Consider the following 237,666-nt stretch of genomic DNA (forward strand, 5'->3'; position numbering starts at 1 on the left):
AAAATTAGAGAGCATTGCTAGAGTAGTATTGTTAGTGTGGGTGACCATATAATTAACTTGTGCCATTTACAGTCACAAATAACCAAGTTTTGGCTAGAGCATTGATGGAGATGCTCTTACAAACTATTACAATTTGCTGGAGTATATTTTTTTTTAAAAAAAAATTAAAAATCAAACGCTATTCATAAAAAAATTCAAGCAATACATCAAAAATATTTACAAGACATGAATATCATGACTGCAAAAGCAACAACTAAGAAAAAAACAACTCAAAAGGAAAAGCTAAATCGGACAAAATCCTCGTAAACTAAGGGGGGTGTATTCAATTAGGATTCTAGAGCGTTTAAAAAGATTTTAAAAATCCTTGTGTATTCAATTTGGATTTATACTAACTTTTAAAAAGTCTATAACAGTTTGGGTGTATTCAATCTAAGACTTGTTTGAACTTTTAAAATGTCCATCTAAATGTGGGTGTATTCAATTAGGACTTGGAAAAAGTCCAAATAAATTTACCTGTATTCAAAAGGAGATAGATTTGGAAGGATTTAATTAAGTGTTGGAGTTTGGAGAATTTGTAGGGTTTAGGTATAAATAATTAAGGCCAACATAAGTCCAACCTCCACCCCAAAGATTTCATACAATGTGTTTTTTTTCCTCTATGTTTAGAAAATTTTCCATTGTTTGGCAAACATGCACTAAGCCGTGCACTGACCTTGGGTGGTTACAAGCGTCCTGTATTAAGGAAAGCTCCTCCATTAGTGATTTCTTCAAATCAACCAGTTGGAGTTGCTGGGAGGAAAGCTCTGCTAGAGATTTCTCTATCTCCTATAAGTTCCCATAGAGATCATCTCGGCATGAAGCCAAGGTCAAGGCGGCGGAAAGTTGAGATATATTTCCATCACCCATAACACTACTAGATGATAGGGCCCTTGCTTTTTGGACAAAGCGTTTTTTTAATTGAATTTTTGGACAAAGAATTTGCTGTTCGTGAACAAAATCAATGGGAAATTTCCAACTCGTGGAAATTTCAAAGGGAGATTCATTCTTTAGGTATGAAAGTTTCCAACTCGTGGAAATTTCAAAGGGAAATTCATTGTTTAGGTATGAAAATTTCCAACTCATGAAAATTTCAAAGGAAAATTCATTGTTGTGCACACAAGTAGAGGAAGAATTTGGGAAAAAAGAAAAAGAAAAGAGATGGTTGACTAGTGGCTAGGCCAAGATAGTTTAAAGAAAATAGTGTTGGGAATAAAGAGTGATAAAAGAAAATAGTATTGGGAAATCTATGCAAATATATTTGAATCTATAACAAAAGTTCATACAAAAGTATGGAAGTCTATAATAAAAGCCTATACAAGTTTATTAAAAATCCAGGTAAAACCTCTAGGAGTTATACAATTACAGGAAATCTGTCACTTAAAAAAAAATCTTTCAACATCGTATACAATCCTAATTGAATAACCCCCCTAAGGGCTAGTTTGGGATTGTTGTCACTTTTATAAAATAAAATTTGCTTATGTTGTGTTTTGAAAATAATTAGTTGCAAAGTAAAGCAGCTCTATGTTTGGTAAACAATATTTTTAAAGTGTTAGTACAAAAGCAGTATCCAAACCGTTTGGTAAATCTTAATATAAAATTGTTGTAACTGTGAATAATGACTAAAATGAATATGATATTGAAAGTGTTACACCTTAATCATGTGGTGCTGTGGTGGTTGTGGTGATGAAGGTGGAGGTGGTGGTAGTGGTGGCGGTGGCATGGTGGTGGTGGTGTTGGTGGTGGAGGTGATGGAGGTGGTAGAGTTGGATGTGGAGGTGGAGGTGGTGTCATTTTAAAAAATTAATGATGGTATTTTGGAAATTAAAAAATTCATTAAAAGCCCATATTTCTTTTAAAATCAGTTTTGAGAAGTAACACATAGTCTACTTTTAAAAACTGTTGTAAAAAGGCCACTGGTTGTAAAATAATTGGGATATTTTATTTTAACCAAACACCTTATACTTAACTTTAAAGTGAAGCATATTTTTGGAGAAAAAAAGCAATCCCAAATAGGGCTTAAAACACCAAAAATCTAATATAGACCATATCCAAATCCAAACAGCCCAAAATAAACAAAACCTTAAATTAAATCATAAGCCTAAACCACGACTACCACACGGATCGAAGTCGTGCCGCCATAGAACCCACCGTATCTAACCAAGAAGAACATGTAGAAGAGATATAGGGAAGAATTAACCTCAACAATATCCAGCTGCGCATAAAAGCAAATAAGAGTCACAATAGCGAATAAAAGCCTGATTTGACAAAGATCGCGAGATACATATAGGCAACTCACAGAGAAGTCATTCATATCGTGGGTAGAAATTTAGAGAAAATGGAAGAATTTAGAGAGAGGGTTTTGAGGCAAAGATTGGATTGAGGGATGAACATAGAAAAGGTGATTAATACTTAAAATCTAAGAGCATCTCCAACCGATGTGTCAAAAGTGCCACATAAGACATTTAACGGATGTAAATAATATCTCACATCACTCCAACTGATGTGTCAAAGTTGATGTGGAATGAAGGTTGGAGGTTGATATGTTATTTTTGACATCCCAAAAGCAAGATGTCAAATGAATATTTTATTATTATTTCTTTTCTTTTCTTTTTAATTAAAAATAAATCAACACTAAAATGTAATAAAATAATAATTTAATTTGACATATCGGGTGGAGTGTAAAGCTGTATAAGATGTCAAATTGCCACATTAGCCATCAAATTTAAATTTGATGTTTAGTATTTGATATCTCCTTTGGAGATGCTCTAAACATAACTCAACTAAAATCACAAGAAAGGATTTATTATTCGGTAAGATGAAAACTAGAAAAGGTGCTGGAGTAGTATTGTTAAAGTGGGTTTGATAATATATGCGAGAGTGAGATCTCCATTAATTGCTTGATCTGACCGAAACATTAATCTATTGTCACTTTACCTCCTTAAAGTTAAAGTAACCACTTTGCCCCATTGACTAGGGTTTGATGTTCCACATTACCCTTATCATTAACTCCATTCAAAAGTCCGTTAAGTTTGATGACGTGGTAAGGGTGTTTTAGTAATTTTGTGCACCTAGATTTTGTAATTAGTTTAAAAAATTAAAATACAAACATAAAATTAAAAATATATATATATTTTAGAAAAAACAAAACAAAACAAAAAACCTTACCCATCCCTTCTCCCCCAGTCGCACCAAATCCACCCCTTCCTGCTCTGTCCTTGTAACCCCCTCACCCACCAGAAACCCATCGCTCCTACCCCACCCCACCCGCAACCCACCCCTCTTCCTGTGCATAACTTGAAACCAAGTTGGAGCTCAAACTGTTTGTTGAAATGTCAAAGAACCCAAAAGAAAACTATGCTCGAGACATAGTTGAAGCTGAAATTCAAGAAAACCCAGGTGCAATTTCAGAACAAATCAGTGGGTTGGGGGGGAGGGGAAGGAATAGGTTTCTGGGTTCTGTGCATAGAGCCATGCTGTTTCAATGTTTGCAAATTCGCAATGTCTTACAATCCAAATGAACATTTCTAACTTGAAACATTAAAAAAATACCCAAGTACAGCTGAGTTCAAAAATAAGACGTTGTTGATCTCCAAACTCCAACATAAAAATCTACCCCTCTTCCTGCTCTGAATATTTTGAGTTACAGAGTGATGATTTTTATTTTTATTACAAGCTCTCCGCCTCTCTGTGTATCTTACAGAGTGATGATTCTGCCTTTGCCGGAATGACCGCGAAACTACTGGAATAATTTCTCTGGTAAAAAATGTTGGCGGTATTGTACACTGAGAATGGGGTATTTCCTCTAGCAGGAAACGTAGTCCCTGTAGAATCTATGTTGGGGAAGACGGAGGCCAACTGAAAGAGTGATAATTCTGCTCTAAATATTTTGAGTTACAGAGTGATGATTCTGCCTTTACCGGAATGACCGCGAAACTATTGGAATTCTCCTTCCCTGCGCAAAACCCAGAAACCCATCGCCCACTCCCCCGGCAACCCACTTTCCCTGGGCATTTACCCAAAAACCCACCGCCTCCCCACCCCCATTGATTTCTTACACCTCCCCTTTCCCCATCGAGACCCATCGCCCCTCCCTCTGGTTTTTCAACCCCACTCCCACAGAACCCCAGCCCCATACCCATTCCCCTTCTCCCCGACCCGTGCCCCTCTAGCCCATTTCCCCCATCGCAACCCACCCTGCGGAGAGAGAGAGAGAGAGAGAGAGAGAGAGAGAATTCAATTTTTTAAAGTCTTAATTTTTCAAAGTAATTAACTTTTTATTAATTTTTTTATCCATGCTGGAGGTGGGCTCCACTTTGCCACATTACTCACTTAAATTTGTGAATAAAAAACTTAGGTGCACAAAATTACTAAAATACCATTGCCACATCATCAAACTTAATAGACTTTTATATGGAATTGACGGTAGAGGCGTTGTGGAACATCAAAGTCGCAAAGTGAGTCACTTTAACTTTAAGAGGATAGAGTGAGAATTGACTAATGTTTCAAGGTGCACTGTAACAATTAAGCCTATTTATTATTATTATTATTTTAGTTTAAACTAAAGATTTTTGAATTTATACTTGGATGCAGAGTGAGCACATCTACTCTAGTCAACTTGACTAAACCTATGCACGAGAGATTTCATGTAATGTTGTTTGTTTTTGATAGGCGATATTTTAAATTACACTATGCACTAATTACATAGAAGAAGATCGAATTCGGATGTAAAAGAAACACATTTGGTCAGTATTCACTTTCTCAAATGACAGCTTCCACAGAACGTAAAATACCAACCATCAGAAGACCGCATTAAAAATGTTTTGGCAGCCTATTTCTGGAACGTCTCAGCAACCTTATCAATTAGATTTGGTCATACTGTTTAGCAAAATTAGGTTAAATAAAAGAAAAAGAAATACATTAGGTCAACAAGGAGAACCCGTCATCACAATCATATGGGTATACATGAATCACGATCCATTCACCGTGAAATTAGAGTTTCCCCACCTCATATGTCACTTGTTCCATCCTGTTATCGTTGTATTGTATTGAACATTTTGCGAATGGTTAAGGGAGAAGAAGAAAAAAGAAGTGTTTTTCTAGTACTGAACATTTAGTGTTTGACCCCCAAAAAAATAAACCACATTCGGTGAAGTACAAAAATTGTACGATGAAAGAAGTGCGTGCATATGTTGTGTTGGAAACAAACACACCATATACTTAAACGTATGTATAAGTCAAGTCCCTCACATTAGAAGGCATGAAAGCCAAGATCATAAGCACTGCTAGAATGCCAATGGGAAGTAACAGCAGCATGAAGGGTGGGGGAGGCAGCGGTGGAAGCATCAAAGGAAGGATCAACAGAGTCACCGTGAGACATACAAGCAAAAGCAACGACTCCAGGCTGAAGTAGCTTGCCGGCAGCAGTCTTCTGCCACTCCCTCTACCGTGTGATAGTGTTCGACGGTATTCCGTTGTCTTGATGTGTCTCTGATGATGATGATGATACTCTAGTTTATGCCCTTCATCCACTGGGGCACCAGAAACCTTTCTTGTTTTAACATCCATGATGCAGCTTGAACAACGATCTTGCAAATCAATAAAACCTTCTGGCACAAGTCTTACCTGATGTGCTCCCCAAAATCACACACAGCACCCAACTGAGTAGAGTATTGAGTATTGACCCAATTCCAATATCACTGAGAATTCTTCAAGACCCAATTTATCCCTAAAACTCAAACTCTCCAACCCACTTTTAACTAATGCCGGTTTCATACAAATCTAAACAAACTATTATAACAAGCAAAGCAATCCAATGCAATGCAGCCCACAACTCAATGAATCTGTTTGGAGCCTGTGATGCTTGATGCTTCTGAGATCTCAACTTCCACAATGACGTTCAGACTTGTTTGAAAGATACTAGAAATCGCAAGAAAACGTGATTAGTTCCTCAAGTCTACAATGCACAAACCATGAGACGTCGTCCCAAATAATCCAACTGAACAAGAATTTCAATCAAAATCGAAAATTGAAAGCCAAATCAAGAGAACATGAACCATGAAAAGTTGAAAGAAAAAAAAGAGAGCATATATATTGTATATATGTTGGAACAAATATATATTCCGACAAACCCAATAACATATGTTCACATACATCAATCAATCTTACTGCTGATGTACAATAGCATACATATGGAAAACACTCAAACAAACAGAAAAAGCATAAAATTTTGTTAAAGCGAGCGCCTTTGGCCCCCAAACCCAACAAATGAACTAACGAAATAGGGAGGGGAACAAACCCAGAAATGAAATCTCCATCTTTCTTTGCTTTTTCTAAAAAATAAAAAATAAAAAATAAAGTTTTTGGCTTTCAAGGAGATGAAACAAGGGAAATCAACAATAGAAAAGCAGAGGACATGTGGAATCTACAACAAATTATAAAGGTCGATAGAGATATATACATATATATATATACCTGTGATGCGTTTGTGTTTGATTCTGGTTATCTTGGTAGGAAAATTTCCGAATGAGGCAGCAAGAAAGAGAGGTCCCCTTGAGCGCTTTTTGCATCTCAGTGTCTATCTATGGCTCTTCCACCTTGAACTAAAAACTCTCTTGGCAGAGTCAAAGACGGCCTCGATTTACTGGGCTATGGCAGAATAAATACATAATCATCAACAAGAAGAAGAAGTTCTGAAAGGGGCTGCTGGGTTGCGGAGATAAAGAAGGAAAGAATGAGGAAGGTGAAAACTGAAAAGCAAGAGACTGCTGGCTAGCTAATCAACCTGTTGAAGCAACGGAACGAATTTTGATGGGTTTTGGGTTGTTGCACTGTATTTGTATTATTATTACTATCCTGTTCTTTCCCTTCTCCTCTCCTCCCTTCTTTATTATTTATTATTATTATTATTATGTTAGGGGGAGAGAGAGAAAGGAGAGCCAAAAAAAGGTTTGGTTCAGTGAATTCCACATTCAAGTGGGGTTTGCTGACATGCAAGTTGCTGGTTTTGGAAAATCAGGGCTGTGTCCCCCAAGGTTCTTCACCCCTAGACTCTTGTTATTTATTTCTCTCTCACTCCTTTTTCTTATCTGTCTCTAGAAAAGGCCCAATTCAGTTCAGAAAAGCCCACTTCACATTCCGAGTAATCCGCCAAAAAAATTTGATGGAAAATCATTTTTTATATTTTTTTTCCATGGATGAGAAATGAAAGATTGTGTGTAACGAGAATATACTATTTTGCAATCCTCTATTAATCACGATATGTCATATGTGATAAATTTTCTGCTTAGCATATCATAATTGATCAATAATAGCAAAATAATAACATCCCTGTTTCATACAAGTTCTGTGCTTTTCTCATAAACCAAACACAACTTGTAAGATAATTGACATTAAGGGGGCCCATTTGCAAATCTATTCAAGTATGAAATCATTCCTTTCCTTTTATGTCTCAGTTCTTTATTACATTTGCAAATAGCTAGGTCATGCGGAGGGTGGTGGCCATCTATCCACGCATCGCCATACATTGCTCATGTCGTTAGCTGATTTTGAAAGCATAAAAAGCCTACATACATAATACATGTCCTGTCTCACTTATTAACTTTCTCAAATAAGTAAGAACTAAGAAGGACCCATTCTTCACATCAATTTATTTCTGTTTTCCAAAAAGAAAAAGAAAAAGAAAAAGAAAAAATTATCGAATAAGGAAGTAGATTATATATGGTAATACTTGTCTACAATTTCGTCTATGTAGTTCTTTGATGGTATTGGAATTCAAAATATGAAGTGATTAGAGAATTTGTTCAGGGTAACATCAAAAGTGATTAGAGAATAAATATTACTTTATGATTTGTTTGTTGGATTCGAATCATCTCGTATGATTTTTTCTATCATGATATGCTTAACTTTTATTCTTTATATGCCATTTCATTAAAATTTAATCTAAAATAACAAGACAAAAAGGCAGTTCCTTCTCGCATTGCAAAACAAGAAATCCCGGTTTCTTGTCGTTGAGAAGAAAATGAAAATCCTGACCAAAAAAGAATAAATGGAATTTGACATGTCTCGTGGGTTTTCTTCAAGTGAAGAGGTGAGATGAGATGAGATGAGCTAGCCGCATATGCACTGCAGTGGTATCAAGTGGACCTCAGAAAATTGTAAGTGTGTGTAGTGCATGCATTCTATTTGATTTGTGGCTGAGGGAGATGATAGACATAGACGTCAGATGCAGCAGGAGAAACATAAGCAGCAGCATATGGGCATATGCATGTGTCATGTGCTGGACCAATTCTCTCTCTCTCTCTCTCTCTCTCTCTCTCTCTCTACCTAATTCAATGCATCTTTCATTCACCACCATACATTAATTAAATTAAATATAAATATGATTCCAATAATACCATACAAATGCAAGGCAATGCAACTCCTTGTCTGTGATTCTCAATTTCCTTCCGGTCCGATTGGTTCACGAAAAGGATTTAATAGGAGATCATATTTTATGTCTTGGGAAATGGAAGATACATTTCCTATGTTTGGTAATATTGAAAAAATAATCGAGAAATATAACTTTATTTTATTTCTCATATTTAGTTTGTGTAAAAATGTAAAATAAAATGTTTAAATTTTCAATTATATTCATATGAAATTAAAAAATAAAGAAAGTTTAATTACACCAATGCCCCTTGAAATTTCTGTCAAATTCTATTTTGCCCCCCACAAACTCAAAATGGGTCACTTTCATCCATTGACCGAGATTTGATAACCTACTTTATCTCCTCCCGTCAACATGTCCAAACCTATGGCACCTCCCAGTAGGGAACGTGTTTGCCCCTAACAGCCAGGACTCAAATCTTAGGGGGACATGGGAACCCATCAGCTTGCAACAGAAAGACCAAAGAGGATGGGAGGCTGGATTCCCAAACCTCATCACACAGGAGGATATTTCAGCTTAGGATATTGGATTTGAGGCAGGTATATAGACACTGGCAATGTTTGGATTCTTGGGAACATGGATTAAGAGAGACTATTTTGATTATGTTGAAGTAAAATCTCATGTGTAAAAATTCATTTGTGATACAAAAAATGTGAAAATTCATTAACAAAATCTCAAATTGCATGGACGAAACCCCATAATGCGACAATTCATTAGCGAAACCCTAAAATGCGAGAATTAATTCTTGAAACCACGAAATGAAAAAATTCATTACTGAAACCCCACGATGCGAAAATTATTTAGCGGAACGCTAAATTGCAAAAACTAATTGACGAAACCCCAAAATGTGAAAATTCATTGGCAAAACCCAAAAAATGCACAAATTCATTCTTGAAACCACGACATGCGAAAATTCATTCTTAAAACCATGAAATGTGAAAGTTCATTATCGAAACCACAAAATACGAAAATTCGTTTGTGATACTGGAAGAACCAGTATGAAAATTCATTCTTGAAACCATGATTATACTTTTAGGAAATTAGGGTCCTAACCTTTCAGAAAGAAAAAGTGCAAAACATTATAAACACGATGGAGAAACACAAAAATAAACCAATTATACAAGACACAAGAATTGTTTACAAGACTGCTAGAGGTCCACAGCAAGAGAAGAAGGAAAAGCAATTACAACACTAAAGTGTATTTGATTTATCGATTTTACTATAGAACTCCCATAATGTTTTATTCCGTATGTGTAACACAAGGGAAGTAAGGAATTAGAATGAATCTAATACACGTGTTAGTACACACAGAGCAAAAAGGAATTGAAATAATTACTATACCCATTACTGATAAGTAAACATGCTATTGTAGTCCCATTGGCTTACACAATCATATGATACTGAAATTTATAAGAAAAATGAGAGAATAAACTATTCAATCACTTACCACAAAAGTCTCAACAGTAGAATGGACTTGGAGCCAAAAGCACGAACTGCAACATCCATTACAATAAGAAAGCAACTGACACCTTCTTTATGAGATGTGTATTACTATCCAAACATAACAAATATACGGTAACAATCATATCAATTTCTCCCCCAACCAGAAGCTATAATACCTCAAGTTCAAGTGCCTATTTATCTATTATTTTAAAATACCAGTACAGATAAACAGACAACAGCAACAAGTTTAACATTTCAAGCCAAATCCATGTCTAGTCCTGCAAACAGAAAATTATAAACTGAGTTACAAGAGCAAGAAGTCAATGTAGCAAGGTAAAGCATTGTGACACTGTTAACCGGAAAAGAAAAAGAAAAAAACATTGTGATACTTGTGTTCAATTTTGAGTGTTCGCTTCCATTTTATGTATTAATGTAACCATGAGTTTTATTTGCAACTGCAGGGGCTTCTGTGCGGAAAACATGTGAAAGCTCAACGCTAATACTCCATAAGAATGATTATGATGCTTGCTTAAAAAGGAAGTTGCAAAATGTTCCAGGGGAAGTCAGAGCAGGAGTACATCATCATTTATAGTCAATATACAACGACACCATACACAGAACATGTATATAGTTGCACTCTGAGAAATACTCTTGCAATTTATAGATATATCATAAATTTGTCTCTAGCAATTTGAGTGCAGTTGTGAAATATTTTTTTGGAATATTGCCTTGTGCCTCTGTGGTCTATTTGATCAGGCAAGTGCATTGCACCCACACCAGTTTCTCTAAGATAATGGCCGCCCCTTTTGCAGTTTGTTCCATCGTACATTAAACTAATTGCTTGTTTCTTCCCTACGTATGGGCCATGGGGGTGAGATGTAATAATATAGAGTCCAATAATTGGATTGGATGATCCTTGTTTCAGGGGTTTGGGTTGAATATATCATAGATGGAAGGAATATATCAACCACAACTGATCTACTATCTAATCTAGGAGAATCATGAGAATCATGCAGTGCAGCAGAGTGAACGTGCATCGTGTAGATAAATTACCTCATCATCGTCATCGTCATCGCCGCCATCTTCCTTGTTCTTCCTGAGGCGTGTAGTGCCACCCTCCTTGACGATGGGCAACTTCATGGCTCCAAAGGGCGTGTCCACATTGATATTACCTTTGATGGTGTAGCCGGTACCCTTTCCCCGAATCATATCCCAGAGCGCAGACCCAAAATCCTTAGGCCTAAAGGTGATGGGAAGCTCAATGAAAGTGACACCCTTTTTAGCAAGATTAGCAGATTGGGAGAGCTGCGCGCCGCCAATGTTGACTTCAGAGAGCCAAATCTCGTAGTCAAGAGCATTGAGGCCTAAGTCGAAGTCATTCATGTTCTCCAGCTTCACATGGAGGACTGCAACGGTTTCTTCGAAGGAGAAGGCTTGAAACTTGATCTTCTCAACATCGACATCGGGTTTGTAAGGGATAGGGATTTCTCCAGTTTTCTCGAGGGGGAGAGTGAGTCTGCCGAGAACAGGGACATCGACAATGAGATCGACCTTGAACCTGTAAGGAATGATGCTTCCAGGCTTGATGTCATCGTAGGTGTTCTTGATGTCATCGTATACCAAGTGGACTGGAACTTTGACAGTCTCTTCTCCGTGGGCATGGATTGTTCCGGCATCCGGGATCAAGCCAGAGACCAGTTTCCTGCCATCACTTTCGATCAAGTAGTTAATGTCGATAAGAGGGATGGGCACTGGATTTGGGTTCTTGATCAGCACATCCACCACAATCTCCGCCTTCTCGAGATTGATGCTAGGGATGTGAATCGCAGCAACATCCGCTGTTGGCTTCCCGAACCCAATTGCTCCCTCGATCTTCTCCCCAATGTCATGAATGAAATCCTTCACCCTATCGATAAATCCACCCTCATCATCCTCATCATTCTCTCCCTCCTTCTTCTTCTTGTCAGATTTCTTCTCCTTAGCATCCCGATCAGCAATTTCTGGCTTATCATCTCTCGACGAATACGATGCCATGAAGATGTATTCCCTACCTACTCGCCCTATACATATATATACAATTTACAATTGATTTATCAACACCTTCAAAAGTTCATATATACCAATTATTAACACATTTTGATGATACATGGATATCATTCTGAATTATTGATTATTTGCGAATGCAGATCATGCCACTTGATCATAATTTTGACTCCCCAAGATAAAACAAATGAACAATTTTGACAACCAAAAAAACTCACTCCAAGAAGAAGAACATGTCAGATCTAAATAAATATTTTTGATTTTTGGATGAGATCTAAGCTAAAATACCTGGAAGCTGGGGCAGAGTTCAATTTGTATGCAGCCCAACGACACAAGCAGCAAAGATATAAAGAAAGAAAATTAAATTGAGTATGTAAATATAAGCAGAAGCAATCAGCAATGAGCACTCAGCAATGAGAAAGAAGAAGCAGCTTCGGTTGGGGTCGCGAGTTAAATGACTTTACTTGGTGCTGAGATTTGCTGTGGGAGAAATCAGCTTATCAGATAAAACAATTTGGCATTTGATAAATTTTTTGTTAAAAGTATTATTGGTACAATAATCAGTTTTTAAGTATTTAGTAATTTTTTTTGTAAAAGTATTGTGAACTGTATATAATGACTAAAAAGGGTATTATGTTAAAATGACTTTTCTGTTAGAGTGTTTGATAAAAGAGAAAGCACTTTCCCTTTCACTTATATATATTTTTTTTTGGTATCAAATTTGTTTCCATCACACCCTAAAATTATTTTAATTATAAAATTAAATAAATATTATGTTGAAAATTAAATATTTGTATCCAAATGCTCTAAACTAATGTTTCAAGTTAAATCCAATATATTCCATTAAAAATAAATATTCTGTCGAAGAAACAAAGAAACAAAGAAACAAAAACAGGAACAGGAAAAAAAAAAAAAACCAACATCAACAGTTATTGAAGTTAAAACCCTAGAAATTAAAGAGAAAGAAGTAAGAAAGAAATTGAGAAGAAATAAACATAATATACCTCTTACATGAGTCTTGTAGCTTCTCAGGAGTGTGCTTTAATTGATTCAACCAAAATAAAAAAATAAAAATAAAAAGGAAGAAAAGAATAGATTGCATGAAAGGTATTTTCGGAAGTATGTCAATTTCATTAAACTCGGTGCCTTTTTGAAACTGATTCCCTCATAATAAGAAAATGACAGCACCTCATTAGCTGCTTCCCTTATAGCTTTCTCTCACAATAATTTTTAACAATAAGTGATTTTCTTATAGTTTATCAAACGGGTTGAGCTTCCCAATTTTTTTTTTAAAAAATAACTTATTATCCCAAATAAGCAATACTAAATGGGCACTTATATTGGGGGCCGGCTAATTGCGAAATCTCTCCTACACAACACGGTGAATGCATTCAATTCAATTGTTAATTTGTTATCAATCTACAATGGTAAAATATTCAAAAAACCCCGAAATTACCCTTTCTTTATGAAAAACACCAAAGTAAAGAAATTCAATATAAATGGGGCAAAATTGTCAAATGAAGCCACTAAACAAATCTAAAAGAATTTTTAAAAATAACAAAAATTAAAACACGTTGAATTATGAATGCAATCCCATGCCACATCACCACATTTTTATCCCATATTTTTGTACTATATGATGTGACATGTCCATATCATATGTTACATCAATTAAATCAATTAAGTGTATTTTAATTAAAAAAGTTTAATTAACAGTTTTTTTTAAGTCTAATAAATCATACAAGAAAAGAAAATGTTATATAATTTTAATTGATGTAACTATCCACCTTATATGCCACATTAGGTGGTATAAGAATGTGGTATACAAATGTGATAAGAGTAACATTATTTAAAAAAAAAAACCATTACCCTCACAATGGAAACTCACCGTTGGTTTATTTATTTATTATAGTTGTTTATGTTTTTATAGTCAAACTATTCTTCATGGTTTTTCATTTCCAGATTTTTAGAAGATGGAATCAAAGTTATCTGATATTATTTTGTATTTGTCTTAATTATGAAATAAACAATCTCCTCTCTTCTCTTTCATGAGCCTCCCTCTCCCTCAAGTCTCTTGTATATTTCCTCACTCTCTTTCCGACTCTCAATCTCTTTTCTCCGACTCCCAATTTCATCTAGCACCTCACGAATGGTTGTTCATCTGGTGGATCCGGTATTAGCAATTCTACTCAAAATTAGAATTAAATGAAACAAACATGAGACTAAATTTAGTCCAAACCAATCCAAGTCAAACTTGTTTAACAAACAGCCCCTAAAGGTCTTCCCATCCAAGAGAGGTCCCACGGTTCCAGTGATTCCATCTCATTACAATCAATCATTGTAAGACTATTTATTATTATTGGTTGGCAGGTATACTTAATATTCAGGCTAAAAAGGAAAAGGAAAAAATAAATATTTAATTACTTTTTCGTTTTGTTTATATTCTGTGCGGGGGAGAATTTGTTGCAGGTGTGAGATAAGATGACTTATGGTTTTTTTTCTTTCTCTGAAAGCTTATATTAATTGTTCCGTGAAATGCACAATCGAAAACGGGAACTTAGAGGAACCAGAGAGTGGATAACGATCTGAAGAATTGGAGGAAAATGGTACATTTGCAATTTTGCATCGATGCGTGCCTGGAGGCTGAAGCAAATTCCAACATTTAAAAAAGAAAAAGAAAAAAAAAGTAATTGTAAATTAAATTTTATTTCATGATCTCAACTGAATTGTAAAAGAATGAATGGCATGGCGTTGATAAGAAAGAATTGATTGGATTGGATAAGCATGAGCATGAGAGAGAGAGAGTCAGAGGATGGTGCCATCTGGGATTACTGCACTTCGAACAACGACTACTATTCCGTCACGGATGACATAGCCATTAGCTTCTCTGTCCGCTTCTTGGGCCTTGTCTTTGTTCATGATCTGCAGCAGCACCAGAATAATAGTTAATTACCATCATCATCATCATCATCATCATCTCTCACTCAAGGCTTATGAAACATTGAATTGCAGCTAATAATGTATGTACCTTAACATTCTTGCCAATTCTTGCATTCTTGTCTATAATGGCCTTCCTTACAAAAGTATGTTCACCAATTCCGATGGGAACTTTCCTCTTCCCACCACCTTCTGTCTGTAACTGTGAGTGTGAGAGCAGTGGATTAGATATTAACAACACAGCATAATGGAACATTACTTTAGAAACAGTTAGTTAGACTAAATTAGATATATGGTTTGTGGTTGGTCTTTGGCCGGATTTTGATTTCAAAGTATAAAATAAATGTACTTAACGATTAGTGGCAAGGATTATCAGATCATTAGAAAGAAAGGAAAAAACACACACTACACTAGTGGTTATGATTTCAGCAAATTCAGTTAACTAAAACTTAATTAAGCTTACTTGATAGATAGTTGAACCCATGATCACTGAATTCTCAATCATAGCCCCATCTCCGATTCTTGTCCTGGTACCAATTACTGTATCTTTGATCCTGCATCCCTACTCTTGTACAAGTCCAAAACCAACCAACCAACCATTTCCCACCCACAAAACAAGAAAACAAGAACTATTAAGATCCATACATATCAGTGGTCACTACTTGCTACTTGTTTAATTGGAGACATAGATAAATGATTCGAAGACTTTAAGTTCTTACATTGAGAATGCAGCCGTCTCCAATTACACTGTTTGTTATTACACAGTCGTCAGTTATATGAGTTGGAGGCAGACACCGACGCAAAGTGTAGACTGGACTTTCTCTGTCGTAGAAGCTGTGTTGTTAATTATACATGTATGGAAGAAATGAGCAAGTTTGTGTTAGTCCATGAGATTGAAATTTGAGGGAGGGGATCTACTCCAATATATACAACTTAATTTAGAAGTTACTACCGACTTGTATCCCACGTCTGCATCCTTTGTGCTTTGCATATTTGCTTGGTAGAATGCTTCAATATTCCTCATGTCCTCCCAATATCCATCAAATCCATAAGCTTGAACCTGACCTCTCACATCACATGCACAAAATTCTAGTAAATCTTCGCGTCTAACTATCTAAGGACTTGAAATTTGAAACAAACGCACTACAGAGAGTTGGTTAATTGTCAGAGGTATGGTTTGGACCTTCATTCCAATAGATATGGCTCCCGGAATTACTTCACTTGCGAACTCATTTGCCTTGGGAAAATCTTCTTCTAGAAGCCTTTTCATTATATCTCTATTGATGAGATAGATTCCCATACTCGTCATACTATTTTGAGCAGTATCTTTGGATTCTCCTGAGCTTTTGGCCTGAAGTTTCAGATTAAGGCTTCCTACCAGAAATACCATAAACAAACATAAAAATATACTACTACTACTACTACTACTACTACTTACTGAAACAACATTAACTGGCTTTCCCTCCAACTTCAATCTAAACTCCACAACTTGATTTTCAGAGTTCACATCTAGAAAGCCAAAACCCGGATCATGAAGTTTCCTGGCAATTGATGCAGCAACTGTAATGTGAGCCTTACTGTCTCGGTGGGCCTTTAAGAGTTTTTGGTAGTCCATTCTGTAGAGATGGTGACCAGGAAGGACCAAAAACTCAGTCATTGGATACTCTTCCAGCACCCACAGGCATCTTCTAACAGCATCGGCAGTTCCCTAATATCAAGTTATTAGAATTTCAAGACTTGAGAGAGTATATATATATATACATATCTTCTACTTGTACATGTAAATGAAACAATAAAACTCCAGAGGATTTGATTATGCAGACCTGAAACCATCCATTATTTCCAGGGCTCTGATATGCTGCAATTACTTCAACAAACCCCTCATTCCCAAGACCTACTCCAGAATAAGCTCTGGAAAGGTGGGAATTGAGAGAAGTAGAGTTAAATTGTGTTAGAGCATATATATGGTTTATGTTGCTGCTAATGCAGTTGCTCACAACAGAATCAATGAGCCTGTAGTTTGCTGCAATAGGTATAGCCCCTTGTGATCTTCTCTTTGTCAATGGGTAAAGCTGTGATTCATGTCCATCTCCAAACACAATAGCTGCCACACTCTGACATGAATAAATGTAATCTAGATCGATGCTCTTCAGAAGAATTGATTAAAGATAATAAAAGAGAAGAATATACATACTCTTAGGCTTACTTAAGAGGCAAATTATGTATCATTTACATGATTTAAATAGAAATTTAAACAAACCTGTTTGGCTGGAGGAAACAACAAAGTGGGAGTTTGAGATTGCTGTGAATTGGTTATCAACAAGCTTGGACTTGGAGTTGGAGGAAGAGACGAATGAAGCTTCAGTGAACCTTTTTCATGAATACAATCCGATCCAGTTATGTGGTGCTTTGCTTGGGTGCTAACAAGGGAGGTATGAATGAAAGAACGCTGCAAGATCACCATGACAAAACAGAGCAAGAGGCTCTATGTAATGTATGTATGTACAATCTGCAATCTGTATTTTCAGCTTTTAACTTCCTCCCAACTGATTTAAGATCACTAAATAGAAAGAATAAGCAGGGAGTATTTTGCTTTCTTCCGCCTCATGGCTATTGAGGAAATCTTCCTTGCATGGCTATTGAGGCTTTAGAGGCTTAGAGGCAAGGATTTGGCTTCTGAGCAAATACCATCCCACTTGCGTAAACCTGATTAGAACCATTTTTCTAATGAACATATATATATACATCACACATGAAGCATGTCGAACATCATCAATCTTTCCTCGTGTTCTTATGTACATATATAACTTTGATTCTAAGCTTCTTATTGCCCCTTTTTTTCTTTATTCTTTTCAATTGTTCTCTTTGTTTCATAAGACTTCAAAGTTATATTCATAGTTAACGGATGCACAAACAAACCATTGTCCAATAATATAAAATGCAACTGCAAATGACCTTCTTAACCTAACAAGTAACCTAACGACAGCTTCTTCACGGCAAAAATGCCCGGTAAAAATCAACATGGATTTTGAAGCTTACCGCTGCTCTTCACTCACTAGGAGTTGCACTGCACCACTTTATTTGACCAGTCATTTTCCTCGCCATCTTTTAAATTTAAGTTTTAAGTTTTAACTAGGGAAAGAAAGGGCTGGACATAAGGGCATTTTTGTCACTTAGTTTGGAAATGAAGCTTGAAGCCTTCTGGCGACTGTTGGGCATTTTGGAATGGAGTGGCATCGAAGCTAGGCATTGTTGGCTCAGCTTTTATGGTCTTCTCTTCGAATTAAGAGTACCGGCCAGGCGCACATGTAAAATTGTAAAAACAAATTTACTTTATTTTTCATATCGTATGGCTAATATATGTGTAACAACAAGTGACGACTATTCACTTGCTAATATGTCCAGTTGGTCTAATCTCACGAGCCAGACAGCCAGCCAGCCACAATGATTGTTTAATATATAACAAAAAGTATCTTTCTTCTTCCCTTTTTTTATTTATTTATTTAAAAAATTTATATAAAAAAGACTTGTGTGTTTTCCTGGTTCAATCTCTTTCTTTCCTTTTGTTATGCGTCAAAGAAGCTTGCAGCTTAGGAAAAGGTCTTAGATATGGCTGGTCTATGCGGCAACGCACTCACAAGGGACATGAGCCCGCTTCTTGAGTACTTTAGTTTGATGCTGTCAGCCAAATCAAATTTTGTTGATTACCGACCGACCTGTCTTTTACAACATCTTAGATTCTTAAGTAACTAACTAGCGACATCCCAAACATCTTACAGTGCAATCGTACACAAAAAACAAGTATGCTAGTTTGGCTACGAAATATTGCCAAAAATAAAGTTAGGCTACGAAATCAAACACAGCTCGTGCACAAGTCGGTCACCAAAACATAGCAAGTGGTGAGGGTAACGACCTTTCCTTTCAGATTTCAACCTCAAAGTGAAATGTGAAGGAACCACAATGAGTGTTCGCAAATATGAAAAAGCAACATCGAATCACATCTAACCAGCAAGATAGAAATCTTTTATTCGAAACATCAAACATTGCTTCTTGTTTTTTCTTTTTTTTATTCAGCTTCTGCCTCGATGCTTTTATCAGGGCTTAGCAATCAACAAATAGCCAACTATAGTTTGGGACAACATGGCTACCTCGCTGGAGTTTCAATCACCCACAAGATATAAATTTTAGCAGTTCAAAAATGGAACAACAACAACCAAGCACATCTAGTAAAGGAAAACGCTGGCCAAATTAAGAATTTATCTGCCTCTCCTCAATGTAACATTACCACTACTTCAGATGGTGCTCAAACAAAGATGCCATCTCAATCTGCAGGACAAATCAAAATAACCATGAAAGGGTTATACCAAAAATCAAAATACAAAGACAAATAACATTACTCTTAGAACAAATCTAATATATATACATATAAGTGCAGTTCTGAGAAAAAAATAAAATACAAACCCCTCCTCAACATGGCACCAACTTGCTACTGCCCTCTTGTTTCATATTAGTGTCATACGAAAGGCTATTAATCAGACTACAGTTTCTAACTTAATGTTATAGTATATCAATGCAACAGAAGTAAGTTATATAAATCTAACTAATATTTTACTATTTTCCATCATTTCTATTTACACTTACCTTCTACTACATACTCTACAACAAAATTCAGCAAGAAAAAGATTAAAATGGAGGCAAGAGGGAGAAATCTTGGAACTCCCTCCCCAAAACAAGAAGACAGCATGCAAAAATCTAGGTAAACAATGAACTATAAGGGAAGAAAACTCGAGAGAGAGAAGCAAGACCAAACCCAACTCAATAAAAGATATACATATAAACAGAAGCAATCCATTCCAAATGCAACAACTCCAGTACCATCATAGCTTATTACGATACTTTGATATCAACTTACAGCTGTCAAAGCAGTCTCTGCACCCTTATTTCCAGATTTACCGCCAGCTCGGTTTAAAGCCTGCAATTGTTATGAGACACAACAGTAAGATCATTCCCCACTTTGGTAATTAGAAGAAAACTGTAGAGAGTTGCCAGTGCTACATTTGAATACTTTGTTAAAAGATTTACCTGCTCCATATTATCACAAGTTAGGACACCAAAAATGCATGGAACTCCTAGTATGACACAAGAGAAGTGGTTATGAGGAAACAAAATTCAAGCATTTTGGAAGAAAAAGAAACATTAATACAATGGAAACAATACCACCAACCAAAGAAGAAATTCGAGATGGGAAAAGATTTCCCAGACCATCCTAATGCTATTGTTTCTCAGTACGAGATATAAGATAAAACTAATTCAGCAACTAACAAAAAACAGACACCAACCTGATTTTAATCCAGCTGAAAGTACTCCAGATGCTGCTGAATTAGCAACTGCATCATAATGAGTTGTATCACCTCTTATCTACTGACAATGATCAGTTCATAAATTAGGGTTTTAGCAGCAAGACTTAAAAATACAGCATGCTAAAGAATGAACTTCTCATGGAGATAATATATTATATTAAGGATATGTAAAATTGCATGAAAATACCACAGCTCCAATGCATAAAATTGCATGATATCGTCCTAAACTTCCAAGCCTCTGTGCAGCTACACCAATTTCAAAGCTACCAGGAACCCATACAACCTGAGGGAGAAGCAATAGAAATAATCAGGCCACGTAAAATCAGCTCATGCAACATTAAGACTACGGACCACTTTACAAATATAAGGCATGATATCAGATCTGCTACATTTAACCAAAAAGCACCGTAACAAATTATTCTTTTGGGGTTAAAGTTGTCTCCAAATGATATTGCAAAATGCTAAGAACTGAAAAGCCCTACATTTTTACTTCTTTTTGAGATTTTATCATCTTATTGCCAAGGAGTGAAATTTGACAGCAGTGGAATGTCAGAAATGGAAATTTCCGACATAACAGAGAAGCAGTCAGAGTCTGATTATTATTATTTTTAATTTTTTGGTGAAATGCACAAAAAACAGGTGAGTTTGGGATAAGAAGACATGAGGGCATATAGTTGGTTTCAATTCAGCAAATTACCTATAAACATCAAATTGGAAATTAGAGCATAAACATCAAAGTAAACCTTAGTTTGACACAGAAACTGCCAAGCACTCCGCCTTTGATTATAACAAGGATCATTATCAATGGTAACAAGTGTAAAACAACTAGATGAAGAAGAAGAAGCCCAGGCAGATGACTGGAAGTTTATGTTAGGTACATACATCAATATCCTCTTCTTTAATTGAATAATTCTTGAAAGTCGCCAGAGCTCCCTCTAACAGCTGCTTTGTGATAATCTCATTAAACCGCGCTACAACCTTGAAAATAGATAATTAAATCAACAACAATCAAAGAAATATAGAAAGCAAAGAGAAGTCAGTACCATAAAGTAGAAAGCGACTCACTCAACAACAATTAGTCAATTACATACACACATACACACATACATAGGGTGTGTGCGCTTTTGAGTCATTGGGAGTGAAGACTGACCACTGCGAAACGAAGGCCCTGAGTTGTGGTGACGGAACCAACGAGATGGCGAACAGCCGCAGTTCGTGCAAATGACGAACGCTGGGGGTGATGGTCCTTCCTCTCAATTGCACCTGCCCCTCAATTGTTTGATTGAATCCAAATAGATTACATTACTTGAGTAAAAACAATAATAACAAATAAGAAAACTTCTTGAATTACTTTGTGGAGCAGAGAGAATAAAGCGAACCTCCTATGGAAGACGAAGATGAAGAAAGAGAGAGCGATTTGGGTATCTGAGACAGCTGAAGGCGTAGAATGCTGCTACCACCATGACGAGGATCAGAATGGTAATTATCAGTGAGTGGGAGGCGTGAGTTAAAACACCGGGTTGAAGCGGAGGCGGAAGCAGCAGCCATTTCAATTTTCAGATCAACAAGAATTAGGTTACCGTTCGACTGTTGAATCAATTAAGCTCTGCTCACTGGATTCAACTCTACTCACTAGCAGCTAGTCAGAGAGAATGAGATTAGAGTCAACTCAACTCAAATGCCTACATAGGCTTGCCGCTTGCCTAACTTAACCTAACCTAAACCTGGACCAGGTTATGCAAAAACGCCGCGTTTCAAACCTCTTTCAATCTCCCTCCCTCTTTGTTTAATCTCAGCCATTGGATTGTACTTATGATACAAATATTTAACCCGACGGCTGCGATTATTTCAAAAAAGAGACGAAAACAAAGCGATGCGCTCTGTCTGACTCTGAGTCTGGTTTCTAAAACCCTAACCCCAAAGAAGCTGTGGCATTTCAGACTCCATACGTACGATGGCGTTGATGCTCAAAGTCCCAGCCAATTGCATCGTTGTTCAGCAACCTAAGCGGGCATTCTTGGGTGGAGCTGGAACCAGTAGATTGGGTGCTACTAGTACCAATCGGAAGCAAAGAGTTTCATCATCATCAGCTATCAGTATGATCCCAAAGATGTCAATTTCAGCCATTCCTAACCAACGTGATGACAAGTCTACGTCCAAGAACAAGATTGACATTCCTATCATGGTAATGCTAAATCTAGACTTGAGCTTAAATATATTTCATCATTTTGTATAATATATCTTTTTCTAGGAGCTACATTGCTTGCTACTTTGATAATTTGAACGCTTGTAACTGCATATGCGAAATGCCTTTAGTTCTTCGTGTTCATATTGTCCAACAGGTAAACGGATGTAGTGGCAAAATGGGGAAGGCCATTATCCAAGCAGCAGACTCTGCAGGACTCGGAGTGGTTCCCGTATCATTTGGCTCTGCTGAGGAATCTGGTCAAACTGTCCAAGTCGGTGCAACCGAGATTGTGGTGCATGGTCCTTCTGAAAGAGAAAGCACCCTTGCATCCCTTCTTGAGAAATATCCCAATTTGATTGTGGTCGACTTCACTGTGCCTTCTGCAGTAAATGGTAAATATCGTAGGTTTGAAACTCTATTTTGACTTTCCATTGATGCTGCAAACAGCAAATGGTAAATTTTCTAGGTGACTTTATGTCTTGATTCTTTTGGATCTTTTGTTTTGTTTTGTTTTTTCTGTCATATTCAGATAATGCAGAGCTATATGGCAAAGTTGGAGTTCCCTTTGTGATGGGAACAACCGGTGGAGACAGGGATCAGTTGTATAAAACTGTAGAAGACTCAAAAGTCTATGCTGTAATTTCCCCACAAATGGGAAAACAGGTGATCAGATTTTGTATCTCAATGGTTTCTAATATTGTTTACTACTGTGAGGGCTTTGCCTTCCATATCCTAATATTCGTTTTGTATGAGTAGGTTGTGGCATTTCTTGCGGCCATGGAAATTATGGCTGAGCAATTTCCTGGAGCTTTCTCTGGGTATTCCCTACAGGTGCTTCACTTTTTTCTTAGAATTTGGTACAAATGCAAAATATAGAATAAGAGATAGTCTAATTATTTGACAAAGGTCATATTTCAGTATGCTATTGACGTTCATTTCTCTGGTTTGCTATATTTTTCTTTTTGTTCATAACGAGTATTTATCTCATATCCTTCCTACCTATAGCAATTGTTTTTTTTTCTTTTCCAAATGAATTGTTAATGAAGAAAACGACAACTTTCATATATCAATTAAAACTTTCATTTATTTATTTATTTTGGTATCTTTTTATTCACGGTAAATACGTTTGTCCAGTAGAACTCCAGTAGTTAGTGTTCATGTTCATGTCTTTTTTCAGTGGTACGTTTTTCTGTTTTGGGCTTCTGTGTGCTTATGCCTTCCTGCGAGTTGCATAAACTAATCTTGCCACTGTGTGCACTTTATTTATCGTTAATATCTTTCAAAACGGCAGAATGTTATAAATTTTCAAGGTGCTTGTTTTCTATTTGTTCTTTTCATATTGGATGATGTGGCTGATTCATCTTTTTAAAATTTTAGGTGATGGAATCCCATCAATCAAGTAAAGTTGACACATCTGGAACTGCTAAGGCTGTTATTTCTTGCTTCCAGAAGTTGGGCGTGTGCTTTGATATGGAACAGGCATGCTAAGGATACATGGTTAATTATAGCTTTGGATAATTAGAACTGGTTAACTGCAGCATCTCTTTTCCTCACCCTTTTCCCCTGCTTCCCTCCTTTTTTATGTGTCTATTAGAATCTATTCAATGGGTTAGTCCCCATACATGAAGCACCAAACAAACTTAGAGCGTTTTCTTATCATGCCTCATCTTTTAATATTTCCTCTTCAATCTTTTGACAATTTTGTCAGATCCAATTGATCCGGGATACCCAGCAACAGATAGAGATGGTGGGAGTTCCAGAGGAGCATTTGTCTGGTCATGCATTTCATATGTATCATCTTACTTCACCTGATCAAACGTAATAAGAAATATCCTCGCTCTCTCTGTCTCAATTTATTATGCGTATGTAGTTTTCATTTTATTGCATTGACTTAATTTTCCCCTCTGCAGAGTTTCTTTTGAGTTTCAGCATAATGTTTGTGGTAGATCAATATATGCAGAGGGTACAGTTGATGCTGTAATTTTCCTTGCTAAGAAGGTGATGAAGCTTTTCCATCCCTCTTTTGCTTTACTACTTGTTACAGTGCTTATGGTTTATAAATCAAATTATCTTTGGTGTAATTCCGCTGTCATTGCCATCTGTTCGCATTTACCTTTTTTCTGTAATATCTCATTGTTCTAGAATAATGAAATTTCAGTCTTAGAAAGTATAATATGTTAAGAACTAATTTTATTTCTGGGAAAAAGATTGGTTAAATTCAGATTCAAATGATCCTATCTGATTGGAATAGCAATCGATTATTTGGCAGGAATATTGTTAACAAACATTTGGTTAGTTATTATTGTACTCATAGGACTCTGCACTCCTTCACTTTCTGATATGAAATATTAATGCAGGTTCATTCGGGGACAGACAAGCGGATATACAATATGATGGATGTCCTGCGAGAGGGTAATATGCGATGATAGTTGACTATGTATGAAGGGTGTTGTCTGTATTAGTGTATTAATTAGCTTAGCATGATTAGATTATGGTTTAGGAAGATAGGGACATAAGTTTTGGACTAGTAGTTTCAAATTTTTTTTCTTCCTGTTATTACTTCCCTTGCTGTTTGTGTTTGGGAAAACTTTGGGAGCTTGAAAATTTTGTATTTCAGTTAGAAGTAATATTTGTTAGTGATGCAGCTTATATTGGCCTATGTAGTTGGATTGGGTGTGGGATGAATCATGAATGCTTGGGCATGCTTCAATTCAATTGATGGCATTCCTGCCTTGCTTTGGTTTGTGAAGCTTGGAAAACTGCTGGGCATATTAGCTGTTTAGCTAAGCAGTGAGAGGTTTAATTAAGGGGTGCACATTTCTTTCTTGTTCCTGCAATATGCAAACAGGCGGGTGTTTTAGTTGGAGCTCAGATGAGCAGCCGACAGCGTGCTACTTAGGCATGCACACATTTCCAATACCTGCTTCAGCTTTACCAAACCCTAAATAAAATAAGGTTTAGTTCAAATTTAAGACCAATACAAGTCACCAGCCTCCAGCTCCTCCATACCGCTTCCCTCATGCACAACAACTAACCACTCTCTCTCTCTCTTGTCTGAACGTGATTTTATATTAAGTCCACTTCGTAAATTGGTAATTGGTAATGGCCCAACCCAACCCAAACCAACGGGCCTAATTCTTGCGTAATTAGTAGTTTTTGGGTCCAAGGAGTCCATCTCGTCAAACGCTGTAAAGTTGTCGTCAAATAACACGTGGATTTCCTACAACAGAACATGTAAATTTAAGTATCGAGCAATAGAAGTGCTTCCCCAACGGAAGACGGCAGAGAGAGAGAGGAGAATGGAAGGCAGGGAAGACTTGAAGTCGATATTAGAGTATTTGCCGGTGGTGGTGCGGACATGGAATCTGTTCTGGCCGTCCCAAGTGGTGGAGGCTCTCAAGGCGTTGGCGAGAGGTCCTGAGCACAGTGGGGTCCATTCTGGGGAGCTGCTATTCTCAGCCATTTCGGACCTCAGGTGCTCTCTTTCTCTCTCCTCTCATCCTTTGCCTCCTTCCGCCCCACACGGCTACGCCCTCTTTTTCGACGAGGTCATCCAATTCACTCAATTTTGTACCCTTTTTTTCTTTTTTTCAATATTTACTTTTTGCAAGTATCCGATAATCGTTTAAATTAAATGTTTTTCGTTGAGTTGAGTTGTGACTTTTCATTGAGGTATAGAAATTGAATTGAATTGCAATATATGTGTATAGAAGATGTTGGTAGCGTAGGTATACATGATATCATCATCATCAGTTAAGGCAAGGCATTAAGAGTTAAAACGGTATTATCCAATCCATAGCATCTGAATGAAAAGTGTTAGTGCAGCTCATGTCTAGGGCTGAAGCAAGGAAATGGTTTGGAGAGGTTGTCCCGGCATTGGCAAATTTGCTTTTGCGGTTGCCCTCCCTGTTAGAATTGCACTATCAAAACGCCGACGCCCTTATTAATGGAGTCAGAGATGGAGTCAAAACTGGTCTTCGTCTACTGCATTCACAAGAAGCAGGAATCGTGTTCCTCAGCCAGGTATCTATATCCTTCATGAATCTTTGCTTTTTTATCTTTCGCTCCCATATGCCCGGACAACCATAACCACTCACACGCATCACAGCATGGTTTGAATAAAAACTTATACTAAGAGGCATCGGTACTTGAAATGTACCCTCTCTTTTTTCAATGTCATACAACCTGGTGCGGCAGAAACTGAACATGCATGGTAAATGAGTAGCATTTTCTATTGGAATAAGGGAAAAAAAAAAGAATGTAACAGAACTTCTGAAAAATTGTAAATTATTTATTTATTTTATTTTTATGCGGATATTTCGTGTCCGATCTCTGCCAATGCAAAGGTTTATCTTCTATATAGATCTATACTCACATTTGAGTTTAAGTGGTCTTATCTAGGGAAAATCAAGTGATTATTTCTTTTTTCATTATTTCGGAGACTAATTCAAATATCCCTTATGATTTTGTGGTATGTTTGACGCTTGTTTTCTGTCATATGCTAAAAACTAGTTCTGAATACTTCTTTCTTTACTTTGTTAGAACTTCTTTTTTTTGCGGTATTACTTTGCTGATTATTGTCTATGTTCTTTTCAGGAACTAATTAGTGCTCTTCTTGGGTGCTCTTTATTTTGTTTGTTCCCAATCAATAATAGAGGTGCCAAACATCTCCCAACGATCAACTTCGACCATTTGTTTACGTATGTGACCTTTGCTTTCTTATGCGTCACTTGTGTCCTTTGTTCAATTTTTTTTTTTGGGTCACAGATGTTTGTCTATAAATACTGGGCTTGGGGTTTCCAATTTTATGCTAGATATCTCGCCATAATATTTTAAGAGATATCCTGTCACCCATTTCGTATACAGCATCACTAGATATCTACTTCTGTTATTTTACTTAAATATACTTACCACTTGAAGTGTATTTTCAGGACTTTATATGACAGTTATAATGAAAAACAGGAGAATAAGATAAGGTGTATTATACACTATTTTGAAAGGATAAGTTTCCATATGCCTAAGGGTTATGTCTCATTTGAGCGGAAAGTACTTCCTCAGGAACATGGTCCTCTAAGCATTTCTTACCCCAAGGCTAGTTTCTGGAGCAATTCAGCCATTCCTCTCTGCCGTTTTGAGGTAATACATGACTAGCTGTGTTACATAATAAGCCTCTAGTTACATGCAGATGAATTGGTTTCCCCTTTTTATTTTCCTAATTCAGTTTAGCAATAGAAAATAACCTGTTAACAAGTCTTTTCATATCATTCTAGGTTCACAGTTCAGGCTTTATAGAAAATCAATCAAGTGGAGCTCTTGAAGTCGACTTTGCAAACAAGTATATAGGAGGTGGTGCTCTTCATAGGGGCTGCGTACAGGTGTGATTCATTATATATTTTACCTACGTTTGCATTCTGGCTATTTTAAACTATATTTTTATTTGTTTAACCTTTTCTTGAATCACGCAGGCCATGATCTAACTGCAGAAGCACCTAATTTTATTTGTTATTATCGTCTCACGTAGGAAGAGATCCGTTTCATGATCAATCCTGAATTAATTGCTAGCATGCTGTTCATGCCTTCCATGGCAGATAATGAGGCTATAGAAATTATTGGTGCAGAAAGGTTTTCAAATTATACAGGGTGAGTACTGATAGCCTATTGTTTGCTTATTTCTTTGTATCAGAAAATATTAATGTATATGTTTTTCTTAGAGAAGTTGAGCATATGTTGTTCATACATGCATGTGTGGAGACATATACTTACTCAAATTTGGTTATTTCTTAAACTTTATGTATGCATTAATTCTATGAGATGGCAGGGGATTTTCTAAGTATTAACTTAAATATCTAAACTTCACTTATTTAACTTGGTTACTATTGCTATTGATTTCCGAATGTGTCACCATCTTTTTAAGTTGTGTAGGTATGCTTCTTCCTTTCGTTTTTCTGGTGACTATGTGGACAAAAGGGATACAGACTCTCTTAGAAGACGTAAAATCAGAATTATTGCAATAGATGCGTTATGCAGCCCGGGGATGAGACAGTACAAACAAAAGTTACTCCTCCGGTATGTATATTTTACTTCAGCTCACACATATTACTAGAAACATATGGAATTCAATGGAGAATAAGACAATATAATTCAAACTACTACATAGAATGGGGTTTCCATGCAGTTTTGATCTTTTGAACAGTCTTACTTCCAGAACAGAAATCCATGATCTATCTAGTCAAAGACTTTTTTCATTGTTTCATTATAATATGTTCCCTGTAACTTCCAGGAAGGCTTCAAGCCTAAACTGAAATTCCCGTTAAATCCAAATTACTATTATTGGAAACTCTTCACAGGAAAAGAGTAGCACATCTAAACCGTGGTTTTCTTTTTTTGTTGTAATTCCAAATCCTTGCCTTAAATTTCTCAGTGATGTTTGAATATGTTGGATCATTATCCCAATTGTGTAGATTTCAGATCCTTCGTATAACATTTTCTTAATCCGAAATTTTATCTCTCCTACTTGTTGGTTCCTACAGGGAGAATAATAAGGCATTCTGTGGTTTTTTTCATCAATCAAAATATCAGCAGTACAAGAGATTGTTTCGAGAGAGCGGGTGTTCTGGAATTCAGCCACATTCAGATGTTAAAGACTCCAATGACGTATACAGTAATAATCTTTTGGTATGAGTTTTCTATCAGTTTCATCTTGGTTTGTGCGTGTGTGTGTTAGTTAGGTGATGCTTTACATTTAGAAATGATATTGCATTACTAACTTTAGCTGAGTTCCTAATGTAGGATTTTTTTTTTTGAAGTTTATGTTTGGTTTAGCAGTGTCCAAACTTGCTCTTTCCACTTTGAAATTTGTTTGTTTCGAATTTTTACATTTGCTTTTCTATAGAGTCATGAAGCTAGAATAACTTCTGTTGAAACGTGTGGAGGAAAATCTGTACACAAAGTGATCATAGATTCTGAGGAGATCCTGTCTCTTGATAATGAGGATGATGTTGGGATTGCAACTGGGAATTGGGGATGTGGTGCTTTTGGAGGAGACCCTGAAGTGAAGACCATAATTCAGTGGCTTGCTGCCTCTCAGGTAGTTTTATCTTAAGCCTTCAAAAGGCAATTAAATGGGATTCTGTGTCATCTTTAGCTTACTCGGACAATATTCACTAGGATTCTATGTATGTGTGTAAATAAATATAACAAAGGATCAGTGACACAAAATGACTATTATCTGGGTGCATTTGTTTCAGGCACTAAGACCTTTCATTTCGTACTACACATTTGGCATGAAGGCATTGCAAAACCTAGACCAGGTATGTAATTTTCATTGGCTCCACACCCAACTCATGCTAAGCCTTTATTCCTTTGTATAGTTTTTTTCTTTTTTCTTTTTATTAATTTTTTCACTTTGTCTGACGTAGGTAACTCAATGGATACTGTCACATGAATGGACAGTTGGTGATCTCTGGAATTTGCTGGTGGAGTACTCATTGCAGAGATTGAAGGGAGAGACTAATGATGGATTCTTTACTTGGCTCCTTCCATCTCTACTTACCCATGATACTGAGATGTTGGATTCACCTATAATGTCTTAAAACTTGCTGCTTGTATTGGCTTGTTGATCTAGTTATTTATGTAGAACGTTGCATTTTTGGCTTTTTACTTTTGTGTTGTTTGCCTGGTTTCCTAGTTGTTGATATGCATAATGCCTTTCTTTCTTTGCATTTTAGGGTAGGCTGTGACAGATCGTTTTCATGGCGAATGCATCGTAATGACTAATGAGGTTGCGTGAGTTTGGCGAAGGGTATAGAAGGCTTTGTCGCATGTTCGCTGTCACCCCTAGTCAAGAACATAATAGGACGTCTCCCTATTGTTTCATAGAGACAAAGAGGGAGACGATAAGAATTAAATCAATATAAAATGGTAAAGATGGGACAGAGAAAAAAATGTGGTATGATTTCTGCAAGGACCCAAAGACAATGGCATCATCAATTTAGTTGTCAGATTAATAAAAAAATTGTAAGGGCTTGTAGTTGAAGTGATTAAAAGCACTTAAATTAGCAATATGATACCAATAGCACTACTCTTAAAATTATAATAAAAACTTCATTGATTCTTTCTTTTTTGTTTTAATGATTGATTCTTATAAATGCTAAGGTGAAGGTTAACTATGGTTAGTTAGTAGGAGCATCTACAATCATGCTCCCTATTTTTTAATTAAAATTTAACTAAAAACACACATAAGTTATTTTAGGTGCACTCCATAAAATTTGAACTTCAATCATACTCTCTAGTTTAGAGAGTCATAAATATTAAAATTATTTTTTAATTAAATATGATTGGTCCATTTCTATAATAATAAAAAAATAGTTAGTATGAATTAAAAGTTTAAACTATGCATAAAACAAAGCAGCATTAAATTATAGGGAGCCACTAAGAGTTCTTTCTCTCTCCTCATATTTAAGAACTCCTCGAGGTCTCCTTATTTTAGGAAGTAGATAGGGAGCATAGTTGAAGTTATATTTTTCCAATTCATCTCTAAAAGTTGTCTAAGTTCTATCCAGACATATGTTATGCTTTAAGAATGGCGATGATCTACACTCGAATTAAGTTGGCGAGAAAAATGTGGAGGCCTAAAGTGGCGGCAGGAATAAAAAACAAGTAGGAAGAGGGCCTAAACCCAAACTGGCGGAAAAGTCGAAAGTGGAGGCCCAAATAAAGTTGCAGCTTATCTCATGGGCTATTTTATTTTAAACATCCATCTTCACTGCTCACTTTTCCGACGGAGCTTTTTTTCCCTTTGGTTAACAGTAACCATCCACGTTACCTTATCTTTGCGGACACTGCTTTGGCATATGGGGTTTTAGGCTCTTAGTTGCTGCTGGGCTGGGGTTTGGTTTCTGATGCCAAGCTCATCTCATCTGTGTCAAAATAGGAAAGAAAGAAGACGAAGGAACATCATCATATACTTACCAGGTTAGTCAGTTTTTTCTTGTTATTTTTGTTCTTCAATTCCTGTTCTTACAGAGATGGAATGAATTGGATTGGATATGTACCATATGAATTGTAATGGAGACGACTGACTGAGGACAGAAGAGAGAACTCTCCGAATGAATTAAACTTGTGTTTTGTCTGCCGTATAAGTATATGCATTTTGATTCTCTAGCTGCCATTTACTGTGAATCATTACATTACTAGTTACCAATTGTTTGCTTTTTCAGATATCTGCAACTGATTGTGTGTTGAAATGGCTCTACAACATACCCTGAGGCTTCCATATCTCTTCTCATCACCAGAACAGAACAAATTCATAGTACCCCTTTCATTAGCTTCTTTAGGTCCTCAGTCTCAAGACATTCGAGCTAATGAAAACAGAATATGGTTGAAGAACACCAGTGTACCAACACATGGTGGTGGTAGCTCCAAAGTAACTAGATTGTATGCTTCTAAAACTGTTGAGAAGGTCGGCTCCGATGAAGAAAAGGGAGAGCCGTTTAAACCGTTTAATGACTCTGATGAGGAGGAGGAACCTTGTTTAGGTGACAAAGATGATCCCTATTTGATGGGTTCTGAAGAGAGACGCGAGTGGAGAAACAAAATTAGACAAGTTTTAGATACCAACCCTGATGTTGAAGAGGAGTTAGACCCTATTGAAAGGACGAAGAAGGTGCAACAACTTCTGGCCAATTATCCTCTTGTTGTGGAGGAGGATGATCCTGAATGGCCTGACGACGCGGATGGGCGGGGTTTCAAGTTGGATCAATTCTTTGACAAGATTACTATCAAGAATAATACGGCAAGAAAGGATGACAATGATAATGATGATAGCGACAATGAAATAGTGTGGCAGGATGATAATTACATTCGTCCCATTAAAGATGTAGTAACTGCAGAATGGGAAGAGACTGTTTTCAAGGACATCAGCCCTTTAATCATTCTTGTACATAATCGCTATAAAAGGTATGTTTTTCCTTTTTTTTTCTTCTTTTTTATTTATTTCTTGCTATGTTACCTTATCCTTGTTAACATTTATGATTTCAGCACCTTGTTTCCAAATTATAGTTCTTTATTACGAAGTTAGGATATTCAAAGAGGCCTCCAACCAACCAATGGTTGTTGATATCATCTGACAGTTCCAATCCTGGACACTGCCCAATTTGGAGCTCTTTCATGACACTGTATTTATGTTATATTTGCTATGAGAAAATTGTTATATCATATTAGAAAATTTTCCTTCTTCAGACCAAAAGAAAATGAAAAGATTCGGAATGAACTGGAGAAGGCTGTACACATCATATGGAACTGCAAGCTACCTTCACCAAGAGTAAGGCTACAGCCTACCATATGCTTTCTTTAGTACCTTTTCCCCCTTTATTGGTCATTATTGCTAATATTTGTTTTTCGTATTTAACAGTGCATTGCAGTTGATGCTGTTACTGAGCATGATTTGGTATCTGCTCTCAAAGTGTCTGTCTTCCCCGAGATCATCTTCACTAAGGCTGGGAAGATTTTATATCGTGAGAAAGGTAATTTTTATTTAGAGAATGTGCATCTGATTCTTGCCTCTGATTTGCAGCATGTTTTCAGCTCCTTTTTTTTAATCTGTTCAGCAATTCGAAGTGGAGATGAGTTGTCAAAAGTGATGGCCTTCTTTTACTATGGAGCGGCCAGACCACCTTGCTTGAATGGCATTGGAGATAGGCAGGAACCGATTCCATATGTCTCTGCCAATGTCCAACCATGATATTGTGATGAATAGTTTGTACTTTGCATGGGGTTGGTGCTAAACTGTAATATTCCAGGGTTGTTGGTAAATTCTTCCTCCTAACAGTTATTAAGGCTAAGCCACATAGTTTGGAACTTCTTTAATATTTTATTACAGGAAATAGCTTTGTGTGTCAATATATCTCACATGTTACAAATTCATATTTAGTCATACACCACAAATTTAAGGGTTTGGACCCTAATACCCTGTGATGGAAATGATGTAGTTTTGCTATGAGTATAGCAATCGCACAGACACACACATATGTACCACATTATTTTGAATTGTGAGAGCTTTGAGTTTAGACTCTTTTAAAACATAATTCATCACTCATTGTGAACACCGCAACAACAGAAGGCTTTGTGGAAATGAAAGCGGAAGGCAAACAGCTGGTATGGGTTTGAGCCATCAAACTTGCACTCGGCCACACCTACAGTTCGTTTCTTTGTGTTGCCTCCAAACACAGTGAGGCATTTTCCTGTACTGTGAGAGACCCAGAAGCGGAACTCGCGGTGATTTAGTTTCTTGGGTGGATTAAATGATTTCCAGTCAGCCTCTGCCAAGTTTTTTAGCGAGCTCAACAACCTAAGGCTAACCTTGCCATGCTCGTCCACAGTGAGGTAAGTTTGTCCACCTGAACATTTGTCCATGTAGTTGCTAAACCTGGGGAGCACACAACGAAAAAGAGCATATGCTTAATGGACTTTTCAGTCACAATGGAGTGTCATCTATCTAGTTTGATATTAAAGTCGTTTGGTATTTTTACCAAAAAAAAAAAAGTCGTTTGGTATAGTATTACAGCCTGAGATCAAATCACTTTCATTAGGTATGGGAATATACAGAGAAAAGAAAGTGCTACCAGGTTGAGAGCCTCCTTGAGGCATTAGGTAATCGTTTGTCTATATATTATAATCCCATGCTCTTCTTTTGTTCAATTTTTTTTTGGCCTTAGTTTCAGAGAACACATTAAGCGCAAAAATAGGATCACTCACCTGTGATAACCAGAAGCTGAACCAGAAGTAGATTTCCAGCCAAAATAAGCATTTAGTTTTGCTGATTGGCCACCTTTGATATCTGGCACTGAGTAAATTCCTTTGTCATTCAAGTCCACATAGTCGGACTGTAAAGCACCAGCAATAAGAGTGCCATCAAATGCTGTCATATGGGGGTAGGCTTCACTTGCAGGGCATTTACTTGAATCACATTTGGAGCACTGGCTGCAAAGCCGCTTACTCTTCAAATCTGGGGCATCATTTGCTGCATAGGCATTAGGTATTACGAGGACAAGAAGCAGGCAGAGAGAAAGGCAATGCCAATGCCTATCCATGCCCATGCTTGTAGGCTTGTAGGCTTGTTACTTGTGTTACTTGCCTCCCTTTCTCTCACTCTCTATCTTTCTATAGATAAGAATTGTTGGTAATTCCTTAGAAGAGATTGACATGGTTATATACGCTTTCTTGTTCTTGATGTTATCAGATCCCTTTGTATTAATATGATTAATGGAATTTAACTTGCGGATTCCTTATGTTGTCAAGACAATAGCTGGTGATAGGTTGGCCTTTTTTCTTAGTGGTCGTTGTGAAAACTGGACACCAAGTTTTGTTTGCATTCCTTGTTCTGTTTGCACCCTGATTTTCTCCAAAAGAAGGAAAGTTGGGCACAAATGAAATTATATATCTTCACAGTAGATTCTTTTCTTTCTTTTCCCATCCCCATTAGTGAATATATATATTGGGCAAATGGGGCGGCCGGCTGATCATTCTCATTCTCATTCTCATGGCAGGCTCAATAATTTAATGACATAAATTAACCTGTTAACATTGTTTGCCATTTTACTGTCCAAGAAAGTACAGTGTTCGGACATACACACGCATACGATGCTTTCCTATGATCGGCCTATTAGACCTCCGCACCCCTGCGACTGACTTTTTGTTAGAGTGCTTTGATGTTCTGTTAGTCGTATTTGGGCTTTTTGATGCTCAAAAATGGTTTGACACTTTTGGGTCCAACTTAGTGATGGTGTCAGTTTCGATCTAGCGTGAGCTTCAGTAGAGCATCTGTAAGACAAGTGCTCGGTAAGCCCTTTGATACCAGCCGAAGGCTCTCCAATACTTAATTTAAGATAAGTATGGAGAAAATAGTAATCTGGACAGAGGAATGGCAGGATTGCCGTATGTCGCAATTACCTCCTTTTTAGGACTTGTGCCCTTTTTTTTATAGACTTTGAGAGGCGTGCATCTTGAGTGAAACTTCGATGTGAGATTGTGGATATTGTCTGAGGAGGCTCCACGTGTACTTGTGAGAAATACTTAAATGGAATGAGTCTTTTGCCTCAATCGGCAATCATGGGTGCCGAGGGCTCTTCTTGCCGATGGTGCTCATGTAAGACGGAGTCGACCGTGGCTTTTTAGTGGGTCATCTTCTTGGATCCCTTCTTTCCACGTGTGGTCTTCTGATTGTTTGGTCAGATACGATGTAAATAGGGCTGAACTTTGCATTTGCTAAAAACAACATGATACTTATCTTTTTATGATACATACATAATTTATAAAGTAGTAATACGTGTAATTGATCGTGTAAAATAAGACTTTAAAAGTAGTCATTCTACACTATTATTTTCTTTTTGTCTCACTTTACAAATGCAATTTCTAATAGCACCCCCTCCTCTAATAAAATGAAACTAAAAAAATAAAAATATCGGGGAAGTGCGTAAAGATTAGTTTGGCTAATTTATTTATTTATTTTTGTAGAGTCTTACATCTTGTCTTTTTGACATATTATATACCACACTCAAATTCACCTCTTATTTATTCATACCTCCTACTTATAATTTTGGTGCTTGTGTCATTTTAGTCTTCTATTTGATTCATTTAGCAATCCCCAAGTTTATTGAAGAAAAAAAAGATATATCTTGGAATGACAATCTAATATCATTGCCTTGCCTCCTTTAATCAATCCAAGTTTTGATGATTATGAATGTGTATTCCATCCTCCAACTCCCATTCCTACCAACCAGTAAGACAAGTTTATTCTCAAGTATATTCTCCTGTAAGGGAGGGGAATGATACTGGGCATATTCCTTTTTATATATATATAACATAATAATAATTCGTCTCAGATAATATATCAGTTGAGAAGTAGAACTTGAATCCACTGAAAGCGCAAAGTTGAGGGACGAAGTGTATAGTTGCAGGCTTGCAGCAGTGAATATGTTTGTTTATGGTCATCTACTTATTCTGCTTCAATATTTTTGTACAATTAATATATGACATTATGATTAGATGACCATCAACAAACACATTCATGATATATCTCTATGCATGCAATGCAATCTCAGATCTCTGTCTGTCTGTCTGTCTGTCTGTCTGTCTCGCCATCATCTCATTTGCTGCTGGTCTTACATTACAGGCATGAAATGAGACTAGCTCCTTCTCTCAGTCTCAGAGTTTGTTCAAGTTTTGGATGAATCAATTCATTTCTTTCTTCTTATATAAATTCCTGCTGCTTTTTTTCTGTTTTTCTTTTTCTTTTTCCTTCCAATAGAATAGAAGGATTAATACATAATTCCAAAACTCCTTGTTTTTGTTTTTCCTTCTCTCAACAACAAAACCTGTGATATTCAGTACCATATCTGCATTCGACCATTGACTGACCAAAGTTTGCCAATTTCCAGTTTCTAGAGTCATATGAAATGAGTTTAATTTGTATGGATGGATTAATGTTCCATTCAATCACATGCATGGTGGTATGAATATTGCAGACATTTAAGATCCTACCTTACCATATGTAAGGTCCACCTTTAACAGATAATCATCCTACAAAGTTAGAAATAAAATACAAAATCCTAATTAAGCTTGGTATCTGATTCATTATTGGAGGCAGGCAGGCCTGAGGCCAGCATCACAACATTTCTTATAGATTTGCATTTGGCAGATGGAGAAATTATGAAAGCAGAGAAACAGAGGCAATGGAGGAACAGAGTGCAGAGGTATTAATTACAACATTAAGTTAACTAAGCTAGATAATCAAAATATTATCTACTAATTGTAGTGCAGGCAGGTGGTATGCGTTGTTAATCAGCTCTTAGCTAGGCACCACACCACAAGTCATGCATGAGAAGATTCGTCGATGGCTCCGAAACCGGACAAGTTGCTTTGGAGGAGCAGAAACAGAAACAGAAACAGATTTGTGTCGTCGGTGTTGAATTACTTGACCATTGATTATGTTGTTTGTGGACGATGATGACTTGTGCTCCACGGGGGCAGATACTGTAGAAAAGCCACCATTGTTGTTTACATTAAATATGGTGTCGAGACTTAGACGACGATGATGATCATGAGGAGTTGAAGAAGCAGCAGGAGGAGGTGGTGGCACATAGACGTAATTAGTTTGATTAGGATCAATGTAGAAGTCGGCGATGTTGTAATTAGTTTGAGCTGCTGATGCTGATGATGATAATGATGATGAGAGGCTGCTGTATTGGCGGCGAGTTCTGTTCCTCTTCATTGCCTTGTACACCATTGGAATCAGACCTTCCATTGATTGATCTTAATTAATGATGAATCAGAGCAGCAAGAATTTGCAATATATACATAAATATATATATTGAACAAGGAAGAAAAAGTTATTCTACTATTCTATTATAACAGAAAGTCTCCCCTTGCCAGCCACCCAGCCTTTTTGTTCTACTTGTTGGTTGGTTTGGTCCTTATTGGTCATTTGGTTAGTTTTTGACATGCATCATTTCATCAGCCATCATTCAACTGCATCATCAAATTTATATATTTATATATATATATATATATATATTCATATTATATTCTTTTCTTGTACTAACAAGGGACATCAACACACACACCATTGGAATGGAATGGAATAAAAGTCCAATACGCCATTTTTATTTTTGACTTTAACTAACAGGGAAACTAATCAAATGCCGCCCCCTACCTCCACCCGGCCAACTAATAATATCATCCAATCCAATCCAATTCAAAATCTCATAGTGTGACTCAGCATATGCAAAATCAATCTTGAAATTCGATTAAATAAGAAACACATTACGCACGCTTCGTTATTTTTGGGTTTTATCTAAGTACAAATGAAATAAAGAATTGCAATTAAGAAGCATATCTGGTTTTTGCTTACTTGGTCAAGCTTTGCTAAGGTTTGTCCAACCATTTGGCATATGACATTTGACATTTGGCCCATGGCCATGTCAAATTAAAATTCAAAGCTTATCTACTTGCCCAGTTCCTCCGACCTTTGCCAATGATCGCCAGTTAGATTTCTTCTCTCGATGGATCCTTATCAAAATCTATCAGCAACTGCAGGAAAGAGACACAAACTTAAAAACTCAGTCACACACACACATACACACACCAGCTTTTCAACTTTCTAGCTGAGCTAGTCCACTATACTATTACTGTCCATCCATGCACATGTGACATTTCCTCTACTCTAATCACTTCACCTGTTTATGTAATGATCATAATAATAAATAAGTTCGATTAATTCTAGCCTAAGTCAAAATTAATCATCCTTCGCATATGGTATATACCATATACCAAATCTAGCAGGCAGCAGCAGCCGTACGTCTTAAATTAATGTTGAGTGAAGCAGCTGAACAGAGTCGGCAATGCATGGTTGGTGGAATGAATATTTGACAAAGTGGTGTCCCCTCTCTTCGCCTCCTCGTTTACCTAATCCTCTTGGAAAATTTCTATGAGCTTCAATTCATTAATATACAAAACTATGAGCTACAAAATGCATACTACTAGGCCAATGGAGTTTAGCTGCGGTGGTTTGGCAGCATCTTTCCCCCCAACTGGCACCCGGGTTCGAAACTCCCTATGTAACCAAAAAAAAAAAAAGGCACACTATTAGGAAGATTATTAGTTAGTTCGTCTCTTCCTAAATACATTAACATCGTTGTTCAAGTTACCCTTTCTTTTTTCACTTTAGAAAAAGGGAATTTGACCATGCAGGCGCTTATTAATATTAGGCGTCTACTTTTGTTATTTTCTTTCATTTTTCACATTTAATCTTGTTCATGGCATTAACTAATCTATGCCCAACTAATGATCTATAAAATGTCCAATCTGCACCTAAAATATTTATATATTCTTCCAATTTGCGATATGTTATTCTAAACAGAGTTTTCATCCAACATTCTAAGGGTAGGTTTACTTACAAGAAGTTCCCTCTTATGCCTACCGGTTCAGGGTACCAACCAAGGGGCAGAATCAAATTTATGACTGGAACCCCATATCACAATTCAACGGCTTCCTCATACTGGTATTATGGCATTTTCACAAGTTACAATCACTTTCAATCCGCATTTAAGGTATAATCCATGCTCACCTACCTCTTATTACTGCCAAATGAATAATGATGTGGGTAAATTCGTTCGCATGACAACGGAGATAGAAGTTCCTTGTTCCTATCCTTGACCGACTGCTGAAGAGTTTATGTAACAATTCTTAAGTTTCCTAAAAAACCTTACACATGCATTTCATGTAAAATATCTCAATTGAATGGGAATTTATATGATACACAACTGAAACTAAACTATGGAAAGAATAGGATACAACAGTGGTCCTTCAACCGGGTAAAAAAAAAAAAAAAACCACTTTGGATCAAGGGTTGCCAGACTTGCTCTAATATGATTGCAAGACTAACTAGTTATACATGGAACAACTCGTTCTTGTAGCACAGAGTCCAATCTGAATCCCCTGATGCAAGCAGGCCACCTCCATCAGTACTTATGGACTCAGCACACACGCATGATGACTGAGAAGGAAAGCCTTCTTCAACTTTCCCCGCTCCTGCTTCATCATCCAACAGTTCACCAGACCGAGAATTATAACTTAAAATCTGATCTTTCCCAACATTGATGTTGAGTTCAGGACTCTGACAAGTTTTTTTTAAGCGATCACTGCTGCAGCCATTGATATCTTCCTCTTCGTCTGACAAACATCTGCAGCAATCATATTCATCCATATCGTAGATACGACTCACTAACCCTTCTCTCCATGATATCCTCATCTCGGATTGTGACACATTTTCTGGGGTAGAGTTGGAAAGCCAGGAAGCCCGATCATCCAAAACTTTCTGAAATCGACTGATTGAATTGCAAGTTGTAGTTAGACAGTCAAACTGGAAACTTGAATCAATCTGATCCTCAATTAACACATTACTGTTTGGGGACAAGCTTGCCATCCGAATAGCTTCAGCCACTGAACTGAGTTCAGAATCAAAGTAGTGTTTCCTTTGATTGTCCATACTTGAGTGTGATTGAGGAGTACGAATAACATTTTCACTACCCAGTGAAACCATAGAGAATGGAGAATTATCGCAGTCATAATCATAATGGTATTTTCTTTCGTCTTTCAAGGTTAGAGCCTCGCAACCAGGTGTGCAAGGGGGAGACGACAAAACAGGATCGGTATTTAAGGGCTCTAACACTTCTTGATAGCTTGGAGAAATTGAAGTACTCCTCCGGCTACAGTTAGTAGGACCTCCCATATTAGTATTGTTGCATACATCTAAAGAATATCCATGATGACCTGAGGTTGAAAATGGAGAATAAAGATTGACAGACTCTACAGAATTCTGAAAACTATTTTCAGAATGCTCCTTGTGATCCTCATCCTCCTCATTACACGGTGATAACAGCCAATGCATTGAAGCTTCAGTAGGTAAAGGTACCACAGAAGCATCAAGATTGCCAAAAACTCCTTTTCCAGTTTCATCATCATCACCATCGTCATCATCATCCTCAAAACTGCCTAAAGCCTTCCCTTTACTGAAACCTGAATCATTCTCTCCTACATTGAGAATTCCTCTAGGTCTGCACTTTCTCTTGTCAGTGATCCCAGAAAGAACATGGCCAGTAGCATAACAAGCACGTGTGGCTGTTGACACTGCAGACGATCCACATTGTATCTCTGGAGATATAGAGGCCTGAACTGGTGGAGTTGTACCATCACTTTTGCTAGAATTCTCTTGCAAATCCTCATCCTTAACAGTTTTGGAGTCCAAACCCAACCCTGTCACTATCTTACTCAAAGGTGTAAAATTTTCATCAATACCACATGATTTGAGCTCAGTGGGCTGACCGGCATTACCAACCACCCTGACAATATCTTCCACCACAGACCCAGATTCGAACTTACTCCGGGAATTTCCATTTGAGTTTAAAACTGAGCAAGTTTTCATCTTTTGTCCATTTCTAGAACTGGGTTTGTTCCCAGACTGCCACTGGTACAAACAAGAAGAATTATTCTTAAATTTGTGCGCATTCCGGGATGTGAGTTTCTCTGGGTTTTCCAAGGCATTGCATTTGGACCGGTTGTCCTTAGATTTTGATGGCCTTGAAGGCTTTACAACAGGAGCCGATTTAGGGGTTTTGGACAGTATTTTAGGCCTACAAATAGGAGTTTTTGAATTAGAAGAAGAAGAAGAATGAGAAAGAAAGAACCTGAGGCAACCTCGAGGGGCTTCGACAGAGATAGAAGAAGAAGCCTCGCTGCCATTGTTGCTATTGCTAATGGTGCTGCTGGTATTGAGATCCTGTAATGGATTTCGAAGGCTCTGCTCCTTTTTCTTCTTCTTCTTGTTCGCCGTCGCCGGTGCCGGAGACGGAGCCGGAGAGGGTTTCTTGGCGAGTTTTGACGACAACGATCGGTTCATAGCGTATGAAGGCCTCACTCTGCGTGTGTATGAGTGAGTGTTAAGCAAGGGAAACAGCAGATCTGAAAAGGAAATGATTTTCAAAATCTAACGGAGGTAGAGAGGGTGAGGGGGGAAGGTCATCATTGTTTTATCAACATACCCATTATTTTCAGATATATTTTCTGAAATGCCATCAGTTCTCAAGTGGGGCCGTGGTCCCTCATAGCCGTTAATAGCTAGCCAAACAAGCATATGGGATCAGCGTCAGCTTTTGTGCGGTTTGTTCGTTTGTTTGTTTTAGCTTTTTATTTTAGGAGGGGACAACTGCAGCAGTGCGGTTGTTTAGAATAATAAAAACTTTTTCTCAGTCTCTCTCACACACAGTTTCTTTTTGTTTTCCAACTCACAGTTTCTTTTCTGGTACAAAAAATCAATCAATCAATCAAACAGTGCATCATCTGCATCCGCATCTTCATCTTCATCTTCATCAGCGGGCCAGGCCAGAGGCAGAGGCAGTAGCAGCGAGCGAGCGTCCTTAATAAGTAGTTTAGTCTTTTTTTTCCTTTTGACTGTTTGACAGTCGTCGACAATGGCAGTGACTGAACCCAAGAAGATCATCATTGACACCGACCCTGGCATCGGTAATAATTCCTTCACATTTTCACTTTCTTGCAAATCCTATCTCATAATAATCTCATCTTTCTTCCAACACTATTCCAATTCTGGACCTTTCTTACCAACATCTATAAATTAATTCAAGCTTCAAGCTTTCATGGATTGCCGTGGCCCGTTCCATGTAGCCATGTAGGTACTACTGGATCCGTCAGATTTCAATTAAGTGGATCAATGCTTGTGCTGCTTCTCCCTAATTAATTAATCCGTATCTGGAATTTTTTTTAATTAATCAGTAAAGGAGCCAACTTTGGCTATCTCCACTTTGGTCACCACCAACAATACCTTTCCAATTTGCTTGCGATTGAACTAATATCAATCCGGGTATTGAATAGGCCTAGGGCATCCATGATCCATCCCTGGGAAATTTTCAAGTTGGGATGCCAATGCCGCCAATTTCACTTCTTTTCTTTTCTTAAAGCAACAACTTAAGAAGATCAAGATTCTGATAAATCTAGGACTTTTCTTCATAATCACTTGGGACTCAGGAACCCAATGCTGTTGCAGAGCCGTCCATTTCTGCTTCAGGCCAATGCATTTTCCTGTGCAATTTTACATTATTGGCAACCAAATGGAGGATTCTGCTTTTGTGTTTTATGTTTTTAGTAATACAGTTGGGTTATGCATGCAGATGATGCCATGGCCATCTTTGTGGCATTACAATCCCCGGAGGTGGAAGTGATTGGACTTACTACCATATATGGAAACGTTTATACGACTCTGGCCACAAGAAATGCCTTGCATTTGGTACACTTACCGCCCTTTTGTGTGTTGTTCTGCGTACTATATGTTGACCTTCATCTCCTTTTCCTTGTATATTCTAGCATTGGATTAGGCATTTCATTCACTGTTTTCGTTGCTCATTAAAAAATAATTATTCCCTGTCTCTTTGTTTTTGTATTTGGTTTAGTTGGAGGTTGCAGGGAGAACTGATATTCCTGTGGCTGAAGGATCTCATGTGACAATAACTGTAAGTTCTCATCCTATTTGGGTTTCTTCACTTATCAATAAATTAATCTATTAGTGGTTCTTCAAGTTTGTATATATGTTCCGTCACTTTCATAACTTCTACCAGAGATTTTCTTCTTGTCTTCCTCCTATTGTTCTGTGCCCCGAGCTCTTTTTTTCTTTGTCTAGTGTCTTCATTTTTAATGTGCTCCTGTGTGATAAAAGTTAAAACCAGCACTGAATGGTGATTATAAATTAGTTAACTCGTCTGTTTTTATTTATTTATATTTTTATGGTTTTTAACAAACAACGATGTTTAGCAGTTAGAAAGTCTGACATGTCCTTTCGTAAGAAATTGTATGTAGGAAGCCAATTGGAAATGCATCTACAAACCAATTTGAAATATTTTTCTTATATATTGACTAAAATATTGTTACACTCACACACGGCGTAGTGCTACCCTACTGACATGTGGTTAGTTTCTTGATGGTAATCTACCTGTATATGTATCATTTATGCACATTGTGTAAATGAATGAAGGGATAACCTGAGATCACTTGTAGTGCTACCCTACTGACATGTGGTTAGTTTCTTGATGGTAATCTACCTGTATATGTATCATTTATGCACATTGTGTAAATGAATGAAGGGATAACCTGAGATCACTGTTTGCAGATTTAGTAAGAAACTTCCTATCCATTTCCTTTGGCAGCTGTTTTTCAGCTTTATTTCTTGCATTAAAATCACTTACCAATTGAACCTCAATTAGCAAGCCTTACTATGTTCTTGCTTATAGACAAGCTGATGTATGATTAAAATCCATAACTCATCAATCATTTCATCTTTTCCATGAAAAGAAAGGTACAAAACTCCGTATTGCTGATTTTGTTCATGGTGCGGATGGACTTGGCAACCAAAATTTCCCCCCACCAAAAGGAAAGCCAATTGAACAGTCAGCAGCAGCTTTTCTGGTTGAACAAGCAAACCTTTACCCTGGAAAAGTCACTGTGGTAGCATTGGGCCCACTTACAAATATTGCACTGGTCAGATTCTTGATGCATTGCATGCTTTTGTGTTGTGACAATTATTCTTAATCCTTTGTAACAGAGTATCCATTGATACAGGCTACTCAACTAGAACCTGCATTTGCAAAGAACATTGGGCAGATTGTTCTTCTTGGTGGTGCTTTTGCAGTCAATGGGAATGTGAATCCAGCAGCAGAGGCCAACGTAAGCTGCTTAAACTATATACATATATTTACACACACATTTCAGATTCAAAATTTTCAAGACTTCAGCTCGAGTTTATGCATGTAAGAATTCAATTTATTATCTGTCCAGTTCCTGCCTACTTATTGGGTTTATTTGTTATTGTGGAATACCATTAGTTCCAAATCAGCTACAACCTTTTCATTTTTCTATTGTATATCAGCCAGACTGATATTTTGATTGGGCTTATTCATCTCCCACCTGAGCTTAAGCTTTGGAAGTTTCTATGGCAATATCTTCAAGATCTACTTAAATAGATGGTGATAACAATGTCCTTGGACGCAATCCGTGAACAGATATTTGGGGATCCAGATGCTGCAGATATAGTATTTACAAGTGGAGCAGATATTTTGGGTGTGGGGATAAATGTTACCCATCAAGTTGTATTGACAGGTACTATATTGGGAAATTTTTATTCTTCATTGTTACTGATGTTTGTTTAAAAAACATACATACTTATCAAAGAAATGCCTTCTAATAATACATATACTCTATATTTGTGATCTCAAAGTAGTATCCCACAAATTCAAGTCAAAAATATGGTTTCTGTTTTATAGTTGGTCAATGTAGATTGTAGAGCCTAACTCTGCGTGTCTTCTAAATGTAATAAACTTTTTGCTTCTTTTATTGTCCTATAAATTGTATCCTGAAAAACCTATTTTTCTTACCCATGGGCCATGACCATCTGCATTAATATCCTCGGAGGTTTTTATTCAATTTTTGAATCATTGGACCAATCATTATATGTTGTCCTCCTCAAGAAACAGATTTCTCATAGGTACTGTTTCTTGTAGCAGTATCAAAGAAACTATCTGAACTCAACATGCCATATCCCAAATAATAGGTGGTGCTGGACAATGTCTTTAAGAAGCCATGTTTGTTTTTATGTTTCTTTTACCTATTTTTGAAATGAAATAACACTAATACTAAGATCTGTTTTCTGAAAAGCGTAACCTTTGAGAACACTTTTGTCACAGAGGCTTTAGGAGTTCAATTAGCCTTCATGCAAAAACTTCCACACAATCTACTTCCTTTTGTAGTTCATCAGGAAATCTTAAAATACAATTTTTGGACTCCCGCTGTGTGCCAAATCGGTAATTTATCTGGAAACTGTTGTGGCATTTATGAAAGCAGTATGTTTGAAATGGCCAGTTGATAAATAAAATTCTTGTATGAAAACTTCATGCTTGATTGTAATTATTACATAAATCATCATACTTTCTGCATGATATTTTACTTTCATTCTGACCCATGAAGATGCTGATCGGGAAAAGTTGGCAAGGTCAAATGGAAAATTTGCTCAGTACTTGTGCAAAATTTTAGATGTGTACTTCTCCTACCATCGTGATGCCTATAGCACAAAAGGTTAGTTTACTGAAGTGTTGATGCAACTCAAAGCAGTGGAATAACAATGATTGTAGACATTATATTGATGGTGGATTTAATCTTGGTGTAGGAGTTTACCTTCATGATCCCACAACACTTCTTGCAGCTGTTAATCCTTCACTCATCACTTACACAGAGGGTGTTGTTAGAGTACAGACAAACGGCATCACAAGAGGACTCACAATTTTGTACAACAAACAGAAAAGGTAGGGGGCCCTTCTTTACCGCAATGAGATGTCAAAAAGCACAGATGATACCGTACTTTAAAAGAAGTTTTTGAATTCAAAAAGGCAAAAGATGAAAACTTTTAGAATTCTTCTGCACGCATGGAATGGAATGCTTGTTCGCTGTTGATAATGGAAATATTGAGTTCATGGCAGATTTGCATGTGTTGTTAGAAGACCCCACCCGAGTTCCAATAATAATGTAGTTTTGATGGAGTCGTGATCTCTTTTTTGCTTTGGTTAGGTTTGGTGAAGTGACGGAGTGGTCTGATAAACCCACGGTGAAGGTTGCAGTGACGGTTGATGCTCCCGCAGTAGTCAACTTGGTTATGGAACGCCTCATGGACTCTTGATGAATTGAACTAGTGCTTATGAAAGTAATGCACTCTGATGATTGAACAAATGTTGGCATCTATTTCATTTTCTTTACAGGAAAACAAACAAACATGGTTGATCATGTTCACGGCATCTGGTTTCGGATGCTGCATTGCATATAATACATTACCATCTTCATGTGCACAATAATAATAACCATTTACAGAGAATAAAATTGTTTGTTTGTATTGTAGTCTCTTCTGGGGTGAGGGTGGCAGTAATCAATGATGATGTGGTAACAGTTTTGTTGTGGCAACTTGCAAGCATTGTATATTTTATTGATGATTATTATGGCAATTAAAATTGTTTTCACTTTTTTCCTTCTTTCTTTGCAAATTGCAATTAATAATGATGAGGTTGGTTGGTTCTTCTCATGAAATCCCATGATGGGCAAGTGGGCCATGGCCAAGGCATATGAGAAGAGCGCAACTGGATATTTCTTGAGAATATATATGGGCCAGAACCAGCTGAAGGGTGCATTCCAGGGACCCGACCCAACCCATTTGTCTAATGTCCTAACGACCCAAACCCTTCTGAAATCAATTTACCAAAACGATTTCTCTTTTTATATATACAGTAATGAGTGTCTGGAAGGAGACGAAACAAATTTCGAGCCCTCAAGAATTTTTTTATAAAAAACACGAAAAGAGAAGCGATACAGAAAAGAGGCATCAGGTCAGGAGGAAGAAGAACGTACGTTAAAGATACGACAGAGAGACGAGAAGCGGTGATCAAATGAGGCATACTGCAGTTGCAGTGCAACAGACAGTGTGCCAAGTAGAATAGAATGCAGATGATGTGATAGGATAGGATCGGATCCTTCATATTGGTATGGGCATTTGGACCCCATTTCCATAACTAACCAATTCTTGTAAGTATAAATTTATTTGAAAATAAGACAGGAGAAAGCAGAAAACGCTTACGCACTCCGCTTTTGGTTCCATTCCCTCGCTCGCTCGCACGCACCGCATCACATTCTTTCTCTTTCTCTTTCTTTCTCCGCATTTCCTTACTTTCTTCTTCCATTAGTAGTAGATTTAGAGAGAGAGAGAGAGATGGCGGGAGTGGGTGGTGTTGTAGGAGGAGTGATACTGGACGAGTCTGTACTTTTGGCCTCACAACAACTCCAGCATCCCGATTCTTCTTCTTCTTCTTCTCATAGCAGCAGCAATTGTGCCTCCTTCCAACCAGACGCCCACTTTTTGCTCAGTAAGCTCCGCCATTCCAACATCCCTACGGTACGCTACTACTTCTACTTGTACTTTCTCTTGTTCCAATTCTGCCTAATTCTTCAACATTTCACATCAGTTTCTTCTCATCACTTCGCTAGCTTCTTCTTCTTCCGCTTTTTCTATGTATTCGAAAATAATTCTCTTATGTGCTGGGCATCTTACATTTCCCAAGGAAAAGTTCAATTATGTTGTAAGCAAAATGGAAATTGTTCGTCTTTTGATATATATATATATATATATATTGGCTTCTCTTTGCAGGGCATTTCTTATGGACCAGGTCTTGAAGCTCATAAGGTAGCTTCTCATTTTCCTGCACATTATTCTTTTCTTAATGAAAGAAAGAATTACATTACCTAACAACCTTCAATTTTCTAACACTATAGTTAGATGTTCATTAGAGCGCTTACCAATTTGACTATCGCACTCTACTGTTTTTACTGATTCATTTAGCTGTGTATAGTATAATTCTCATTTCTTTTCAACTTAGCGCTTTTAAATGTTTTTATAATTCATTTGTGCTTTTGCTGGTAAAAACAACAAAAATTTCCTTTTGATACCACATTAAATAAATTATAAAAAGAAAGCAAAATGCTGTAGTAGTTTACCCAAACTTTATCCTTAACTGCTAAGTCTGCTTGTTATAGGTTAGTATTCTTAAAGAGGTGGCGACGCAGTATTCAATCCATTGCTTCATCTTGGATGCGTCCTCTATAGATGATAGTACACGAGAGGTCAAGCTTGCTTGGAGTAACATTGGAGGCTGTATTTTGTATCTGGTTTCTAACAAGAAGAGAGACATCTATCCTAAATTAAGCAAATGCGGTTGGCTGATCACCATTCTAAGTGAGTATCAGAATTCATGTTTTCCCCAACAATGAGAGTCAGGACTTTTTGTTCTGCACTAGCAGCACTATGGCATGAAAACCAGGTCTACTAATTTAGGTCTGTCATGCGTCATAACAAATTTGACTTGATCAAGTGGTATCAAACACCATTTTCTTGTTTTGGTTCTTGTTAAACCTGATATTGGTACCTCTGAAAAAAGAATGATTACAATTCTCCAGGTGCATTTGATGTTATGGACAAAGGTTCAGATATTTAGGATTACTTTTTTTGTTTATTTATTTCTTAGTATGTATAAATCGGTTCATAGGGAATGACCTTGTGATAAATGGAAATTGTACAAGGAGTTTTTGCAAGTTCTCTCAATTGAATGGAATATCTCCTCAGGAAGAATCGGTGATATCATACAGTGCCCCTTTCATGTGCATATCACATAAAATTCTCTTTGTAGGCATAAATAAACTAGTGAAAGCCAAAAAATTTAATGGAATCAAGTTCTCTATGGAGTTGGGACATTTCTATATATTGAAGTAGAAAAATTGACTTGAGAAGCTGTTTAAGGAGCTTAAATGGGGCCTTCTGATAATATATTCCATATTACACCCATGTGTGCATACACAAGTGAGTATTTCAGTACTAGGTATTCTCTTTTAATGTATGGCAAGGGAAAACTTGCATTAGAACACTGTCATTATAAAATTCTTAGTGAGGGTGTTGGGGCTTGTATATATAAGAATGTTTTATATCTAAAGTTGTCTGCAACATTGTGAGTCAATGTTGTCCTGTTGTTTGCTCAAGTACAAATTATTTTGCTTTCAGATGTTGAAGGTAGCAGTGCATGTGAGAATTCAAGCATGGTTTATATCAACAAACTACAGGAGTTGCCTTTGACTATTTGCCACATAAATAGAAAGGTTTTAAAGAGTAACTGCTGTCCATATTTTACTATTCCTACTGTCTACATGGGTGGTTGTATAGATATGTGCTTTCAACATATGCATCTTGAATGTGCCCTACTTTGTTTATATGCTTTCTAGAGGTGGAATGGCACCAAGTATGGCCATGGCCCCTCCAAAGTTTTGACAAAGCAACAAGTTTTATTAGTCATTTGGATAGAAGCTAGCTGATAGCAGCCCACATGGGCTTGTATGGCCACTACACTGCACACTCATAGCAACTAAGAAGAGGCGGACATTCATTTTGTTAATAGAAAGAATTAAAGCATCTATAAAGTATTAAACGAACCTCCATTTTAATTTTGATCTATACATGCTTTTTTCCAAAGTTTTTTGTTTAACAATTTTTTTGTGGCTCATCTATGGCCCCTGCCACTGGAATTTTCTGGTTCCACCATTGCTCTCAATATACTGCACACTCAAAAAATGGTTTCATCCTGGAAGTTTTCTTATTTTCTGTACAACCTCTTCAGCTTATCGGCCTATGCATAGGAAAAAGGAGAGGTTTTCTTATATATTGCTTGTAAGTTTGAATATTTATGTTTCACATGGAAAACAGGCAATTGGGAACAGTGTTGTGACTGTCGGTTATATTATGAAGCCTTCTCGTGAAGAAGATTTTGCTAAGGTGAGCCGTCTGTATAATTGAAGGCGATCAGTGGTAGTAACTAAGAAAGTATTTAAGAAAAGGAAGTAGTGTAACTTGTACGAGGGCCTTGTGACACCATAGACTTGTGTTATGTAAACATGCCTCATCAAAATGTTATTGATACTTGGTTTAGTGCAAATTTCTGAACTGTACTCATCTGAAGGGCTTTGACTGTTCTCTTGGCTTTTGGCACTTGTGAAGTACCATGACAGATTAAATTATTTAATTGGAGATGTCTAGTAACTTTTGTCCTGAGAAAATCTCAGTTTGGTCTGATTTGTTGTGGCTAGCATTCCAAGTGATCGTTTATTGTTTATTCATAAAAAAATATCAGGTAAATTTGACATGTATATATGATTGCATTTTGAAACTTACAAGTCATCTTGAATTTTTCAGAGGGGTGCATTCCCTATGTATCCTACTCAAGATGGGCTGATGTTTGTTCCCCTCACATTTGAGCTCCCTCTATCACCTCAGTTACAAGAAGTTGATGTAGTACTCCACAAAGCAACTGATGAAATTATATCGATTGATTTGAATAGTTCTTTACAGTCCTCTAACACCATAACTTACAGCAGGGGGATGCAGGAATTGCAAAGGTAACTTACGAAGTTTATGAATCTGATTTTTTTCCCCATAGAGTAGTTGGCTTGATACCAAAAAATATAATTCGTCTTAACATTTGCTGGTCTTTTCATATATCTTCTATTGGCAATTATTCCACTATACACGGCATTTGAGATGAATTTACACTTTGTGGTGCTTCCATCTTAGCCCGTGAAATGTTTCCACCCATAAGGAACTGAAACACACCTGAGAACTAGAAACCCAATGTGCTCTTTGGGTTCCTAGTGACACATTGAACTGAATTGGAACATTTTCTTGAATCATAAGATATGATTTATTGGTACTGAAGTTGAAATGTGACACACACATGTGTGCTTTAATGATTTGTAAATGCAAAGGTTTATAGTTTATGCGCTTCTGTAATTTTCTTTTCTTTCTATTAAGCAATATATCTGTGCAGCTCCAATTTAGTTTTAAGCCTTTTTTTCACCATATTATACAGTCCTTATTTCTTTTATTTTTGTATTAAGTTAATCCATTTGGTTGTTTCTAAGACCCTTCTTTCTCTTACACAGATACATGGAACATCACTTGGACCTCTGTGTGATTGACCCACTTAACTATATTTATCCTGTACTGGATCGATTGAAAATTCAACACATTCTACTTGGGTTGGAGGATCTCAAAACCAGAGGTTGCCGTGCAATTAGGGGGGCCAATTTTCTCAAGGTGTTTTTTTTCTTTTCCTCATAATGGTTTCACAATTTGAAAGAAAAAACTTTGATGCTGATACTTTGTCAGTGAACTTTTTGGTAATATGCAGCATAAATAGTCATGGATATATCCTGTCGGCATAGTCTACTAAGTAAGTAGCTATGTTAAGGACGTGATTGATCTTTCTATGCATACGACAATAAGAGTTGTTTGTATGTGTTGCATCAATAGCTTAGTTTTAAATGTGTCTGCCTGTTATTCTATTATAAAAATGCCTAGATGCTAAGGTAGGGATGTGATCCTTTTGGCAGCACACATCTGTTTTGTATTTTTTAACTTATTTGCAAGCGCAAAAGTGTTTTGAGCGGGTAACCATTCATAACTACTTAAGTAACCGCCTTAGAGTTTGTTTAATGTTGATGGTATACTATTTCTTAAAAGGTTAAATTTTGAGAACGCTTGTCAACTATTGCTTTAATATTCCAATACAAACCTTCACATGTGGGGCTCTCTCCACCATCAGAGCCTAATACGTGGAATTTAACCTAAATTGGGAGGTTGTAGTGGTAAGCATTTGAACTTATGATCTCCTGATCTAATACCATTTAAATTCCGTTGGTTCATCACCATTCCGAAAACTTGACAGGGTAAGATATGGATCAACTATTGTTTTCATATTCTAACAGAATCAATCTTTTTCTTCTAACTCACAACTGCTTTTTTTCTTTTTCTTTTTTGGGTTTCTTTTTTAAGTATTTGCAAATGCAAATATGGATGGGTGGTTACTGCTCATAATTACGAAGTTGACGTAAGAGTTAAATCTTGTCAAAACCACCTATACGTTCAAAGAAAATTACTTGAAAAAAGAAAAAAAAAAAAGAAAGAGAGAGAACTATCTATATACATGCGCATAGTAAGTGGGATTAGATATTTCCGTATCATTATTTCTTCATCAATTTAATGATAGTGTTCTCTTGTATTAGAATTGGCTAGTCAATTGGGATCCTGTATTATGTAGGAGTTTCACTATTTGCAGTTATTGCGTTAATTTATGAGATTCACAATATATATGGCATAGGTTGGGCAGTATAACAAAGTTGTTGGTTTCTTCTTAGATGCAGTTATATGTGATTTTTTGTTATTCTCATTTTATTTAAAATTTAAATATGCACAGGTTGATGATTTTAACCAGGCTGGTTTGATTCAAAGCCTATCTGAAGCTAAATTAGCTCTTCCAAGTATAGTAAAACCTCAAGTTGCTTGTGGTGTAGCCGATTCTCACAGTATGGTAATTCTTTCTTTATTTTTAAAATATAAGGATATCAGTCACCATCTCTGAAAGGTGTTTATATATTTGTTAAATGAATTGCATTGAACTGTTGTGGAGCCAGTATAGTGGAATGAGATTATGGAAGCATACATTATCAAGTTGATTTCTTCATCTAAAGTCACCGCCTCTGCTGTTATGTTTAAATTTGAAAAAACTCAACCCTTACTTTACAGGCAATTGTTTTTAGAGTTGAAGATTTCAAGGATTTAACTGTTCTTCTTCCAGCAATTATACAGGTGAGAAAGATTTAATTTTAAGATGAATTTGGTGTAGCATCTTACCTAACATATTTGATATAGGAATTGTATTTACTCCAACCTAATGCAACGTTATGTATTAAAAGAATAGGTGTCAACGTCCAGGTATGGTTTGCCAAGCGTGTCCATGCATGCTAATTTACAGGTCTGAAAATCAGAAATTATTTGCAGGAATATGTGGATCATTCATCAACACTCTACAAATTTTACGTCTTGGGTGAAAAAGTTTATCATGCAGTTAAGAACTCTACTCCAAATGCAGATACCTTGATGAAATTATCTGGAAGTAATGAGCTCAAACCCTTGGTCTTTGACAGGTAGCATGCTCTCTTCCCCTTCTGCTATACCTTTCCTTTTGTTCTTGATTTGTTAATGCATATATTCAATGACCCATGTCGTGGTGATTTTCCTTCACAGCTTAAAATCTCTACCGACTACCAAGGGAAACCCAAATTCTGGAGATGGTAATAGCTCAAAGGCCACTGATCACTGCATTGATCTCGAGCTGGTTACTAGTGCAGCTAATTGGCTTATGAGAAAGCTTGAACTGACTATCTTTGGCTTTGATGTTGTTGTAAGTAACCAAGTTAAGTTTGCTCAATTATATATTATAGCAACCCACAATTTCACCAAATTAAGCTGTAAGCCTATGTTGATGCGTTGATTGAGGATTATGCTTGGGAAAAGGAAAAACAAAATAGAACAATGAGGACAACTGTATGGTTCGTAACCACCAGAACTTCCTTATCAATTTGAAGCAAGGTAGTGTGATATTACTTGTTTGCTCCGTGACACCCATTTAGACATCTTTGCTTCTGTCTCCTACAAGTTATTTGCTTCATACACTATGCATTAGAGCAAAAATGAACATCCCTGTGTTGGATTGTGCTGACGTGTGTGGCCATGATATTTTGTCCACATTTTGACCCAATTTTTCTTGTCATGTGGATGCAGATTCAGGAAGGCACTGGTGACCATGTCATTGTTGATGTGAACTACCTTCCCTCATTCAAGGAAGTTCCCAATGAAGTTGCCATCCCTGCGTTTTGGGATGCTATTAAGAAGAAATTTGAATTGAAAAGGACGACATGAGCAACTGCTAGTGTTTTGGCTTGTACCTTCAAGTAGTTGGTTTGTTAACATGAAGTTTGATAATGACAACGGATTTACAGAGGCAAGAGTTCGTGTAATAGAATTGTATTTTATTACTTAAATTGCACTCTTATCTCAAGAACCCTAAGCAATGAAACCTTCTTTTTGGTCATTTTCATATCTTTGGATCGCAAGAATCATGTTAAAGAAAAGGAGTTAGAAGTTAGGAAATCTTTACTTTGAAAAACATGAGGCGATAGGGATAGGCACTACTATACCGGCCTCTCAAAACTACAACAAGTAGAATCGAATATTTGTTTAAAAATTAAAATGAAAATAATAATAAAAAGGTTGTAAACCTTGTGAGTAGGAATTTTAAACGGCTCAAGTATGAAGACGATCAAGGAAACGTTTGAGGAGGAGGGGGTTGCGATGGAAATGCATTTCGGGTCTTTTTATTTTACTAATGGAAAAATATATAATTTTTTTAATAAAAAAGAAGGTGTTGGATGTCAAAAGAATACAATTTAAGCCTCATTAATTCACGGGGTTACATTATAGGATCTATTATGGCAATTGAAAATAGGTGAATAATTTCCAAGGGTTTGTTTTTTGCCAACGATTAAGTTCTATGCTTAAGTTGTCAAACAATGAAAATATCAATTTCTCTTCTTTAATTTTTAACTTTTAACTAAATTTCGAATTATTTCCTTCCATTCAAACGGACAGTAGCAAAAAGAGACCCTTGTTTTTAGCCCAATAGATAACAAAAGACTTGGGGTGACTGTATCTGTACTGTTTTTAGCGTACGTTGACCAATGGACAACGAGACTGACTAAGTGAGAGCGGGCACGACGGGTGAAGAACAAAGGCCCAGTCCAGTCCAGTCCAGCTGCTGGAGAAGTAGGGCAGAAAGAAGAGTGAGAGAAGTGAGAACGATGAGAAGAGTCAAAGCATTAGTAGGGGTCCCCACATTACGAAAATCCAAATGGACCAATCGATGAGGAATGAGAATCAAAAGTATAAATAGGCGAGGATCGGAAGCAGCCTGAAACCCGAGAAGTCCTCTCCACTGTCCTCTCCGCCCCTCACAGGGCTCTCTCCCTCGTTTTTCTATTCCAACAAGTTCCTCTTTCTTCCCCCACCCCGAAACCCCCTACAAACAAGATTAAAATGGCTCAAGGGGAATCCCCACCGTCCGATTCTACATCAGATCCATCTCTGTCCCGGAACGTCTCGTTTAGCCGGCTGAACGCCCAGGCTCCCGAGTTCGTCCCAACCAATCGCAGTGGCAGCACACCCACATCTGGGCCCACACCCGCACCGGGGCCAGCAGCGCCTCCGGTGTCTGTGGGTCAGGTCCACGTCTACTCTCCGCCTTCGGTCCCTTTCCATGTGCCGATCCAGGTCGTCCCTCCTCCTCCTCCTCCTCATGTGGTGCCGGTACCGGTCCATCATCATCACTTGCCAGTCCAGTACCATCATCACCACCAGTATCATTACTCTGGATTTGGAGACCAAGAGGCGGCCGTGCAGCACAAGCAGCAGCAGCAGCTGGGAGAGCAAGCTCAGGTGGATCATGCTTCTTCCTCCTCCTCGAAGACTCACAAGCTTTCCGATGAAGCTACTTCCAAGATTTTGAATCAGGTTCGCGTTTACTTTTTTTTATTCTCTTTTACTACCTTTTTCTTCATAGCTCATAATCTGCCTTATGCTGTTTTAGTCTTTTCCAAATATTCAATCTTCACCAAATCACGTTTCGGATAATATTAGCTTCTTTTGGATTTCGGTCCATCACTCCAGATCCTGATCTTTGAACACCTCGAACCATAAACACACACGTGTCTCATTCTGATTCTATAGGTTGGCAGTTTATTGTGCTTGTGAATTGTGCCTAATCTTTTTTCGGATATAATTAGCGATTCCAAATTCCAATGGTGCAGTTGAGATTCAATAAGTTGGAAGGAAGAGCAGCGTGTCCTGTATTCCTATGCATACAATTCAAGTCTCCAAAAGGACCTGAGAAAAATTAAACACTAATTAAGTTTACCCAAATTCAAATTGGAACCTCCTCTGCATTCTCTAAACATCTACTGCTCCTTTACCTCCGTAGAAGGTGGTCAAATGATCCTCCTCCTAAAGTTATCATAGGTGACAATTCTCTACCCCAAGTGTAAGATCAAGCAAAGAACACCATCTTAAGCAGTGCTTTGGTTCTTCAGGTAGCTCTTCATTCTCCATTAGAACCTAGATCATACCTGAGCAACAAGACTTTTAAAGATCTACAACAGATAAAAAAGGGATTTTAAAGATCTAAGTGTCCGAAAGAGCAGAAGATGGAACAACGGACCTATACAAAACCTTGAGGAGAAGGTTTCTTACATAGATAAAGAGGAAACATTAGTTAAAGCTTCTGGAATAGTGGTTGTCAGAACACCGGCAGACCTAGTGGGCAAGATAGAATCAGTGTGATGAGGTTGACTTGTGCTTCTCTTCAAATAAGAAGCTTAAATAGACTAAATCATCACATAACATAAAATGCATTAGAAATTGAATAAGTCAGTCCTCATCAAAAGGAAGTATTAAACAAAGCAATACCATTCATTTAGTCCATTATGGTTCAGATAATGCAAGTTGATCCAAAAAAAAGACATTTGAGAATGAAAATGTGCAGTCGAGTCACCAGCTATTGTTATTAATTGTGAAGATCACTTCATGAACTTGGCCTGATTTCTTTTTGTTGGCCTAACATTTTGTAGGTGGAGTATTATTTCAGTGACCTAAACTTGGCTACTACTGATCATCTTATGAGGTTCATAAACAAAGACCCTGAAGGATTTGGTAAGCTATTTTTCTTTTACCTTTCCCATCTTTGATTAGGAAAGCAGCACATACCAATCTTTTTCTTTTACTTTTCTTTTGATTTTCTTTTATAATTTCGTATGGTTTTATATGTATCATAGAGTTGGATTCACTGTCTGTGTGCCCATAATATACTTGATCAGCTTACCTTCAAGTTAAAGGGAAAATAGCTTACTCTAAGACGGGCATGTGTGCCTGCTGAAACACTAAGTAATTTATACGATTTTTGTATTCTAATTGTTATTTTGGAAGTCCTTTATTGATTTTTTTATCGTTATTAACTATTTAATATTCATTCTGATATAGTGCCAATATCTGTTGTTGCATCTTTCAAGAAGATTAAGGCCCTCGTAAATAGTCAATCTCAGCTTGCAACTGTATTGCGGAACTCTTCAAAACTTGTGAGTTTATATGTTTGAGCTCGTGCTTAATATGCTATTGTTGTCCTTAAGGAATCCTCTTGTTGACTCTTTTTGTTTTTTGTTTCCCCTCTAAAAATGGAACTTTTTTTTTACTCACCTGTGTATCTTTTTTCATTTAGTCTATATTTTTAATCTTTAATGATGTCATATTCTGCAGGTAGTTCATGAAGATGGAAAGAAAGTTAGACGCCAGCATCCCCTGACTCAGTCAGATATGGAAGAGTTGCAAGTACGTTTTACTTGTATTCAGTCCCATTTACATGTTTTCAGGACAAAAGCTTTGGTTTGGTGCCTTGTCTATTGTGTCATTTTGTGCCTTTATGCCAAAAAATTTGTGAATGGGTCTTTTAAAAAGTTTCATTTTAAGTATAACAGGTAAATTTTATTTTTATGGTTATACTTCTGTAGTAAGACTCATTTTAAATCCTTGCTTAAATTGATAATTGTTGATGTTTCATGAAAACTACATACTTGTTTCCTCTTATCATATAATGTGCATTCTGATCTGTAGTCTCGCATAGTTGTCGCTGAAAATTTGCCTGAGGATCATTGCCACCAAAACCTCATGAAGGTTTTCTCTGCTGCTGGGAGGTACCAAAATCACATTGTGTTGTAGAAACTTTTTTTATTCGAATGCTTTATTTTCTGAGTAAAATATGTTTTATCAATCCTAGAAGTCTATATAACGTTGAGTTGTTCTTTGACAGTGTGAAGACAATCCGTACCTGCCAGCCGCAAACCTCCAACAGTGGTGCTTCCTCGGCATCCAGATCTACAAAAGCAGATAGCACGCTTTTCAGTAACAAGGTATACATAAAAACACATGCACTTGCTTGGAGCAGGTTATGGTTTGTTATGGGTTGTGCTGTTCTTTGGCTTTCATTGTTTTCAGCAACTATGACCATTTTTCTTCTGTGAAGTAAAGTTTGCTTATTTCCAACCCCAAATGGTGATGGAGGGTGGGAAATGGGTCAATATTAGGATAGGTGAAAGGTTTGATCCCTTCCAATGTAACAAAAAGAAAATCGTTCATTCTAGATTGCTTCAGGTATAAAAAGATAATAGGGTATGCCTCCCAAAAGACTGGTTTCTGACTCAAATTTTATTAGGTTACAATATTTAGTATGAGGGGGCTAACCTTTTGAGAAGTTGTCTCACAGAAAGATGCTTTTACAACATTATGCCTCAAATTTTAAAGTAATCTGGAAAATTGCAGATTAACCAAACCAAAGTGTATTGGTCTGATGATGCAATCATTTTGGCTTTGGGCCTGGCCTATAAAGGACCTTCCTTGCATCAATTTTATATTGTAACTTAACACTAATATTGCAGTGGCTGTAGCGACATTCTTTCACCCCAAAATAAAAAGGATGTTACGTTTTAAGAAATCATACTCGGCGAAATAGATCAACATTAATGCAAATTTCACTGATGTTTATGGTTAATAGTTTTGTTATCATTATTACTCATACAGTTAAAGATGGACAGAAGTATCTGATATCTGGACTCTTTTTCTGTAGTTGCATGCATTTGTGGAATATGAATCCCCTGAGCTGGCAGAGAAAGCTGTAAGTGTTAGCTGTGATTTGACATCAATATGGCTTTCGCCAAGCTCATTACCCAGAATAAATGTCCATTTCTTTCTTTGGTAAGACAGATAACTGTGCATTTCTATCTTCAGGTTGCAGAGCTTAATGATGAGGCCAACTGGAGGAGTGGCCTTAAAGTCCGTTTAATGCTTAGACGAGCGGTATATGCCCAAAACTATGGTTCTTTGTTAGGTAGTTCAATTCAGTTCCTGAAATTATAGTTTAACACGAACTGTGGGCTTATGAAATTATAGTTAAATTCAGTTCCTGAAATTCAGTTGGCTTATGAAACTAAGATTTTGAACTGTATAATTGAAATGTATACTTTCCCAAATGAGCTAATGTTATAGAATAAATGTTGACATAAATTACTTTCTTGTTATTTTAGTTAATCAGATGATTGTGGTGTATGTGATTGGTCCCATGCTGCTTGACTGAATGATCTTTCAGCATAGTAACTTAGTTGATTTGGACCAGTCCATTGATGTTTCTGTTAGTTCCATTCTCAGTCAAAACCTGCTCAAGTGCGGGGGAAAAAGGGGCAAGATGGGGAAGTGCAATTAGACGAAGAGGATGCTTCTTCACCCGAACAGCAGGCCAATGAAAAACAATCAGTAGATTCTTCCCAGCAGTCTGATGCCTATTCACATGAACATGTAAGCACTCAGAGACTCATTTAAATGCGTATGTCTTTTGTTTTGGACAATTAGATTTTCATTGATAAATTTTCACAGATGCTAATTGGACAAACTTTTTCTGTAAAGTTTTTTTTTTAAATTTTTTGGTCAAGGCTTTTTCCATAAACTTAACGGTAGCATATGCCTATAGCTTTACATCTGAAATCATTACTTCCTGAAGATATAGGCATGTTGTGGTTTTTTTCTTTGCAGGGAGAGGAGCATGGCAATGACAAGGAGGTCGGGCAGAGAAAGGGCGTAATCGAGGCCGTGGGAAGGGGCGTGGGCGAGGTCAATACCATCATAATAATAATCGTGGAAATCATGTGGGGCCTCCTCCTCACAATTCAGTTGGTAGTATTGAGCAGCCAGGAGTAGCCAAGCAGCCTCCTGGGCCGCGTATGCCGGATGGCACGAGGGGATTTGCAATGGGTCGGGGGAAGCCAGTTGCTGTTAATATTGCATAAGGATTAAGGACGGGATTTGAGAGGTTTTTTCGTTTTGTACTTGTGGCTGCAAGTACATGTTGGGGATGGGAAATTATGCCTTCTCGTGCGGTGTTTGATGGCAAGGTTTTACAAGGGCTGTCAATCCAGTGTAGTTTAAGGGTCAACTTTCCATTATATGTCGATTAAATTTTCTGATTGTGTTTTGTACTGAGAGAAGGATGATTAGGAACAAATGTGATTTTGCCCTCTTTATAAAGATATAGGGGAAAAAAAAAGGAAGTGAAAGCCATAAACGCCAATGGTTAAATGTGAGTGAAAGGGATATTGAAATTGAACTTTTGTTGACATTCATCACTCTTCCTCTCTCCTTCGACCAGAAAAATTACATGTATTGAATTATAAGAGGGTGAGATCATCAGTCGGCTTTGTTGTTACACTCACAGTGTCATGCCCTCAGTCCAAGAAAGAACTATGTTATTCAGTTTTAAAATATATTTTATATATATGATCTGCAATTTTGCATCCTCCTCGCTTATGATTTTAAATTGAAAAAACAAATCTTTGGTTGGTAAAAAGCATCAATGAAAAAATAATAAGAATAAAAGACAAGGGTCCAGGTTCGAAACCGGAATGATGCATCAAAGTGAAATAAGAAAGACTTGAATAAAATACCTGAAAAGAGTGAAGGTGAATGGCCACTGGCCAGTCATCTACATTTCCGCCTAATAAAAAGAATCATAGAAGAAACACAGGTGACATGCGCACTCTTCTCTCTCTCTCTTTGAGGTTCGGAGTTTAGAGTCAGAGGTGGGAGAAGGAAGTAGTCAGTGAGTGAGTGAGTGAGTGAATTTAGTAATGGCGGAGCCAATAATGGTACCCAGCCTTCCGGGGAATCCAAACCCTAATTACCAGGGCCTACCAACTGCAAGTGTTGATCTTCCTCCTCCTCCTCCGCCTCCACCAGCCATAGGAGGTTCGTGGAGCCCCATCATATTCAGCTTCCCGAAAAGGCCTTCGATTCGACTCACTTCCGAGTTCGACAGCGACTCGTCCGTTTTCTTCCATAAGGTCTCGTGCAAGCTGTTTGACAGCCTGGCCAAACTGAAGCTCTCCTTCCACAACAACCACAAGGGCGAGCTCTCTCCGCCCCACTTGGCACTTGTCTCCAAGCACCTCTCCATTAACTACGACTTTGAAGATCAATCTACCCTCCTCAGCGGCTCCGTCGATGTTGGTCCTCGATTGCAACTCCGTGCTACCCATGATCTCAAGGTTACCTATCTCTCTATCTATCTATTTTTCATTTGTCTCTTCTTACCTTTCTTATTAATTTTGCCACTTTAACTCAACTCTTCAAGTCTCTTCTCTTTCACATGCAAATTTGTACTCTAATGTAATCTTACACTATATTATCAGTAGGAGCTTGCTTCTGCTGGCCTGGCCCGGCCCCATGAGTTGTTGAGCAATGTGTAACTAATGTCATTTCATTTCTATTAATAAAAGAAATTAATATCTTCGTGTCTATGTCTATGTTTATGTTTTACCCAAGCTTCTTGACATGAGATTGACCCCTTTTTCCCTGATGCATGTGATGATATATACCTTTGGTGATTTTTTTTTATGTGCTTCTGTATTGCCTCTCTGAATGTCATAATGTTTTTAGGCACAACAAGGAGAGGCATCTGTGGTTGCGAAGGTCGCTGAACCTGGCTATGCATTTGAACTCTCTTCTCCTGTACCTTCTGTTGGTTTCGTAAGTACAATATATCACACTATACCATGTTTTGACACCCCCACGTGTGGACTTTCATCTGGCATTCCATTTACATATTGTTTTTGTGTATAATCTTAGCATGTAACTCTAACCAGACGCAAATAAGACATGTCCTTGGAGTTCTACTGCTGTCAGGACTCAATGGTGTTGCAAACTTGTTTCTGTTTTAAAGCGTGCTTCAGCATTCATAACGTGGATTGTTACATTCTGATACTCAACAATAACATACTTCAAAAATCATTATTTGGATTGCTGAGTTAGTGTAGTTTTTATCTGATGCCATAGCACTGCTTTACAATTTACAAGTAATGCCACTATGTACGAATTACCTAACAGAAAAAAAATAAAAAAAATGAATCCATTTTTAGTAATTTATTATCTTCCTGTTTCTGCTGCCAGAGTATCCCTTATTTTTCCCCTTGTTTAATTTTTACTGGGGGAAACAGAATTGGAGGATCTGGTTGCACCATATTACATGATAAGTTTTACTACGTTAATTTCTTTCTGGTGCTGCAGCCAAAAGCTACCCTTAAATTCCCCCTTGGCGAAGTTTCTTTGGAGGAAAAAGAAGAAGAGGAGACGAAGAGAATGTTGTCGATCAATGGCATTGTGAAAGGCCAAATTTTGAATGGGTCGTGCACTGCTCATTATGCGGATGAGGATTTGAAGTTGAGGTACTCATACAAGGTAAGCATTATATTACTCTGGTTTTTCTTTTTGGATGCTTTTCAATTAAACAAGCTGGATGACTGGGTCCCAATTAAAAATGTAGAAAATATGTATGGCTGGGTTGTGTAAAGGTGTAGTCCAGATCATGTTCCCTACGAAAATATTCGTCATCTCTTAATAGCTGAATGACTTCATTTTTCATCATTTTTCATCATGTTGGTGTTTCATCTTTGTGAGTTTTGCTGAGATGTTTGGGTTTTTCACAGGATGAGGAGATGTCTTTTATCCCGACCTTTTCTCTGCCTTCGAATGCATTGTCATTTGCTTTTAAGCGTCGGTTTGGTCCTTCAGACAAGTTGAGGTTAGAAATCTTTTCTTCTTCCTAATTCAATTTTTTTTCCTTTTTTGTTGGATTCATACTTGACTTGCTTGCTGACAGATGTAAACATGTCCCTGGCAATCATGTTTTTCTAGTTTTTAGGATAACAGGACCGTATATAAATGTTAGGTCAAGAGAATGAGGTGCTTGGTTTTTAAGTGCTTATAAATCCATTCAGGTTGAGTTGGCCAATCTCTATATCATATTTCACTGTGTGAGTAACTGTGTTGTCTGCTTAATATCATCAATTCATGCAAAGCATTTGTAAAACTGAAAGTAAATCTTGTCTCCAGTATTTATTCATATAAATAGTCTCCAATAATTTATTGGTCTAGCATGAATTTTTCTTGAGCTTGAGAGGAGCACTTTTGAGTTTGCCAATTACTATATCATGTTTCAGTCATCTGTGTCCAGACTGTTGGAAAAGTTTTTATACTTCATTTTGATTTTTTTCATCTCCAGCTACTGGTACAATTTTGATTCCGACTACTGGAGTGCAGTATACAAGCACACATATGGCAAGGACTTGAAACTTAAAGCTGGTTATGATTCAGAGGTGCGCCTTGGCTGGGCATCTCTTTGGGTAAGTGCTTATATGAGAAAAGTATTTTAAAGCTTTCTTGTTAAAGAAGGCTTGGAATTGGCACAAAGGAGGCATTGGTGCTCTTGAAAAGGGAATTTGGAAGGAAAACCTAAGGGTATATGTGGGGTCAAACAAGTATTTCACATACACCCACACTAGTATTGACATAATGCTTTGTTAAGTACATTTGTAAGAAAATTGAGGTTCATAAAAATTAGCTTTTTATGAAGAAATGATAGTATAGTATAGTGATCGTGATCCTGTTTCAGGTTGGAGATGAAGGTGGCAAAGCAAGGACAGCCCCAATGAAGATGAAGGTTCAATTCATGCTCCAAGTGCCACAAGATGACATTCGATCATCAACTTTGATGTTCCGGGTTAAAAAGAGATGGGACATATAGTCTCTGGTTGGTTGTGGGATCATGGGATCATGCTATCCTTTTATACACTTTCAACTCGGGTTCTAATGCTTATTGCTGTATAATGGCATCAATTGTTTTGTATTTGACCAGTTGAAAAAATACTTTGATATTTAGCAGGTGACAAGCAAGCAGTCCAAACGGAAACCTATTAAACCACACAAAGAAGTTATTTCTCTGAAATGAAACAAAAATAAAGAAAATGTGGTCCTCCCTCCTCCTGAATAATGCGGCAAAAGCATTAACACAGTTTTTGTTTTGTTTTTGTTCCAGATTAGCACAAATTCCACCGCTCCTTCCTTGCCTCTAAGCTAGTTGGTTGTGGCTACTAATTTTTTCCCAGAAGAAAAATATGCCTTGGATTTAGTCTGCATTTGATTTACGTACGAATAAAATTTGAGAGGTGAGAAGTGTGGTTGTTACTGGATCAGATACTAAAGAACAAAAAGCCGTGGGAGCGAGGGATGAAAGCAAGTGGCTCTCTGTATTTTTTGTCATGAACTGCTTGCTTGTGGTCCCTGTTTGTCTGTTCTGTTGTACAAACAACCAGCTCATGCCGATGCTGATGCTGATGGCAATGGTATGCGTTGCGTAGTAGACCGATCCAATGTTTCATGAAAATTGAAATCCTAAAGTTTCATGAAATTCTTGTGAGACTCATCGCATGCCATGCATCATCCCCTTCCCTTCACGACCACATGAAGAAAGCTGCAATTATAATATTTATTTGTATTGTAAATTGTAAAATGAAAACTGAAAAATGTAAAATGATTTATGGCGTTGTATTTTCATGTAAACCATATGAATTTATACTTTGTAATATAGAGGGGCACTAGGTTTTGAGAAGCGAAAAAGCAGACTAGTATTGGAAATTGGACGTGAAGGTAGAGATATGTTCGTTCGAGTTTCTTTCGTTCTTTCTTTCTTTCTACCCATTGGAATTTGGAATTGGAGTTTCCTCTTATTTTATGAACATTTGGATTGTTAGAATTTTGGCCGTTGGACCAGATTGTTAAAGTATTCTCATCTTCAATGGATTGGTGCAAGGATTGTCCCTTTAGAAACTTCAGAATACATTTATTAAAAAGGAAAAACGGCCAAACTTGCAAATCAGAGGTTTTATATTCGAATCTCAAGGCATTATAATCGTGTATTTGAGAAATCTCACTCTCCTTTCATTTATATAGCTTGTACTAAAAAAAAGGAAAAATTCATTATACAGTTGGCAGTAAAGTAGATGTTTTTTTACCAGTTCAGTTGAGAGCTGTGCGGAGGTCAAAATATGAAGAAAAATATATAATAAAAAAGCCAAAAAGCAAACGAAAAGAGGAAAGAGTAAAGGGTAAAGGAAGCCCTTTGACAAAATTCTATTCCATTTCACAATTCTATCTTCTATAACTTCTAAATAAAACATATCATATCTGCTCTTATTCAATTCGCTTATTAGATTTTTTTTCTTTTCCAATTGGAGGATATTAAAAGAGAAGAGAAAGGAGCACAGAAAGATAGAAGGAAGGAAAAGCTGCCCAGAGCAAAGTTTTGAAAGGCAGGAATGACAGCACCTTTGAGGCTTTTCTTGCCTCTAACCACCATTACTGCCTATTCTTCTTCTTCAGACTTTCCCTCCAAGTCCTCAAATCCTTTCACTCTGCAAGCCCTAATTTCAAGCTTTCATACTCTTCCTCTCTCTCATCTCACCACCACACATGTGCTGGAAACAAGACACCCATTCGCTCCAAGCGGAAGGTATCTCTCTACATATTTATATGTTCGTATCTATATCATCAACTTTTCTTAATTTTAAGAATTGGGTCTTGTTCATTGAGGTTCTTGTGATGGAAAAGGTAGTATTTTTTGGGCTTGGAGATCCTTATCCTTAGTTTTTGGAATGAGCTGGCTATAATGGGACGCTGTTCCTTCATATAGTAATTGAAATTTTCCTTGAAAATTGGGTCTTGTTTGTTTAAGCGCTTCATGGGTTTCTTTGTTATCTGAGAGGCTGCAATGCGATTTGCTCTTAGTGTACGTTGAGGTACAGGTTTAAAACAAATGGGTTTAATCTAGATTTTCAATTTTTATTTGTCCTAAACCCGTTTAATTTCTTGTAAGACTCAGCCGTGTATCTTCCATGATCGCAGTTGTAGTTTAGTTTCGTTACTGTATGGTTTATGAATTAACATGGAAAATGTTAGCATAAGGTTCGTGAATTTGTCCATCGGTTGTTCATATGTATGCTTCTTGGGTTTACAGGAGTACAAAAGGTAAGTGCTTTGAAGTTTTAGTGCATCTGCATGTGTAGTATTTTTATGATTTCATCCCCACCTAAAACTTTGGGGATCAAACATGTAGCCAATGCAAGTAGTCATTATATTCGGCTTTAAAGAGTTTAGTTGATATTGCTTGTATCCCGATTTAGTATCACTTACTGGGACTGATCAACCAACATCAAGCTCTCTGTAAACTTTTTAGGCAAAAAAACATATCTTTCTCCATGGAAATGCTACAGAGAACAGTTATTATTATTATTATTATTGTTTCTTTTATACACGTATTAGAAGTCATGCGAGCTTGAACTTGTATGATCACCACTCTTTGTGGGCAGTTGGTTTTCACTAATGATTTACTACCAGGGGATCTGTTTTTTCTGTACTGGTATAGTGGCTCTGCGGACATATGAGAAGAGATCAAGACATAGATAGTCCATCAAATGAAGACAATAAGGGTGCGAGTATGTTCGGTTCTGATGAAGAAGTAGGCACCCAAATCCCAACCCAAGCTCAATCAGTTGTTGAAGGATCAGGAGCAGTTCTGGTATCAGAGTTTAGACCTGTGGCCGATGTTGATTATCTACAGGTGTGTTTATTAATCAATTTGGCTTTCTTTTCACTCCTTTGGTGGATGTTTGGGGTTGGGGTTGGTTCTTTTGTGTGACTTTCCTTTTTACCCTTGTCTTAGCCTTGTCAATTTTTTATTAACCTAAGCAAACATTAATTGAACCCAAATTAAACTGACAAGTAGACAAGTATAGGGATGATCTCAACGCATATTGTAAAATTGTTACTCAACTAATTCAACAAAAAAATGACTGTTTGAAATAATCTAAAAGTTGAATAAACAAAAATTCAACTTGAGAAACCCCTAACTTGAGTCAGGGTACTTCGCCTTATCCTCAATATCCTTTTGCAGTATTAATACTCACTTGAGTCGTGTACTTTTAAAACACAAAAGACACTGATTTGCTCAAATAATAAATACTATCAGTTTTCTGTGTCTGATTATTACCCAGAGTTTTATAAGAATTAAGAACAATAGTATGTAATGCCTCCTCGCAAACCAAAAGTTTGGGACCTAAAGGATATCATTTAAGACGAATGCACAGTCAAAATTAGGGTGATTAGATATTTTGTTTTAAATCATGATCGAGTCATTTTCCTTTTCTAATTTCAATATAGCTGTCCCTCACCTGTTCACCCCAAGCTTTGTAAGAATCATAGTACGCATTGTCTCCTTTCAAACCAAAAGTTTGGGACCTAAGGATATTATTTTGAGATAAATGTACAGTTAAAACTTGGGGTTAGGTATCTCTGATAATCTTTTTCAAATAAATTTTCTTTCTAAGTCCAACAGTCACAGATGTTTGGCAGCAACTTCTGAGTGGCCCATCTCTTACAGATGTTGCATGCCTTGTGTTGTTTGTCTTGTCTCTCATTTGTAATTTTACTTGCAGCTTGAAAGCACAATCAATCTTCCTACTTTGTGCTACTTCAGATATTTAGAATTTTATTTCTGTAATATTATCTGCAGGAATTATTAGCCATTCAGCAACAAGGGCCCCGAGCAATTGGCTTCTTTGGGACCCGTAATATGGGATTCATGCATCAAGAACTTATCGAGATTCTTAGCTATGCGATGGTTATCACTGTAAGAGCTGTACATTATATTTTCTCTGGCATTATGAGTACTTAGCTATCAGATGTTCAACAATGCTGGGTCTTTTCAGTTTATGTTGAATCTGAACGGATCAGTGCCCTTGACTTGTATGTTCCTCAACTCCTGTTTGCAGAAAAATCACATATATACATCAGGGGCATCTGGCACTAATGCAGCTGTTATCAGGGGTGCTCTCAGAGCAGAGAAACCAGAATTACTTACAGTAATCTTGCCGCAAAGCTTGAAGAAGCAACCTCCTGAGAGCCAGGAATTATTGTCTAAAGTAAGAATTTCTTAAAGTGACATTCCTTAAATATTTTGCTTTCATCTATTGCAAAATTTTGGTCTTTACTAAAATTTTCTCATAGTATTTACATAATTGTAGTTATTAATTGCTTTTTGTCTCCTAGTTTTGACTCTCAGTTGAGTTTCGTTCTTCTTTTTGCCTTTTTGGCTTTTCTTAATGCTGTTTTTCTAAAATAATTTCTTTAACCACTACAGAAGCGTCTTTTGTAGTTCTCATGCACATCATTCTTGCCCTGTGCATTCCTCTTGGTAAAATTTCATCTATCAAAGAAAAACTATTTATACAAGATCCATGTCTCTTTTGATGCATTTGATCTTTGTTTTTCATTTTTTTATTCTTAAGGAATTTTTAATAGAAACTTTTATACAAATTTATAAATAAACCCAATCCTAGACATGTATTTATAAAAAAACCCAAGCACTATTTAAACATAGAAACACACCCAAAATCAACCTCAAAGTCAACTTTTTGGGTGTGTTTATAAATGGGTTTTGAGTGTGTGTAATGATGGGTTTTGGGTGTGTTTATAAAGTGTTTTGGGTGTTGGGTTTTTTTATAATTTCAACCTCCATTTTGGGTGTTTTAGTGAAACTCCCAAATTTTTATTCATCTGCCTACACTCTCAAAATACTCATCCATTCATATTTGGTTGGGTAAGGTCGTTTTGCAATCAATTCCTTGTTAGGGAACACTCATGAATCTAGCTTCAATCGTTTTGTTATGTTAGAATACATTTCCTACAATTTATTACTCTACACACACACACACACACACACACACACATATATATATATATATATATAGAGAGAGAGAGAGAGAGAGAGCATTACAAGAGTAGGTCTACAGTTGAATTCCTCAGAAAATGAATTTGAATTGGGGGCTATAGTTATTTACGAATTTGATTGGTGCATATAAGCTGGAACTGAATTTAGTGGATTCAGGTGCTGAAGTATGTTTCTAGTTAATATTTCCATGGACTGTGGTAATGATACACTTGTTCCCACCACCTGAAAAAGGAAAAGCAATATTGTTGTGGGAATTGATAATTTTTTGGGGTTTTCAGGTCAAGAATGTGATAGAGAAGCCTTACAATGATCATCTACCTCTGTTAGAAGCCAGCAGGTTGATAGTTGCTCCACTTACTTATATTTATTTAATTATTATAATTTCACCTACCATGTTTTCTTCCAGTACTATATAGTGCTAATCATTACCTATTTATGATGCCTACTGAAATTCAAGATATTAATATATGCAAAGCATTTGATATTAAGCATCTCCCCTTCTAAGGGCCAAAGCCATGGTTGCTTCTGCAGCACCTGATAAGACTGAGGCCAAAAGGGTGTATTTTCTTGTAAGAACCCAATCCAACTGTTACCGGCCATTGCTCTATTTACTATGATCAAGCTTGTAGATGAGCTTGAATTTTTTGCCCAGTCTCTATCGAGACAGTTGAGTCCCTTTGAGTTTTCTAGGTTTGATCAAGCAACTCATCAAATTGTGCCAAACGTCTACTTGAATTGCTTGTGTAAATTCCTTTAAACCAAGGTCTACTAGAATCTGAAAATGAAATAGTCAGTCGTGATTGGTAGTGTAGCTTTCATGTTATAGCAGGCAATACTGCAAATTTCATGTCTTCCATGTTGAAACTGCAGGTTGTGCAATATGGACATCATTTCACATGTACAACAAGTTATATGCTTTGCGTTTCATGATAGTAAATTGCTCATGGAAACTTGTCAAGAGGCCAAAAATCTCCGGAAAATCGTGACTCTCTTTTATCTAGATTGAACCATTGTTCATGCTGTCCATACATTTTGAGAGAGAGAGAGGGAGAGAGCACTTATATTTTTGTTTGTAAAAAATTAGATGGAACCTACCAGACCACATGACTTTGTAGAGTGAAATAGTGAGGGAGATCAATTTGCTCGCATTCTGTAATTGGAAAGAGGTGTATTTTGTTGGTAAATTTTTAAGGGGAAGGAAATCTTGGAAATAAATGTTGGTGCATTGAATTAAATTTCATGAGCTCACCACAAAATGTATTAGAAATACATACATGCCATTTTTGAAATATGGAATTTGAAGCCGAAAGAAAAAAAGAAAAAGAAAAAAAGGAAGACTGAGTTATCATAGAGATGCTTGTTTTGTTCTTAGCTTGCATGCAGTAGACAGAGTTAATGGGATACGAAAGCGGACTGTGAAGTGAAGTGAACACAGCTTGATTCGTGGAATTCACGGAGCAAGTTGTCTTATCTGTTGTTCTTGAATGTAATCAAATCATCACCATGTTCAAATATTTGCAATTATTTTGGAAACACTCGAAATACATATATGATATATATCCTCCCGACTCCCAAAACGAAAAAGGATTACAATCATTTATTATTTCACGGTCCAGCACCAGGCCACAATCACAAATTTACAATCGTGTTTTGTTTTCTCATTCCAACTCTCAACTCAATCCAGTCCGAACTGGCTTACCAAGGAAGCCTTATCATCATCACTACCAGTACCAGTGCCAGTAGAAGAAGAGGATACCATTTCCTCTCATCATGCGTTTGGAATCTCAATCTTGTGCCTTCCTTTCCCTCGAAAACCCTCCTTGTTCGTGCCAACCGATCCAGGATGATGAGGAAAGAAGACCCCCGCCCCCCCAAGGTTATCGATGCACAGAACATTTCCATACGATCTCACCACAACCCTCCTGCCGTGGATAAGGTTCAACAACTCCTGTCTACAGGTAGCTACCCGTTCCATTTATATCTGTCTTTCTTTTTTTCTTTCTCTGAAAAAAAAAATGAAACTGGTTTGAATGATTAGATGAAATGAATTTTCTTGTTGTTGTTGATGGATTTTGGCATCCTAACTCATAATAAGGTGGTGGTGGTTCTGGTTGGGACAAGTGCTGGGAGCAAGGTTTGACCCCTTGGGATTTAGGACAGCCAACGCCTGTGATTGCGCATCTTCATCGTCAGGGTGCTCTTCCCAAGGGCAGGGCTCTTGTCCCTGGTTGTGGCACTGTATGTATCTTGATTCTTCTCTCTCAGTACTAGTCTAGCATTCAAGCTTTTAATAAATTAATATATGCTCGTTGAGGTTTGGATATGGCAGGGTTATGATGTTGTGGCAATTGCATCCCCTGAACGCCATGTCACTGGATTGGACATTTCAGAGAATGCCATTAAGAAAGCAGCCGAGGTAAGACTTGACTACACTGGCAAAATCAAAGTGCCTCAATACAAGAGTATAGAATTTACTTTCATTTTCTGTTTGAAATGTCATGGCAGTTGTTTTCCTCAATTCCCGAAGCACGCTATTATAGCTTCTTAAAGGTGGACTTTTTCACTTGGCATCCAACTGAATTGTTTGATCTCATTTTTGATTATACGTAAGTTGACTTAAAACGTCGCGTAATTATTTCCCATGAGAAAGATCTCTTGCCTTGATTGATCACGTCTAATGGAACAGGTTCTTCTGTGCTGTTGAACCAGAGATGAGATCAGTGTGGGCACGAAAGATTCGGGATATTTTAAAACCAGATGGGGAGCTCATAACACTAATGTTTCCTGTATTCATTTCTCTCTCTTTCCGTGTGTGTGTGTGTGTGTGTGTGTGTGTGTGTTTCTATTCTCTGTTCTTCGTTAATATTCCCTTCTTGCAATGAACATGAACACTTCCATCTGATATTTAAAGGACACCCTGTTTTTAGGGTGATCGCCCATTTCCCTTTACACATTAAATTTTTTTCCACTTTTATTGAAATTTTGTTTGTTAAAATGTTTTGAGTTTCAACATTTAACTTTTTTACATAGTTTCTGATAGTTCTATTGAAAACTAATTTTATTTTCTGGCAGATCAGTGATCATATTGGTGGACCCCCTTACAAAGTGTCAGTTTCAGAGTAAGTTCCTACTCCAAATCCTGTTTTGCTATTCTTTTAGACTTAGTTCTAAACTTGTGTTGTTACGAGTAGTGAACTTTTGATGTACAAATGATACTATTTTTATTTATAGTCTCTATACTCATTATTCTTGATTCATTTTTGTGCAGTTATGAAGAGGTGTTGCATCCCATGGGTTTTAAGGCAACCTCTATCGTAGACAATGAACTAGCTGTCCCACCTCGCAAGGTATGTATCAAAGGTTGCTCTAGTTAAATTGAATATGAGATTGCAAAAGTTAAGAAGTCTGTGTTGCAAGATAAATTATATAATTACAGATATCTGTACCAAAAGAAAAATAATTACAAAAGATAGTGTTGATAACTCCCAATTTGATCAGGCTACAATATGATCCTCCAGAAAATGTTCAATCTCATCTTTTTGCTATTGTTCAACGTCAAGGAAATTTTAGGATAGAGCTCAGGGTGAACATGAACCCAATTAAATTTTAATTCCTAAAACGCACATAAGTACTCAGAGGGATCTTATTTTAGGGGGAAATTCACCAATTATTGGGTAAAGGTTCTCTACAATTTAAAAAGACGAGAATTAGGTGGAAAAGAACGCGATGAATGGACTTGCAAGGGGGAAACCCATGAACAGTGAACTGAATTGTTATAAAGCAAACTTAGCATTAGGCAACAATTACATTGTCAATGGCCTCATTTTGATCATCCCTTATAATGGTGGTTATGGGCGAAGACTGTAGATGTGTGCTTGATGTTGATACTCTCTTTGTCCATCTATGTTTGCTTTGCGGGGATAAGCCTAAGTTGCTAGCTTTTACTGCTTTGCACTTTGTGTTTCTCTGGACTTAACCATGATAGTTTCACTCCAGTTGAGTTACACCTTTTGCTGGACATAATCAAGAATACAGTGGATGTTTATTAAGTTTTAAAAAGATATTTTCATTATATTTTGCAGGGAAGAGAAAAGCTTGGAAGGTGGAAGAGATCTCTAAGCAAATCCTCTCTCTGAGAATGATCGTTGTATATTTTTCGTTTACCCCCAAGAGGTCCAAAATACCCAACAAGCATTAACTCTCCCTGAAAAGGAGGTGATCCAGCCGCACCTTTGGAAACGAGACGGTGGAGGTGGTGTACGTTTTGAGTCTATTCCTCTTCCTCAACTTTATGAGAACGGGAGCTTCGTGCATTAGGCTGTCTTTTTTTTTCTTTTTCTTTTTTTCTTTTTGGTTTGAAAAGAAAGGAAAAAAGAATTGGAATTGATCAATTATGTTATACTTTCGTTCTTGGTTTTATATGTTGAGCATCATGTCCTCTCTTTATTGCTTATTATCACTGTTTCATTTTTTTACATCAAATCAAAGCTTTCTAGTCAAGTCAAACAACTAGTTTGTCTTTGCGGGTGGAGGCTGTAAAAAAGGAACTGTGACGAAGAAAGCGGCGGTCGTCAATCGTCAACTGCTTGGCTTCTCTAACTAAAACTATGCTTACCATTTTTTATTCTTTTCTTATGATGAGTGGGTCATAAACTCTCTCTCTCTCTCTCTCTGAACAGAAGCCATTAGTTTCAGGGGCATCAACTGTTACAGTTATATATAGATTTATATATACATGGAATTTATTCTTCACCAAAATAGTTTCTTTTGACTCATGCTCCCTTGCGTTGGTCACATAACGAAAAAGCTACGTTCCAACTTCCAACCGACCATGCATGTGCGAAACAAAAGAGACGAACAAGAAGCATGTGAATCCAACACAAACAAAAGCATGTGAAAAAGAGCAGGAGATTTTTATTAATAATTATAAACATCAAGTACTGCTATTACAATACTTGCACATAATAAACATCATCTATAAACTCACTCGCAATTAAATACTTGAATAATAGTAGTTGGATATGCCTTGAAGAAACTTGGATTAAATTCTGCAACTGCAACACCCTCACTCAAGGTTAAACATGGATCCCGAACTCAGTTCATAGCGTGGATAAATTTTGTGAGAGCCTCAAGGGTCAATGGTAAACATACATCCTGACCTGAGCTCGTAGCATAGCAGGGTCACGTCATCATAACCGGTAACCACAGACCGCACACAGAACAGAAAAACCAAGACATTCCTTATCCTATCAAGGAAAATCTCATGTAAAGGTATAAAAACAAGTAGTTGTAGATTACTTGCTAAACCCAACACTCTTTCTTCATGCATACTCCATATTTCTAGGTTAAGAGATAGATAGATAAATAGATAGATCGGCCTCTACATCATCACTACTTACCATTAGAATCTGATTAGTGGAGTAGGAGCTAGGAGCAACAGCAGCAGCATATGGATCCTAGTCCTATATACAGCACGATTCATGCATAGGTCACCCAATCTCAATCCTTGTGTTTCATTTCTCCCTAAATTGAACTTACAGTGCATACATCCTCTTATACTCGCTGTTCAAAATCTCGTGCTCTGATGCCATAGACATAGAGAAAGAACGAGACTTACTCTCAGCTCTCCGAATATTCCTCATTTTGGACTCCTCCATCCTATGTAAAATGACACAATAGCACATGGAGCCAATGGTAGTAAGCATGATTGTGCTGCCTATAACTGTTGCATACACAGCAAGCCACCTCGAGTGTGAACCCACCACCACATACGTAAGAGAAATAAAAGCAATAGAAATGAAGAGGCAAGCTAGCCACATGAGCTTGTTGATCACAAAAACAAGCTGCTTTTTTGCCTTCTGCTCAATCACAACCACAGACGTCTGGACTACAACAACAGCCAGGGAGATGAAGAGCGCCAGGCTGTCAAACACAAAGAAGATGATGAAAGCAGCATTGTTTGCTATATGAGCTTGTCCAAGCGTAAGCCCCAAAGTTTTCTCCTCAACATACTGGCCAGGAACAGTGAAGATGGCCGCAAAAGCAACGGTGGCAATCAGCACAGCAACAACAGTGGCAGAGTTTATAGCATTGTTGAGGCCGCTAATGTGGAGCTTTTTCAACTTCTTTGCAATTTTCTGGACTCTGGCACCAGTTTGACGGGTCTGTTTGAGTTGGGACTGGACATCGTGCTTTATGTCACTCACAGTCTGCTTAAGCTGCTTTGCTGGATTTGCAGGTTTTCCTTGGTCTTTAGAATTGGTGGCCCCTGCTTCCTTTAACACGGACACGAGTTCTGGAGTCCCAAATTTTTCTGCAATGTCGAGTGAGGTCTCTCCAGCCTTGTTACTTGCATTGATGTTACTGCCGTCATTATTAATGGACAATAGACAGCGTACATTCTGCACATATGGTACATGAGCATAACTTCTGTCATTAGAAACAGGAAGGCAAAGATACGAAACTTACGTCTCCAACTAACTTTCAGACTTTCAGACTTTCAGACTTTCAGATTGGTATGGTTCAATTGGAACTTGAATTCAAATGTAAAAACTACAGGTGTTGGCCTTTGCTATAATGAAAACTCTCTATTTGCCTAACCATTCTTCAGAGTAAACTGTGATCCGATAAAGGAAGACAATAAACCTTGTGATCTTTTACCTGGCTAGCAGAACTAAAATTTTCTGAAGTGGCACAAATGTAGATTTGTTATATTTATGCCAACACTCCTAATTAACCTCAGTCAAAATGTCCATTTTACTGAGTTTTAGAAAATAAAGAAAGGGGTCATCTTATTGGCTGATTTATGAACTTTGAAGCATTCACTTCCTTTAATTGAGTCCTCAAAACAGAATAATAGGTTTCAAAGCTGAATACTAAAATACCAATGAATTTTAGCAATCAAGTATACTTTGTTAAGCAATAGATACTCTAGTAGGTAATCCTTGAGAGCCAAAGACTTGCAAGTTCATAAGTAGGACAGACTTAAGAGTTCAAGATGTGAAGAATGGACCACAAACACATTGTAAATCAAGCTAACTTCTTTCCTCCTGCCCAGCCCCCTCCCTCACAAAATACCAGGTTAATGAGGAATGAGGATGAGACTTAAACTTAGCACATTTTCCAGGATGACATCCATATTCAAACTTTGATTGAAGCCACAACTGAAAATAACATACATGACGAAGAGGAGCCATAGCATTAACAGAAGGAGAAAAGAAATTCCAATTTATGGCCACAACTTTAGTTGTACCATACGTTTGAGTTAAAATATTAGCAATTGATTAATGATATATTACTTCGCATGATCTCACGAAACCTGCAAATATGGAAGCCAGCCAGATTACATACCTAGTTTAGAACTTTGGCTTTGCAATAATTGAAACCTGAATCATTGATATAACATGTAGCATATTTCTTTAGATTTTTAAATAAAACTGAAAGAAAAGAAAGGAGGAAACACCTCAATACGGCCCTTCCTTGTGGCAATATGCAACGCTGTGTTTCCCTTGTTATCTTCCACAGTCAAAACTGAGGGATCGGGTTTCAGCAACTCCAGCACAATCTCCACATTGTGCCCTTTCACAGCCATGTGCAGCGCAGTTTGGCCTTTCAGATCAGTTCTAAAAGCAGCGCTTGGATCCTTATTTAGTAGGGATTTGACTACTTCCAAGTGCCCCATCCTTGCTGCTGAATGAAGGACAGTCTTACCATTATTGCGGGCTATCTTAGCAAGATTTGAGTCAGTTTCCAGGAGGAGATTTACAATATCAATATGACCCTGAGTAGCAGCTGTGTGTAAGGCAGTTGAATTGGATAGATCTGTGGTCATGGCCAAGTTGGGGAACACGTGCAGAAGTTCTTTCAACACCTCTGAAAGAAACAATTCTGAATCATAATGATGCATATGATGAAGAAAATATTATTTGATAGTTTCTCAAGCATAATTAGGCTCTTATAGCTCACCAGGAAAAATGAGGTGAAGATAGAAGTCAATAAGAGTGTGTGCGTGTGTTTAGATTGAGGAAGGTACAGTCAACAAGCATTTCAAAATCCATCTTCAAGAAGAAATTAAAATGCAACTGTATCAAATGGTGAAACTGAAGAATGATAGAAGAAATTAAAATGAAGACGCTGCTTATTAATTGCAAGGAACAACAAAAGAAAAATTCCAAATGATGTTGGATAAGTATGCAAACAACTAGAATTTTGGAACTTTAAGCTACAACTCAAGGGATGGTGGTGTGGTTTCAACTGATAAGAAGATCAGGGAAGAAAAAGATTCACGTCACACGGTACTATTTGGTCTAAGAAACCCAGTTTAGTCTAGCCTTTGCTGTGTTCAGCTACAACTTATTTCCTAGAATTGTAACCAGATCATTAAATCAGTATGTGCTACTCCTTCCCTAAAATTTGTCATCCGAGGAAAAGGGAAAGTGATTTTCGTTCCATCATTTTCAACACGGGAAGAAGTGCTACCAACTACCAAGTTCCAGAATACATAATGCGAATCGTAATTGCAGAAGCATACATATTCAATTTCATACTAGTATCTTACCAAGATGGCCCTGTCTTACAGCAATGTGGAATGGATCATAGCCATTTCTGGCTGTGATGGATGCAGTTTGAAGGTCCATATGCTTCAGCATTTCCCCAACAATCACAGCATGCCCATTATCCGCTGAGGCATAGAGCGGAGTCTCTCCCTCCTGGTTTGTCTTAGACAATAAACCAATTGACTCATTGCTATTATTACAATTCTGAAGAATTTCTATGACTCGGACTAAATTCCCTGCTCGAGCAGCCAAATGGAGTTGGGAGTCACCTCTTTTACCGGGTGACTCCTTGCTCTTCCTCCTTTCTCCACCAATAAAGCTCAGCTGTTTCTCCATAACTATCCGAAAACTCTTCTGCTTCTCCATGAATCCGCGAAAACTCTTCTGTTTCTCCATTGCTCCACGGAAACTAGGCTGTTGCTCGATTGCCCCATTGAAACTTGGTTGTTTTTCCATCTTAGCTGCCTGGAAACTGCTCTGTCTCTCCATATGATCAACTTGGCTGATGATTTCAAACAAAATCCTAGTTCCTAGCACTTGGAATCCTGATTAAATCCAAGTTTAAATTCTACTTTTCCACGATTAGATAAACATTTCAACAAAGTTTACTTCCCTACAGAGACAGTAAGAATCCCAATTCTCAGTTGATATAGAAAGACCACTCACTCACACAACTTGTGCAAGAAACGAGCTCTCAGACTTATTCACTAGTTATTTCGAATTCCAATTTTCTGACTCAAAATCTGTTTCTAATCCAAACCGAAATTGACCCATTTGAAATATCAAAAGCGGCTGTTTAGTGAGCACAGCAACAGAAGCCAGAAACCAAAACGCAAGCCAATAGGTGAAGAAACAAAATATCAATATCCGGTACCTTGATTGTGATATTTTACTGCGGAAGGGAAGAAGGCCAAAATGAAGCTTTCTCTGAATCTGAAAATCTAGAATGAATCTAGGAATACCATACACGGCTGAGCGAATATTAGATCAGAAGCTGAAACTTGGAAACTTGAAAGGGTATCCAATCACCGTATCAGTATTCAGTAGCAGAACAAACCCCAACTCAACCCAACTCAACTCAACTCAACTCGAAAGGGTATCAATTTACATGAGATGAGACAGCAAGAAGAAAAGAAAACCACCCATCCATCCATGTCATGTTTCTACTCTACTTATCGACAAAAGAAAACCATCCTTCCATGTAACAAGCAAGACAAGACACACGATATTTTTATTTTTATTTACTTTACTTTAGAGTTTTATCTGCCTCACAGAAAAACGCTGTTTTTATTTTTTGTTGAAATCTCTTTTTGCTTTTTCTCCATTTATAATAAACATAATCATTTCATCATGCTTTTTTTTTCTTCATCTTGTTTTGGTAATAATTCATTGGAAAATCGGCGGACTCTAATTTATTAGTTACAACTTACAACTTACAACAAGAGAGAGAGAGGGAGAGAGAGAGAGAGAGAGGTGAAATGAATTATCTCTACTCGGCAGTAGTTTATTACGTTGATGATGATGAAGACAGCGTAAAATAATACAAAAAAGGAAAGAATCCAAGATCGAAATATGGTATAGCATGTCACTTTCACATCACATGGATGATGGATGCACTGCACATCTCCCTCTTTTTATGATGCATATGATGCATGCCCTCCTAACTTAACTTAAAAAAGAGTTTGTGTTAGATTGCGCTTTGTTCATCTATATTCAAAGTTGATTGGTCAAAATTTTCCAAAACAAAACAGTAATTGGTCAAATCATTGCACACCTTCACACACACACACCCCCCACTTGATAAAATTGATTGATAGGGGAAGGGAACGTATATATGTACATGTATCATTTCGTATACTATACTCTATACTCTCCATAGCGTTGAAATGGTCAATGACGTTTCCCAATTGCATTCTATATAGGTAGGGCAATGATTTCTCCACTTATTTTATCACTTACACTCCTTTTTAGTTATAAAAAATGAGTGTAAGTGGATAAAATGAAAAAAAAAAAAAAAAGTGGGGAAATCACCACTCTATAGGTAAAATAAAACAATTGTATGCCTATATATATCAAAGTTAGGAGCAGAGCAGGGCAGCCCAATTGCGTACTATGACATCATCAACACAATGAGAATAATACACAGATTCTTCTACGTTTACTGCTTATGTCATCAGCCCAATTGCGTAATATAATATTTGTTTTCAATTATTCTACGTATGTCATTATCTATTAACTAAAGTTGACATATACCTAACTCACGCACGCTGCATGAGATTGAGTTGGAATTGGATATCTGCTGCTCTCCTCCCTCTCCTCTCTCCTCTCTCCTCTCTCCTCCTGGATAGGAATCGATAGCTAGCTAGCTATCTACCTGCTTCCTTTTTTGACTGAGATATATGAGAATATAGACTCAGTGATCCAATTTCTTGGTTTCAATCAAGTCAATTTGTGTGTGTCACATCTCACACGTCACATACATACCACACTCAAACATACATTATATAAATCCATGTAAGCCATCCATCCATCCATCCATGTGGCCTGGTGGTGCCATTGGGCCATCGCCATCCACTGGTAATTCCGATCACATAGATACACGTACGTACGTCAAAAGTTACATATATAGATTTATTATAGACAACTTTCAGGCACCAGTAGTCCACTGCTGGTTCCGTCAATGTTCTTACATGATGACGTGGCATCCCTGTTCATATATGTAAGCTTAATGTTTTGCAATCTAATCCCTGTACATGGATGACTAGGGCTGCAATCAAATGTTACTGCCTCTGCTGTTGCCGACGTCCCCTGTATATTTCTGTACGTCACTTGACTAATCTTCACACCCGAACCCTGTATCCAACGGAAAAACCACATCAGATCAGAATCAGATGAATGAGGAGGAATTAATGAAGGGATTAAACCCTTAAATATGTACACAAGGGGAATCACAATCATTAATACCTGATTAGGACAGGCTTGGTTATTTGGGCAATAGTTCTGATCAATGATGATGGGGTTTTCAACGTTCCTCATGATGATGTTTTGGAAGAGAATGTTCCTTACGAAGCCAGTGCTGGGCCTAGCCCAAGACTTTATTCGTACTCCATTGTCTGATCCACTGAAAACTGCATTTGTTAGCGTCACATTTTGTACACCATCTTCCTTCAGCTCCTTGCCTAGACTTCCAATGCTGCAAACAATCACCACATCAATGAAATCACTATTGCAATCTACAAGCCATTGTAAATTAATTTCTCAGGCTAATTTTGAATGTTTAATTAAGCCCGTAAGTTAATTGCATAATACATATGATCCACTCCACTTCATGGCAATATTAAATGTATAGACGGTTGAAAGGCCTAAGCCAAAAGCCCAATTTGTAAATAAATTAAAGAAAAAGGAAAAAAAAAAAAAAAACCTATGATCCAATTGATATTATATATGGGGATTACCTTACGCCATGGCCTGGGCCGCAGTTGATGTTACTGATATGGAGGTTTGTGGTGCCAGGACCAATTGATATGCAATCGTCTCCAGTTTGCAAGATGCTGCCGGTGATGGTTACACCAGCTGAGCTCTGCACATGAATGCCGTCTGTGTTGGGGCTTTCACTCGGAGCAATCAGCTTCACGTTTCGAACAAGCACGGTGTTGCAGCTGTTGATTACAAGGTGAGTTTGCTGACTGTTGATGGATGTTAAACCACTGATCACAATGTTGTTTGCCCAATTGAACGTTATCGACTGCATGCACACAAGTACATAGATAGTTAATATATAATTAGTCTATAAATTTAAGTTAATTTAAGATAAGTAAATGAAAGTACCGACCCTAGCTCCAACAGGGCAAGACTTCCCAGATCTCCTGCAAGCCCAAAATGCAGCACCCTTGGCATCGAGAGAACCACCAACCACTGTAACTCCGGTGACCTTAATGAATAAAATCCAGTAGCCTGAGTTGCCCAAAGCCCAATAGTCTGTGGGGGCCACGAGGGTTCCATCTATCCGAACTGTAACTCTTCTAGTCTTGCAAGGACCTCTGAACACCACAGCCTTAATCAAGAACCTTCCTTTGGGGACATACATGACAGCATTGGCTTGACCAGAGGCAGAGCTGCACGCTGATGCCCATGTCTTCACGAATGCTTGGGTGGAGTCTGTTTTCCCATCTGGTTTTGCACCAAACTTCATCACATTAAAACTATTGCTAGCTGCTGCTGCTGCATTGGATAATAGTACGCCCACAAATAACACAACTACTGCTAAACAATAATTGTTGCAGTTGCAGATGCTTCTATAAGCCATTTTTATGTTGAGATAAAAATACGTATACTTGGGATGCTGCAAAAGCAGGCAATAGTTTGGAGGTATTTATAGCTAGTGTGACTACCTAGCTAGCTATACATAATACATGACACGCTAGCTAGATTCTGTAAGTGGTGGTAACAAGGCTGCGGTGCAGCTGTATTGATTATGCTGAAATTAACAAAAGTCAAAAAGTATATTGTATTTGCACGTCGTTGAACGAACGTTAGCTTTGGGTTGCGGCTATAAAGCTATAGCAGGTACATGTGATTGTGATAAGTACGGAGACATCAGACATGCATGCATGTGATAACTTATACATGATCATCATATATTATACGTATAGACAGGCAGTAGAGAAGGGGAGAGAGAGAGAGAGAGAGAGAGAGAGAGCGAAAGACGGCGATGATATATATTATATGTTGTGTTGGTTGGATTTGGTAGTTAATTAGGGTTTTGGCAAGGCGCTTGCGTAAGGAATGAGATAGATATATAGAGAGCACAGGTAACATGAATTGCATTTGGGGTGTCATGTGACACGCGGAGGAAACCCGGAGCAATAGCAGGCGGAGAAGTCGCCGAACAAAGAGAGCCATAAACAGTGGTCAAGTACGTACTACAACACAAGAAAATTAACAAGACGACCTTGCAAATTGCAATATTGCTTTGCATGATCCATCCACTTGCTTGTGTATACTGCTTCTGCTTCTGCTTCTTCTTCTAAGTTGTAATCATTGAGTGATTCATCATGATCTTTGGTTTGGACCATCAAGTTCAAGTTAATAATTAATTAAGCAAGTTTTCCCCTCCCCTTAATTATAAGGGCTCAAGTCTCTTAATTATAGAAGTGGTGGCCTGGCATCAAGTTGGCTATTTAATCTTTTTAGCTTAAGATGTAATCGTTTGTATTCGTCTTTAATAAAGGTTCAATTTGTTTGACCCAAAAAGATAACATGGGCCATATGCCGTACTCACTTACGTACTACTAGTACGTAGCTAGCAATTATCAGAACATAATACATCATTTTTACTATTATTTATTCAAAATCGCTTGTAATCCTGAAAGTCTAGAGAGAGAGAGAGGCAAACTTGTTAAATTTCAGAGATACGGGTCTAGGCCACTATTAATAACACCGATATTATCCTCAACTTAACCACATACGAAACTCAATAGATGTGAGATTTTATCATAAAATATGGATGATATTAATAGTGAAACTATTCATTATATATTTTATTTTATTTAATCAAGTTTCCTATGTGATACTTATATTCTTCAACAAAACTTACTCTTCAAATCGTACTTACTAGTTCAATCTTACGTATGTATAAAGAAGCTTGCAACCATGTGAAAGGGTTCCCAACGATATTAATATATAAATACTTTCAACTTCGAGGGGGAGCCAATAAAAAAAAGAGCGACTATTTTATTCATTTTATCCACTACTCAATTATGATCATCAACTTCACGCATGTTTCATTAATAACCAAATTGCTTGCTTGTATATCATTCTGACAAATCTTAGAAAAACAAAAGCTACATTTTTTCGTATTCCTTAATTTATATCTAACCAATTGGAAGTTGTGGAATTATTCAAAGTATTGAATTAAGGAAATTGAAATATACGTACTATACAAAGTTGCAAGATTGGTTGTAATACAATCTTTTCTAAAGAAGAAAAAAGAAAAACAATAGATAAACATTAAGATCATAGGTAATTAATCACGACAAGAGGCGGTGGTGATGACGACATATATGAATTGTTGTTCATACATGTACACAATTCAGAAACAACTTCTTGGTTCCAGTGGCGGAGCTGCTAATCTGTCAGTACCATAAATGCAAGTAGAGCACAAGTTGATGCATTGGGTTTTCAAGTTTGGGGGGCCCTGGCCATGGCAACATGTTCTTGGTATCACCACTCCGCTACTGCTTCCACCTGTGTTGGCACAATAGGATGTGGCTGCCTTGTTCAAGTAAGTAAGCCTTATGTCTTGCAGCTTCAGTCCCCAGCAGGGATTACTAGAGCTGCAATAGAAATTCATGGCTACTTTTGAGGCAGATGTTCCCCTTATGTTCGTGTATGTCACTTTACTAATCTTCACACCAGAGCTCTGTTTCATTATAAAAGTAATTAAGAAAGAAAGTAATCAATCAATCAATCAATTAATCAATCAGATGCTTGGTGCAGGAATAATTGAGGAAAAAAAGAAGAAGAATTGAAGTCGAATGTAGCAAAAAATTAGTTATTAGTTAATTACCTGACGAGGACAACCTTGATTACCAGGGCAGTATTTTTGATCAATGATGATGGGGTTATTGACATTTTTCATGATGAGATTGCGAAAAACGATGTTTGTTGCATAACCATTGCTAGCTCTGGCCCATGTTTTGATGCGTACCCCGTTTTGGGTTTTAGTAAATACACAACTTGTTACCGTCACATTTTGGACACCATCTTCATTCGCATTATCCCCAAGGACTGCCAATGCTGTCAAATTTAAGAGAAACATTAAATTATTTTCTTCTTCTCTCTCCAGTCTCAACATATACTATATATGAAAAATCTGTCCAAGAAAGAAGAAAAGGGTGGGTAACTCTCTTTTACGTACCTTATTCCATGCCCAGGGCCACAGGCAATGCGTTCAAGCCACAAATTCTTGGAGCCGGAGCCGATTGAAATGCAGTCATCGCCAGTCATAATGGTGCTGCCACTGATAGTAACCCCCGTGGAAGCTTCTATGTGGATGCCATCCGTGTTAGGACTTGAGCTCGGGGCTCTTATTTTTACGTTTTTAACCACAACATTCTTGCAATTGTCAATCGCCATATGCATCGTCTGGCTGTTCATGGATCTTAAGCCGCTCACCACCACATTATTACACCAAAACAACGATACTGACTGCATATATAAATATATATATGTTATATATGTTTGGCTGAACTAGGTATAATGTATATATAATATGTGTGTGTCCATGTAATATATATATACGTACCCTTGCTCCTGCCGTGCAACTCTTTCCGTATCTCCTGCATTGCCAATACGCATGTCCCCTCGCATCCACTGTTCCACCGTAGACAGAAAGGCCGGTGACCTTAATGAACAAAATCCAAGTTCCTGAGTTTCCAAGTTCCCAATAATTGGATGGGGCTACGAGACTGGTCCCGGTATCATCCATCTGAAACGTAACTCTGCTGCTTCTGCATGGCCCGCTAAACACCACCGGTTTTATTAAGAAACTGCCTCGAGGAACGTATACGGTGGCTGCCCCTCTGAGGGACGTGGAGCATGCCGCCGACCATGCCCGAAGAAATGCTTTGGTTGAGTCTGTCTTCCCATCCCCTCTTGCACCAAAGCTCACGACATTGTACGCTGCGGTAGCTGATGAGCACCGTTCAAACAATCCTATCAACAACACCAAGGTGACAGCAATGTTGGGCGCCATCTCCCCTTAATTAATTGATTAGCTAGTGATGATGATGATGAAAATTAATTAAGAAGTTGATGAATGAATGAATCAAAAAGTAATATTGAACCCCATATATATAAAATAATTATGCTACTTAAGATATTTTGGACCGACAGTTTGTTTCATTAATAATGGTTAACTTAAATGTGACTCTCTTAATTTGTTATACAAATTGTACTCAACAATTAATGTGATGGTCGTATATATGTAGGTATATATATGGTGCCAATGGTGGTGGTGGTGCAGTAGTACTACTGACAGACACACTTATGTAAAATTCAATCTATAGATCCTTTACGAATAATCACACATGACATGATCATCAGCTATCCATTGTCACAAACACCAACGCTAACATACATGTCATGACACCATGAAGCGTATCGTTGGGATGTGAGTTCAGCTAGCTTATTATTGTTTATCGAATTTTTGATGCAAATTAAAATGGATGTCTCCGATCCAACAGACAACGTGGGGAATTCTTAGAATCGGAGCATCTTGTGCTAGGGTGGCTTACAGCGGACCCGAATATTTTTGAGTATACAACACTCGATATTTTGGACAGTGGAGGAATATATACACAGGGAGGGAGGGAAGAGCTAAACTAATGAATGAGATATGAATGAATCCGTGCATATTCTTGACAGATCGGTAACTTAATTACCTGCGTCTGATCATGGCTTAGCTAGCTTTTATTTAAGGAAGATGTTTTAAGGTTTTTCTTTTTAGATCACTTCTCAAGCAAACATTAGCATTTAGCCCTAACACATTGGTATTTAGTCATAAGGCCCGTTAAAGACATGTGGGCTGAACTTGAGACAAATGCAAGGCTCAGTCCATGCCTAGGCTAGCTTTGTCTCATTGTGCGAAGGCCCCCTCCCTCCCTCGCTGTCGCTTGCAACTCTTGATTGAACCTACAATCAATACTCAAAGCAGCCACTCATTTACCCACTTAACACGTTTGTGTGTGAGTCAACTCATTACACATTATCGCAATCCAGCGATAAATTATATATCAATAATGCTATTTGGATCATATTTACTGACTATTTTACTAATCACGTTTTTAATAAAGGTAGACCCCACTAATATATGTGGAACCCACTTGTATAAAAGATATGGTCAACAATGTAATGCGTTTCAATTAGTCGAAATAGCACTCATTATATATTGCAGAAAAAATGTTACAAAATAAATAGATAGATATAATTTTAAATTTTTGGTGGGTTCGCCGCTGGCTGCGCTAATTTAGGCGCCAGATTTTTTAGTTTGACTATTTACAGTACACGGGTTCGGTAAGAAATCATGTGATTTTGACATAATTTGGCATGAATATGGACCGTAAACAATGTCATCTCGATCCGTAGAATACTAGTTAAAATAATTGAGATCATGCATTGCACTGCCGTTTCAAAAGGTGGGCTTAATTGTACTACTTTTTTTACACAATGTCACCTCTCCATCCATCAAGGAAAAAATAGTTGGATGGTGCCTGTATTATTCTTCATTCCTAAGACCCAATTACGGTCTTTTTCCTCACCTTTTTCTCCCTTAACTGGGAAGAACTTAATTGCGGAGCAAGGTTTGGCTCCTTAAAATTAAGGAGGAGTTCCTTCTCAATGCATCGTCATATTCCAAAACAAAAAAAAGTTAAAAGAATTTCATAAAAAGAAAAAGTTAAATAAAATATATAAGTGTCAAAATCTCATTTGTTATAGTAGATAATCTTGGCTCCTTAAGATTGAGGAGGAGTTTCTCCTTACAACCAACGTGGTTTTCTTCTTATATACTTTTTTGGTTGAAACTTTGTCAATGTTGTTAAAATTTGACAAGTGTCAAAACTCCATTGATTTTAAGAATATGCACTTTTATTGTCTTATTTGTATAAGTTGATATGCCTAACCTATATATACATAATGAGAGAAAGCTTTAGTTGAGAAATTCGTCAAATAAGTTGACGAGGAATACTTTTGTGAGCTTATTTTACATTGTATTTCAAATATTCAAATAGTCAAAATTGTATATATGTTGAGGTGTATAAAGGTCAACACTAATCACATGGTTGTAGCTCTTCACAAGAAAAATGGCCTGAAACAGGGAATCCCTTGAAACAAGCAACCAGCATTCATGAGCTTTGCTGCCTAACATGGACATCCCAAAAACACTGATCAAATATATTCATGTTGCAGCTATATATATTATAATAAGGCGACATGCATGCATCGTGTCATGGGCTAAAAAACTTGATCTTCCAGATAAAACATTCCTACCACCCTTTGCTCCTTGTGATTGTAATCTGATCTGTCAATTGTTAATTGGCCTAGAGCTTAATTATAATTAGTAGGCATTTTTATTCATTCCAAATGTATTATCGATCCTGGTGCATGTGAGCGGGCAACATTAAAGGAGGAGATGCAGATGCAAATGCATGCACTAATAGTATACATATATACATTACGCCTAGTAAGCCAATAGCTTATAGTTAGCGTATGTAAAGCTGGTGCTGAGCAGTGACCAACAATTTATATTGTTGGTAGGTGAATGGGATATCTCAATGAGCAACATAGAGCATAATGTTGAACAAACAAGCGTTAATGAGAGAGAGAGAGAGAGAGAGAGAGAGAGAGAGAGAGGTGCATATATTATAATATGTAAGAAGCAGTTTAGCTGCTACTTTTTTTTTATAGTTAGGCAGTTTTTATAGGTATCTTCAGATTTGGGGAATTTATAAAATATTAGAGAGAGAGAGAGAGAGAGAGAGAGAGAGGTGCATATATTATAATATGTATGAAGCAGTTTAGCCGCTACTTTTTTTTTATAGTTAGGCAGTTTTTATAGGTATCCTCGGCTTTGGGGAATGTATGAAATAATATTTTATTAATAGTATGGGAATCGAACCCTTCCAAACCAAAAAGCAAACTGAAAACAACAACATCAACAACAAAAACACACACTCAAACAAGATGGAGGAGGCGAGCCTTGGGTTTTGGGCATGACACCGCCGCTTGCGTCTCCGTTTTCTACGATACATTCGCATTTGTCACGTCGTCTACCCCGCGTTGGATTTTCCCCTCCTATTTGTATAAGGAATTAGATTTACCTACGCACCCTCCAGTTTTATGATTTAATTCATGTACTCATAAAATATGACGTCAACCTCAAAACCTGATACATATGGGGTCCGTTAATATTGCATTTGCATGAATCTATGACTATGAGAAGGTTAGGAGATCCTGCACTGCATATACTGTTATATATGCGGCTGCTCAACTCCCACCATAATTTGTTTTTGGTAGAAACGGATCCGGGGACAAGTTTATTGTTTTGGGTAATCAATTGTTCACACCACATATTCACATGTAACAATGATTTCATTCTGGATTTTAAAACGGCAGGATGACAAAATATGAAGAAAAAAAAGAGGTACGTGAATTTGCGCATGAATTGAAGGCACAGAAGTTACGCATGATTGGAAGCTAGCAAGAGCTTTAGAACGTGATGCATGCATTGCGTATTCGTGATTACAATTCAAAAGTAGAAGCGAAAAAACCACCCAGCTAGTTAGTTTAGTTAGTTACGTAAGGTCATTTTGGTAAAGTAGAGCCAAAGATTGACCCCTCTTTCCTTATCTCTACTCTTGGTCCAAAAACTCTTGTTTCAATGCTCTATGCACTAGTAACTAACTAATAACTGCAAGGTTGTCTCCTTCTCTCTCTCTCTCTCTCTCTCTCTCGTCTCTATAAATGCCGCTCAAACCGTTTCAACTTCCACATCTCCAGACTCCTCCTTCAACTCATCCTCTAGCCAGAGCTATAGCCTATAGTTAGTGAAAGCAAATGGCAAACCCCAAAACCCTCCTCCCCCTCCTCCTTCTCTCACAACTAGTCTTGATGATGGGCGGTGCGCATGCTGCAGTCCTAACCTACAGCGTGAGCAGCTTAGGAGCCATAGCCGATGGCAAGACTGACTCAACCAAGGCCTTCCTCTCTGCCTGGTCCAAAGCTTGTGCGTCCGTGCAGCCCGCTGTGATTTATGTCCCCTCTGGGAGGTTCCTGCTTCGAAATGCTGCCTTCGGCGGGCCTTGCAAGAACAACGCCATCACCTTCCGCATTGACGGCACCCTCGTGGCCCCCTCCGACTACCGCGTCATTGGAAACGAGCCTAACTGGATCTTGTTTGAGCATGTGAATGGGGTCACCATTTCTGGAGGACTTCTCGACGGACAGGGCACTGGCTTGTGGGCTTGCAAGGCCTCAACCAAGAGTTGCCCCAGCGGAGCAACCGTAAGTAGTAATTCCTTTTCTTTATTTCACTTGAGCGGTTACGTACTGTTGGTATATTTTTACTTGAGCTTGTCTCTAGCTAACCAAATGCCCCTCATGCATGCAAACTACCTCTGACGCCGACGGTTTTAAAATTTAAGGATGAGTTTTTACACCTCTAATAAATAGGGGGAGTTGGTAACTGATCATCCGTCTTAATTATTACAATTAAGAGCATTAATCTATCAATTATAGTTTATAGGCTAGCGAGTTCCGTTCCGTAGATAATGCCATGTTGTCATAACAAGGAAAGGAACAATATCATTGATGATGAATAACGCCACAAATATTGAAATATGCATGTGCTAATTTATTAATTAATTATAGCCTTGAAATTATATATTACTCAGAAAGGATATTCATATACTTTATTAATTGCACCAAGCTCCAAGGAAGGATATTCATATATGTATGTATGTTGCCACACGAAGACAAGCCCCTAATTAAGTTATGTATGTATGTGCAGACACTGGGTTTTTCCAGCTCCAACAACATTGTGGTGAATGGATTAGCATCCCTAAACAGCCAAATGTTCCACATAGTGATCAACGGGTGTCAAAATGTGAAAATGCAAGGTGTGAAGGTTTCCGCCTCCGGTAACAGCCCCAACACCGATGGCATCCACGTTCAAATGTCTTCTGGAGTCACCATTCTCAACTCCAAAATTGCAACTGGTGATGATTGTGTCTCAGTTGGCCCTGGCACCACCAATTTGTGGATTGAAAACGTTGCATGTGGACCCGGCCATGGAATCAGGTACGTAACTAGCCCCTGCACCGTCCTACACATGTGAATTAATAATAATAATAATAATAAACTAATTTAGCATTTTGTTTGGCTGTTTGTTGGTGTAGTATTGGGAGCTTAGGAAAGGAGCCACAAGAGGATGGTGTCCAAAATGTAACAGTTAAAACGGTTACCTTTACTGGTACTCAGAATGGTGTAAGAATTAAGTCTTGGGGGAGACCTAGCACTGGATTTGCGAGGAACATTCTTTTCCAACATGTTGTAAATGTCAATGTTCAAAATCCCATCGTCATTGATCAAAATTATTGCCCTGGAAACAAAGATTGTCCTGGTCAGGTAATTAGAATGCATGCTGCATGCTGCATGCTGCATGCACTTGCTTGGTGACTTGATGATGATCTATATCAAAATTAATTCATGACCTTAATTTGTGTTGCTTTGCTTGTATTAATAATGTACAGGTTTCTGGAGTTAAAATCAGCGACGTGATATACCAAGACATTCATGGTACATCGGCAACACAAGTGGCTGTGAAATTCGATTGTAGTTCCAAGTACCCTTGTAGCGGAATCAAATTGGAGGATGTGAAGCTCACTTACAAGGACCAAGCAGCTGAAGCTTCATGCAAGTATGCAGGCGGAACAGCGACCGGTACGGTTCAACCTACAAGTTGCTTGTAGCCTCTTCTAGGCTTCTAGGCTTCTAGGCTTCTAGGCTTCTAGGCTTTGTAGTAGTAATTAAATGAAATGAAATTAAATTAAATGGGTTAGGAAGATGTTTACTTAGGTAGGTGGTTGGTGATATAAAGTATCTGCTTGAGTCTGCGGTGTTGGCAGCCCATTGGATTGGGCTTCCTTGGAGCCTGGCCGAGCAACCCAACCCAACCCAACCCAACCCAACTCAATCCAACCCCTTGAATGGATTGGAGTGTTGTAACTTGTAAGAGATCTGAATTAATATAATAGTAAGCGTATTATTAATATTATTGATGGAGAATTGAGATGTGTTTTCTATTTTAGTTTTCTTGATTTTGATTGCAGTTTCTAATTCCAGATGGACATATGATAATGAGATGCATCATAAATAATAAATATAGCCAACTCCAATAAATCCTTGGCCCAACTAATTTAACCCATCAAACAAGTGATGGGTTGGGTTTGGTTATGTGTTCAATAAATAAAAAACTTGACTTGAAGTAGAGATAAATTGGGGCCTGGATGGGACTCTGAAAGCAGAAAACAGAGTGAGTGAGAGAGAGAGAGAGAGACGCAGACAGAGAAAGCGACGATGGCGGAAGTGAAGAACAAACAAGTGATATTCAAGAATTATGTGGAAGGCGTTCCCAAAGAGTCAGACATGTACATCAGCGATACTGCTACTATCAAGTTGAAAGTCCCTCACGAAGAAGAAGCTTCCCCTTCCGTCTTGGTCAAGAACCTCTACTTGTCCTGTGATCCTGTGATGCGCATCCTTATGAGGAAACCTGGAGACGAAACTTCTTCTTATTTTACACCCTTTGCCCCTGGCTCTGTAAGACCACCACTTATCACTTATTCTCTATTTTCCCTTTGCCTTTCATTTCTCTGAAAACAAAATGCGTCTAATTTGTTTTTAAAATTAATTTTGATGCAGAAATTTCATCCCAATTAAGAACCTTTGATTCCATTTTTGTTGTGTTTGGAAATTTCAAGTTGATGTTGAATAATACAGTGTTGAGACTGTAGTTGTTAACAATCAATTATTGATGAAAAACATTGGGCAGCCCTTGAGTGGCTATGGAGTGGCTAAAGTTTTGGATTCCCGGCATCCAGACTTTAAGGAAGGTGACTTAGTCTGGGGCACAACCAAATGGGAAGATTTTAGCCTAATCACCACGCCAGAAAGCTTCCATAAGATCCAACACGCTGATGTACCCCTTTCCTACTATACCGGCATTCTTGGTAAGTTGTTTGCTCCTCCATGATGTTTGGATTGATGATCTCTGCTCTGCTTAGTTTCATATGGATTGACCATTTCTTTGTGTCTCAAACAACCATACGTAAGGGGTGTCTGTGAATCATTTATTGCTAATGATACCTTTCTCTACACATCTTCGATGGAATTCAATTCTTGGGTGGGATGGTAGCTCATTGGTGAATTCTAGAAAGCAGACACAACAATATTGCACTTGTATTATTAAATTAGTGGTTTGCCATTGGAAATTGTATTGATGACCACTTATGATCTTATATTTGTTGCACAAGTTATAAAAGACATTGAGAAGGAAAATGTGCGCATTTCCTTCAAAACAAAAGTCTCTGTGTGTGCTTCTTTCATGCTCTTATACTTGTACCCTCAAAGCCCCCCCTAAATTGTGCGCATTTCTGTTTTCCTTCTTCCATAGGTATGCCCGGCCTGACTGCCTATGCAGGCTTCAACGAAGTTTGTTCTCCTAAGAAGGGAGAATATGTCTTCATTTCAGCAGCATCTGGTGCAGTTGGTCAGCTAGTTGGACAATTTGCAAAATTGTTGGGTTGTTATGTTGTTGGAAGTGCTGGAAGTAAAGAAAAGGTATAAAGTTGGCATCTTTTTCCCCAATTTGCTTGCCCTATCTTTGCTGGTATCTGGAAGAGTAGAACATATCATATGATTTCTTAGTTAGATATGCTTGACATTGTTGGAGTATTTTGTAGTTTTCTTTGTGAAAATTCTTCGTTATTGACTTTTTTTTGAAATTTTGGAAGTAAGGAAAATGTATGCTTTCAGTTCACTTTTTCATTTCAACTTAGGTGCCATTTTCTACGGCTGGCTGCTATCCAGAATGTATAGTATGATTGTTTAGTTGGATTTTCTTGCTTATATTTGAGTAGTGGTAAGTCCCGTTTTACATTATTGGGTGCAAATTCTAATGCAGAAGTCCAAAAGCATTTTTCACTTTCGGTGTAAATTTTTAACAATGGAGTTATTTATTCCAAGATTAACTTAAATATTTTAAATAATGAGTATGGGAGTTTAAGATTGTTGCATGTGGCTTGTGGGTGTGTCTGGTTGTATATAGTTTTCAAAAAATGATAATCTTCTGCGTATTTTTATATTAGGTTGAACTTTTGAAGAATAAGCTTAAATTTGATGAAGCTTTCAATTATAAGGAAGAGCATGACTTGAACGCAGCTTTGAAAAGGTCAGTGCATAGTTCGCTGCAAATGGAGACTAAATTTTGCTCTGAAAATCAAACAATGCTCATTTAATAATTTATTTGTCCTGTGAAGAGTATATTTTCAGCTTCAGCTTCATCCATATACATCTCTGTCAATCTTCCATAAACACTTTACAATCTACCACACAAATTTGGAGGACCTTCATCTATCTCTGCAACTTTATGCAAAAGTAACTTGCAAATATGCTATGCAACATTAAGTTTAGGTATATACTAGGCATATGCAATGAGGTTTAGCCATCTTCTAATTCCGAGAAAAAAAGAAAAAGGAAACATATTGAGAAAGCACTGTGCCATTTCATGAATTCTTTATATATAGTGCAGGGAATGAAGTTAATGTGGATGACACACACACTAGGGATATAAAAAAACTTTGCCATCTGGATTATTTCCATTCTTTTTGTTGATGTTATGCATACTGCCCATCACACTATCAACAATTTGGTATGCAGATGTGACATGTGATAGACAACATATCAGACAATCATGACACAAAAGTGAAGAAAAGTCTCGTGAGAATTAATGTGACTGCAGATGAAACTATCATGTGACTACAGTGATTTGGATTGGATCATACTAAACTCACACTTGTTTCCATTATCAGGTACTTTCCAGAAGGCATTGACATATACTTTGAGAATGTTGGGGGAAATTTGCTTGATGCGGTGCTCCTTAACATGAGAGTCCATGGCCGGATTGCAGTGTGTGGAATGATATCACAGTACAATCTTGATCGACCGGAAGGTGTGACGAATTTGATGTGTCTGGTATATAAGCGGATCCATATGCAAGGATTTACAGTCCGTGATTACTATCACCTGTATCCCAAGTACTTGGAGTATATTCTGCCTTGCATAAGAGAGGGAAGAGTGGTATATTTAGAAGACATTGCTGAAGGGCTTGAGAATGGACCTGCAGCATTGGTTGGACTTTTTAGTGGTCGCAACGTTGGAAAACAAGTGGTTTCAGTGTCCCATTAATTAGTTGGATGGCCTTTGTTTTGTTGTATATCTTATTGTGCCGGTGCGTGGATCTCAATGTGCCTCTTGACTCTTGAGTGTTGTCCAAGTGTGTTTGTTTACTTGGTTTATGGATGTGAATTCGTGCTTATTCTAGGTAAGTATTCTGTACTCTGTATAGTAGAGCAAACGAACGCAACGAACGTACTGTCAGTGTGTGATGATGCCTGCTTTGGTTAAATTGCATTGTCAATCATGCCGTTGGATTGGATGCTTCCCTCCTCTTACGTGTTCATTGATTGATTGATTCAATAACTCTGGTGCTTTATGAAGCAAAAATAAAAATAATTGATAAATTGTGTGTGAAACTTGCTACGCCTTAAGATAAGATAGGAGACGGCCTTTATGCCTTATCTCTATTTTTTTTGGGTCAACGTCCTTAATGCCTTATCAATATCTCAAATCAATGATAAATGGCAACCGAATAGGACCAGGCAAACCCTTTGTGACCAGCAGGGGCAGCTGGTTAGAGCATTAACAATGGATTCCTTAAATTATTTCTTTAGATAAATTTTAGAGATAAATTGTTAAAATGAAATTCCAACCATACTCCTTATTCACCTCCTAAAATAGAGAGTCCTCTAGGAGCTCCTAAATATGAAGATAGAGAAATAACTCATAGTGGCTTCTTATAATTTAATGCTGCTTTATTTTATGAGTATTTCAAATCTTTATTTAATGCTAACTATTTTTTATTTTATTTTTTAATAGAGATGGACCAATCAAATAAGAGTTATAGCATTTATAACTTTCCAAATTAGGAAGTATGGTTAGAGTTGAATTTTTTTAGAGAGCTCCTAAAATAGCTTTATTATATTTTTAACTAAATTTTAGTTAAGAAATAGAGAGCATCATTGCGGATGCTCTTACGTGCGCGCACACCACAAACAAATTAAAAGAGGAAAGTAGGCGAGTCAATCATTTTCATACCCACTTTGGCCAATTTAATAAATTCATTCAAAAATGTCGGCTTTGAGTTTGGGAATTCATTTTCACGCCCACTTTAGCTACAATACAAAGGAAGAGCGGGAGGAGAGAGCCTAAACCCCATCCCAGAGCCTATCCTTATATCCTACTACCTCTGCTTTGACCCGATGGCTGATGTCTGATGTCTGATGGCTGATGACGATGGTGCATGCATGGCATGGCATGGCATGTATGTGCTATGTCACGGGATCCCATCCTTGCAATACGGATGCATTATGCACATTAATATATTATCTTAAATTATCCTAGTGGTAGTGGTGGGTAATGGTTTGTATGTGAACTGAAGACGAAAAATTATATTCCATATAAGCAAAAAAAAAAAACAAAAATATAATGTAATATATAGCTATCTAGCACACTAGACAAGACAATTCTATTAGGTTTTTTCTATATATTTTATTCTTATCTATAGAGAATTTTTGTTGAACACAAACCCTTAATTTGTTTTTCCAAATGAGGACAATTTTGAGTTTATATGCCTGGTGGATTATTCCTTTGTGGCAGAACATGATCTGAAAGTCATAGCTGAAAAAGCTGAGCCAGCCTCTCACGCCATTTGGTTTGACATTTTCATCAATAGAGAATAGATTCCTTTGACGAATGTCTTTTATAAATTAATTTCATTCAATGAAATGAGCTACAGCTTATACCTAAGGGTCTACTCTTACTCTTACACTTTCTTTATATGTATATGTCTATATATAGAATATAGACTTAGAGAGAGAGAGAGAGAGAGAGAGAGAGAGATTGGAGACGCTGCAGTTTGAACAAGAATAATCTGCAGCAGCAGCTTCACACCCAGCGATCCAGCGCCTAATTTGTTCCATCCATCAGCGGTCAGCTGCCGGTAATTAAACTTGCCATCCCATATTAATACATATATAGAGGATCAAAACAAGTAGTAGATGTTATATTTAGATTAGATTCTGTTTAAATATGGGACTGGCACGGCCCACAGGTGGTTGATTGCATTGTATTGTATATACCTCGTGAAGATGCAATCTGTTTCTTTGGGGTAGCTAGCTTGCTCTTTCTGTTTCTTTGGGGTTTGCTCATGGCTAACTCTTCTTTGTTTCTTTAAATTTGCATGTATTTTAGGCAAGAATTATTAACTTGATCAATAATCATCTTGTTTATCAATAATCTTCTTGTCGCTTACTCTTGTTGTTTCCTCCTCACTTTCCTGATCATGGATTCATGGCTGTCTCTGTGTGAATGTATGATGGATATTCTTTTTAATTATTTATTGTTAGCTTAGTCTTCCAATTAATGCATATTATATATCAAACTTATTCTACTAAAAAAGCTATTCCTTATCCTTACTCCTCAATAGCTACGAATCCTGTAAAAATTCCATTGGTGGACACAAATAATCGTACGTTGTCTTGTCTGGGGTCTGGGGTCTGGGGTAGGTGCAATGCAATTATGCAATTATGCAATTATGCAACTAGCACAAGTAGACGACGTATAAACTGTCTTCATTATAAATAATAATATATGTTTTGCTGTTAGTGTGTGTGTACTTATCCAAAGTTGGGAGTGGAGCACTGGAGCCTTCCCAAATTAATTTATAAATATGCGCGTACAGTGCAGTTTACGCTAAGCTACTCCGAAATTCGGTTGGTGAATAGATTAGATGGAGTGTCTCAACCTGCTGCACATGTACATGGATCAACATTGGATCTCAACTCTCAACCTCCAATCCACTCAACAAGAAGAACAACAAGTGAAGACAATATCGATGGAAACCTCATTATTGGATCTTCAATATCTCAACAACAATAAAGAAGAAGATGAACAAGATCATCAGCGGCAGCTTCCTTGTGAGATTGTAGAGCAAATCCTGTTGCAGCTGCCTGTGAAGTCGCTGCTTCGCTTCAGATGCGCATGCAAGCCATGGCTTGCTCTCATCTCCGACCCAAAATTCATCAAGTCACACCTCCACAACCACTCTACAAAACAAGATGAGGGCGATGACGATGGTAAAACTAGATCATCAAAAGCACTAGTCATGCTCTCCTCCTCCTTGCCCCTCCTTAAGTCGGTACATGTACAAGTACTCGATACTAGAATTGAAGCCAGATCAGCAGAGGCAGATGCAGCTGGAGCAGCTCGCACAACTAGTACTAGAGTAGTAGTCGTGGAGGAGGTACATGAGTCCCTGATGAGGCACCAGGCAGTTCAAGACATGAAGATTGTTGGATCTTGTAATGGCCTCCTATGTTTGGTGCTTGACTCTCAAGATATGATGATTTATAATCCATCCACCAGGCAACTTCAATCAGTACCCTCTCCACCTCCACCGCCTACCAATAATTATTATTTGGGTAAGGACTACTTCTATGGCTTTGGCTATGATTCCTGCAACGACGATTACAAAATCGTGAGGGCCTCTTGTTCCAGTAGGAATGGCAATTTCGCCACCCACCTTGACATGTTTAATTTGAACACCAATTCATGGAGAGCTGCCATCAAAACCCTCCCTTGTTACTTTCTGTCTAATGTGGTGGGCACCCTATTGAACGGGGCTCTCCACTGGGTTGTTCGGCTTGCTGCTGCTGAGAGGCCTTTCTCAATCGTTTCTTTTGATGTAACGGAGGAGACGTACCGATACGTGCCCCTGCCAGGCGAGGGCGACAAGAACTTCTCCTTCTATGGTTTGGGGGTTTTGGGAGGATGCCTGAGTATGCTTCACAGCCCCCATGGCTCGGATTATGAGGTGTGGTTGATGAATGAATACGGGGTGAAGGCGTCTTGGACTATTTTCACAACCATTCCGCAGAAGATGGAGTCTGAATACCTGGGATTGATGTCGCTTGTGCGTATCTTAAACAACGGTGAAATTGTCATCCTGTTGCATCAAAGGAAGCTAGTCATCTACAATCCGGGGCACAGAACACTTCGAACCATACTCTCTGGGGATATTCATTCTTCTCAACTGGCTTTATACCTGGAGACTCTAGTTTCGCCCTCTGCTGCTCCCACCGTCACAACATACTCATCATCAATCACTCCACTCAATCAAGCTAAAGCTAGCCCCTGATGAGGAATTACTTGATTATATATATCAATAATCACAGCAATGCAAGAAAAGTAAGAAGAAGAAGAAGATGAGCTCAAGTCATGTAATTTATATTTATGTATTGTTACTCCGACGCCGATCCGATAATTGTAATTATACATTACCTCTATTCTGTTATGTTATATCATATATCATGTATCTCTTCTTCACTTAATCATGAGGAGGGGTGTTGTGAAATTATTGCAAGCGCACAATTCGTACAAGTAATATAGAAATAAGTAGAGTGTCGTTCCCACGAAGACTGTAATTTCCTATTAACTACCAATTATGATTAATTTAGAAGTTTATTTGAACAGTTAATTAAGAAGATTGATTGATTCAAGAAAGCTAAAACAATTATGAAAAATAACAATTTAATTAGCGATAGAAAATTAAGATGATGAGACACTAGAGCATCCGATTTCACCATAACCAATTCTACTTAATTCTTATAGCCAATTAACCCTAATTACTATCCCTGTTGACAGTTGGTTTCTCCTAATTCATTCGATATCCCCTCTCGGGCTCAACCAAAAGTATTCTCAATTAACAACCCATTCTCTCTCGAGCAACGGATTTAGAAAACTAAGAACCCATTAAGTTCTATGAGAACCTACAAGAAAACTGCATGAGTCATGTTAGTCCCTCTCGGGCACTCATTCAAGTCATGGTATTTGTTACAAGAAGCAAACACCAAACATCTCCTCTCGGTCTCCGCTTGGATCATCAATTAAATATTAGCTAGATATTTAAATCATTAAGAACAGTAACAAATACTCAACATGGGATAATAATAAGGAATTAATATAACTATAAAAATTGAGTATTCATGGTTAGGCTACATCGTAGCCCTAGCAAGGGAAATTAGTTCATGACAGAAGAAAATATAAACAAGAGAATTATTGTCATAAAACCAATTTGGCCGATGGACTTGATCTTCAGAATCTTCACAGGAACACCTTCAAAAGCTCCTCAAATAATGCAGCAGCAAATTCTTGGCTTCCTCTGATATTTCTCTGGTTGTATGAAAGTTGGTGGAAAAATATGGTAGATGATGGTGGAAAAAGGTGATCCTCTGAAGAGATCCTAGGGTGACCTTATATAGTATAAAACAACTAAACCCTACTTCAAAAAGGTCTAGAAAAACTCTCCTAAAGCAAAACAAAATCTCAAACAATTAAGGAAACAAACTAGGAAAGAATCCTTATTTGACTTGGAAACACGTCAGCCAACTTGCACGCACGTTTTGGGGTCGTTCCACTTCCTAGAAAATTCTGGAAAAATATGAGAAACGTAGCTTTATCTCTAAGCTTTCCAAGCATATATTACACACCACTAAGAAAAATCGGAAAGATATTCAAATCTTCACTCTTCCACAGCAGTGCAGTTCTGGCGGGATTTCAACTTAGGCTGTCTTGACTTGCAGGTCTGGAGCATTTGGCTTGGTAGAAAATTATGAAACTTTGATACAATGATCTTCAATGTCTTAGCTTTCTTCTACAATTGGTCTTGCACTAAAATGCATTCGAAAAGTCGATTTTCAGTTGAAATCCTTCCAAGAGCGCAGAATAGCTGAAAATAAGGAAAGTAAAGTAATAATACTCTTTTTAATTAACTTTCCCCACAAAACCTACATATAAAAGGTGTAAAAAATATAGGAAATAATACACTTATCAAGGGGATTTCATTTTATATTACAGACCTTTCCAGTTAGTTACCTATTTGATTGATCTCCACATGTTAATCACCTACTTGCTTCATTTTCATGTTAATTCAATGCTTAGTGTCGCTAAGCCCATTTCCATTCTTTATATATATTTATTCAAAAACTCATTTTAGCATGACATATTAAAATGAAAATGAATCAATTAGAAAATGATAAACGGCTAGTTTTGGATTTTTCTCTCCAAATAGACTCTATGTTTTTGTATAATATGTCACGCTAAAATGGACCTATTAGTGAAAAGCCCTTCTTTTTTTTCTTTTTCTTTTACTAAAAGTCTTAAGATTCATGATAACTTTTGAGTGGTGATTTCCCCACTCCTTTTTCTCCTATTTTATCCACTTACACTCCTTTTTTATAACTAAAAAAGGAGTGTAAGTGGATAAAATAGGAGTGAGGAAATCATTGCCCTAACTTTTAAGTACCTTTCAATAAATAATATATTCATATTTTACTAGTAAAGGAAGTTTTTAACTACCCTAAATAAAAATAATTTATCCTCCTCTAGAAGAGAGAGAGAGTAGGCCTTTTCTAAATCATTTTTTCATAGACAATTTGTCACAATTATTATTAATCTAGTATGTGCCCCACAGGTACGTTGTAATTAGATAAGTACCATTCTTATAAATTAACTATTCTAAAAATATTAGCTAATTAGCCAATGAAGCGAACGCATATATGTATTATATTGTTTAATTTCTTTTGAAAAATCTGGTGTGAATCTACTTTTCACTATTCATTAGAGTAAATTTTTTTTTTTCTCTTTTAGAGAGAAGTTTATCGTGTAATTGCTATAATTGATCTTAAAATTCCACGCCCAGAAATGAGGAATTGCCAACTTTTGTTGTGGGAATGAAGCGGAATTACATATTTAGTGGAATTTGTAGCATTGCAGCAAATGCATCCATCAAGATTTGTACCTTCTATAGAATCTTTTGTTAGCTCATTCGAATATATATGTAGTGGAATATATTTGAAGAGTATAGCCGCAGGGCTATACTCCTTAAATATCAATATATGTTAAAAGTATAACTGCTTGGCTATACTGTACAACATGCGTTTGTAAGGTAATTAAGTAATATCTTAGTATTTTTTGATTGCTTTAATTAGTAATTATGTTTTAATTATTATTGCTTTAGTGAATAATTAGTATTTAAATATTTTACTAATTTCATAAACTGCATAATAAATTTTAATTTGTAAACTTTTTATTATATACAAAATTAGTCTGTTTAGTTTAATATTTGCAATTAAGTAATATCTTAGATTTATTTAATTATATTAATTATTCTTTATTTTATGAATATTTAGTATTTAAGTATTTTAATTAATTTCATAAATTAACATGGACTATGGCCTAGGTGACTTTATTTTTTACACCCAAAAGTTAATAGGCAACCTAAGTGACTTGATTTTTTACACCCAACACAGCGGACACACATACCCCAATCCCACCCACAGCAAATCTCATTTTTTCTATCTTTAGTTAACTAACCCCACAAATTTAATAGAAAGAAAAACATAAACTAACCTCACACATGTGACACATTCCCCTTTTCAAAAAACAGTCACTTTATTCCCTTAGAAAAAATCATGAGTCCATCCTGCTCCCGCATAAAGTGTGGTGCTTTGTTCTTATCTTCTCCTGCAAGGTGATGACGACTTTCATTATAATGCAAAGGGCCACTTTCATTAAAATTGAAAATAAAAAAAAAGCTTAGGAAGTTTAAAGGGACGTTACTAAACTTTTCCATATAGAAATGTGTAACTATTGATATGTGTTGGCTTGCCCCGGCCGTGTGAAATAAAATAGGGTATCACTGCTCTGCTGCCGCCGGTGCGTGCCCAAAAGAATCTTTCAGGGTTGATGCATGCATTATTAGGTTTATTAGATAGAGTAAGCGGGACAACTTCATTTGTTTTCTTTCCCTTTCCTAGTTTGCGTTTCCATTCCAACAACTACAACAACGTTTCCATCCTTCAAATCAGGGTTATATTAGAATTATTCAAAGACCGATCAAACGTCTTGGGCATTGGATTAGACCCTTTCAAAAAAACACAAAACACCAACCCCCCAGCCACCGAAAAAACGAAGCAAATAAAAACATATACCCCCTCCCCTCCCCTTCCCTCCCCCCAAATTAAAATACCACAACTGGCACATGACAAATTAAATGGCAGGATAAGGATAAAGGTATTCCAAACACAGAGAGAGAAGCCGGTTTTGACCATGAATTCCATTTTCAAGCATGGACTGCAAAATACGTGTCAAAAAATCCAACAAATGAAGCCAAGTGAAAAAAAAGTGGACTTGTGCTTGCTTACACCAGTGCTTACATCACCTCTCATTTTGTGCTCTCTCTCTCTCTCTCTCTCTCTCTCTACATATATATATATCCTCACCTCACCTCAAGGGTAACATAACATATATCTGTTCTCTATATATAACCTGGTTTTAATTGTTTGAGAGATACAGCGCGAGAGAGAAGTTGAGATTTAGAAAAAAGAAAAAGAAAGAATGGCAGGAGGAGATGAAGTGAAGGAAGTGAGGAACCAGCAAGTGCTTGCTAGAGATTACATCAGTGCGATTCCGGAGGAGTCAGACATGTACTTGAACACAAGCAGCACCATAAAACTGAGAGTGCCAGATGACGATGATTGCCAAGAGGCCATGCTGCTCAAGAACCTCTACTTGTCCTGCGATCCCTACATGCGAGGCGTTAAGCACAGTGATGAGGCAGCCTCCTCCACTCTCGAAGATCGCATTGTTTTCTTTGCCACTGACAAAGTAAGTAGTAATCAATCACAATCAATATTACTTACTATTATTAATTTCTAAGAGAATGCTAGCAACCTTCTTTTTAACTTTCTTTTTTGGACATTCTCTCTTCTCTTCATGACATGTATCACTTCTCTTTCACTTAAATAAACGTTTTTAATTACAGAAAAAATATTAATTGTGTTTCCTTGATAAACCAGTTCAATTCTCATGTTTCTTTTATCATCGTGGAAAACTCAAAAACTAATTCTTAAAGATAAAACAAAAATCAGACCCAAAAAAAAAGGATGGAAATATGAAATTTGAAAAATAAAAAAATAAAACAAAGTTCTGAATGCAGAAACAAAAAGAACTGAACGCAGAAAGTGAACAGCCACCAAAGCTCCACACCCAACCTCGTCTTGCACCCCACCCCGGCGGCAGCAAACCCTCTCCTCCTTGCCTCCAGCAAAGCCTCATCTCTCTCTCTCTCTCTCTCTCTCTCTCTCTCTCTCTCTCTCTCTCTCTGTTCCACACCAGATCTGGATCTCTCTCATATAACCCTATGACCCAAAATATGTAATTGGAGGTAGAAAGCACGTATCAGATTTCCTTCGATTTGGTACAGTTTGGCGTTTTGGCAAACACATGTTAAGAGCAAAAGATGTCGTCTTGCTCCTAAACATCCATGGGTTATGCTATGTTCTCATAACATACATCATTGCTTTTTAAGTCTAAGTGATTGGAAAGTTCATAAATTGCTTTTTAAGTCTAAATAATTTATCTTGTTTGATCTGGATCCATATCTAATGTGGGAAAGAGAGAGAAAAGGTGTTTCCGGCGGCGGGGAGGAAGGGGTTTAACGGCGTGGTTAGGTGTGTTTTTTTTTTTTTTTTGGGTCTGATTTGTTTTATCTTTAAGAATTAGTTATTGTGTTTTCCACGTTGATAAAAAAAAAACAAGTGAATTAGACTGGTTTATCAAGGGCAAATATGAAAACATAATTATTATTTTTTCTGTAATTAAAAATATTGTTTTAAGTGAAAGAGGAGTGACACATGTCATGAAGAGAAGAGAGAAAGTTCAAAAGAGAAAGTTAGACAGAAGGCTGCTAGCATTCCCCAATTTCTAATCTCTCTCTCTCTCTATAATACCCATTCCTCTCACCAGCTACGTGGCTTCTTTACGAAACAACACGTTTTGTTTTTTTGTTTCTAATTTTTTTGTAAAAAGGGGTAAAGAAAGGAAGAGGGTGATAACCAGCTGGCGGAGAGAGGAAGAAGAACGTTTTAATATTTTTACTATTTTAACCTACAGATTATATCTATTTCCTATTATATATAAAGTAAATTTAGGTTTTAGCCATAAAAAAAAATTTCACTTTTGGAAAAAGCCAAACCTTTTTCAAAAAGGACAAAAAAATCTCTCAACTTTAAAATCAAAGACATACAAATGTAAAGGATTCCTTAGGAAATCAAAAAATAAATAAGGGTAATTTTGTCAATTTTGGCTTCTTTTACAAAATTTCTCTCTCCTTTGAGTTTTTCTAAAGTCTCCTTTGGGTTTAAAGAAAACCAACAAAAAACTTGAGTTAAAGGAGTTGAAAGGTAAAAATAAGAAAAAAAGAAAAGATACATGTGTTGTTTTGTAAAGAAGCCACGTTAGTTGTTGAGGAGGAATGGCTCCATTCAAACATTGTCCTACCCTAATAATAATATATATTTTCCCTTTACCCCCACGCACAGCCAATAGTTGGATATGGAGTGTCTAAAGTCGTAGATTCTAAGCATCCAGAGTTCAAGGCAGGCGATTTAGTTTGGGGCATAACAAAATGGGAGGAGTATACTCTCATAAAAAACACCCAAAGTTTCTTCAAAATAAACCACACTGATGTTCCCCTTTCCTACTACACTGGAATTCTAGGTAAACCCTCTAATTTAATTTTCTTTTAGCTTTTTGTAAGATCATCCTGTAATAAAGTTGTAATTAATAAATGTATTATAATATAATATGTATACAGGTATGCCTGGTATGACTGCTTATGCTGGTTTCTATGAGGTTTGTAATCCTAAGAAGGGAGAATATGTGTACGTCTCATCCGCATTTGGGGCTGTTGGTCAGCTGGTTGGCCAGTTTGCCAAACTCATGGGTTGTTATGTTGTTGGAAGTGCTGGGAGTCAAGAAAAGGTAACATCTCTCTTTCCTTTTCAACATCATCAACATGACAGTATCAACTCTACTACTACTATACTACTAGTAGCTAGCTAATTTTGATTTTGTTAGGTTGATATATTGAAAAACAAGTTTGGGTTTGATGAGGCTTTCAATTATAAGCAAGAGGCAGACCTGGCCGCTGCTTTGAAACGGTATTTCCCACAAGGCATCGACATTTACTTTGAGAACGTTGGGGGCAAAATGCTTGATGCAGTGCTCCTCAATATGAGGCTTCACGGCCGCATTGCTGTGTGTGGGATGATCTCGCAGTACAATTTTGAGCAGCACCAAGGAGTCACCAACTTAATGCATCTCGTTTATAAGCGTGTTCGCATGGAAGGATTCTTTGTGCCTGATTTCTATCACCTCTATCCCAAGTTCTTGGATCTTGTGGTGCCCTTCATCAAACAAGGCAACGTCACTTATGTGGAAGACATTGTTGAAGGCCTTGAGAATGGTCCTGCTTCGCTCGTCCGCCTTTTCTCTGGCCGCAATGCTGGAAAAGCAGTCGTTGTTGTTGCTCGTGATTAATCTTAATTAATTATCTTTTGCATTATCCATCACTTTACTTCTTGTATAAGTATTGTGTTGTTGTGTGTGCATACTGTTCAATCGATGGGAAATAAAGAAAGTATATATCATATTATCTAATTAATGGCGTCATCAATTAATGTTTAAGTTTGGCACGTATACTAACAAAGAATGAAGAAGACATAAAGGATTTGCCAAATGACTTTGACTTTGATTTGTTTGATGTTGACTTACTGGAGAAAGATAACTTTGATTTATATATCACCGTGTCAGTAAATGCAACATGCCATGCATGGATGGTGGTTACCAACCCGGAATTCTTCCGATCTCGTAAGCAATTACGTTCCCTTCCTTTCCTTGGCAATTAATAACAGTCAGAAAGAAAGTAGCTAGTCATATTGTTGAAGCATGAAACATTCAGTCCTATCCAATCCTTCCTTTCATGGACTAAATAATTAGGCTGCATATGCTTCTGCTATAAATAGGACCGTCGTCAGACTCAGAGTATATATGAGGGTGCATGCAGTCCAGGCCTCGGAGAAGTAGTAAAAAATGGAGCAGCAACAATTGATGAGCAACAAGCAGGTGATTTTGAGAGAGTACGTTTCTGGACGGTTTCCCACAGAGGCAGACATGTATGTGAATACAAGCAATTACATAAGCTTGAAGGTTCCTCCACAAGGCTCAACTGTGTTGGTCAAGAATCTCTACTTGTCCTGCGATTTCTCATCATGGATAATTCTCATCACAGAATGACCAAATACGTTTATTGTACCCCTGGCTCTGTAAGTCATCTTGTTGATCATCACTACTAACTCCCTCAAATTTCTTTACAATTTTGTGTTGTTTATTATCTTATATATATCGTACATAAATGCATGCGCATATAAATATATATGCGCAGCCAATATGTGGGTATGGCTCGCGTGGCTAAAGTTTTGGATTCCAGTCATCCAGAATTTAAACAAGGTGACTTGGTATGGGGGCTAACCAGATGGGAAGAGTACAGCTTCATCACAAACCCTGAAAGCCTCATCAAAATCCGGCACACTGACACTGATGTACCTCTTTCCTAGTATACTGGAATTCTAGGTAAGTAATAGTAATTTCATGCATGCATATCCATCCATCCAGGCATACAAACCAATCCAATCCAATCCAATATCCACTGATGTACGTAGGTATGCCCGGTAAGACTGCTTATGCTGGTTCTTTGAAGTATGCTCTCCGAAGAAAGGGGAATACGTGTTCTTGTCTGCAGCATCCGGAGCAGTTGGGCAGCTTGTGGGCCAATTTGCAAAATTGGCTGGTTGTTATGTTTTCGGAAGTGCTGGAAGTAAGAAAAGGTACTAATTAATTCATGATTATTATTGAGGAAGAGAAGAGTAGTAGCTAGTACCACACACATGGTGGTTGAGTTGATTCTTTATTTATGAATCTTTATTAGGTTGATCTACTGAAGAATAACTTGGGGTTCGATGAGGCTTTCAACTACAAGGAGGAGCATGATTCTGAAAAGGTACTTCCCTCAAGGCATTGGCGTCTACTTTGAGCATGTTGGTGGGGAAATGCTGGACGCTGTGCTGCTCAACATGAGAGAACACGGTCCCATTGCCGTCTGTGGAATGATTTCACAATACAACCTCCCCAACCCTCAAGGAATTAAAAACTTGATGCAAATTGTATTTAAGCGACTGCATATACACGGATTTACACATGTGATTACGATCACATTGTGCCTAAATACTTAGACTTTGTGCTGCCTTACATCCGCCAAGGCAAATTAGTGTATGTGGAGGACATAGTTGAAGGGATTGAGAATGCTCCAGCAGCCCTGGTTGGGCTCTTCACTGGTCGCAACTTTGGCAAACAAGTCGTTGCACTTGCGAGCCACGACAATCAATCACAAATCAAACTTAATTAGTATCTCTACTTGTTCTTGTTGTGTTGTTGTTATAGCGTATAGGTAGTAGGCCTATAGCTACTTCTGCTTGTAATTCTCTGTCCTTTGAGAGAGCAAGGACAATGAGAAAATACATACTTTGGATTAAGCTACACTCCTCGGGTATATTACGACATGCATTATTATGGATGTCTTGTTTTCGTTTAAGTGCCAGTTTGGCATTGCTTATTTGGGATGATAAGTGATTTTTAAAATTTTTTGAGAAGCTCAACTCGTTTGATAAACTGTTAGAAAATCACTTACTGTTAAAAATTGATGTGAAAGCAAACTATAAGGGAAAGCAGCTAATGAAGTGCTTTCATTTTCTAATTATGCAGAAATCAGTTTCGAAGAGACATTGGGTTTAATGATTATGCGGCAATCATTTTCTGAGTATGTGTAAAATCAATACCAACAACACTTTTAACAAAAATTTTACCAAACGCCAAATTGTTTTCTCTCACAGTTGATTTCTCTTACAGCAAATCTGACAACGATTATTTTCACAGCACAGCAATGCCAAACTGACCCTAAGCCATATGCAAATTGAAAGAGATTCTAAGATAATTTAGTTCAATTCCCGAAGAAAGAAGTCCCAAATTTCATGGAAAATCCTAACAATTATTCCAGACATTTCTTGGTACTTTGTTTGTACAAGATTTCACTCAAGTCACTCTTCAACGTATGTTTCACACATCTCGTATTGTAGTGGGTTTTGATCTGCGAGTTGATGCTCAGAGCTCTTCGCCAGGCGGGACCCTTTATCTTTTGTTTGGATTGGATCAATCCTCTTTTTTCTTTGGGCTTACATTTTAAAAGGCCCATAGGTCCATTGTTCTTCTATGAATTGAATTTCTCTTTGTATACGATATAAATGGAAAAGTTCTATCAATTAAAGTTTTGTAATCATTAAAAGAGGGTAAATTTCATAGTTTTTTTTAGAGAGGGAAAATTTCATAGTTAGAAAGATAAATATCTTGGATTGATATGGTATTTTGATGATTAGTGTAATTAGAAATAAACATTTATGATCATTTACTTATATAGAAAATGTTACGTTATTTATTTGTTTACAAAATGAGATTTTTTTAATTTTTTTTATTTTCCATTTATTTATGTAAGCGATATTAAGCTTTAGGGCAAAATATGGACCCTCATTTTGGTCAGTATAACTAGACCTGATCAATATTGTAGATTACCAAGGAATTGAAATCTTCTCAATTTGGCTTCAAGGTTGTAGTTCAGTTACAAACAATATTGTAGAGTTTTTAAAATCCTTTATGGATTAGTCAAATTAAGTTAAATGACTTACTTTTCAGTTGTTACGTTCTAATTAGATATGAAGTTGGATTTTCTTTGTGGATGAATTTGGTCCTTTGTTTTGTTGGGTTTTTAGAAATCCCAGAAAACAGAAAAAAGAAAAACCATAGTGATGTGGTCGCGTTCTTGTTGATTTTTTTTCTTCAGTTTTTTTAAATATTATTTTTTCAGTTTTTTTTTTTTTTTGTATATTCTTAACGGTTAATGGGTGAAACGGGTCATATCGTGTTATTAACGGGTTCATATTTAGTATTTTTCACTCATTTTCTTAACGAGTTATGTCGTGTTAACCCGTTAAAAATTGCCAACGATCACATCGTTACACTTATATTCATTTATTACTACTTTGCTATTAAGTGTGACATACCAATCTTGCCCTTCACCCATTGGATTAGAGAATTTCTCCCCTTCTTCCACGAGAAAGACTCACATTTCGTAACACATGATAAGAATTCTACATAATAGGATGATTAAATTTAAATGGGAATAGCCAAATAACGCTATCCTCACACGTGGCAATAATATACCCACAACGGCAACACGCTAAAGAGTAAGAGAAGCTTCCATACGCAATTTAGCATACATAATCTTCGGTTTGGTTTTCGACCGCTTCAAATATCCATCATTGTTCATATCGTCTTCCTTCCGCCTACATTAACATAATATTAAGACGATTTCCACAAAATAGACAGAAACGGAGAGAAGCCAAGCAATTAGTAAAAAGAGAAGAAGAGAAAGCAGCAGCAGCAGCATTGTTAATGGCGGCGAGTACTGGTGGTGGAGTGGGAGCAGAGGACGTGGTGAGGAACAAGCAGGTGATTCTGAGAGACTATGTCTCCGGCTTCCCCAAAGAGTCTGACATGCAAGTGACCACTGGCACTACCAAGCTGAAGCTTCCAGAAGGTTCCACTGCTGGGGTTTTGGTGAAGAACCTCTACCTCTCCTGCGACCCTTATATGAGAAGCCGCATGACCAAGCGCGACCCTGGCGCCAGTTATGTCGACTCCTTCAACGCCGGTTCGGTGAGTCGCCCAGTCTCTAACTTGTTAATTGTTTTGATAATGTTTGCCTTCTTTATTTCCTTTCAAATTCATATCAAGGTTGAATCTTTTTTAGCATTTCTCTCTTCTCTGAGATGTACATCCGAAAAGAAACCCGGTCCCATTTTTTTGGGTTCGGCAGTACAATTTTATCGTATTTGTTGATTTTTCGGGCTGTATGTTAATGATTATGTTATGTGTGAGAGAAAAATTATGATGATTTGTGGTTTGTTCGTGATGATATCAATTATCCTTCTTCTCTTGTTCGCGAAATTGTCTGCACTAGTCCATATCAGATATCTAATCCACACTTGAGTTATGTATGTTGTAACAAATGAACATCCAAGATCCAAGCTTTATTAGTATTATGCCATCGGCTGGATGAGACGTTTATAAGTTACAACTCATACCCAGGCCAGGAGGCCAGGAGGCCAGGATAGTGTCTACTCAATGTTGTAGGCTAGCATTTCTTACTTTTAACTTTATCACATTTGATATTGAAATCCTCTCTCTCAGCCTATAACTGGATATGGAGTCGCTAAAGTTTTGGAATCTGCTAATCCCAAGTTTAAGCAAGGCGACTTGGTATGGGGGATGACTGGGTGGGAAGAATACAGCATCATCACTGCAACAGACTCTCTCTTTAAGATTCACAACACTAATGTGCCCCTCTCTTACTATACTGGAATTCTAGGTATGCTACTTCTTTGAATAATTTACAAGCACCTGTCCACAATCTTTTATGTTGAGTACGGACCGGAGTCTACCAATATTAGTTCATTTTTAATTTTTTTTAGACTATTCTCATGCTAAAGTTAGAAGTGAACAGATTGTGTCAAAATCCTCTTTTTTGTTCAACGGTTTTTCCTCATGATGAAAGGATTTTTGTATATTCTCATCTCTAGTTGTATTCTCCCTGCACTGTGACCTCTACGATGTTAAGTTGAATTGCTTTTGTTAATTCTCACACTACTCTTCATAAATTAGATTTTCACAGACCAATGTACCACATTCCTTTTCAAGATTAGTAATTTGGTTTGGCAGTTCGGGAATTTATTTAGCATAAAGTGATTCTACTTCAATGGGTCATACAGTCATCTTCCTGCCTGGATCTGAAGCTTTGCCCTATGCTTGAATGCGATTCCTGAAGTGATCCATCCTAATTAGTTCAACCAAGTTTTCAGTAATATGGATTTGTAAATTGTAATGCGCAATAAATCTGTTTGATGCTCAAGGCTCATCTCATGTACTTGCTTTTATGTATAGGTATGCCTGGAATGACTGCTTATGCTGGTTTTTATGAGGTTTGCTCTCCTAAGAAGGGAGAGACAGTGTATGTTTCAGCAGCATCTGGAGCAGTAGGTCAGCTTGTTGGCCAATTTGCAAAGTTGTCTGGTTGCTATGTTGTTGGTAGTGCTGGAACCAAAGAAAAGGTGAATCATTGCAATTTATTGGTCAATGTCAACTTACATTTTAGTTGGAATTCTGTGGCTGTGACTCAAATTGGATGACAATGTTTGGCTTAGAAACAAGTGTTTAGTGATGTGTGCCAAATTGTTGACTGGACAAATTTAACAAATAAAGAGAACATGTTGAGAAGTACAAATATTATATTGGTGACCAATATTCTTTATCCTCAAATAATGTTTGTAAAATTCATTTAGTTTTATTCTTTAACCTGCTGCTTCATCTGATTGAAGAACTCTCGCTGGCAAAATGTCCAGATCATTGGACACAGCGTAAGCATATGCTTCTTAATACATTGCGGTGGAAAGTGCATCTATAAACTTTGATGGTGGTCATTGCTACATTTTCACTATTTCACAATACTATTTGTTTACCCATTCATTCCATATTTTAATATAGAGATGTATAATATATCATTTCTTTGAGTTAAGGTTGATCTGCTGAAGAAAAAGTTTGGGTTTGACGTTGCTTTCAATTATAGAGAAGAACCTGATTTGGATGCAGCTTTAAAAAGGTCAGTATTACAGGTGTACTAATCAAAATCCAGTTAAACTGTTTTTTTAAAAAGTTATGTCCTACTTACAAAGGGCAAGCCCTATAAAAGGCATTAGCAATCTCTAACAGACATCCTAATTTAATCCCCAATCCTGAAACAGAGAAAGAGAAAGTGAAATGTACATACTGTATGAGCATGTGGCTAGCGACATATTTATATAGAAACTCATGTCTCCGTCCTCTTACTGTATCTATTCCCTACTTTTGGGTGATTGCTTATATATGAACTAAATGTGTGCACTGACTGGCTTAACAGGTTCTTTCCGGAGGGCATCGATATATACTTTGAAAATGTTGGGGGAAAGATGCTTGATGCAGTGCTGCCGAACATGAGGGTCCATGGTCGGATTGCAGTTTGTGGGATGATCTCTCAGTACAACCTGGAGCAGCCGGAAGGGGTACATAATTTAATGCATCTGGTCATTAAACAGGTCCGCATGGAAGGTTTCCTGGTTTTTAATTACTATCATCTTTACGGGAAGTTTCTTGAAATGGTTTTGCCTGCCATAAAAGAAGGGAAGATAACGTACGTGGAAGATGTAGTTGAAGGGCTTGAGAGCGCTCCAGCAGCTCTGATTGGGCTCTTTGCGGGGCGCAATGTAGGAAAGCAGGTGGTTCTAGTTTCCCGAGAATGACTTGATCAGACTCGACACTCTCCTCCATGCCTCTTTCTCTCTCTCTCTCTCTCTCTCTCTCTCTCAAGTCTGAACTGAAGCTTTCTTTCTTTCTTTGGCTTAGCCTAGCCTAGCCCATATGGTAGAATCATCATCTACTGTAAATGCAAATGCAAGCAAATGCTTCTTCTCCATTTACAACTTTATACTTGTTCTACTTGTACAAGGTTTGTGGCGAATCTTGTTTAATAAATGTTGTTGAACTTTTTTGATCTTTCAATCAATACAAATTTATAAATAAACCCAATCCTAGACATGTATTTATAAAAAAACTCAAGTACTATTTAAACATAGAAACACACTCAAAATCAACCCCAAAGTCAACTTTTTGGGTGTGTTTATAAATGAGTTTTGAGTGTGTGTAATGATGGGTTTTGGGTGTGTTTATAAAGTGTTTTGGGTGTTGGGTTTTTTTATAATTTCAACCTCTATTTTGGGTGTTTTAGTGAAACTCCCTTCAATCAATCCATGCAACTTGCAGGTTTTTTTTTTGTTTTTTTTGTTGGTCTGTTTAAATTAGGGCGGGTGTAACATTTCCTGCCCAATTCAAGTTGGAAGAGGTCTTAATTTCCAATCCTGAAAGATTAAGAAACCAAACAAATGCATAGATGGATTTTCACAATAGGCATTCGTGCCTGTCTGGTAGTAGATAGACTCGAAATCGGCAAAGTCGAAATGGAATGGATTATTCATACGTGTCATACGCACACGTCACACATAGACACAAAATCATCGAGCAGACCCATTGACATTGCTCGTATCGATTGGCACGCATACAACTTTGCAGACCCATTTACATTTAGAGAGAGGAGCCGCAGCAGAAGCTATTGGTTAAAAAAGCTCAAGCAAATTGGAAATTGCAAGTTTCATAGGAGCAGCAGAGGAAGTGATCATGAGGAACAAGCAGGTGATCCTGAGAGACACCGTCTCCGGCTTCCCCAAAGAATCTGACATGCAAGTGACCACTGGCAGTACAGAGCTGAAGCTTCCAGAAGGTTCTTCGAGTGGTGCGGTTTTGGTGAAGAACCTCTACTTGTCCTGCGATCCATATATGAGGGGCCGTATGACCAAGCGCCATCCCGGCGACAGTTATGTCAACTCCTTCAACCCCGGTTCGGTCAGTCTCTTCAACCTCGGTTCGGGATGATTTAATGATCTAAAACCAAAACCCTCTTCCTCTTGTATCTAAATATCTCTGCTTTATGCTGAGATTTATGCTAATCCTTTTCAATTTAAGATTTCTCTACTTTTAATGATAACACATTGATATACTGAATCTCTCGCAGCCTTTAACTGGATATGGAGTGGCTAAAGTTCTGGAATCTGGCGATCCCAAGTTTAAGCAAGGCGACTTCGTTTGGGGAATTACCGGGTGGGAAGAATATAGTGTCATCACTGCAACAGAGGCCCTGTTTAAGATTCACAACACCGATGTCCCTCTCTCTTATTATACTGGAATTCTGGGTATGCTGCTATTGCTATTTCCCCCCACTGTCACTTTTAAAAGTTCTCTTTTTGAAAATTGCTTCTGCTACAAGTAGCTAGCTTTCTGAAATCTATAATATGAGGTTGATGCGTGATTATTGTGAGTGTAAGTACACCAAAGCTCGTGAGGGCCTAATCCCTCGAATGATATTGGTACATAATTTCAATTTTTGTATGATTGTCATGCAGTAATTTATATGCCCGGATCTGTAGCACCATTTTCTGCTTGAACGTGATCACAAAATAATCCTTTCTAATAGATTTAAACCATTGTGAAACGTACTTTTCAGATATATATGCAAGGGTTAATTTGTAATGCAAGATATGTCCTGCTTGATGCCCAAGGCTCATCTAATGTATTCTTTTTATATAGGTATGCCCGGAATAACTGCTTATGCTGGTTTTTATGAGGTTTGCTCTCCTAAGAAAGGAGAGACAGTCTACGTTTCAGCAGCATCTGGAGCAGTAGGTCAACTAGTTGGGCAATTTGCAAAGTTGTTGGGTTGCTATGTTGTTGGGAGTGCTGGAAGCAAAGAAAAGGTGAGTCATTGCAATTTAGTGGTCAATGTGGACTAGCATATTAGTTGGCAATTCATAGCTGTGATTCAGATTGTTCTTGTTTTAGAAACATGTATGTATATTGATGTTTGCCAAATTCTCAACCTGAAAAATGTAGTTAAAAAATAATAACATACTTGGAAAATAGAAGAGAAAATCTTGTTCCTCAGTACAAATATTGGGGACCAGTCACTCATCAAGTGTGTTAAACTCGTTTAGTTTTATTTTTCAACATGCTGCACTCAATTGATATTCATCCAATGGGCAATGACTCTGATAGTGTCATTCTACAGCGTTCACTATTACACTGGAACTTTTTTACATTTTTCTTTCCTTTTCTTTTTTTAATATATATATTTTGTTTCTGTCACTTAAGGTTGATTTGCTGAAGAACAAGTTTGGATTTGACGAGGCTTTCAATTATAAAGAAGAACCTAACTTGGTTGCTGCTTTACAAAGGTGAGCCTTATATAAATGTATTGCATCAGAATCGAGATTTTATTTGAAGCTTTGCCCATGTCCGATAACGAGGAGGTGTTTCTTTGTCTATAATTTTCATATGTTGGAGCTATATATACTGAGTTTCTCATGTCTTGGTGGTAGGACCCCTCCTTGAAAGGTATAAAATGAACAAAGCAAAATAAATAAGGAGAGGCCTCCAGTATGTGCGGCTGTTGCTCCTCTTCCTATATTCCATAATTTTGGTGTAACATAAAGAAGGAAAGGTCTCAATGTATGATTTTTCTTAACAGATATTTTCCTGAAGGCATCGATATATACTTTGAAAATGTTGGGGGAAAGATGCTTGATGCAGTGCTACTGAACATGAGGATCCATGGCCGAATAGCAGTTTGTGGGATGATCTCACAGTACAACCTTGAGCAACCAGAAGGTGTACATAATTTAACGTCTGTGATCTCTAAACAGCTCCGTATGGAAGGTTTTGTGGCTCCCAGTTACTATCATCTTTACGAGAAGTTTCTTGAAATGGTTGTGCCAGCCATAAATGAAGGGAAGATAACGTACGTTGAAGATGTAGTTGAAGGCCTTGAGAGCGCTCCAGCAGCTCTGGTTGGGCTCTTTGCCGGCCGCAATGTAGGAAAGCAGGTTGTTGTAGTTTCCCGAGAATGATTGAACCAACTCTATACCTCTGAACCTTTAGCTATATGGTGGTGTTATCTATTGTAAATGCAAGTTATGCATTGAAATTAAACTGAAGCTTGTACTGGCTTGTGACAAGAATTGCCCTTGTACGTCATTCTGTTGACGAGAACTGTGTCTCCTTTATAAATGTTGTTTCAATCATATATGCAGAGAGTTGTAATTTCCTTTTGTTTGAATTATATATGGTGTAATTTCCTTTAGTATGACAAGGTTTGGGTCGATTATTCTCCTCTACTCCGTATCATTGTCACTTGTGGGCTGTCATTGGAATTTGGAAGGTATCCATCCTTAACAATACCAAGAACAACGTATACATATAATACATCTTTCTCTGGCAAGGATGCCCTTATTTTGAATTTTTTAATTTGAGAAAAGAAAAACTCGAAGCTGTCTATATTTTGGATCATTCTTTAAAAGAAATTTATTGGAACTAAAACACTTGAATAAAATATAAATATGCAGATCTCAGTATAATCAAGTGCCACAAACAAGACTTATAGCAAACTCCTCTCTAAATAAATACTCTGGTTCAGATGAAGAAGAAGCAGAGCACCACCTAAATTCATCGGCTCTCACTCTGCATCCATTATATTATAGTAAAAGAAAACTGAAACAGCTAGTTTGGTAAAAACTTAAGCAATTAATAAATTCTGCTAATCAATGGCGAGTGAGGAGGGAGTGATCAAGATCATGAGGAACAAGCAGGTGATTCTGAAGGACTACGTGTCCGGCTTCCCCAAATAATCTGACTTGCAAGTGGTGAGCACCGGCAGTATAAATTTGAAGCTTCCAGAAGGTTGTGAGGGGTTGTGGTGAAGAACCTCTACTTGTCCTGCGATCCTGGCAGTGGCACCCGTTATGTCATCAACTCCTTCAACCCCGGTTCGGTCAGTCTCTCTGATCTGCTCTGCTTTTCTCTGCTTTGGTTTGCTTTTCTTTTTTATAACACAAGTAAGCTGATCTGACTGAGATTGTTATTGTGGCTCCCTCTGGAATATGGCTGTGGCAGCCTATAAGCGGAAATGAAGTGAGTAAGGTGTTGGAATCTGGGGATCCGAAGTTTAAGGAAGGCGACTTGGTTTGGGGAATTACCGGGTGGGAAGAATACAGTCTCATCACTGCCACTGCAACCCAGTCTTTGTTGAAGATTCACAGCACCCACGACGTCCCTCTCTCTATACTATACTGGAATTCTTGGTACGAAACATGAGGGTTACCCTAATTTATATTCATTGCTTGATGCTCAAGGCTCATCTCATGTAGTTGCTTTGATGTATAGGCATGCCTGGAATGACTGCTTATGCTGGTTTTTATGAGGTTTGCTCTCCTAAGAAGGGAGAGACAGTGTATGTTTCAGCAGCATCTGGAGCAGTAGGTTAGCTTGTTGGCCAATTTGCAAAGTTGTCTGGTTGCCATGTTGTTGGTAGTGCTGGAACCAAAGAAAAGATCACTAGTCCTTAGCTTAGCTTAGCTGTTATGCTGCTGCTTTCTCTTCTATTCAACAATTCTGCTGCTTTCTTTTTTAATATAATACTTTTTCTGTGAGTTAAGGTTGATTTGCTGAAGAACAAGTTTTGTTTTGATGAGGCTTTCAACTATAAAGACGAACCTGACCTTGATGCAGCTTTGAAAAGGTCAGTATTCTATCTAAATCAAAATTGTGATTTAGATAAACAAGGAAAGGTCAAATGTATGATTTTTGTAAATAGGTACTTCCCTGAAGGAATCGATATATACTTTGATAATGTTGGGGGAAAGATGCTTGATGCAGTGCTACTAAACAAGAGGATGAATGACCGAATTGCAGCTTGTGGGATGATCTCACAGTACAACCTGGAGCAGCCTGAAACAGGTCCACTTGAAGGGCTTCCTGGTTTTCAATTACTATTACCTTTATGGAAAAGTTTCTTGAAACGGTTCTGCCTGCCATAAAAGAAGGGAAGATAACCTACGTGGAAGATGTAGCTGAAGGCCTTGAGGGCGCTCCAGCAGCTCTGATCGGGCTCTTTGCAGGCAACAATGTCGGAAAGCAGCTGGTTGTAGTTTCCCGAGAGTGACTTTCATTTCATCACACTTGGGTTGGGATTTCTAAACCTGTTGCTTGCTAGCTACATGGCAAAATGAAGATTATTGTAAAGTGTAATTTGAGGCATCTAATTACATAATGCACTTGGTTTGTACAAGTTTTTGTAAGCTTGTTCAAAGGGGCTGTGCTGTCGCTCCCTTTTTATTTTTCTCCTAATAAATCATATAGCCGGGCGGCTATACCGGGGTCCTTTTTTAAATTAATGATATAGCCAACCGGCTATACTGGGCTCTTTTTCTAAAATAAGTAGTTTAGCCAGGCGGATATTTCAGAGTAATAGTATAGCCGCGCGGATATACCTAGGTCTCCGTTTTTAAAAAAAAATTAATTGTATAGCCGGGCGGCTATACTGTGGTTTTTTTTAAAATAAACAGTACAGTCGTGCGACCGTACTTGGTTCCTTTTGTTTTTAAGTAATAGTTATGCCCCGCGGCTATACTTGGGTCCTCAAAAAAACATTGTAGTTATGCTGTGCGGCTATGCGCGGGGTCTTTTTTTTTAAATTTTTTAAAATTACTAGTACAGCCGGTCGGCTGTTTGGTTTTAAATGATGTTATAGCCGCGCGGCTGTACCTGGCTCCTTTGTTTTAAACGGTCGAATGGCCGACCGGCTATACTGGGGTCTTTTTTTATATTAATAGTATAGCCGACCGGCTATACCTTGGTTTTTAATTTATTTACAATAAATAGTATAGCCACCTGGCTGTAGTTGGCGGCTTTTTTGTTTTTAAATAATAGTAGAGCCGGCAGCTATACTTGGGTTTTTTTTTTTTAAAAATAGTATAGCCGAATGGCTATTCTGGGGCCCTTTTGAAAAAAAATTATAGTAAAGCCGACCGGCGAGACTAGAGTCTTTTTTAAAAATTACTAGTACAGCCTGTACTTGGTGCCTTTTGTTTTTAAAATAATTGTATAGCCGCACGGCTATACATGGGTCTTTTTTAAAAAAAATAATCGTATAGCCGCCCGGCTATACCCGGTTTATTTTTTAATAAATGGTATAGCCGCCCGGCTGTACGTCCTTTTGTTTTAAATAATAGTATAGCCGATCGGTTATACTGGGGCCCCTTTTTTCCCGCAATTAATAGTATAGCCGGTCGGCTATACCTGGGTTTTTAAATTTATAATACATAGTATAGCTACCTGGCGGTACGCGGCCCCTTGAGCCGCGCAGCTATACTTGGGTTCTTTTTTTTAAATGTATAGCCGCTTGGCTATACTTGGTTCTTTTTTTTTTTAAAAAAAAAAACTAACAGTTTCGCCGGCCGGCTATACTTGGTTCCCTTTTTTTTTTGGCCGCTCGGCTATACGGGGCCTTTTGTTATTTTATTTTATTTTATTTTATTTTAAATAAACAGTGTAGCCTTCAAACATCTCAGGTCGCAATGCTGGAAAACATTAAACAGGTGCTCGTAGTTTCTCCTGAATCACTGCTACACACATGCATCTCCATACCACAAAGCTCGTTGGAAAAAATAAAAAAAAACAAAAAGATTACCCAGGTGTGGATCTTCTTCCGAGCTTGTTTATTGTAATGGAACAAAAAAAAGTTCCGTTGAGACTATATATTATGAAATGAAATAAATAAATAACCTTGCACACATTTATAACTCAGTCAAGTTTCCTAATCAAAATCTGCCAACTACAACTACAGAGGAAAAGAGTATCCACGGAGGTGTGTGGAATCCACACCTGACTCACGCACCAGCGCAATTCGTCCAGTACGTGCCACCTGCCAAACGCACAAACATTACCAGAATTATTCATACATCAAAGCAAGAATCAAACAAAACAAACAGCTAAAAACTAGCCAACAAGTCACCGAAAAAGGTGGGAAAACAAACATTCCAGGTAGTTGTGAAGGCCAAGACTCATAATGCAACCCAACCTTATAAAAAAAATTTGAAAGTCTACTAAATTCGCAGGACAGACCTCACAAATGCCATAGGGCTCTAACAACCTCTGCAGTGCAACCATCTTGTTCAGGTCTCCCGTAAGCTGAACCAAAGCAAATTGATCAATATGATCAGCACCAAGTTACCAACAGCAAACAAATATAAATCTTATTGAAGAAACCAAGAACATGAGAAGGCCACAGCCCAATTTAGAGATTAACGGTTGGACTTCATGCCTTATTAACCCTACCACTTGAAGTAAAGCAACTGTGGCAGAATGAGATTTGGCTCTAACAACGTAAAGTGGCCCCTTACCTTACCCCACCCCACAGACACCATCTTGAGGTAATACATAGCATGTCTATTCTCTTTAACACATGCAATTCACGTTGGGTCATGGCATGTCAGGTGTATTCCCCTAATTGTATATAGGAAAAGGGCATATTCACCTCAAGGGTTATTGTGTGGTCAGAGACGTCAACAGCCTTGGCCCTAAAAATGTTGCCAATATCAAGCACATCTCTTCGAGCAACAGCATTTGCAGCAATTTTTATCAACATCAATTCCCGCTCAGCAAATGGCAAGTTGGTAAGATCTTGAACCTGAAAAGTCATCCGCCATCAACAAAGTTAGAATTTGCAGAAATCTGTTAGGTTCACAACTTACATCAAGGACTGTATTCTTAACAGAAACAGAATTACGATAATATTAGTCTTGTGGATGCTGAACTTATGAAACATAAAAAATAAAAAATAATTCCTTAACAAGGGCACAAGGAAGAAAGGTCCAAAACTATTACTCTCAGGAAGTTAAGGGTGCAAAGAAGTTATGAAGTCAAGATGAACTATCTGAGTGCTGGACTGCTGGGTATGGAAATGGATCCTCCCCCACCCTTTTATACCTTTCTCTTTCTATGCTGGGTTTGGATCCTTTATCTCTTTTCTCCTCTTTTATATCCAAGAGCAATTTATTAAGTTGCGGGGAGACCAACAGACTGGTAATACTTCATGCTCCTTGGCTTTCAACTATCATTTACAAATAACAATGACTTCGAAAGAAGGGGAGGTTACAATCAGGTGATTCAGGTCAAAACGTGAATACAAGAACAAGAATATGTGGTGCAGAGCACACAACTCATGCGTATACCAAATTTGCATTAACCAAGTAGCATTAAATTTACTCATTGCATTCATCACAATTCATAAGAGATCAGAACGAATCAATTTTACGTTAATATATTAAACAAATGCATTCTTTGTAATAGTTAAACATTCTCACATCATGAATATCGGCAAGCTTATAAAGCTGCTGCACCAACTTGCTAATTGATTCGTCTGTACCAGGAACAACAGTAGTAATGCGAGAGAGCCCCTCAACTTCTGCATGGCCAACAGCTAAACTCTGGAAACGAGAAACCAGCTCAATTAAACAAATGCCTAAAACTTCTACCTCAACAGAAGACAAAGGAGGGAATAACAGCAGAAGGAAACCTAATTTCTCAATTTAATATCTGATATTTCCAAAGGATCCATAAGTCTAAAATTCGACCAAGATTTGATTAACTATTCCAGGTCTAAAAATAAAGATGGCGTATTAGAAGATAACAATGGTCAGAAGAAATATACCTGAATGTTATAACCCCTTCGAGCAAAAACGCCAGTAACAATGTAAAGAACCCCAGGAACATCATTTACAAGCATGGATAAAGTGTGTGATCGAAGTCCACTAGTCTGAAATGAGTAGCTCAACAAAAAATAAATCAACAACTATGAGGAAATTTTAAGGAAATAAACATATAAGATCTTAATTTCATAAAAAGCCTTTAGTGATGAGCTGTTCTCAGAGAAAACTATTATGCACGAGGCAGAAGTTTGGTCCATGTATTCGCCATACAACATATTCAGGGACCACATCCTAGTGCTAAATTGGTAAACCCAACTATCTGTATAAATCTAGTTGGTTCAGTTTTTGCAATGACACACCACGCTTAAAAAATAAACTTAATCTTTGTGGAATATATTTGGTTCCACTATCAGTTCAATATCAGACTGGCAATCACTCATTAATTAGTTTCCTTTTCAAATGTAAATCACATCAGTCTCTGATACGAAGTGAAGATAACAACTCATTAAGCACTTGTTTCTATTAAACTCCCTGTATCAGCTTCCAACTACGCATATTTGAACACAACTCATTGATTGTGAAATGGTATATGACTTGCATCCCATTAAAAGAGAGAAAAACCAAAAAATCAATCTTATCAATAATAAGATTACTTACATCTTCGTCATTGAGAACACCCCAGTGAGCATCAAGAACTTGATTGACTGTAAAGGTATCAGATGGCTCCACGGGATAAACATCACCCTTCATGAACAAATATATAGATCAATCTACGAGTCAATAATGATTTTCCGTCACATAAAAAAGGATAGAATACATCACTGTTTCAAGATAAAAGTGGAATGATTGCATTCAAAGATGGCTCTTTCGTAAGATTTAAATGGGCTACCGAGGAACTTTCACAATGAATCTTGCATAATGAAAGACCTTATGATTAAACAGTTATATTCATTATGAAGTACATGTTTTAAAAAAGACTCCAAAAGTCCCCATTTATTAATAATTCCAATCTGTCTCAATCTCAAAATTGAAAGATGCACATGAAACAAAAAAAACAGAGTAAAATAGATGCTTTTGATGAGGGCTAAATACATGCAAGGCTGAAGAAGTAAATACCCCCGAAGATATATCAGATTCAGCATTAGCTAATCTGCTTTCATCCCTCACAAGAGCATCAATAGGAACTGTTCTCTCAAGATCTGGATATGAAGCTGCTGAATATCGCCAAAATGGAGCAGATGCACCCAGCTTTTCCCTCCTCAAGGCAATCTACAGGCAAGAACAAGTAAACATATTGACACATGAAATACATCATTAAAAGACTATTAATATGAGATGCTAGAAGGAGAAGAAAAACGACTAGAATTCCATTGATGCTCTATTAATTTGACACCTTTCCGGTTCTTGCAACTTCTTTGATCCCGAACTTGCTAAAATTTCGTTGCAGAGCAACCATCTTCCCAGGATCTCCTGTCACCTAGATGATTAAAAAAACTAAGTAACTTGGTAAAATCAATGTATACATGCTCTCACCGAAAGGCCTACCAATAATTACCTCGATGGTTACCGAGTGTTCTGAGATATCCACAATTTTTGCTCTAAAGATATTCACTAACCACTTTATCTGGGAAACAGAAACAAAACAAAATACCTTGAGGAAACAAGCTATGTTGAATACCAAATTTATAGCAGGGATGGCTCTGTAACTACCTCGGCACGGTAACTTGGATCGGCATTAACTTTTATAAGCATTAGTTCACGTTCTACCTGCGGCTCATTGGAGAGATCTTCAACCTACCCATCACATTGTAAAAGATTTTAAAAAAAAAACTGAAAAATCAGTAAGGAAAACAAATAAATGCAGAGTAATCAACAACTCAAAAAAAAAAAAAAAAAAAAAAAAAGGTTACAAAGAATTAGAAAATCTTCAATGATTTGGCTTAAGAATATTGCCTTGAGAACATTGACAAGCTTGTTAAGCTGCTCAATCACTTGGCGTAACACCGTTTCGGTTCCAGAGACAACTATAGTGAAGAGTGCTTTGTCCTTATTTAGACCCACAGCCAACGACTCGATGTTGTACCCCCTCCTCGCAAACACCCCTGCTATCCGATTTATCATTCCACTTTCATCCCCAACGAATACTGAAATCGCGTGCCTTCTTACCCTGCTTCATTCATTGTAAGTAATTTAATCTAATCAAAGAATGAATCAACCAATCGAATCGAATGAATGATCATTAATTATTAATCTAATCTAATTAATTATAGAATTGCATGCATACTTGGAGCGGCTGGCCGAAGGAGAAGAGCCGTTTGAAGAGAAGGCTTTCTCTGCGATTTTCTCGTCGAAGCTTCTAGCAGAGGCGGCGAGTTGCTGCTTATTGCGCTCATAGCTGTGGCTTATTGATCTCCAAGTACCACCTGAGCCCGTCGAAGGAAACGCTAGAGAATCAGAGAACCCTAAGGCTAGAGGAGGATGCTCCGACGAAAACGAAAACAGTTTCGGAGAGGGATGAGCTGAAGAAATGGTCGCCGCCAATGCCATTGAGAGAGAGAGAGAGACAGAGATATGGGAACGAAACGAAAGAGCTGTTACTAGTTTAGCTTACCACCACTTCCGAATAACGACGCCCGCTGTTTCTAGTAAAATAGATTGACGATAATACCCTTGGGTAGCCAAGTCAGCTTTCTCGTTGTCCTTCAGTATCTTCGTTGGTCCCACTAAGAACTTGGCTGGTGAGTGACGTGGTACAAGGAAGTAACTGAGAAAGAAAACCCTAGAAGCGGTCGAATGGCTGTGTGGAGAGCTCGAGCGGCTTCATCGACCTTGTTCAACAGGCTCCTCGGCGGCCACTTCAACGCCATCAGCACCACCACTGCTTGTCGCACTCTCTCCACCGGTATTTCGACATATTTCCTCATCACATCTTCCTTAACCAGAAAAAGAATTGTTGTTGTATATATATTTTTGTTTATCGTACCGTTGGAAAAATCGTATGCAGCTGAATTTAAATTAGCTGATATATAATCTTTATATATAGGTTGCTTGTGCTTTAAACACATTGAGGATGAGATTTAAGCCAAATTGCCGTTTGATTGCTCTGTAATGTAGGGCAAAGAAAAATGAGGTTTTCAATTTTCACCATTTCTTTTTTGGGGAACCAAAAACTCTGATTTTTGCTGCTTTATTATGCTCACTCAAAAATTGGCTTTATGCCTGAATACTTCACTTGCAATTTGACTGTAAGTGTTGTTGTTGCTTGCTTTTGTACAAAGTGGAAATGACTTCTGACTCTACTCCAGCCCTTGAGTTAATTTGACCAAGTGGAGATTTTAAGTGAATTCTTGAACTAAGCTGCATTTTCATTACCTTCTTGCTGCCAAAATGAATCTTACTGTTAAGATATTTCCACAGATGTGGGTGGGGCAGGTAATCAGTTTTTTCACTATGATATCAATTCACAATTCGGAAGGTGCATGCCACTTGCTGATATGCATATTCATGCCAAAATACATAGCATCGAGGTGCACCCAGGTCAAGGCGGCAAGTTAGTTCGAGCACCAGGTACTTGCGCAAAGATTTTGAAAGAACCCACTTCAAGGTGTCTAGTGAGACTGCCTTCGGGTGTTGAAAAGTGGATTGATTCTAAGTGCCAGGCCACGATTGGTACGGTCCCCAGTGAAGGAAATAAGCCTAAGAAGCTCTACAAGGCTGGGCAGAGCCGGTGGTTAGGCCGCAGACCGACGGTTCGAGGAGTGGCAATGAATCCAGTAGATCATCCTCATGGTGGTGGTGAGGGTAAGAGCAAGAGTAGTGGTTCTCATGGGAAGGGTTCTCGAACACCTTGGGGCAAGCCTACAAAGGGTGGCTACAAGACTGGTCCCAACAAGCGTAGAAAATAGTGTTGTATCATTCTCTTTGCTTTGGTTTGACACTGCTGTGGAATTTAGCTTTTTGGTGAGTTCAGATAGCAATAAAAGTCGCACTTAGAAGTTTAACTCGTCATAAAATATTCAAGGTTCGTATAACTTTTTCCCTTGTCAAGTTTCTCAAAGTGTTTGTTTTTGGATGACGCTGTGTAAGTTGCTTATTAGTTTCAATTGTGACTGTTTTTTGGATATATGCATTTCTTACTTTAAGTATTTGGAATCAAGTATGTTTGGTGTTGATTAAGTGAATCAATTTGAGCTTGAATTTGCTACAATTTTACCATGGTTCTGAGTTGATCATGGACATGATATTCGTACTTGTTTCTCTCGTGTCTGGTTTTGCAAAATCTTATTATGTATGATATAGGAAATTGATGATAAAATTGGATGTTGATGTTCAACATGCTATTTTGTTTTATTTTTATGTTTTTAACTTTCTAAGATGCATAAGTCTTGTCGTCAGAGAAATCAGAGATGTTTTTAGTTTAGTTTGCCTTGAGAAGTAACAGGTACGTACGCATCAAGATATGTGACGGGTTTGGAAATCATTGGCCTTGTTTGAATTTTTTGATGGGGGTTGTAGGGTGGAGTTGTAGTGAAGGGACTCTGTGATGAAAAACACTTTTGACTGGATAACCTTATTTGATTTGATCTCACGCATGATGGTGAAAGTAAGTTTAACTGTGCTGTGTCTCCTATAGTAACGTTCTCTAAGTTTACCTGTGCTGCCTACCCACACTGAGGAGATTATATAGAGAGTTAGTTGTCATTGTTTGGTAATGTTCTCTCACACCCAAGAAGACACTTGAAATTGGATATCATCTTTGTGTAATCAAATAAGGTTTAATTAATTGGCTTGAATGGTTGTGTGGTTGTTTGGAATATAAAAATGGCATTTGAGTATGAGTGGTGGAACTTGTTGGTATGGTAACACGAAATTATGCCACGTACCTTATATGTATGGATTTATTTTATATAGTTAAGACTGTCTTCTACTTATTAATACTGGAGACTGATCTATTCTATTCTAATTTTGCCTTTTATTCGTCAGTCAGATTGTATTACTTTTCATGATGAATTCATAATTGATATGGTTGCTTTCCAAAGGTGGGTCTCCGAGCAGTAACCATCAATTTCAGATTTCAGAATTCAGAATTAGGCAGGCACTAAAGTTTCATTTAAAAGTAATCAGAATTAGGCAGGCACTAAAATCCTAAAATACAAGACGTTGAACATGGTTAAGATTAGGACGAGATATGGTTGGATTTTCCTCCGTTTGGTTTGGTGGATAGCGATAACATAGAATAAGATTTCTTTTTCCTTTTTTATTTTTTATTTTTTATTTTTTATTTTTGGTGGTGGAATAAGAATTGATGGAATTGTCGCGGAGTCGGATTGGACTGAGTCGAGTCTCAATAATTGCTCAATCGTGTTATTAGGTTTAATTAATTATATATTCACATTAAAAAGAAAGTAGATGAGAGAGAAGAAAGTTTGGAATCAAAATAAAGTGGATGAGACCAAAAAGAAAAAAAGAAAAAAAAAAGGCAACTTTAAAGATTGTTGTAATCCATTTTCAGACTGATTGTTTCATGAATCATGTGGATCTGGATGGATGGATGGATGGATGGATGATGGTCGATAAAATTGTTTACACCGCATAAGCATCTTTTTCTCAACAGTATCTTTGTCATTTGATGGACACTGATGGTATGCATATTACCAACCCATCGTCCTTCCCCTTGTTCAGTCGGTGATAATCCTCCTCTCCTCTCCTCTCCTCTCTCCTCCCATTAAAAATTTAAAATTAAGAAAAGAGAAGATGTTGATGATGATAAGTGACAGCTTGGTTCAACTTGTGTGCAATTAATCCAAGGTTTGACCTTGTCGGTCAGATTCATTGACCTACAAATTACATACAAGTGGACAACTGATGATCGACTCATTCAGCTCCAGCTCGGGCGATATTTTATTCACTCCCATCGTCCCATCCCTATACGGCCAAAAAACAAGCATGTCTGTAACCCAAAAACAAACAAACAAACAAACGTGTCAAAATCCCTTTCAATACACACTTGTAAGTTATCTGATTCTCACGCTCTGAGTCTGAGAAAGCAAAAATAGCTAATATATGCATAACTTATCCCTAAAAAGAAAAGAAAAAGATAATCCAACCACCCAACCACCGCCAGATATTCATTCATAGCCATAATAATAATATTAGTACGAGTATTTACCCTATTTAGTATTTGCAAACAAAGCAAGATTCAGTTTCAGGATGAATAATACTCTAATTACGTGAATAACAGAAACTGAAGCAAACTGTAGCATTGCCGCGTCTTACACGCCCAAAGAATTTCAATTATTTTCTACATTAAAAGAAAATAAATCTCCAACGGCTTTTCCGCGGCAGTGTGTGGATACTGGAAACAACAAAGAAACCACACCACCACCGTTCCCTCAATTTCTCTCTCTACTTGTTGAATGCGCGCCTCACTCGGATCTCAACCATCTCTCTCTCTCCCTCTCATTTTCTGAACCCACAAACTCACACCCTCTCCTCCCTCCTCCTCCTCCTCCTCCTCCTTACCTCCTCCATCGGCATCGAGAGCTTCACCTCCTCTGGGATCATCCCCATACAAGCTCTCGATCCCGACCACACCCGCCACCACCACCACCACCATTCATTCATTCCTTCATTATTGATTTCCACAACTTGATCGAAGAAGAAGACGAATCTCCTCCTCGTGTCATGAAAAAGGATGATTACGCGTCGCTAGCTAGCTGCCATCTATCCTGTTATTCTTTTTGCTGAGTGAAACGTTAATATTAACCGCAGCTACCTGCTGCATGCGCCTAATTGAATTGACTTGCAATTGCATTTGCAATTGAAATACTATAAGATTGCAATTGCAATTGCAATTCACTCAGAAAGAAAGAGAAATTGCATTAAATTGAATTAAAAATGGAGCACATCGCGGCGCAATTGAAGCGAGGGATATCGCGGCAGTTCTCGACGGGGTCTCTGCGGCGGAACCTGAGTCGCCAGTTCAGTCGCCAGTCGTCGCTGGACCCGAGAAGGAATAACTTGCGCTTCAGCTTCGGCCGCCAGTCCTCCCTTGACCCCATCCGCCGCAGCCCCTCCCACGACGATGAAGACGAAGCCGATCTCTCCGTCCCCGAGAATCTCGACTCCACCATGCAACTCCTCTTCCTCGCCTGCCGTGGCGACGTCAACGGCGTTGAGGACCTCCTCAATCAAGGCGTCGACGTCAACAGCATCGACTTGGATGGCCGTACGGGGCTCCATATAGCCGCATGCGAGGGTCACGTTGACGTTGTTAGGCTCATGCTTACCCGCAAGGCCAATATTGATGCTCGTGATCGCTGGGGCAGTACGGTACTACTTCCATTTATATTATACTCTTCTTCTTTCTTGCCTGGTCTGGTCGGCGATCAATCAATTATCCTTCCGATTGATTATAAAACCTCTGCCTCATCCTCCTATGCTGCTATGAATGCAGATGTTTTTTCTTTCTTTCTTTCTTATGTTTAATTGTCGATCAGTGTTTGTTTAAATTAATAAATTGTCATTAGATTATTATTGATATAAAGAGAATGAAGAAGAAAAACCCATGTTTGCAGTTTCCATATTATTATTTATATATTATAATTGGAGGAAATTGAATATCAAGTGTGCTCAATGTGGACAGGCAGCTGCTGATGCTAAGTATTATGGGAATACAGAAGTTTACAATATTCTCAAGGCACGTGGAGCCAAAGTACCGGTATAGTCCTATCAATTTCTTTCTTCTCTTTCCAGGCCTGCCTGCTGGTGGATGCGGACTCACCAATTTTTTTTCTCTGTTTTTATTTTTTAGAAAGTCAGGAAGACACCAATGACTGTTGCAAATCCTCGAGAAGTTCCAGAGTATGAGCTCAATCCGTTAGAGCTTCAAGTTCGAAAGAGTGATGGTATCTCAAAGGTTGTCCCCTTTCTCTGCTATTTATAGATTCCTGCAGCCCTGGTAGAAATGGTATGTCATGTCTCTAGTTTTAGGGTGACTTGAAGGCAGTTTCTCTGCATTTCCGTCATCATAAGCAATATGAGAAAATTGAAAGTCTGAGTCCCTTATTCTTGAACTGATTTCGAAGTGTTCACTGACAAAGGTCTCTTTTCCATCATTATTCTAATAAGCTTTATAATATATCAGCCATATCAGATTGACCTTAGGATTTGCTAACTTTTTCAGAAGAAATTATGCATGCAAAGACAAAAATTCTTTCTTTTCTGTACCAAAATAAAAAGTTTTGCCTTCAATATTAAACACTATCATACATATCATGGACTGGAAACTCTTAATTTCCTGAGAAGTTCACAATTTATCATCTTCTAAATAAATGAGAAACCCTTGCTGTTTTGATGAATCTCTAGAGGAGACAAGGGCTGCATGCAATTTTATCGGGGTAGAGCTACACTACCCAAGGATTTCGTTATTTTTAGTGCCTTATCAAATATATGTTTAATATATTTAGACAGATTACAGATATGTTTCTCTCTCCACCTCAACAGGGAACGTATCAAGTGGCTAAATGGAATGGTACAAAGGTTTCTGTAAAGATACTTGACAAGGAAAGCTATTCGGACCCTGAAAGCATGTATGTCTCACATCACCCTACCCCCATTTTTTGCCCAATTATCTGTGTCTTTAACAATTAACTAATAACTAATGAACTCATGCAATCTACTATCTAGTATCTGTTAGCATAACTTTGGGTAAAACATTCAAAATAGTGGTGATGTAGGTGATGTAGTATTATACTTGTTTCTAATATATAAATCATATATTCTTGTTTTTTACCCCCAAAAAAAAAAAAATCATATATTCTTGTCGCTCTTTGAACTGCTCCTTAGTTAGTTAGTTTCGAAGCCATTATTAGTTCAGTGATATAGTGTTATAGACTTCTATGATACTTTTTGTGATACATACTTTTTTTTTTTTATTCTTCATATTTTCTTAAATCAAACAGTAATGCTTTCAAAACTGAGCTGGAGTTGTTAGAGAAGGTTCGGCATCCTAATGTTGTTCAGTTTGTTGGTGCTGTTACCCAAAATATACCCATGATGATTGTTTCAGAGTATCATCCGAAAGTAAGCTCTCTCTCTCTCTCATGCACATGTGCATACACCAAAATTTGAGTTGAAATCTACTGTAGACTTTTTAGTGCCAAATAGAGTGGTTCTGATAATGTAGTGGGATGGCTGGGTACACACCATGAAAGATGTTCCATTTTAGAGGTGCATACATTTATGTCGTCAGTCATGATTAAGGAACAGACCAATCCATTTGGTTGATAATGGAGGACTTGTGTTTATGTCGTAGTAGCGTATGTCATGAACATGCACACATACATTTATATACTTAAATATTGTAACCATGGTTTTTCAATGCTTTGATGGTGATCTTTCAGGGTGACTTGGGAAGCTATCTTCAAAAGAAAGGGCGCTTATCCCCATCAAAAGCCCTAAGATTTGCTCTTGACATTGCAAGGCATGTACATTGTTTTTTCTTCTACCAATTATTCTTTTAAAAGCCTTATGGGGTCTTCATTCGAATAGAGATTTCACCCTACATACATCATAGATGTGCTTATAAACATTTCAGAAAGTTTGTTGTTTATAAAACAAGCACATAAATCTTATCATATGATTCATACCTATGAGTACCTCAAGTTTGTTTATCCTTCTAACACTTCTGTAGCTTGTTTTGGCTTGTATACATTATGACATTTTTCTTTTCTTATTCTGTTTCCAGGGGCATGAATTATCTTCATGAATGTAAACCAGACCCAATAATCCACTGCGATTTAAAGCCAAAGTAAGACGACCAAATGCATAAGTTGATGTAATTTTTGTGACAATTGGCTATTGAATTATTATGGTTCTGGTCAGTATGTACGGTTATTTAATATTTGAAATTTCGGTAAGGTGCCAGAAATATTTTGCTCGATAATGGAGGTCAATTGAAGGTAGCTGGATTTGGCTTGATTAGGTTGTCAAAAATTTCACCTGACAAAGCAAAACTAGCACAGCCTTGGGCTGACCTTTCAAGTAAGTTCTTGTACTCTTCCTGCCTTGGATCCATCTCTCACACTTGCACTCTAAGATAAAATTATCCTTGTCTTTGAGGATAGAAATTATATCTTGTCTCTTTCATTGTAGGTTTATATGTGGCACCTGAGATCTACAAGAATGAAATTTTTGACAGAAGTGTGGATGCATATTCTTTCGGTCTCATATTATATGAGGTGTCTTTCCTTTTTACTATCTTCATCATGTTCTAAACATTAATTCATTGTCAGTTTAGCACTGCTAAATGATTTTTTACTTTCCTGGGGTTAGATATGCTGACTCTTGTTTAAATACATCACATACTCAAGTAAACTCACATTCTCCCCAAAACACTTCTGTGTCAATGTAACACTCGTGCAGACACTGACTTTTGATTCTGATTTTAAAACATTTGTGGTTTTGGGGCACCTTGTGTGTGGCTTTTGCTTTCTACCTTTCACGGAAGATGTTATGCGGACAACAATAACATAGTTGTTTATCAGTTGGAAATGAAGTGTTAAACTTGTTCCTTGTTTTTCTTTATATGGGTGTAGATGATTGAGGGAATACAACCATTCCATCCCAAGCCTATAGAAGAGGCTGTGAACCTGATGTGTTTGGAAGGAACAAGACCGCAGTTGAGGACCAAATCAAAAAGTTATCCCCCTGTACTAAAAGAGTAAGTTTGATTTCAATATAAGTTATCAAATTGTTTACAGCTTAAGGTATTCCAATTTATCAGTTCAGATGTCTGCTTTTAAATTCAGTTCAGCCCAAATTATTGGGCAAGTTGATGGAAGTTTGTTGATCCAATTATACGAGCCCCCTTTTTATTTTTTATTTTTTGTCGATATACAAAAGCCATTTAACAACTCAAAATAAAGCATGTAATGCCCTAGACACCTGGACTTTGTTCAGTTGGCATCCTGTTATCATCGGTTTATTCTTTTCCTTGCAAGATAGCTTATCAAAATCCAGGTTCGGTATGGATTTCATTTTTTACTTTGAAAGAAGAGAAAACTCTTATCTGTTGTATCCTTCATGGACTAATAAGATCACCAGTACGATCACCAGTACCTTTGCAAGTCACAAATGATCTCAGTGACCGTCATTGGGAGATTTATCTTTTCAGAAATTTTAGTCTTCTTCTAGTCTGACATATATAGAGGAATTCATGTCAAGTCATATCTTGAGGTTTAGCATCATCAGGGTAATGTCGAAAGTTTCTAGTTTTACACAATATTTGACTGTGAAGAGTATCTCTGATGACTTACTTAGTATGATGCAATAATTGTTTCTCATTATTATATATGAAAGAAGGATTTTGATGCTTAATTGATGATGCCACTGCCACTATGGTATGCGTGCAGGTTGATTGAGGAATGTTGGGATCCAGAACCTGTTGTTAGGCCAATTTTCTCTGAGATTATTGTGCGGTTGGACAAGATAGTTGCAAATTGCTCAAAGCAGGGATGGTGGAAAGACACGTTTAAGCTTCCTTGGTACGTCTCTCTTCTAAGCATATCCTAAGATGTAGGTTTCATGTACATATTAAAATGAAGGGGAGAGAATGTTGCACAGACAATATCGAAGTTTCTGTATAAGTCAGTCTCAGAGTGAGATGCGTTTTGGATGAGACTATAGATAATATGTTAGTTGTTATAGCTTGTTTTTCATTTTCTGACGCACTGTAATACATGATAATATGATTGGATTGGATTGGATTACATGCAGGAAATAAATAAGAGGCAGTGAGTTCAGTTCCATGGGAAGGAATGCGAATATAGTAAAGGACTTGGGGGGTAGACTCAATCGGTGGTCTGGGGCTTTGGATTTGGACAAATGAATTGGGTCGTCAGCATAGAGAGTTGCATATTCTTGGTTTGCTTGCAATGCGAAGGAGCTGAACAGTTCCTTTCTTTCTATGTATCAATCAAATCATGTATGAAAAAGTATTCTTGATTATAGATCATTTGTTTACAAATTACGTACGCCGCAGGTAATAATGTACTCCTCCTCCTCCTCGTGAACCATGAAAATATCATTGCATCCCAATGAATGAATCCCTTTGATGACCACACTTGACTTTGCAGTTGTTGAACAAGTTTACGTACTCCTGAAATAAATTGAAACTTGGACAAGTGTTTGAGTGTTGGTGGAGGATTAATGAAAGCGCATTCTAATTTTTATCTCTTGTAATTTCCACATTGTCACGAGCTTGGTTGTAACTTGAAGCCCCCCTCCTCTCCCTCTCCTCCGGGCGGTATAAATATTAATAGCCTTGTTTGTTTCAGGTCCACGTCCATTCTACATGAAGGAACAGAAGCGATTCATTTCATTGGAATTATTTGCTTGCCTTGTCATGGAGATTGAAAATCCCAATCAAAACGGGTGAAGAGTGTGTGTGTGTGTGTGTGTGTGTGTGTATGCTGGCCCTTTCTTTCTTTCTTTTCAAAAGCAAGCTTGCTTCCATTATTCCATATATTAATTGTTGTTGTAATGGTAGTAAGGTAGGGTAATTAAGGTAGCTTCAAGGTGAAGAGGAAGACTAATAGAAGTACTAGAACCAATCCAAGGTCTTGCTTGTAAGACTGCTTTGCTTGCTACCTTATCACTAAGTTAACCCCTCCTCCTGGCCTGGATCATACTTTATTAATTCGTACTTGTATTTGACGGCACAACACCAAGAAAAAACCCTACAACTGCACAAGTGGTTGGAGTGGGGTGGGTGTGGACAGTGGACATAGACGTTATTATTGATAAAAAGAAAAGAAAAGAAAAGAAAAGTAATATATATCATAGAGGAAGGGGTAAAGAGTGCAGTGGTGTGTGTTATTAAGAAAAACAGAGGCTTGACTTGAGGCACAAGCCTAGCCTCGAGTGTGAAAGAAATAAAGAAATAAATAAATAGAAATGGAGAAAAGGGCTTTGCAAGAAGAATAGTTTTGGTGCAGTGCAGCTCTGGGTAATATAATCATCAGATTAGCTCTTTCTTTGCTAGTACTAGAACGTGCACTAGGGGCAGGCGGGGGGGAAGAAGGGTGCCTGTGACAAAGACTCCTCAACAATAGTCATATATATTTGTTGTATGGTTGGCCTCCTGCAGTATCATCCTTGTCCACGAGACCAAACTCACTCATTATTTAAACTTTAAAGAAAAATTCAACTCCTTAATTTGTTTATTCCCATTTCCTTCCTTCCAAGTTCAAGTTCCAACTTAACTTTAATTTTCACACCCACCACACCATACTCTTCTCTTCTCTTCTCCTAAGTCCTTAACCTAACTAGTACTAGTTAAAATATATACGCCTATGGGGATGGGGTGGCTTCAGTCCCTCGTCTCCCCACTGAAGAAGCTCTGGGATCGTCTACACTCGACCCACAGAAAGCGTAATTCATTTCATTCCCATTTATCTTTTATCTTCCCTTTTTTTCTAGATGCATTACATTTGCCCCTGATCTCTCCATATATCTCAATTCAATTCTGTACTGATATTGGTTTACAGTTTTTTCTTTTCTAAATCCTGTTTGTTTTTATGCTTTTTTGCTTTGAAATCGATCAATCAATCAATCGCATTGTCTTTAATAAATTTGTCATGTGTTCATGTATGTATGTAATCTCTCATTTGACAATTAATGCAGGTAGAGGGATATATATCTTGTACAAGGATGTGAGATCCTGTCCATGCGAAGATGTGCATGTCCTCTGGTCCATACTGGTTGAATCACACACTGCACCACCACCAGCTGCTGCAGCATTGCCATCAAAATGAAATGAAGTTTCTTCTTCTTCTGTGGATGTGGTCGTCCTATTATTAACATAAGCTCCAAAAATAAGATGATCTTTTTATTTTCTTGTATGTACGTATGATTATATTTTCACTACCTTCACCTTATCTATGGTTATATAGACGTTGATAATCTTATGATATTCTTCGCTTTCCTTGCTTCATTGTATCGTATCCGTATGTATCATCACACAAAGCACAGTTTCTCAATTTAATTAACCCAAAGATATATTACTTCCCACTGGAAATCATGCTTTCAACTTAACAAATGAAAAAAAGAAAAAAAAAAAAAAGTTAGAATTAAAAGAGGTGTGGTGTCACTGGTGTCGGGTGTCTTAAGTAATTTGCGTTACCTCGTCTATTTTGGGCCCGAGTTTAAGCACTCGGAATCAGTTGGGCTTGGCTTCTTGGAGAGCGGAGGCCCAATATATCCACCGCAAGTCTACTAGTAGTAACCCTAAAACCCTTCGTCTTCCTCCTTGGCAAACGCGCAAACAAGAGCGGAGGCGCAGACTCTGAGATTAGAGTAGACACGGCTATGGCGGATACCAAAGCGGTCACGATCCGTACGAGGAAGTTCATGACCAACCGTCTTCTCTCGAGAAAGCAATTCGTAAGTCTTCTAGTCCTGTTTGATCAGCTAGAAAATACGTAGGAAAAAGAAGAAAGAAACTAACCAAAACAATCCTATGTTATAAATTGAATTTCGAACTCGACCGGTCTCCGATCTGGAATAGTGAATCTAGCGTAGTATGTTAACACAGAAATGGTATATTAACTTTTTAGTGTTTTTTTTCGGTGCAGGTTATCGATGTCCTGCATCCAGGAAGACCGAATGTTTCCAAGGTTTGTTTTCTGTCTTTGAGCTCTCGCTTTCTTTTTCAATGGGCCTTTGATTTTCTAATGTTAATGTTAACATTTCACTACTCGAATCAAAACGATAGCTTTGTTATGCTAAATGTGCTATGTTATTTGTAAGTTTAAAGCTTAGACAGTGGTTTGGAGGTTTGGCTTGCACTGTATAATCAACCATTTTTAGTTTCACTATCTATCTATAATCTTCCTTTAGACGTTATTGATACCAGCATCTTGTGCTACTCTAATCTTTCTTTAAATATTGTGAGTTGTACATTCTTCTTGCTTAGTGGATTGTTCTGTCGGTTGACAATAATTTTCTGTTTCCTGTCATAATGAAGGCGGAGTTGAAGGAGAAACTAGCAAGGTTGTATGAAGTGAAGGATCCAAATTCCATCTTTGTTTTCAAGTTCCGCACCCATTTTGGAGGGGGCAAATCCACTGGTTTTGGTTTGATCTATGATTCTGTTGAGAATGCAAAGAAGTATGAGCCAAAGTACAGGCTGATCAGGGTAACTTTACTTTCTTTTTCAATAGCCCATTAGATGTATAGTGCATTTTTTGATGCATAGACCTATGTTTATCTATATAGTCATTCAAAATGTGCGTTGATTGGATTTTATTTATTTATGGCATGAATTTGATACAAAGTCCCTTTGAGGCTATTCATTAACTGTAGAGATCAACTGTGGACCGGGTTATGAAGGGGGGTGCATCTGTTTTGAGTCTGCTGATTAGTTTATTTTGATCCTCTTTCACCCTCTGTCGAAAGATTTTATGGAATTTGAATGAGTCCATTTGGCTGCATGTGAAATATTTGACTTCTGCTTCGGGCAAGTATTGGCTTTAAATGCTGCAAAAGCAGGCTTTGCAATCTTTCCCAAGTTAACAGTCATTGGTTATGCGTCAAATGATGATGCTCTGATTTCAGTGAATTGGTATCTTTTATTTGTTGCATATGCATCTTCTTGGGGTAGTTTAACAATCACTTTTTGATTTGGCTTGAGATGCGCATGTCCTTAGGGGCATATCTCTTGGATCTTTATAAATCTCTCTCTCAAACTCAACCCTGGGTACTTTTGCAGAATGGACTGGATACAAAGGTGGAAAAGTCAAGGAAGCAACTCAAGGAAAGGAAGAACAGATCCAAGAAGATCCGCGGAGTAAAGAAGGTAATGAAAATTGTCATTAAATTTGTCGGCACAAGCTAACCTTGCACTATTTTACTTTTTGGAGCCTTTGTATGTTTCCAGTGTCGCAGTGCCTTCACTCTTTTGTTGTAACGTTTTCTTGAATTGCATTGTTATGTGCAGACCAAGGCTGGTGATGCTGCCAAGGCCGGGAAGAAGAAATGAGCTTCTTCTACGTAGTTTGGTGTTTGCATGTGTTCGCACCATGTTTCTACATCAACCTGTGTCTCATTCCCCTTTTTCTTTTGTCTCACTGAATATAAAAAGTTTTGGATATTTTAATTTTTACGTTTGAGTTGAGGCTAATTTTCTGATTTTTGTAGCATTTTATTTTTGGATTTTCTTATCCCCATTATATCGACTGCGTTTTTTGACTTTGAGTGGTGAAAGGAGCCTACACAGAATCTCGGAATGAATATGCCAAAATGCGTCCATTGTAGTTTTTATTTGCGGAATTGGTTGCAAACGAAGATTAGTCATGATATGTTTCTTTTTATCGCCACTAATACATTTAGTCACATAATTTTTTGTTTTTGTTTTTGTGAAAATTTTAATTAATTGTAAACAACAGAGAAGACTCGACAGGGTTTTTCCTAATTTCCCAATATGCAAGTCACAGAAATGTCGTCAAGAAAAAATTAAAAAAATAAAACAAAACTGCTCCTGTGCTCCTCGCAAGTAGAACTAAATTTGATGTAGTGAGACGAATTCTTATCCACAGAATTGCTAGCGCCACTAGTCTTGTAATTTTGTTACTTGACGGCGCCATTTTCTTGTCAAACAAGTTGGATTTTTTTTTTTTTTTTTTTCTGGTTTGGTTTGCGCAAAATGGCTAGAGGATAAAAATTTGGTTGGTACGGTCAGTTTTGGTTCTCTTTGAAATTATTTATTATATTGTTATATAAACCCCTAAAACCCCTAAACACCTAGCTTTCAAGAGTTTCAATTTGACCTTCTTCTTGGAAATCATTTCAATTTCAATCCGTTGGTTTCTTTAAAACACGAAACGCCGCGAGCCCTTGTGGCATCGTAGCATTGTTTCTTTCTTTCCCACAGTTGATTATGTGTTTCAGTGGTCATTGGCAAATTTCCAAGGAGATCTGAAAGTGAAATTGGGAAATGGCTTCCAGAGCAATGTTGAGAAGGAAGAGAATCGTCACGGACTATGTGACGGCTTCGTCTCGCACAACCCCTGGGTTCCAGTGGCTTGGGCACTACCATGGTTCTCAGAAATCGGAGTCCAAGGGTTTCAGCAGCATCATCATGCATATGCATAGGGGTAACAATGATGATGGCGATGATAAAGTTTCAGTAGCAAAAGACGAATTTAGGCGATTAGGGTTCATCTCAGGGACAACGGTGGGTCTCTCTCACCGATGGATGTCACAGTCGATTCGAAATGCTTCCACAGCTGCCACAGCAGCAGCGGCAGCTAAACAAACGGAACCGATTGATGATGAGGAGAACGAACGTCTGGCTGCCAAAAAGAAAAAGCAGGCTTCTCCAGAGGATTGCGATCAAGCTGTTCAAGGTTTGAGTACTGCAAAAGCCGCCAAGGCCAAAAAGTTGCAAGAATCTCAGAAGGACAAATCTGCCAAACCCATGTTGCAGAAAGTATGGGCCACCTTCTTGGGGATTGGTCCTGCTTTGAAAGCTGTGGCTTCCATGAGCAGGTTAGAATGTTTAATGGGGTTTTATCATTTCATTCATTTCCCGTACATTATCTCTTTTATTCACCATGGTTTCATCTTTGTTTGTTTTGCAGGGAGGACTGGGCCAAAAAACTTGTTCACTGGAAAACAGAGATTGTGTCAACATTGCAGCATTATTGGTTGGGTTTTAAGCTACTGGGTGTTGATGTAAGGATCTGTTCAAGATTGCTGCTAAAGCTTGCCCGTGGCAAGACTCTCTCTAGAAGGGAGAAACAACAGCTAACCCGCACAACAGCTGATATTTTTAGGCTAGTTCCCTTTGCCGTTTTCATCGTTGTTCCTTTCATGGAATTTTTGCTGCCAGTATTCCTCAAATTGTTCCCCAACATGTTGCCATCAACTTTTCAAGACAAATTGAAGGAAGAGGTAGGGATTATAAATTTCTAATGGTCTTAGCTCGAACTCAGCGTATGTTACTTGTTCTGTAGCTTTCATCTCTGTATTCTATTTCCTCTTCTTTAGGAGATACATGTACACAGTTTATTTCGTATTCAAATATAGTTTGTTTCTGGGGCTTTCCATTCTCCCCTTTCATTGCAGAATGTTTGATTTCACTTGAGTTTTCAATGTGTAGGAAGCATTGAAAAGGAGGCTAAAAGCAAGGATAGAATATGCTAAGTTCCTTCAAGAAACGGCCAAGGAAATGGCAAAGGAAGTTCAGAACTCAAGGAGTGGAGAAACTAAGCAAACAGCAGAAGATCTTGATGAATTTTTAAACAAGGTGAGGAATTCAGTTTCATTGGTCTACTTTCCGTGTTTTCTTTCTCCAATATTTTCTGTTATGCTTACCTGTCTATTTCTAAGTGTAGGTTAGAACGGGTGCACGGGTTTCTAACGAGGAGATCTTGGGGTTTGCTAAGTTGTTTAATGATGAGCTTACCCTTGATAACATCAGCAGGTTATCTTTCATCATGATTGCTTAACATTTTACTGTTTGACTGTAATGCGGACGTAATTGTGAGTGAAGTTAATGACTCTCTGTTTTCTGTTTCATTCAGGCCTCGGTTAGTAAATATGTGCAAATATATGAATATCAGTCCTTATGGAACAGATGCATATTTGCGATATATGCTCCGAAAAAGACTACGTTGGTGAGATACGTATCTTTCCATATTAGATGTACATTATTTTGTTGTAGCCTGCCTCCTTTAGAAACAAGTAGTAAAACTTAGTCAATGTAAAATCAAAGCTATTTATTAGGCTCTTCACTCTGCCTTTGTTTAAGCTTGATTTTTAGAAAAATTAGACTGTTTAATGGCAAGGTGTACTACAGAAGGTAACATGTATGTACACTGTTCGTTATAATGCAGAGTGTGGTGCTTGATTTATCCTTTGTGATCCTACTTACGAGTAGGCAAGATAATTTCAAAAACCTCCTTCTATAAAAATTTACTGAGTTATCTGTTTTTGATGTCTTTTTCATATTTCACTAATGTAAGCTCTAGTAAATCGTTTGAAATACAAATTCTTCTTCTGGAGAGAATATGTACCATCTTCTTAGAGCATTTGATGAAAGGTTTCCTGCTTTGAAAATGCTACTATCCTAATCGGTATTTGAAATGGCTACATTTGATGTAAGTAGACAAGCATGCAAGAGTTTTTCAATCTCTTGTCTAAAAAGGAACTGATGATTGAGTTCCTTTTTAATGTTAATCAACTCTTTTTTTTTTTTTTTCAGGATTAAGGCTGATGATAAGTTAATTCAAGAAGAAGGTGTAGAATCCCTTTCAGAAGAGGAGCTTCGTGAGGATTGTAGGGAGCGTGGCATGCTTGGTCTGCGTTCTGTGGAAGACATGCGCCAGCAGGTATACTATGCTTGGACCGGATACTCCTTTCTTTGCTTGCAAATTAGGTGATTGAAGCTTCAAATACTATTTAGACTTGGCAACTCATAAGTAGTTGATAACGGATACAAAATGTTGGCTTTTTTTAATGTACTTCATTTGTATGATCTTTTATATTGTCAACAAGTGGAATGAAATAGTGTTTTATAACTATATTTCTAAAAGCTGTTAGTATCAAAACTGTTCTGTTTGCTCATCAATTCATTAACGTCTCTATGTAGCTTCGTGATTGGTTGGATTTGTCTCTCAATCACTCCATGCCATCTTCGCTTTTGATCCTTTCCAGGTATTCTTAAGCTCCATAAAATGTATACCCAACTTTTTGGGTTTTGTTTATTTCTTATTTATTTTGCATTCAGAAGCCTTACACTTCGTGTATATCTTGATAGTGGAGCCAGTTTTAATCGGTCTTTGTTTGATGTGTGTAATGCAGGGCCTTCATTGTGTCTGGAAGGTTGGATCCAGCTGACGCTGTTCGAGCTACACTGTCTTCTCTGCCAGATGAAGTGGTGGACACTGTTGGTGTTACGTCGTTGCCATCTGAAGACTCTGTATCTGAAAGGAGGAGGAAATTGGATTTCCTTCAGATGCAGGAAGAACTGATGAAGGTATAAATATTTTTTCTTTTATCTTGATAGCTTTATAGATAACCGTTGGTGCTTTAGGAAGCAGAACTAAACTTGCTAATCTGTGTTTCATCAGGAGGAAAATATGTGTGTATTTTGTTAAGCCAGTTTTGATGCATTTGTTTTGGAATTGTCTGAAATTCGGAATCCAAAAAAAAAAAAAAAGGATGAGCAATCAAATATAATGTTGAAAACAAAAATCCTGAAATCAATATTATGACTATCATCCAGAGATTCTAAATTATTATATTATGAAAAGAAAATTCCTGAAAAATTAAAACTAACGTGTGACACTTCACTCTTTATTTGCGCTGAGTGGCTTCAGAGATTCTAAATTACTATATTGCAGGAGGAGGAAGAGAAAGAGGAAGAAGAGCAAGCCAGGATGAAGGAAATTAAAGCCAGTGAAGAGGATTTGGCATTGAAAGAGATGACTACTCCAACAGCAAAAGAAGCACAAGAACAAGCCAGGGCAAGGACACTAGAAAAGGAAGAGAAGCTCTGCGAAATAAGTCGTGCACTGGCTGTTTTGGCTTCTGCATCTGTAAGGACTGGACTTAATAACTCTCAACGATTATGATTGTTGATTGTTCTTTTTTCATTTTTATTTTCCAAATTTTCAAGCACCATCATCTACACTATGGCTTAACAGTTTTTAATTTTTCTGTTATTGACTCATTATTTCAGTCAGTGAGTAGGGAGCGTGAAGAGTTCCTGAGACTTGTCAATAAGGAGGTAATTTAAAACCTTTAATTGCTCCTAGTTTATATTGGGTATCTATTAAGATGGAATCATTTATCTTCAGTACCCTTACCATAGGTATGCATGCTAGTCTTCCCCTGCTCGATATATGCAGACGCGTTGGAGAGTTAATTGCTTGCAGTTTATCAGAAAGACCATACATCACAAATATTGTCTCCAGTTCTGATTTCCACGTTTCTGCTTGTATCATGCATGTATTGGAAGAATGTGGATGATGTTGATGTTCACTATGCTTTGGCCCCTTTTAGTTTGAAGGATGCGTAGATTGACGACTTTTTAACTTTTAATGTGATTTACTTATGAGCTGTCTTCTACACATTATATGCATGCATGCAACACTGTCTTCAGCATCATGTTCAAGTCAGAAGAATATTTCTGTATGTTGTTTTAGTTCAAATGCGTTGTCTTTGGGAATATTTTGCTTAAGTTGATTCTTTTGATCTTTCCAGATTGAACTTTACAATAGCATGGTGGAGAAAGAGGGTACAGATGGTGAAAAGGATGCCTTGAAGGCATATAAAGCTGCTCGGGATGAAAGTGACAGTACTTCTGTTGAGGCTGAAGGTGATGAGGTTTCATCAGCGCTCATAAACAAGGTTAGATATTCAATCCCGAATTATCTACTTGTAACATACTTACCCTCGTTCACTTGATGGATTATCTTTTCTTCTGTGTATCACAGGTTGATGCAATGCTTCAAAATCTTGAAAAGGAAATTGATGATGTAGATGCACATATTGGTGATCGCTGGCAATTACTTGACAGGTGAGCTCTTGATTTTAAATCTTGTTTCCTCTTTGGGTTTCTTTTCCTATGAGTTCTGTTAGAAATCATACTTCCTACTGGATGGAAGCAATCCATCTTTTCTTTCAGTCTCTAGTTGGTTTGAGTTTTTTTTTAAACTCATTTTGATGGTTACTAGTAATGTTCAACTTTGATGGATGGTACCGTATTGACATTTTGTCCGTGTAGTTAAAGGTATGAGGTTTACAATATGTGTGCAGGGATTTTGATGGGAAAGTAACTCCTGAGGAGGTTGCAGCTGCTGCGAACTACTTGAAGAATACTTTAGGCAAGGAGGGTGTTCAAGAACTCATAGGCAACCTTTCCAAAGATAAAGGTGATTGAATTTTTTTACACCGTATACGTATACATTTAGGACTCTAAATCTAATATGATGATGATGATTTTTCCTTAAAAGTTAATTTGATTGATTGATTGATGAAGATGAATGTTGTTATCCTTGTCTGTGACAGATGGGAAAATTCTTGTGGAAGACATTGTCAGATTGGGCAGCCGGACAGAAGATGCAAACCAAGCTGAAGAGGAGGGATAGGGAATATAGATGAGTTACTGACTGATTTCATTCATGATATATATAATATAATATTGATAGGTTTTGTTTATGTCTGAAGTCTGAATGGTTGTGGAGTGGATTTGGGTTAGCTCCACTCTCCAGGTTTCGTTTTTCCATATACACGCAACACAAGTGCTTTTGAGACCCCGGTTTAAGAGACGTGTGATGCGACGATTAGTTTAGTGCTCTATAAAATCCACCAGTCAAAGTGCAAATATATCAACATTTTGTGGGGCTCGGAATGAATGCAGCTAGCTTAACTAAGGTTTTTGTCTAATGAATAATGATCAAGGTTTGTTTGTTCACTGATTATAATATGGAGATAATTCAATTATTATAATAGCAACCAAACCTTGGGCCTCAGGCAGCCTAAGCATGTAGAGTCATTCTGTAGTGAGGACTTTATATATGCCTTTAGGTAAGGTCTTATCTCTTAAATTTTGAATTATGCTAATTAATTTGATCTAACGGTTAAGATATAGGGTCTCACCTAAAAGTCATATGTAAAGCCCTCATTATAGAATTCTTAATCAATTTGATTCAATAATTAAGAGATAATATCTCACCTAAGAGTCATATATAAAACTTTCATTATAGAATTCTGGTAAGCATGCAACGGCAATGCGTAGAAACCACAGTTGTGGGCTATAGCCCAGTAAGTTTTGAAGAACAACTAATAATAAACCTGTATCTAGATAGCCCACCAAAGTTTGCTGCCTTTTCACACACATTTTAGTAAATTTAGGTTTTAGCAACAAAAAAAATTTCACTTTTAGAAAAAGCCAAAATTTTTTAAAAGTGAAAAAAGAAAACCTATATGGCATTAGGAAAATATTATTTTCTTAAGTTCTTTCAGAATGGAATGCTTTGCATTACATTTTAGAAGCTTGAAATGCAAAGAACTAAATGCAAAGGCAATCAAAAAATTTAGCTAACCATCCCCAAAAAAAAAAAAATTTCCAAAGGCAACCGCTGATCCTGATTTCTTCTCACTCGGTAAACCTTTTATCAACGTCTTCATCATCATCATCATCGGATCTACCTTCAATGTGTTGAGAGAATTTTCTACAAAGTTCATTTCTCCTAGCTAACACTAATTTAACAGCACATATGTTTGACCGAAATAATTAATTTACCGCAACATTGTACTTTTGTGTCGGGGAAAATAAAAACAGAAACAACGAAGTTTGATTGATCACATTTTTCATATTGTTTTTAGGGCGCCCTTGTTTTTATTTCCTATTATATATTACTTTTGTTATTTCTGTATTTATGCTGCTCATTTATTTACAGTCAAGTTTAATAACGTTATTCGCATTCTTCCCTCTTATTTATATTTATTTCTGTATTTATGCCTCCTTTTACTGTCAAGTTTAAACTCGATCAATATTGTCTTTTTGATTTTGAAATCTAATATATGTAGGTAAATATTATAATTTAGGGGTTGGAGAGGGAACAAATTGCAAAAAAGGATTGTATGTATGTGTGTGATGTATACTATATAATATCGGGACTAAAGAAATAAATAAATATATATGTGGGCATAAATAAAATAGTTATAATAAAAGTTGAAGGCTTGCTGCAACAAAATAGAATAACAATTGATTACTTAATAGTTGAATTAAGCAGCTGCGGTTGTCAATTTGGACATAAATTCATGGATGTCGGTATCCGAAGTGCCCCCGTCACTGACAGCCTCTATAGCCAAGCTCTTCCATTTCTTAGCATTCTTTTTCATTTCAATCGCTGTCTCCCCCTCCATCACTTTCCTAATGCAACTCTCGATTTCTTCTCTTGCTACGATCCCATTCTCATCAGTAATATTATTTGCATCATGATAATGATGATGATGATCAACTTTCACTCTAACCCCAACCTTCCAAACATCCTGTACTAATTTCGAATTAGTGGGCTGGTCCGTCCACTGCGGCATTACAATCATTGGCACTCCCAAGCTAAGTGCCTCAATCGTCGAATTCCAGCCACCGTGTGTGAAAAAGCACCCCACCGCCTCATTTGACAAAACTTCCAACTGAGGGCTCCATGTTACCATCAACCCTTTTCCTTTACCACCATCACTAGTACTAGTACTAGTACTAGTACTTATCTCCAGCTCCAGCTCCTCTATGAATTTGGGTGGCAGCTTCGCCTTTTCGGATTCCCTGACCACCCACAAGAAATAGAAGCTGCTTCCCTTCAACCCCAATGCAAGCTCCTCCATTTGCTTGTGGCTTAGATTGGCCATACTTCCAAAGGCCACGTATATCACGGATCCTGGTGGCTTGCTGTTGAGCCAGTCGCTGCAAACGGAGTCTATCTTATACAGATTAACCCCATATTCCTTGTTGTCTTCGATGCGATTGTCTAAGTAAGTAGATGGAATGGTTGGCCCTATTGTTAACATACGACAAACTTTTGACATCGAGTCCACAACCTGTAAGTTACGTAATACGTTAGCTTAGCTAATATAATTATATAATGAATAATGAAGGGATGTGGGAGGACACCTGCATGCGTAAGTACCTGTTGCTCTAACTTGTAGAAGGAATTGGCAAAAATGAAATCGGCCTCGTGGAGATTAGAATATTGGTTCAAAACCATCTTAAGGTAAGCTGGATATGAACCGGGAACAGAAAAGAAGGACGGCAAGTCTTGAGGCTCAAGCATATGCAAACCGGGAATACTAGTAGCATCACCGCCATGATACTGCATGTAATAAATGTAATTGACGGTGCAGGTTTGAGTAAAAAAGGCGGCGGACGCTAGACCAAACTGTTTGGCTACATCCAGAGCCCAGGGCAAAAATGGATCATATATTATGCAATTAATAGGGTGGGGTGAGTTGTTGTACTTTGTAATGAGCTCGATTAGGGTTCTGGAGCCCTCGGCTTCCATCCGGGCTAGATAAGCAGCAATGCTTTCAGCTTGGGCAAAGCCTTCCTCATCGTAGCCATCGGAAATGGTGTCGAATTGGACTGAGCCACTTGATTTGAGCGGCAATGACTTGCTGATGAAGATGGTGTTGGCTAGAGTGGCTTTGAGGCCCTTAGAGGCTAAGCGTTTGGAGAACTGGAGCAAGGGGTTTATGTGACCTTGAGAAGGATAAGGAATTGCCAAGACGTGGCCTTTATCCATTTAATCTCTCTCTCTCTCTCTCACAAAAACTTAGGTGTGGCTGTGCTGTGCAGTGTGAATAATGGAGATATATATATATATATATATATATATAGAGAGAGAGAGAGAGAGATTGAGGATCCTCAAATAAGTTTTATTTGAGGACACTCACTCGGATTGTATTTCACTAATCCAAACCGTCTATTTTATAGATACATATTCAAAGATCATTTCTACAAAAATCACGAATCCGATATCATTTGACCATTCAATTGATTTATTGAAATTTTAGTATTTTCAAGATCTGTGTTCATTGATTTTGTAGACACAATTGGATGTCGAAATAGTTTCCGATTTGTCTAATTTTTGTAAGGATGATCATGAATGAAGACCTAAAAATAGATGATTTGGATTATTGAAAAAATTGTAGATCTTAAAGGCCCTCAAATAAAATTATTTGAGGATCCTCAATAGAAGGGTTATATATATATATATATATATATATATACATGGTATACAAACTAACTACTGTTCATTCATGGGCATTCAGTTTTGAGTGGGTATAAATCGCATTCACATGTAACCAAACACGACTGGTAGATATATAATATAGAGTGATTATCTGCTATTCATATGAAATTAATTTTATTTATATGGATGAGCTTAATAATATTTTAAAATATATATATATTTGCTAGGCATGTATAAAAAGATATTTCTGAATTTGTTTCCCTTTTTTTTTTAAATTTGATGATGTCATTGATGTCATCAGCGCTGACATCATTGCCCTCTACCAAAAGAACAAAAATTTATTAATTTAATTGAAGGAGGCCACGGGCCACACGAGTAAACCTAAAAGAAATGAGAAAAGGTTAGTTGAGGTGGGGCCCATCTTCCACATCACATATTTGATCTTTCCTATACTCAACCACACACTTCCATATCGTATCGTATCGTATCGCCAATATCATAAATAAACATGTTAATTAAATTTGAGAGTAGCCATACTTACTGAGTCCTAGTGAGATTCATATTACACAGAAAATGAACCCAAACCAAGTAAGTGTAAGACTCTTAGTAAGTAGTGTTGGTTTAATTCATTAACTGGGAATTCCAATATAATAATCTCTAATATCTACGAAACTACCTTCTGTTCTGTTACAATGTTTACTTTGCTTGCATAGCCATGGGCTGATGGGCATAGACAGACATATTTTAGCTCATCATCATCATCGGATCTTAATGTTACCTGGAGATCAATATCGTTGAGAGACTAGCTAGTCCTACCTACAGATCAACGTCTTGACCGGCCAGTGCAAAAGTTGATTTGATTTGATTACCTCTCCTAGCTAGTTAACACTAGTTGAATTAACAGTACAAATGTTTGACCGAAATAATTCATTTACCGCGACATTGTACTTTTGTGTCCCGAAAAAAAACAAAAACAACAAAGTTTGATTGATCACACTTTTCATGTTGTTTTTAGGGCGCCCTTGTTTTTATTTCCCATTATATATTACTTCTGTTATTTCTGTATTTATGCTGCTCATTTATTTACAGTCAAGTTTAATAACGTTATTCACATTCTCCCCTCTTATTTATACTTATTTCTGTATTTATGCTCCTATTTACTGTCAAGTTTAAATTCGATCAATGTTGTCTTGTCGACTAAGAAATCTAATATATGCAGGTAACTATTATAGTTTAAGGGTTGAAGAGGGGAACAAATTGTGAAAAAGAATTGTGTGTGTGTGATGTGTACTATATAATATCTGGGACTTTCAAGTCAAATTAAAATATATATATATATATATATGTGTGGACATAAAAATAGTTATAATAATAAAGTTGAAGGCTTGACGCAACAAAATAGAATGACAATTGATTACTTATTTAAGTTGAATTAAGCAGTTCCGGTTGTCAATTTGGACAGAAATTCATGGATGTTGGTATCCGAAGTGCCCCCGTCACTGACAGCCTCTATAGCCAAGCTCTTCCATTTCTTAGCGTTCTTTTTCATTTCAATCGCTGTCTCCCCCTCCATCACTCTCCTAATGCAACTCTCGATTTCTTCTCTTGCTACGATCCCATTCTCATCAGTAACATTATTTGCATCCTGATAATGATGATGATGATCAACTTTCACTCTAACCCCAACCTTCCAAACATCCTGCACTAATTTCGAATTAGTGGGCTGGTCAGTCCACTGCGGCATTACAATCATTGGCACTCCCAAGCTAAGTGCCTCAATCGTCGAATTCCAGCCACCGTGTGTGAAAAAGCACCCCACCGCCTCATTTGATAAGACTTCCAACTGAGGGCTCCATGTTACTATCAACCCTTTGCCTTTACTACCATCTTCACTAGTACTGGTACTTCTCTCCAGCTCCAGTTCCTCTAAGAAGTTTTGTGGCAGCTTCGCCTTTTCGGATTCCTTGACCACCCACAAGAAATAGAAGCCACTTCCCTTCAACCCCAATGCAAGCTCCTCCATTTGCTTGTGGCTTAGATCGGCCATACTTCCAAAGGCCACGTATATCACGGATCCTGGTGGCTTGCCGTTGAGCCAGTCGTTGCAAACGGAGTCTATCTTATACAGATGAACCCCATATTCCTTGTCATCTTCGATGCGATTGTCTAAGTAAGTAGATGGAATGGTTGGCCCTATTGTTAACATACGACAAACTTTTGACATCGAGTCCACAACCTGTAAGTTACGTAATACGTTAGCTTAGCTAATATAATTATATAATGAATAATGAAGGGATGTAGGAGGACACCTGCACGCGTACGTACCTGTTGCTCTAACTTGTAGAAGGAATTGGCAAAAATGAAATCGGCTTCGTGGAGATTAGAATATTGGTTCATAACCATCTCAAGGTAAGCTGGATATGAACCGGGAACAGAAAAGAAGGACGGCAAGTCTTGAGGCTCAAGCATATGCAAACCGGGAATACTAGTAACATCACCACCATGATACTGCATATAGTAAATGTAATTGACGGTGCAGGTTTGAGTAAAAAAGGCGGCGGACGCTAGACCAAACTGTTTGGCTACATCCAGAGCCCAAGGTAAAAATGGATCATATATTATGAAATTAATAGGGTGGGGTGAGTTGTTGTACTTTGTAATGAGCTCGATTAGGGTTCTAGAGCCCTCGGCTTCCATCCGGGCTAGATAAGCAGCGATGCTTTCAGCTCGGGCAAAGCCTTCCTCATCATAGCCATCGGATATGGTGTCGAATTGGACGGAGCCACTTGATTTGAGCGGCAATGACTTGCTGATGAAGATGGTGTTGGCTAGAGTGACTTTGAGGCCCTTAGAGGCTAAGCGCTTGGAGAACTGGAGCAAGGGGTTTATGTGACCTTGAGCTGGATAAGGAATTGCCAAGACGTGGCCTCCGAATTTGTCTTCCATCTCTCTCTCTCTCTCTCTCTCTCTCTCTCTCTCAAAAACTTAGCTGTGGCTGTGCTGTGCAGTGTGAATAATGGAGATATATATATACACACACACATGGTATACAAACTAACAACTTTTCATTCACGTTCATTCAGTTTTGAGTAGGTATAAAATCGCATTCACGTGTAACCTAAAACAGTCAAACAATTCTCGCCAACAAAAACGACTGGCAGATATATAATATATAGTCTTCTTGCAATCCTCATCTTTTTGTCTCATCTTTAGCTTTTCAAGTCCTGCCCGTCTCTTATTACATTCATTGTAAGTACACACACATCGCTGTCACTCTCAGCTAGTTGGGCCAAGCAAGCAAGCAAGCACCGTGATTGATTAGCATGATGCTCATGGTAGGGATGGGCCACTTAATTAAATGGGTAAATTATTGATCAATTATCTGTTCTCATTCTAGGCATACAATAATTGAAGTTGAGTTTAGGGTGAATGAATTCATAAAGACAATACACGACAATGGTGGTTCATTCCATCATGCATATAGATAGAATTATGTAACCAATAATTGACAAGGCAGGCACCCTCTCCTCTCTCTCATCTCTAGTTGTCTCTCGTCTCTTTGCGCATGCCATGCATTATCCATGCCGAAAATGCATTCCTTCTACTTGCCAACATTCCATTCTGTTTTTTAACTACCTAGTCTTACTTTAAGAGTCGTTCTATGGTGAAACTGTCATATATCGATCATGGATGTAGATATTCATATTAACCACATTATTCATTTAAATAGTAATTTCACTTAAGTTTATAAAACAATCTTGTAATTAATATGGAGGTCCACATAAGGGGTCTATATATGACAACGTCACTATAGAATTTTGCCACAATCCAATCCAATACAATCTAATTCACATTTTTTATACAAATTTTAGCTTTACATTATGGCAGCTGATAAGTGTATTATTTCCTATATTTTTACACCTTTTATATGTAGGTTTTGTGGGGAAAGTTAATTAAAAAGAGTATTATTACTTTACTTTCCTTATTTTCAGCTATTCTGCGCTCTTGGAAGGATTTCAACTGAAAATTAACTTTTCGAATGCATTTTAGTGCAAGACCAATTGTAGAAGAAAGCTAAGACATTGAAGATCATTGTATCAAAGTTTCATAATTTTCTACCAAGCCAAATGCTCCAGACCTGCAAGTCAAGACAGCCTAAGTTGAAATCCCGTCAGAACTGCACTGCTGTGGAAGAGTGAAGATTTGAATATCTTTCCGATTTTTCCTAGTGGTGTGTAATATATGCTTGGAAAGCTTAGAGATAAAGCTACGTTTCTCATATTTTTCCAGAATTTTCTAGGAAGTGGAACAACCCCAAAACGTGCGTGCAAGTTGGCTGACGTGTTTCTAAGTCAAATAAGGATTCTTTCCTAGTTTGTTTCCTTAATTGTTTGAGATTTTGTTTTGCTTTAGGAGAGTTTTTCTAGACCTTTTTGAAGTAGGGTTTAGTTGTTTTATACTATATAAGGTCACCCTAGGATCTCTTCATGGATCATCTTTTTCCACCATCGTTTTCTCTACCATCTTTTTCCACCATCGTTTTCTCTACCATATTTTTCCACCAACTTTCATACAACCAGAGAAATATCAGAGGAAGCCAAGAATTTGCTGCCTCATTATTTGAGGAGCTTTTGAAGGTGTTCCTGTGAAGATTCTGAAGATCAAGTCCATCGGCCAAATTGGTTTTATGACAATAATTCTCTTGTTTATATTTTCTTCTGTCATGAACTAATTTCCCTTGCTAGGGCTACGATGTAGCCTAACCATGAATACTCAATTTTTATAGTTATATTAATTCCTTATTATTATCCCATGTTGAGTATTTGTTACTGTTCTTAATGATTTAAATATCTAGCTAATATTTAATTGATGATCCAAGCGGAGACCGAGAGGAGATGTTTGGTGTTTGCTTCTTGTAACAAATACCATGACTTGAATGAGTGCCCGAGAGGGACTAACATGACTCATGCAGTTTTCTTGTAGGTTCTCATAGAACTTAATGGGTTCTTGGTTTTCTAAATCCGTTGCTCGAGAGAGAATGGGTTGTTAATTGAGAATACTTTTGGTTGAGCCCGAGAGGGGATATCGAATGAATTAGGAGAAACCAACTGTCAACAGGGATAGTAATTAGGGTTAATTGGCTATAAGAATTAAGTAGAATTGGTTATGGTGAAATCGGATGCTCTAGTGTCTCGTCATCTTAATTTTCTATCGTTAATTAAATTGTTATTTTTCATAATTGTTTTAGTTTTCTTGAATCAATCAATCTTCTTAATTAACTGTTCAAATAAACTTCTAAATTAATCATAATTGGTAGTTAATAGGAAATTACAGTCTTCGTGGGAACGACACTCTACTTATTTCTATATTACTTGTACGAATTGTGCGCTTGTTTGACTCAACCCATTGTAGAAAGTCTGAACTTGAATCCAGGTTGGTAGCTCATGGTGAGGACACTAGTTGATGCAGCTGCTGGAGGGGCTTTAATGGCAAAAACGGCTACCGAAGCATTTGAATTATTGGAGACCATGGCATCCAACAACTACCAATGGCCAAGTGAGAGAATGAATCTGAAGCCAGCTGGGGTCTTGGAAGTCGATGCTATGGCTTTGCTAACAGCACAAATTTCTAACCTTACTAAAAAAGTTGATTCTTTAAGTGTTAATTCTATAAACACTAGTACTAATTTTGGTTGTGAACTTTGTGCAGGCCCTCATCCAAGTTCAGAGTGTACCACAGGGAACCCATTTGCGTCTGCTGAGCAAGTGAATCAGGTTGGAGAATTGAATCGACAAAGGAATAATCCTTATTCCAATACATACAACCCCGGTTGGCGAAACCATCCAAATTTTTCATGGAGCAATACTCAGAATGTGCAAAGACCACCACCTGGCTTTCCGGCTCAAGAGAAGAAAATAAATTTGGAAGATGCTCTTACTCAGTTGACTATGTCTACCACCCAATTCATGACTGAAACAAAAACTCAATTTCAGAATCAGCAAGCTTCTATTCAGAATTTGGAGGTGCAAGTTGGCCAATTAGCTAATGTCATAAGTGGAAGAAACCAAGGAGTATTTCCAAGCCAACCTGAAGTTAACCCGAAAAATCAAGAACAAGCAAAGGCAATCACTCTTCGCAAAGGGAAGCAAGTAAATACAGCGATTGACTTGGAAAAAGAAGCATTAGAGAAAGAAAAAGAAGCTAAGAAGTCTGCAACAGAAATGGGGCATGCATTTTCACCACCAATCACCACCACAGAAAAATCCCAAGAAGAAGAAAATTCTATACCAATTCCTTCTCTTCAATTGAAGCCATATGTCCCACAAATCCCTTTTCCACAGAGGTTGAGAAAAAATAAAGTTAATGGGCAGTTTGCAAAATTCTTGGAGATGTTCAGAAAGTTACAGATCAACATTCCTTTTGCTGAAGCTTTGGAACAAATGCCAAGTTATGCAAAATTCATGAAAGACATTCTCTCCAAGAAGAGGAAATTTGGAGAGCACGAGAAAATCCAACTAACAGAAGAGTGCAGTGCCATCTTACAACGGAAGCTTCCACCAAAACAAAAAGATAGAGGGAGTTTTAAAATTCCATGCACTATTGGAAATAATTTCTTTGAAAGAGCTTTATGTGATTTGGGTTCTAGCATTAACTTACTACCTTTATCTGTTGCTAAAAAGATTGGCATTGGTGAAATTAAACCCACTACTGTTTCTTTGCAGATGGCGGACAGGTCAATCACATACCCAGATGGAATTATAGAAGATGTTCTAGTAAAGGTTGATACACTCATATTTCCGGCGGATTTTCTGGTTTTGGATATGGAAGAAGATTCTGACACGCAGCTAATTTTGGGCCGCCCATTCCTGATTACTTCACGCACTCTGATTGACGTAGAAGAAGGCTTACTAACTTTGAGAGTTGGGAATGAACAAGCGACATTCAAAGTTTTTGAAGCAATTAAATTTCCAAGAGAAGCGGAGGATTGTTTTCACATAGAATTAATAGATGAAATTGCTTCAGACACATTTAAAAAGGAGAATCCGAGCCATCCATTGGAATCTACATTGGTCCATGCTGCTACCTCCCAAGATGACAACCCCATGGTTGCTGAATATGCCTTATATTTGGATGCATCACAACCATACCATCCAAGGCAAAGGAATCAGTTCGAACCACTAGGAGCAGCACCTCCTAAGGCTGCACCTTCTGTAATTGCTGCACCTACACTCACTCTGAAGCCATTGCCAACACATTTGAGGTATGCTTATTTGGGAACTTCTGAAACTTTACCAGTTATTATTGCTGCAAATTTGAGTGAAACTGAAGAAGAAAAAGTATTACGGGTTTTGAGAAAACATAAAACTGCAATTGGGTGGACAATCGCTGACATCAAGGGTATTAGCCTTTCTATGTGTATGCACCGAATACTAATGGAAGAGGAGCATAAGCCATCTGTGGAGCATCAACGCCGATTGAACCCCAACATGAAAGAAGTGGTTCGTGCAGAGGTATTAAAATTGCTTGATGCAGGTATTATTTACCCTATATCTGATAGTAGTTGGGTAAGTCCTACACAGGTTGTGCCAAAGAAAGGAGGGATGACTGTTGTAAAAAATGAAAATAATGAGTTAGTCCCAACAAGAACTGTTACAGGATGGAGGGTCTGCATAGATTACAGGAAATTGAATTCTTCGACCAGAAAAGATCACTTCCCACTGCCTTTTATTGATCAGATGCTAGAAAGACTTGCTGGGCATGCCTATTACTGTTTCCTAGAAGGATACTCAGGATATAATCAAATCCCTATCGCGCCTGAAGACCAAGAAAAAATGACCTTCACATGTCCATTTGGCACTTTTGCCTATCGTCGTATGCCTTTTGGGTTATGTAACGCTCCTGCCACTTTTCAGCGTTGCATGATAAGCATTTTCTCTGACATGGTGGAGCGATTTATTGAGGTATTTATGGATGACTTCTCTGTTTTCGGTTCATCTTTTGATTCTTGTTTGGATAATTTGGCATTGGTGTTGGCAAGATGTGAAGAAACCAATTTAGTTCTCAATTGGGAAAAATGCCATTTTATGGTACAAGAAGGAATTGTGTTGGGGCATAAAATTTCAGCAAGAGGTATTGAGGTTGACCGTGCAAAAATTGAGACCATAGAAAAGCTACCACCCCCTTCTACAGTGAAAGGAATTCGAAGCTTCTTGGGACATGCTGGGTTTTATCGTCGATTTATTAAGGATTTCTCAAAAATTACAAAGCCTCTTTGCAAGTTGTTATTGAAGGATTCTGAATTCAACTTCGATTCAGACTGTTTGGAGGCATTTAATTTATTGAAGAAAAAGCTCACCACTGCACCAGTCATTATGGCACCTGATTGGGAATTACCATTCGAGATTATGTGTGATGCTAGTGATTATGCTATTGGAGCTGTCTTGGGTCAAAGGAAGAATAAATTACTACATGTAATTCACTATGCAAGTCGTACATTGAATGATGCTCAACTGAACTATGCCACTACGGAAAAGGAATTGTTAGCAGTGGTATTTGCATTGGATAAATTTCGTTCTTACCTATTGGGTGCGAAGGTAATTGTGTATACGGACCATGCAGCTTTAAAATTTTTGCTCGCCAAGAAGGAAGCAAAACCAAGACTAATTCGATGGGTTTTATTACTTCAAGAGTTTGATATTGAAATTCGAGATAAAAAAGGGTCTGAGAATGTGGTGGCCGACCACCTCTCTCGGCTAGTCCGTGAGGATGAAGTTATAGAAGATGTTGGGCCTATCCTAGAGACATTCCCGGATGAGCAATTATTTTCCATCAACTCTGAGAAAGAATTCATCACTCCCTGGTATGCAGATTTTGTAAATTACCTAGCTTGTGGTATTCTTCCCCCTCATATGTCTTTTTATCAGAAAAAGAAATTCCTTTCATTGATTAAACATTATTATTGGGATGACCCATATTTGTGGAAGCACGGTCCTGACCAAATTATACGAAGATGTGTACCTGAGACAGAGATGGCTGACATATTATTGCATTGTCATACTTTGGCATGTGGAGGCCATTATGGTGCTTCCAAGACTACGGCCAAGGTTCTACAATCTGGATTTTTCTGGCCTACTTTGTTTAAAGATGCTCAAGACTTTGTTGCAAGGTGTGATCCTTGCCAACGTACAGGAAATATCTCTAGTCGAAACCAAATGCCCTTGAATAATATTTTGGAGGTGGAATTGTTTGATGCTTGGGGTATTGACTTCATGGGTCCGTTTCCGGCATCATATGGGAATTTGTATATTTTGGTTGCAGTGGATTATGTATCCAAATGGGTCGAAGCAACTGCCCTACCCACGAATGACGCCAAGGTTGTGGTCAGATTTCTACGAAAGAATATTTTTACAAGATTCGGGGTCCCTCGTGCAATTATTAGTGATGGAGGTACGCATTTTTGCAATCGTCAATTTAATTCCCTTCTTGCAAAATATGGCATCACCCATAAAGTGTCTACTCCCTACCATCCGCAAACTAGTGGGCAAGTTGAAGTTTCGAATAGGGAATTGAAGAAAATCTTGGAAAAGACGGTGAGTGCCTCTAGGAAAGATTGGTCATTAAAATTGGATGATGCACTATGGGCTTATAGAACGGCGTTCAAAGCGCCAATTGGGATGTCACCATATAGACTTGTTTTTGGGAAAGCATGCCACCTTCCGGTGGAATTGGAGCATAAAGCGTTTTGGGCTATTAAAACACTCAATTTTGACATGAGTTCAGCAGGGGAGAAGAGGAAGTTACAATTGAATGAGCTAGAGGAACTTCGAAATGAATCGTATGAGAATGCGAAAATTTACAAGGACCGTACAAAGAAGTGGCATGACAAGCACATCTTGAAGAAGGAATTTTATGTGGGTCAAAGCGTTCTCCTCTACAACTCACGGTTGAAACTTTTTCCTGGGAAACTTCGCTCTCGTTGGTCTGGGCCATTCACGGTGTTAACAGTGTATCCTTATGGGACAATTGAAATCAAGAACGATCGTGACGGTACAACTTTCAAAGTTAATGGCCATCGACTCAAACCTTATGTGACAGCCGCATTTCTTGAGGAGGAGAGCACCTTCCTACTCGATGATCCCAAGTAAACGCATCCAAAAGTCGGGCTATTGACTCTAAACTAAGCGCTTGTTGGAAGGCAACCCAACTAGGTACCTTCGTTCCTTATCTTTTTAATTTTTATTTGTGTGTTTCCCTCGTTCATTTATTTTACTATTCTTTGTCCTTGCTCTTATTTTCTATTTAAACATTGAGGACAATGTTTCATTTAGGTTTGAGGTGGGTAAACATTCATTTTATTTTTTTATTTTTTTTTTTAGTCTTTTTCGAGTCATGCAAAGCATTGGTGTTTATGTTTCGATAATACTGTTTTAATCTGTGATAGAATTAAAGATTTGGCCCGCGTTGCCTTCTTCAGTTTTTCGTGCTGAATCCAGCCATATAAGGCTCGTAATTTTCTGACTTTTCGTTTGGAAGTTATAGCTGTTTTTCTGAACAGGGGTCTGGAACTGGAATATTTCTGCGATTCTGTACTGTGTTCTGTATTTAACGTCAGTTTTCATGCAGTTCTAGTCTATTTTCTGGTATTTGGTCTAAAGAAAAGTTATGCGTTTCTTTGTCTATTTTCTGAGCATATAAGGCTTGTCAAAATCCATGCAGTACTTTAAGAGATAATTGTTGAAAACTGATCTGAGGTCAAAATTGAAAAGAAGCAGTTTTTGTGAAACATAAATTCTAGTTAAAGTTGTCACTTTTCCTTGCTAATAGAGATGTATATGCCATGTTTTGATCATGAATGCTTTACTAACGTGTTGCCATGAAGGGTGATTGCATTATAATCTTTGCACTTCACAATACCATACTCGTAATGTTTTGGTGGACAAGGTTGCTATGCTCGAATGACTATGGAATATTAGTGGAGACTACCTTTGTGAGATAATTGAGCCAAAAGCCATTTTCTTTGAGAGGGGTTTCATTGTTTCTACTCTTAAACACTCTTCGATTTTATTCTTAATTAGATTGCTCTCATTAGGTTTGTATTGGATACTAAAGAATTTTCTTATTTTTGTAGGTATGTCGCTTCCAATTTGGATGGACCATAAGAGATGATGTTAGGCTATGCATGTTTTCACCCTCTAAAAGACTTTTCATCCTACCCCTTTGTGTGCGTCATTAACCCCTTTGTAACCAAACACTTAGCCCTTCCTTCATCACTCCTACTATCTTTTAACCTATATAACCCGTTTCTAAGCCATACCTTATAGCTTAGGATGTGCCAAAGTGATGAAAATAAGAAGGTTGGGCTCTACACCAAAGAATTAGCGTGTACCAAGGTGTTTGTGTAAAAATTGCAAGAAAAAAAAGAAATATAAGAAAAGAAAAGAAAAGAAAATATTTTGCAAATCAAAAGAATAAAAGTTCAAAATCACTCCAAATGGAGTAGAAAATATGCACAATCCCTGGACTCTGAGTGGTACAAAAAGTTCAAAAAGAGCTGTCCGTGTATGTGATCGTGAATAATGCTTTGGTATGTCCTAAGTTTTTGTTATTCCTTTCCTTTCTTTCTTAACCCAAACCTAGCCTTTCATTACAACCAAAGTAAAAGACCTAACTGATCTTTTGGGAAATCTTTCTTGGAGGTGAGGTATGTACTCTAGTTCTTAGTATTCGATTCTTTTTATGAGACATTATTTTTAGAAATTGCCATTCTTCAAGCTAAGCATATGTGTTAATATTTGATTTCCATTACATAACTTCATACACATATGTGACATTTGAGTGTAAGCCTAGGATTCTGAGAGAAAAATTATAGAGTGATATCCGGTGAGGATTAGAGTCAAGGCGAAATAATTCCATGGTATTCGAGTGTGGTTGTCTTTAAGCTTTGATGTTATGAGTTTTGGTATTACACATTACACTATGATGCAATTTACTTAAAGTGGCATATCTTTAGTGATGCAAATGTGATTGGCATGCATTGATTTTTATTAGCCAGTTAAAGTGGTGTCTTTAACGACTTTGTTTTGTAGTAAACGTTTGTGGGTATCGTGACTGGTAAACCCTCAGGAGACACAACTCCTCCTACTAGGGACACCTAGAGGTTTAACGGCTTGTGGCACATGCTAAGTGCTATCGAGTTTACCTGCGAAAGTGGTTTAGTTAGTTTTTGTCTTGTGTTTGTTTTAATTTCTAATTTTGCTCGAGGACTAGCAAAAGATAGGTTTGAGGTAGTTTGATAAGTGTATTATTTCCTATATTTTTACACCTTTTATATGTAGGTTTTGTGGGGAAAGTTAATTAAAAAGAGTATTATTACTTTACTTTCCTTATTTTCAGCTATTCTGCGCTCTTGGAAGGATTTCAACTGAAAATTAACTTTTCGAATGCATTTTAGTGCAAGACCAATTGTAGAAGAAAGCTAAGACATTGAAGATCATTGTATCAAAGTTTCATAATTTTCTACCAAGCCAAATGCTCCAGACCTGCAAGTCAAGACAGCCTAAGTTGAAATCCCGTCAGAACTGCACTGCTGTGGAAGAGTGAAGATTTGAATATCTTTCCGATTTTTCCTAGTGGTGTGTAATATATGCTTGGAAAGCTTAGAGATAAAGCTACGTTTCTCATATTTTTCCAGAATTTTCTAGGAAGTGGAACAACCCCAAAACGTGCGTGCAAGTTGGCTGACGTGTTTCCAAGTCAAATAAGGATTCTTTCCTAGTTTGTTTCCTTAATTGTTTGAGATTTTGTTTTGCTTTAGGAGAGTTTTTCTAGACCTTTTTGAAGTAGGGTTTAGTTGTTTTATACTATATAAGGTCACCCTAGGATCTCTTCATGGATCATCTTTTTCCACCATCGTTTTCTCTACCATCTTTTTCCACCATCGTTTTCTCTACCATATTTTTCCACCAACTTTCATACAACCAGAGAAATATCAGAGGAAGCCAAGAATTTGCTGCCTCATTATTTGAGGAGCTTTTGAAGGTGTTCCTGTGAAGATTCTGAAGATCAAGTCCATCGGCCAAATTGGTTTTATGACAATAATTCTCTTGTTTATATTTTCTTCTGTCATGAACTAATTTCCCTTGCTAGGGCTACGATGTAGCCTAACCATGAATACTCAATTTTTATAGTTATATTAATTCCTTATTATTATCCCATGTTGAGTATTTGTTACTGTTCTTAATGATTTAAATATCTAGCTAATATTTAATTGATGATCCAAGCGGAGACCGAGAGGAGATGTTTGGTGTTTGCTTCTTGTAACAAATACCATGACTTGAATGAGTGCCCGAGAGGGACTAACATGACTCATGCAGTTTTCTTGTAGGTTCTCATAGAACTTAATGGGTTCTTGGTTTTCTAAATCCGTTGCTCGAGAGAGAATGGGTTGTTAATTGAGAATACTTTTGGTTGAGCCCGAGAGGGGATATCGAATGAATTAGGAGAAACCAACTGTCAACAGGGATAGTAATTAGGGTTAATTGGCTATAAGAATTAAGTAGAATTGGTTATGGTGAAATCGGATGCTCTAGTGTCTCGTCATCTTAATTTTCTATCGTTAATTAAATTGTTATTTTTCATAATTGTTTTAGTTTTCTTGAATCAATCAATCTTCTTAATTAACTGTTCAAATAAACTTCTAAATTAATCATAATTGGTAGTTAATAGGAAATTACAGTCTTCGTGGGAACGACACTCTACTTATTTCTATATTACTTGTACGAATTGTGCGCTTGCAATAATTTCACAACAGCAGCCCACATGAGGGTGATGACGCCAGCCCTACCCTTTTTTTATTTACAAATTTATAAATAAACTCAATCCTAGACATGTATTTATAAAAAAAACTCAAACACTATTTAAACATAGAAACACACCCAAAATCAACCACAAAGTCAACAATTGTATATTTTTTGGGTGTATTTATAAATGAGTTTTGAGTGTGTGTAATAATGGGTTTTGGGTGTGTTTATAAAGTGTTTTGGGTGTTGGGTTTTTTTATAATTTCAGCTTCCATTTTAGGTGTTTTAGTGAAACTCCTTTTTTTATTTTGCTTTTCCACCCATTATCATGGCAACCCAATGCAATTACTATTCATATGAGATTAATTTTACTTATATGTATGAGCTTAATAATAATAATAATAAATTGCTAGGTATGTATAAAAAAATATTTCTGAATTTTATTTTATTTTTTTACGTTGATGACGTCAGTGTTGGCGTCATCGCCCTTATGCAACAACTCGGACTGTTCTTGTCTTCGAGCCTGCCCAGGCTTGCTGGAGCCCACCATATGCCCGAACTGGATTGCTGCGCTAGAAATGATTTTTGAGGCCTAAAGGGCCTTTGGATTAAGCTGCTAAGGTGGAGATGGTCTTAATGGCCCTTTAAGGTGGACTGAGGAGGCCCATATTGACTGGGCTGTTTCTTGTAACACTCAGGGCCTGGGCTTTTGTCTTGCTTTCTTGCTGAAACGATGGTCAGTCTAAACTAAACAAACAACAGACAAAGTATGGGCTTTTCTCTTTGCTCAGGTGGGTTTTATTTTATGGGTCGTCTTTTTCTTTTTTCTTTTTTCCTTTTTCCTTTTCCCAATTAATTTTTGGGTCGTCTTTAGGGAGGTGGGCTTCATTTTTAATATTGCTTATAAATCATCTGTACTTTCGACCAAAATAATAATAATATATATATATATATAAATCATCTGTACTAAAATATGGATAATGGAAAGTCCCCCTCCCCCCTCTCTCCCAAAAGAATTAATCTAATTGAAGGAGGGCCACCGGCCACCCGAGTAAAAGGTTGGTTGAGGTGGGGCCCATCTTCCACATCACCTATTTGATCTTTCCCATGCAAGCAAACAAGCAAACAAGCAAACAAGCAAACTAGTAGCTTTCCGACCAGAGTACAGACGATCACCGTCCCTTTCCTTTCCTTGGCCTTTTCTGCTCGTTTATTCCTTTCTCTCTCTTCTTTCCTTGGCCGTCCACACTTTCTCCCTCTATCTCTCCCTTTGCTTTAAAAATTTCTAACCCACTGGATGATCGTATGGGCATTATAAGAGGGTCCCACATCTCCTTTTTTTTCCATCCTTTTCCTTTCCTAGGTGCTCTCTGAAAAGAGAAAACACTCCTCCCACCTAGACCAAGCCCAGCAACCCCATTCATCCGTCCATACTCAACCACACACACACACTTTCATATCGTATCGTGTCATATTGTATCACTAATATTATAAATAAACATGTTAATTAGATCTAAGAGTACCATACTCAATGGCGGACCCAAAATTTTTTATAGGGCTAGGCTAAATATATATTTTTTTTTAGGAGATATATTATAAGCTTTTTTTTTTCTCATGAAACAGAAATGTAAATAAAATTTTATAGATCAAACAAAGTCACGTTACAATATCAAACTCTTTAGTTTAACTACGTGAAATCCGAGTTCAGAAATTTTCTCAAAAATTGAAGTATCAACATTAGAAGCAGAAAGTGTATCCTTATTATCGTTACCACTTTTTTTGAAGAATGAATAAATAGTTTTTCCTCTCTTTGCCAGTCTATTATCATCACATGACATGATATCCTAACAAGAAATACCAAACACCAAAAATCATATATGCTAATTAATAATTCAAGTTGCAAAAATAAAACATATATCAACAACCTCCAAAAAAATTCACCCAAACCCTAAATTATAAAAACTTAACAACAACAATTAAAATTGGAAATTAAATATATATAAAAAAGTAGAAAAACTTACCAAGATTGAAGAACTCATTGAAGATAGGTTGGCACCATTTTTTAGAGGAGGAGAGCTATTTCCTTTAGGCTCTCAAGGTTCGAATATGGCGTTTTGGGTGGCTGGAAGAATTTTTTTAATGTTTGCTCTCTGTGGGTGTAGCCCAATATCAGTACGATTAAAATAGATCAAGTTGGTAGAGTCTTAGCGTGAGTTATACTTATAATCAAATTTATATAGGTTTGAATTGATGTTTATTATTTCATATATACTTTGGAAATAGGCTTATTTTAAAGGGAGTTTCACTAAAACACCCAAAATGGAGGTTGAAATTATAAAAAAACCCAACACCCAAAACACTTTATAAACACACCCAAAACCCATCATTATACACACTCAAAACCTATTTATAAACACACCCAAAAAGTTGACTTTGGGGTTAATTTTAGGTGTGTTTCTATGTTTAAATAGTGTTTAGGTTTTTTTTATAAATACATGTCTAGGATTGGGTTTATTTATAAATTTGTATATTTTAAATAAAGCTATTATTTACTTTATTTAAACTGGGCTATTATTAGTTTATTATATTTATGTAGTGGGCTAATATTTATTGAAGTACGAATAAACTTAACTATATTTAATATTTAAAAATCTTCCCCTAGGCTCCAGCCTAGTAATAGATCTGCCCTTGACCATACTTAATGAGTACTAGTGAGATTCATATTACAAAAAATATGAACCCAAACCAAGTAAGTATAAGACTCTTAATAAGTAGAAGTAGTGTTGGTTTAATTCATTAACAGGGAATTCCAATATAATAATATGTAAAATCTACATAACTACGTTCTGTTCTGTTACAATGTTTACTTTGCATTGCATAGCCATGGGCTGATGGGCATCGACAGACATATTATACATGGCAGGCCTTGCGTTGACGCCATGATCCACTTCCACTTGTGTTGTGTACATGCGTGTGTGATAGTGTGAGCTTCAGTCTCGATTGATCACCATTTCAGTCTCTGTGTTTTGTATCCACTACCACACCACTTGTATTATCAACTTGACTCCGACGATGGAATCTTAATACCAAAATTGGCATGCTTGTTTTTCTTTGCTTTGTTTAGATAAAAATATCCGGAGGGAGAGACAGAGAAACCAATTTCTCGTGAGCGACAGATCAAAAAAATAGACAAGAAGGAAAGCGAAGGAAAAATAATAATGAGCAATAAATTTCCCCTCCCTCGTATATATTTTAGGAGAAGACACACGTCCATCGCGCTCTCTCTCTCTCTCTCTCTCTCCTCTCTCCTCTGCATTCTAGACTATACCAGCTCTCTCTCTCTCTGCTCTGCCTCTCAACTCAACTCAACACTACTCCTTCATCCAATTCCACCGCTCTCATCACTTGTACGATATCCTTCAATTTCTCTTCTTCATTTCAGGTGCTCTGAATAATATTTTCTTTTCCCACCTAACAAACAGTCTTTATGTGGAAAGTTTTCTTATTTTCAGATTTTGATCCTTGACGATTTTAGTTCAAACTTTTGCTTTGAATTTGAGTAGATGGTTGCCTGAGCAGAATACTACATAATTCCTGTGAGGATTTATTCTGAATTTTAATATTTTGTCAATTTCTTTGTTTCAGTTTCTTCCGCATTGAATGTATTTCTAGCACCAGTGATAGGACTGTGGGGAAGATCGGCGCAAATCTCGAATTTTTGTGAGAAGGTTTGCTTTTTTTATATATTTAAGGTATGATTCCGGATTTTCTTGAATTTTATTGATTACCAAAAACAGGGCATTAAGACTACATGTATGCCTAACTCTATGTCTACTGTGAATAATAAATAAATCAGCTCCCAAAGTTGGTTAAAATTAAGCATATGACATTAGCTCTAGACTTACGGTTGAAGTTAAAAGCTTTTACATTTGTCTCTCCCTTGGTGGATGCCTAGTTTCCTGTAAACTGTGGCAAAGTTTTTAGCAGTAATTCTAGCTTTGGGAGCATATCTTTCCTGCATCGCTGGTTTGAGATTGGGACAAAAGAAATTTCTAAACTCTAAGTTAGGCATGCTAGAGGTTCCTCCATTTCTCAAGTAATTTTGGAACTGGTCTACAAGCCAAGAAGGCTTCCTGTTAATGATTCTTTTCCTCTTTGGCACTTTGAAGTCTTTTGCTTCTTTCATTAGCAGTTGTTGGCATTCCTTCCCAAGTGGATTTTTATGTTTTGATCCAACCATGAGATATACCATTTAGGCCACAGACACCTATAAATAGATCTTATGCCCAGCTATTTCCTGTTGCACAAGTATTGTACGAGAAGTATTCCATGCACTGTTTCATATTAATATAATTGGTGCATTTATGATCTAATTCCATTTGTGTTCTACAACATTCAAAACTATTCTTGCATTTTTCATAAGCTCTTTTTTTCTTTGTGTGCAGATCTTCTATCCATACTTGTTTTTTATATAGTTATTTTAGACAAACTACAATAGCCAATGGCTTCACCTACTCTTGACTCACCCTGGTCATCCTCACCTAGCGATTCATTTTGTGGATCTTTCAATATACGTATAGAGGGAGAGATTCCGGACGAAATTTTACCTGTTCTGGAAGACCCAACCTCTTCTGTGTCCTATAACCATAATATCCCAAAACCTCCTCCTCCTGTCCCTAGTAAAACCTATTCATGGAACAAATATTTCAAAAGGCTTTCACGGAGTTGCTCTGTCCCAAAGGAAACAATGGATACATGGGACAAGCTTTTTAAAGATGGATATGGTGCTGATGTCTATATTTTCACCGAGGATGAATCATATATTCCAGCTCATTCTAGTGTTCTGGTGAGTTAATTGAATTGATCCCATAGTTGCATCACTAGAAATTCCTCAATGAAAATTCCTCAATGAAATTTCTGGATGTGGCTTAAAGGTTTTCCTTTTATATTGAATGTGCAGAGCATTGCATCACCGGTGCTAGGTAATTTCTTGCAGCAATCAAAAGTTAAAAATGGCATGAGATACATTAAGATCCCTGGGGTACCTTATGAAGCTGTCTACACTTTCATTCGTTTTCTTTACTCATCCTGGTATGTTGGAATTATGTTGTTCAGTAAGCTATCCCCTTCCAATGATTAATTGCTTATTTTAGCTAAATTTCTTGCAATATTTTCTTGTGTGTCTTATGCAGCTATGAAAAGGAAGAGATGAAGAAATTTGTTCTCCATTTGTTGGTTTTGTCACACTCCTACTCAGTTCCATCACTAAAAAGAGTTTGTATATATCTTCTTGAGCAAGGATGGCTAAGAAAAGAAAACGTGGTTGATGTGCTTCAATTGGCGAGGAACTGTGATGCACCACGGCTCTCCTTAATTTGTGTTCGTATGATTGTGAAGGACTTTAAAGCCATATCATCAACTGAAGGCTGGAAAGTGATGAAGCAAGTTAATCCTGCACTTGAACAAGAGCTGCTAGAGTCTGTTGTTGAAGCAGATTCTGTAAGCTGGTTTCTCTTTCCTTTTTCAATGATTTTACCTTACCTCTGTATGGTTTGTGGGGCGGTGGGATGGGGAGATACATTTTTGTTTTGTAAAAAGAAAAGATTTTAGGTTTTCAACAAGGTGGTATTTTTGTATCTAATTGAATGTTTATGCAAGCGTAAAGTCATCAGTACTCTTTTAGTTCACTCCTTTAAATTTGGGATCTTAGATTCAACTTTTTGGTGCCAGAGGAAGGAAGAGAGGTTGAAGAAAAAGGAAGAGAGAAAAGTGTACTTGCAACTGTACGAGGCAATGGAAGCCCTCCTTCACATATGCAGGGATGGATGTAGGACCATAGGTCCCCGTGACAAGGTGTTCAGAGGAAGCCAGGTTGCTTGTGATTTCCCTGCTTGCAAGGGGCTTGAGACCTTAGTTCGTCATTTCTCCAGCTGTAAAACCCGGGTTCCTGGTGGATGTGCTCACTGCAAGCGCATGTGGCAGCTTCTTGATCTGCATTCTCGTATTTGTGATGAGCCTGATTCATGCAAGGTCCCTTTGTGTAGGTAAGCATGAGAAATCCTGTGGGACTTTGGTGTTGCTGCCAGTAATATGGATGCCATGTGCCACTATGATTGAAATGATTTTTGCATAATTACTCTCTGTGGTTTCAGGCATTTCAAGGAAAAAATGCAGCAGCAGACCAAGAAAGATGAAGCTAAATGGAAGTTGTTGGTGAGTAAGGTGGTAGCAGCAAAGCTGGGACCAATCTCATGTCGGCGTGCAAGTTTCTAATGACCTCTAGCATTTCAAAGCAAAATGTATCAACTGAGAATGATTTATCGTAGCTTTTTTATTTATCAATTAAATTTCAATGTATCGAGAATCGTCTGTTTCTTTTGTGGGGTGGGGGTGTCAAGTAAATGTAATAAGCATATGATTTCTGACTGACGCTGTTGACTTGGCCTCTCACTATCACTTCCTTTATCGTTTCCTTCTTGTAAGCCCCATTGGAGGGATTTCAACTAGATGACGAGTATGAGATTTTTGGCATGTTCAGCTTTATGCTGTTGAACAACCACCTTCCATGCTACCTACGGCTACTGAAAACGTTATAACCTTATGCATAGTTTGCCTCTCAAACATAAGTCTAGCAAAGCACATTTTCTACTGCTCCCTGTTTTATGTAAGCCTTTTAGTACTGACAGTGACCCTAAAACTAGGGCCCTCGTAACAAATTCACTACGATTTATGAATCATCATCGAGCATTCCCAAGATAAGCCAGGCTTCGGTGAGAATATGACAAGCATTCATCATAATAATAATTAATCATCAGTCTTCAGATAATTTCTTCACTCATTCAAGACCAAATATTTTTCAAAAAAATGTATTGGGTAGGGTAGTTAGTCCTACTTCCTTCTCATAAAAAGCTCCACGTAAGTTTACATTACAACACAATTGCATTAAGCATGACAGTAGAGATGTTCTACATGGGTTGATAACATCACAATAGTATGCTATGCACCATCTGCTAAATTCCTCCTCGTCGTACTAATGTACAGAACTGCATCAATGCCAAAACAGAAAAAGAAATTCCAATTATTCTATTAACCAAGGTAACAACACCACGAGCAATATAACAAGATAATTCATAGAACATTACCATTATTTCCACGAATAAAAGCATCACCATACTTATTTTTCAACTGTCCGTTGACATATTCTTCTGTTTGTTCCATCGCTATATTCATATAACCATCAAGACAAGCAAGAATACCTGTATAAGAAAATTAAGACATCAAAAGGGCTAATCCCTGCATCTTGATCAACACCAGAAACAAAAACAAAGTCGTGAGAATACAAGAAAAGAAAAACCTATAGGCATGAAAAAAGGATTACAGAAACATGGACCTCGATAGTCAACACCAGAATTCAGTTTAACAACAACTGGTCGCCCACGAATTGATTTAAGGAAATCTGCAGGAGTTTTTGTGGTTCCTGTCCCTTTCTCTCCCCCTGCACTCATCTTCTCTATCCTAAATCTTAACTTCTTACACCTCCTGAAATGATATCAAATGTTAAACAAATTCAAACAGTCAAGAAAATAAAGTAAAAGAACACATATGTAACAACACATAAACACAAGCCACCAAAAGACGAATACATATCATAAAGATTCGCAAAACCAGAGCTACTGTAGAGGACAGATACATCAACCAATCTTGGCAGCACAAAACCCCCCGAATACATTCTGAGCAGAACTGAGTGACTTTTAAAACAACCCCATCCAAGCAAACAATCCTAGTTTGTTGGTATCAGATTATTAACTCAGTTAAAAGTAACGCTGACACCATATATGAAGAAAACAATAGACAACAAATTTTTTACAGACTTTTCAATCCCTGTACAAACACCAGAGAAAAAGAAATGTTTAAGAAAAGCAGATTGCCACTCAACTGATTGCATAGCTCAAGGAATAGCTAACTAAACCAAACTGATCTAAAAGGCACCCAATTATCAGTTAGAAAGCTCATCAGTCAAAAGGCAATATTCCAAATGATCCTACCATATGCCTAAGTGAATAAGATGGCATCTGACATCATACAAACAATTTTGTTAAGATATGAACACCTCTCCAACCTCCTTCTGCAGAAACATATTGTGCTGTGAGTGAACTTACAACACTTTTAAGTAACGAGGATGCCATCTACAGGTCTACATAAGCATCTAACACACACTTGATTCCAGCCCCGAAGGGGTGCTACAAAAGTCATCCTTTTGATTATAGAATATATGTCGTCGAAACAGTCCCATGAAATGAAATTGATTACACAAACAAAGGATATATCTTTTTTCTTTTTTTAAATTAAAAAAGAAAAATTAACAAAAGTGCTAGACCTAAAACCCATGATATCAACAAAATTATCAACAAATTCTTTAAAATTCTTCACCGAAAATCACTTAACACATTTATGCCCATATTGAGTTTGGCCTAATTGCATTTTCATCGTCATAAATATCTCAACAGTAACCTTACTCAGACAATAGATCAAATTCAAGAAACCCTAAAGGGCAAGTTCAAAAAATTCTTTAATAAATGTAAACAAGAACAACGAAAGGAGTTCATATAAGAGCTACGACTAAAAGACCAAAAGTGCTGTGAAAGATAAAGAAGAAGATGCGGATCAAGCACACACCTTTTTGGTTCCGGAGCTTGAACTTTGAGAGAGCGCGAGAAAGACAGTGACAAACTAACCGGGAAGCCCTGACTGCCTTATATATTAGGGTGGGAGTTTGGACCATGGGGTCTGTTTGTAAGCCCACCGCAGTCGTTGGGCCTTATTCGTGCATTCGCCCATATTCTTTTTTTCTTGGTCAAACTTAGGTCGAAGTTTCACAATAAATGAATTTCCACCTGGCCTGCACAAAATGGAACCCAGCCAACCAATAACAGCATAAACAGATCCTACCCGCCCTGATTAAAAGACACAGAGAATCTGAGATCCTCTCTGTATATAATTTGTGACACATTCTACGGTTCGATTGACGATCGTGGTCACATATACAAACTCCGATCAAAGTCAGGAGCTTTTGTATCTTTTTCCAATTCAATTCACTTGGGAACCATGATACCACTCAGAAAACCACTTCCCCACCTCCTCTTCAAACCCAATTTCAAATCTTCATCACTCCAAGCACTTGTTTCATACTCAACAAAATCTGAAACAAGCAGTACCCAGATATCAAATTCACCAAAACAAGCAAACCCCATATTCAAAATCGCACCTTTTATTCCTATTTCACCAGCATTCCTTCAAACCGGGTCAGTGTTGTCATATGCTGGTTCTAAATCCTGTTTTAACAATGATGCTCATGTTATCGATACCCACTCGCCTAAATCTCCAAAGCAAGAAAAATCAGTTTCTAGAGCCACCAAATATGGTCCAATTTTATACAGACTAATACCAAACAGGCCATTGTCAACTGCAAATTCTGACCCGTCACGTTCCAAACCATTGGATTCTGCGGAGCCAGCTGAACCGCTTTCTTCAGAGTCAATCCCAGCTGTTTCCGCCGTAACTTCACCATATGATAGTTCACAGCCAATTGATGCAGGCTCTTCAATCCGAAAACCGATCAGTTTATGGCCCGGAATGTACCATTCACCTGTAACAAATGCTCTCTGGGAAGCAAGATCAAAAATGTATGAGAAACTCGGGGACACGCCAATTGACGCTCCTTCACAGAGTGAATTGGTGGCGAGAACTCCGGCGCAGAGCCGGACTAGTATTCTCTATAAGTTTTCATCTGATTATAAACTCAGAGAGCAGTACAGGAACCCTTGGAATGAGATTAGGATGGGGAAGTTGGTTGAGGATCTCGATGCTCTTGCTGGAACCATTGCATACAAGGTATTAACTTGAGGCATCTAATATAAGCTCTGTTTCGTGTTTTTACATAACTGCAATTGAGTATGTATTTGTTTGAATTTTGTTGATTGGAATTTGGATTGGTAGAAAAAGCTGCTAACAAAGTTTTTTTTTCCCTAACTGGGTTCTAACTTCTAATTAGCATTTTGCATAGAGGGATTTCCTTGAATTAGAGGTTGGTTTGGGATTCCATAACCTTTTGAGTGTTGTCTGTTGCCACTTCATTGAAAATCATAGTTTTTTAACTTCACTCATTCACCTGCTGACTAGCACTGCTGCAATGAAGATGGCGCAACGAGGCCTCTACTATTGGTGACTGCTTCTGTTGACAAGATGGTTCTGAAAAAACCTATCCGTGTTGACACTGATTTGAATCTAGGTGGTGCTGTTGCATGGGTGGGGAAATCATCCATGGAGATTCAACTGGAAGTCACTCAATCCATGCATGGTACTGAAGAATATATAACAAATATGATTCTCATAAGATCTAAGGATCATGATTTTAGTTTTAATTTGTTGTTGTGCCGAGTGCTGACTATGGAAACTTGACTTGTAGGAACCCCACACCCATCAGAGTCCATTGCTCTTATAGCAAACTTCACATTTGTGGCCCGTGATTCTGAGACTGGAAAATCTGCTCCGGTTAACCAAATCTCACCTGAGACTGAAAAGGAAAAATTGCTTTGGGAAGAGGCAGATAAGAGGAACAAAATGAGGAAAAAGAAGAGAGGAGCACATAAAACAGATATTGAAAACCAAGACGCAAACAGATTCAATGCCTTGTTAGCCGAAGGTCGAGTTTTCTGCGACATGCCAGCACTGGCAGACCGAGATAGCATTCTTATTAGGGATACGTGCCTGGAGAACTCCTTTATTTGCCAGCCACAGCAAAGGAACATCCATGGTCGGATCTTTGGAGGATTTTTAATGCGAAGAGCATTTGAACTGGCCTTCTCAACAACGTATGCATTTGCTGGTGTAGCACCACACTTTCTAGAAGTTGATCATGTTGATTTTGTTAGACCTGTAAGTAACTGAGCCTTTTGCCTATAAAAGTCTGTTGAACTGGCTACTATGAACGTTTTTCAGTTCTCTTTGTGTGTGTAGAGACATGGCATGCTGCATAAGTATTATTGAAGCATAAGACGGACTATAAATGCATATATACACATACTTGTTTAAGATTGAAAACTATCACATCTTATTGATTGTACTATGAGCAAACATGAGCACTAGTTGGTCTGCACTCTTTGTTATTTTCTCTTTGTATGTGATCATGGCTTGACAAGAGAATGTCATTTACAAAATAGCATCTTGGACTAAAACGGAACTGATAGACCACTCATTTCGAAGTGTCAGTTTTTAGGCAAGAGAGATATTACGAGATAAATAGCACCTTTGATGGCTGCCCTCCATTATATTGCATCTTTTGATGGCTGCCCTCCATTATATTGCATCTTTTGTCTTCAAAGATTGTTTGAGCATGCAAGTGAACTGAAATAAAGGTGTGAGCGCCTAGTAACTTTTGGCAGCTCCGAATTTATGCTATAATTCCCTAAGAGGTTAAATACAGTATAATTTTTTCTAGGTTTGCTTGAAAAAGAAAGAGTTTATGCAACTCCATTCAAGTAAAGAACTGAGTCTTTGAACAGAAAAAGTTGTCACTTCCCCAACTTGCATTATCAGGCAGAAATGAATACAAAATTTCATCAAATGTTGGTACATGTTGGGGGGATTAATTAACCACAAATTTATTTTGCTGATGCAGGTGGATGTAGGAAACTTCCTACGTTTGAAGTCTTGTGTTCTCTATACAGAACTTGGGAACCCAGCTGAACCTCTGATAAACGTGGAAGTCGTTGCTCATGTGACACAGCCTGAGCTTAGGTCCAGTGAGGTGAGCACGTGACTTAACAAAAACATTCTGAAGGTAGCTTTTACACAAGGCATGTGAAATGAATCTATTCATTGTCACCGAAATACCTTAGCAAACCAGCAAACCCAGGAAGATAATATAATCAAGAAGGCTATAGAAAAATGAGTGTAAAGGAATGAGTGGGCTTAGTTTTGAGAAAATCTCTGTCAAATATGATCTTCAAATGAAATCCTTATTTCTGCTCTACAAATGCTTGGGGGTCTGGGGAATATGTAGATAGGTTCATGTCTTATATATAACATATATATTTGAACAGGTATCAAACAAATTCTATTTCACATTCTCTGCCCCTCCTGAAGCCATGAAAGATGGGATCCGGATTCGGAATGTTGTTCCTGCTACAGTAGAGGAAGCACGCCGGGTGATTGAACGTATGGATGCTGAAGAGAAATCCCAGTTTGTTGCATCGTGAACGTGCAAGGAGGCAAGGCAAGCATCAGTGAAAATCAAACAGCTCTAGACTGTAATCAAGGAATGTCTTTCTTTCTTTTTGGGCGGGGTTCAAAAGCAATGTCATTCTTGTGTGTACTTGGGGAGGGCAACAAATTGTTTGGCAAATTTTGTATATTTTGAAAACCTTGTAGCTCCATCCAGTTTTATTTGTTTCTATAAATAGAGCCTTCCAATAAATAAATAAATGGGCTATCACATCAAGTGATGTAATAATTATGAGTAATGCTACACTTACCACATTTTTATCCCACATTTCTATACCACATGATGTGGCATATCCATATTATATGCCACATTAATTAAATCAATGAAGTGTATTTTAATTAAGGCAATTAGAAAAAAAAAATACTTGAATAAATCATAAAATAAAAGAAAATATCAAATAATTTTAATTGATGTGGTTGTCCACCTCAGTTGCCACATAAGATGGTATACAAATGTGGTAAGAGTAGCATTATTCAATAATTATTGCTAAACAGGGTTTGAGTTACTGGCCTCCATATCTACTGCTACGCTATTGAATGCTTTCTTTCTGTAGGGCATCCCCTTAGAGCATTCATTCATTTATTACATCACTCAACCCAAATAAGAGCATCGGCATCTATCCGTTGTAGGAGAGGAAGCAGCTACCTAATTTATAGGGTTCGATGGTATGAATTTTCCATTGATAATCGCTTTATCCCTGTCCTGTGCCTTGCCTGGCTGCATGATATATACTGTGGGAAGGGAAAGTTGGCCTTTCCAATATTTCAAGTCAAAAGTAAGAGCGAGAGAGCGAGAGAGAGAGAGTTGGGAATAATTACTGAATCACAAGCTTTAAATCCAACTAACAAATTTACATTAGATCAAAACAAAATAAAATTGTGCCACTACAACTTTATTATCTTCTGATACGGATGATATAATTCCCCTCTATATATATATTACACAAGATAAACAATTCCAAAATCTTGTGTGTATATAAATATGTAAGTAGAGGAAGGGTGCTCAGCTCAACCCAAAAAGACGAGATCAACTTGTAAGATTCAGCCAAAAAGCTCCAGCCCCAGATAAATGCTCATCCTTTCCCATCAACACAGCATAAAATCAAACACTAAGATGGCGAGGTTTCTTCATCTGAGGAGGAACCATAATGCTGCTGCTGCTGCTGCTGCTTTGCATTGAATCCAGGAAAAACTGGCGGATGGGTTGGATTGGCAGGCATTGGAAATTGACGGGCTGACCCAACTATAGTTCTTTCATTAACTTTGCCGACTACCTTGCATGCCTGATCTAGAACAGAAAGAAAATCTCTCACCACCATGAAAATTCGGAACGGATGAGCTTCTTCCTTCACTGAGTTCCCATGGAAATATTCTGTTAATTCCTTTACCAAAGAGAATGCGAGTTTCTCTTGAGCTTGAATCCTTACAATCTCTTCCGCTGCCTTCTTTAAGAACCCACTCATGGACTCACAGAACTTGTGGCTACTATCCTTCAATGCACTTTCTTCAATTAATTTTATAACTTCTGCTATTTGTTTAACTCCTCCAGCAATTTTTTCAACTTCTTTGCTCAGTACTTCTGAATCCATAGCAGCAGCCTTCTTTACACTGGTGAGCTCCCCACTCAATCCTGAAACAACTTGCAGGCCACGCTTCCTAAATTCAACATCATCTCGAAAAGAAGATGAAGATTGTTGAATTTCCTCAGCTGTTTGATTCTGATTCATGCCAGAGAGACGAAAACCTTCAGCTCTGGTTATTTCCTGCACAACAAAATGCAGTAGAGTGGTTTTCCCATCAGCTCCCTTTATATCTACAAGTTTGAGAAGTGTGTCAAGCTTGAAGGCATGGGCATCGCCACGGTTGGTGCCAACATTCATGCGATTCCCAGTTTTGAGCACCGCTTCAAGAAGCTTCAGGAACATTCTGCTGTTCCTCAGTTCTTCACAAGCAGCCTGTAGAAAGGAAGTAATGTCAGCAGTGGATATGAATTGCCAACAAAATCAGGCCAAGTTGAGAAGCATAGGTGGATATGAATTGCCAGGAAAACTACATCGTTTTCCTTCAGGCAATAGGAAATTGACATTACTTGAGGCGACAGTAAGAGAGTTCAGTTCAGTACAATGGATTATAATTAAAACAACAATTAATGTCACCACATAATGCATAAAAACTCATATTTCCATTACATATAATTTAATTGAAGTAGAAAGCTCACAAAAAAACAATCACCAAGTTCTTAAAGCCAGGGTAATCAGATAGATACCAAGAACAAGAAGACATTGACAAAGATTTTAATATCCCGAACAGCAGTAACAAGCAGCATACATTTTTTCATAACATAGGAGCTTTACACAAGAAAATTTAAACTAAACGAAAAAGTATCGAGACATATTCCTTTTTTTTCACTGTTCAACTTTTTGACTTGAATAAAAGCTCATGAGACATAATCAAAAGTCTCTCTGACCATCATCAAAAGTGACACGAAGGTTTGAAATTTAAAAGACATGTTTATTAGCTCCGATGAGATATTTGATGAATCCGAACAAAATAGAAATTAAATGATAGGTTCCTTTATTATGAATGCACATAACAAAACAAATATATAAAAGAAAACACAAAGATTTACCTCCAGAGTTTCAAAAGACCTTTTAAGATAATCTACTTCTGAATCAAAACTGGCAATGTAGAGCATTGCATCCACCCTCTTAAATGCGAAAGGTATATCAAGCACTGCTTTCAGAAATTTCTCAGCTGGGCCAAGCTTAAATGGTGATTCATCTTTGAACTCTCTGAGTTTGCGTTCCTCCTCTTTGGTTGGAGCCATCTTTAATAGACTTTCAAGAAGTTCTGTCCCAAGTGCATCTGAATTTCCTGCTTGCAAATTTAGGAAAGTTCACAAAAATGCAAAGACATTTGATGAAATTGGACAACTTGCAATCCAGAAGCAATTAGATTTAGTAAGGCAAGCATTGAATATTATTCGCATCATGCAGCAAAAAGATTTGTAGAAACTTCAAATTAACCTTCCACAAGGGCCTCGCAGACTTCATCAATGGTGACATTAAGCGCCCTTAACAAAATTGCAATATTCTGGGACTTCTTTGGATCAAGCACTCGGTTCTCCTGGTTCAAAGAGGGCAGAATCTGTCGCCGAACATTATCATTTGGTGCCAAACTCGAATTATTTACCATAAACAGCGTCTCAATCATTTCCTCATTCAACCTGCCACCCAAAACAAGATTCTACAAACTTAAGTAACCAAAAAAACACCGACACAATTCACTAATAAAAGGCAAGCTCAACGAAACATCCACTCTAGAACAAAAGGTTAAAGATCACACTTTTAACACCCAAAAAAGAAAAGCGAGGAGTTTGGTTATTGTCTTACTGAAAAGAGCTTGACTTCAACTGATCCCACACCATGGCGCGGTCTGAGCTGGCCCTAACTTTATCCCAATGCAAAGGTTTCAGTTTGGGCTTGGGAGTCTCCTCGTTCTTTTCTACAATCGCATCGCTCTGTGATCCTTCACCACCCAAAACCGGTCCCGAATTCTGAAACACACGAGGCCTGGAAGGCATGACAAGAGCCGGTGGCCCTGAGTTCGGCCTCGGACCGGCCGTAATTTCCCAGAACCTCGGCGGTGGTAGAGGCGGAGGCGGTGGTGGCAATCTTATCGGAACGAAACTCTTATTTTTCACCTGAGGCTGGTTCTTCAGCCCCAAAAAGTCCGAATTTTTTGAAGGTGAGTTCTGGCTATTCGCTGAAACCGAACCCAAACCTCTCTCCGATGATGAAGACGACGAAGACAATGATGGGGACAATGACATCGGTACCGGAGGAGGCCGAGACGGAGCGGCGAAATTGATTACCGAATCCGGCGACTTTGATTTCAAGCTTCTGGGACTCAAATTCAACGTCGGTGAGACCGTATGAGACCCAGAACTTGTTGGGGAAGCAGTTTTCGAACATGGGTACGATGCTGTTCTTGAATTGAAGCTTCTGCTTCCAAAGTTTTCGCCTTCTACGGCCTTAAACACTCTGTCCGAGGTTTTTGCTAACCCGTTACCATTTTTGGGACTCGCGGAAGACCCTCTGGGAGAAAAGAACTCCTCTTCGTCGTCGTCGTCAGAACCCAGTTGGGAATTCTTAAAGCTCCGTCTGAAATTGTGCTTGGGAAGTGGTGGAAGCGGCTTCAGCTCCGGTGATCCAAGTTTCTGATACGGTGGCGAGCCGGACAAGCTCGACACCCCGAACGTCAAGCCCGCATTGCTCGTATTCGGGGCGTTTTCTTCGTCAGTTCCTCGGGCATTGACTAAGGTTCCGAGGTAGAGGAATTCGGTGCTGGTATTAGGCGTACTACGTTGCTTGTGAACTGCATCGGAGGTGGCCGTGTTTGGCGGGAACAGGCGGAGGCTGTCGGTTCTGGAAGCCTTATCGTCAGATATGGTGGGGTCAAGCTTCCGGCGTCGACGATAATACAGCAACGCGGAGGCGGAGGCGATGATGATGAAAGCAGTGAGAGAAACAGAGACGGCGATGGCGACGACGTGGCGGTGGGAGGATGAGGAGGAGGAGGTTTCGGGAAAGAGTAGAGAAGAAATGTTGGCTGGGAAGGAGGTGAGGGCAGTTGGGGAGGGAGGGGTGGGTGGCGGGGAGCGAGAGGAGGACGAGGGAAAGAAAGGTTTTTGAGGCGGGGTTGAAGAGGAGGAAGAGAAGGGTAGTTTGGGAATTTGGGTGGGTTGGGATTGGGGAGAGGAGGATGGTGGTTGTGTTGGAGGTAAGGAATCTAACGGGACAAAGGGTTGGTGGAGAAGGTGGCGGGGGTGGTGGTAACAAGTGGTGGTGGTGAAGGAGACGATAAGCAAGAGGATCAGAAGAGTGAGGGCCGGCATTGTGGTTGTCAGAGTTGAAAGCAAGCGTCTTTTTTGTTGTTCTTTGGGTTTTTCCTTATATACTTTGGATTGGCAAGTAGAATGGAAGAGAAAGGTGTGTTCGCTGAAAAATGAAAAAGGAGAGTTAGAGATGGTTTGTTGAAGAGAGATTGCAGACCAACTCAGTAAGTGTGAGGTTTTAGGAAGAGAATGTTCTTCTTGGTCAGAGAGAGAGAGAGAGAGAAGGCGAGGAGAAGGTCTACATGGTGGTGGTGGTGGTGGGTGTGAGTGTTATGAGGGAGGGAGAAGGCAACAGTAGAAGCAAAGAGAATGGTAGTTGTTGATACTTGAGATTTGAGATCTCACAAGTAGACGAGCAAAATCCCATTTACAACAAGTGACATACTAAACTTTTTCTCCACCTGTGGGGATGGGGAAAGAGAGAACATTTGATTTGAGTGAACTGAAAAAATACACAGTACACAGTGAAAGTAAAGTGATGATAATTATGAGCCTGTAAACTCTGGGAGTGGAAAGTAAAGATGATATCTTGAAGAAGATTTTCTTAATGGCAGGGAAGAGCGGGAGAGAGAGTAGAGAAGAGAGAGGAGGTCAAAAATCTCTGACAGATAGGAGAAAAACATTGCCGATGAGTATTATTGGGATTTGCACTTTTATTTTGCTCTGTCCTTGTGCGAAAGATTCTTACTCTACAATTATCACCCACACTGGTGCAGCGGTGCTGCTGCTGATGGTGAGGATTAGCTGTTTACACATTGGAGATGTGAGTGAGTGTAGATAGATAACAAGATGGATAGATAGGTGAGGAAGTTAAAAGAATGAATCAAAAGGAAAGAGAAAAAGAAGAAACTCTTTTTTTCACAGTATACACAATTTGGTAGAATTTTGAATAAGTGGTAAAAAAATCTCCTCCTCGCTGGTGAGTGATGAACGGGGAAAGAATTAGAATAGGGAAAGCCTTTTTATGGGGATTGACTGATAGAGGACCTACACGCTCTTTTTGGTGCGAAGGGGACATTTTCATTTTTGTATCTATTCTATACTATTGGGTGCCTATCATCTCACCTGGTCACTGCTGCCTGCTTGGTGTCTTCAACTTATTGGAAAAAAAACTTTCTTGTAACGGGTGATATCCCCATCAGTATCACCCAATTAATAACATAATAATACTTGAAAATATTATTGTATGTATCATTGTGTCGTTAATCGGGAATAGTCAAAAATGTTATTCATGTTTCATCTCCTTGTATTGTAGTAGACGAAGAACTCAGGTCTGTACGCGCATACATTTACAAAGCCCTGCTGCTATGCTAATGCTAAAGCTAAAGCATAAAAAGAGTGAATTATTTTTTTGGCGTTACAAATGCCTTTTCATCTACATGTTCGACCTTAAAAAAATCCTTTTAAACGGATTTGAAATGATTCTTACATAACAATGGGAATCTAATGATGACCAACTTTCTTTTTTTTCAAATATCTGTCTTTGAATCTTTGATCATAGCTTAATCAATATTTTTTTTAAACACATGCCCTTTATCAAGAGAAATTAAATTAAATAACAAGGGGGTGGGGTCGTATTTTCCTATAAACCCTAAAATGGTTTTTTAAAAGCTTTTGGTATTGAATATGGACTACTTGTTGGGACCATCGGGTGGAAGTTTTCCTAGCCATCTATACCATTAATTTGCCGGGTTGCCATAATACTTGAAAACTACATCGATACGAAAGTAGTTGCTAGACAGCTTAAAAACTCCTATCAATTAACCATGATGACATTTATTCTATGACACGAGTCATCATTCTTCACTCACATTTTAAAAAGGCGCAAGTGTTGTTGGCTTCAAGAATCTTATTTAAGTTAAAGTTCCGTCATTTAGTGTGTTTTTTAAGTGATTCTTACATAATTAAGTTTCATCTCGGATCATGAAATTTATTTATTTATTAATCAAAGTTATGAAGGGATGAGGAATTTTCTTACACACTCTATCAATGTGTGATAATATGATTCAAATTTGAAACAATTGATTTACAATTCAATACTCTTTTTTTTTTTATGGACTAGACCATATTGGCCCGATTTATTTAGACTTAAAACCACAAGATGAAAAATATCACGCAATTTATGATTTGTTATGAGAAGGTGTGCTCTACTCTGGTCGGGGTTGGGGTTGGGGTTGGGGTCGGACAGAAAAGAAAATAGTGTTGAGATTGAGAAGTAGTGGAATGAATTGGCTACAAATTGTTGGAGCATGCAAAAAGCATGGGAAATATTTAAGATGACACATTATTAATTAATTAAGGCATGCATGCCTACTAGTAATACACCTTATTTAATTCAAGTATTGACTTAGACGGCTCGAACTTGAGTACAAAGAAGTGAGTTGAGACGAAGAGCTGTTTGAAAATAGTTTTCCTATACGTAGTATAGTTCATTAAGCAAAGCTTATTTATGTTCCATATTTCTTGTCATCACGTCCACCACCATCTGATTAAACTATGCATGCTCACCCCCTTCCATCCTTGAATGATTGAATAAAAAATGAAGGGCATACATGCATGCATGACATTGAATTCCACTAAAAGCAAATAAAATAACACAAAAATCCTAATCAAGTTTGTCTATTCTATAGCGCTAGCTACAGGCTTAATTTTGAAAAATCATGATAGAAAATGACTACCTCCCCCACCACCACTACTCCACCAGCATATATGTTGAGGGTAAATTGGACCTTTATCCTTGTGACCCCATGTTCATGTGGTATTGACTGAGACATCCCTATGATTTGTGTAAGTATAAGTATTCTTGATTCTTGTAACGTATAAAGTCGTTTTCCATGCGGCTTCAAACACCACAAACAAAGCTAGCTAGTAGCTAGGATTGGGTTCGTGTATATTTATATCAGGGACCCATTTACGTACCTTAAGGCCAAAACAAAACACACAGAAGATAACAGAAATATAAGTCAAAATAAAGAAAGAAAATTACAAATAAACAGTCAAGTCCTTGAGGTACTTGACGAGGAGGAAGTTGTGGCACTCAAGCCAGCCACTGCATACATCGTCGTCATCATGATCATGATTCATCATCCCACAGAAAAAGAAAGGCCGGAAACGACACCGTAAGGACGTCGGCGAAAATCAGCAGGACAAAAGTGAAAACAGTAGGCCGTACGTACAGATGTAGAAGAAAGGAGGACGTGAGATATACATATAGTAATAGTACTGAGTGAGTGGGATATGGCATGCATGCACAGTGCAAACCCGTGAGTTGGCGTGGTTCACGCATTGACAATTTGGCCTATAATTAATATATATAAAACAAAGCAAAGGGCCTGAGCGACAGAGAACCCGGAACGCGTCGGTTTTAGGGGCTCGTGCCCAATCTCTCTCTCTCTCTCAATCGTAGCCTGCAATCTGAGTCTGAGTCTGCCATATGTATATACCACAGGCCACAGCACAGCACACACAAAATGATAAAAGGGTCTGGGAGAGAAAAATATTTCTCTTTGTCCAGCTGCTGTAAATCTTAATAAGTTGCTGTACGTGATTAAAGAAAAACATTTTATGCCTAACGTTTTACCATATTAAGAAGGACAATGATTTCCCAATTTCTATAAAAAAGGAGTGTAAGTGAATAAAATAGGAGAAAAAGGAGTGGAAAAATCACCACTCATAAAAAATACTAACACTCTTGGATATTTATCGATTATATTGTCTTTTTTCTTCTTTTCTTTCTTATCTACTGATTTTTTATAAGTTGGAGCTCATACATTCCTTTCAATCGCATTATAACATATTTGTGATAAAAAGATACATTTTGTAAAAATTATTTTTGAATATGTCTTTGATTTACATGAAAAAGAAGGATGCAAGCAGTATCTTAGTAATTTTGGTACATGATGAGTGGGTCGACAATTATATATTATCACGGAGCAAAACCCCTTTTCTGTCTCGATCTTTGTAAAGAAAGAGAATGTTAACAACAACCAAGGTTTTGGTTGTAACTTGTAGAAATAATAATAATCGTATATTATTTGTACACAGACAGAGAATAATAGTATGCCTGCCTAAATAATAATATTATTAATTCGGGTTCAGACTTTAGAGTTTGGAAAAGAAAACAAGTATATTGTTTTGTGTTGTCCAATGTGAAGAGTAACTGCGTAGTGTTCAGGGGGAGGGGGCACTAGTAATAATCTGAGTGCTGCTGACAGATTAGATTCTAATAATTCTTCTACTTTTTATAGCTCGAAAGAAAGAAGCTGTGTTGCTATACCTAGTGTTGCTTTCTTACCTCAATCAAGGCGTACAGTACTGTACAGATGTGGTTGGTTTCGTATAATTCATTGACTTAATCATCGACGTAAATTATATATTAATATACTGCAGCAATTACTTATCAATTAACCTTCATTATATCAGTATAAGCGATAACATAAACTACATCAGGAAAGAATTTCTCACACATACCACTAAAATATCATGAAAAGTCAATACATTTTTCCAATGTCCTAGACCCCATCGGCCTTCATTAGATTAGATTAGAATATGTAGTGTTGCTGTCGGTGGTAGCTTTTGATTGTTTTTCATCCTTCCTTACTCAAATATCAAAGTGCAAAGTTCAAAGTATTGGTTGCTTGGCAGTGGCCCACTCATGTCATGTATGTACAAAACGTACTGCTGCCTTATAAGTTAATTATATACAAATTTATAAATAAACCCAATCCTAGACATGTATTTATAAAAAAACTCAAGCACTATTTAAACATAGAAACACACCCAAAATCAACCCCAAAGTCAACTTTTTGGGTGTGTTTATAAATGGGTTTTGAGTGTGTGTAATGATGGGTTTTGGGTGTGTTTATATGTTTAAATAGTGCTTGGATTTTTTTATAATTTCAACCTTCATTTTGGGTGTTTTAGTGAAACTCCCTTAATTATATATATGGAATAGATTGGTTCCAATCCAAAGACAGGCGAAGCAAAAGGATGTCAAACAACAGATCGGCTAGTCAGAGAGAGACATAGCCCGTCAGCAACTCCAGAGCCCACCACTCAACCTCAATATCTATAATATAGCAATATAGCAAGAACCCGCCCTGCATCGTTCTTTTTTTTGGGTCAAACAGAGAGCCCAAACTCAAATCTGCAAAATCTGGAAAACCCTTGAGTTTGAACAATTATATCAAATGAATGATTTAATGATATGATTGCGGCAAGAGCCCCTAGGTCCCCAAATGTGTTTTCAGCGTCCAAGTCTTGTCAGGATAAAAGCTAGGCTTTACCAACTTGGGCAAGTCCAAAGATAAAACTTGCCTGGACTGCTACTTAGACAAGCTGACCTAATATTGATGTTATTAGTCAATTTAAATAACAATAAATTTTTTTTTTTTTTTAAAACCAAAATTTTCATATTTTTTTTAATAATAAATATCTAGCCATATTCTTCACTTCCCACACCAAAACTGCTTTAAATGGTCAAAATATCGAGATATTATCGATAATATTGCGATCTGAACTTTCAAAAATGAAAGAAAACTCACTTCACACGTGCAGGGGTTCAAACCCCTTCCCCATTCTAAGGTTTGCAGCCACTTAAACATCACATCAGTCATCACTTTGTGATAATAAGCTATGGAATATGTATTTATAATATATGCAAGCTGTTTCTCAAAATAGAAATTAATGTAATTACTTATTGTTTTATATTTTTGATCAGTTACTTAATTACTTAATATAATTTATTTCTTTTCTATTTAATCCATTTAATGTTATTAATTATTTTATTATTCATTATAAGTACTTACATTACTAAATTCTCCTTCAAATTGTTGCTTAATTACTTAAATCTCTATAATTATTTTCTTTGTTTACTACTTAATTCTTCCTTTGATAAATTTATTTATGTTCTTAGTTAATTTTCAATCTTCACTATTATTTTTTAAGTATGGTAAAGTGCCTAATTTTCATGAAAAGTCAAGTTGGTTTAATTATTTTTCAATTTTTGATAAATAATAAATATAAGAACGTGTACCATGTCCAATGAATAATGTGAAATAAGGTTATACATGTATCTTACCATGCAATTTATAAAGTGTAAAATATTGTACTAAAAAATGATAAATAAATTACTATGGGGTGTTTAATTCTCTTCATTAATTACTCCATATTTTCTAAGTCACAGAGTTTGTCAGCTTCGCAATATAATCAACTTAAATCACTCAAACCCACTATGCAATGCATTTCCTTCCAATTTTTTGTGTCAAAATAATAGATGACTGACTAAATAAACTTCTTCTAAAGTTTCATTAAAAATTTCCATGTATTTATCACAATTTTCGTGGTTTTTATCCAATTTTTATCGATATCGATATTTTTCCGATATTTCTATTATTATTTCCGTATTTTTGAACCACCGATATTTCCGAAACTATTGATATTTAAGACCTTGCCTTTTACTATGGCAAATGGATGGAAATGCCCTAATAAATAAATGCAAACGCAGTATCTATGATTTTAATCATACACTAGAAAAGATATTGTAAGGATTAAAAACAATTTTAATGAGACTAACTAGTTTTTTGTCTAATTCTTAAAGGGCGTTTAGTATCATATTCAAATAGGGAACTAAAAAACTTTGATTTTTTTAAAAACAAGGAGTTCTTAAATATATTTTAAAGATTCAAAAACTTGTTTGGTATGCAACTTGAAGACTGTTTTCAAATCTTAAAAATTCAAGAACTTGTGGGTTGTTAGAAACAAAATGAAAAAACATATATTTTTTGTTTTTAATAATTGGGGTGTTTTTTAGTTGTTCATGAGTTTGAGTTTTTAAAAGGGAGTTTCACTAAAACACCCAAAATGGATGCTGAAATTATAAAAAAACCTAACACCCAAAACACTTTATAAACACACCCAAAACCCATCATTACACACACTCAAAACCCATTTATAAACACATCCAAAAAATATACAATTGTTGATTTTGGGTGTGTTTCTATGTTTAAATAGTATTTGAGTTTTTTTATAAATACATGTATAGGATTGGGTTTATTTATAAATTTGTATTTTTAAAAATAGGGCTATCAAACAAGTTTTCTTTATTTTGGACTCAAATTCTGTTTTTAAGTTTAATACCAAACATGCCCTTAATATTCCAATATCATCTTATAATGAATTTAATTTAGTTGATATACTCTTTTAATATAACTCTTGATTTTGAAGAGAAAACTCACGGAAATAAAATGAACGGTTCAGATTAAAGGGTGGTGGTAGATTGGTGTGTATTATTAACATCGGGTCGGACGAATCAAGATCCAACACGTCTCAAGGTCTCACCCAACGTTGTTGTTGTTGTTGTTGCTGGCTCTGCCTCGCCTCACACCCTCACCTCTTCTTTCTTGTATCACATCACATTCATGCGACCCTCACCTCGTCTTTGAAAAACCTTTGCCCAACCCAACCTCTACTTGTTTCTCTTCCTAAATTCTCTCTATCACTGCATGGCTTTTCGACCGTTAATACTCTAGCTACTCATATCTTCTCCTTCGTTCCCCTTCTGGGTTTTCTTCGATTCTCTTGGCCTTTCTCCATTGATTTCTCTTTTTAGGTCTCTTTCAAAATGGGCAAAAATCAAGCTTACAAGGCTATGCAGAGAGCCAGGCTCGGCTCCAGCTCTGCTGGCCCTGATGAGGTCGAAGACGGCATGGTTTGTACCCTTCCATACTACCCTATCCAATTTCAATTCTACTTTTTCTTCTTTCTTTTCTTTATTTTCATTTCAATTTGTCTTAATTGCTCGCGTTTCTTCTTCTCAATTAACCGCTTACTATGCAATTCAATTTGTGGTTCTGGTGGCTAGGGTAGATTTCAAGGAAACTTCGTAAGTTGTAAGATTGAATCTTGGTTCGTAATGGGTATATTGTAATTGTTGACTGTTTACTCAATTTCTGGTTATAGGATCTAATTCTCTAGGATTGGATTGGATGTTGTTCCTTAAAATGAATTATTTATGGCCAATTTCAAGTGAATGAATTCTTCAATACAATTTGTTCGCATAAATATGTCCAGTGTTGAACAGCACTGTTGACTGTGTTGATAGATAAAAATCAAGCTCTTTTAGAGGTAGAGGGTGTGCGTAGCATCCTAAGTAGGATTTTGTTGGTTTGTTTCAGTGATTATGATTATTCACAATTGATGGGATGGGAGTAGTCTGACCAATCAAATCAAATCACCTGTCTGAAATTTTGCGGGATAACTCTATCAGAATCATGATAATGATTAATCTATCTTAAGAAACTAAATTTCCCCAGTTAGATGCCATGCCACCCATATCAGTTGTTGTCAGACAGGGCATGTTGCTCATTCCCAACTTTCCACGTCACCCATGTATCCATTTTCTTCTATGGGTATATATATGCAGAAAGAAATCTATGTTAATTTGAAGTAGGGTACCATTTTAACTTGTAAGATAATTGTTGAATCTTTTTTTTTTCCAAGTTTTCAACCTAAGACAATCCTACTGTAACCTTACCACTTGAGCGTGCTCTAAAATCCAATCTCACATTTGGGGTCAAACAATTGTCAAATAAAAGTGTGGACATTGGCATTGTTTGACAAGCATGTGATTTGCACATTGTTTAGTACAGGAATTTTACTTTAAAAATATAATGAGTTACAAAATAATTAAACTCAGTAGTTTCTTAGCCAATTTAATATTTGGTGGAGAACTTCATTACTCCGATATGGATTTTAATCATAATAGGCTCTGTAGTTTTCTACATATGGTGAGATTTACGTATGTTTCATCTTTCTATTAGAGAATTGACTTGATGATTCAATAAAATACATGCATCCTGGATGTTTTATTTTCCTGTACTTTCACTGATGAGGACTGTCGCAGGTGGATGGTTCATTTCATTCACCAGAGTGGCATGCTGCTCGTTTGGCTAGCCTCAAAACTTCTCATACCATTACCTGGGAGGAGTATAAAAAGAAGCAAAAGGTAATTTTTTTTCTTTCTTTCTGTGTTTCATTTGTCTCTATATATTTCTGTGGATGTCTTACCTTCCTGTATTTTTTGAGAAAGAACCTTCCTGTATAGTTTATATACAGAATTTGTACCTGTTGAAAGAAGAAAAACCCTTTGAATATGGTGTGTTGTTGATTTTTTTTATTTTTATTTTATTTTTATTTTTTTAAGGAGACGAATTTGAAATATTTTCAGAATTGTTTTTTTAAAATAAACCCATTTATCTAGTTTTCTTATCTATTTGCTCCCTTTGCATCTTTTTTTAGGTATATGCATTTCTAGCCATCTGCACTACATCCAAATTTTCAGTTAATCTTAATGTATTGCTGTACTAGGAAGATGAAATTAGAAAGGGAGAACTGGAAAAAGACACTGATAGAATGATGAGAGAATACAGAGCTCAACTGGATGCCGAACGGGCTCGCAAGCTTGCCAATGGAAGAAACCACTCCAGTAGTAAGTCTGATCGCAAAAAAGGTTGGTGTCGTGGACATGGAAATTTAAATACTAACCTCTACCTTGTTTTTACTAGCCTCTTTTCTGAAGGTGAATCTATGTCATTGCAGATAGGAAGGATAAAGATTTAAAGAAACGCAGCAGCAGAAAGAGAAAGGTACCTTTTGCCTGCAACTTTTTGTTGTTGTTGTTGTTGAGTGTGCGTGTGTTTTAATTGTTTGCCCATATTGAACACATGTGCATTAGAGGTAAAAATGCTTGCATGAATTGTTAAATTATGGTACTAAGTAATAAAGATATATGTACATCCAGTAAAGATAAGGCCACACCCTTTGTCAAAATTTTCCTTACTGCTCTTACTACATAGTTTCTTAAGTTTGTGAACTTATAAGCCATAAAGATTATTAGTTTTAAATGAAGCTTATGCACTTCCATTATTTGAAATGTGCTAAAGTATATGTACTTCATTTGTAGTTCATTAAAAGTGACCTGTCATGCTGATCAATTTTGGGTAGCACTTCCATTATTTGGTTGTTACCTATTTCTTTTGAGGGCAATGTTATAAGCTTCATGCACTCCTCTTGTTTTTGCTTTAAAAATTATAAAATCTTTTGATTTTAAAGTGTGAGAGAACAAGGTGCGAGTGTGAATGGTAGTTTGAATACCTCAATCAAGAGAATTAAAATCTGAAGTTTCCTCATTTCACTTTGTGCTTTGTAGCATTCAAGAAGGAGATCTTCAGAGTCTAGCTCCTCAAGTTCATCCTCAGAATCTTACAGTAGTGAAGAAGAAGAGAGAGATTCGAAAAGATCCAAGTCCAGGTCTAAGAGAACAAAGAAGGAAAAGAAGCACAGGTCAAGGACCAAACACTCCAGCAGTGACGATGACGAGGCTGATGGTCCTGTGCCACTTTCAAGATTCTTTGGGAGCGTGAAGAGCTAACAACATTACATTAGCTTTTGTCGTGTATCTTCCTACAATAGGAGATTAGTTTGAGATGAGTTTGTTCTTTATTGTTTCCTTCTTCCCTATAAGAATCCCGTTGTTTCTCTACACGATATATTTAGTTGCCTTATCATTGATGAGGTTGCTTCCTATGGTAGAGTAGTTTGGTTTATTCATCTCATTCGGTATAATCAGTTGTATGAAAAGAATTTGATGTAACAGGATTATAAAGCCTTATGTGAGAAAAAATGGAGTCATTTTAACTCTCCCAGGGTTTTCCAAATGGGAGGTTCTGCAACAATTTGATGCTGCCATTGCAATTTCATAACATGGCTCGCTGCCCGTTTTGGTTTTCGTCAAGTGGATGTTTAGAAACACAGTGAAAAACTATTTACAATATGCGAAAGGATAATAATTACCAATTGGGGATTTTTTATTTTTAGGGTTTAGGATGTTTCTCTCGCATGCACACACTATGCTATGGGGTTTGAACCTAATACCACTGGTTTGCAAGCAAATGTCGTTTTTTCACTGGACCATACCTCAGTGGCACCAATTGGGAATTTTTAAGTGAGTAGAAATGGTTAGCCAGTTACCCTCCACGACGCGATCCTAACCAGTGTATTTTGTGAGCCCTACAACTTCTTCATAGTGGCTTTCTCCACTTCACAAAGAACCTCGAAATGATTCTATTTCATTAATATTCCACCTATGATGTCATTGGGACAGAGATGTCACTCCATGAGAGATTTACACGGGAAAGATAAAACCTGAGCGCCATGAAAATGATTAACAAGGTAAGGATAAATGAAGCAAGGATAGAGATAGATCTTTATTACTTCTCAATTTTTAGGAAGCAAACGTGTTGAAGAAAATAACATATTAATTCATCAGCAGTATGCCCAATTCAACAATTAGATAGATCAATAGAAAGCAAACTGGCGGATACAAACACATTACCGTTGTTCCCAGTTAATCAAATAATTCCAATCTAGAACCTTTCCACTTCTGGATGGAACATATTTACATGAAAAATAAATCCGATGATGACCAAACAAACGGAACATAGATGAAAACCCACAATTGCATTGCATGATTCCTCTCATTGTGGCTGATACTCGGGGTTAAATGCAAGTGCCTCTCGGTAGATCAGCTCTTTCATCTGTTCCTCAGTCAGTGCATGCTGCTCAAAGTCAAAGCTGAAGGGAGTCATGCAAACAGGCTCATCACTGATGTCGTGGAGAGATGTTAAGTAGGGGTGAGCTAGGGCATCTTCAACTGTAACGTAAGGAAAACTCAAGAAATTTGAGCATCAAAACTAATGTGAATGTAAGACTATCAACATAAATGCTCACATGTTAACTTTTACAGTTCCAGCCAACCTATGAAAGTAAGCATGGTAAATAGCTTGAGATCAATTTTTAAACTGAAAAAATATATCCAAAAAGTAGCATCGGAAGTGTAACATCAATAATTTCTCTGTTCCCAACTATAGAGGTTAAAAATGTTGATGGTGATTATGTCCTTCATACGAGAGCAAGGAAGAAATTGGAGACGAAAACCTACTATAAGGTGTTCAAAGGTAAAAAGGGGTTGATTCCATGGATGACAGCATGAAAGGTAGGAGCTCCTGCTAAAGCATCATTCTCTTGTGGAAATCATACCCACACAAAATATTAAGCTTAAGGAAAGGCAGTGGAAAGCTGGCCTTCCACGTGTAAGAAGATGTTTTAATAAAGATACTGGGAGATCTAAACTTCAGCAAAGGATTTGCTGTTTTAGCTCGAAAGTTGTATGGAAAAGAGAAGAATGTGGAGTTTGTAGATGTACTCGTGCAAGATCCACATGGGAGTAGTAGATCCACTCTTTTGACTACATATGAACATGGCATACTAAACAGGAGGCAGAAACAAGTAATGCTGAGCCAATAAAGCACATAAGAAATACAGATTACAGATACTCTGATTTTTTTAATCGGACTAGTGATCATTCGAGTAAAGGCAACTTACCTGTAATTCTCTTTGTAGGATCAAATGTCAACATCTTTTCAACAAGATCAATAGCTGAAGGATGGACGTGAGGGAACTTCTCAGTCAATGACTGTCGACGGTGCGGAGGAAGCTGCCGAATATATCTCTTAGCATTTTCATTTAAAAACCCCAGCTCAGTCTCTGATGGGGTGCCAATCAGCTGCAAGGAGTTGTGATGATTAACCACACTGATTCATAGATATCTACACTACAAACGTACGATTTTAGAAACATGAAGATTTTCAAATTCCCTATTCAACACCAAATGGTCCTAATGTGAGACATGCTTATTATTCATGACCACAGAAAAAACCTAAAATTTAACAATAATGTCAATGAGGAGTGCTAATAATGCTATTTAAGGACCCTGTACCATGAAAAATAATTATGATATTTCTTTCTTAAAGTAATCATCCATCAGATGATCTTTGGTTCGCGGAAACAAATGATTTATGACCAGACAAATATAATTTAAGTTACCTCCATAAGCAGACGAAGTTGATGCACATGATCTCTGCCAGGAAACAATGGCTTCCTATCCATCAATTCCATGAAAATACAACCGACCGACCATACATCAATAGCTGCAGTGTAATCTGAAGAGTTTAACAGAAGCTCTGGCGCACGGTACCATCTTGTAACAACATATTCAGTCATAAAATCAGTCTCGGAGGTGACTCGAGCTAGTCCAAAATCACATATTTTTAAGTCACAGTTGGCATTTAGGAGAAGATTGCTAGGTTTTAAGTCCCTGTGCAGAACGTTTGCAGAGTGAATGTATTTCAATCCGCGGAGGATCTGATATAAGAAATACTGCACGGAAAAGGAAGAAAAAGAAGAAGGAAAAAACAGTAATTATTTGATCTTGAGTCTGATCTATATGGTCAGAGATTAAAACCAGAACTTAATGACAACTAACATAAAGAAAAAGACTCTGAACTTAGATGAAGGAGATGCATTTGGTGGGGTGCGGGTGGGGATATGTAGCACAATATAACCATAAGGATGTTTGCACCTGCTTTTATAGACCCAAGCACATAAGAACTGATAACTACACATTCTGCCAAAGATCCCAGGAAACTTATTACCTAAATGTAATGTACAACCTGGTGATAATAGCTTTTTGATAGGAACTAGAAAAATCTAGCTTTCAAACCAATGCCCCCAAGGAAAACAAACAGCATAGGTGAAAAAGAAAAAGGCTTGAAGTCTAATTTCAAGTTTACTCAAGAACTCTTGTTTACAAGGAGCAACTGTTCTAATCAGTTTTTATCATTATCAATGAGAACAGCGAGAGGAATGTTTTTTGCTCCGCAACTGTCCAAATTGTTGAGAAAAAGATGCAGACGCGGCAAAGAACTTGTCTTTTGTCAGACTTGTAACCAGAAATGGTACAAAATAACCAATACCACATAAGAATACCAAGACACTCATCTTCGCTACAAATACAACACAAAAGAATGCTCTTTGTCTCAACTAAAACCTTATTTACAGACTTAGCATTAGGTAATTGATATTCATATTAAGAGGAGAAGAAGAAGAAGCAGAACCTGACAGTGCTCCTCGGAGAGTGCTTGATTGGATCGAATGATTTGATGGAGGTCAGTGTCCATTAGCTCGTATGCGATGTAAACATCATTAAATTGGTCCCTCCGCGGTGGAGGGATTATATCCCTAATTGCAACAACATTTTCATGATCCATATGCCGCAGCAGCTTGATCTCTCTCAGAGTCCTCTTCGCATCGATCTTGTTGTCGAACGCATTTGCAATCTTCTTTATCGCAACGTGCTCGTTCGTCTCCGAATTCAAAGCAGAACTGTATATGTTTTTGTTAATTTTCAAGATTAGTAAGTTATACGATCAAATTTCCCCAAATTATGAATCTTTCGTTTTCATTTTTCAATTTTCATTTTATATAGAACACAAATAACGCGAAGAGAAAGAAACAGAAAAAGAAAAGGAAATGGAAATGGAAGAATGAACAGAGAGAGACAGACCAAACGATGCCGTATGCGCCTTTACCGATGGGCATGATAGGGGGCTTGTACTTGGCGGTGACCTCGAAGACGTTGCCGAAAATGTTGTACTGAATGAATCGGCCGCCGTGGCTCAGCGTGGCCGGAATGCTCTCGACTCCGGGAATGACCGGATGCGGTGGTGGAGGATGTTGCTGTGGGTGGGTAGAGTCGGCTTGTGCCGGTGGTGGGGCCGCCTCTGACATGACGGTGTCGGCCGATTGAGCTGCCGAACCTCTTGCCTCCATTTTCGGTTTGATCGATACGATATCGATTGTTTGTTTGTTGATTTTGTAGTAATGGCAGTGAGAAGCTCTCAGGCTCAGCCCTAATAAGCTAAGAAAGAAAGAAAGTGTTTGTTGTTTGTATGGTTGATGATCGTAGAGGAGAGAGTATAATAAAATTGATTCTAGTTATGGAACTTGACCTGTGGAATTGATTTAATAATGGTGCGCTTCTTATATATTTAGTTTCAGATTGTGTTGTGTTTCTGTTTATTTATTTTTGTGCCATTTTGGTCAGTGTCAATTTGTCAAACAGATCTAACGAAACTTCTATTTTCCATTTTATTCAATTTCTGCAACAAAATTAGCATGTCTACGCCACTCCCTTTTCTTTTCTTTTTTTCTTTTTTTCTTTTCTGAATTTATGAATTTGATTTCGATGTTTTCACTTAATTAGGATAATTACCGTCTTAATGCATTTTATATGTAAATATGAAGGACAATAATTGGAATTCCATGTGCTTGCTTATCGTACATACATTTGTTAACTTGTAACTAGAAACATAATTTGCATTTTATATGTAAATATGAAGAAAAATAACGTCCTCGACCTTGAAGATTAATAAATTATTTAAAAACTTCTTCTTTCTGAAAATAAAATAAAATTGTGGGCTCATATCTATGAATTCGGTATGATTTGAAGTGCCCCTGATTTTATTGAGGACACTGCTCTCTTAGAAGATTCTATGTTTAGGGGTCAGACTGTTTGTACCCATTGTCATTCTTTTGAGCAATAAATTTACCTCACCCTTGAGAAATAAACGCAGTCATTTGTATTAATTAAAGAAGCAACTCATCAGTTGTGGGCGTTGTGGCTGGCAGTTACTTCTTTCTTTCTTTCTTTCTTTGGGCCTTGTCGCTTGCGCTTTGCCTCATTTCGTTTTGGTCTTTCAGCCATTGCCAATTAGGGGGGCCTACTTACTTGTATTCATTCTTGATAGATAGGCCTGACGTGCCTTGTTTTGGTGCCACCATTTCCTTTTCGTTTTACAAACTGTCTGTCTGAGTTTGGTTTTTCGGCGCCACACCACATCCCTCTATCAACCCACCCTAAGCCCAATTACCAATAGTTAATGAAGAAAAAAACTCCTGAAATCAAACCCAAAGAAAGTAAGGAAGGATTACAATACAAGAAAAACCAAATCATCAATCGATGAAGCAAGCAACAACCACTTATTCATCATCCCAATTCGACAAGTTTTTTATATTTTGATTATAGGGTTTAGCGCTAGCGGCGGAATTTCTTGGTTTATATTCATAGTCTTCCTCTTCCTCCTGGAATATTCATAGTCTGCTTCTGCTGGGTTGGTTTTGGTTAGGTTTTCCTTGCTTGGTACCTATAGCTTTGCTTTTTAATCCTGTTTTGAGTCTTGTCTCGGCAATGCATTATGCATGCTATATATATATACTACTCCAAATTCTGTACTTGTTTAGTTTTTTGTTTAAACAAAACAAAACAAAAAATACAAGGAAATTCGACGATTACTTAGTTATACTTACTAAAGATGATTGATTATTCGGAAACTGACGATGATGTTGAAATTAATATAATATCTAATGATATGTTGTTGTTAACTTGTTATACAAGAACCCAGGTACCCTCGTGCATGTCCAGCTATGATGTTTAATGGCTTTTGCGGCGCCACTAAGACAGACACAGAGTCACAGACGCTGTTTTGAAAGATGCCGGCAAGCCATGCTCAATGTATACCCGAAAAACACAATGCTCGTGTTATTGCGTGCGTTTGTGAATTTTGTTGAATATCGATCAATCAAACAAACAAACAAGAAGATTTATCAAACATGTCTTTCTATCCCGATTCCTATCCTATCCTATCACCACCCCAAACCACCAGCCACCACCACTATCCTGATTCCCTTTATCTGTTCTGTTCTGTTGTGTTTTGTTGTAATAAGAGATCGATGTAGGAGGAGGGAGCCTAGCCTAGCCTAGCCTAGCTCAGCTACGCTACTAAAGATTGTCTTCTCTTACAAATTAGTTATCAGTTCTTGTATAAATTTCTAGACAGACAAGATTATCCAATGAACAAGTCCTTTCCTCATTTACAAACAAATTTGCTTATTTTCCTCTCTATTATCAATGCATCAACATATATACCTAACATTTTCCACTATATTATGTGTTGTTCTTCTTGTTACTACCACCAAACCACAAGTTAACCTCAATAATAATAATAAATCTTATTTTCTTTTTCCTTTGGAAATTATAACCTGAAAATCAATTGAAAGATGATCCATACTGAGCATGAGATATCCAAATGAATCGAAAGATTCGCATTTGGTTCATTGCATTTGGAAAATCTCTTGAAACATAAAGCTGAATGGAACTGCTGAATACTTTCAGAATCGGTTTAAGAGGGTAAACTCCTAATTGATCTTCATTTATTCGTTAGAGCCAGATTACAAACTCCAATGGTATAAGCAGGTCTCAAACAATGGTAGCTAAAATATAAGTTTGCTCCAATTCCAAATAATAACTAGTCATCTTCCCTGCAGTTGTTGGAAGAAAGCAAATCTTTACAACGCGATTCTATTCTACCATGTAAACGCAGGTAACACGTATGATGGGTAAGCATCGTATTTGGAAGCAAGAGCTTGCACAGAAGATATATCCACAACGTCTCCAAAACTACTGAGTCCAAGTTCAGTTGCATGGATCCCAGCTGTGATAAAAACTGATTGGATTACAGCTGCATTTGCACCCTTAATGTCATGGTGAAGAGAATCACCCACTGCTATAGAATCAACAGGGTCTACACCAGCTAACGCCATTGCTGATTTGTAGATGACCTGTGTAAAATGCCACAAAGGTGTAAACTGGTCAGTCTAAAACTTTGCTAACTCTGTAACATATTAAAACCATTAAATAACTCAATGCATCTTACTTGCATAGCACTGATAAGCAAAAATGCAAAAATAATAAAGATTCCACAAGCTTAGGAAACTACAATATGAGAAACTGTGCATTGCAAGCAGCGGTGAATGGAAAATTTTATGCTAGGGAGCACCATATATATATATATATATATAAAATTTATACAAGGGTTATAGATCGCAAGCTCAGTATCTTGAGCATATTTACATACTTGGATGCAATGCAACCTAGAGCAAGAATGTGAGTCTAGTTCGTAAAGCAATATATATTAAGGGTAAAGTTATTCATATAATGATGTTGACAACGGTAACCAGAGAGCAATGTCATTAGATCACCTTATCAGGCTTGCCCATCCATTTCACTTCACCCCCCAGCTTTTCATACCTGGCAGCCAGAGTCCCTAATAGAAAATTTATTTACATGAGGCACACGTAAGCAAACAATATTAGAATTAACATCATGTGAAACACAACAGTAATAAAATCATTTGATCCGAGTTCAAAGTCAATTGATTAAGTTTCACATGATGTTGCTTTTGCCTTTAGGGAAATATAAGACCAGCCTAGTAAGTCATATATGCCCTTCTAAATATTGTGAAAATATCCATTTATATGGGTGTTGTGTTTAGCAAAAATAGAAGTTTTACCGGGCATTACACGCAAGGCTCTAGCCTCAACAGTCACAAAATCTGGATTGGCTACCACCATAGGGATGTGTTTAGCAGCACATTGTTCCAATATACTTTCCAGTTCCTCAAGTTTCATGGGAAGCGCATCACCAGAAGGAAGCCCTAAGGCTTCGGTACCATGGACCAAAATAAATTCAGCATCCTGAACATTCTCCACAACTTGTAATCCCAGGCCCTACAAGAGATTGATAAAGCCAGTTTTACAGTTAAAACTGGATCAAATAACATAAGGAAATAAGTAAAAGGAAAAAATTATTTCAAGCTTGAATCTTCTACAAATCATATTTGCCTGTAAAGGATTTCTTTCTTAAAACCAATGACCTAAATGATGATCTTCCCCTGCCTTTCTGAAAAGTAAAGTCACTACGCCTCAACATTCAAATAGGATCTTAATGAGCTAGGGGAGGAGGCAGGGGAGAAAGAGAGGCCCCAGATACTCCTTCAAGATAGTGGGATTAACTGGAGGAATGGAGAAAAAGGGTCTCTAAAGTTAACAATGGCTGTACCTCAAGAGATATGGCACCACGAGCACTCCAAGTCACATGAATGCAAGATTTTCCCAGTGCTGCAAACCAAGCATCATCTCTCCTTTTTCATAACAACATACAGTAGAAGTTACAAGAATCCTAGTAGATACATCAATAAGATAATAATAAAAAAGTGTTCTTGGAACACATAGCATTCCACTTCTCTGTTCAATAGAGGCATGTAGAGCCTACTGCTATAAAAGAGAAAGGCTGGACAGAAAGATTGAATACAAAAAAAATGCATAAACCGAAAAGCAGATAGAGGTGGCATAGAAATAATTAAATGATGAGAGACTTAACAGTTATGCAAAATAACATTTTAAACAAAATGTTCGAACTAATATTTTTATCATGAAAATCTGCATAACCATGGCTCCACAATTTAACATATAAAGTAGAGGCAGCACAAATTTAGAAACAATTTTAGAAACATCAGTTTCATAAACTTCTAATCCTAAAAGTTGGACTCTTTCGCATATAGGAAATTTGGAAGGAAAAAAAAAAAGGTTCTCTTTCTGGATGATACTGAGCTTAAACTTCAGAAATGAAACAGTTCATGGTGATATCAATGCAAATCAGCACAATTGTTACCATATTTTTGGAATACCTACATGCTAGTCAAACAGTTTTAAGCAGAGAAACTGGCAGATATTAAGTTGATAATATTACATCAAAGGCAAACTGTAAACTAGTCTGGCCTGTCCATCATCGGAGAAAGAACACCGAATGCATAATCTAACCTCAGATGATTTTAACATTTTACAAAGAATACATGGTGCCCAACCTTTGCAAGTTCTGATGAGTTAATTCTCCACTCGTGATGGCTCCGACAAACAGAGAAGGATCAAACCCAAGGCTTCTCAATTTCTCCATGGTTGTAGACGAGCGTCTTGAGGAATTACTTATAATTACCATTTTTGCTCCACTACTTGCTAGGTTTTTTACTGTTAAACAAGAACAAGGTTATAGAATAAGCACCGCCGCATTGCTAATTGAAAATAGAAAGACTTATGGGGTATCAACTAAAACAAAAGCTTACCCAAATGCCTAAACTAACAGATGAAAACGTACTTGTTGTGATTGCACCAGGATAAGGCTGCTTCCCGTCATGGAGGACTCCAAACTGATCTAAGAACCAGGCCTGCACCACAAACATCACCAGACATATGAATATGTGTACTTTGAAGATTTACAAAGCTTATGAAGTCAGTTCGAGTTCATAAAGTAATCATCTTGAAACTACATTAAGTCAGGCAGCTTAATTATGTATAAGACTTGGATCAAGCTAGGACAAAAGGTTTTCAGACTCGTTTTCTTTGAAAATCTGAATTTTTAAAGAAAAATGAATCATCAGAGTAAATGAAAACAGAGAGATTGGACTAACGACCCAGCTTCTTTCTCTTTCTAGTGAAAATTCTTGTCTTTTTATTTTCTTCTCTTAATTAAATAAATGTTCCTAAGAAAGCGAAATTAGGTGGTAATGCGAAGTGCGAACCTTGAAACGGTGGGTTTCGGCAAGCTGTTGAAGCCCAGTTAAGCTCTGGAATAGCTGAACATCATTCGATTGAACAGAGCATCTGGGCATCATCTTCTTTTTCTTCTTCGTCTTCTTGTTCTGTCACTTGTGTTCTGTCTGTGTGTGGTTGGTTTGGTACGTGTGCTTGATTGATATTACTTAAACACACGTGATAAGAGCGTGAGAAGTTGGTGAAAAATACGAATAAAATAGAGTTTTTATATAATAAAAAAAGCCAAAATATACATCTCATTTTCAAAAATGTCAGTTTTTATAAAATCTTTCAAATATTGCAAAAAACTCACTTAGATAGACACAAATGCTCTTAAAAATTAAAACCCACATAAACCTAAAAAGCAAAACCCTACTACACAAAGTTTGGAATCACACGCACGTCTGTAGCCTTGGTCGAACTATTGGTGAATGATGTTTTTTGTTTTCTTTCTGCATATTTTGTGCTTACTCGTGTAGTTGCTTCTTTCTTTTAATTGTTTCTTCATTTCTTTGGCTTGGTAGGAACAAGAAATTGAAATATTCATCAGTTTAGGTGTATTTTGATGGTGTGATAGTGTTTTGGGGGGAGGGGGGAGGGGGAGTGGGTTCTACTTTCTATTCTCTGTTCTCGATCTCAAAACTTGTTATGTCATGAAAGTTCCACAAATTTTAAAATTAAAACAAAAACTAATAAATTTAGGAAGAAGTAAGCCTATTATAGTAGAAGTTTGAACACTATACAAACTTGGGACTGATCTCATGGATAATAGTGTAAAAGCTTTTACATAGACTATAGTATAGATCAAATACATAACTCTATTTAGTCAACTACGTTTACTTTTGGTTCTCCACATTTGTAGTCTTATTTGTATTGCACTTGTGTAGACCAATAACTTTTATGGTCTTATTTGTACTTCTTTTTGTTTGTAACTGGAAAATATAAAAATGAGTCATTTACAAGTGTTGTGGTTGATTAATTAATACTCTTACCTTCTAACTTACTGAATAACATTAATGCACAATTAATATTTGATATCATCATAGATAAATCATATATATATATATATTTGCTATTCTGACAAATATATATATATATATATATATTAGGGTATGGACATTGTTTTCTCAATGTGTAATGTATTATATATTATGTTGGCTTACCTTTCAGGATAATGTATAATTTGACAATTTTGATTAACTACGGTAGGAAGTGGGTTAACTCAATGTATAAAAATTGCAAAACTAAAGGACTACTTGTTTAAGATAAAATTATGATAGAAGAGCTTCAGAATAAGGCATATGACATTGTAAATGTGGATCAAAATGAGTATGAAATAAATATGAAAGTCATATACAATGCAATGAAAAGTGCATGGCCTGCAGAAATAGTTCATGATGGTGACCTGAGAGCTTTTATTTTTTAAAGTCTTTCAAGGATTTATAATATTTCGTTGTGCATTACATTGAAGCATAAAATATTTTCTTATGGAAGTGGAAGCAATCAGCCAATGCCAATAGACCTCAATTTGGGTACTCAAGATGATTTAGAAGATAATGATCAATACCATGATTCAGAAAATGACTTGGGAAATGCAGAAATTGAGGACTCAAAATATGAAGAGGAAAACACTACAACACAGCTAGATGAGTTGCTTTGTGAGAACATGCAATTTGAGGATATGCCACATGTAGAGGTTGATAATGTGTTCCAAGATAATGTTGAATTCAATGACTTGTCTCGTGAAAACATGGGATGTGATGATGTTCCAGCTATCAATGTGCACTCTGATGAACCCAACCCCAACAAACCAAATGCTCGGAACAAGGATAAAAATTATGTAAATGGATCAGACATGACATAGCTATGCAACTCAAGTGCAGATATAAATGTAGGTCAAGTGCATGAGACTAAGGAGGATATAAACATAAAGTTGGGTATTGATGCTATGACAAAAAATTATGAGTTCAAAGTGAAGAGATCCAATAAAGAAAGATTTGAAGTTGGTGTGTCGATGCATATCTTGTTCACGCATTTGATCATCTTATGGTGCAAATATTTAATGTTGATTATAAAGTGGGTCATTATCTTATGCGGCTGGATATGAAAAGTGGGCTCGTGCACACTTTAATAGGAAGCGGTACAGCCTAATGACAATAAATATTGCCGAATTTTTCAACTCAATCACTAGAGATGCTCGTAAACTACCTATTACCAATTTTATGGAGTATTTAAGAATGAATATACTTCAAAAATGATTCCATGAACGTCGAATTGAGGCAGCCAAAATGAATTCACATTTGATAGAGTGGGCAAACAATTTGGTTCGAGAAAATAACAAGAAAGGGTTGTCATTGCAAGTATTTCAAATCCATTACATTTTATTTTGTTGCAAGTAAGGAATGTATACGGACATTTAACCGAGCGGGCAGACATTTTCTGGACTAATACAAGAGGATGGGCCAAGTTCTAAAAAAAAGAGAAGAAGGGATGGGCCAATGCGAATTGAAAGTGAGGACACGCGGCCGAGTCCAGGGTCGAGGCAATTAAGCAAACCAGTCCAGTCCACTAACTCTATAAATTCTAAATTATAATACAAAAGGAAACGACATCGTATGAAGAAGAAAACCTTCTTAACCAAAAAGGCGCCTGATCTCGCAAATGATAAAACCTTAACCCTCGTGCCCTCAGAGTCCCAAACGCGAGTGAGAGCAGATCTGAGAAAATGAGAGAGATGAAACACAGAGAAGGTCTGGAAACCCTAACAATGGCATTGTCTTTGTGATCGGAGCCTTCGCTGTAGATCAGAGACATGAGCGTGAAGAAAGAGAGAGACGACGGGGCATGAAGAAAAGCTCCTCCAATGCGATTCTTGTTTTGCGAAGTTTAACGCCTCGATGAACGCCATTGATCCACGATCGGATCCGTTCAAGAGCTCACCGTTGAAATCGCGTAGTAATTAACACCAAGACCAGAGATCTGATGGGGCTAGGTATGGGGTTTCCAGGACCCGTCAAAGTTGACTTTGAAATTTAGGGTTTACTGAGATCATTGTTTTTTATTTGATAGAGCGACATGCCTGAGGAATTAATTAGTAGGTCGGTCTTTAATTTAATGCATTAATGCGTTCGCTGTTTGCTTCCATTCCAGGTACACTCCCTGTCTGCTTGCTCAAGTTGCGATAGGGTGCGATGTGGACTGATAGAGGCACTGACAGTGGACCTTCCATATCCTTAAGGTTTTACTCCTTACTCATTCAAGCATGTGGATGTATGTTTTTCTTTTGTAAAATTTCATTTTTTGTTTTTAAATGGAAACAAAATGAATAAAAATAAGTTTCCAGAGACAAATAGCATAGTATTGTTGAAAAATTGAACGATATATCTGACAAAAGCAAAATTGACACACATTATGGGAGCGCTTTGAAATAGCAAATTTTTGTTGAATGATGTATTCTGATATGAGGTAGTGGGGGACGGTATCTTACATGTGGAATCGGGAACATTGTGACATTACATCAGTGATACACGGTGGCGTGGTGAATTTAAAAGTAATCATTTGTAGCAATATCGGGTGGTCTATTAACCATGCATAACTAGACTGTTCGGCAACTTGATGTTCTGACAAAAAGAGAACATCGGATGATGGGGTTTCTCTAACTCTCAATGTTAGAACGTAAAAAATCATAAATGGGTTAGTGCATTATTCGAATATTGTCGCACACAATGTTCTAGGCAATGTCAGTAATCTGAGTGTTTTAATTAGACTCTCCCCTTCTCAACTTTTCAAGTTAGGATGAGAATGCAAGGAGTCTGAGAAGTTCTCAGTATTTGCTTTTGCATCTATGCACCCAAGCAATGTTTATAGGTTATTACCATGGAAATAAAATTTGAAGCAGTTAAATTCGTAGAACTAAAATTTATCTGCCCACATTGTCAAATATATACCGAGAATATATTGGCAGTTATAAATTTAGAAGTCTGTTCACTCTCTCTCTCTCTCTCTCTCTCTGGTGTTCTGTTATATTTCCCAGTTGTAGTTGGTACATAACAATCTTAATTTGATATAATTTCTCATTGTAGCTGTTTAGCATTCACATTTTGTTATCTATTGACAATACCTTTGGATTGTGTACAAGCTGGAAGATATAAGACGTATATAATTTCTGTTTAATTGTTTTCCGTGTATTGGCAGGTATTCTTTTTGGTAGTAAAATGGTGTTTAAAACGAAGTTATGAATGTACAAATGTAGTAATAGAGTATTTTAAAATGTTTCTTCAGGATGTTGTGTTCTGGTTTGCGATCTTTAACATTCAGTGGTTATCCCACACCAAACGTTCTTCCTATGTGTTGCAGCAGCTTGCATTTTAAATAAAAGAACCTGTTGTTCTATGTTCTTTTTTGTTATTGACATAACAAACTGTTCTTCCTATCATTCCCACTTGTTGCATTTTAACTTTAATTTTTTTATTCTATGGTTTTTTTGATATGCTTTTATATAACTACCTTTCAAGTTTGTCCACATTTTAAAAACATTATCGTTCCTGAAATGCCAGCTTTTTATTTTGTAGGTAATTCTTTAGGATTGATGTTTCTTCTAGAGACGTGCAATGATTTTTTTTTTGTCAGTTAGTTCGTCAGTGCGACTTTCTAATGTTTGTTGTGTCGTACACTTGCACATTCAGTAGTTCTGCTTTGGTTCAACATATTATTTTGCACACCGACCATCTGGTTTATTTCAGTCTTTATTCCGATATTATTTCTGATGGTTCTAATTGTTTAATTTTGTCTCAACTTTTGAGTCTTGATATTATTTTATTAATTGTTTAACTGTTTTTTTTTTTCCCAGGTTCGCCTCAAATTTCCCTTTTGTTTTTTTGACTAATTTGATCTAATTTCAATCAAAACAAGTCTGTGTAATATCAATTCTTTTATTTGAGTGCTGCAGATTGTAGTTATTACTTGGATATAATTCCGACCAGCAATACTGAATTGGGCGTCGTCAAGTTTAAGGTTTGTTATCAACGTCCAAATAGGACACCTAAAGCCCCATGCAAGACAAAATTGGGCCAATGAATGAACCATAAACGATCAAAAAGGCCCACTGGAAAACCCATACAAGGTAAATAGGCCGAATGTAGGGCCAGTAAACTACAAAATGGGCCCGACGAATGGCCACTAAACGATAAAGTAGTCCCAATGAAGGGCCACTGAATGACAAAGTAATCCTAAAGAAGAGTCACTCGATGACAAAACAGGCCATGTAAATCATAAAATGACAAAATAAGCCCAATGAAGGCAAAAAAGAACAAAGAAGCCCAATAAAGGCCACTAAACGACAAAAATGGCCCCCCAACGGCACACTAAAGACAAAATAGGCTACTAAGCGACAAATTTGGCCGAAAAAGAATCACTAAAAGACAAAATAGGCCATGACGGCAACTAAACGACAAAAAAGCCCAATTAAGTGCCACTAAAAGACAAAATAGGCCCAAGGAAGGAACACTAGAAGACAAAATAGCCCAATGACATCCACTAAACGACAAAAACTAGACCATTTTTGGGCCGCTAAAAGACAAAATAGGCCCATAATGGATCACTAAACGACAAAATAGGCCCAATGAAGTGCACTAAACGACAAAAACTAAACCATTTAAGGACCGCTAAAAGACAAAATAGGCCCAGAAAATGGAGCACTAAACGGCAAAACAAGCCCAAGGAAGGTACACTACAAGACAAAATAGGCCCAATGAGGTCCACTAAACGACAAAAACTAGACCATTTTAAGGGCCGCTAAAAGACAAAGGGGCCCAAAATGGAGCACTAAACGACAAAATAGGCCCAATGAAGTACACTAAACGACAAAACATAGCCCAATGAGGTCCACTAAACGACAAAAACTAGACCATTTTAAGGGCCGCTAAAAGACAAAGGGGCCCAAAATGGAGCACTAAACGACAAAATAGGCCCAATGAAGTACACTAAACGACAAAACATAGCCCCAATGAGGTCCACTAAACGACAAAAACTAGACCATTTGTGGACTACCAAACGACAAAATAGGCCCAGGAAATGTTTCACTAAACGACAAAATAGGCCCAATGAGGTACACTAAACGACAAACCCTAGCCCAATGAAGGACCACCAAAAGACAAAATAGGCCGGGGACAATAAACGACAAAATAGGCCCATGACCTTTTTTCGTTTTCGGGCTCTTTAATGGGCCTATTTTGTCGTTGATGGCCCTAATTGGGCCAATTTTGTCTTTTAGTGTGCCTTTTTGGGCCTATTTTGTCTTTTGGCGGTACTATTTTTTGTCGTTTAGTGGCCATCAGGTCTATTTTGTCTTTTAGCAGTGCTTCACTGGGCCAAATTTTGTCGTTTAGTGGCCATCATTGGGCCTATTTTGTCTTTTAGCGGTCCTTCGTATTTCCCATTTTTGTGCTTATTTTGTCTTTTAGCGGTCCTTCATTGGGCCTATTTTTGTCGTTTAGTGGCCACTGATTGGGTCTATTTTGTCTTTTAGGGGTCAATGATTGGGCCAATTTTCGTCGTTTAGTGGCCATTCGTGGGGCCCCTTTTTTAGTTCAATGGCCCTTCCTTGTATGGGTTTTCCAGTGGGCCTTTTTAATCGTTCATGGCTCATTAATTGGCCCAATTTTGTTGTTCATGGGCTGTTAGGTGGTCTTATTCGGACGTTTATGGCTCATTCCTTGGCCCAATTCTCTGTCTCTCTCGTCAGATCAGTGAGTCCAAAGCTATTCACGATTGGTAAAACCCATTTTTTAACAGTTTTCTTCGCCCATGCCTAGTTAATCCAGAGTCTATCTCTGTCTCTTTTTTCTCTTTTGGGGTCAAAAACAAGGATGGGCTTTTATGGCCATAAAACGACCCATGAGATTACGTAAAGTACAAACAAGACACCAAAAGCAGCGGGCGTCATTTTTTAGTTTTTGAACAAGAACGCCAATCCATGTGGGCTTAAAGCTATTTGGTTGAGTGGGTTTTCTATTATTTTTTCTGCTGATTTGACATCTCCTTTGGAGGAGATTATATAAAAAATAGCCAAAATTTAACCCCCTACTTAAAAAAATGTCAGTTTTTATAAAACCTTTAATTCTATTTGAAGAAATTTGACATCAAACTGAGGAATATACTGCAACATACTAATGTTCCACTGATGAGAATATGACCATGATTCTGCAACTCACATATCCCTGCAATGACAGTCAGTTTACAAGTCTAAAGACGTTAAAAAAGGGCAAATAGTAAAGGAAAGCGGATAACCCTCAGTTAGTTAGAAAAAAGTATTTTGACATCATTAAGAATTAATCCAGTGCTGCAAAAGACAGTCTTCTCATCACCCATGACTTATCAAAATCATGTTTGGAAATTAATAAAATATATTACTATAAATTCATGTTATGCAATCAACTAAGGTTTGATGTGCGTCACATATGAAACCGGACGTTTGAGCATTCACACATGGACACACAAAAGAAGAAGACCACAGATACAGATCTCAGCAAATCATGAAAGTCAGCATTGTCCATTTAGTACTACAGCCCTAAAGATGAGTGGTAAAATTCTATCATATAGAAGGTTTAACGTAATTTGTGATAGGAGAAAGTTAAAAGTATCAAACCCAGATTGCAGATTGGGTGTGTCCAAGACCCCATGAAGAATTCCTTGCTATATTTTGGAGCCTGCAATGCAAAGAAATCATACTTGTCCCTGTGTTGTGGCGCCACTTGTAAAGCAGGTAGGGACAGGCAATGGGTTACCCATTGGCGCCACATAAGATAGGATCTATTTGAATAACTCAAACCCAAAGGTTCTTCAGTTGCCCCTAACAAACTCTAGGAAGTTGAATGAAATGCTTAAGGGAAGCAGGGTTAATAATATCCTATATAAATAATGGTATGATTTAATCTTAAATGATAAATTGAATATTTTTACAGAGTCCTATATGTATTGAAATGTCACTGTCTGCATGTGTGTGTGTGAGTGAGAGAGGAAAAATATGAATGGAAGGATGAAGGTCCTTTTACTAAGGCTTCTCTTTTCCTTCCCACGGGCTTGTCACAAAATTCTACAGAAGTACCACATCTTGTTATGCTTTAAAGTTTACAACATAAGAAACTATCATAAGGCTTAAAGGGCAGCTCACTTAAAGAGCAGACATAAGATCATTCTACAAATTGTAAAGAAACAGGAACAAATGGTGGTAGTATAAAATAAACGTGCCTGTATGAGAAATTTCTTGGAGCATCCTTCGCAATAAAGGATTTAGAAAGTGACTTTCCTTGAAACTTCCAGATTCATACGTTTTTTCAAACACAAGTTACAAAAGAAAATGCAAAATCAAAACCTCTTTAAAAAATACATAGTTTGTACAATGACCTCAAAGAAACTTAAATTTGGACTCAGCAGAAATTTAACTATACTTGAGATGTAGATAATGTAAAAATGGTTTTTCTATTTTTTCCCCATTTTTCTAACTCTCGATCGAGAGAAAGTCGGAAATATAAACAGAAAAATAGAAAAGGAAAACTCATTTATGCTCTCCCTTTTCAGCACCAATTTCTTGTCCTCAAAATAAGGGAGGACATGAAGTTGGTGATCAGAATAACGTTCTCTGCTCTCTGTGATCCCAAATCTTTAAAAAATGCATCTGATGCACACCTACATTGAAGAACCCTAATTCGACTCCACTCCATAAACCTCATTTATTGTTTAAATGCTATTATTTCTACAACTAGTAGATTTAAAGCCAATCAGGTATCACCGCACGTGGTGAAACCCTAAGCGTTCTTCTATCATGCAAAGGAACCCTAGAATTAATACAAGAAAAAGGTGCGAACAGAGGAATAGGGCAAAAATGCTCACCATTATTAACACAAGTCTATCGTCACGCCAAGAATGAGGAACCCTCGGACGGCACCATCGATATCTCGTACATTCTCCGTGTGTTTCCCTAAGCAAAACACATCCTCTTCCTATCTAAACAAAAAAACCCTAGAATTAATACAGGGAAAATGTGCATACAAAAAGATAGGGTAACGACGCTCACCCCGATGGACGACATCGTAGATCTCGTGAGTGCATTGTCTCCATTGACGGTGGCCTGCGAAGCCGATTCGTTCACCTTAGCCATCGAAAAGCCCTAAACCCAAACTGTGTCGTAATTCTCAGGAAGCTAGCATCGTCGACATAGTTGCGAATGTAAAAACGAATTCCTAGAACAAGACAGAAGCAAAATTTTCTCTAGCAAATCATAAACTCGAGCCTTGAATTTCTAGAGAAATCTTAACCTTGGGCCCTGATTGTCTGAAGAAACCTAGCCCCTCGGCCTAGATTGGAAAACCAGAATAGATACTAAATGAGGGCACGAAGTCGGCCTTATGAATGGCTCAAGGCGGGTCCCGATGGTTAACTTATAGTCCTTTTACCGTGGCAAAAAGACCTTCTTATCCTTGATGTTTTAGACTGAAATGAAGACGTGTCCAAGTGTTTTCTTTCTTGATTCCCAAACACCCAATGTGTTCCTTTGCTTAACGAATCAAAAGAGATATTGGGTGGAATGAGAAAATGTATTGTACATCAAATTGCCATGTCTGCTATCAAATTTCAATGTGATGTTTTAGATTTGAGATTTCCCTTGGAGAGAGCTGCAATGTGAGATCAAATGAGCATATCATTATCCTTGCAAATTCTTGGAAGACAAAAGGACAGTTTCTGAAGAAATGCAAAAGAATGAAAACAAATAATTGCTAGAAGAATGCTCTGAGTATTATATTCCTGCGTGACTCGAGCTAAAACTTGAAATTAACAACCAAAAACGTAGCTACATACACAGAATTAGTACGATAAATTGAGATCTAATGGTGAATGATAGCTTGCTTAGAGAGAAATCCTCCCACAAAGACGCGAGAAAGCTTTATCATGGTAACTTGGTAAGTCACAGAAGATGATAAAAAAATTTAGTCAAAGACCTCCTTTGATTTATCTCCCGAAACAACGGAACCATTTGAGTCGTATGCTTCAAACTTGTGGCAGAGAGAAAAAGGGAAAAGAAGTAATCTTAGTGGATGAAGGTTTTGAATTAAAAGCAGTAAGTTCTATTTGAACAAACAGAGAAAAGTGGTCCTCAGTTGAAGCAGACAACGAAAGAAAGCACCATTGTTAAGTTAAGATGGATTTTGCAGAGATGTCGGTTTGCATATTCAGTCGTATTTTGTGGAATTTCAAAACTCTTCTCTCTCTCTCTCTCTCTCTCTCTCTCTCTCTCTCTCTCTCTCTCTGGAAATTGGAACTAGACTAGTGTTGAATTTGCTTGGGGAATTCTGAAGGTGAACCATCCATCTTTTAATTTTTCAAGTTTGGAAAACCTTGTCAACTACAACTGGCCAATAAAAAAATGTCTTGGAGATGGTATTTAAGAAGATGATCCAATTTGATGAATGAAAAAGACCCTGATTAGATTACATATGATATGTCATATACCAGCAGCAGCAACAAGTTGGTTTGGCTGGCAGTGGCACTAACAAGACAAGACAAAAATGCGAATGAAAGCCTGTCCAATAATAATACTGGAAGAGCATACACAACAATGAAGGGACAAAACCCTCTTCTTCATTCCTTTGGTCCTTGAAAAAGAAGAGAGAGAAAGAAAGAAACTAGGGTTGGGATTGGGATGGTTGTTCAATGAGCTTCCCCTTGTCTCTTAGCTTTGCCACGGATTCTTTCAAGGCTTCCTTCCTCTTTTTGCTGGCCAGTACTTTGGCTAAAACTCCACTCACATTGGGGTCCTTTCTCTCCTTCTCCTCTGCTGGAGGCGGTGGAGGCCGTCTGGCTGCCGCATTTGCAATCGGACTTGGGTCACTCACATTGAAGCTGATAAGTGCACCAGCCAAACCCAATCCCAAACTCCTGCACACACACACACATACCATCATCGTGTGTTTCAAGTCTCCAAGTTGCAGCATTTCATGACCTCACCTCACATAATAAACACATACATATACATAGTTGAATGGAGAGAATAATGAATCAAATAGTAACCGACCAACCTGCGGCTGTTGATAACAAGTCTGTTATTGCGGGCATGGGCATTGGCATTGGCACCGTCTGATACTTGATGATAGCAAGCCCTGACTTTCTGGAAACCCACACAATATTGGAAACAGGAGTTGTTCTTAGTTGTTGTTGCGGTAGCGGGCGGTGGTTGTGGTGGTGGTGAGGCTAGTGAATGAGCCATAGCCTCTCTATCTCTATCTCTATCTCACTGGGTGCTCACTCAGGTCAGGTCAGGGTACTCGAATTTTTGAAGAGATCCAATTGTGAGCGTGTGTTGCGAGTAGACTTGTTTGGATTTTCAAGCTTTTAGCATACAAGTCTATTGGCTGGCACTAGATAAGGTTCACTTGTTGTGGACCCCCTTCCTCCTCGCCTCCAACCGTCTCTAAGCTAAGCTGGCTGATGATTTATTTCTGACTTACAAACGCATCAATTGCATATGCCATTCGTCCCAATTGCTGCTGAATGCTGATGCCAAAATTTGGATATCATATTCCCTTCTAATGAAATTACAGACAGATTCCGTCTTACTTGAACTTCATAACCTTTTCGTCTTGTAATTTCATTAGAAATCCAAAACAAATGAGATTAGATAGAATTAATGGAGGCACCCCTTTCAAGAAGACAGTCACCACCAGTAAGTTGGATTGACCTTACAAAATAGGTTCTACGCTTATTCCTTGGGGGAAATATTACTCTTTACTTAGGAGCCCATCATAATTTCATTCCCCTATTTTTTTCATTCCCGTTAACCTAATGGACACTTCCTATTAGGAAAACCACTGTTTGAAAATAAGCAAACCAACACAAAAATAATACTCCAGGTAGCAAAGCCAACACGAAAACTTAAATAACATCGTCAAAACTTTAGTCGGATTTCTGGCTTGAACCTCCAAACAAGAACATTATCCAAACGTCTAAAATATATAAAGAGAATATAGATATTATGGCCGATAGTTCAAAAAGATGTCCTAAGGGGAAACAAACTAGATCTCGCATCCCAATTAATAGTTTCACTCATCATCATCGTGGTCTTGAGCAGCTGAGTTAAAGGCATTCAATCGCTCAATCAACTTGTTCTTCCTTTCCTCATATGTAAGCTTCTTGAGGTTGTACCTGTTACCCGAAAAAGCAAATTTGGTTGGATGTGATAGAACCAGTTTCAAACACACTTTATTCAAACACAAAAAATAAGGATCCAAAATGATTCAACACTTTAGCCTACCAATAACTAAAATGATTTGACGCTATAATGCTCACCAACACCTATAATGATTTTGTATTGGTGGTATATACTTGTACCATTGAAGTACAGCAAAATAAAGTATACAAGGGCAAGCAACTTTCCAATATTCAATCCTTCAAATGATTAATAAATTTGAACGCATAAGCAACTGATCATACCATGCAGACACTGAAACTATGATCCATATAAACACATCCATAACTGTGAAACATTAAACAAAATCCATTTTTACCTCTTATGTTCTTTGGGAGGTTGCTTTTCAATCTTCTTTGCTGTAGGATCAGCACGGATGGCAGCATGAACTTTCTTGTACACGGCCTCAATGTTATCTGCTTCAATTCCTTTCTTGATATAGTCACTGAAGTGAGTCTGATATTTCTCGGGCTCATCCTCCATCAAAGTCTAAAAAACAGACAAATACAAGTTTAAGCAAGCAATTATGATGTCCTATGGCCAGTAAAGTAAAATGGGCATGCATAACCTGACTTCTCAACTCTTTTCCTCAACTCATTCTCAATCAAGGTCTAGAAAACAAACACTTAAGAATTTGAGCCAAAAATATCCATGCTTTTCACCAGAAAAGTGAAATGGGCATGCATGATATGAACTTTCAACTCTCACCCTCATGTATGCAGCAACATGACCGCCATAGATATACTTGCGATGCACCTCAGGGTCAAGCTGCTTGCTATCCTTGGAGAAACCAGCAAATCTCTTCTCACTGTGTGGGATATCCAATCCACCATCCAACGCACCCTGTATTTGGTTATTAAAAAAATTAATCTCCATGGTACCACCAGAAAAGCATAAGCAAGAGGGCACACCATGAACACAACAGAACTATGCAAACCTCATGCATTATAATAAATTTGGACAAAAAAAATCAAAAACAAAAACTTGATTCTCGTCATCGCAAAAACAGCTCAGAACCTAAAATCATAATCTGCTACCTTACCTTCAAGGCACCAAACACACGATTTCCAGTGGTTGTCCTAATCAAGCCAACATCAAGAAGAGCACGGAATGGCCTTCTGCTCTCAGCTGGCTCCACAGAATAGTCCTCACCGGTAGCCTGGAATACCACATAAATTTTAAAAATACAATCACATAAGCAAGAGGGAAATGAAGGGATTTCCTTTGAGATAAGGCAACAGAGATGATGATAATCAATTCATACTACCTCAACATTGCCCTCATATTCATCATCCATCTCAAGCTTCTTCAAGACACGACGAGCCAAGAGAAGACCAGTGCAGTAAGCTGATCATAAAATATACCGTTACGACCCCCACAAGCTGAACTCAAGCAAGGAGCCAGAATGGATTAATCTAGTAAAAGACAATGGTCAAAATACCTGCCGCATAGTTTGTGAGGCCGACTTCAAGTCCATAGCTTGGCAGCTCATGGGCATAGGCTGCAGCAAGAACCAAATCGCCAGCAATGCTGGCAGATAAAATTTGGGCAACAATATCCTTGTTGGTCTAACAACCAAGTTAAGTTTGAAAACATAGATAATGGAAAAAAAATTAAGATCACCAATAAACAATAATTAAATAAATGCCCATTTAAAATTTAACTCGGTACCTGGAGAAGGTACCTGTAAAAGACAAATATAAAATGAAAAACAAGACCCAAAAGCGCATAAGTTGGCAGACAATTTTCAGGATACAAATCTCACAACAAACCGATACTTGGGTGTGTTGTACTTGTTTTTGTCTTGGTTAATGAGCCTAATTCTGGCTCGGTAATCAGTCTTTCCCTCTGCGGACAATAATAGAAAATAAAATTATCATGCGCACAAAATATGACAAAAATGTCAAGACCATTTACCATGAAACACGAAATAAATACCTCGCCTTCTCTTGTACTTGACTTGAAACCGCTTGTAGTAGGCCTTGGACTTTTGAGCTTTGACGAAGGCCTACAACGAATAATTGAACAAACTTTTTAATTCCCTTGAAAATAATGTATAAACATCAGGTCATTGCCAACCCAAATCACAGTGTTTTTAAGTGAATGATTCTACAATGCAGACAGATCTAATTGACTGAGATAGAAAAAAACATTACCTACCAAAGGTAACAAGAAGAAATTATGCCCATAATAAATTAAAAAAAATAGTTTATATATAAATTTAATCATAAAAATGTATACACAAGTTGAAACTGAAAAACACAACATACGTCTTCATTATATACAGCGATGAATGAAGAATCAAATATTAAAGCCCAGAATTCAACTGAACCAAAAGGAAATAAGAAACACATATCATTCGCTAAAATGAACTAAAGCCCAGCGCCGTTCATAGATTGCAAAATGCACCTACTTAGCCAAATTCCAGAGTAGCCGTACATCAAATAATTACTACTAAGATTTCAAACGGAACGAAATGAACAGGTACAGAGTGTGTATTTGGGATGGAGGAAACAGAGCACACGTGAGGAAACTCACCATTGCAGAGGATCAGCTGCCGAACGAAACAAGGGGAAGTGAGAGAGAGACTCGGCTAGGGTTTGGACTGAGAGGCTGGCGTTTTATATAGTGAGCTTCCCTGATGGATTTTAGGATCAACGGCTGTGGACTGATGTGTGGTTTAGTAGGGTTTTGTGGTGTGATGGACGGGTGCGATTAGATGAGTCGTTTAAGGTTTTTTGGTCTTTACAAAAAGGTATGTAGGGGCATTTCACTCATTTGAACCCTTTAAGTTGGACCGCTAGTTCGGGGACCAAACAATGTTTTGGGTCACACACATTAGGCCTCTGGCAAAGAAAGAGGCTATATGAATTTGGGTTAGTCTCTGGCTAAAACTTAATATTTTCGTGCGGGCATATCATATGAGCCCGTGGCCCTATTGGATATAAAAATACATTAGGCCTTCATTAATTAAAATAATAATAAAAAGAAAAACCCCCCAATTAGCTTCATTAATTCAATTTAATGAAAGTAATTATAATGTTTATATCCTAATAATAAGAAATCTTAATTGAGCTCTATTTCAATACCTACAATAATTTATTCACTTCATCACATGCCCATGCGAAAAGTACGGTGCTTTTCTAAGAACCACTTCTATGACCTAGAAAACGCTATCAGAAGCTCTCCCAAACAAGGCTACAATCAACGCTGAGCAACTGAATTGGGCATAAAAGTCAAATATCGACTAATTGAAGTCAAATGTGGTGGCTAGTCTGGGCGGCCTTAAGAGTACAAAAAGTGATGAGAAATTTAATTAGGGAAATTGATCGATCAATCAGCCGGTACAGGAAATATGGGTGTTACCGAGAGAAATACACAGGAGGCCAAGATTCCGGTTGTAGATTTTTCCAAGATAATCAACCATACAAGTAGTACTACTAGTACTAGTAGTAGTAGTTGTTGGGTGGAAGCGCGGGCGCAAGTCTGCCAGGCACTGGAAGAGTACGGCTGTTTTGTAGCAACACTGTCAGATGCTGATGCTGACGAGTACAACAAAATCTTTGGGAGCTTAGACGAGCTGTTTGGTTTCCCAAAAGAAATCAAACTGCAAAACACTTATGACAAGCCTTTCCGCGGCTACCATTCCCCTAATGACGTCCATGAAGGCTTGGGGATCGATGATCCAACAAACCCTCAAGCAATTCACAACTTCGCCAACCTCTTTTGGCCCAATGGAAATCATCCTAACTTCTCGTAAGTTGTTGGAATTAGAGGATTAATTACATGCATGTTAATCTTGGTTTAGTTAATTAATGAATTGATAATAATATACGTAGTGAAAGTGCTGATGGGTATGCGAAAGTGGTGGTGAGGCTAGATGAGACTGTGACGAGAATGATATTTGAACACTACGGCGTGGACAACAAATGGTGCGAGAGTCATATTGGAGCAACTGATTATGTACTGCGACTGCACAAATATGATGGAGCAGGAGCAGCAGGTGAGGAGCACATGGCGCTTCCTGAGCACACCGACATGAACCTCACCACCATAATTCATCAGAATCATGTCAATGGCTTGGAGGTGAAGATTGCAAACGGTGACTGGGTTCCTTTTGATGTATCGCCTAATTCGTTTATATTCATGACCGGCGATGGCTTCCAGGTGTGGAGCAATGACAGAATAAAACCTTGCGTGCATCGAGTGATGATGAGCGACAAGGAAGTGAGATACTCGGTGTTGCTGTCGACATTTCACAGTGGAACCATAAGTGTGCCGGAGGAGCTCATCGATGATCAACACCCTTTACGATATAAGCCATTGAACCATCTTCAGTATCTGGCCTCACAGCTCGGTCAAAACTACAGGGTTTGTGTTAACAACTTCTGTGGTCTTTGATTTCATTTATACTATTATTGATTAGGCAAGACTATGCAAGCTTGCCTGACAGTACCCTATATTTTAAAGTAATTAAATAAATGAAACAACACCAATGAAGTGGGAACCCTCCCTGTCGACTGTCACTGGTTGTATGTGTACAAACAAGACAATATATATATATATATATATGTCATCTTTTCTTCTTGTTTATATACATGTTCTTGTTGAATATCTCATCTACAATTATTGTGTGTCCGTCCAGTCTTAATTTATAATAGGAACAGATAATAACATAATTAATCAGAACATACATAGGTAAGCAAACTGAAAACAAGATTCTTGTCATAGATTTAAATCGATGGCCGGAAAATGAAGATGAAGAACAAGGGCAAGAGGACCTTGGCCAGCTACTACAGTGCCACCCCCACTGACATGACATCCACCCATGAAAGCATTGGTATTGACAATGCTAGAAGAAGCCCCGCGCTAAGTGTCACAAATTCACTCATCTCTTTTGGCCTAACGGAAATGAACGAGTTTGTTCTTCTTCGCCTGCTAAAATGTCGTTCGTATCCGAAACCTTTTATCTTACATTCAAGATTTGATTAAAAAAGGAAAGAAAAGAGAAACATTAGAAAATGCCACAATCGAATCACATCAACTAATTAGCTCAACCAAACAAGTCAGTTTACAAGGTTCTTTGGCTCCAAATACACACTAAAGACTTGGTTTTGAACAACATAACATAATCTCACCAGACTTGCACAATAGAGACACACGTGTTTCTGATTCCCTAACACTACCGATGATCTTATCTCAACGAAAAAGATAAACAACACTACTGATATTATTACATCAATGAATGATAATATAATAACATTACAAGAAGGAAAAAATGAAAACAAATTGAAGAAGAATACACAGCCACAAAATCGATCAAAAATCAATCCTCAAGACCCAAAACCCCTTTCTTTGCCCCCCTCCCTCCCTGCTACAGCAACACTATAATTCAAACTGCTGAAAGGCTTGCCCATTTTCCAAGTTCGTATGGATCAGCATAGTAATACAACTTGATTCTATTGGACAGTGACAAGCCTGCTGCCACTGGTAGAACTCTAGAACTGGGATCATCCTGTTCTGTTGGGTCATCTGCAAATGCTGTAATATCTCCAAGGAGTTTAAATGTGATTCTACGGGTTTGTATCTCTCGGGGGAAATCAAAGTACATAGGTGTTCCAGCCTTAGCCTCTGGCAACCGATATTCTGCAATCGTTAACAAGCTGTGGGGTTCCTGTAATAATTATTGTCTCCAATAAGTTCAAATGGACTTTGAAATTCACCCAAGTTATCACAGAAAGAAACTTATCATATACAATATTGATTTTCCAATATGATATATGATACAAATTTCGCTAAACTGATGTGGATGTGCATATTAACGTCTTCATACCCATTGGGCTAATTGAGCCACATGGAAATACCCTACCTAACCCCCCTTCACCCTCACCAATAGCATAACAATAAAGCAGGTCTAGTGAGTACCTGGACAACAGATACTTGTATATGAAGCACGGCTGGAGAGATGTGTCTCTCATCTACAAGTCTTGCTGACATATCCCAGATATGCGCATTTGAAGAGGGTGAATGGGTAACCAGAGGCTTTATTGCACCAAAAGCATCAAGACGAAATCCAGCAAGCAAAGGTGAAGCAGGAGATAAATATTGTTCCAAAACAATATCATTGTCCAACAGCCTCTCAGCCTCAATCGGAACCTGGAAGAACAAAAAATGACAAAAAATGAATTTGCCCATGATACAAATTCAATAAGGAAGCAAGAGTTTTGATTGAATAAAGCAGCTAAGCATGATATGTTACCCTAAATCTATTTAGTGGTGGAGCTCTCTCCAGCCAGCCTTTCAAATTCATCTGATCTGAGCCTTGTGCTGATGTATCTGCCATCTCTTTATTTACCGGGCTTCCTACTACCAGTATCCTTCTGGCATGAATACAGGGGTCTCTGTCAACTTCTCCTCCAAAAGAGGCGCGCCGAGTTACTTCTGCAAATGGATTTTCGTCAAGAGACAACAGATTCAAGTTCCCCAAATTAAGAGAACTAGAACCAGGTCGCTGAAGACGTAATGTTATCCAAAGAATGCGGCATCTAACTGGATTCCTGAATTCAAACTTCACATGCCTAGGTACTTCGTCTTCTCTAACCAACTTTTCTGGTCCATAATAGTCAGAGGAAGACATGATCTGGGACTGCACATCCCATTTTCCCATGCATGACCTTTCTTCCTTGTGTATTTTATTGCTGGCCCAGATCTGAACCTGTACTAACAACAGGAGTGAATTAGTCAAAATAGAATGTACAGAAAGCAATGAAGGTGCAGCATAAAAAGTTGCAAAATTTAACAATCTGTCGTTGCTAAATAAATTTAGGAGCAAAAGCAACAATCTACTACAAAGCAAGATTTCTGACACATTTGGCATTTCAAAATTATTTTAAGAGGATTATTCACTATTAAGTCACAGTAAGCCTATTATAAGGGAAACATATCAAAAACTGATGACTTTTCATTTACCAAATTTCAATAGATAAGAGAGTGTATAGAGGACAACTTACGGTGGGAGCATCAGCCTCAGAATAACCACATGGACTAAGAAGCAAAACAACCCCACCAACATCAGAAAGGCTACCAAGAACAATAATAAATTCAACAGAGGTGGCACTAGGAGGAGCTTTCCAGTATGAATGTCGTGGTCCACAATCAAGAGGAGCAAGCAATGACAAGAAAGGTGCTGAATCGGCCGCCGTTTCAACCTACAGTGGTAACAACAACAATATATAATCCAGAAAGCACATAGACATAGCAATAAGACACAAATCTGCTGTGGGAAGCCTGAAACAAGAGCGTAATATATGCCAAAACATTACCGAGTGTAAAAAGCTGGCGAACGGAAACTCAGCTAGGGATTCCTCTCCGTCAAGTAATTGTTGCTGAACTTTAATAGCTCCCTGTCTATCAGAAGAATGCTTCCTTTCAGAAAGAGAATTCTTTAACGAAAATCCAATCACCTGGTTCAAGGCCTCATGCGCAGCAGAATCTGCACGGGCACTTCTCCTCATGCTAATCAAGACTCTGACGTAGTCCAAGATCAATGCATCAAGCACAATATCATTGCAGCATCTTTTGCAAATAACACCATCCAGCACTACTGAACGATTTGTGGATACATCAACCTGGAAACCATGGCTTGATCCCCCCTGACTTACCACACCATTGGCCTCCCTTGAGCCATAGCCTGCAACCAGAAGGGCCCCTCTCCCAGCACAACAAACTTTACAAACTTTCCTTTCACATTGGGAACATAACAAGACAGACGGAGGAACTCCTGCTGATGATTCCATAAAGGAGGCGCGTGTAGGTGCATTAGTTTCAGCACGCACCTCACACGTGCCACCATAACAGCACTCCCCAAATCTAGTTATATTCCAGAAATCTATCACATTATCATCAGTAGTCTCAAGAGCAACAGCAGATGTAATTTTGTCTTCCAAGGAAGCTTGTCCAAGCAGTGCAAGGGAGTTTGCAACTCTGCACAATCTTCCCATGTATCGTTCATCAAGTAAAACATTAGGGTTTATAGTAGCAGGATCAGTTCCTATTGATAATAAAGCTGTATCCCTTTCAGCAGCAGAAATGTTCAGCCGGAGGCGTTCAATTTCAAGTTTCATAGCTCCCATGAAGTCTAGTTTTCTTTCCTGCAAACAATAGAGGTCGTCAATAGACTGCGTTGGGCTGACCTAATCCGTCAAAGTAGGAACCTTGTTTGACCTTTAGGGATGTTTTGGTCAACAAGCTAGGCCGATGCATTGAAATAATATAAAGTCACACTTCAAGAGGCTTAGCTACTTGGAACGTGAAAGGGTCTAAGAAGCAATTTATGAAGATGGAAAAAGTGAGGGTTATCCTGAGGAGGGAGAATAAAAAGGGGGCGGGGGGTGTGGGGGTGTTGGTGAGGAGAGTGGTGAGGGAGGGGTGTGGTTTGGAATGCTATTGGAGATAGATATGCACAGTGGTCAAGCTTACAAGCTTTAGCTGAAGTGGCATTGGAGTGAGATGGAGAAAGGGTGCAGAGTGTCATAAAAAGCTTACTTGATATCTATACTGCCAACAAATGCAAAGACTTAAAAATTATGGATGTAAAGCCAGAAGTGATAGAAATAAATTTCAAATGAAAAAAAGTGATCGGATACTGACATTGAAACACAATAAACTCAACAAAGAGATTGAGTCAAGGCATGGAAACATTGTATATGAGATTTTAAAAATTAAATTGATTAAATGCTTTTGAAGAGAAGGATTTCAAAGGACTTCCTTGAACATAATTTATAAGGATAAAGCACGATATAGCATAGTGGTTCAAGGAAATAACAGAAGAGTTAGTATCATACCATACGTGGCCCAGCACAGGATTTCAAACAATCAATATACTTCTGGGAACTGCTATCTGAAGACCTTCCATCATGCGATGAAGGGAATTTATGATCAGTTTCAGCACCATGATATTCAACAACAGCTTGGTCCAAGAAATCAAGCAAGTCACCTCCCTTGTCCTCAGTATTTCCTATCACTGGCTGAGCAACGTGTTCTGAAAGCATGACCTCTCCAGTCAATAGGTCAACCAAATTGTTGCCAGATGCACTTGGTTGCACTGGTGGTGGCACATTTTCATTAGAAGAAGCACCGGAAAATGGATTCGTATCTAACCCAGAAGAGAAAGGATTGGTTTCATTCTGAATTTTTTTAGTATGTTCAGGTAATGTTGCACCAGGGCCTTCGTTAGTAAATACACCCCTCCAAGGAAGAGAAACTCCAAGGACTTCTATCTAGAAACAAATTCAGAAAAGAATTATCATCCACTAGCAGTTTTTGCAAAACCACATCCCATTAGAATACTGGACTAAGATAAATTAGTAGACTCTTCCACATCAGAGTTTTGAAAAGTTATGGACTAAGAATATTTGCCACAAGACTGAATGCATACAAGGATCAAACCTAATAAATATGAGATTGAGCAAAAGTCAACCAGAAACAGAACATAAGATAATACATGCACACATATAGAGAATAGATTTAATTGCAAATTTGCAACATTCATGGATCCTCATACATGCCAAAAAAACCAAAAGGCCTAAGCTTCAACCAAGCTAGAGCTACCATTCAGAGCTCAAATAACTAATGGAATGGTCGTGAACCAAAGACAATGACAATGACATATCAATTAATAATTCCAGAAGTTGCTTTCTACCTCACCAAGAGTGATAGGGCTTCTTCCAGAGACAGCAGGATAAAATGTAAGGGCAACTACACGAGTAAGAAAGTCAAGTTCTCCTTCCAGTTCTTCAAAATCATACAGTAATGGAAGGGTAGATGTATCTTGAGCATGAAGGCGTGCACCAGCTCCAGTTACAGCCATATCCTCTGGACTAATTAGCCCTGGTAAGGGTATCAAAAGGTTTGTTCCATTTACACACTGAGGTATTGACGCACCCTGTCATCAGAATCCAATAAAAGATTAGAAACTATAGGAGAAATTATATTAACTTCCCACAAGTAGATTCCCCCGTTATGCACAAGAGTACAAGAAACTAAAAAAAAAAACCGAACCAGAGCCATGAATTTCTTTTTTATTTTACATAGTTTAGTTTTAGGAACTAGGTGACGCCCTTGCAATTCATAGCTTAATCTAGTTGTTAGTCATTACATTACATAGGAACTAAAAGGATCCTCATCCTATTTTAGCTAGATACCTGGGACAATCAATTCTACATTAAAATCAAGTTCAGAGAAAATTAAAGTTGTAGGTGAAGTGGAAGAAAGATTACAGACCTCCAAGACCAGTTTTAGCCCATCTAAAGAGCGTCCCGTCCTTACATCAACTGTTGACGGATAGGTTGAATCATCTGCACCATGGGATATAGTGAGAAGAAGCTGACAAACATGGCAAGGTTCACCTAGATAGATAAAAAGTTCAATCACGTCTGCAGCCTGTGGGCAAACCTGTGTCACAAAAACTATTCCAAATAAGAATTGGTAAATTCATAGAAAATAATTTAAATGAAGAAACATAAAAGGATTCACCAGAAAAGACCATTATGGTACAGTCCAATGTTCCACGCAATGAAAACTGAAAAGAAAAGTACCCAGACTAGATCTTTTCTCTTGAAACTCAGAAGACTGGCTCCACCATTGGAACTTGGAAACATGTTAGCAACTGGCTTAAGAAAGAAACCGGATGGTCGAGAGACTACCTGCAATATCAGCATGCATAATGCTAAGTTGAGAGACCTAACTCTATGATAGTATACAGGAAAACAAATGAAAACTGAAATTCAAAATGCAAAGGTCAAGTTAAATATTAAATATGCTCAGCTCTAAAACCAAGACTGAAAGGAACTTTCCAGGGAAAGCCAACACTTTGTGAACAGTCATCAGTCTGCAGTTTAAATCCAATGCCAAAACTGGAATCATTGGAGTGTTTCCTAAACAGATAAAAATCCTCTGCTGAGTGTTACAAGTAACCAAAAGGCCTTCTGATATGCAGCTGGTGACTCCGTACCATGTGACAACCCTTAAAGAGTTATGCAAACTTAGAATAAAAAAACTTGCCAGTTAATCTATGCAAGTTAAGAGCTGTAGTTGCAACTTGCTAGATGCGCCAAGCTCAAAAAGAAGCATAGAGATATAAATGAAATTATTATCACTACAATTGATCCAGACAAGTCTCAGAATAACATACATTAAGAGGGTGAAAAGAAACTGATGGAAGATGCTTGAATAGTCTCATTCCAAGGAACATTTCCAGTTGCTTTTGACGAGAGCTGTCTACAACTGCATTTTTATATCTCCTCTGCAAAGTGATTTTCATATTCTGTGCTGCAGAAAATTGTTTATACTTTCCTGCATCTTCGTTGAAAATGCTGAGGATTTGGCTATGCATAGCTTTAGAACCAGTATAAAGTGTTGCATGAATATCACCCGCAAGCAGAAAAAGATCAGCAAGCTGGGATACTGGTGGTAAAATTGTTGTCCTCTTGAACTCCTCAAATGCCATATCAAATCTCTTCCAAGGCTTATCAGGACATGGATGCATCCATGTTGTGGTCCTAGTATTGTGATCAATATAAAATGTTTTCCCTGTTACTGCATCAGATCTCTTCTCCCAGCCTGGTGGCAAAGGAGCAATATAGCCACCATAATTAGTCATTGATTGATAACCATATGCCAAATCACTATCAAGTGATATACCAAGCCGCCTGCACTGCTCCACAAAAACCTGGAGGGAGCCAAAATAACTTGCAGCATTTGTCCTATCCAAAGAATCAGCACAGTTGAAACGTATCACACCATTTTGATGTGATCTTAAGCAGAAGGCACCTTTAAAGTCATCATTGCAGATAATTTCTCCTCTGCATTCCTTAATTCTTTCTCGTGAAGGCAAAAAATCTCCTTCAGAAATGCCTATAGAAACAGTGGGTGCTTTTAAATGTTTCCATAATCCTTCGATGGTTTGCTGTTCACCTTTTAACTTTATACTGGCATGCCAATCATAATTTATTAAATGAATTCGGGTATACGGAAGTTTTCCTGTTGACCTGATGTAGTTTAAAGATTCTTCAAAATGCTGAACTAAAATACATTCCGATTTTCCTTCTCCATTCCTAAGCAAGTTGATGCAGACAATTGGAACCAATGCTTTTCTATTCTGACTCCCGCCAACAGCTACATCTAAATTTCGTGCATCATACCGTTTACTCAACCTCTGGTAGTACTCAGAACTCCCTTTATAAGGATCGCGATCTGAAACGTATATTTCTGCTTCTGCAGCAGTTATCTTTAACTCTGCACCCCACCAGATTGGAATTGTGCCCCGTCGCCATACGTATATGTTAAAAGGAACAGTTTCACCAGCCCTTCTAGGGACCCACACAATTTGCTCACACTCCACTTCATTTCCTGTCAGACTCACATTCTTTGTAAGTATGAAAAATTCAATTAAAACATAAAGAAGTAAGAGGAGAATAATCTGTATTCAGAAAGTACATTCTTATGACTAAATAAGCAAAACAAAAACAAAAGTATACAAACCAAATGAAAACGAAATAACATGGATCAAAAATTTGAATAAACAAAAAAATTCATATGTTGTTTTTTCTATATTACTTTCTGTTCTCAATATTTTGAGGAACCATGCTGTAGTTAATGAAAAAATGCCACAACCATGGGTACGTTTTGAAGAAGAAAAACTTGAGATTTGTTAATAACTTCAAAGTGTCATGTTACCTGTGCTAAAACATGAATTTAGTCCCCTAGCCAAGTATCGAGTACCAGGATGCAGCCTGCTACGACGAGCTATGAGAGCGACAATCCCTTCTAGTTTCCCTAAGGTTCCAAAACTTCGACATTCTGCAAAACCCTACACATTAATATCAAGTAAGAGAACAGTATGAACAGGTTAACTTCACATCTAACCACATAATTCCATATGCTATCTTAAGATCTTAACCACAATTTAATTTCTTATAATTGTAGTGCTGGTATAAAACTGTGATCAGAAAGCAGGAAGAAAACTGTAATAAAAAGAAATTTTGGTAAAACAACAAAACTCCTAACCAAACTAACAAAAATCAGTAGTAATAATATATACTCACAGAGCTGCATAGAAATATAAGTATATGTGAAAGCAGATTGGAAACAATTGGCTACAATGAACATATAATGCATAGACTTGAACAAATCAGCATCAATAATTTGAGGCAGTAGGCTTAGAAATCAGATGGTTAAAAAATAAACTTCAGGTGAAAGAAGATAAGAGTCACATGAGCATCAATTTGAAGATACCAAGAATGAAGCAAAACCTGCAGAAGTGTCACACAATGCTGTGGCAGCCCAATGTTTTTGAAAGGCATCGAGAACCAGGCATTCCAAACGAATTCATCATCAGGCTCATGCAAGCACATACGGCTAGGAAATGGCCTAGTGATGTCCCTTGCATCACAAAAGTAGTGTTTCCCATCAATATCAAGATCAGTCAATTCATTAACATTCTTTACTTCTCCTTTCCCTTGTGGTTGTGGATTCTGAAGTGAAATCTTGATCCATTGGCTCTCAGTCACTGTATACACACACCCTCCACCTGGCAAATTTGGAACACTAGCAGTCAACTTGGTAGCCACAAGAAGCATCCCAAAGCTGCCCAAAGCAGCATAACCCAATATTGCATGAGCATAAGTTGTACTCTTAAGCAACCAGTGCGACCCATTTGTAATGTAATCCAAAGCTTCCTTTTCGGATTTGAAGACATCAAATCCTGGCTTCGCATTGTAGCGAAGTGCACCAGTTGTGGGATCAACATGTATGACCTGAGTGTCAAGCCTAGAAGACAAGCTCACAATTATATACACTTCACCAGTATCCAATGTCACAACTATAACAGATGTCCCCCTTGTACCACCACCTGAAAGAAACACCATAAGTATAAGCATGTAAAATAAAAACAGAAACATAAGCAATCTTGTAAAGAAAGAGAACATAAAAGTGTGTGTATATGATATTTAAACAAACCCAGATATTCTCTAACAAGTGAAAAACAACTATTCGCATTTATGGCTTATGCAAGACCAAAAATCAGATTTCAATTTCAATTTAAAATACAAGATTCACAGTGTTGAGATGTTTAAGTTTACATATACATGTGTGTGTATCAGGCTGAAGTATTTTCCAATTTGAAATGCCCCAAACACAGGAAGAAGAAATAAGCTTGTAAGCAAGAATGAAAACTAAGAGTATATAATCTTGCAACACCACTACATATACATGGAGATGCATATACAATCGAGAAGAATATGCAAGTTGAAAATCAAAATAAATAATCAAGATCACATTCAAAATTGAAAAGCGATAAATCACATCAAAGATTATTGAAGACTGAAGTAGATGACCAGGTGATTCCATGAGATCTCCTTTGTTATTGCGCGATGCTGGAGGAATTCGATCTGATGGAGAGAGAGAAATGGTTATTGAACGCACCGCAGAATTTCGACCATTAGAGAGTGGAGAGCGTTATTTGGATGCTGCCAGCTCTGCAGAATGCTGCCAGCTCTGCAGAACTCATCACTTCTCCTGTCTTACCAAATGTCATCAGAAAAATCAAGTCTCTATGCGCAGAGTAACATTTTTTTTTTGGGTCAAATGCGCAGAGCAACATAGAGAGCAAGATATAAACGATGACTTGTTTTTATTTATTTATTTTTTCTTTTCCGTATTGAACAAAAGAATAGAGGAAACTTTTATTTTTCCAGATCAATAAAATAACAATTTTTTGGTAATTAACCAGCGGTATATTAATGACGATAATATTTAGTGAATAAATACTAAATAATTATATTTATTTATCTTAAATAATTTTACGGACCTTAAAACTATTTTTAATTTCTGAATATATTTTAAAAATAGTTTCAATTATTTCAAAATCATAGAAAATTATTTTAGTATTCCAAAAATGGAATTTAGCCTCCAAACCCTAATTTCAAGTCTCGAACCAAAATCTTTAGCTTCCGAACTTGTTCCAAAATCTTTCTCGAGCCTCAAGCTTGATGACAAAAATCCTCGTTGGGTCTAGTCCTCAGCCCTAACAGTGGAAATTTCATAGCAAAATGAGGATCTTGTACGAGAACCCTCGAATTTTAAAAATCCCCAACGAGTATAGGCTGGGGATGGTACTTGTATCTCCATCCCCGAACCATGCCCAATATCATATATTAATTTTAAAATTAATAAATACATTATATAATATACCTTTTCTTATCTCCTACTTATTCTCTCAGTCTATCAGAATATATTAATTTTAAAATTAATAAATACATTATATAATATACCTCTTCTTATCTCCTACTTCTCCTACTTATTCTCTTTGTCTATCACTCACAGTTTTGATGTCTTGATTTTGGTTAAGATTTGGGTTTTGATTGTTTCTTCTTCTTCTTCTTCTTCTAGGCTCTAATAAGTTTTGGTTTTGATGCCTTGATTTTGGTTAAGATTTGGGTTTTGATTGTTTCTTCTCTATCTCACCAGGACGGCTTTTTTGTTGCATTTGAGTTTGACATAACAATAAGAATAATACTAGTCTTACCACATTTTTTATATCACAATTTTATACCACATGATGTGGCAGCTGATGTGTATATACCACATCATGTAAAATACTAGTTTTTATTTTTCTAATTTTATTTATTAAAATACACTTCATTCATTTAATTGCCTCATGATTAAGCTTTTGGTTCTGTTTCTTTTCTCCAACTGGGCTTTTGGGTTTGAATTTAATTTTTGAAAAAGCCTTATTTTACCCAAAAAAACAAAAGACACATTTTAGATTGTTTTTACGATGTTTTTTTTTCTTTTCTTTCAGTGGTTTATTATTGGGATAGTAAGGAAAATATGATATTAGAGAGATTTTATTGGCACCCCATTATTTGTTCTTTACACCCCATACTAATTTTAAACATGAATAACCTATTTTACCCTTGTACACAATTACCGTTAAGGACAAAAAAATTAAAAATTAAAAATTAAATTGCTCACTACACCCCACATATATTCCTGTAACCCTAATTTGACTTTTTTCTCAAACTATCATGTTCCTAAACCTTAAACCCTAGATTTATACGTTTATATTGGTGAAAAAATATATTGTATTTATTCATGAATGGTGAGATTGAAGTTAGAGAGGCTTCGAATGAGGTACGAGTTTATTTTTTGGCATTTTGCAAGTTTAGTATTTCATAATGGTTGTTGGTTGCGTTCAACACATCAGATCGAATGCGATGTAAATTCGGTGGGATGCCACAGAAACATTGCACCTTTTTTGGTTGGGTTTGACCAGTCATGAACTTAATATTCGGTGGAGATCCACTGTAACATGGAATGTAGTTCAGTGGTTCACTACCAAACATTTACCTGCATTTCAGTGGCATCCAACCGAAATTTATTTATTTTTTCAGTAACTTATTGCCGACCACAAATTTAATGCAAGCTATTTTGATCTTACTCCTATTGAAGGAACAAAAACAAGGTGACGCCTCTACTGAAGGTAACAATGTGGGAACATAATGTAATAGACTATAGTGATCAATTCACAACTTATTCAGTAATTATTGTCCGAAATCCTTTTTAGTATCATTAACGTGGCATTAATATTTCAAATTTTATTTTTAAATAATATGAGTTTTATGTGTAAATATTCAATACTAGAGATGCATTACTTAGATAGGCTCGTGCACAAGGAAAAATGAATAATATTATCATTGTAATTAAAAGGTCTGATTATGGAGGTGAGAGCAAGAGGAGACCTCGTGTAATACTTGCTTGTGAGAGGAATGGTAACTATAAGTCTTGCAAGTCTAGTGAGACAACTGATATAAGGTTGGATGCAAATAGTGATATGAAAAAATGTGCTAGGGACACTGGTACCAAGAAATGTGGATGCCCATTCTTGTTAAAAGGTATCAATATTGGTGATGGGGATGATCGAAAGTTAGAGGAGGTTTGTGGAGTATACAACCATCTTATTTCAGAGTATTTTCAAGGTCATTCATTTATGGGGCGACTTTATGAAGAGGAGAATCCCTTGTTGGTGGACATGTCTAAGAGTTTGGTGAAACTCAGAGATATTTTGGTCACCCTTAAAGATAGAGATGCAATGAATGTTTCAACTATGAAGACAATGTACAATGCTAGGATCCGAAATAGAACCAAAGAATTTGCTAGGAGAACCCAAATGCAACAATTGCTTACTAAGTTATCCGAACACAATTATATTGAGTGGCATAGGACTTCTGGTGATATTTTAACTGACCTATTTTGGATGCACCCCATTAATATTGATATTTTGCATGCATTTCCACATGTATTTATCATGGATTGCACCTATAAGACTAATATGTATCATTTTTCATTATTGCAAATTGTGGGGGTGACATATACTAATATGACATTCTCTGATGCGTATGTGTATATGAATGCCGAGAATGAAGACAATTACACATGGGCACATGAGTAGGAGCTACATCTTCAACCTCTGTATTATCCTCAAAGTGATCTGGGGAAGCCGTTCTCTGTCTTCTCGTTGAGGCCGTGGGACGCTGTCTATTCAGTGGAGATGATGAAGCCTCGTAGTACGTCTACGAGTCATCTTCATATCTAAAAATAAACAATATTAAGTACACACTCAAGAACGTATTCGTAGATGATCACAAAACGAAACAAATTCGGTGGACTATCATCAAAAAAGCACATATTCTGTAATACCACTGAAAAACTGAAATACATTCGGTGGGAATCTCCTGAAAATTAGAAACAAATTCGGTGGACTACTACCGAAACAAGGTAACAATTTCGGTGGTAACCCACCGAAAGTAAAATGTACAGATCATGTTCAAATTCGGTGGACTACCACTGAAGCAATGTAACCATTTCGGTGGTAATCCACCGAAAATAAAATCCAGTTTCGCAAAACCAGGTTCGAACTATACACCCACCAAGTTTAAATCAAAAATTAAAATTAGACTTTGGTTTTTCAAAAGTGAAATCAAACATAGGCTTAATCAACACTTAGAAACGTAAATATAGAAATCAAAATTGAAATGAAACCTTGGCTTTTCGAAGGATTTTGTGAAAACTTGACAAATTCGTGATGAATGCTTGAGATGGCTGAGGAGATGGTAGTTTGCGACGGGGTGAGGCATTTGGGGTTGGCTGTGGGGGTGTGATGGCTCTGTTTTAGAGATGGGTTGGGTTTTCACAGATAGGTTGTGCGATGAGGTTTCGTGGTTTGCAGAGATGGGTTGTGCGATGACTCTGTTTCAAAGGGGATGGGGTGTGCGGTGGAGCTTGTTGTAAATCTGATGCGGTGTGTCTTCAAGAGAAGGGAATTTTCGATGGGGTGGAGCTTGATATCAGATAGGGTGGGGCTTGATATCAGATGGGGTAGGGTTTGATTTCATATGGGTGTGTGTCTAAAAGGGAAGAGGGTTTTCGATAGGTGGTGTATGATATGGGATAAGGTTTACACAGTGAGTTAGGGAATGAGGTTCATTAAGGCAATTTAGGAAAAAAAAAAGAGGGGGTATAATGAGTAATTTGAAATTTTATTAAAATTTAGTGGGGTGTAAAAAATTATGGCTAATGAACGGGGACAGGGACGAGGATTCCCTGAAAGTTTCTTATCGGGATTGGACGGGGACGGGGGCGGGGATGAGAAGCGGGGATGAAGATGGTATTGCCATACTCGACTCTTACCTAGCTTGTTACCATTCCTACTCGAACCCTAACCATAAGCCTACTTTAGGGCACTTATGACTCGATTAGGCTTGGATACTCTCGTAACTCGACCTAGGGTTTTGATTTGAATATACAGTTGGTCCAACATAACCGGACCTAACCCTAGTTAGTTGAGTACACCTTTACTTTATTAACTTGAGTAAAAAAATTATAGGAATAATATATTATAAAATATTTTTGGGATTGTTTTTGGTCAAAATTTTAGGGATTAAAAAAAAAAAAGATAAATAGCATACCTTTCCCAATAATTTTTTTTTTTTGGGGTCAGGATTGATCTATCTAGTGAACTTTGTGTCAGCCAATGTCGGGTTTTTCCCGACAAAATATTTGTCGGGATAGCCGATATAAGTCTATCCCGACATAATGTTAAAGGTCTATCCCTTCATAACTTCCGCTAGGTAGGTCTATCCCGATAAATTTTCACAGAGAGGTCTATCCTGATAATATTTTCGCGGCCATAGGTTCCCGTCAAAGATTCGCCAGGTAGGTCCTTCCCGACAAACTTGAGGGGATGAAAATGAATACAGAAAAGTATAGGGACATTGCGCCAAAACCCCACAAGAATTCCAAAGACAAGCATGTCCCCACCAAAAAACGAGAGGCAAAGAAGAGGCTGGAGTGCCAAAGGCGATGAAGATACCGGATACAACAAGCCACACGATTTTCCTTGTCATATCATCATATCTATATTATTTCATTGGATAATTGTAAGACAAAATTGAAACCCATTTTCAGGATACTGTAGATCTCACTGAGGAGAAGCTACAGAAGTAACTATATTTGAAAAACTCCCATTTTGATGCAATGGTTCGTAACTTGTTGAATTGGTAAAATCCCATTTGATAGGGTGGATTATTTTAGCTAAGTGTTGGTGGAACTTGATAGTATTTCTTCTTGAGCAATCGAGTTTTGTTGGGCTGGTTGACATCACATTACAATGTTGCCTGTTTGCTCAGCCACCTCAAGCTGTTCTTATCATTCCCAGGTAAGATCTTACATGCTGAGTTGTGATCCTTCAATGTTATTTTGCTTCTAAATTCTAATATATACAGGTAATTTCTGTGCAAAGAAACCTTTTAAGTTCCCATATATTAATTGTATCTATCGTTCTTATGAAGTCTGAACAATTAATGAAGTTGCTAATTGTTCATCCAAGGTTTATTAATTAATTCCATGAATCAATGGGTCTCATCAGAAAACTTGGCTACTATCCATTGAACATAAATAGCTAGTCAAAATTAAAAACCGTTGAAAGAACAATGAAAACGTCTAGGTACTTTTCACAGAAAATAATAAGTGGTTGCATTGTTTTCTCTCCTCATATCATCTTAGCGAGTTATTTGTGTTTCATGATTTGTGTAATTCTAATCTGTAGAGCCACAAGTAAAGTAATTATTGGGTTTTTTTCCTCATAAGCACATGAACATCAGCTTGCTGGCGTAAGACCACATTATTTTTTGAGAATTAAAAACAACTAATTTGTTTTGCATCATGTCATCATTTGGGTCAATATTAATTATGAAATTTCCAATTTCAAATTTACATGTATATAAATGGATCTTACAGATTTCCTTACATGGAGGATTGCATGCCAGTTCCCCATTCCAGAAGGATTTTGAGGCCAGATACATTGCGGAATGCAGGGGCTCTCTGGGCTTGTCATTTGCAATGCATTTCCAAAGAGATTCCTTCAAAGCACATGCTACAAAGTCTTTGTATTCTAACTTTGTGAAAAGCACAGAACAATCAGTCTCCATGGATTTTGTTAATAGGAGTTCCTGCTCAAATGAATCAGACTATCTTAATTGCAAGTATTCAGATATGTGGAGTTCTTCTACTGGAACTTTATATAAACAACATCCGTTGGGAATGGTGGAACTGAAATATGTAGAAAGCTCTAGCCTTTTTTCCCCTGATGAGGGACTCATGGACTTTACTAATCAGTCGACTGAGAATGCAAGTATTTTATCAGGACCCGTAGAACCTGAATCCATTTCAGCTGCTGATTTAACACCAGAAAATGTCACCTCTGCATCTGACTCCCTAGACATTGATAGTGATCAATTATCCAGTGTGAAAACTAGTATTGAGGATTTTATTCATGGGGTTAGTAAGTCTTTCAGTGCTTCAGTCAATAAGGGAGAAAGTTCTGTTAAAAGCTCACTAGACGCAATCACTTCATCAGTATCTTCTGTTGTTAAAAGTGCTAATGAAGCAGTGGATAATGCTGTTGGCAGAATGTTTTCAACAATTGATCAAACGGGACAATTAGGTGGCAGTAAAATGGCAAATTTTTCAAGCGACTTTAAGGAAGCCACAAGTAAAGGAACTGCTATTGCTATTGATATTTTGAGACGTACATTTGTTGTGGTGGAGGATTCTCTATCAAGTGGGGCTTCCTTTGTTGTTAGTTCTTACCAGTCTGCCAAGGACTTTCTTCCTCCTGACGTTAGTGATGCACTAAATTTGTCTGAAAAGCGAGCAGCAGAGTTCCTGGGGCCTGCCAAGAGTGCTTTTCAACAGGTATTTTTAAACTTTAGTATACACTTCCCTTTCATGGCTTAATGCTTTTGAATGATTCCAGAGTTGATAGTAATCTTCAGTGAAAAAATAAAAATTGATTGTGGTTTCCAGATTTCCAGAGTTATTCTAAACAATTCATAATATTTCGTAACTTTGAAACTCGTTACATAAAAAAACTGGTTGGTTAATTTGTGAATGGATGCTTTTTTTGTCAAGACATCAGCCCCATTTTTGTTATAGTGGTCCTGTATTTTCTGTTTGACAGATTACGTTAGAAAGTAAACTTTCCATTATAAGCTTAGATTATCTATTCAATCATGTATATGCTGAGTTTTTTCCTATTACAATGACAGTTTTCTGAATAATATTCTGTAAACTGAATCTAAACATGTTGAAAGCAGGTTTATATTGCTATTGAGGGGTTGGAGGAAAATCTTGGCTTGGATCCAAAAGATCCAATCATTCCATTTGTTATATTCCTTGGCACCTCAGCCACTTTATGGTATGGATATCCTTTTGTTCTTTGAAGGTTGTTTTTCCTTTTCTATTTATACATGTAGGAATACAAGTATCCTGCCGTGTGAGAAATTTATATTTCCTATCAGATATGCTGCAGGGTCATTTATCTGGTGCGGACATTCAGTGGTTATGCTGGAGATTTATCTCCTGAATCAACATTGGAGCTCTTGACAGGGAAGGAGAATGCTGTGCTCATTGATGTCCGACCCGAGGCAAGATATTGCATATTTGTTGGCCTTTCTATTTGGCTGAGCTGATAATGTTATAAAATCTTTGCCTAACAGAGGCTAAAACAACCAAAATTCTTTTAATTGCCCAAAGACACAACCTCCAGTGTTCAAATTCATGCTCCTTGGTATTTCCTTTATAAGACTTATAATGAAATATTCTTTGTAAGTGTTTGCTTCTCAAATTTGCCAATGATTGGTTCTTGGAATTTCCTTTGTGAAGGTTATTAGAGAAAAAGAGGGTATTCCTGATCTTCGACGAACAGCTCGCTTTCGTTATGCAAGTGTGACTCTACCTGAGGTTGGCTTATTACTAGCATGTTATTTGACAATATGACTTACAATTGTATCATAACTTTTACAGGGTGAAAGAAGCCATATTGTACTAATGATTTGGGGTTATGCTAAAACAGTTGTAATGATGTATTCTGGAGCTTAGCTCCATACACTTTCTGCAATTTTGTTTTCAATATTATTTAATGATTTTTCAGGTTGATGGCTCTTTATGGAAGTTATTGAAGAGTGGAAAAGATCTTGATGATACCTTAACTGCTGCTGTTATTCGGAACTTGAAGATTGTTCAGGTAACTAGTTTTAGGCTTTATATCGCTTAAAACTATACCAAGCTAAAAGTTCAAAGGAAGATCTTGGACTGGGACCTAGCAACTCTCTGTGCTTTGGTGTTAGTACCATAATTGGTCACCAAGGAGACCTGGAAGTATCCTGCAATCTTCTCCATCTCAAGAAGTTCAATCACTATTTGATTTTCTTGGCCCACAATTATGCGAGAAAGAAAATGCTAATTATAAAGAACATTCATATTCAAGTTCTTAGCACCAGCCTGGTGACTTTAGATCTATTACCATATTTGTCCAAGGACTTGGTTGATTTGTCATATGCTTAAAAACTTCATATCCAACAACAGGATCTGTTGCCTAAAACCATGGGAAAATATGATGATTTCGTAATGAATAATGGTTCTCCAGGATCCCTCTATCATGCACCATGTTCTGATTTTTCCCTGATTGGCTTGAGTAATGAATAATGAGGTCTATATTGTTTTCTACTCTGTGTAGGACAGGTCCAAGGTCATTATTATGGATGGTGATGGTACTCGTTCCAAAGGAATTGCAAGATCCTTGAGAAAGCTTGGGCTTAAGGCAAGTAGCAAGTCTTTGATGATTCTTTAATGATAGACGTACAGAAGACATGGAAATGAAAAGCCTGAGGAGTGAACTATATATCTATTAGTTTTTTTTCTCTATACTGAAAGACCTATGGTCATCTTGGACGCATTGGAACTAACGTAGATACATTATTGTTCATAAGAAAAGATAGCACATATATATTTTTTTACTGAGAAGATAATAAGTAAATGTTTATTCATACAAAGTTAAATAACAGGTACATTAGTTGTTTCACAACCATTAGTAGGGCTCAACATGATGATTTAGCAAATGTGGATGGTTGAGTAACTGGTTTGTAAATTAGGACTCTGAAGTATGTAATGCAAGATAAAGATTCATATTCTCATTACTTAAAGTTATTAGGACTTTTATTATGGAAATTAGTATGTTCCAAATATTAATAGAACCACTCAAATGCATGATAATTTTTGGTATTCTGGAATTGGTAAGCAACTTCTTAGATACTAATAACCTGGCGATGTTTAAAATGACAGAAACCTTACTTGGTTCAAGGTGGCTTTCAGTCTTGGGTGAAACATGGTCTTCGTATTAAGGAACTCAAACCTGAGACGACACTTACCATACTCAATGAGGTATTTATCACTCGGATGCTGCTTCTTCTTTTAAGTTCTAATGGTGTTTTCTCCTTTTTTTCTCTTTTCATAATACCACGTTTGAGCTTTTCACTTAAGCACAGTTGCAAAAATTGTATCATTTCAGGAAGCTGAGGCAATTCTGGAGAATATCAATCCTTCTCGAGCTCAAGTTCTTGGGTATGGTGTGGTAAGATAAATTGCCTGTGTGGTACCTTAAATTCCAACTTAATCAAAATATCTTCAGAATGATCTATGAAACACATCAGGATAGATTGACGATGAGTGGGATTTCATAGAGGCTAATGGTTATCTGACCTCTTGGGTTTTCTGTATGTTATAAAAATGTTTGATTCCCAGGAAATTTCAAGTGCAATTCTGTACTAATAAATGCAATTACTTTCTGTACAGGGACTGATTGCGGCATCGTATGCGCTATTAGGCGAGTATATATGTTATGTTCTTTAAAATTATTCTATAACATTCCAGCTTTACCCCACTTCCCCAATAAGAAAAATCCCAACCCCAACTCACCACCTGATAGCCACCTCACCCCCATCATCTCCATTGCCGACGTCGGCCCACTCCGGCCACCTCTCTCTCTCTCGTTATGGTTCCTCTCCCAATGTCCTTTTCTCCGAGTGCTTTCTGACCAATCTTTGGCTTCTGTGACCAAGTGAGAGAAAACCCATGTTAGATTTAGAATTGAGAGATTGAGATGTAAAGCACATGAGACAAAAATGGTGTACAAATACTCTGCATTTAAACCCTCTGCAACTTCTTTTTCAGCATTTGGGAAATATTTAATGTTCAGAACCTCACAGATCTGGCGAGAGAGAGAGAGAGAGAGGAAAGGGTAGTTGCCGGCGACAGAGGTGATGGGATGGGTGGCTGTCGGGTGGTGAGGGGTTGGGGCTGGGTGTTATTTTTCTATTAATTTTTGTTTATTTTTGTTTTATATTTTATTTTAGTGGAGAGTAAAGTTGGCATTTTAGGGTTTTTTATTTAAAGAGGGTGGTTTCAAAAGATGGGGAGTGGCAGTAAAATTTTATCGTATTCATTTGCCTGTTCTTTTTTGGTTTGGGGTTTCTTCTTCTTTCCTAATTAAGCATGATCCATCCTATTTCAGAGTGGGAGAAGACATTGCAATTGATTGGCGTTGTTGGCCTTGGTCAGGTATGAGAATCTTCCTAGAATGAGTGCTTAAGTCAAAGTATTTACTTCCATATCTCAGTTTATGTTGAATCAAATTTTCAGCATGTTCCTAAAGTTTTTGGAATGTCTGATTTGTTTCTGTCCCCGGTTGTTTGTTGTTCAGTAATATAACTATCATATGGTAGATGTCAAATGATAAAAAGTCTGGATTAGTTGCTGAATTCTATTTAAGTTCACATAGTGACATAGGGGTGGGCATTTGTGCCAAAAAAACTGAATACTGATAAGAAACTTACATTTAAGAAATTCATATAGTCTCTGGTTCTTCCCCTTTCTCATTGCTCTTTTCATTGACTACACCAGACCATTTACCGACGGGTGGCAACTTATGAGAATGCTGAAGATTTTAAGCAAGATGTCAGGTAAAACCACAAAATTTATCATTTTTTTAAATGTGAATTTAATGTCTTGTTCAGAAGAAATGATGTGACAGATTGTCCTTTTAACACTAGATTGCACCTTTCACAGTGCTGTTGGAGTCCTATCAACAGCCAAATGCTGCTTAATATAAATTTTGTTGATTCAAAATGTGGTCTGATTGTGGTCTCTATGTTCCATGAAGGCTGCTGCTTGCGCCTGTTAGAGTTGGAGCTCAGGCATTTTCGTGGGCTGCTGGGAAATTGGAATCAAACGGCATTGGACTACCAACATCTCCTTCATCCTCAGATGTTAAAAACCGGGTATTGCAGGCTGCTGCAAAGCATGAATCTCAACCGTCTGATACTGAAGGTATCCAAGAGTCATCTCCTGAATCAACAATTCCGGTCAATGACAGTGTAGATCTCTCCGAAGCATAATGTTGATATTTCAGCAGCCAACAAAGAACAAAGGTTGATATTTTCTAGCAGTAGGCACTGCTTCCATTAGAGCCTCATGCTGTAGCTTGAAATGTGATCTGAGCTGTTTTAGCAGTGAATGAAGGTTGAGTTAATTAACTGATGATTCTCTAAGAAGATGCACTATATGGTGATTGGCCTTTTGTGCAGAATTATAGCATAGTCGTTATGTTTCATCCTAATGAACTGAACTGAGTTTTGTGCATCCATCGTCATGTACAGATTTTGGTAGCAGTCAATGTATGGTTATAGTAAGACTGATTTCAACTTGAAAACTTAAAAGCTTAAAGTTATTCTCAGGTGACTCATTACACGCCACGCCAATCAACAAATGCTAAGCAACCACATTGTCATAGATTTTCCGATGAGATATCAAATTTTTATTTTTATTTTCCTTTTGTAGTTGATTAAAAGTAAACTGTAAACCGTACATACTATAAGAATAAGGATGCTTGTTTATTCAAAAGCCAACCAGGCAAGTTGGGT

General features: G+C 37.5%; 45 protein-coding genes, 3 long non-coding RNA genes and 1 pseudogene across 66 annotated transcripts; 28 read left to right on the forward strand and 21 right to left on the reverse strand.

The window, feature by feature from the left end:
• Positions 1-5,119: 5,119 nt before the first annotated feature.
• Positions 5,120-5,747, reverse strand: ARL (ARGOS-like protein). The gene has a single exon (XM_089043229.1). It carries the CDS (start codon positions 5,602-5,604, stop codon positions 5,257-5,259), a length of 348 nt encoding a protein of 115 aa, XP_088899355.1. The 5' UTR covers positions 5,605-5,747; the 3' UTR covers positions 5,120-5,256.
• A 4,123-nt stretch (positions 5,748-9,870) lies between these two features.
• LOC103341353 (Late embryogenesis abundant protein, group 2) lies at positions 9,871-12,461 on the reverse strand. The gene is made up of 3 exons (XM_008244866.3): positions 12,239-12,461; positions 10,961-11,967; positions 9,871-10,185 (listed from the first exon to the last, which is right to left on the reverse strand). Exons 2-3 carry the CDS (start codon positions 11,939-11,941, stop codon positions 10,180-10,182), a joined length of 987 nt encoding a protein of 328 aa, XP_008243088.2. The 5' UTR covers positions 11,942-11,967; positions 12,239-12,461; the 3' UTR covers positions 9,871-10,179.
• A 2,159-nt stretch (positions 12,462-14,620) lies between these two features.
• On the reverse strand, positions 14,621-18,747 carry LOC103341352 (ADP-glucose pyrophosphorylase small subunit 2). 5 transcript variants are annotated; one of them, XM_089042334.1, is made up of 9 exons: positions 17,148-18,747; positions 16,711-17,001; positions 16,326-16,595; positions 16,071-16,238; positions 15,844-15,947; positions 15,607-15,721; positions 15,351-15,449; positions 14,979-15,089; positions 14,621-14,872 (listed from the first exon to the last, which is right to left on the reverse strand). In XM_089042334.1, exons 1-9 carry the CDS (start codon positions 17,349-17,351, stop codon positions 14,756-14,758), a joined length of 1,479 nt encoding a protein of 492 aa, XP_088898460.1. In that variant the 5' UTR covers positions 17,352-18,747; the 3' UTR covers positions 14,621-14,755. The 5 variants fall into 5 exon arrangements, 4 of the variants coding, with proteins under 4 accessions (XP_088898460.1, XP_088898459.1, XP_088898461.1 ...); XM_089042333.1 differs by having other exon boundaries at positions 16,071-16,595; XR_016122557.1 differs by lacking the exon at positions 14,621-14,872 and having other exon boundaries at positions 15,351-15,454; positions 16,071-16,595.
• Positions 14,825-16,726, forward strand: LOC148914475 (uncharacterized). The gene is made up of 2 exons (XR_016122558.1): positions 14,825-14,970; positions 16,388-16,726. It is a non-coding gene; the product is annotated as an uncharacterized LOC148914475 (long non-coding RNA).
• A 142-nt stretch (positions 18,748-18,889) lies between the features above and the next one.
• On the reverse strand, positions 18,890-21,932 carry COS1 (6,7-dimethyl-8-ribityllumazine synthase / DMRL synthase / lumazine synthase / riboflavin synthase). Its single transcript, XM_008244863.3, has 8 exons — positions 21,627-21,932; positions 21,398-21,510; positions 21,130-21,225; positions 20,435-20,530; positions 20,227-20,305; positions 19,970-20,016; positions 19,800-19,859; positions 18,890-19,213 (listed from the first exon to the last, which is right to left on the reverse strand). Exons 1-8 carry the CDS (start codon positions 21,793-21,795, stop codon positions 19,175-19,177), a joined length of 699 nt encoding a protein of 232 aa, XP_008243085.2. The 5' UTR covers positions 21,796-21,932; the 3' UTR covers positions 18,890-19,174.
• Positions 21,933-22,100: 168 nt separating this feature from the next.
• On the forward strand, positions 22,101-25,084 carry LOC103341350 (Dihydrodipicolinate reductase, bacterial/plant). The gene is made up of 8 exons (XM_008244862.3): positions 22,101-22,432; positions 22,590-22,827; positions 22,965-23,098; positions 23,192-23,266; positions 23,813-23,914; positions 24,144-24,253; positions 24,346-24,433; positions 24,793-25,084. The coding sequence occupies exons 1-8, from the start codon at positions 22,202-22,204 to the stop codon at positions 24,859-24,861; spliced, it is 1,047 nt and encodes a 348-aa protein (XP_008243084.2). The 5' UTR covers positions 22,101-22,201; the 3' UTR covers positions 24,862-25,084.
• Positions 25,085-25,650: 566 nt separating this feature from the next.
• On the forward strand, positions 25,651-30,094 carry LOC103341348 (poly(ADP-ribose) glycohydrolase 1-like). Its single transcript, XM_008244861.3, has 11 exons — positions 25,651-25,983; positions 26,261-26,458; positions 27,032-27,135; positions 27,367-27,571; positions 27,706-27,810; positions 27,957-28,075; positions 28,358-28,501; positions 28,966-29,110; positions 29,328-29,522; positions 29,683-29,745; positions 29,854-30,094. The coding sequence occupies exons 1-11, from the start codon at positions 25,735-25,737 to the stop codon at positions 30,025-30,027; spliced, it is 1,701 nt and encodes a 566-aa protein (XP_008243083.2). The 5' UTR covers positions 25,651-25,734; the 3' UTR covers positions 30,028-30,094.
• A 1,121-nt stretch (positions 30,095-31,215) lies between these two features.
• On the forward strand, positions 31,216-33,334 carry MRL7-L (Thioredoxin superfamily protein). Its single transcript, XM_008244860.3, has 5 exons — positions 31,216-31,408; positions 31,654-32,392; positions 32,675-32,756; positions 32,847-32,958; positions 33,043-33,334. The coding sequence occupies exons 2-5, from the start codon at positions 31,680-31,682 to the stop codon at positions 33,174-33,176; spliced, it is 1,041 nt and encodes a 346-aa protein (XP_008243082.2). The 5' UTR covers positions 31,216-31,408; positions 31,654-31,679; the 3' UTR covers positions 33,177-33,334.
• A 45-nt stretch (positions 33,335-33,379) lies between these two features.
• LOC103341346 (uncharacterized) lies at positions 33,380-34,627 on the reverse strand. The gene is made up of 2 exons (XM_008244859.3): positions 34,190-34,627; positions 33,380-33,860 (listed from the first exon to the last, which is right to left on the reverse strand). The coding sequence occupies exons 1-2, from the start codon at positions 34,528-34,530 to the stop codon at positions 33,524-33,526; spliced, it is 678 nt and encodes a 225-aa protein (XP_008243081.2). The 5' UTR covers positions 34,531-34,627; the 3' UTR covers positions 33,380-33,523.
• Positions 34,628-37,026: 2,399 nt separating this feature from the next.
• Positions 37,027-37,876, reverse strand: LOC103341345 (uncharacterized). The gene has a single exon (XM_008244858.3). It carries the CDS (start codon positions 37,734-37,736, stop codon positions 37,281-37,283), a length of 456 nt encoding a protein of 151 aa, XP_008243080.1. The 5' UTR covers positions 37,737-37,876; the 3' UTR covers positions 37,027-37,280.
• A 1,658-nt stretch (positions 37,877-39,534) lies between these two features.
• Positions 39,535-42,017, reverse strand: LOC103341344 (GPI-anchored adhesin-like protein). Its single transcript, XM_008244857.2, has one exon. The coding sequence runs from the start codon at positions 41,886-41,888 to the stop codon at positions 39,879-39,881; it is 2,010 nt and encodes a 669-aa protein (XP_008243079.2). The 5' UTR covers positions 41,889-42,017; the 3' UTR covers positions 39,535-39,878.
• Positions 42,018-42,148: 131 nt separating this feature from the next.
• Positions 42,149-46,939, forward strand: URH2 (uridine-ribohydrolase 2). Its single transcript, XM_008244856.3, has 9 exons — positions 42,149-42,511; positions 43,174-43,289; positions 43,453-43,512; positions 44,348-44,533; positions 44,615-44,719; positions 45,055-45,151; positions 46,016-46,123; positions 46,215-46,350; positions 46,613-46,939. Exons 1-9 carry the CDS (start codon positions 42,460-42,462, stop codon positions 46,719-46,721), a joined length of 969 nt encoding a protein of 322 aa, XP_008243078.1. The 5' UTR covers positions 42,149-42,459; the 3' UTR covers positions 46,722-46,939.
• A 397-nt stretch (positions 46,940-47,336) lies between these two features.
• ITPK4 (inositol 1,3,4-trisphosphate 5/6-kinase 4) lies at positions 47,337-54,555 on the forward strand. Of its 3 annotated transcripts, XM_089043185.1 has the most exons (13): positions 47,341-47,981; positions 48,234-48,269; positions 48,620-48,818; positions 49,638-49,732; positions 50,334-50,402; positions 50,820-51,022; positions 51,566-51,719; positions 52,879-52,992; positions 53,208-53,270; positions 53,463-53,608; positions 53,709-53,865; positions 53,961-54,053; positions 54,246-54,385. In XM_089043185.1, the coding sequence occupies exons 1-12, from the start codon at positions 47,799-47,801 to the stop codon at positions 54,045-54,047; spliced, it is 1,506 nt and encodes a 501-aa protein (XP_088899311.1). In that variant the 5' UTR covers positions 47,341-47,798; the 3' UTR covers positions 54,048-54,053; positions 54,246-54,385. The 3 variants fall into 3 exon arrangements, with proteins under 3 accessions (XP_008243074.2, XP_088899311.1, XP_008243077.2); XM_008244852.2 differs by lacking the exon at positions 53,961-54,053 and having other exon boundaries at positions 47,337-47,981; positions 54,246-54,555; XM_008244855.2 differs by lacking the exons at positions 50,334-50,402; positions 53,961-54,053 and having other exon boundaries at positions 47,365-47,981; positions 54,246-54,555.
• A 716-nt stretch (positions 54,556-55,271) lies between these two features.
• Positions 55,272-60,816, forward strand: LARP6B (RNA-binding protein). Its single transcript, XM_008244851.2, is given in 11 exon segments — positions 55,272-56,030; positions 57,143-57,224; positions 57,552-57,646; positions 57,825-57,896; positions 58,179-58,258; positions 58,375-58,474; positions 59,188-59,235; positions 59,349-59,417; positions 59,766-59,912; positions 60,147-60,180; positions 60,183-60,816. Coding segments are annotated over 11 exon segments (1,419 nt in total). The 5' UTR covers positions 55,272-55,556; the 3' UTR covers positions 60,401-60,816.
• Positions 60,817-61,058: 242 nt separating this feature from the next.
• On the forward strand, positions 61,059-64,333 carry OEP37 (chloroplast outer envelope protein 37). The gene is made up of 6 exons (XM_008244850.2): positions 61,059-61,654; positions 62,046-62,135; positions 62,673-62,843; positions 63,092-63,186; positions 63,667-63,787; positions 64,057-64,333. The coding sequence occupies exons 1-6, from the start codon at positions 61,238-61,240 to the stop codon at positions 64,186-64,188; spliced, it is 1,026 nt and encodes a 341-aa protein (XP_008243072.2). The 5' UTR covers positions 61,059-61,237; the 3' UTR covers positions 64,189-64,333.
• A 1,240-nt stretch (positions 64,334-65,573) lies between these two features.
• On the forward strand, positions 65,574-70,463 carry LOC103341338 (uncharacterized). The gene is given in 7 exon segments (XM_008244843.3): positions 65,574-65,827; positions 65,830-65,952; positions 66,865-67,059; positions 68,011-68,127; positions 68,270-68,419; positions 69,507-69,565; positions 70,099-70,463. Coding segments are annotated over 7 exon segments (849 nt in total). The 5' UTR covers positions 65,574-65,758; the 3' UTR covers positions 70,235-70,463.
• A 146-nt stretch (positions 70,464-70,609) lies between these two features.
• HOL3 (S-adenosyl-L-methionine-dependent methyltransferases superfamily protein) lies at positions 70,610-73,681 on the forward strand. Of its 3 annotated transcripts, XM_016796275.2 has the most exons (8): positions 70,610-71,186; positions 71,324-71,466; positions 71,558-71,644; positions 71,734-71,834; positions 71,915-72,014; positions 72,301-72,347; positions 72,497-72,575; positions 73,311-73,681. In XM_016796275.2, the coding sequence occupies exons 1-8, from the start codon at positions 70,778-70,780 to the stop codon at positions 73,362-73,364; spliced, it is 1,020 nt and encodes a 339-aa protein (XP_016651761.2). In that variant the 5' UTR covers positions 70,610-70,777; the 3' UTR covers positions 73,365-73,681. The 3 variants fall into 3 exon arrangements, with proteins under 3 accessions (XP_016651761.2, XP_088899313.1, XP_088899314.1); XM_089043187.1 differs by lacking the exon at positions 73,311-73,681 and having other exon boundaries at positions 72,306-72,347; positions 72,497-72,581; XM_089043188.1 differs by lacking the exons at positions 71,734-71,834; positions 71,915-72,014.
• A 441-nt stretch (positions 73,682-74,122) lies between these two features.
• Positions 74,123-78,998, reverse strand: LOC103341337 (ankyrin repeat-containing protein At5g02620-like). Its single transcript, XM_008244842.3, has 3 exons — positions 77,786-78,998; positions 76,691-77,100; positions 74,123-75,629 (listed from the first exon to the last, which is right to left on the reverse strand). The coding sequence occupies exons 1-3, from the start codon at positions 78,270-78,272 to the stop codon at positions 74,763-74,765; spliced, it is 1,764 nt and encodes a 587-aa protein (XP_008243064.1). The 5' UTR covers positions 78,273-78,998; the 3' UTR covers positions 74,123-74,762.
• Positions 78,999-79,802: 804 nt separating this feature from the next.
• Positions 79,803-82,103, reverse strand: LOC103341382 (polygalacturonase). The gene is made up of 4 exons (XM_008244891.2): positions 81,616-82,103; positions 81,239-81,528; positions 80,748-80,976; positions 79,803-80,636 (listed from the first exon to the last, which is right to left on the reverse strand). Exons 1-4 carry the CDS (start codon positions 82,087-82,089, stop codon positions 80,418-80,420), a joined length of 1,212 nt encoding a protein of 403 aa, XP_008243113.2. The 5' UTR covers positions 82,090-82,103; the 3' UTR covers positions 79,803-80,417.
• A 1,771-nt stretch (positions 82,104-83,874) lies between these two features.
• On the reverse strand, positions 83,875-85,539 carry LOC103341336 (polygalacturonase). Its single transcript, XM_008244841.2, is given in 5 exon segments — positions 83,875-84,204; positions 84,352-84,570; positions 84,572-84,581; positions 84,703-84,992; positions 85,090-85,539. Coding segments are annotated over 5 exon segments (1,299 nt in total).
• Positions 85,540-89,322: 3,783 nt separating this feature from the next.
• Positions 89,323-91,628, forward strand: LOC103341334 (polygalacturonase-like). The gene is made up of 4 exons (XM_008244840.3): positions 89,323-89,846; positions 90,352-90,641; positions 90,740-90,968; positions 91,094-91,628. The coding sequence occupies exons 1-4, from the start codon at positions 89,400-89,402 to the stop codon at positions 91,310-91,312; spliced, it is 1,185 nt and encodes a 394-aa protein (XP_008243062.2). The 5' UTR covers positions 89,323-89,399; the 3' UTR covers positions 91,313-91,628.
• A 211-nt stretch (positions 91,629-91,839) lies between these two features.
• On the forward strand, positions 91,840-95,058 carry LOC103341333 (2-alkenal reductase (NADP(+)-dependent)-like). Its single transcript, XM_008244839.3, has 5 exons — positions 91,840-92,162; positions 92,395-92,572; positions 93,016-93,182; positions 93,710-93,792; positions 94,433-95,058. The coding sequence occupies exons 1-5, from the start codon at positions 91,920-91,922 to the stop codon at positions 94,806-94,808; spliced, it is 1,047 nt and encodes a 348-aa protein (XP_008243061.1). The 5' UTR covers positions 91,840-91,919; the 3' UTR covers positions 94,809-95,058.
• Positions 95,059-96,476: 1,418 nt separating this feature from the next.
• On the forward strand, positions 96,477-99,223 carry LOC103341332 (F-box/kelch-repeat protein At3g23880-like). Of its 4 annotated transcripts, none has more exons than XM_089042519.1 (2): positions 96,477-96,681; positions 97,466-99,223. In XM_089042519.1, the coding sequence occupies exon 2, from the start codon at positions 97,471-97,473 to the stop codon at positions 98,875-98,877; it is 1,407 nt and encodes a 468-aa protein (XP_088898645.1). In that variant the 5' UTR covers positions 96,477-96,681; positions 97,466-97,470; the 3' UTR covers positions 98,878-99,223. The 4 variants fall into 4 exon arrangements, with proteins under 4 accessions (XP_088898645.1, XP_088898643.1, XP_088898644.1 ...); XM_089042517.1 differs by having other exon boundaries at positions 96,478-96,681; positions 97,347-99,223; XM_089042518.1 differs by having other exon boundaries at positions 96,478-96,681; positions 97,428-99,223.
• A 3,800-nt stretch (positions 99,224-103,023) lies between these two features.
• On the forward strand, positions 103,024-106,241 carry LOC148914476 (2-alkenal reductase (NADP(+)-dependent)-like). Its single transcript, XM_089042520.1, has 4 exons — positions 103,024-103,406; positions 105,122-105,299; positions 105,397-105,563; positions 105,660-106,241. Exons 1-4 carry the CDS (start codon positions 103,137-103,139, stop codon positions 106,119-106,121), a joined length of 1,077 nt encoding a protein of 358 aa, XP_088898646.1. The 5' UTR covers positions 103,024-103,136; the 3' UTR covers positions 106,122-106,241.
• Positions 106,242-109,986: 3,745 nt separating this feature from the next.
• LOC103341331 (2-alkenal reductase (NADP(+)-dependent)-like) lies at positions 109,987-113,339 on the forward strand. Its single transcript, XM_008244837.3, has 5 exons — positions 109,987-110,405; positions 110,940-111,117; positions 111,690-111,856; positions 112,322-112,404; positions 112,702-113,339. Exons 1-5 carry the CDS (start codon positions 110,142-110,144, stop codon positions 113,078-113,080), a joined length of 1,071 nt encoding a protein of 356 aa, XP_008243059.2. The 5' UTR covers positions 109,987-110,141; the 3' UTR covers positions 113,081-113,339.
• A 21-nt stretch (positions 113,340-113,360) lies between these two features.
• LOC103341330 (2-alkenal reductase (NADP(+)-dependent)-like) lies at positions 113,361-116,505 on the forward strand. Its single transcript, XM_008244836.3, has 5 exons — positions 113,361-114,236; positions 114,406-114,583; positions 114,978-115,144; positions 115,539-115,621; positions 115,915-116,505. The coding sequence occupies exons 1-5, from the start codon at positions 114,012-114,014 to the stop codon at positions 116,291-116,293; spliced, it is 1,032 nt and encodes a 343-aa protein (XP_008243058.1). The 5' UTR covers positions 113,361-114,011; the 3' UTR covers positions 116,294-116,505.
• Positions 116,506-116,986: 481 nt separating this feature from the next.
• Positions 116,987-118,383, forward strand: LOC103341329 (2-alkenal reductase (NADP(+)-dependent)-like; annotated as a pseudogene).
• Positions 118,384-119,906: 1,523 nt separating this feature from the next.
• Positions 119,907-124,542, reverse strand: LOC103341327 (ACT domain-containing small subunit of acetolactate synthase protein). Of its 2 annotated transcripts, none has more exons than XM_008244833.2 (12): positions 124,215-124,542; positions 123,884-124,097; positions 123,641-123,724; positions 123,486-123,554; positions 123,324-123,407; positions 123,047-123,199; positions 122,588-122,674; positions 121,933-122,037; positions 121,586-121,708; positions 120,757-120,909; positions 120,345-120,410; positions 119,907-120,144 (listed from the first exon to the last, which is right to left on the reverse strand). In XM_008244833.2, exons 1-12 carry the CDS (start codon positions 124,475-124,477, stop codon positions 120,061-120,063), a joined length of 1,485 nt encoding a protein of 494 aa, XP_008243055.2. In that variant the 5' UTR covers positions 124,478-124,542; the 3' UTR covers positions 119,907-120,060. The 2 variants fall into 2 exon arrangements, with proteins under 2 accessions (XP_008243055.2, XP_008243054.2); XM_008244832.2 differs by having other exon boundaries at positions 123,884-124,100.
• A 128-nt stretch (positions 124,543-124,670) lies between these two features.
• LOC103341328 (Ribosomal protein L2 family) lies at positions 124,671-126,053 on the forward strand. The gene is made up of 2 exons (XM_008244835.2): positions 124,671-124,832; positions 125,348-126,053. Exons 1-2 carry the CDS (start codon positions 124,724-124,726, stop codon positions 125,833-125,835), a joined length of 597 nt encoding a protein of 198 aa, XP_008243057.2. The 5' UTR covers positions 124,671-124,723; the 3' UTR covers positions 125,836-126,053.
• Positions 126,054-128,264: 2,211 nt separating this feature from the next.
• LOC103341326 (integrin-linked protein kinase 1) lies at positions 128,265-134,052 on the forward strand. Its single transcript, XM_008244831.3, has 12 exons — positions 128,265-129,262; positions 129,576-129,650; positions 129,744-129,848; positions 130,436-130,521; positions 130,894-131,014; positions 131,335-131,414; positions 131,679-131,741; positions 131,859-131,974; positions 132,086-132,171; positions 132,529-132,653; positions 133,345-133,476; positions 133,709-134,052. The coding sequence occupies exons 1-12, from the start codon at positions 128,828-128,830 to the stop codon at positions 133,713-133,715; spliced, it is 1,431 nt and encodes a 476-aa protein (XP_008243053.1). The 5' UTR covers positions 128,265-128,827; the 3' UTR covers positions 133,716-134,052.
• A 2,164-nt stretch (positions 134,053-136,216) lies between these two features.
• Positions 136,217-138,121, forward strand: LOC103341323 (small ribosomal subunit protein eS24z). Its single transcript, XM_008244830.3, has 5 exons — positions 136,217-136,375; positions 136,567-136,608; positions 136,959-137,129; positions 137,703-137,789; positions 137,931-138,121. Exons 1-5 carry the CDS (start codon positions 136,301-136,303, stop codon positions 137,970-137,972), a joined length of 417 nt encoding a protein of 138 aa, XP_008243052.1. The 5' UTR covers positions 136,217-136,300; the 3' UTR covers positions 137,973-138,121.
• Positions 138,122-138,618: 497 nt separating this feature from the next.
• On the forward strand, positions 138,619-144,413 carry LETM1 (LETM1-like protein). The gene is made up of 14 exons (XM_008244829.3): positions 138,619-139,480; positions 139,573-139,885; positions 140,094-140,240; positions 140,329-140,417; positions 140,518-140,610; positions 141,198-141,324; positions 141,585-141,649; positions 141,797-141,971; positions 142,339-142,533; positions 142,677-142,724; positions 143,201-143,347; positions 143,434-143,516; positions 143,756-143,871; positions 144,008-144,413. Exons 1-14 carry the CDS (start codon positions 138,927-138,929, stop codon positions 144,085-144,087), a joined length of 2,232 nt encoding a protein of 743 aa, XP_008243051.1. The 5' UTR covers positions 138,619-138,926; the 3' UTR covers positions 144,088-144,413.
• A 1,271-nt stretch (positions 144,414-145,684) lies between these two features.
• On the reverse strand, positions 145,685-147,298 carry LOC103341381 (UDP-glycosyltransferase 74F2-like). The gene is made up of 2 exons (XM_008244890.3): positions 146,632-147,298; positions 145,685-146,542 (listed from the first exon to the last, which is right to left on the reverse strand). The coding sequence occupies exons 1-2, from the start codon at positions 147,241-147,243 to the stop codon at positions 145,730-145,732; spliced, it is 1,425 nt and encodes a 474-aa protein (XP_008243112.2). The 5' UTR covers positions 147,244-147,298; the 3' UTR covers positions 145,685-145,729.
• A 1,703-nt stretch (positions 147,299-149,001) lies between these two features.
• On the reverse strand, positions 149,002-150,703 carry LOC103341379 (UDP-glycosyltransferase 74F2-like). The gene is made up of 2 exons (XM_089043190.1): positions 150,019-150,703; positions 149,002-149,929 (listed from the first exon to the last, which is right to left on the reverse strand). Exons 1-2 carry the CDS (start codon positions 150,637-150,639, stop codon positions 149,126-149,128), a joined length of 1,425 nt encoding a protein of 474 aa, XP_088899316.1. The 5' UTR covers positions 150,640-150,703; the 3' UTR covers positions 149,002-149,125.
• Positions 150,704-164,746: 14,043 nt separating this feature from the next.
• Positions 164,747-168,048, forward strand: BT3 (BTB and TAZ domain protein 3). Of its 4 annotated transcripts, none has more exons than XM_008244827.3 (7): positions 164,747-164,934; positions 165,138-165,244; positions 165,938-166,338; positions 166,453-166,583; positions 166,685-166,991; positions 167,223-167,536; positions 167,645-168,048. In XM_008244827.3, exons 3-7 carry the CDS (start codon positions 165,994-165,996, stop codon positions 167,763-167,765), a joined length of 1,218 nt encoding a protein of 405 aa, XP_008243049.2. In that variant the 5' UTR covers positions 164,747-164,934; positions 165,138-165,244; positions 165,938-165,993; the 3' UTR covers positions 167,766-168,048. The 4 variants fall into 4 exon arrangements, with proteins under 4 accessions (XP_008243049.2, XP_008243050.2, XP_088899319.1 ...); XM_008244828.2 differs by having other exon boundaries at positions 164,756-164,899; XM_089043193.1 differs by having other exon boundaries at positions 164,756-164,899; positions 165,138-165,220.
• Positions 168,049-168,309: 261 nt separating this feature from the next.
• On the reverse strand, positions 168,310-170,307 carry LSM6A (Small nuclear ribonucleoprotein family protein). Its single transcript, XM_008244826.2, has 4 exons — positions 170,169-170,307; positions 168,883-169,031; positions 168,635-168,748; positions 168,310-168,535 (listed from the first exon to the last, which is right to left on the reverse strand). The coding sequence occupies exons 2-4, from the start codon at positions 168,995-168,997 to the stop codon at positions 168,489-168,491; spliced, it is 276 nt and encodes a 91-aa protein (XP_008243048.1). The 5' UTR covers positions 168,998-169,031; positions 170,169-170,307; the 3' UTR covers positions 168,310-168,488.
• A 144-nt stretch (positions 170,308-170,451) lies between these two features.
• LOC103341378 (acyl-coenzyme A thioesterase 2, chloroplastic-like) lies at positions 170,452-173,975 on the forward strand. The gene is made up of 5 exons (XM_089043191.1): positions 170,452-171,383; positions 171,672-171,849; positions 171,958-172,427; positions 173,170-173,298; positions 173,594-173,975. Exons 1-5 carry the CDS (start codon positions 170,598-170,600, stop codon positions 173,747-173,749), a joined length of 1,719 nt encoding a protein of 572 aa, XP_088899317.1. The 5' UTR covers positions 170,452-170,597; the 3' UTR covers positions 173,750-173,975.
• Positions 173,976-174,586: 611 nt separating this feature from the next.
• LOC103341319 (formin-like protein 2) lies at positions 174,587-179,483 on the reverse strand. Its single transcript, XM_008244825.3, has 4 exons — positions 177,167-179,483; positions 176,801-177,000; positions 176,404-176,648; positions 174,587-175,729 (listed from the first exon to the last, which is right to left on the reverse strand). Exons 1-4 carry the CDS (start codon positions 178,669-178,671, stop codon positions 174,884-174,886), a joined length of 2,796 nt encoding a protein of 931 aa, XP_008243047.3. The 5' UTR covers positions 178,672-179,483; the 3' UTR covers positions 174,587-174,883.
• A 6,553-nt stretch (positions 179,484-186,036) lies between these two features.
• LOC103341318 (stress response protein) lies at positions 186,037-189,404 on the forward strand. The gene is made up of 5 exons (XM_008244824.3): positions 186,037-186,379; positions 187,574-187,675; positions 188,038-188,179; positions 188,269-188,315; positions 188,879-189,404. Exons 1-5 carry the CDS (start codon positions 186,293-186,295, stop codon positions 189,098-189,100), a joined length of 600 nt encoding a protein of 199 aa, XP_008243046.1. The 5' UTR covers positions 186,037-186,292; the 3' UTR covers positions 189,101-189,404.
• Positions 189,405-189,968: 564 nt separating this feature from the next.
• On the reverse strand, positions 189,969-193,587 carry MPK10 (MAP kinase 10). The gene is made up of 5 exons (XM_008244822.2): positions 193,133-193,587; positions 192,684-192,951; positions 191,614-191,946; positions 191,113-191,293; positions 189,969-190,381 (listed from the first exon to the last, which is right to left on the reverse strand). Exons 1-5 carry the CDS (start codon positions 193,396-193,398, stop codon positions 190,206-190,208), a joined length of 1,224 nt encoding a protein of 407 aa, XP_008243044.2. The 5' UTR covers positions 193,399-193,587; the 3' UTR covers positions 189,969-190,205.
• A 2,218-nt stretch (positions 193,588-195,805) lies between these two features.
• Positions 195,806-199,200, reverse strand: LOC103341316 (Haloacid dehalogenase-like hydrolase (HAD) superfamily protein). 2 transcript variants are annotated; one of them, XM_089042603.1, is made up of 7 exons: positions 199,041-199,200; positions 198,617-198,686; positions 198,330-198,489; positions 197,525-197,603; positions 196,977-197,193; positions 196,666-196,730; positions 195,806-196,245 (listed from the first exon to the last, which is right to left on the reverse strand). In XM_089042603.1, the coding sequence occupies exons 1-7, from the start codon at positions 199,131-199,133 to the stop codon at positions 195,991-195,993; spliced, it is 939 nt and encodes a 312-aa protein (XP_088898729.1). In that variant the 5' UTR covers positions 199,134-199,200; the 3' UTR covers positions 195,806-195,990. The 2 variants fall into 2 exon arrangements, with proteins under 2 accessions (XP_088898729.1, XP_008243043.1); XM_008244821.2 differs by having other exon boundaries at positions 197,525-197,606.
• Positions 199,201-201,529: 2,329 nt separating this feature from the next.
• Positions 201,530-203,445, forward strand: LOC103341315 (uncharacterized). Its single transcript, XR_016122975.1, has 2 exons — positions 201,530-202,045; positions 202,204-203,445. It is a non-coding gene; the product is annotated as an uncharacterized LOC103341315 (long non-coding RNA).
• A 2,692-nt stretch (positions 203,446-206,137) lies between these two features.
• On the reverse strand, positions 206,138-208,470 carry LOC103341313 (uncharacterized). Of its 2 annotated transcripts, none has more exons than XR_016122979.1 (2): positions 208,127-208,470; positions 206,138-208,052 (listed from the first exon to the last, which is right to left on the reverse strand). It is a non-coding gene; the product is annotated as an uncharacterized LOC103341313 (long non-coding RNA). The 2 variants fall into 2 exon arrangements; XR_016122978.1 differs by having other exon boundaries at positions 206,138-208,056.
• A 1,020-nt stretch (positions 208,471-209,490) lies between these two features.
• Positions 209,491-210,447, reverse strand: LOC103341312 (uncharacterized). Its single transcript, XM_008244819.3, has 2 exons — positions 210,126-210,447; positions 209,491-209,985 (listed from the first exon to the last, which is right to left on the reverse strand). The coding sequence occupies exons 1-2, from the start codon at positions 210,311-210,313 to the stop codon at positions 209,733-209,735; spliced, it is 441 nt and encodes a 146-aa protein (XP_008243041.2). The 5' UTR covers positions 210,314-210,447; the 3' UTR covers positions 209,491-209,732.
• Positions 210,448-210,957: 510 nt separating this feature from the next.
• On the reverse strand, positions 210,958-213,949 carry LOC103341311 (large ribosomal subunit protein uL18). Its single transcript, XM_008244818.3, has 9 exons — positions 213,830-213,949; positions 213,230-213,299; positions 213,048-213,139; positions 212,733-212,859; positions 212,559-212,638; positions 212,334-212,450; positions 212,000-212,134; positions 211,611-211,780; positions 210,958-211,248 (listed from the first exon to the last, which is right to left on the reverse strand). Exons 1-9 carry the CDS (start codon positions 213,830-213,832, stop codon positions 211,146-211,148), a joined length of 897 nt encoding a protein of 298 aa, XP_008243040.1. The 5' UTR covers positions 213,833-213,949; the 3' UTR covers positions 210,958-211,145.
• A 605-nt stretch (positions 213,950-214,554) lies between these two features.
• Positions 214,555-215,884, forward strand: LOC103341310 (putative 2-oxoglutarate-dependent dioxygenase AOP1). The gene is made up of 2 exons (XM_008244817.3): positions 214,555-215,047; positions 215,131-215,884. The coding sequence occupies exons 1-2, from the start codon at positions 214,647-214,649 to the stop codon at positions 215,690-215,692; spliced, it is 963 nt and encodes a 320-aa protein (XP_008243039.2). The 5' UTR covers positions 214,555-214,646; the 3' UTR covers positions 215,693-215,884.
• A 429-nt stretch (positions 215,885-216,313) lies between these two features.
• SAC9 (sacI homology domain-containing protein / WW domain-containing protein) lies at positions 216,314-225,957 on the reverse strand. Of its 2 annotated transcripts, none has more exons than XM_008244816.2 (13): positions 225,685-225,957; positions 224,602-225,200; positions 224,027-224,159; positions 222,483-223,699; positions 221,887-221,994; positions 221,573-221,743; positions 220,992-221,234; positions 220,135-220,569; positions 218,614-219,441; positions 218,302-218,499; positions 217,551-218,006; positions 217,217-217,447; positions 216,314-216,965 (listed from the first exon to the last, which is right to left on the reverse strand). In XM_008244816.2, exons 1-13 carry the CDS (start codon positions 225,695-225,697, stop codon positions 216,684-216,686), a joined length of 4,914 nt encoding a protein of 1,637 aa, XP_008243038.2. In that variant the 5' UTR covers positions 225,698-225,957; the 3' UTR covers positions 216,314-216,683. The 2 variants fall into 2 exon arrangements, with proteins under 2 accessions (XP_008243038.2, XP_088899022.1); XM_089042896.1 differs by having other exon boundaries at positions 220,135-220,565; positions 220,997-221,234; positions 225,685-225,954.
• Positions 225,958-228,029: 2,072 nt separating this feature from the next.
• On the forward strand, positions 228,030-228,800 carry LOC148914477 (uncharacterized). The gene has a single exon (XM_089042653.1). It carries the CDS (start codon positions 228,030-228,032, stop codon positions 228,798-228,800), a length of 771 nt encoding a protein of 256 aa, XP_088898779.1.
• A 1,651-nt stretch (positions 228,801-230,451) lies between these two features.
• Positions 230,452-237,362, forward strand: LOC103341307 (Rhodanese/Cell cycle control phosphatase superfamily protein). Its single transcript, XM_008244815.3, has 13 exons — positions 230,452-231,065; positions 231,647-232,603; positions 233,005-233,105; positions 233,220-233,334; positions 233,573-233,650; positions 233,841-233,933; positions 234,426-234,509; positions 235,031-235,129; positions 235,257-235,319; positions 235,541-235,571; positions 236,259-236,305; positions 236,648-236,706; positions 236,907-237,362. The coding sequence occupies exons 1-13, from the start codon at positions 231,018-231,020 to the stop codon at positions 237,139-237,141; spliced, it is 2,010 nt and encodes a 669-aa protein (XP_008243037.2). The 5' UTR covers positions 230,452-231,017; the 3' UTR covers positions 237,142-237,362.
• The last annotated feature ends 304 nt before the right edge of the window (positions 237,363-237,666 follow it).

Source organism: Prunus mume, linkage group LG8 (assembly GCF_029339155.1).
Source record: "Prunus mume cultivar Tortuosa linkage group LG8, ASM2933915v1, whole genome shotgun sequence".
NCBI lineage: Eukaryota > Viridiplantae > Streptophyta > Magnoliopsida > Rosales > Rosaceae > Prunus > Prunus mume.

Coding starts and splice junctions, on each gene's coding strand:
- LOC103341334 (XM_008244840.3), top strand. CDS start 89,400: ATGGCAAACCCCAAAACCCTCCTCCCCCTCCTCCTTCTCTCACAACTA. Junction 89,847..90,351: donor GTTGCCCCAGCGGAGCAACC/GTAAGTAGTAAT, acceptor ATGTATGTGCAG/ACACTGGGTTTTTCCAGCTC. Junction 90,969..91,093: donor ACAAAGATTGTCCTGGTCAG/GTAATTAGAATG, acceptor AATAATGTACAG/GTTTCTGGAGTTAAAATCAG.
- LOC103341323 (XM_008244830.3), top strand. CDS start 136,301: ATGGCGGATACCAAAGCGGTCACGATCCGTACGAGGAAGTTCATGACC. Junction 136,376..136,566: donor TTCTCTCGAGAAAGCAATTC/GTAAGTCTTCTA, acceptor TTTTCGGTGCAG/GTTATCGATGTCCTGCATCC. Junction 137,790..137,930: donor AGATCCGCGGAGTAAAGAAG/GTAATGAAAATT, acceptor TGTTATGTGCAG/ACCAAGGCTGGTGATGCTGC.
- LOC103341328 (XM_008244835.2), top strand. CDS start 124,724: ATGGCTGTGTGGAGAGCTCGAGCGGCTTCATCGACCTTGTTCAACAGG. Junction 124,833..125,347: donor TTGTCGCACTCTCTCCACCG/GTATTTCGACAT, acceptor ATATTTCCACAG/ATGTGGGTGGGGCAGGTAAT.
- LOC103341310 (XM_008244817.3), top strand. CDS start 214,647: ATGGGTGTTACCGAGAGAAATACACAGGAGGCCAAGATTCCGGTTGTA. Junction 215,048..215,130: donor GGAAATCATCCTAACTTCTC/GTAAGTTGTTGG, acceptor TAATATACGTAG/TGAAAGTGCTGATGGGTATG.
- LOC103341318 (XM_008244824.3), top strand. CDS start 186,293: ATGGGCAAAAATCAAGCTTACAAGGCTATGCAGAGAGCCAGGCTCGGC. Junction 187,676..188,037: donor AGTATAAAAAGAAGCAAAAG/GTAATTTTTTTT, acceptor TTGCTGTACTAG/GAAGATGAAATTAGAAAGGG. Junction 188,316..188,878: donor GCAGCAGCAGAAAGAGAAAG/GTACCTTTTGCC, acceptor TGTGCTTTGTAG/CATTCAAGAAGGAGATCTTC.
- LOC103341332 (XM_089042519.1), top strand. CDS start 97,471: ATGGAGTGTCTCAACCTGCTGCACATGTACATGGATCAACATTGGATC.
- BT3 (XM_008244827.3), top strand. CDS start 165,994: ATGGCTTCACCTACTCTTGACTCACCCTGGTCATCCTCACCTAGCGAT. Junction 166,584..166,684: donor CGTTTTCTTTACTCATCCTG/GTATGTTGGAAT, acceptor TGTCTTATGCAG/CTATGAAAAGGAAGAGATGA. Junction 166,992..167,222: donor CTGTTGTTGAAGCAGATTCT/GTAAGCTGGTTT, acceptor TTTTGGTGCCAG/AGGAAGGAAGAGAGGTTGAA.
- LOC103341353 (XM_008244866.3), bottom strand. CDS start 11,941: ATGGCATCGTATTCGTCGAGAGATGATAAGCCAGAAATTGCTGATCGG.
- LOC103341331 (XM_008244837.3), top strand. CDS start 110,142: ATGGCGGCGAGTACTGGTGGTGGAGTGGGAGCAGAGGACGTGGTGAGG. Junction 111,857..112,321: donor GTGCTGGAACCAAAGAAAAG/GTGAATCATTGC, acceptor CTTTGAGTTAAG/GTTGATCTGCTGAAGAAAAA. Junction 112,405..112,701: donor TTGGATGCAGCTTTAAAAAG/GTCAGTATTACA, acceptor CTGGCTTAACAG/GTTCTTTCCGGAGGGCATCG.
- LOC103341326 (XM_008244831.3), top strand. CDS start 128,828: ATGGAGCACATCGCGGCGCAATTGAAGCGAGGGATATCGCGGCAGTTC. Junction 129,651..129,743: donor CACGTGGAGCCAAAGTACCG/GTATAGTCCTAT, acceptor TTTATTTTTTAG/AAAGTCAGGAAGACACCAAT. Junction 132,172..132,528: donor TCGGTCTCATATTATATGAG/GTGTCTTTCCTT, acceptor ATATGGGTGTAG/ATGATTGAGGGAATACAACC.
- ITPK4 (XM_008244852.2), top strand. CDS start 47,799: ATGGCGGGAGTGGGTGGTGTTGTAGGAGGAGTGATACTGGACGAGTCT. Junction 50,403..50,819: donor GTGAAGAAGATTTTGCTAAG/GTGAGCCGTCTG, acceptor TGAATTTTTCAG/AGGGGTGCATTCCCTATGTA. Junction 51,023..51,565: donor GGGATGCAGGAATTGCAAAG/GTAACTTACGAA, acceptor TCTCTTACACAG/ATACATGGAACATCACTTGG.
- LOC103341378 (XM_089043191.1), top strand. CDS start 170,598: ATGATACCACTCAGAAAACCACTTCCCCACCTCCTCTTCAAACCCAAT. Junction 172,428..173,169: donor ATGTTGATTTTGTTAGACCT/GTAAGTAACTGA, acceptor TTGCTGATGCAG/GTGGATGTAGGAAACTTCCT. Junction 173,299..173,593: donor CTGAGCTTAGGTCCAGTGAG/GTGAGCACGTGA, acceptor ATATTTGAACAG/GTATCAAACAAATTCTATTT.
- LOC103341379 (XM_089043190.1), bottom strand. CDS start 150,639: ATGGAAGACAAATTCGGAGGCCACGTCTTGGCAATTCCTTATCCAGCT. Junction 149,930..150,018: donor TCTACAAGTTAGAGCAACAG/GTACGTACGCGT, acceptor CGTAACTTACAG/GTTGTGGACTCGATGTCAAA.
- URH2 (XM_008244856.3), top strand. CDS start 42,460: ATGGCAGTGACTGAACCCAAGAAGATCATCATTGACACCGACCCTGGC. Junction 44,534..44,614: donor CACTTACAAATATTGCACTG/GTCAGATTCTTG, acceptor CCATTGATACAG/GCTACTCAACTAGAACCTGC. Junction 44,720..45,054: donor ATCCAGCAGCAGAGGCCAAC/GTAAGCTGCTTA, acceptor ATCCGTGAACAG/ATATTTGGGGATCCAGATGC.
- LOC148914477 (XM_089042653.1), top strand. CDS start 228,030: ATGAATAATATTATCATTGTAATTAAAAGGTCTGATTATGGAGGTGAG.
- MRL7-L (XM_008244860.3), top strand. CDS start 31,680: ATGGCTCTACAACATACCCTGAGGCTTCCATATCTCTTCTCATCACCA. Junction 32,393..32,674: donor GTACATAATCGCTATAAAAG/GTATGTTTTTCC, acceptor TTCCTTCTTCAG/ACCAAAAGAAAATGAAAAGA. Junction 32,959..33,042: donor GATTTTATATCGTGAGAAAG/GTAATTTTTATT, acceptor TAATCTGTTCAG/CAATTCGAAGTGGAGATGAG.
- LSM6A (XM_008244826.2), bottom strand. CDS start 168,997: ATGAGTGCAGGGGGAGAGAAAGGGACAGGAACCACAAAAACTCCTGCA. Junction 168,749..168,882: donor TTCTGGTGTTGACTATCGAG/GTCCATGTTTCT, acceptor TTTCTTATACAG/GTATTCTTGCTTGTCTTGAT. Junction 168,536..168,634: donor TTTTATTCGTGGAAATAATG/GTAATGTTCTAT, acceptor GCATTGATGCAG/TTCTGTACATTAGTACGACG.
- LOC103341350 (XM_008244862.3), top strand. CDS start 22,202: ATGGCGTTGATGCTCAAAGTCCCAGCCAATTGCATCGTTGTTCAGCAA. Junction 22,433..22,589: donor AGATTGACATTCCTATCATG/GTAATGCTAAAT, acceptor ATTGTCCAACAG/GTAAACGGATGTAGTGGCAA. Junction 24,434..24,792: donor TAATTTTCCTTGCTAAGAAG/GTGATGAAGCTT, acceptor ATATTAATGCAG/GTTCATTCGGGGACAGACAA.
- LOC103341346 (XM_008244859.3), bottom strand. CDS start 34,530: ATGGGCATGGATAGGCATTGGCATTGCCTTTCTCTCTGCCTGCTTCTT. Junction 33,861..34,189: donor TCAGCTTCTGGTTATCACAG/GTGAGTGATCCT, acceptor TGTGCTCCCCAG/GTTTAGCAACTACATGGACA.
- LOC148914476 (XM_089042520.1), top strand. CDS start 103,137: ATGGCAGGAGGAGATGAAGTGAAGGAAGTGAGGAACCAGCAAGTGCTT. Junction 105,300..105,396: donor CTACTACACTGGAATTCTAG/GTAAACCCTCTA, acceptor ATATGTATACAG/GTATGCCTGGTATGACTGCT. Junction 105,564..105,659: donor GTGCTGGGAGTCAAGAAAAG/GTAACATCTCTC, acceptor TGATTTTGTTAG/GTTGATATATTGAAAAACAA.
- LOC103341327 (XM_008244832.2), bottom strand. CDS start 124,477: ATGGCATTGGCGGCGACCATTTCTTCAGCTCATCCCTCTCCGAAACTG. Junction 123,555..123,640: donor ATCCAAGTTACCGTGCCGAG/GTAGTTACAGAG, acceptor TCTGTTTCCCAG/ATAAAGTGGTTAGTGAATAT. Junction 121,709..121,932: donor GAAGGGGTTATAACATTCAG/GTATATTTCTTC, acceptor TCTCGTTTCCAG/AGTTTAGCTGTTGGCCATGC.
- COS1 (XM_008244863.3), bottom strand. CDS start 21,795: ATGGCTGCTGCTTCCGCCTCCGCTTCAACCCGGTGTTTTAACTCACGC. Junction 20,531..21,129: donor TTAAAGAAGAGGATATTGAT/GTATGTACCTAA, acceptor CTTCTCCCTCAG/GTTGTATGGGTTCCTGGTAG. Junction 19,860..19,969: donor CTTGTGATAATATGGAGCAG/GTAAATCTTTTA, acceptor TAACAATTGCAG/GCTTTAAACCGAGCTGGCGG.
- ARL (XM_089043229.1), bottom strand. CDS start 5,604: ATGGATGTTAAAACAAGAAAGGTTTCTGGTGCCCCAGTGGATGAAGGG.
- OEP37 (XM_008244850.2), top strand. CDS start 61,238: ATGGCGGAGCCAATAATGGTACCCAGCCTTCCGGGGAATCCAAACCCT. Junction 62,136..62,672: donor CTGTACCTTCTGTTGGTTTC/GTAAGTACAATA, acceptor CTGGTGCTGCAG/CCAAAAGCTACCCTTAAATT. Junction 63,788..64,056: donor TTGGCTGGGCATCTCTTTGG/GTAAGTGCTTAT, acceptor ATCCTGTTTCAG/GTTGGAGATGAAGGTGGCAA.
- LOC103341344 (XM_008244857.2), bottom strand. CDS start 41,888: ATGAACCGATCGTTGTCGTCAAAACTCGCCAAGAAACCCTCTCCGGCT.
- MPK10 (XM_008244822.2), bottom strand. CDS start 193,398: ATGGAGGCAAGAGGTTCGGCAGCTCAATCGGCCGACACCGTCATGTCA. Junction 192,952..193,132: donor GGCGCATACGGCATCGTTTG/GTCTGTCTCTCT, acceptor AAACATATACAG/TTCTGCTTTGAATTCGGAGA. Junction 191,294..191,613: donor AACTTCGTCTGCTTATGGAG/GTAACTTAAATT, acceptor AACTCCTTGCAG/CTGATTGGCACCCCATCAGA.
- LOC103341345 (XM_008244858.3), bottom strand. CDS start 37,736: ATGGAAGGTCTGATTCCAATGGTGTACAAGGCAATGAAGAGGAACAGA.
- LOC103341333 (XM_008244839.3), top strand. CDS start 91,920: ATGGCGGAAGTGAAGAACAAACAAGTGATATTCAAGAATTATGTGGAA. Junction 92,573..93,015: donor CTACTATACCGGCATTCTTG/GTAAGTTGTTTG, acceptor CTTCTTCCATAG/GTATGCCCGGCCTGACTGCC. Junction 93,183..93,709: donor GTGCTGGAAGTAAAGAAAAG/GTATAAAGTTGG, acceptor TTTTTATATTAG/GTTGAACTTTTGAAGAATAA.
- LOC103341319 (XM_008244825.3), bottom strand. CDS start 178,671: ATGCCGGCCCTCACTCTTCTGATCCTCTTGCTTATCGTCTCCTTCACC. Junction 177,001..177,166: donor TTGAAGTCAAGCTCTTTTCA/GTAAGACAATAA, acceptor TTTGGGTGGCAG/GTTGAATGAGGAAATGATTG. Junction 176,649..176,800: donor CTGCGAGGCCCTTGTGGAAG/GTTAATTTGAAG, acceptor ATTTGCAAGCAG/GAAATTCAGATGCACTTGGG.
- LOC103341337 (XM_008244842.3), bottom strand. CDS start 78,272: ATGGAGAGACAGAGCAGTTTCCAGGCAGCTAAGATGGAAAAACAACCA. Junction 77,101..77,785: donor TGTAAGACAGGGCCATCTTG/GTAAGATACTAG, acceptor TGTTTCTTTCAG/AGGTGTTGAAAGAACTTCTG. Junction 75,630..76,690: donor CAAGGAAGGGCCGTATTGAG/GTGTTTCCTCCT, acceptor CCATATGTGCAG/AATGTACGCTGTCTATTGTC.
- HOL3 (XM_016796275.2), top strand. CDS start 70,778: ATGATATATATCCTCCCGACTCCCAAAACGAAAAAGGATTACAATCAT. Junction 71,835..71,914: donor GATCTCATTTTTGATTATAC/GTAAGTTGACTT, acceptor CTAATGGAACAG/GTTCTTCTGTGCTGTTGAAC. Junction 72,015..72,300: donor TCATAACACTAATGTTTCCT/GTATTCATTTCT, acceptor ATTTTCTGGCAG/ATCAGTGATCATATTGGTGG.
- LOC103341316 (XM_008244821.2), bottom strand. CDS start 199,133: ATGATGCCCAGATGCTCTGTTCAATCGAATGATGTTCAGCTATTCCAG. Junction 196,731..196,976: donor AGCCTTGCGTGTAATGCCCG/GTAAAACTTCTA, acceptor ATTTTCTATTAG/GGACTCTGGCTGCCAGGTAT. Junction 196,246..196,665: donor GGATGGGCAAGCCTGATAAG/GTGATCTAATGA, acceptor CATTTTACACAG/GTCATCTACAAATCAGCAAT.
- LOC103341330 (XM_008244836.3), top strand. CDS start 114,012: ATGAGGAACAAGCAGGTGATCCTGAGAGACACCGTCTCCGGCTTCCCC. Junction 114,584..114,977: donor TTATTATACTGGAATTCTGG/GTATGCTGCTAT, acceptor CTTTTTATATAG/GTATGCCCGGAATAACTGCT. Junction 115,622..115,914: donor TTGGTTGCTGCTTTACAAAG/GTGAGCCTTATA, acceptor TTTTCTTAACAG/ATATTTTCCTGAAGGCATCG.
- LOC103341352 (XM_089042333.1), bottom strand. CDS start 17,351: ATGGTGATCTTGCAGCGTTCTTTCATTCATACCTCCCTTGTTAGCACC. Junction 15,948..16,070: donor CCATATCTATTGGAATGAAG/GTCCAAACCATA, acceptor GTGAGAGGTCAG/GTTCAAGCTTATGGATTTGA. Junction 15,450..15,606: donor GAGACGGCTGCATTCTCAAT/GTAAGAACTTAA, acceptor GTACAAGAGTAG/GGATGCAGGATCAAAGATAC.
- LOC103341311 (XM_008244818.3), bottom strand. Junction 212,639..212,732: donor CCTCACAAACTATGCGGCAG/GTATTTTGACCA, acceptor TTTTATGATCAG/CTTACTGCACTGGTCTTCTC. Junction 212,451..212,558: donor AATATGAGGGCAATGTTGAG/GTAGTATGAATT, acceptor GTGGTATTCCAG/GCTACCGGTGAGGACTATTC.
- LETM1 (XM_008244829.3), top strand. CDS start 138,927: ATGGCTTCCAGAGCAATGTTGAGAAGGAAGAGAATCGTCACGGACTAT. Junction 141,325..141,584: donor TGGAAGACATGCGCCAGCAG/GTATACTATGCT, acceptor GTCTCTATGTAG/CTTCGTGATTGGTTGGATTT. Junction 142,534..142,676: donor CTGTTTTGGCTTCTGCATCT/GTAAGGACTGGA, acceptor TCATTATTTCAG/TCAGTGAGTAGGGAGCGTGA.
- LOC103341307 (XM_008244815.3), top strand. CDS start 231,018: ATGTTGCCTGTTTGCTCAGCCACCTCAAGCTGTTCTTATCATTCCCAG. Junction 231,066..231,646: donor GCTGTTCTTATCATTCCCAG/GTAAGATCTTAC, acceptor TGGATCTTACAG/ATTTCCTTACATGGAGGATT. Junction 235,572..236,258: donor GGCATCGTATGCGCTATTAG/GCGAGTATATAT, acceptor ATCCTATTTCAG/AGTGGGAGAAGACATTGCAA.
- LOC103341312 (XM_008244819.3), bottom strand. CDS start 210,313: ATGGCTCATTCACTAGCCTCACCACCACCACAACCACCGCCCGCTACC. Junction 209,986..210,125: donor CTTGTTATCAACAGCCGCAG/GTTGGTCGGTTA, acceptor GTGTGTGTGCAG/GAGTTTGGGATTGGGTTTGG.
- LOC103341348 (XM_008244861.3), top strand. CDS start 25,735: ATGGAAGGCAGGGAAGACTTGAAGTCGATATTAGAGTATTTGCCGGTG. Junction 26,459..27,031: donor GAATCGTGTTCCTCAGCCAG/GTATCTATATCC, acceptor TGTTCTTTTCAG/GAACTAATTAGTGCTCTTCT. Junction 29,523..29,682: donor AGTGGCTTGCTGCCTCTCAG/GTAGTTTTATCT, acceptor CATTTGTTTCAG/GCACTAAGACCTTTCATTTC.
- LOC103341381 (XM_008244890.3), bottom strand. CDS start 147,243: ATGGATAAAGGCCACGTCTTGGCAATTCCTTATCCTTCTCAAGGTCAC. Junction 146,543..146,631: donor TCTACAAGTTAGAGCAACAG/GTACTTACGCAT, acceptor CGTAACTTACAG/GTTGTGGACTCGATGTCAAA.
- LOC103341382 (XM_008244891.2), bottom strand. CDS start 82,089: ATGGCTTATAGAAGCATCTGCAACTGCAACAATTATTGTTTAGCAGTA. Junction 81,529..81,615: donor CTTGCCCTGTTGGAGCTAGG/GTCGGTACTTTC, acceptor GTGTGCATGCAG/TCGATAACGTTCAATTGGGC. Junction 80,977..81,238: donor GGCCCAGGCCATGGCGTAAG/GTAATCCCCATA, acceptor GATTGTTTGCAG/CATTGGAAGTCTAGGCAAGG.
- SAC9 (XM_008244816.2), bottom strand. Junction 219,442..220,134: donor CCTGTGCTGGGCCACGTATG/GTATGATACTAA, acceptor TATTGTTTGCAG/GAAAGAAAACTAGACTTCAT. Junction 218,007..218,301: donor CTGAGGCTGATGCTCCCACC/GTAAGTTGTCCT, acceptor TTGTTAGTACAG/GTTCAGATCTGGGCCAGCAA.